The sequence below is a fragment of the Numenius arquata genome, chromosome 2 (assembly GCF_964106895.1).
Source record: "Numenius arquata chromosome 2, bNumArq3.hap1.1, whole genome shotgun sequence".
NCBI classification, from domain to species: Eukaryota; Metazoa; Chordata; class Aves; order Charadriiformes; family Scolopacidae; genus Numenius; species Numenius arquata.
The window spans coordinates 60,347,086-60,597,354 of NC_133577.1; the positions used below are offsets into that span (position 1 = coordinate 60,347,086).

At 46.0% G+C, this 250,269-nt stretch overlaps 6 protein-coding genes across 9 annotated transcripts; 3 read left to right on the plus strand and 3 right to left on the minus strand.

Moving 5' to 3' along the window:
• The first annotated feature begins 32,484 nt into the window (after window positions 1-32,484).
• PPFIBP1 (PPFIA binding protein 1) lies at window positions 32,485-172,522 on the plus strand. Its single transcript, XM_074167401.1, has 29 exons — window positions 32,485-32,576; window positions 111,964-112,125; window positions 115,065-115,270; window positions 127,512-127,598; window positions 128,824-128,937; window positions 129,483-129,614; window positions 137,050-137,142; window positions 139,493-139,607; window positions 141,176-141,208; window positions 142,534-142,595; window positions 143,294-143,378; window positions 147,773-147,930; window positions 149,026-149,144; window positions 150,667-150,720; window positions 151,838-151,898; window positions 152,987-153,016; window positions 154,463-154,634; window positions 156,128-156,160; window positions 158,941-159,082; window positions 159,365-159,493; window positions 160,160-160,310; window positions 161,545-161,656; window positions 161,803-161,891; window positions 165,917-166,039; window positions 166,799-166,924; window positions 167,770-167,958; window positions 168,498-168,677; window positions 169,022-169,087; window positions 169,855-172,522. Exons 2-29 carry the CDS (start codon window positions 112,062-112,064, stop codon window positions 169,939-169,941), a joined length of 3,012 nt encoding a protein of 1,003 aa, XP_074023502.1. The 5' UTR covers window positions 32,485-32,576; window positions 111,964-112,061; the 3' UTR covers window positions 169,942-172,522.
• Window positions 172,523-176,317: 3,795 nt separating this feature from the next.
• Window positions 176,318-177,249, plus strand: REP15 (RAB15 effector protein). Its single transcript, XM_074144462.1, is given in 3 exon segments — window positions 176,318-176,401; window positions 176,404-176,780; window positions 176,949-177,249. Coding segments are annotated over 3 exon segments (762 nt in total).
• A 1,568-nt stretch (window positions 177,250-178,817) lies between these two features.
• Window positions 178,818-198,721, minus strand: CYB5R3 (cytochrome b5 reductase 3). 3 transcript variants are annotated; one of them, XM_074161762.1, is made up of 9 exons: window positions 198,461-198,721; window positions 194,372-194,503; window positions 190,790-190,862; window positions 187,352-187,458; window positions 186,388-186,517; window positions 185,345-185,428; window positions 185,125-185,210; window positions 182,809-182,908; window positions 178,818-181,272 (listed from the first exon to the last, which is right to left on the minus strand). In XM_074161762.1, exons 1-9 carry the CDS (start codon window positions 198,479-198,481, stop codon window positions 181,100-181,102), a joined length of 906 nt encoding a protein of 301 aa, XP_074017863.1. In that variant the 5' UTR covers window positions 198,482-198,721; the 3' UTR covers window positions 178,818-181,099. The 3 variants fall into 3 exon arrangements, with proteins under 3 accessions (XP_074017863.1, XP_074017854.1, XP_074017871.1); XM_074161753.1 differs by having other exon boundaries at window positions 178,829-181,272; window positions 185,345-185,423; window positions 186,383-186,517; window positions 198,461-198,481; XM_074161770.1 differs by having other exon boundaries at window positions 178,829-181,272; window positions 185,345-185,423; window positions 186,383-186,517; ... (1 more) ...; window positions 194,368-194,503; window positions 198,461-198,481.
• A 12,342-nt stretch (window positions 198,722-211,063) lies between these two features.
• LOC141478301 (poly(U)-specific endoribonuclease-like) lies at window positions 211,064-213,942 on the plus strand (the record flags this gene model as incomplete). The annotated part of the gene is given in 6 exon segments (XM_074167409.1): window positions 211,064-211,194; window positions 212,375-212,419; window positions 212,421-212,515; window positions 212,764-212,768; window positions 213,684-213,773; window positions 213,775-213,942. Coding segments are annotated over 6 exon segments (534 nt in total), but the record flags the coding sequence as incomplete, so codon positions are not given.
• Window positions 213,943-215,625: 1,683 nt separating this feature from the next.
• Window positions 215,626-222,659, minus strand: A4GALT (alpha 1,4-galactosyltransferase (P1PK blood group)). 2 transcript variants are annotated; one of them, XM_074168367.1, is made up of 2 exons: window positions 222,642-222,659; window positions 215,626-216,762 (listed from the first exon to the last, which is right to left on the minus strand). In XM_074168367.1, the coding sequence occupies exons 1-2, from the start codon at window positions 222,657-222,659 to the stop codon at window positions 215,626-215,628; spliced, it is 1,155 nt and encodes a 384-aa protein (XP_074024468.1). The 2 variants fall into 2 exon arrangements, with proteins under 2 accessions (XP_074024468.1, XP_074024469.1); XM_074168368.1 differs by lacking the exon at window positions 222,642-222,659 and adding an exon at window positions 217,885-217,947.
• Window positions 222,660-230,087: 7,428 nt separating this feature from the next.
• On the minus strand, window positions 230,088-231,170 carry LOC141479415 (lactosylceramide 4-alpha-galactosyltransferase-like). Its single transcript, XM_074168582.1, has one exon. The coding sequence runs from the start codon at window positions 231,168-231,170 to the stop codon at window positions 230,088-230,090; it is 1,083 nt and encodes a 360-aa protein (XP_074024683.1).
• Window positions 231,171-250,269: the final 19,099 nt, after the last annotated feature.

Genomic DNA, 250,269 nt, shown 5'->3' on the forward strand with positions numbered 1-250,269 from the left:
TAAAATGTTATTTTGATGCACTGCTGTTAGTCTGCTGACAATTACCTAATAATACCTAATAATTACCTAAAATACCTAATAACTGAATTTAAATATGAAGTAGTCATGTTTTCAGATCCCGGGCTTGTTCCCTAAAAATATAAACGGGGAGGTGGAACTAATGTGGATTTGGGTAGCTCAAGGTGATATTCCATAGCCAGGGTAACTTTGTAATCCAAACTAACATGCATTTTTTAGGTGCTAAAAACCCCAGATGTTGCAACTTAATTGGGCCTCTAGAAAGGAGAGTGCCTGTAGGCTGGACCTGAAAGAGCCTGTTTGATCAGAAGCAAACAGAGTTCATGGATACAATTCCTAGGGAGTCTTGGCACAGGTAGGTATGGTAAGGGATAAGGCAGGTGTCAAGAGGCTCTTAAAAAGCCTTATTATTTATTGAGGTTTTACTTGGAGGTGGGTTAACTAATTTGTTACTGCAGGCACGTATAGAGTTAAAGAGAAGAAACTTTTGATGGGAGAGGAGTTCTGATAAAAGCAGCAGCTTATCTGGGAAACCAGTTCCTGTGTTGACGGGAAAACATGAGAGAATAATTTTTGGAATTAGGAGAAGAGAATAAGAATGCGATAGAGACAGATACCATCTGGGTATGGGAAGGAGAAAGTTGTCTGGCTGCACGGAGCCCAAGCTGGATGAGAGGTAGGGTGCAGGAAGGCTGGCCTGCCATGTTGCACGCAGGATTGAAGCATCGTGTCCTGCAGTGGTGATAATATATAATCATGAAGATGTCAATATATTAAACCTTAATTTTTGCCTTTCCTGTAACAATATTTTACAGTCGTCGTGGGGGCAGGAGGGATCCTTTCTGTGCTCTTTTGGGTGTAATTGCTTCTTAGGATTCCCTTGGAGCATTCAGTCAGGTACAGTGCTATCGCGTGGGTCTAGAGCGGAGCTTCAGTCCATGTTTCTTTCTTGTGGTGCATTGTAGTTCTGGACTTTTCTGTGGATCTTATGCTTTTTTTTTTTTTTCAGAGTATTGGAAAATTTGGCTTACTCACAAGCACAAAAAACTAAAATTAGTCATTTTGGTGGTTGCTGACAGTAGCGTGTTCCTGTTCGTGATCTGAACTGAAATGAAGAACTTATTCTTGCATAAATGATGCTGCTTCTCCCTAAGCCCTGACTTCTGGCCTCTTTATCTTTGTTTTTTGCTACCTTTTTGTAGGTTGACATACATCATGTAAATTCATAACATGTCCTGGAATTCCAGGAAGTAGCCATCAGCTGGAAACTTTGTGCCATTTAGGACTTCTCTGAAGATAATTTTATTCCATATCCCTGATGAGAATTATTTTGTTCTCTACAAATACGGAGGTGAAGAGGATACTTGGGGTTATAGGTTCTTGCATGTTAAAAGATGTAAAACCATGTTTCAGAGCAGCAGAATTAGAGGATCCAGGGAAAAGGCAAGCAGGGTGGTGAACGTGCTGCTGAACTACAGCTTCTGCTGCTGTGGCATGTTCTGCGTGTACCTCATTTCTAGAAGGTTCATATAGATCCCCTTTACTGTGACAGATGCCTGTCGTGACTAAATTTTTTGGGTTGTTCCCGGCTTAATTGCTTTCAGAAGCTTCCTGTCTTCCTGGTGAGGAAAAGACAGAATTCCTGAGACGTGACAAAAATTCGCATGTCCCTTGGAAGTAGCCAGTTTTCGTGGTGCAGATCCTGTCTCTATAGCTCGTCTTGTTCAATATCCTGTGGAACAGCTGCCAAGCTATAGCAGTCTACTACATTTAAGAAAAAAAATAAAATTAAAAAAATTTAAGGCCCTGAGAGCTGTGTATATTGTGTTGGCTTCTATGAATTGCTTTTGTTAAATGGGAGAGAAAAGGGAATAAAGTATCTCAGCATGACTGATTTATTAAAGGATAAGTTCACATGGATGGGCAGTTAATACACATAACTTTTTGTCCGTCAGCTGTTTTCATGTCAAAACCTCTAGAAATAAGCACAAGATCTTTGGAAATCATAAAATGTTTTGTGGGAAAGATCTTCCTTGAGGGTTGCTCTCACAATGCCGGCTCTGTCTGAGTGGTAAAAGTTTTCTTCCCCAGCATTTGCAGAGCCCAGGTGTACGTGACCTGACATCAGTGATGGGTCCTACAAAACCTAAGGAACTTTGGCACAACTGAGAGAAAATAACATAATTAATAGTAACAATGAAGTATATCAGTGTGTCTCTAGAAGGGACTGTAAAGTGAGCAGCAGACCTTTGAACAATACAATAGCTCAGGTAATATGCTTTTAAATGCTTTTAAACAACAAATCTGACTTCAAAGATTGCTTCTTTCATAAGTCTTACAGCTAGGGCTGTATCATAGAGAAGACAACACCACTGGGCCTTTAGTATTTAGACAAAATAATTTATGATGAATTCGTAACAGTTCTTTGACAGGAGTGGTCCCGTCCTTAGCCTTCTTGTCAAAATAGGTTGATAAGCAAGTTGGTTTCTTAAACCTTCATACTTTATATACATTTCATTTACCAGGTCTTTCAGAATACTCTCTTTTTTTTTTTTTTTTTTCTGGACAAATATAGTTGCAGTAGCAAATAATGATTTTGTTATCGTTAAAGAGATGGCAAATCTCTTAAAAAAAAAAAAAAGGGCAACGTCCCCCAAACAAACAAACAAAAACTCAACACAAGCCACCAAAAAAAAGACCACCAACACAAAACAAATCAAAGAAACGGGCGGGTGAACTTAGTGTTGTTTCAGCAAGATGCAGTCAGCTACTAAACGCTTGTTCTGAAGAGCCCCGGGCTGATTGCACTTCATTCTGTGTTCACATTCAACCAGTGATTCTGCCACTTTGCTCTGCTCTGGTGAGACCTCCCCTGGAGTGCTGTGTGCAGGTCTGGAGCCCTCAATATAGAAAGGACATGGACCTGATAGAGAGGGTCCAGAGGAGGGCCACCAAAATGATCATGGGGTTGGAGCACCTCTGCTACGAGGACAGGTTGAGGGAGCTGGGGTTGTTCAGCCTGGAGAAGAGGAGGCTCCGGGGAGACCTCATAGCGGCCTTCCAGTACCTGAGGGGGGCCTACAGGAAGGCTGGGGAGGGTCTGTTTACAAAGGCCTGCAGTGACAGGACAAGGGGCAATGGCTTTAAACTGGAAAAAAGCAGATTTAGATTAGACATTAGGAATAACTTCTTTACCATGAGGATGGTGGAGCACTGGAACAGGTTGCCCAGGGAGGTGGTTGAGGCCCCTTCCCTGGAGATATTCAAGGTGAAGCTCGACGAGGCCCTGGGCAACCTGGTCTAGTTGGGGGTGTCCCCGCTGACTGCCGGGGGGGGGTCAGACTAGATGACTTTCGAAGGTCCCTTCCAGCCCAGATGATTCTATGATTCTATGATTCTGCACGGAACATAAGAGCACCTACGGTGTTTAAGACTGCCCGTTCTGCTGCAGGCAGCAATGGAGGAGAGCTGGCTCCTAAAGACGGCTAAGAATAGGATGAGCACAGCAGCTGCTTCAACCACTTTCAGCTTGGGCGGTTTCCTGAGCTTGGTTTAGGTTGTCCGTTTGGTAGACCCTGAAGGGTGTCCGTGCCAAGCGTGTCTATTTGACAACCCCTGCAGTGAGCCCACGGAAACTACTTGTATCCACGGACTCCTTTACCAGGGAGTTACTGCCACGGGCCTCCCCCCTATTGCAGGAAGAGCCGCTTCTCTTCTGGCTCCTGCTAGCTTCATCTGCAGATAACCACTTAGTTTGTGTATCGCTACTTCTGGTACTGGAAAAGACAACAGACAGTTGTTTCTTACCTTTCACTGAATTTCACTGAATTTTTAGAGTTGGAAGGGACCATAAAGATCATCTAGTCCAACTCCCCTGCCGAAGCAGGATTGCCCAGAGCATGTCGGAGCATGTTACTCAGGACTGCATCCAGGCGGGGCTTGAAGATCTCCAGAGAAGGGGACTCCACCACCTCCCTGGGCAGCCTGTTCCAGGGCTCTGGCACCCTCACCGTGAAGAAGTTTCTTCTCATATTTGAGTGGAACTTCCCATGTTCCAGCTTGTGCCCATTGCCCCTCGTCCTATCGCTGGGAACCACTGAGAAGAGTCCAGCTCCATCCTCCTTCAACCCACCCTTTAGGTACTTGTAAACATAGATAAGGTCTCCCCTCAGCCTTCTCTTCTCCAGGCTAAAGAGCCCCAGCTCTCTCAGCCTTTCTTCATCAGGGAGATGCTCCAATCCTTGAATCATCCTCGTTGCCCTTTGCTGGACTCTCTCCAGTAGTTCCCTATCCCTCTTGAATTGGGGAGCCCAGAACTGGACGCAGTATTCCAGTTGTGGCCTCACCAGTGCAGAGCAGAGGGGCCTCACCAGTGGCCTCACCAGTGCAGAGTACCTTCCGTTTCTGTGCTGCTCATGACTTAGGTTTTTATGACCTAAGCCCCCCTTTATGAACCCCCCAGCTTTAAAACTTTTTAAATCATACGGTTCCTCAGAGCTGTCTTGTTTGTGCTTTATTATAGTGATTTACAGCACGCTCCTAGACAGTCTTTAAAAAAAAAAACAACCCTCTATGTATTTAGTTTCCTGTGGCATGTGTTAACTCTTGAGGGCATTTTGTGTCCAAGTTCTGTGAGGAACTTGGAGCTTCCAGCATAAAAACATGTGTTGAGTATCTCAGAAATCAGAGGTCACGATTCCAGAGTTCTTACATGTGGTTCTTTCCCATGGCAGAAAGCTGTGGGAAACGCTCCAATGTTGTGGGCGTTTGCAGATAAACAGAAAGATCAAATGGCGTGAAACTCCAGATACAGTTATACAGTTGCAGGAAAAATACACGTTCTTCACCAAAGACAAAAAAAAAAAAAAAAAAGAAAAAAAAAAAAAGGGACAGTCAGGACAACTACTTATATAAATCATCTAAAATGCAATTCTATACCGTGCTACCAGCAAGATGCTTGTACAAGTGGGTCTGTGGCGTGGTGCTCTGGCAGTTCCTTTGTGATAAAGCAGAGGGGGCTGGGTTGTTTGTGCTCTATCTCCATCTTTGCTGTATTTAAACCGAGTGTTTACTGATTCTGGTAAGCTTTCTTACCGCCATCACTTTAATGGTGCTTTAGATTTGGTGACGAGCATAAGGGTTTGTAACTTTAAAAATGGTGAAGAGGGGAAAATATTTTCAAGTGGATTATTTTCCTGCTTCGGCTAGTGTGCAGCTGCTGCCTTTCGGGCAGTCCCTGAATAGTCAAACCCATTTCAAAATTGTTGATTTTAGGTTTCTATGGATGATCTAAACAGACTTTGGAACTTCACCTTATCAATATGGAAGGGGTTGGGCACAGTGCTGAATGGAACTTGCACTGCTGGAACGGCTTGTTTGTGTTAGTAAGGATGATCCTTTTTAGAAGGACCACAAGTTACTATTTCTAACTCCTCATCGTACAAAGAACGATTGAGGGAGGTGGGACTGTTCAGTTTGAGGAAGAGGAGACTGAGGGGTGACCTCATCACTCTCTACAACTACTTGAAAGGACACTGTAGAGAGGTTGGTGCTGGTCTCTTCTCACAAGCAAATAGCGATAGAACAAGAGGGAATGGATTCAAGTTGCAACAGGGTGGGTTTAGACTGGACATTAGGAAGAAATTCTTCACAGTGAGAGTGGTCAGACACTGGAACGGGCTGCCCAGGGAGGTGGTTGAGTCACCATCCTTGGATGAGTTTAAGAGTCGTTTAGATGTGGTGTTGGTGGATATGGTGTAGGGAAGAACTTTGTAGAGTAGGGTAGATGGTTGGACTCGATGATGCCAAGGGTCTTTTCCAACCTAGATGATTCTATGATTCTATGATTCTATCTTGCTGCTTTCAGCCTGGTCTTGCTATCTTTCTTTAAGCAAGCTAAGGCATTAAGCCAGGGTAATAAGGAATAAGACTTTGAAAATTTGGATTGGAGACATTTGCAGTCTTGATGACTGTCCCACTCAAATTCGGAGTCCAAGTTGTTCAGGTATTTTTGGAACAAGAAATGTGGAAGATGTAATTTAGAGTCCAGTGATTTACATTTTTATGGCAGGAAGCTTTACATAGGATGGAACTTCTAACTCGTTCTAGTAGTCCGAATTCAGTCCGTTGTATGTCAAAAAACAACTCCAGTTAGTGATGTGGGAATTAGGCACATGCTGTAGGGGTCAGTATCAAAGGGAGGGCAGGGACATGTGATATTACAGTGGGGGTCTGCTGCAGGCCACCTGACCGGGAAGACTGAGTGGATGAGGCCCTCTGTAGGCAGATGTGAGCAGCCTCATGTTCATAAGCCCTGGTCCTCATGGGGGACTTCAACCACCCCAATATCTGTTGGGGGGACAACACAGCAGGCCATAAGCAATCCAGGAGGTTCCTGGAATGCGTCGAAGATAACTTCCTTCTGCAAGTGATAAAGGAGCCGAGAAGAAGAGGTGCTATGCTGGACCTTGTTCTCACCAACAAGGAGGGGCTGGTGGGGAATGTCAAGCTCAAAGGCAGCCTTGGCTGCAGTGACCAAGAGATGGTAGAGTTCAAGATCCTTAGGGCAGCGGGGAGGGCGCACAGCGAGCTCATTACCCTGGAGTTCAGGAGAGCAGGCTTGGGCCTCTTCAGGGATCTGCTTGGTAGACTACCATGGGATAAAGCCCTGGAGGGAAGAGGGGACCAAGAAAGCTGGTTAATATTCAAGGATCACCTCCTCCAAGCTCAGGAGTGATGTATCACAACAAAGAAGTCGTCAGGCATAAATGCCAGGAGGCAGCATGAATGAACAAGGAGTTCCTGGACAAAATCAAACTCAAAAAGGAAGCTTCTCGATTATCAGTTACAGCTAGAAAGTGTGATGAGAAGTGGAGAGATCACAGAACACACGTTTAATCTGGGGCTGGAAAATAAAGAAATGAAAGAGAGACTTGCTTGATTGCTATAATTTTAGAAAAGAACCAAGGAGTGAATCAATTGCAAGGCATACCCTTAGCAGAGAGAAAATACCAGACACTGAATGGGGGCGTTTTTTTTCTGCTATACCAAGCAAAAAGAAGAAATGAAGTTCCAGAAGTTACAAACACGTAAATTTAAATGAAGAACAAACCAGGTACTGAATTCAGCTAGGAAACATAAAATAAATGAGCTTTGATTTATTTAACATCAAAGAAGGTACACAGTATAACTGCCGATAGAACAAGGACTTCCAGGATTAGTTTCCTAAAACCCACCTTTTAAAGATTTTAAGTGTTGCACAGCCATCCGTAACACTGTAAGCTTGTCCAGCTTTCGTGCCATGGGATTGCACTGAGGTATCATAGCAGACAATTCCTCTATCAAATTATTCATTTTGTCTCTTCTTCGTTTCTCTGTTTGACTGTGAGCCTCTCTAAGAAGAAAAATTATTTTAAGAAAGATGTAGAACACATGATTTTCCCCATAATATTCAGCAATTTAATTTTGGTTGCCAAAATTGAACATATCACGTGAACTGCTACTGCACTGAAACAGGTTTCCAAACACTACTTGTATTTGACAACTGAACTGGATTCACTTGAATACTTCTGGGTCATTCATCCCAGCAATTAGCTTTTTTCTCTCTAAAGGGTTTTTAAAAACAGAATTCTCTCGGTTATTCAGGCTCACCCAAGTTTCCCTTCACGTCAGGTAGGAACGGTCAGGTAAGGTATTGAGTGTGCTCCTTGAACTGTAAACCTCAGGAAGACAGACACACACATTTGGGGATGGAGAACATCTCTAAGAGTCAATTACGAGCAATAGAAACTTGAACAGGTGGACGCAGAAAGTGAGGTGATGACCGGATGATTCCAAAAGCCTGCTGTTACATCCCCCAGTTACAAAGGGGAAGGGAGAAAAAGCTCTCCAATACGCTTGAAAAAAGCACCATTGGAGGGAGATAGCTTTTAAGCAAAACCTTCACAATCTCCTCTAAGTACTTTTTCCTCCAACTAATGAACCAAAACTTTAAGGAAAAAAGAATTAACAATACAACATGAAAGTTATTAAAGCCATGCACAAAACAGAATCTTGTATAGCAATCTGGGATACTCGGTAAAGAAAAATGAATTTGGGCGTTAAACAAGAAAAAACCTGTAAATATTTTTTGGAACACTTGCATTTCTTCCATTTAATTTAACTTACAGGAACACTTCATAATTATTACTAAGCATACGGTATAAATGATGTTTTTGACACAGAGTGGATTATGTATTTCTGCTTTGACATCTCTGCTCACGTGACAAACGAAAGACACTTTTATTTTGAAAACAACTTTGTAAACCAGCTCTAGTTTCACTAAGTGGCTTGTCATTTGGAGGACACGACTGCCTTCAGTCACACAGCATTTCAGATCTTCCAAGTGATTTATGTGAATTTCCATTTGGATTCAGGGAAGACGTGCATTCAAAGTGCAGTGGCAAACCTTGAATAATTCCCTATACAAAAAACTTGTTCCAGAACGAGAATTTTTGTCATGCTTTAGCTGGATCCATTTTCCCGTTGGATAAATTTTAAATACCTCCAAGTGTAGGCAAATCTAGAAAAAAACAGTTCTCAAATTCATACAGACTGAGGATTAGCTCCTCCCTTTACGCGCAACTTGAATGCACTGCGTCTAATTCTCACCTTGAAAATTTTAACCCCAGGCTTTTGCTAAACCATCTGAGATATCCCGCAACGCAACTTGCATTACAATGAGTAGAAAATAAAATCCTCAAGGAGGCTCTAAAAATTACTGTCCATTTAGGGGAGAAAAAGGAAAAGTTTACTCTTCAATAGCTGATAGTTTTAATAAACGTTCCGCCCAAACTCATATTTTACTACTGTGAATCCTGGTATTTACTAGCAAAGGGTACTTTTATTGTAAATTAGTACCTGAAGTCCTTTATTTTAACTTGCTCTTCATCTTCACTCCTAGAGAAAACAAGATACAGTTTTACATCGCATGTTTAATACTAGGCACTTCTTTCCTCCCACAAATTCAAGAAGAAAACGCTACACATTTACTGTGGATTTAAAAAGCAAAGGCACAAAAATTCCTAATACAAAAATGGTCCAGCAAGTGATGCAGAATGGAAAGACACAAAAGCAGTATCTTCCAATATTCATAGTTATGGGAAGATATCATGGGGATATGTCATAGTTACAGGGCTATTTCTACCCTGGAGATAACAAAATTAATGAAACATTCAAATGACTTAAGTCCAGGCTTAATTTTATTTCTTTTTTTAATCATTTAAAAGAGACACCATCAATTCATGTTTTTATTTCCAAAATCTTATTGTCAAAAGATGAAAAAAACAATCCTAGTCTAGACTGGGCCTCAAATACACTGTAATTGTTCATGGTCAGAAAAAGGAAAAATGAAGTATTTTCCTATGCCATTATGACCACCTTAGAAGCTGTGTTTGCTGCACCAGGGTTATAAGGAGAGAGGCCAATCAGCCAGCAGCTGTTTCCTATGAGGAAAGGGAAGTAGAAGGACAGCTGGGGATTAGAGCTTTAGGAAAGACCCCAAAAGCTGCTTCCACCTGCAACAAACCACTGAGCCCAGCGAGGATCCAGCAGCCAGAGCCAAACTAACACACAATTCAGAGATCTAGCTCTTCACCCTGGAATGGAATTTCTCTGGAATTCAGGAACCTTCTAGACAGTCTGATAAACCCAACCTCAGGAGTAGGCTGGGCTCACAAGACCCGAGGACTTTTCTTCAGTGAAACTGTTTGAGGTTTAGACAAGATAACAAGAACTAGTATTTTTCTTTCATTTTAAAATAAACTTTTAACAGAAATGTGCATACACTAGGAACTCCAGCAGAAGTTCCATTGACCATAGGAGGAGAAGAGGTCAGGGGGAGCCAGACCAACTGCAACGCAGCTTGCAGCCTGTTAACGAACTCGCCTTCTCCCTCAGGAGCTCCACTTGGGGAAGAAATTAGAACAAATTTGCTGCTCAAGCAACCAGTCAGAGCCTTCAGTGGATTTATACAGCCTCTGTCCTAACAGCTGTGCTGTTACTGATATCAACAGCTAGATCAAAACTACCTTGACCACTTTCCCATTTTGAAAAAGGGAAAAAAGGAAGACCTGGGGAACTACAGGACAGTCAGTCTCACCGCTGTGCCTGGCAAGATCGTGGAGCAGATCCTCCTGGAGCCTCTGCTAAGGCACATGGAAAACAAGGAGGTGATTGGTGACAGCCAGCATGGCTTCACCAAGGGCAAATCGTGCCTGACAAATTTGGTGGCCTTCTATGATGGCATTACAGCACTGGTGGTTAAGGGAAGAGCAACCGACATCACCTGCCTGGACTTGTGCAAAGCATTTGACACTGTCCCGCACGACATCCTGGTCTATAAATTGGAGAGATACGGATTCGATGGATGGACCACTCGGTCGATAAGGAACTGGCTGGATGGTCGCGCTCAAAGGGTTGTGGTCAATGGCTCTATGTCCACGTGGCGACCAGTGACGAGTGGGCAACATGGACAGTGGGACTGAGTGCACCCTCAGCAAGTTTGCCAATGACAACAAGCTGTGTGGTGTGATTCACACGCTGGAGGGAAGGAATGCCATCCAGAGGGACCTGGGCAGGCTTGAGAGGTGGGCCCATGTGAACCTCATGAAGTTCAACAAGGCCAAGTGGAAGGTGCTGCATGTGGGCTGGGGCAATCCCAAGCACAAATACAGGCTGGGCAGAAAATGGACCAAGAACAGCCCTGAGGAGAAGGACTTGGGGATGCTGGTTGATGAGAAGCTCAACATGATCCAGCAATGTGTGTTTGCAGCCCAGAAAGCCAACCGTATCCAGGGCTGCATCGAAAGAAGCATGGCCAGCAAGTCGAGGGAGGTGATTCTGCCCCTCTACTCACTCTTGTGAGACCCCACCTGGAAAACTGTGTCCAGCTCTGGAGCCCCCGACATAAGAAGGACAGGGACTTGTTGGAGCCACTTCAGAGGAGGGCCACAAAGATGATCAAAGGGCTGGAGCACTCCTCCTATGACGACAGGCTGAGAGAGTTGGGGTTTTTCAGCCTGGAGAAGAGAAGGCTCCTGGGAGACCCTACAGCAGCCTTCCAGTACCCAAAGGGGACCTACAGGAAAGATGGTGAGCGACTCTTTATCAGGGACTGTAGCGATAGGACGAGGGGTAAGGGTTTTAAACTGGAAGAGGGTAGGTTTAGATTAGATATCATGAAGAAATTTTTCACTGGGATGATGGCGAGACAGCGGAACGGGTTGGCCGGAGAAGTTGTGGGGCTTTGAGCAACCTCCTCTAGTGGGAGGTGTCCCTGCCCATGGCAGAGGGGTTCGAACTAGGTGATCTTTAAGGTCCCTTCCAACTCTAACCATTCTATGATTCTATATAGGGGATGACTAGATCATCTCTTCCTCCAAAGTGCTTTCACAGGTGTTTTAATTTAGTTACTGATGTGCAAGGAAATTCATGGGAACTTGCATTTGTAATTCAGTGAAACGCCCAGAGTAATCTCGTGCGTGCCGATGGATGATTAAGCCATTCTTTGCCCTCAACCAACTTGGGATACTTCTTCAACCCTTGAAGTAGTTGTCACGGAGAATGAGCTTTTAGCTTTTTGCAAGTTTGTTTCTTTTGAAAGTTGAGTTTCACTAAGAACGCAGACCAGAATTTGGAGGACTTTTTGTACGTCCCAAGTGGACTTTAACATTGTAATAGATTTATACTAGTGAAAATTGAGTGTAAACTTGACTCCACAACAATGGGTAAGACTCTTTGCCTCTGGCTTCAGCGGGGCCAAGATCAATATTAAGAATAATTGCAATGTGACTGTTAAAGCTGAAGTTCAACTAGAAAAAGGGGCTGCATATAAATCCTCTTTCAGCCAGGCTGTACTTTTTCTCCTGTTCTTTCCCTGCAGCTAACATTGGAGAACGAGTTATATTCAAAGCCAGCATTTTGGCAAGATCTTTGTGTCAAAACAATGAAAAAAGTTCACATTCCACATAATTTATTTCATAGATAAAAGTAACGGCAAAAAGGTTTTTCAGTATTTCTGTTGAGGTTGCAGTGTGTTTCTGCTATCTCTGGGAATTAGGGTTGAGTAGTTTTTAAACTGCATTTCAGCATCTTGGTGGAAATACACGTCATATTCCAGCTAAGATATGCGCATGTCCACTTCACATTTTAAAATTAATATAAAAGGAATAAATTGTTGCAGTGTCTTAGTGAGTTTATTATCATTAGTCCCTTTAATGATGGCTAAATTTAATCATCAGTTAAAAATCTGCAGTAGCTGTTCAGGAGGAGTTCTACATAGTAAGATGTTCATTTTATGAGCTTTAGTTTTGGAATAGCGGCCTAAAATTTATTATAGGTGTTTGATTTTTAGCTGAAAATAGTACAACCCAAAATTGGTTATAAAGAAGTGCTTTAAAATTATCAGAAGTGCATGAAAAGATGCTGCTGTTTGTTTTTTTTTTAAATGATGTAGCATTTTCCTGCGGAAGGATCCCTGCTTTACTGATAGTATCAATGATATGATAACACTGTGCAGTACTGTCTTGAGAAAGTCCAGGGCTACTTCTGAACGGGCAGTTTTGTACATGGCCCAGTACAGCACCATCAGCACACCAGTCAATCCTAGAAATAATCGAGTTTTCATAGCAAAGCCTGTAGGACTAACCAAATTGGCTTGTCTTCCACCATTAGCTCCACGTCCAGCTTGGGTATCTCTGTAAAGCAGTACTCAGTATGCTGTACACATAGCCTAAAAGCTTAATCTCACAGCCATTTTAATGTAAGCAGCTTTATTCACTTGCCTCGCTCTGTTTAGAATTAGCCACGTGTTTAGATCAGTATTTGCACTTGGAGCGTAAAAGCTAGAATTAAACCCCACAGATGAAATTGCTTCTTTGGTTGGCGGTGAAGTGAAAGTTTGTGGCAGCACAGTAATTCTGCACTGAAAGTAAAAAAGAGAGAAAATAAGAAAAACAGGTGGAGCCACAGACAAAAAAATTAAATCACTTTTTAGCAAAGGTTGACAGCCTCAAAATTATATTGAGATATCTGTAAAATTTTAGTTAAAAATTAAATAGAATTTAAACCTAAGTAGATTTTTAGTGCAACAATTTTGGTCAAAATATTTCTCAAATAAATGCACAGGATCATTAACATTAGCAAAGCTCTTAATAGCATTTTCTTGAGAATATATGTCAATAAACACTAACAAATCCCTGTGTTCTTTCTGCATCAGACAACACCGAAGTTCAAGGGGCATTTGCTGACACTTCAGGACAAGTGTTAATGACAAGCTGAGCAGAGCTTCTACTCTGGGAATAGGAAACCTGGCTGAAGAGCAAAGCCGGGATAAACATGGAAATTCAGCCATCATTTAGCTTAAGCAAAGCCTTACACAAATAGCTGCAAACTTTACTAAGAAGATGTGTCTTCTCTTTTGTAAACTCAGGGTACCACTTCCAGATTTTTAACTTTGCCTATTGGTTCTCAACGTTATAGCTATTGTTATGATTGCTGTGTATTTTTAGCAATTAACTTACGTTCCTAAAGCCTATAACCTGAAAGGAAAACATTTTCCAGTCCTGTCTGTTGAAACTTGTACCACTCTACGGGAATAAGGGAAAGATTCGTGGGGCCGGAAGGAGAGCGAGGAAGGGAGCACACTTCTGTTCACAAGAGTGAATGAGAATCTCCTGAAATGACCCCATTACTTGTAATCTAGTGAAGCCCCTTCCCTTGAGATATTCAAGGTGAAGCTCAACAAGGCCCTGGGCAACCTGGTCTAGTTGGGGGTGTCCCTGCTGACTGCGGGGAGGTCGGACTAGATGACCTTTGGAGGTCCCTTCCAGCCTGGACCAATCTATGAATCTATGAATCTAGCTCAAGATGAAAACTGATCATACACTGCTGAAGTTTTTGGTTTTTCCCAAATAGGCGAGATCTTTACGTACACCTGAATGGTAATGAAAATGAAGACTAAATTATTGGTTGGGATTTGAGTTGCCCAGCTGGTCTCGCTACATCTGTTTCTCTCCTTAAGTCTTTCTGTGGAAAGGAAGTGAGTTTAGCACTCTCACTTGGCTTGTATTTTCAAAGCCTGTAATGGAGTGAGGTGCCATCTCTGTACTTCCATGAGAAGTGAAGGCCTAACCCTCTCACCCTTCAAAAAAATACCTGCTCTTCAGCCACTTGCGCGTGCCCATGTTTCCCCATAAGTCTTGGTGTAAAGAAAAGCGCAAATTAAGAGACGTATTCAGAAAGACTGACTCTCTCATATCTGAGTGTTATGTGCTACCCCAGTCTCGCTGTATGGCTTAGCAGAGGTAACTGGGAGCACTGTCTTGCCTCATCTGCCTTCTGAAATAAGGAGGATTCAAATAGGTTTTTACCTAGTCTTCATAATGAGAAACCTGCAGTGAGGCTAACCAAATCTACAAAATCTCATTAGCTGGGTTTTCATTTGGGGTTATTTGTCAGTGCTGTGGCAGAATTACGTCACTTAAATGAGCTTAATGCCTGAGAAGAGGAATTGGATCATCTGAAACCTTGCTAGGATAGCCCAGGTGTTACTGTTTGGAGTTCACCGACATCTACTGCTGTGGGTTTTTTACCTGTAGTTTTGGAAAGGGGAGTCTTTTTTCTTAATCTGTTATTGGTGCTAAAATAATGTGGATTAATAATGTTACCAATGAAATTTCTCCTCGCCAAGGACTGTCACAAAGTAGAGTAAAAATACTCAGCATAGTTATTTGTAGGTGTAGGTTTGTGGGTATTTAGATACTGTGCAACTTCAAACATTACGGCCTGAACCCGGGTGTTAGTAGTCTTACAGAAGTAGGTACTTGGATATAGAAATCAAATGCCTTTGTCCCAAGGCTGTGCTAAATGGATCTTCGCAGAATCACGGAATTCTCAGAGTTGGAAGGGACCTCTAGAGATCATCTAGTCCAACTCCCCTGCCAAAGCAGGGTTGCCCAGAGCACATCACTCAGGACTGCATCCAGGCGGGGCTTGAAGATCTCCAGAGAAGGGGACTCCACCACCTCCCTGGGCAGCCTGTTCCAGGGCTCTGGCACCCTCACCGGAAAGAAGTTTCTTCTCATATTTGAATGGAACTTCCCGTGTTCTGGCTTGTGCCCGTTGCCCCTTGTCCTGTTGCTGGAAACCACTGAAAAGAGTCCAGCTCCATCCTCCTTCAACCCACCCTTTAGGTACTTGTAAACACAGATAAGTTCTCCCCTCAGCCTTCTCTTCTCCAGGCTAAAGAGCCCCGGCTCTTTGAGCCTTTCCTCATAAGGGAGATGCTCCAATCCCTTAATCATCTTAGTTGCCCTACGTTGGACTCTCTCCAGTAGTTCCCTGTCTCTCTTGAACTGGGGAGCCCAGAACTGGACACAGTATTCCAGCTGTGGCCTCACCAGTGCAGAGCAGAGGGGGAGAATGACGTCCAATCTTTGTCCATAGATTGTTTGATACTGTGCTATCTCTCTCCCCACACCTCAACTTGGATGCAGAGGTATTTCCTCAGCGTAGGAAGATGCATCAAATTCACCTTTGGTTTCCTTGGCTGCTTTGCCAAGTTTGCAAACCCAGGTTATAACATGGCACCAGTTGTGATCATATTTGTTTTGTAGTGCATAATGCTTATGCCTCAGATACTGAGGTGGCCTTACTCACAGGTTTTGATCCTCCTTAACTTAGTAGGTTGCAGTTTATAGTCAAAACGTACTGCGTAGATGAGAGTTGTCTGTAATTCTCAGTTCTGAGAGCCTCCAGGTAAAGGCTGATCCTCATAACAGGGGCTTATGACAGCAGGCAGGAAACAGAAAATGCTGACCTGAAACAAAACAAACAAGGAAAACTGTTGGGTCCATGATTCCTCAGATCTTTATTTCAAAACCAGTCAGGATCTAGAGCCAAAGTCAAAAACCTACTTGCTGTTTTTATTGGTGTGATAAGGTTGAGACCATCAGCTGTGCAAAACTGTATTGTTCATAAAATCCTATGCTTTTGGGTAAAGGGCACAAGTGAATAATCCCGATGGCAGTAGCTTTGCTTCTTGGCAATAGCTGGGCAGATGGATGGACACCAGTGCTTTAACATCAGTGCATGCAACTTCATTTGCCCTCACAACAGCTACTGAGAGTTTTTCCTCAACATCACAAGGAGTTAGGACAGGCTCTTTAGACACGCTGAGGATTGCATTCAGACATGTATCGATGCAGAAATTTTTCTAAACCCATGAAAGAGAAGGAAAATAAGAAGGAGATTCTATGGCTATTTTTACTCTACCTTACATCGCATATACAAGGGTACAGAGTTCCACAATCATGCATTTTAAACATCTTGCCTGCTGTTTGGGATATCTGTGTCTAGTTTTGCTGCTTTGCTACGTGCAACCTGTGTGACCTCTGGACTTCACTTAATACCGTTGTCTCTGTTTCGCACCTGTGAAAACAAGGCTCAAAGTACTCCACACTTCAAAGGCCTTTTTTTTTTTGAGAATAATTGCTTTACTGTTACGGTAAGAACAGTCATAAAGTGCACAAGGCCGAGGGGTACCACGCATTAGTGATAGTCTACTAGTTTTCCTGGGAAGGCAGCACATACGGAGAGTTAATAATTGCCAGATGTAATCATTGTCAAGCTAAGGCTGCATTTCTGAATAACGTATACAGTAGATAGCTAATGCCATACCAGGATAAAGAAATCAATGTTGTAGCTTGTACTATAGCTCAGGGATGGGATGGAAAGTTCTTGCCAATTTGTTAATGAAACAGTATACCACTAGGTTGAAACCAAGAAGAGGATTATCAGAGAACGCTGGAGTGGCTGGACTTCAAGACCTCGAGAAGTCTGTTGTCTCCTGCTGTTGGCTCTCTTTGCCTGATGAGGAGCACTGCAGCTTTAAAGTACTGATGTTGTTGGTAGCTCTTCTTGAAAAGCAGATTAAGCATGATGAACCAAACTTGAGTTGCATATGAGAAGCTGCGCTTGCAAGCAGCGACACCATTTTTTGGTGTGATTAATTAAAGTTTAATCAATAGCTGGGACACAGCTGTTGACTAGAAAACCAGCATACGGAGCTGATACTCTGATTGTCTGAAGAAAATAAGAACCTGTGCACACATTAGCCCTACGCTTCCATTATGGCAATTGCTGTTTATATTTAAACCTCGCCGGATTGACAGTAAGTCGGAGTTCTTACTGTGACTTGACTTTTTAAGGTTTTGGAGAAAATGGCATGTGAAAGGACACGGTAGAGAGGTTGGTGCTGGTCTCTTCTCACAGGTAATTAATGACAGAACGAGAGGGAATGGCTTCAAGCTCCAACAGGGTAGGTTTAGACTGAACATTAGGAAAGAATTTTTCACAGAAAGAGTGGTCGGGCATTGGAACAGGCTGCCCAGGGAGGGGGTTGAGTCACCATCCCTGGATGTGTTTAAGAGCCATTTAGATGTGGTGTTGGGGGATATGATATAGGGGAGAACTTTGTAGTGTAGGGTAGATGGTTGGACTCGATGATCCCAAGGGTCTCTTCCAACCTGGACGATTCTATGATTCTATGATTCTATGAAGATGGGCTTTGTGCTAAAAGTGAATCTGGTTCTGTGATGCTATATATAGTATTTCCTGTCTCATAAATGTCCACCCAGCTGTCTTCTCTATAACTGAATATTCAACTCTTAAGTAACGATGCACAGACAACATAATTCTACGATGCAGCACAGTGCTAATGGCAGCTGTAGATTTGCTATCCCCACATGTTAATATAGACTACAGAGGCTTTAGTTTCTCACTGAGAAGAACTGTGTGGCCAAAACATGCTGCTTGGGAATTGCAGATTTACCTGGGTGATTGCTGGGTTTGAACTTGTAATTCTTCCCTTAGGTGATTTTAGCATGTGTTCCCCGTAGCGTGCAGAGTGTAAGCTGATGTTACTCCCTAAGACTGAGAGAGGTTTGAAATCTCTAAGAGAAGGCTACGTGTGGAAGTACCTGAATCTACACACTTCTCCATCAGATGTGGCTAACCTCTATTTTGCACCTGACCTTGACGATCCATTCTTCATCATCAGGTATTACGGCCAAGTGAGCCACTTTGAGATATGTCTAGGATTAAAGGATTCTATTAAAAAAAAACCCACCTTTAATTAAATGAGATTCCCAAAGTCAGGACTCATGATACCTCGATTACTGCCGGTTACTGAGCTGAGCAGTGCTGTCACTGAAAGAGTCACCCAGAACATTCCCATCACAGAGACAGCACTCAGTTTAGGTCAGAAAAAAAGCATTTAGGTTTCTCTGAAACTATGCAAAATGTTGGTCTCGATTACTAGAAAGCAGATGGGAGTAGAAGGTTCACCATGTTGTGCGTGTAGCAGAGGCTGGGAATGCACAAGGAACCCCAATGGCTCAAGGGGGGATCCTCCCTGGGTACTGCACCTGCTGCCTAGCTTGCATAGCCACACAAAATCGTGGCAATAGCACCGTCTTTCTCAGCATCTGGCCTCATATGTCACTGCGGGGAATCTTTGATTTGACAGACAGATACGGACTGCCACAGAGCCAGGTAAATCCTCCTGGAGTACGCAGGTGCACGTGCAGCAGAACAAGTTATTCCAAACAAAGTTTGTGCTAGCTTAGGTTCAGAAACGTCCCCTCTAGATCTGCCTGCTCTAGTGGGTAATGCTTTGCTTTAAATATCACTTTGTGCTGTTTTGACATTTCCCCCTCCTGCAAGCTACAAAGCTTGTATGAAAAGCCCGACGGGCTTTTTTCGTTAAGTGGGAGCATTCAAGCAGATAGGTGGATCTGCTGCAGGGCACCAACAAATAAATGGTACCAACCCTCAATGAACATAGTGCAGATACAAGTTTCAGCTGTCAGAGATGCACTTGCTCCTCCTGCGCCATCAGGGTATACACCTCACAAAGATGCAGGCACAGCTCTGTGGTGTCCTGTGGTTATATTACAGGTTCTTGCCTCCAGAAGCTGCTTATGTAGTTTCAGAGAGAAAGCAAGTATCTGCAACAGGTTATAGCAAGGGATGGAAGAGAAAGACAAGGGTAAGATGACTGGAGATTGCCCCTGTACCTCTTGGTGTCTCTTCTTGCTGAGGAGTCATTTCTGGTTTGTGTTCAAAATTGCCTCCTCAGTCCTTGTCCTTGCACTGCCCTGCTGGAAGAGCTGCTGTCCTCTGGACTGGGCACGGTGAGGGACAGTGAGTTGCATGAGAAAACGTCACCCGGGCTACCTCCTCTCATTCCCATGCTCCCCATAGCAATAGTCCATGGCATCCTATTCAGCCATTTTCACCATAATATTTTATTGATGCTGGAAGTTTCAAATCATTTACAGAGATTATTTTTCCCTGTGAAACTCCAAAAGCTATTGGCAGGCCTGCACAACGCTCAGGCTAGCTACTTCCCCACCAAAAGCAAATTCCAGGTTATATCAAACTTGAGACCCGACACAGGGGAGGGGGACGTGAGCTCTGAGCAGAGTGAGAACTCGCTTCTGCCCCTTATTTTTGGAAATGCCGTGCCTACATTCATATTAGATGAGGTGAATTTTTTTGAAACTGCCTGAAACTCATTTTGGTTGAAGTCTCTGGGGGCCCATGTCAGTCTCCCAGTCTGACTTCTGATGTGTGTCTCCCAGTTAGTGCGGTAGCTGAATAATTTTTATGAAAAGCAGGAATACAGCTTGCCTTAATGCCCTTCTATATGTAAAATAAGACGTGTTAAGTTTAAAAATACCACCACATACGCAATGGAGCTTTGGTAGATGGCAGTCCAAACTGATTACCGTAGCCGACAGGGATCCTGTGGGCTGAATGACGATAGAGAACGTGAAAGGCCTCTGATTTTAAGTAATTTTCCCATCATACTTTATCATAAGAAATGGAGCACAGTTTTTGTCGTGTGTTACTGAAGCACTCCCTGTGATCTCCTGTTTGCCGGAGGGGGGGGGGGGGTCCGTTTGAAAAATTTTGCAGTAACTTTCTTGTGATGAGTTTGTTAACAGGAGTTGATGATGAAATGCCAAACGGTGTCCTTCCAGCACGCGGGGTAGGGGGAACAGGCGGTGCTGGGCTGGAGGACTGGAAAGCAGACCTGGTGGCTTCTGCTGCTGATTTCTAACCTTGGCAAAAGCCCTGCCTAAGTTACTCCCTTTCGCTCAGCCTTACCGGTAAAGTGGCAGCAAGATTGCCCTGGGGTAAAGGTGTTGGGGGCCAGGTGATACAACACCCCTGCGTAGGTGCCTGCAACAGAGCTTAGGTAGACCATGAGCCCTGAAAGAGCTGCTCACTGAGCCCTTGCTCAACGCCACCCAGCCAGTGGCTGCTATGTGTCAGCCTGATGGTGCCATCTCAACAGAGGGGACAGGGCAGCAAGGTGGCCATGTGTGGCGTGTCCCCAGCCAGCCTGGACAGACAATGGACACCTCAGCCACCTCTTAAGAAACGAGGCTGGCCACCATGGCAGGACATGGACCTGTGTGTCTGCAGGGAAGGTGGCAAAGAAGAGCTTGTTAAACTGTCATCATCTGCTGAAGCATGGTAGCTGAGAGGTGGCCCCAAGCCACCCTTTTGCCATGAGCTTGCTCTGGTGGGTTGGTGGGACCTCTGCCCCAGCTGTACATGGCCAAACCTCCTGCCTGGGGGCCATACCATGCCCCAGGTGCATCAGCAGGCCTCATCCACCCCAACGCCTTCCCCCAGACCGCACAGCCCGGGGCACCATTTTGGCACTATCTTGGGTCCACAGCCATGCTTCTCCCCGCTCTCCTGGCTCATAGACTCCCCCAGCTTCAGGGCCGGGGCGGGTCTCGGGAGCTTTAAGTTACTCTTTAAATTCATTTTCTGGCTCACTTGGGTGGAAAGTTTTGGTTTGCTTTGTTTATTTGGTGGAGGTTTGTCCAGTGTGGTGATCAGCAAGCCCCTCAATGCTGGGCAGGCAGGGAGGTGGTGCAACAGGCCCTAGGCCAAGCGCTGGTGCTCCTGAGCCACCACCATGTATTGCTGATGGAGCGTTTCAGTAACTTACTCTCCGCCATCCCGGTTCTAAGGGATGTGACTAACTGTGCTATACGTCCCCTTCCCCGTCCCTCTGAGCGGTCACCTGCTGTCCTGGGTTGAGAGACACAGGACTAACTTTTCTCATAATGCTGGGGAAAACTGCACTTTTAGAAGACTCTAGTGTCTGAATTTGGGAAAATATTTACTTTATAGCCAGCCAGGCTCTGTGGGATTCAAGGTCTCAGTGTTTTCAAGCCTTGCCAGGGGCAGGGACGAGGAGGAGCAAGGCCTGGGCATTTGACCCAGGCTGGCCAACAGGATTATTTCATACCATGAACGTCACATCCAATATAAATTAGAAAAGTTTGCTGTGTAGCTCTCTCTCTCCCCGATGGTGGTGGGTCCAGAGAACTCCTTGCCCCGGTGCCGGAGCCCTGAGGCCTTCCCTTCCTCCTGAAGCCATTGCGCTCCCAGTGTCCGCCATTTGCTGTCCCTGCTGGGAGTGCACAGCTTCTGCTGAGAGAATGGGCTGAGTATCATTCCTGTATATCTTATATCAGTATCGGCATTAATACTGGTTCTTTAGTATTATCGTTAATTATTTAGTCTTAGTCTATTAAATCTATTTATATTTCAACCCTTGTGCTTCTTTGTGTTCCCTGATTCCCCTTTCGGGGTGGGGAGGGGTCATCGGGTGATAGAATAATTGTCTAACGACAATAGATTGTTATGGGTTCTCTCAAGCCATAACACCTGCATTGCTGTGCATGCAGTGCATCATTCAGAGACGTCTTTTAAGAGCAGACGTATTGCATATTTATTTCATCCATATCGTTCTCCCCTAACAAAGCTACCATTACTTACACATAGAATCATAGAATCATAGAATTGTCCAGGTTGGAAGAGACCCTTGGGATCATCGAGTCCAACCATCTACCCTACACTACAAAGTTCTCCCCTATATCATATCCCCCAACACCACATCTAAACGGCTCTTAAACACATCCAGGGATGGTGACTCAACCCCCTCCCTGGGCAGCCTCTTCCAATGCCCGACCACTCTTTCTGTGAAAAATTCTTTCCTAATGTTCAGTCTAAACCTACCCTGTTGGAGCTTGAAGCCATTCCCTCTCGTTCTGTCATTAGTTACCTGTGAGAAGAGACCAGCACCAACCTCTCTACAGTGTCCTTTCAAGTAGTTGAAGAGAGTGATGAGGTCTCCCCTCAGCCTCCTCTTCCTCATACTAAACAGTCCCAGCTCCTTCAACCGCTCTTCATAGGATTTGTTTTCCAGGCCCTTCCCCAGCTTCGTTGCCCTCCTCTGCACCCACTCCAGCACCTCGATGTCTCTCTTGGATTGAGGTGCCCAAAACTGGACACGATACTCCAGCTGTGGCCTCACCAGTGCTGAGTACAGGGGCACAATCACCTCCCTACTCCTGCTGGTCACGCTGTTTCTAATACAAGCCAGGATGCTGTTGGCTTTCTTGGCCACCTGGGCACACTGCCGGCTCATATTCAGCCGCTTGTCAATTAGAACCCCACATGTGTGGGTCCTGGCACTGAAGACAAGCGTGGGCTGTAGGAGGTGAGCACAGAGGAGCCAGCCTGAAGCCAGCCTGCCCGCACTGGCGCACAGCTAATCAAGCTAAGCCCGGGCTGAAGGAGGCAAAGAAAAATACGTACCCATCTCACGCAGGAATGAGAAAATGGAGACTTCACGTGGCAGCGTTTGGTGTTGCACCCCTGCGGTGCCGGTGGCCAGAGGTGGAAGCCCACTGCTTCCAAGTGGCCTGGGTGGGTGCCCCACACGCTCGGCCTCTGGCTTGGTTCACGGCTCGGCTCTCGGTGCACAGACACTGCTCAAAACCACTCTCTCCTTCAGTCTTTTTAGCTAGCCATGCAGACCTTTGCGAGCACGCTGTCCACGAGAGGAACAATGCAAAGCTCATCACAGCATATTTTTCATTAAAACATAACTGATTTAGAAGGATCGTTTGCAGCTGTTGAATTGAAGTGCTTGCTGCTAATCACAGCGTCCCTCAGAGAGCGAAGAGAGGTGCCGCTTTCATTCCTTGCTTTTATTCCCAGCTTAGTCAGGAACACAAGCTTTTTGGTGTTTAGTTCCCAGTTTTTCAGCTTTGAACTTATTGCTATTTCTGTTTCAGATTATTCAACTTGTTCAGCTCCAATATTCTTTCTGCACGTGTAGAAATATCACTTTTATCAAAAGCTGGTTCAGTTCAGTCAATTCTTGTTCCAGATGTTCGGATGGTAATTCCATCAGTTCAGTGATTTTATGTTCTTTAAAACTTTAACAGCAAACATTTATGGTTTTCACCTTGAATTTTGTTTCATTGATTTAAAAATTTTATTTTAAACTTATGTTTTAATATCCAGTGTAAGACTTTCATGCTTTATTTTAAATAGGCTAACGTCTTAAGTAGGCTATTGAATTATTAATGAATCCAGCTTAAGTGTTTACTTATGTATAAGTATATACATTAAAAGAAAACAAGATTTTTAAATATCACGCAGTCTGAAGTCCTGATTCCCAAAGATTAAGGGGGACATTTCTGTTTGCAAAACACTTGCCAAAAGGTAATGGTTACTTCTGACTCTCCTGTTTTATCGTAAATGTGAAAACATCATTCCTTGGATGCCGAAGATGGATGGAAACTTCTTTTGGATGTTCCTTGCACGTGTTTTGTATATGAATGAAAGGTCTCATATCTGAACTTCCGGACACTTTTTGTTTTAATTTTAAGGTGGTTTATGTACAAATATGGAAGTGCTGTATGCAGTTATATAGAAGCCATCTGAGTAAGGGGAACTGGAGAGTAAGTTATTTGGAAATGCCTACGTAGATCTTTACTGGAGCCAGGATTAGAAGAAATATCTACGGATGTTAAGAAGAAATGACAATAACTTTGATCGTTTAAATTTGAAACTTTAAGATAAAATCTTTTTAAGATAAAAATATTTATTTTAGGAACCAAAGACATTTTTATAGAAGATGGACGTAGCTGTTCTCACTGAAACAGATCTTCAGCTCTCGGAGGTCTTGATGAAACCTGCAGTGCATGGCACTCTGTTACCTGAATTAATGGAGAGCTGTCTCTTTAAAGATGTTCTCAGAAGTTTTTGGCACAATGACAAAACCGCCACAACAGGACCACTGATGCAGGATCCCAGCCCTTATGCCCGTGCATTAACAAATTGTGCATTAATGAGCTGATAGGGCTAGTAAACCCATTTTGCACAACGGCGTTTAGCCAACCAGACGTGACAGCCGCAGGTGTTTGGATAAAGCCAAGCTGCCAGAGGAGGTGTGCCTTCCATCTTCAGCAAGATTAGATTCTGAGTATAATTAATCTCATCTGAGACGCACGTTGGTTTATTCACCCTTACGTTGTTTTGTTATTCTTGCCTGTTTTCTGTGCTTTGCTTTTTCTTTTGCACGTGTTTAACCTTTCGTCATTCACAAGCCCGCTCACCTCGGCAGGCTGTGTTGCATCCAGCCTGTCTTTCTCATCCCTGCGAAGGAGTTGTGGTGGCAGCAGGATACCTCAAATGAATGGAAAAGGTACAGCTCAGCAAGAGAGAGCAACCCCGCAGCTTTGCAGTACTTCTGTGCTGTTTGTTTGCCACTGTGCATCCATCCCAGCCTTCACTCGCTTACTCGGTCAGCACTGCTTTGACCAGCCTAAACGGTGGACAAACACCTTCATGCATTCCCATGAGCTAGCATTATCTATATTCTGATTTTCATATGAATTTGCTTAGCTGCTGTTCTTGGAATATTTCATTTCATGAAAATCCTAAATATTCATCTCTTCACCTCAAATGCATTGCTCTGTTTCTCTCAAAATGTCAAAATCAACACTTTGTCTTGCATGGAAGTTAAAACATTTAACCAGCTTTAATAGAGACATGGTTGAATAAATGCAATCTGAAAAAGCATTTTGACATCTAGATTTAAATTGTCGGTGTAATAACTTCAGTAAGATATTGAGACACTTTTGTAATGGGAAGAGGTAACTATTTCTCCTATTAACCAGCTGATCATTGAGATTCAGTTCATCCTGCACACCTTTCGACAAGAACGCAGAATTGTGATGTTAACTTTTTCCCCACTGTTTGTCTCATGAATGGGCCTTGAATAGTTTGGTTTAGGTAAATATGGTTCAGGTAAATAATGTAAATAGTTTTAGCTATACAGGCTTAGTGAAGTTCTATTTATAAACTGCTCATATGAGCAATACTAACTCAGATGTGACTTACTCCCCACTTAAAGAAAGTCCCTTTGTCTCAATCTTCTCCTTATCACAGAAATCCTTAACACAAAAAGACAAGGCTCACAAGTGATGTGGAGAATAAAGATCATTTTGATGTTCTTTCTAACCTAAAAAATAGGTATATTCCATGAATGAAAGCTTTATTCTCCTCATTCCTAAGGTGTAAAATCTCTGGAGAGAGAGAGGGAGACCAATAGCAGCTAAATCGATGTGCACCGTCTCTTTGTGCTCCCTCTGAGCTGTATTTTCTATGCTTCTCTCTTCTTTCTTTCAGAATAAAATAATCCCCATTTTATGGTTGTCTGTCACTTTGCTTGGAGAATGGCAAGTATCACGCTGACCGGTAACAGTAAGACAGCTCGGTGACTCTCCTAGTCAGCCCCTAAGGTTTTGCTTACTGTCTCTTGTTTCTCTAGAGACAGAAGATGTAAGTAATTTTGAGTGATTAACTTGCTTGGTGCTTGCCACCCGAAAGCATCCCTTTCTCCCCTGCATACACCCAGGATGACTCAGCCTGACCTTGTTTCCCACCTCAATGAATCACCAACGAGACGCGTTTCCAAAGAAGTCAGCCCAGGAAAAAAACAAGGTGCACGTATCTCGGGCTCTTGGACACGGGAAGCAAACGCAGTCCCTGCTCTTGACCTCTGGGCAGGGTACTGTTGCCTTCCCCCTGTGGCCCTCACGGCCCTAGTATTTAAGGGAAGTCTGAACCAGTGTTGTTTTCCTCGCTTGCAGACCGGTTAAAGCCTGAGCCTAGAGGCCAGCTGGCTGAGCTAGCTTTGACACTGACTCATTGCATGATCAGGAATGGTTTTAAATTGGAAGAGGGGAGATTCAGATTAGATATTAGGAGGAAATTCTTTCCTGTGAGGGTGGTGAGGCACTGGAACAGGCTGTCCAGGGAAGTTGCAGATGCCCCAATCCCTGGAAGTGTTCAAGGCCAGGTTGGATGGGGCTTTGAGCAACCTGGTTTGGTGGGAGGTGTCCCTGCCCATGGCAGGGGGATTAGAACTCCATGATCTTTAAGGTCCCTTCCAACTCTAACCATTCTAGGATTTTATGTCTACATATGTCTACAGTGTGCCGATGGGGATATCTGCGGCTCTGGCAGTGGGGATGGCGTGGTACCGCGGCTGCTTTTGCCAGCGTTCTTGAAGTTCTATTAGTGAATAGCGAATGCAGCTATTCAGCTACTCTGTATTGTGCAAATGTGCCACCTTGCCCAAGGGTTTGCTCAGGAGACTCTGTACGGTATTACACTGAACGGAGAGACATCCTTCACCTCGTTATCCCTTGTTTTCTTCATTGGCGCTGCGGAGAGAATAACTTCAGCAGTATGCAGTACTTGAGATTCTCTTAAAGGTGCTTTATCGCTGTACTAGTGCTTTGCTTGCTGGAGAGCTCTGCTAAAAGGCTTTTGGGTGTGCCTGTAAGCCTGATTTTAGCAGAGCTGTACAAAGACTGCATTTACTAGCACCGGCAGTTCTTCCATACGGAGCAACCTAGAAGTTGATGCTGAGAACAAATTTAACCAACAGATGTGCTTGGGTGAGTATCTGAGAAACTGAGGGAAAAAAAAATAAGGAAAAAAGTGGTGGGGGCACAGAAGCTTAGGTGTGGGGTGTCATCACCAGCCAGGCATAGGTGAAGGGTAGCGGTGAAGTCAGATGCAATTAACAGTGAGTTGTAGAAGGGATGAGTTTGGCTGCGTCTAAAATAAAAGTCTCCTTCAGATTAGGCAGATGCTACACGCTGAGTTTCTAGCAGGGTCATTATGTCCTGCTGTATCCACCATGCCTGCTTTTCTTGGATAATGTTTTGCAGTACTTCATGGACTTGGGTATTTGCCTCGCTGGCGGATCATCGTCCAAGCTGCGTCTGTGCACGTCAGTGGAGATATGCTTATTTGGTACATTCCACCTCAAAGTCTATCAGTAAAAGTTAGTGCCACTGCCTATACACTGGTTTCTGACTACTCTTCACCACTAAGTTCTGGAACGTTTTTCCCTGTGTCTGAAGAGGAACACTCTGAGTACCCAAAGGGCGTCTTTACTGACTATACCAGAAAGCAGCCCCTGAATTTAAGTATAAGAATTATCTGTTGATACAGAAATCGAGAGAATGCTGTGAAAATTGCATGTGCATGAATCTAATGAGTATTTCAGTCCAGTTAAGGTATGCTAATATCTAAATTAGTGAGTGGGAGACCTCCAGGGAAAGAAAAATAATGTTTTGTAGGTCTGCAGGAATTTTAGAATGTAAAACTTTCAAACTGCAATCTCTCCTTTCCTGCTTTTAATGACTGCAATCATTCAAAATAAGAGGAAGACAAAGCCCAGCTGAAACAGCTAATCTTTTCAACAGCTCAGCTATTGCCACTGAATGTGTATATGCATTCCTCATGCCAGGAGGTTTTCTCTTGCTCACGTTTTACAGTAAAAGTGCAGCATCTTCTCATTATTATTATTATTATTATTATTATTTTTGCATTTTTCAAATACACGCTGCAATGTCTCTGATGTTTGGCAATGTCTCAGTGTTCAGGCTGAAGAAGTCCCTGAAGCTAATTTCTTTTTCACCCTCATGGTGTGTAAAGTTTTACGGGAAGTTTTCTTGCCCGCTTGAGAAAGAACTTGAATTTGCTTTTTCCTGGCTTTCAGGGGCTGAATGCACAAGGTTTCAGATGAAACACGCGAGACTGGTCATCTCAACAGGCTGGCAATGCCCACACCAAGCACCTTGCCAAAGACAGCACGGATGACACAAGTGTTCCTTCGACAGAACAAGAGGGAATGGCTTCAAGCTCCAACAGGGTAGGTTTAGACTGAACATTAGGAAAGAATTTTTCACAGAAAGAGTGGTCGGGCATTGGAACAGGCTGCCCAGGGAGGGGGTTGAGTCACCATCCCTGGATGTGTTTAAGAGCCATTTAGATGTGGTGTTGGGGGATATGGTGTAGGGGAGAACTTTGTAGAGTAGGGTAGATGGTTGGACTCGATGATCCCAAGGGTCTCTTCCAACCTGGACGATTCTATGATTCTGTGATTCTATGTGTAAGTAATGGTAGCTTTGTTAGGGGAGAACGATATGGATGAAATAAATATGCAATACGTCTGCTCTTAAAAGACGTTTCTGAATTCTATGAAATGGCATCTCATCTCTCCAGCACTCTCTGGGAGACTCCCTTTTATCCAGCCTGCAGGATGACTCTTCACAGATGGATTTCAGTACTAAACCCCAGATTGCAGACTCTCGAATGGAAAGGTGATGTGCTTTGCCTCCCCCTGCTGCAGACTGACCCCGTACTGTAGCTGGAGGCTCTCAGGCCTGCAGGTAACCCCACCTGAGAGGATTAGGAGCACCTGAAACAATCGCATGCACGGGAGCAGGTCAGTCACTTAAGTGTCTTTCTTCCTTCTGGGGGATTTAAACTAGAAATTCTGGAGAGAAACTGCTCACATGAAGCATTTCAGCCCTGAGCAAATCTGTCTGGCTGGCACGACAGAGTCAAGGCAGCATCCCTTCTGTCAGCTCAGTGGTGGGTTCACTCTGCAGGGCTTTTCTCACGGTATTTTCAAAAGCCTGGTTGCAGGAAGACTCAGGGATGGAATAGCTGAGGTCAGAAGTTTGACCATTCTGGAGGGCACAGTTTGGGGACGCTTTGTACTTAGGCTGCGGTGGATTAAGTCGATCCTTTTGACACTGAATCTCTCCTCTCCCCTTCCCCTTTTTAGAAAGGGGTTGGAGGGATTTTAGACATGAGGAGGAAGGTTAAATTATTGATTTGACTTTTTGTGCAGTATTTTGTCCCAGGACTGACTATAGTGTCTTACCAAAGCTGGAGGTTTTGGCTCTGTTAAGTATTTAACAGTCAGGATACTTCAGGTAGCTGAAAGTCAGCAGGTGTTGGCAGGTGTTGGCAGCATAGCTACAATAGTTGGTCAGAAGAGCAAACGTTTCCAAGATAGATGCAGCTTCTAATAGTAAAACCATGCTTTTGCTGAGAGAGAGCGAATTCTAGCTTCCTCAAGCGAAATAAGCTACCCAGACAAAAAAGCACCGTTTTCTCTGCTTATACCTACATCTGCACAAGGTACTTGTGCTGGCACAGCTCTGCCTTCACAGGATCTTATCACAGTTCTGGCTGACACAACTGTGCCAGGAGACTCGGTAGCAGAGACCTGACCTGAAAACACTCTGGCTCAGCTTCAGGGTTAACACCCGGCTGGGAATAAAGAGAGCGATGCACAGAATCCACTCTCTGAGCTGTCCTGAAATGAAAGCCATGCACAGCCTAGGTGTGAAATCATTGCCCTCGGGGAAGGAGATCCCTCGGCTCTTTCAGCTGCTGTATTTTGGGGAGTGGGTTTGGTCCGAAGGAAAACTTCTGGGGCCCAACAAGGTACTGAAGTTTGAAAAAAAAAAAAATTGAAAATTGGTTGTAATGTACATGGCTTGTTATTGTATTTCAGGGCCCTGCCTGTGGGCTAGCCTTGACACTAAGACATGGAGCTAATGACCATTGTGCTGCTAAAACCAGATGACTTCCAGAAGCAGCTGAAACCTGGATCCCTACGAGTCATTAACACTCCCAGTTAACCGAGGCGAGTCACCTAAATTGTATAGTAACGCTTGTGAGAACGTATTAAGGATAACTTTATTAAAAGCTGCACTATAACTCAGCAGCGGGGCGCAGGCACAACCACGGAACAGATGCAGTGCAGATTAAATGAGAGCGCTACTCGTTGCCGTTTTGCAAGGGGCTTCATCTGAGAGTCACTGCCAGCGGGAGGCATGGTCCTGCTCGTGCCTCCACCGCTGACACCCGCTTTGCGCCAGTGATCTCAGAGGGTCGGAGCGTGTCTGTTCACGCCATGGATCCGGCAGAAAAAGAACTGCACTGCGACACCATACCCCATGTTGTACCGTGCTGCAAACGTGGGAAAGGCTTGAAGTACCACACACCGAAGATCATGTAAGAGTGCACATTCTGTGCCTTCAAAATGCTAGGTTTGATGCTATTTATTGATCTGTAACCGCGGAGACGGTATGTGTTCCCATTGCAAAGCAAGGGAACAACTCTTTCCCTTCACCTCCTCATGCAGTGAAGCATGCTGGAAAATACTCTTACTTGTCGTACCCTCCTGTGGTCTTCACGGGAGGGACAAGAGAGATGTTTGCCTTCTCAGAGGCTGCTGTGTTTTTACAAAGGTGGAGAGAAACAGCCCTTTCTTGCAAACCAGCCTGGAGCAAACAGGGCTAAGCTATTTTGGGAGATGAGAGATAAGCAAGCCAGAAAGTCTGATCAGAGATTTGTCTTAACTTGCAAAGGTATTTTCTTTGATGAAAGAATTCAAACAGTTGTTTGAAATGTTCTGTCAGCTCAGATGTGTTTTCAGTGAGATCTTACTCATACACCATCCTGACTAACGAAGCCCTCCTGCATTAGGTCCTTCAGTAAGAATCTTCACTTTCTGAATTAAAAATTAATTAAAGTGTAAAAAAAGGAATCAACAGAAGAGTCAATTCAGAAAACAAAGGCTGACAGATATTGGACTTCAGCAGGGATGATCAATATTTTGTTCCAAGTGCTTGTTACTGGGCAAGTCCAACTCCAGCCATTTCAGGAGGGAAGGAGCAGCACTGGATGCAGGAGCCCTGCAACACATCCTGCTGGAAGCACTGACCCATCGGCTGACAGCAGTCTGGTAACATTTCCTGGAGATTCAGTGAGGCTTAGAGAAAACAGGCAAAAAGACCCAATTGTAGAAACCGATGCTACAGCATCAAAACCCATAGTTAGCCACCAAAGTTTTGAAACAGAAGTACTAGAAATAGAAGATACCAAAGGAAAACGGGCATTTCTTTCCTTGCAGCCTAAACCTCAGTGCCCCTGTTTAGCCTGAGACACGCTACAGCTGTACGGCCAACGCCACAGGCCACTCGCTTGCCAGAAAAAACGTGTTTGGAATCGACTTGCCCTCTTTGCTGACTGTACTTTAACAGCAAACGGTACTTTCCTATTTTTCATAGAATCATAGAATGGGTAGAGTTGGAAGGGACCTTAAAGATCATCAAGTTCCAACCCGATTTTTGTTGAAAATTTGAAATGCTTACTTTCATCGTACCTTTTAAATGGAAAACTTCCACTTTTTTAAGAGTCATGTTCAGAACTGAAGTACAACCAAATCATTTCCCCCACTTACAGTGGGGGGAATTCCCCAATTTTAATTCCCCAAAAGCATTACATCAAGAGTTTTGTCTAACCTAGCCTTTGGAGAGGGGACGGGAGGAAGAGCTCTGAAATAAAGTTTTGGATCAATTCAGAACAAAATTAAGAGTTGGCTGGCTGGACCCCCTCACCAAGCCGAGCCCCCCTGCCCCCCTAGTCGCCTAGCTCCCCTCCTGAAGTAGCGGTATCTCAGGCCACTGCCAACCGTTTTGCAAGAGGCTCCTGCAACGGAGGGCACCCATCCCCACCCGCCGCGGTGACCGGCGGTCGGTGGGATGTCTCCTTCTCGCTTGCTTCCCGGGGAGCTGCGCCCAGCCCTCCATCCCTTCCCAAAGCGCCATTTTGGGATCCTGCGGCGCAAAGAGCGGGCAGAGAGCGCCGCGGGGCGGGAAGCCCGCCGGGGCACCGCCGGCTGTTCCCCCGTAAGGAACGCGGGAGCCCGCGGCCGACCCGATCCCACGCAACGCCGGGGATCCCCGCCGGCTGGATGCCGGCCCGGCCCTGCCCTGCCCTTCACCCCGCACGCCGCGGCGGCAGACGCCTCCGTAGGCTCCCGTCGGGCGCGGCAGCCCGGCCGCCCCGCCGCGGGCAGGGCCGAGGACGGCGGCCGGGGGGAGGCCCCGGCCCCAGCCCCGGCGCCGAGCCCGCCCCGCCCTTCGCCCGCCGAGTGACTGCCGTCGGGCCCAATCAGGGCGCCGGCCCGGCCCGGCCCGCCGCTGCCGCCCGCCCCGTCGGGGAGGCCCGGCCCCAGGGCGGGGAGCCAGGCGAGCGCCCGGCGCGGCCCGGCCCGGCGCCGTGCGGCCCCGCTAGGTCCCGGCCGCCGTGTGCGAGACGGAGGCGCGGGCGGTCCGGGGCGGGGCGCGGGCGGGGTCGGACGGGACGGGACGGGGTGGGCGGCAGAGGCGGCGCCTACCGGACGGCGGCTTCCCGGAGACGGCGGAGGCGCGGCCGCCCCAGGAGGGCCCGCCGGGGTTTGGGCGCAGGTAAGGGGAGCTCCCGGGGCCCGGTCCCGCTGTCTGAAACCGAACCGAGCCCGACTGTGGTAACTTTGTGTCCCAGGCGGGCTGAGCCCCAGCCCTGCCCTGCCCTGCCCTTCCCGGTGGCGGCGGCGCGCCCCGACGCCTCCCGCCGCGCTGTGCGGGCCGCGGTGGGGCGGCCTCCTCCTCCTTCCCGCCGACGCGGGCCCGGGCCGTCTGCCCCGTCGGGGTCGGCGGGTTTCCCCACGGGGAACGGCGGGCCGGGCGCCCCACGCGTGGGGCCGGGGGCCCGCCGTCAGCCCGTCGCCGCCACCCGCCGCGTGTCTCCCCCCCCCGGCGCCGAAACAGCCTGCGGGGAACGGGGGCAGATCGCGGGGTGCGACCAGGCGTGCGACCCCTTCCTCCTGCCAGAACCGAGCCTTCCCCTCTGTCCTCGGGCCACGTTGGAGCGTTCCCCTCCGGCGCTGGCCGCATCCTAGCTGGAAGGCGGAAGGAGAGCGATTCCGCAGGGGGGGTGGGTAATTAGCTCCTGGCCTCCTGGAACTCGTTTAAATGCTGGAGTTGGCACAGCTTTTTGGGGAAATTTCGGGGAGGGTTGGGTAAGGGTTTAGTCTTTTTAGGCTTTAACGAGGCGCTTCAGCCATAGGTACTACGAAACCTCGGATGGGAGTTTTAATCTTGTACTAACAAACGTGTTTTGGTTTACGGCCTGGGGTTCTCACATCCTGTAATTATTTCTTCTAAGTTTGTTTTCTTTTAGGTCTGTGACTTCTAAAAAAGCAAACTAGCTGTGCTGGCTCCACGCCCTGGCTGGGGGAGCCGTTAAAAAGGTGCTTTATACCTATGTAGTTATTTCTGTGGGGTGGAAAGTAAGGTTTGGTAAACGTTTTGTATAACAGCGTGTGCGTGCTCTCCCTCGTGCGAAAACACGGATGAAGTGTTTAGGGCTCGGGCTTGGCGGGGCCTGAGCCTTCATAGACTCTGCTGGCGCTCCTTCTTTTTGGCCCAAGTGCAGGTACTGGCCGGCAGCACCGCGTGTAAGCTCCGGCGTGTACTGCACCGCGTGTAAGCTCCGGCGTGTACTGCACCGGCAGCACGATTAAGCAATATGAGTGCCTCTGCGTTCCAAAAAGTAAACAGCAAAAAATGGGTCACAGAGTGAGAATATTCTCCGTGCTTACGTGATTGAGTATCCGAGGGGAAGATGTTTTGATGTGCCAGCTCCGGATTTATGGGTTCTGTTAAAGATAGCAGCTGTGGCTTGAGGATTTACATTTGTGAAGGGCAAAACGGACTTGTAATTGTAATAAAAACCATGAGAACGGGTTTCAGTGAAACCAGCGAGGCAGCATGGCAGGGCAGTTTGAGAGGCAGCCTGGAAACTAGGAAACCTGAAATCTCCTTACATTCTCAGTTCCAAATGCAGCGGGGATTTTGGCCTCTTAACTTCACATCAGTAAGAAATTAGGAGCCAAAGTGCTCCCTAGTTTGGCTTCGTAGCCGTCCCAGGGGCGTTTTGACAGTAGGATTTAGGATGGTTTCTTGAAAAGCTGCTTCAGGTAGACCAGCTCCTGGAAGCAGAGTTGTTTGGTTTGCCGGGGAGAATGACTGTCAGTGGTGTGCTGCATTGTTCATAAGTTCAGGTCAGCGTTCCTGTGCTGGGAGTATGAAGTTGGTGTTTCTCTCCTCCCCGAAGGCAGTGGGAGGGAAACTCCGTCTGCCTGGCTGTGGAGTGGAGCCCTTAGGAGCAGGTTCCCTCTTCAGCAGCGTTGCTCCTGCCGCCTTTGGACGAGGTGCTGTTAGGTATTCAGCAGTCACTGTCACCCGTTTTAAGTGAAATAAAGGCGAGAGCCTGAGTCCAAACGCACAGGTCCAGGTTCAAGCTCTTCCTCAGCTTTGGTTTGGCTTTGCCCTGGGTTTTCATCCATTTTCTGGATCAGTTCTGCGTTTAAGAGTTCTGCTGAAAAATATTGAAGTTGATGTGTCCTGTGCACATCTGTCTGCAGCGGAACCGTGCTCTGGAAAAAAACGGTGAGGTGCTTTTCTGCTTGTCCCTGAAATGCAGGATGGAATGCCTTGAAATCAGGGATGCCACATGGGGCAGAAAGCTGTGGTGAATGTAATTTTTGGTTTTTTTTTTTTTCTTTTCTTTCTTTTTTTCCCCCTATTTAGATGCAAGTCCTGTTTCTGTTTTGGGTTGCGCTGCCTGTGCAGTGTAAAACGCATTGCAGGTTGCAGGAGGGAACGGGGTCCTGACCAAAATGTAAGGTATGCTGTTGCTTGTGACCCACGCCAACGTGAGGATAATTGTTAACGTTCCTGGAATTACAGCCGTTCCCAGGAGACTGAGGTTCCCAGGTGGTGCTGCCAGCCTGTCTGGTTCCATTGCTCCCTGGTGATGAGGAGGACGAAGTCTGGTCCCTGCTCACTGGTCAAGTCTGGGTGGCCGGAGGACAGGCAGTGCTGCGTGTTATGAAGTGCACAGTGCAGTGTCCTTCAGGAGGTTTTGTGTCTCTAGAATCCATCCAAATGGGATTTCTGTGATGTTTCTGTCTTTCACCGCTTCAAGGAGTAGTTTCAATGAAGTGCAAATCCTTCTCCTGGAGAGGTTTAAAACCAAAGAAGGTTTAGTCACTTTCTTGACAGTGGTATGATTGCATCAAAATATGCCTTTGGCTTACTCGGGAGGAGGTGGTGTTGCTGTAAACTCGTTTGAATAACAGACTGATTTCCTTTGTTGTGCTTTGCCTTATGTTTTTTCTGTGAAGGTGGGGGGAGCGCGGAGGGGTGGCCGGATTGCAAATCTGGTGCAGATGGTCCAAAAAAATGTATCCCCGACCCCGGAGGTGGGACAAGAGGAACCCCAAAAAAAAAACCAAACCAAACAAACAAACGTCTGTGACCGAGGACTCCAGTGGTTTGCAGCAGTTTTCAACAGAGAAAGTAGAGTCCAAGTATTAGGCAGGATTTAGGGAGGTAATGGAGCGTCCTGGAAATTCTTGTGGTGTTACAGGTGGTCAATAAAGCCCCCGTCCCGCTGCTGAATTTGCGTGCCCTTCCTGAGGAAGGTGCTGGTACCTTCTGCCGTGGCCTGCGAATGGCGATACGCGAGTGAGGTTGGTATACCTGGGGCAGCCGCTTCTCATACTTACCTCTGCTATTTTCAGGCTTCAAAGCAGAACTCAAGTTGTGTTGCTTCTTAAAAGCTGCGCAATTTTGATCTGACCTATTTCTGTCTGGCCAAGCCACATCTGTAAATTTATAAATGCAAGGAACAGGTTTATTGAAAGGTTTTCAGATGGCTTTTGTTGTGTTCATTCTTTTTCATTCACTTTCTTGTGTGCATTCAGCTGTGTATTAAGAATACATAAAAACACTTAATACATCAACAAATAAAACCACTTATTACCTTCCTGTACTTAGGCTGAATAGTACACACACACACCCCCCCCAATTTGTAATTGTGAGATCCCATTAGTCATCCCATTAACGACTTTGCTCTAGGATCCAGTCCAGGAGAGGTAAACTGGGCTGCCTTGCCTTGTGTTTGCTGTTGGTGTTTATACCCAGACATTTATTTAGTATTTATTTAGCATCTAGTATAAATTCCCACCCTGTCTTGCCCTACTGTAAATTGGTGTGCCCAGAGACTAACTGGTATGTTGCAGCGTCTCCTCGGCAGACGTACCGTGCCTGAGGCTCTTCCTTTGTCAGTCTTTTGAGTTCGTGCTGACTTTTTTTTGGCTTGAGTGGGACGACTACGGCAGCAGCCTTCCTTGTGTCTTGGTGGGACGGTGACTGTTGTTGCTGAAAAGCTGACTGCTAAACTGGTGATCCGCGAGTGGAGAAAGGGTGGCTGTTTCGTGACAGCTTCAGAAACCGATGAAACTGTTCAAGTAGGTCTTTGAAGATGGCAGGTTTGTAAGCATTTATCTCTGCGTGACATTAGGAAAGGCTCTGTGCTGTTCCGAAGAGATTACATCTCCTGCCCAATGTTTGGAAAAGTCGGCATCCAGTCCAGAATTAAAGCCCGGCCTTTCTTTTGGAGGACAGTGTTTTTCATGTGGTGGGATTATTACCTGCAGTTGTTGCGTGCCTCCTACTTCAGGCAACTTTAGCAGATGATTACGCGAAGTTGTAGCGTCTGTCTCAGTGAGTTTCTGGTAGGCACTTTGCTTTGGATCTCTCCGTGTTCTTGGTGGCCTCCTAGTGAGAGAGCTCAGCTGGGCCTCGAGACGCAGGGAATGATGCATCCATTTTTTCCCTCCGTTTTTTTTCCATCTCTCTCAAAAATTGACTTCTGTGTTGATTCAGCTCAGGCTGAGGACAGTGGCTGTCTGTTATTTTTCTAGTGGTGTTTGCTGCCAACATAGTACTTTATGTCTGCTGAAAGGTTGGAATTTTTTGTTAATAATTTAGTCATCACACTGGATTCACAGTTGCTTGCCCATGATGTGCATTGCCCTTGCTATGGGCATATATGATTTCCTGATATTCTTTAGGTTCCAGAGCACTTTGTTCCTCTGTGACTTCTGCTGTACATGAGGAAAATGTGGTGGGTTAAAGCTTTATCCTTTTTCCAACGGCTGCGCTTCTGTTTCTGTCATAAGGCCAAGATAAACCAATTATGCAAGGAGCTGATTTCTTTTCTCAGTGGAAATATATTTAGATACAGGTCTTGCAGCTAGTCATAGCTATAGCCTTTGTTCTCCTTGCCCCTGCCTGGGACATCTTCATCTTTAGTGGGGCAGACAGGTGAAGAATTTGGAAAGGGCTTAGGCTGTGTGATACGGCCTCACAAAGCTGACATATCCCCTGGGTGGGAGTCCTGTGCTCTCTTGCTGTTGGGTGCTTGGCCCCTCTGGGCTATCAGAGCGCTCTTCATTAGAGGTGCTGTCTGGGGGGAATGCTGTTAAATCTCACCCTCATGCATTGCATGTTTGATCTTCTCCTGCATGTCATCTTGAGACCATGAGGAGTGGCCCCTGGTGAAGACCAGAATCGTTCTTCTCTTTCTGGGAGATGCAAAAGTCTGGTTTCCTCCTATTGCATGAGAATACTTAGGCAGGGAGATTAGATATCTCCTGTCCAGCACTGGGCTGGAAACCTGTGTCCCAGTTTGTGTAAAGGTGAGGATGCTCACTTTCCTTTCATAGAATCATAGAATGGTTAGAGTTGGAAGGGACCTTAAAGATCATCGAGTTCCAACCCCCCTGCCATGGGCAGGGACACCTCCCACCGGACCAGGTTGCTCAAAGCCCCATCCAGCCTGGCCTTGAACACTTCCAGGGATGGGGCATCCACAGCTTCCCTGGGCAACCTGTTCCAGTGCCTCACCACCCTCACAGGAAAGAATTTCCTCCTAATATCTAATCTAAATCTCCCCTCATCCAATTTGAAACCATCACCCCTTCTCCTGTCACTACACTTCCTGACAAAGAGTCCCTCTCCGGCTCTCCTGTAGGCCCCCTTCAGATATTGGAAGGCTGCTCTGAGGTCTCCCCGGAGCCTTCTCTTCTCCAGGCTGAACAACCCCAGCTCTCTCAGCCTGTCTTCATAGGGGAGGTGCTCCAGCCCTCTGATCATCTGCCTCTCTGCATCATTAAACAGTGCGGGTTGTGTCAAAGAACCAGGACCAGAGGCCATTTAAGCAGCGTCTGGCTCCTGGTGTTTGAGGTAAGATAAAAATAACGAAAAGTGTGGCTTTAAGCAGCTATTTGCATACATCTTGATGGTAATCACACTTCCAGTAGGCACAGTGTTGTAACTCTTGCATGAATAAAATCCCATTGAACGCCACCTGTGAACAAAAGGCTCCAAGATCAAGTGCGCTGATCCAAAAGTTGATTTGTGCTTGCATCTTTCAGTATAGACTTTTTCCTAAATATTAGTGGAAAACTTAAGGCTGAGACTTGAGCCGGCTGTTGCAGCATCTGTCAAAGACAGCTGTCTAGTTATGTCTCAGATCAGAAAAATCTGATAACCACTAGTGTGAATCAGCACATTTTAAATCAAAGAGTTCTTGTGGCTCCAAATCTGACAGATCTGGGAGAACAACTTTATTTTCTTACTCTGTAACAGCGTCAAAATAAGAGGAAACGCCAATTTGGTCTTCCGTGCCTCTTTTCAGACTGATCAATTTTGAAATAAAAATCTATGGAAAAAAGTATAGTGTATATTTTAAATATGAATGTAGAATATAACCCCAAATAGTTCACGGACACTGCAGTGGTTGTGAAGGGAGGTACAAGGTATGCAATTTTTAGTTGGTAACAGAAAAATAGCTTTAATACTTGTAAAAACAAGCAAACTGCCAAACAAACAACCCCCAGACCTTCTCATTTTTTAAATCTGTCCCCGGTAGTGCTCTTTTATGAAAGACGGAAGCAAGAATGCACCCGCGTTCACCAAACCGGCACCTGGTTTTGCAGGTGAGGAGGGGCTATGCCTTCCGTCGATGCTGTGGCAGCCGTACACGCAGCGGTCCGTGCGCTCCGTCAGTGGGCATGGTGACGGGAGCCTGGTTCTCTCCCAGCTCTGTGATTTGGGTGTTCACGAGCTGACGGCTTCAGCCTAACGCAGCGCGAGCCCCGAGGATTTCAGACTTAAGTTCTAAAATTCGGAAGGAAGGTCCTTTACAATAACGATGTCTTTCCTTGCTGTAAAGAAGAGTGGTTCAGTGAGTGACGTGAAGGCTGGTTTGTTGGCCTTTGCCCCTTAACGCGGAATTTGGCAAAAATATCGGAGCTGGTTTCTCTGTCCGCAGCAGTAAAAGTGCGGTTAAAGTTTACAATCCCACTTGCACTTAATGGCTCACGGGCTGTGTGCTGTTCACGGTAATTTTTGTGGCCTGTGGTTCGCTGCTGGGTTACCTGCTGTCCCAGGGACACTGCAGGTGGAGTGGTTACCGCATGCACAGAGCTTCATCTGAGGTCCTTGCAGTACATGAGATGCTTTGAGGATGTGCTGGGTTTGCTGAATGTGCTTGGGCTGTCTGTTCTGTGCTCCTGAGTGTCCTTCCATGGCATGGGTTTAATCTGAGCAAAATTGAATTTCATAGAATCACAGAAGGGTCAGAGTTGGAAGGGTCCTTAAAGATCATCGAGTTCCAACCCCCCTGCCATGGGCAGGGACACCTCCACTAGAGCAGGTTGCTCAAAGCCCCATCCAGCCTGGCCTTGAACACTTCCAGGGATGGGGCATCCACATCTTCCCTGGGCAACCTGTTCCAGTGCCTCACCACTCTCACACTAAAGAATTTCTTTCTAATATCTAATCTAAATCTTCCCTCTTTCAGTTTAAAACCCTTACCCCTCGTCCTATTGCTACATTCCCTGATCAAGAGTCCCTCCTCATCTCTTCTGTAGACCCCCTTCCAATACTGCAAGGTCACCCCGGAGCCTTCTCTTCTCCAGGCTGAACAACCCCAGCTCTCTCAGCCTGCCTCCATAGGGGAGGTGCTTCAGCCCTCTGATCATCTTCGTGGCCCTCCCCTGGACCTGTTCCAACAGGTCCATGTCCTTCCTGTGTTGAGGACTACAGAGCTGGACACAGTATTCCAGGTGGGGTCTCACGAGCGCAGAGTAGAGGGATAGAATCACCTCCCGTGACCTGCTGGCCACACTTCTCTTGATGCAGCCCAGGATAGGGTTGGCTTTCTGGGCTGCCAGTGCACATTGCCCACTCATGTCAAGCTTCTCATCCACAAGCACTCCCATGTCCTTCTCCTCAGGGCTGCTCTTTGGCCATTCTCTGCCCAACCTGTATTTGTGCCTGGGATTGTCATGTCCCAGGTGCAGGACCTTGCACTTGGCCTGGTTGAACTTCATGAGGTTTGCACGAGCCCATCTCTCCAGCCTGTCCAGGTCCCTCTGGATGGCATCCCTTCCCTCCAGCATGTCAACCATGCCACCGAGCTTGGTGTCGTCGGCAAACTAGCTGAGGGTGCACTCTGCCCCACTGTCCATGTCTCCGACAAAGGTGTTGAACAGCACTGGTCCCAGTACTGACCCCTGAGGAACACCACTCATCACTGGCTTCCACTTGGACATTGAGCCGTTGACCGCAACCCTTTGAGTGCGGCCATCCAGCCAGTTCCTTATCCACCGAGTGCTCCTTCCATCGAATCCATGTCTTTCCAATTTTGAGACCAGGATGTTGTGCAGGACAGTGTCAAATGCTTTGCATAAGTTCAGGTAGATGACGTCTGTTGCTCTGCCCTTGTCTACCAATGCTGTGGCAATATCATAAAAGGCCACCAAATTTGTCAGACACGATTTGCCCTTGGTGAAGCCATGCTGGCTGTCACCAGTCACCTCCTTGTTTTCTGTGTGCCTTAGCAGAGGCTCCAGGAGGATCTGCTCCATGATCTTGCCAGGCACAGAGGTGAGAGTTCCCGGGGTCTTCCTTTTTGTCCCTTTTTGAAAATGGGGGTTATGTTTCCCCTTTTCCAGTCAGCAGGAACTTCACCAGACTGCCATGACTCTTCGAATATAATGGAAAGTGACTTGGCAATTTTCACCTGCCAGCTCCCTCAGGACCTGTGGATGGATTTCATGAGGTCCTATGGACTTATGCACCTTCAGGTTCCTTAGATCGTCTTGAACCTGATCCGCTCCTACAGTGGGCGGTTCTTCATTCTCATAGCCTGTGTTTCTGCCTTCTGCGACTTGGGCAGTGTGGTTACAGCACTTGCCAGTATAGACTGAGGCGAAAAAGTCATCCAGTAACTCAGCCTTTTCCATATCCTGGGTGACCAGGTCTCCTCTTTCCTTCCGGAGAGGGCCCACATGTTCCCTAGTCTTGCCTTCATCCCTGACACACCTATAAAAGTTTTTCTTGTTATCCTTGATGTCCCTGGCCAGATTTAATTCTATCTGGGCTTTAGCCTGCCTAATCTGGTTCCTGGCCACTTGGACACTTTCTCTATATTCGACCCAGTCTACCCATCCTTGCTTCCACCCTCTGTAGGCCTCGTTTTTGTCTTTGAGCTTATCCAGGAGCAGCTTATTTATCCATGCAGGCCTCCTGGCTTTGTTGCCTGATGACTTCTTTTTTTGGGATGCACTGCTCCTGATCTTGGAGGAGGTGATCCTTGAATACTAACCAGCTTTCTTGGGCCCCTCTCCCCTCCGGGACTTTTTCCCATGTTACCCTGCCAAGCAGGTATCTCAAGAGTCCAAAGTCTGCTCCCCTGATGTCCAGGGTAGCGAGCGTGGTGCGTACCCTCCTTGCTGCTCTAAGGATCTTGAATTCTACCATCTCGTGATCACTGCAGCCAAGGCTACCCTTGAGCTTAATGTTCCCCACCAGCCCCTCCTTGTTGGTAAGGATGAGGTCCAGGATAGCACCTCTCCCTGTTGGCTCCTCTACCGTTTGAAGAAGAAAGTTGTCATCAACACATTCCAAGAACTTCCTGGATTTTTTGTGCCCTGCTGTGTTGTCCCTCCAACAGATATTGGGGTGGTTGAAGTCCCAGGACCAGGGACTGTGAATGAGATGCTGCTCCTATCTGTCTATAGAGGGCCTCATCCTCCCTGTCGCCCTGGTCAGGTGGTCTGTAGCAGACCCCTACTGTAACATCGGCTGCCCCTGTGTTCCCTTTAATCCTGACCCATAAGCTCTCTGTTGGGTCTTCATCCATTCCCAGGTGGAGCTCCACGCACTCCAGCTGGTTGTTGAGGTAGAGGGCAACATCCCCTCCCTGTCTGCCCAGCCTGTCCTTCCTGAAGAGTCTGTATCCCTCCATTCCAACACTCCAGTCATAAGAGCCGTCCCACCATGTCTCTGTGGTGCCAGTGAGATCGTAGCCCTGGAGGTGCGCACATGTCTCTTGACTCCTCTTGCTTGTTCCCCATATTATGTGCGTTTGTGTGAAGGCACTTCAGCTGGGCGCCCAGTGGGGCTGACTTACTGGATGGAATGGCTCCATTTCCTTTGTGCTGCTTTTCAGGTGGCCTTCCTTTGAGGTGTTCTGTCTGTGACTCCCCGGTTCCTGTTGCCTCAGGACTCCCTGGCTCATCCCCATAAGACTTCCAGTGTGCTGCAGTGTACCCAGCACATCTCAGAGCAACAGGTTGAGGGCCTGTGCAGATGTTGGAGCATCATCCCTCAGCTTGTCAAGGGCTAGCTGGATATTATCTCCCTCCCCCAGCAAGCTTAGTTTAAAGCTTGGTCAATGAGCCCCGCTAGCTCGTGAGGTAACACCCTCTTCCCCCTTTCAGAAAGATGAAGCCCATCTGGTGCCAGCAAGCCTGGTGCTGTGTAGGCCATCCCGTTGTCGAAAAACCCGAAATTGTGGCGGTGACACCAGCCACGGAGTCATGTATCACAGACCGTACACGTCTGTTTCCTTCAGAGCCCCTGCCTGTAACCGGGAGAACCTTATTAGCCATCCCAATGTCCTGAAGTCTCTTTTGATTACTCTTGGGCTAGGTGTTGCCACCTCATCACAGCCTTTGTGGAAAGCAACAGTGGGTAGTAGTCTGAGGGCCGAATCAGGCTGGGGAGTCTCCTAGTGATGTCCCTGGCCTGGGCCCCAGGGAGGCAGCAGGCTTCCCTAAGAAGAGGGTCTGCCCGGCATATTGGGCCCTCTCTTCCCCTCTTCTTCCTTGTGGAGGTGGTTTTTAAATGGGGGGTAGGCCTTGCTGGTCCTGGCAACTCTTCTGGTGTATTCAGAACCACCTTCCATATCATCCGTGGGCTGTCCTACCTCCTTGAGAGCCTCATACATATTGTACAGAGTCACCTGGTTAGGGGAGGTGGGCAGAGAGGGGGTTCGCTTGCCACCCCTAGCACGGACTTGCCTCCGTTCGCAGTTCTTTAGTCCACTGCCTTCGGTAGGCAGGGGAAGGCTACCAGGTCTCCTTCAGCTCTGGGCTTTTTTGATGTCTTTTCTGTTTTTTCTCTCAGGGAGGTCAGAGCCTGATTCCACCAATTTCTGATTACCTTCGGAGTTCAGGGAACTTCAAGTCCATTCAAAGGACCCAGAAAGTCTAGGTAGGTGTTCTACTGAAGTCTTGACTTGATATTTTCTGTCTCATGTATGCGTACTCACTAGCTGTAGCCATGTATGAAGTTTAGACAGAAGCACGGCCTTTGCAAAACACAGGAAAGGTCTAAGCACTGTTGAAGGAGATCAGCAATTTAGAGTAGCCCGCATTATAGGGAGTGTAAGGGGTGGGAAGAAGAACATGCTGGCCCACTGGAGGCTGGTCTCCATGTTTTTGGATGTCATGAGATTGGCATGTGAAGGTGTCTGTAGGATCAAATTAAGGTTCTGCAGAGTGTAATGCTGATAATTAACATCTGCCTTGAAGAGCAGGTGAGAAAAAGCATCTTCATTGTAAAAAAGCACTGAGCTATTTCTGTGTTTCTGAAAATAGTCATTATCCCACACGGTTGTAGCACTTGTGGTCTTGGGTTCTGTACGGCTTAGCAAGGGAACAGCTGGCGCGGGTTTGAAAAATCACTCTTGCCATACGGAGACTACCAGAATCTCTTTTCCCTTTGAATTGGATCAGATAGCCTAGTCATGGATAAAGTCCTGTGGAGACAAGGTATTGGAAGGAGAGGGAGCGTATAGGGATCTCCTCAGCTTGAGTGTGAATGGGTATTCAGAGATGTCAGCTGTGTGATTATGTTGTTTTGCCTTATTTTGGGAGCTTTTCTTGTGGATTTGAAGTGTCCGCTCTACCACCCTGGCTTAGGTTTACAATTTTGTGTTGAAATGTAGTGTGGCTTCATCTTTGTCCATCTCAGAGTAACGTTGGGAGGGAGCCCGGTGGGGAGCGTGCTGCCTCCGAGAGCTGCTGTGTGCAGGGGTACAAGTGGAGGCAAAGGCTGCAGCATGGATGAGGCTGTGGGTGTGTGGGACCAGGGAACCTTCCTGGTGCTGTGACCTCCACTGGTTTCTCTAGCCAAATGTCCAAGCTGGAAAACACACTTGATAGTGGGAGGTCATGGCCTGATGGCTGTGTTCCCTGTGCGGCTCAGCTGAGGCCCATTTGGTCTCTCTCCTGCACTGGAAGCACCTCTGATGGACTTCTGTTAAATGGGAGGGGAGGGATGAAACATCGAGCTCCTTGAATCAGACAAAAATTTCATGTTCCCCAAAATGCTGGTACACTGAAAATCCACAGCGTAGCTGGTAAATTGTAACCCACCTCCTGGGGACCCCTCTGTGCTGCAAAAGTGGACCTCCACGTTGCAGCTGGAGGCTGAAGTAGTCGTCCTTGGTGGCTTCTCTCAAGATCTGAATGCAAATGGCTGTTCTCCTGGAACAGGGTGTGTATTATAGACAATTTCAGTGGGTTAGTGGCTTACATAGAGGGAAAGGTATAAGGACATGTTGGAGCAGCCAAAGGCACACAGAGTGTTCCAAATTCCTGCCCACAGCTGTACGCACAGTGGAGCAAAGGTCATTTTCAAGAAGAGGTGAGTGTGTTGAGCAACCAGTCTCCAGGAAAGGCATATGGTAGCTAGATGCCTCCTGGTGGGTCCGGGTGCTAGCTTTGTTGTAGTGTCCTCTGTCCTGCTTCCAAAACAGGATTAAGCAAAGGAGACTTTTTCTTTACTCTTAATTTAAATCTCTGGGAAGTTGGTTGTGCAGATTTCAGGTCAGAGCAGACCTGAAAAGGCTTGTCAGTTGGATCTTAGAGCCATCAGCTTTTTTTTTTCTCCACTTAACTGAAGCTCATTTAACTTGTGACAGCACTTTTAATTTGTTATATTTGTAAAGGAAGCATCAGGGGAAGGTTCAGAAATGCATATTTATGTTTATTGGCTAAGCTTAATTTGGCTCTAAGAATCTTAGAGCCAAAGGTTTTTCTTACTTCAATAAAGAAGTATTTTTTGTCTTAGGCTGGGATTTTTTTTCTGTATTTTATGTGTTCTGTTTGTTTTTTGGTTTGGGTGGAGTTTTTTTCCCTCCTCCAAAAAGAGCATATAGTGGCTTACCTTGGTCTATAACTTCCCTTGGATGTCAATCATGTAATTAACAGATCCTAACCAGAAGTAGCCTGTGGGAGGTTTCCTGACTCATCTTGGAGCTGGTGTTGGACCTCCTGTGTAGTGCTGGGCAGGACCACTGCAACCTCTTCAGGTACTAGCACAGAAATGTGTTTTCAGGGGCTTCCTCAGGATGTGCCAGGAATTTGGACACCGTGGAGCCATGTGTGTCTCTTCGTGGCACCCTTGCTTGGGAAGGCTGGAGCTCATTTCGGTGAAGGACATCATGGAGATGTGTGCAGTGTGGCTCTGTACTCTGAGTGAGTGGGAGGACTGCTGCTGGGCTGGGGGTGTGGATGTGCCCCCATCCTACCCCAGCACCCCAGGGGGAAGGCATGCAGCCATGTGGCAGGAGTGGCCAAAGCTGGGGTGTGCCCCATGGCGCTGGGATGCTGCAGTTGCGTGGTATGCCTCTGATGCCTGGTGGGATGTGCATTTGTGGTACTGCTGTGAAACTGGGATGCTGCTGGCCATGTTGGGGTGGCAGAAACATCTGGGAGTGGCCAGCTGTGGGATGGGATGAGTCCTGGGGCCACCCTGGTGTTTCCCCTCTAGCTGGCTTGCCCCACTTCTGGTGTAGCCCTGCGTTGGCAGGCAGCAGGGTTAGGTGGCTTGCTGGCCACCAGCTAGTAGCGCCAGTTGCAGAAGTATATGGCAAAGCCGTGACCAGGGCAGTGGGAAAGCAGGCTGGTCTGACCATCGCTGAGAGAGGTGAAAGTGTCTGTGTGCTGTCTAGACCAAGTGCTTCCACCCACAGTTGCTCGTGGCACCCATATTGGGACCCATGTTGGGACCATTTCTGTTTAACGTCTTTATTGATGATCTCAACAAGGACATAGGGTGTATCATCAGCAGGTTTGCAGATGACACCAAGTTAATCAGGAGTGTTGATTCCCAGGAGGATAGGGAAGCTCTACAGAGAGACCTAGATAGATTGGATCATTGGGCCAAAATCAATGGCATGAGTTTCAACAAGGGCAAGTGCCAGGTTCTGCACTTGGGCCACAATAACCCCAAGCAGCGCTACAGGCTTGGGGAAATGTGGCTGGAAAGCTGCCTGGAAGAAAGAGACCTGGGGGTTCTAATTGACAAGCGGCTGAATATGAGCCGGCAGTGTGCCCAGGTGGCCAAGAAAGCCAACGGCATCCTGGCTTGTATTAGAAACAGCGTGACCAGCAGAAGTAGGGAGGTGATTGTGCCCCTGTACTCAGCACTGGTGAGGCCACACCTGGAGTATTGTGTCCAGTTTTGGGCACCTCAATCCAAGAGAGACATCGAGGTGCTGGAGCGAGTGCAGAGGAGGGCAACGAAGCTGGTGAAGGGCCTGGAGAATAAATCTTATGAAGAGCGATTGAGGGAGCTGGGACTGTTTAGTATGAGGAAGAGGAGGCTGAGGGGAGACCTCATCACTCTCTACAACTACTTGAAAGGACACTGTAGGGAGGTTGGTGCTGGTCTCTTCTCACAGGTAACTAATGACAGAACGGGAGGGAATGGCTTCAAGCTGCAACAGGGTAGGTTTAGACTGAACATTAGGAAAGAATTTTTCACAGAAAGAGTGGTCGGGCATTGGAATAGGCTGCCCAGGGAGGTGGTTGAGTCACCATCCCTGGATGTGTTTAAGAGCCGTTTAGATGTGGTGTTGTGGGATATGGTGTAGGGGAGAACTTTGTAGAGTAGGGTAGATGGTTGGACTTGATGATCCCAAGGGTCTCTTCCAACCTGGACGATTCTATGATTCTGTGATTCTATATGCCCCAAGGGCGGTAATGACACTCCTCACCCAGCTTCTTGGGGAGCTTAAAGGATGATTAATCCTCCCCTCCTTTCAAGCCATCACACGAATTAACAAAGCAGTATTGATGATGCGGTTGCATAGATGGATGGGCGTTACGTGAAAGGAGCAGTACAGGTCGTAGGTGCTTTGGCAGCAGCAGTGTCTTGGTTGCTCTCCCTCTGTGATGTTGCTTGAGAGCGTCCTTTCGGTGAACAGCAGTGAGGCTTTAAATGCAACGTGGAGATGAAAAGACTGACGTTTGTTTTCAGGGTGGTGCTGGTAAACTTCCTGCAGCTTGGTGGTAGAGATAATTCTGCAGGTTCTGGCTCCATTGTTGTGACTGGGTCTAAGGTGAATTTAAGAAAAATACTTTGATCAAACATGCTTTCATTTCTGTTTTGTCCAAAGGGAAAAATCTGTTACGAGCCTGATCTGTTGTTCTCATTACTGGGGGAATTTCTGAATGGGACCTAAATACATAATTATTTGCACATCCTTATCAGCGGGACACAGTGTTTTCCAGGTTGATATCTCAGGTTTCATACTTGTTTGTCCTGATGTGCGGTCTTAAGTCTGCATCTGCAGAAGCGTTTGATCACGGAGGTGTCAATATGGTGAATGGCGTTTCTCTCAGGATCGTTTTGGACATCGTGAGTGGAATGGGCCACCGAGGACCAGCATTTGCTCAGCTTATGGCAAGCTCTTGAGCTGCTGTCAGAAGGAGAGTGAAATGCAGGATTGCTCAAACAGTCATCTGTTGCACGGCTGTAATGCCTAGGGAAGGTGGAGAGGAACCACTGGTTACCTGCAAGGCCTGTGTGGGATGAGGCTTCCACATTAAACTGCTTGGAGGGACAGGGCACATCTCGCAGCCCAGCGGAATGATTGCAAGGATAGAGCCCCACCACGTCTCCAGAGAGCTTTGTGACAGAGCAAAACTGCAGCAGGCACTTGGTCAGAGAGTGCCTCCTTTTGTTCAGGGTGATGGCAGTGGTGGCTAGAAACATTTTTCCTTTTGGACCTGGTTGGGAGGCTATCCCTCTGTTGCCTGCATGCTGTATAGTGGCGTATGTTTATCTCCTTACTTTCAGAAGTACCAAAGCAGGACCTGGAGTTCAAGGCTGCCTCCTGCAAGGAGCCACTGTGCTGCTGTCTCCAACTGAAATCTGTTTCCGTTTTCTTCAGCTTCTTGCTCTCAGACCTTGTGATACTTAAAACTCCTCCTTTCTTCCCCACTCTTCTAAGGAATTTTGCAAAGAAATCAATAGCTGTCTAATTATGACAGCAAAATGAAAAAGGCTGTAACGTCTCCATAGCTACCTAAAAAGTACTTGTAAAATGCCAGTGGAAGAGAGTGCCCTGCAATTATTCCATGCATTCCTTGCATGCTGACTGAAAGTCGTTTGCATTAGTTAAGTAATTGCTGCACGCTTGTCCAGTGAGAAATGTTTGGTTACTGCAATAAATTTTTGTTCCTTTAACCCTGTGAAGCTGAAAAAAATGAATTTGTTTTATGTAGAAAACTACCTGACCTGAACTCTCGGTAGATTAACTGATTGCAAATGTACTGGCTTAATCCAGCTTTGTTTTTCTCTTGTGTTTCATGCCGCATCTGAAAAGAGACAGCTTGTGGCAAATTAGCCAGGGTGAGACTACAAAAAAAATTGAATTACTCCTGTTTGAACAGTTCCCAGCATGTGAGCACTTGCTGCTTGGTTTGTACATCGTCTGTATCTTGAGTTAGCCTGCCAGAGCTGCTGTGATTGAGGTGAAAGTAAATAACCTCCAACTGGAAATCTTGCCTTTGATATAAATGATAATTTATTAATTGATCAGTGAAAATACCATGGAGATACCATTCCTTGGATAAGGAATTGGCTGGATGGTCACACCCAGAGGGTGGTACTCAATGGCTTGAAGTCCAGATGGAGAGCAGTGACAAGTGGTGTCCCTCAAGGGTCCGTGCTGGGACCGGTACTGTTTAACATTTTTATCAATGACATAGAGGGATTGAGAGCACCATCAGCAAGTTTGCGGATGACACCATGCTGTGTGGTGTTGTCAGTACACCAGAGGGACAGGATGTCATTCAGAGGGACCTGGACAGGCTGGAGAGGTGGGCTCAAGTAAACCTCATGAGGTTCAACAAGAGCAAGTGCAGAGTTATGCACCTGGGCCGAAACAATCCTCAGTATAAATACAGGTATTAGAAAGCAGCCCTGAGGAAAGGGACTTGGGGGTGCTGATGGACAAGAAGCTGGACATGAGCAGGCAATGTGCACTCGCAGCCCAGAAGGCCAGTCACATCCTGGGCTGCATCAAAAGAAGTGTTGCCAGCAGATCCAGAGAGGTGATTCTGCCACTTTGCTCTGCTCTGGTGAGACCTCCCCTGGAGTACTGTGTGCAGGTCTGGAGCCCTCAATATAGAAAGCACATGGACCTGATGGAGCGGGTCCAGAGGAGGGCCACCAAAATGATCAGGGGGCTGGAGCACCTCTGCTACGAGGACAGGCTGAGGGAGCTGGGGTTGTTCAGCCTGGAGAAGAGGAGGCTCCGGGGAGACCTCATAGCGGCCTTCCAGTCCCTGAGGGGGGCCTACAGGAAGGCTGGGGAGGGTCTGTTTACAAAGGCCTGCAGTGACAGGACGAGGGGCAATGGTTTTAAGCTGGAGAATGGGAGATTTAGATTGGATATGAGGAACAAGTTCTTTACCATGAGGGTGGTGGAGCACTGGAACAGGTTGCCCAGGGAGGTGGTTGAGGCCCCTTCCCTTGAGATATTCAAGGTGAAGCTCGACGAGGCCCTGGGCAACCTGGTCTAGTTGGGGGTGTCCCTGCTGACTGCGGGGAGGTCGGACTAGGTGACCTTTGGAGGTCCCTTCCAGCTTGGACCAATCTATGAATCTATGATATGATGAGCAAAAATTGTGGCTGGTGTGTGTTTGAGTTTCTTACAAGAAATGTCTTGCCCCGTTGTGTTTCCATGAAGAGAAACTGTTTGATGCACAATCCTGTGCTATCCTGGAAAGTCACTTTGCTCCTGGTGAAACCCAGCGCTGGTATGAAAATGCGGTTGTCAAAACATACGTGAGGTCATGCTTGGTGTTCAGCTCTGCCTTAACGCTGCCCTGTTCACTTCGGGGTACGGCGTAAAAAATAACAGTCTGCAGAGTCGGGTTTGCCGTGTTTAGGCAAGGCTAAGCTTACTGTCGGGCATCTGTGAAGCAGAAGTAGTTGAAACAAGATGATGTTTCTGTAAGGACTTGCCTTAATACACTGATGTATTGCAGCACTTCTTTCAGAGGGGAGGAGGGACTGAAGGGGGTAGGGAAGCTCCAGCACATGTGGCAGTAGTTTAGGATCGGCTACCCGGTTGTTTAGGACAGTGTATCCAGCTGGACTGCTGATGCTAAATTGGAATTTGGCTGCGATGTTGTGTTATTCCTCTTCTTACCAAATGTGCTATAGCATTTTTCTATGCCTGCGGTAATTAGGGTCTGGCTTTACTGTTGCACATGGTGAGGAACAACATTTCCCTTAGATCCAGCTGTGTTCGCGTAGCTCCTGCAGCGTGTGCATTTAGGAGCAAAACAGGGGGGGTCTGTCTGTGTATTTCTGTGTTAAAAGGAAGAAATGGGACCCCAATGCCTTTCCTCTGAGCCTCCTTGGGTTTGGTGTCTCTTTTTGCCCTAAGCCGTTGGGCCATTTGTGGGTAAGATGTTACTTGCAGTGCATGAAATACCTGCCAGAGGCAATGAAACTTTTGCTTCTAGTGAGACCTCAACTTTGCGTTGTCTGACTTGCCATGTTTTTCTGGAAAGAGGGAGGTTAATGGGGGTGGAGACCCAGTGATGGCCCAAGCGCAGATGCCTTTGCTGTTGTCTGTTTTCACGGAATCAGGGAATTGTCAGAGTTGGAAGGGACCTCTAGAGATCATCTCGTCCAACTCCCCTGCCAAAGTAGGATTGCCCAGAGCACATCACTCAGGACTGCATCCAGGTGGGTCTTGAAAATCTCCAGAGAAGGGGACTCCATGACCTCCCTGGGCAGCCTGTTCCAGGGCTCTGGCACCCTCACCGGAAAGAAGTTTTTCCTCATATTTAAATGGAACTTCCTATGTTCCAGCTTGTGCCTGTTGCCCCTCGTCCTGTCACTGGGAACCACTGAAAAGAGTCCAGCTCCATTCTCCTGCAACCCACCCTTTAGGTACTTGTAAACATAGATAAGGTCTCCCCTCAGCCTTCTCTTCTCCAGGCTAAAGAGCCCCAGCTCTTTGAGCCTTTCCTCGTAAGGGAGATGCTCCAATCCCTTCATCATTTTAGTTGCCCTTCATTGGACTCTCTCCAGTAGTTCCCTGTCTCTCTTGAACTGGGGAGCCCAGAACTGGACACAGTATTCCAGCTGTGGCCTCACCAGTGCAGAGTAGAGGGGGAGAATGACCTCCCTCCACCTACTGGCCACACTCTTCCCCATGCAGCCCAGGATCCCATTGGCCCTCTTGGCCACAAGGGCACATTGCTGGCTCATGGAAAGTTTGCTATCCACAAACAGTTGGGTTATGTTAGCTGACACCCAGAGACTTCCAGAATTTAAGACTGTGAAGCAATTTAGCCTGCGAACAGAAGGAGCGGTTGCTTGGCTGTTCCCTTGTCATTGTTCTGTGTTCATTGACTGGATTGCTGGAATAGTATGGGGTGGTGTTAATGTTTCTGGACAAGGCTTTGAACAAGATCTTCTGTCAAACCACTTGATAAACCGCCTACTGTAATGCAGAATGCTGGTCTGTCTTTTTGCAAATTGAATTGTCAGAGAGCTCTTATGGTTATTAAAAGACGCTTTGTGTTAATTTAATTTCCTGTAAAAGACACAAGCTGGATGATTCAAGGAAACAATGCAGATACTTAATCCAGGTAAAAGCAAAACCTCAGTATCTGTGCGTGTGTGATACTTACAGGTTTCCAGTGGCATCATGTGCAAGGAAGAAGTAGAAAAATGTACATAAAACCCCAGTACTTCAGAATTTCTCAGTTTTGAAGAAAGCATTTAGTAGGCGAGGAACTGAGTAACGTAAAACAGTCAAAGGAGGAGTGGAGAAAGCATCGATTTAATACCTTATTGGGGTAATGTGAGAAGGGAAATTTTTTTTTTCCCCATTATATTTTAAATTAGTTTAAAACTGTATTCCAGACAGCTTGTGAACAGTCAAGATTCAGCAGTGATTTTGTGAGCGAAAGGGCTATTATTTGGGCTTTCTGGTTGGATTCCAACTGGAGGGATTCTGATTCAAAGTGAAATGTTTCCTTGCTGTAGGCAGGCGTAACTGTTACCTCCCTTTCCTATTTCACAGGGACCAGCAGCTCTGTCTTTTTTTCTTACCGATGTCTTTCAGAACTTAGTTAAGCCCGCAGCAGTCTTGCCCGTGTATATTGAACTTGATACTGGCTCCTGCTAGTGGTGAAGGGCTTGTGTGCCTGAAATACTGAATGATGCTCTTGCCCTCCCATGTTGCGTGGTTGTCCTGGGTTGAGAGACACAGGACTAACTTTTCTCGTAATGCTGGGGAAAACTGCACTTTTAGAAGACTCTAGTGTCTGAATTTGTGAAAATATTTACTTTATAGCCAGCCAGGCTCTGTGGGAATCAAGGTCTCAGTGTTTTTGAGCCTTGCCAGGGGCAGGGACGAGGAGGAGCAAGGCCTGGGCATTTGACCCAGGCTGGCCAACAGGAGTATTTCATACCATGAACGTCACATTCAGTATAAACTAGAAAAGTTTGCTGTGTAGGCTCTTTATCCCTTGATGGCGGTGGGTCCAGAGAACTCCTTGCCCCGGTGCCGGAGCCCTGAGGCCTTCCCTTCCTCCTGAAGCCATTGCGCTCCCAGTGTCCGCCATTTGCTGTCCCTGCTGGGAGTGCACAGCTTCTGCTGAGAGAATGGGCTGAGTATCATTCCTGTCTATCTTATATCAGTATTGGCATTAATACTGGTTCTTTAGTATTATCGTTAATTATTTAGTCTTAGTCTATTAAATCTATTTCTATTTCAACCCTTGTGTTTCTTTGTGTTCCCCGATTCCCCTTTCTGGGTGGGGAGGGGTCATCGGGTGATAGAATAATTGTCTAACGACGATAGATTGTTATGGGTTCTCTCAAACCATAACAGTGGTCAAAGAGAAGAGCTTGTGGGGAGAGGTGGTCCCAGCTGCATATCCTGGCTGAGCTGACCCTTCTCGAATGAGTTGAGCTTTGGGCATCCTTTGAAGGAAGGATACTGCTCTGGATAGCAGTATCTGTGCTTGCAGGACGCCAAGGTGTCTGAATGCTCTGCTGTATTTATATATAGCACTAAACTCTTAAATGTTTTTTTTATATATAATATATATTTATATATATTAATATATATGAAAAAGTTCTGTTGCTTTCTGAATTTGTCCACAGGGTATGATGGTGGTGTACCTGTGCGCATGGCAGGAGGAAAATAGCGGGGAAGACTTGAAGGGCTTAGGCATCCCTGAGTGTTGCTTGCTTGCACTCATGCTTAGGTATTGCTTAAATGTGCTTGATCAAACTTTCACCTGTGTCTCCCGCCAACTCGATTTAAAAGTGCCATGCTCTAATTAAAGTTGTAGATGGGAGGTCAAGTCGGGGGCAGTGCTTGAGTTAATTTTTCAATGTAGACAAACACTCTGGTAATTAGTCCATTTATCTAAGTCCTGCAGCACTTTAGCATTCTTGTTCTGTGATTTTCTCTCTGTACCCTACCCTCCTGTTGCAATGCTGTTCCAAGTCCGTCTCGCCTCAAAAGTGGCTGCCTATCAATAATACATCAAGTGATGTCCCTCAGGCTGTGTGTGCATTATAAAATGTGTTGTGTGCGTAGCTCTTTGTATCATTTCCAAATGCTTTTTATAGCAAGAAGCATGCTAATACACCCGTGGTTCATCGTGAACTGAACTTACTACTTTCCTAAATCATAGTACGGTTGTCCTGGTTTGAGGTAAAACAACCAACTTTCTGTTCAATAATTTTACTTCTTCTTTACTATGCCTCTTCTAACTCTCTGAAATTAACAGCATATTGTGCAGAAAACTGTTCCTTCTCAGAGTGATAAGAGCTGTGTTTATAGCTCATTCCAAGGAATGGTAGGCGGAGAGGCTCTTGCTTATACTTATTGCTATAACAACCAAGGTCAGCTAATTTCGTTATTTGGCCATCTGGAGGGTCAGAAACAGAAAAGCATAGAGGGGTCCCACCTGCAGGGAGGAGCGGACAGGACAGGTGACCCAAAACTGGCCAACGGGGTGTTCCATCCCATGCTCAGTATTAAAGCTGAGGGATCAAAGGCTCAGCCTCTTTCTTCAATGGCCGATGTCCGAAGAGGACCCTGTTTGTTCATCTGCCTTTGACCCCAAGTTGGATTTGGAATCCAGGTCCCATCCGTCACAGAGTCTAGTCTGGGACTTCCCCAGTGCCTGCCGGTGACATCATTCTGGGAGCTTGATGTGGTTTTGTATATATTGTACCTATTTCGTTATATTATTTTTATTTTATTATTGGTATTTCATTAAAGTAGTTTAGTTTTTTCTAAACTCGTAAATCTCTTTATCCCTCCTCCTCCTTTCCTTGGAGCAAGAGGTGGGGGGAGAGCATCTGTCACTCGTAATTGGCCAATTCAGCCTAAACCACCACAATGGTTTAGGCTGGAAGGAACCTTAAAGATCATCTAGTTCCAGCTCCCCTGCCGTGGGGAGGGACATCTTCCACCAGACCAGGTTGCTCAAAGCCCCATCCACCCTGACCTTGAACCCCTCCAGGGATGGGGCAGCCACAGCTTCCCTGGGCAGTGTCTCACCATCCTCAATAGGCATATCGTAGTAATATTTCTGCTACAAATACCCGGCCTGGCTGAAGCTGGAAGTGAGGACAGCACATGCACGTTGGTGCTCTCTTAACTGCGTGTTGCAAGAGCGCTTTTCTGTCTCCTGTCGCTGCTGCAGACTCTGCTCCGAAGGTGTCCTGAGAGAAGCTTGCTACCATGTACGAGATTGATCGGGTGCCCTTTGCAGGACTACTCCATAGACGAGCGCTCCTCCACCACTGCAGTTGCAGTATCTTTCTATTCCTCTCTCTGCCCTGGGTTGAGCGCTCTGCGTGCGCAGTGTGGGTGTACTGAGCCTCTTCCAGGCGGTGACCTTCCTGCTGTTCCCAAACGGAATGCTGCAGGTCACAGGAAATGCAGCTGCATTGCGTGGAGTTTCCTAAATTCCTTTACAGCGTCTCCTGGGAATAAAGGCTCTTATTGCCTTTTTTTTTTAATTCTGTCTGCTAGTAATCTTGGCTTCTTGCTCATGGTTTTCTCCCTTTTTAAAAATACTTTGAAAAGGGAAACAATGGTTTCTTTTTTTATTTTCTTTCTGAACTGAGTTTGCTACAGTATCTGTAGGGCAAATAAATCCCCTTTTTGCTTCTTCCTGACATAAGAATACCTTTCATTTGAGAGAAACTATATAACTAAAATAACAAAAATTATAGTTTGACCTTTATTAGTTAGGAAAATAGTGATGTGATTAAATGACTACTGGGAGGACCAGTGAGATAAATCATATGGGCCTTTACTTGTCATTTTCCTGGCTTCTGCTTTCCAGAAAGCCCCGCACTTTACCAAAATTGGTTCTTAGCCATTGCAGCTGTAATGCCCCATGGGGCTTTAAGTTTGCACTAATGTCCGTGCTCACCTGGATGATCTTGACCTGGACTTTACTCTGCTCTGGTGAGACCTCCCCTGGAGTACTCTGTGCAGGTCTGGAGCCCTCGATATAGAAAGGACATGGACCTGATGGAGCGGGTCCAGAGGAGGGCCACTAAAATGATCAGGGGGCTGGAGCACCTCTGCTACGAGGACAGGCTGAGGGAGCTGGGGTTGTTCAGCCTGGAGAAGAGGAGGCTCTGGGGAGACCTCATAGCGGCCTTCCAGTCCCTGAGGGGGGCCTATAGGAAGGCTGGGGAGGGTCTGTTTACAAAGGCCTGCAGTGACAGGACAAGGGGCAATGGTTTTAAGCTGGAGAAGGGGAGATTTAGATTGGATATTAGGAACAAGTTCTTTACTCTGAGGGTGGTGGAGCACTGGAACAGGTTGCCCAGGGAGGTGGTTGAAGCCCCTTCCCTTGAGATATTCAAGGTGAAGCTCGACGAGGCCCTGGGCAACCTGGTCTAGTTGGGGGTGTCCTTGCTGACTGCGGGAAGGTCGGACTAGATGACCTTTGGAGGTCCCTTCCGGCCTGGACCAGTCTATGAATCTATGAGTCAGCCCCATCAAATTTAGACCGAGCAAAGCCGGAGGGATGACTGGCGAGGGGTTGTGGCAGAGCTTCTGGCTGCTCCATCCGGCCTGGAGCAGCTTCACCCCACCGGAGCTGGCAGCCACCTGTGGGAGCTGCTTGTGAGGTGTGCCTCCCTGCCGCACAGCTCTTCTCCCTTCCTGGCTGAGGAGGCTGGAGCGGGAGAGCGGCAGGACAGCCATGCAGAGAGAGAGCCTCTCCCTCCAGCCCAGGTTAGACTAGGCAGCCTCCTCAGGGAGGGCTCACAGGTTGCTATGGGGCCCCTCTCTCTTCTTGCAAGTCTTCCTTCCTTTTCCCCACCCCACCCTGCTCCCTGGTACCATTTCGGGGCTAATTGTAGCTGCTTTGGGGAGCAAACGGCTCCCACTCCTGAATCAGTGCCACGTGTATGTCTATATTGTTCTCCTTCAGGGTTCGTGACTGCATCTTCACAACTCTGACTATAAAGGATCTGTGACCAACATGAAAGGACTCAGAAAAATTCAAATTTGGTTTAGCCCTACCCTCGCACCTTCTCCCTTGGCTTTCATAATGTGCAAGTACATGTGTCAGAACGTGGCTCTCTGGGACTAATCCAGCCTCGGCTCGTGGAGGTGGATATTTAGGCAGTGCTCCATGAACTCAGTGCTACAACCCTGTAAAAAGTGCCCTCTGAATCAAAACAGTCTTCTTTATGTTTAGGCAGAGAAAATGCTTGGTGTTAGCCTGGGTTAGCAAACTCTCCTGTTGATCTTGTTCAATGCTCTCTTACTTTCTTGACTTTACAGCACCGTTGGGTTGTGCCTCGGTTTGGCTCTTCAGTTTGCACGGTTGCCATGTGGGAAATCCCAGCTGCAGTCCTCAAACTGCTGCAAATCTGATGGAAATCATTGTTGTAAAGCACTCTCTTTAAGGAAGGAGCTGAGGAGACTTGTAATGGCTCATTGATCCTTTGAAAAGACACTGAGGATGGATTATGCCAGGTTCAGCCTTCAAAACCATTTCCCAGACCCTCACGTGTTTGTTTTTTGGTTTTGTCTGTACTAACAAAGCTTATTTTTAACTCTGTATCAGCATCCTTGTATGGAGGCTCAAAGATTACCTGTGCATTTATTAGAGCTGACTTCACATAGTCTTAACGATGTTACAACGTGCAATTTTAATTAAAAGTAGTAGAGCCCTTGGATAGGAAGTCAAACCCTTAATTGTTAATGCAGTACAATTAAGTTTCTCTGTACCTAGCTAGTGATTACACAAAACTCATTGCAGTATGGAAGGACTGTTTGGAAATACAGAAGCATAGAGGTATGTTGAGGAAGGTTTTTGCAAATACCACTATCTGAATTGTTATTGTTTTACTCTTTAAAAACAATTTTCTCCCTTTTGTCTTAAATAGTACCGGTTTTGCTGTTCAGAGTTTGTAACTACAGCTTATTCCTTTGCTTGGGCTGAATGATTTTAAACAGCTGAAACGATGAGGTTTGCATGTTGGGAGGTGCTGCAAGCCTGTGATTCGATTTCCTTCCTTGGTGAGCATTTACAGAAATTTTGAGGGCTCAGCAAGGGCTTGGACTCAGCCAGAAGCAAAATAATCTGTCGTGAACACTCTTGAATTACAGGGAAGGCTGGATACAAATCTGCGTTCCCTATTTTAGACTCGCTAGTAGGGAGTGGTAGTCAGTGCCGGACAGTGATTATTTCAGCAGTGACCTTTTCGGCATCCGGAATATTTTTTGTCCAACAAAATGTAGAAAACCACTATAGTGGGATTGGCCTTTAAAGCTTGCATTGCATGCACGGGACCGTAGTCTTAGCATAGAGTAACAGCTCTGGGTTTAAGCTGTCTTTTCTTGCTTTCACTGAGGGAAGCCTGACACAATATGGTAAAGAGATGTGCTGGAGCCCCTGACTGAGTTGGCAGCAGAGCCCCAAACCTGAAGCCAGAAGCCTGTGGTTTGCCAGACACAGTGCAGCACAATTACCAGATAGTCATTGCTGTGACTCCGGGGGCGAAGCGAGCCGGGGCAGACCGAGACACGCATCGCTCTCCTGCTGCGTGTGGTGTGGGTGTCTTTTGTGCTGTCCTTTCCTGTGCTTGTTTTACAAGGATGCGACTCTTTCTGAGCATCGGATAAACTCTATTTACCCTGCTCTGAGCGGCAAGTTGAATTCTTCAATGCTCTCTGGGCTTTTTTTTTTTTAAGGAAGGAAGTTCATAGATTGTTTTTGACAAGAAATGCCAACTGAACTCAAAGATGTAAAGCTTCCGAAATTACTCATCTTTTCTACACAAAACTTGATGAAACATTGCATTTCTCTGAGACATTTCCTAACGACCCAACGTATCTGACTTCATACAGAACATCTGAAAGAAACTTTTGGAAAGGAGAGCCATGGAATAAACGGCAAATGAAATCACTTTACAGCTCTGTCTCATTTGTATTACCAGGGGAAGAGGAGAGCAATTACTTCTTGGCAAATTAGGCTGCATGAAGGAATTCTACATAAAGATTATAATAACTGCCCTAATGAGTAAGAATTGGTGATGCAAGTGGGAAGGGGAAGTGCATTATCACCAGCTGCATTGCTGCACGTGTGTGAGGATTACTGTGGTTTAATGAGCCCAGCAGGGCCTGCGGTAAGCTGTTTTAGTAATTTCATCTTGCAGCAGGTGATCTCTCAGGTCCCCAACTTGCATAAACAAGGGGGGAAAAATCCTGAATTAAAAAAAGAATGTGGTGTTGCGTGTTGGCAGCCCTGTGCTTCAGATGCATTTCTCTGCAGAGGAGAGGTAGCTGGCTTCTCCATGCAGCAGGCTCTTCGTCATTGCGCACACAACTTGTACAAACTCTTTCCAATCTGTCTGTCTTTTCTCTGCACTTCATTTCTCGTGCTCTTCTGGATGATCTTGATCACCCTTTGTAGAGCATTTCCTTTAGGTAGTCCTGTCTGATGCTCGTCTTGACTTGCATCCTTTTTGAAATTCAGTGCTCTGCAAGTTTGACGTCTGCTAGACTTTGTCTTCGCTGGGGTTAGAGATGTGCTATACCTAAGAGGTTACATAAAAGTAATGGTATGGCTTGCCTTCTCCTGGACTCTTCAATGAGGTGACTCTCTTGTGCTGCTGGTTATTACATGAAAATGTTTTCCCCAGTGACGTGTCCCCAGGATACTGATGGTTCAGTGACGGACTTGTTAACTCTGCTTACTGTGCATGAGATAATAAATAAGGAATGCATGGGAGGTGAAAGTTGTGTTGGAGCTCAGTAGCTAAGGGTTGGGGTTTTTTTTTTTTTTTTTAAATCAAAATAAAATGTCCTTTGCCTCTTTTTGGGGCAGTGCTCCTGTTCCTAATGACAATATTAACAACTGACTGTTTATGATCACAAAAGCACTTAAGGCAGCCACTGGAAAGTACTAGGGTACAAATTCAGAACAACTTACCTGTATTATTATGAATTTCTTTGTACTGTACCCCATAAATCCCAATGTTTTTGCAAGTGATAACTTGCCCTGTAGATAAAGCAGGAGCTGTATTTTACTATTTGGTTAAGTATGGGAGGCTATTTTTTCCTCTCTGCAAATTTATAGGATTCTTAAGGGATATTTCAGGATAAAATGAACTGAGGCAGAAACATGCTGTCACCTGAAAGCCTTTTCTCTGTATCCTGACACCATCCTTGAAGTAATCTCTCATATCGACTGCAGAGGGGGCTTTAAGGAGAATTAAATCACCATGTACTGTAACAGGGGTGGGTTGGATTGCAGGAGGTGAGAGATATAATGGTGAGTTTTTCTGAAAAGACCTCATCTGCTTCTCACATCTCCTCCATGGGACAGCAACACTGCTCCTAGGTGTGGGTTGAGGCGAGGGATTCTGCAGTCTTCCAGTGAAAGGCTTAGGTTTCACCCAGCCCTTCATAGGGGATGGGGTCTGTCTGTGCTCCACCACCTCTCAGAATAAGCTCCTGAAAGGTGGTCCTTTCCTCAGTTTACATGGTGGAAAATAATCGGATTAAGTGATGATGAATTCTTTGCCGTGGCCCAAATTTTACACAGCGGTTAAAGATCTATTTTGCAAAATTACAGGATTCTAGGAACATCCTTGTGTAGGATGTTCAGTAGAGACATGCGGCTTCTAATATTAACTGTCCCCCATGGGAAAGATCACTATTAGGTGATTTCAAAGTAGAGATACGATGCAAGACATACTTAATGGTGCACTTGTTTGCCCTCAGCATATTGTAAGTAGTTCTTTCACATCCAGCTTTCTTTTTGGAGTCGAGGCAAAGTTTGCCTCTTTCCTTAAAAAAATAAACAACCATCCCTCCACAAAACAAACCAACCAACCAATTAAATGTGAAATATTAATTTATTCATATTTCATGTGAAATATGAAACTAGGTTTGACTGAACTAGTTTCTGCTTGGCCGATGTGGTGGTTAGGGCTGTTGTTCTTCCATGAGATGAAAACTGGGTGGATGAAGTTGGAGAGTTAATAGGACTGAGTTGAGTGGAAAGCTCTTAGGTGAAGATACTGCTTTCTGGGATCAGATATCCCCACCCATCTCTGTTTCAGGTTCTGCTCGGATGCATTTGTTGGTCATAATTCATTGTAGTTTAAGGCTTATTGGTTTTGTTGGATACCTTTATTTTTATGCTCTGTTCTATGCCTTATTTTAGGCTCTGACTTGTTCCCAGCCCCAGTGTTTCAAAGCTCTATTCCATAAACCTCTCCACCTTGCTCTTGAGACACTGCAACTCTTGGCTCAGAGCCCTGGGCTATAGATGCCCGTGCCTCGCTGTTAATAAGAGGAGCCAGACTATTGCAGCTGGAGAGAGATCATCTCATCACTGGGCAGATCCAGTGCTCCTGACAATACGAGCAAGTTCTCCACGCTGTCATCGGCGCACGTGTTACTCTTGACCCGGGGTGTTTGCCGCACTGATGGAGGCGTTCGGGCTGTTTTAACCATCCAGCCCTGCTTCCCACAAAGGAAGGCCTCAGTCTGTAGGCTGGATAAAGTACCCTCTGACAAACGGGCTGCCGTTGCATGTATGACTTCATATTAAGACCACGAAGAGCTTGGGAGGAAGACGGTGCTGATGACTTCTTAAATTGTTGTGTAGTCGGTCTGAACTTGAAGTGATGGTCTGGAAGGGGAAAATGATTTTGCATCTCATTGTTTATCCCATGGGTCTTGTGCTCTGCCTGCATCTTTTCTGTGTCTTTGTTATGGTTTGGGAAAACCCGTAACAATCTATTGTCGTTAGACAATTATTCTCTCACCCGATGACCCCTCCCCACCCGGAAAGGGGAATCGGGGAACACAAAGAAACACGAGGGTTGAAATAGAAGTAGATTTAATAGACTAAGACTAAATAATTAACGATAATACTAAAGAACCAGTATTAATGCCAATACTGATATGAGATATACAGGAATGATACTCAGCCCATTCTCTCAGCAGAAGCTGTGCACTCCCAGCAGGGACAGCAAATGGCGGACACTGGGAGCGCAATGGCTTCAGGAGGAAGGGAAGGCCTCAGGGCTCCGGCACCGGGGCAAGGAGTTCTCTGGACCCACCGCCATCAAGGGATAAAGAGCTATGCAGCAAACTTTTCTAATTTATACTGAATGTGACGTTCATGGTATGAAATACTCCTGTTGGCCAGCCTGGGTCAAATGCCCAGGCCTTGCTCCTCCTCGTCCCTGCCCCTGGCAAGGCTCAAAAACACTGAGACCTTGAATCCCACAGAGCCTGGCTGGCTATAAAGTAAATATTTTCCCAAATTCAGACACCAGAGTCTTCTAAAAGTGCAGTTTTCCCCAGCATTAGAAGAAAAGTTAGTCCTGTGTCTCTCAACCCAGGATGGTCTTGAACTGCATCCTTGGTATTTTCCCTGAGAGAAAAAAAATGTTTTTTCTGTTGTTGCAAGACACTGACCTCTTTAAAGAAGAGAGACTGAAAGCTAATGAAGTTTTTTCTCTGAGGATAATGCCCTGTAATTGCTAGTGAAAGGGTATTTAATGCTGGTAGCAGCATTCTTACTCCTTAAATAAAGTGCTGTAATGTTACCTGAAACAAAAGCTCTCGAAACCAGAAGCAGTTTAGAGAGGAGATACTGCTTTATGCCACGTCAGGTGCTAGGTGGAAATCCACAAATCTAGCATACCTTACCAGGGATATTCATCCATTATTATTTATACACAAAAGATTCTTGTAATTCTGTCTATCTAATACATAACTCCACCTAAGCTTACGTATTCATTAGGATGACTGAATAGCCCTTTTGCACATGCGTATTAAATTTTGCAGTGTCTGCAAAACACTTCTGCGCAGGCGTTGAGTCCCTCGGTGGTCGTTTGGGTAAGGATACCTTTCCTCACACTGTCCTTTTAAGGTATTGAGTCATCTCAGGACAGTAAAAGTATACTGTGAGTTTGCCAGCTCCTGCTTTGGCAGGGGAGTTGGACTAGATGCTCTCTAGAGGTCCCTTCCAGCTCTGACAATTCCATGATAAGGATGTTCTTTGAAGTAGCTGCAGCTCTGTCCTAATTGGTATAGGAGTACATACTTTGACATACAAGAGAACCTTGAGGTGATTAACTACTTCTTGTTATCCCATCCTTATCACTATGAGCTCGGTGAGCAACTGTTTTCTCACACAGTAAGAAGCTCAATAATTAACTCATTTTAGTTAGTGTACGGTTATAAACAAAGCAGAGGCCTGCCTTTGGTAACAACTACAGGTTGGTTATAAAAGAAGATTCTTGAATAAAATCAAACTAGATCAAAAAGGCTCATGGGGGCATGGGGAGGACATAATTGCATTTTACTTTCAGGGTGCAGAAGCCTTTGTTTCTAAGATCTAAGACAAATAAAACCTCCCGCTGTCTGTCTGCTAGCTGCTAAGTGCAGAGAGGGAGTGGGACGAGCCTCACTTGCCACCAGTGGCTGTGGGGCTTGCCTAGCCTTGGCTGGGACTGGATGCCCATCCTGGCTCTGCAGGGTGCTCCTCTTGCCCGTCCCAGCTGCTTCGCACCTCTCAGGGTGTCTGTTTCTGTCCCTCAGCCCTCCCCTTCTTCTGAAGTAGGGATAATTTGATCATACTTCTCATCCCCTAATAGCTGTCCAGATTTCTGATACTGAGAGCTCCTTGGGCAAAAGCAACCAGCATAGGTTGCAAGTGATCTTGTCTTTCAGTAGTGTCTCTGGGTTCCGTTCCCTAGCAGGAGCTTTGTGGGATGCAATGTGCAGTTCTCCTTTCCTGGGATGAAGAGGAAGGTGGCTGCAGTGTGTAGGTGACAGTTCTGGAGAGGGATCTTTCTTTCTGTTGCAGCTGTGACACAGGTAGGTTGAGGTGGGTCTGGCCTGCCCCGGCTCTTTCCCAGACATGAGCTTGGTTGCTACTGTGATGCTCTTGTCCCATCTGCCAGCTGAAGACATGGTCCATTTGCGGCCCCAGTAGCATCCAGCATTATTAGCGGGTATCTGAAGATGAAACAGAGCTTGTAAACAACTAGCCCAGGATGTCATGGGAGAATGATGTTTTGTGAGCTTTCCAGGGTGTGGAAGGAGGGCATGGAAGGGACATTACTGTGCTTGTAGGTATGGAGATGGCAAAGAGCTGCCACCAACTATCCCTCAGGTAGCAGAGTTCACAAAACCTAGTTCTTTATGATTTTGTTTCCCCTGTGTGCATTGGCCTCTGTCTATCATGACCTGTGATCCTTCTCTTTGGACCTCTTAGTTTTCGCTGTCCCCCTTCTCCAGATTTTTTCCCTCCCTTTTGGCTTGGTCTGTGGTTTCTGTCCAGCGTCTCTCGTGTTGGCCACGCAGGATTCAACATGTGTGCTGGATGCCCACTTGCGGATGCTGATTGAGTGGCTGCTGGGCCAAACAAAGCAGGGAATTGTTGACTTCTTGCAGCAGAGTTTGCCTTCATTTGAGGCTAATCTGGATACGTGTCCTCTACCTACACACTAATTTCTCCCAAAGATAAAAAGAACATGACATCTATTCAGATCTCTTTGCCTTCTGCCAAATGTGGTCAAAATTGACTAGCAAGTTGAAAGTTTAATAGGGTGAGGACTGACAAACAATACTACCACATAAACTTAATTTCCTTTAGAATCCAGGCCAGAAATATGCGGTGAGGGTTTTATTCTGCAATGATGTGCTTTAAAAGCATGTGGAACGATGTGATTAGTAGAAATGGTATTTTCAGGATTGTTTGCAGTGCATGTGAAAACACGACAGCTGAGTCCTGTAGTGTGCATGTATATTAGCGTGTAACCAACTTAAAAGGGCTGAAACAACTGAAGTATCTGCATGGAGAAATAGCAAAATAAATGTAGAAAACTTTTACTTGTGAAGCTGGCAAAGCATCTACTGACCTTAATTTCTAGGTTTTTTTACGTAAATCTTTTGGCTGCCTCTTAACAGCAGCAATGACAACAAAAATAATGTATTTTGTTCCTTTTCCTGTTAAGTGCTTTTGGTTTTTGCTGTTTGCATAGCTTTTACCTCACTTCTCAGCTCTGGAGACAGAGTTTGGATGTGTGTGCCTCACTAACAGGATTTTATAAGTTTGTGGTGTTGGAGCTGTTGAAATTCCTTTTAGGAATGGCAAAGTATTGCTGTGACTGAACTTCAAAGTGAAGGATGCCCATGACAGTTCAGGGTAATTGAATGGCAGGCATCTTCCTGGAAACTGTTATGACAAACCTTATATGTGAGCCTGATCCCTTTTTTTAAGGAATGTCTTGTGCTTATTTCTAATAGAGTTGGGAAGGAAGACAGAAACCAGTGTGTGGGAACACCAGTCAGATTAAGAAGGTGAACAGCACTGATAGAGCAGCACCTTTTGCATTTGATGGAGCGTGCCCGGTTTGAAGGTGTCCCGTAAACCTCCAGCCAAGAAGCACATGGGTGCTTTTCTTGGCTCTTTTGCATGTGTAGAAGAGTAAGACCAAACTGCTGCCTGTGTGAGAGAAAACGCTTCAATAATCTTTTTGTGTTAGTTTAGTGATAGCAGTGTTACAGCCCATTGTGATCATCTGACCCTAAAAAAGCAGTGTCCTCTCTCTTGCAGCCTCTTGGCTTCCAGAACTAGGGCTGCTTGAGACGTGAACTAGTTATCGGTATTTACACAAGGACAGAAGTGATGCCTGAAGATGGCTACCCACCCTGTGTGCTCCGTCTTACTGTGTGATTAGCAAGATCAGTGGCTTTAGTCACCTTGGCACCAGCAAACTTGTCATGAAGGAGGCAGAATGCTGACAAGACAACTATTCAATGGTATCAAATTCGTGCTATGGAAAATATCTTCCAGGAGACTGAATTCTCTCATATCTGATTGTTGTCATTCTTATCACACCGCTTCATTACATGGGTGCTGGGGGCATGAGATCTTCAGTTAAATTCATAAAATAATCCTCCGTGTCTTACGGTCACTTCTACATCTTCCATCACAGAATCACAGAATGATATGGGGTTGGAAGGGACCTCTGGAGACCATCTAGTCCAATCCCCCTGCCAAAGCAGGTCCACCCAGAGCAGGTTGCACAGGAGTGTGTCCAGGTGGGTTTTAAAAGTTTCCAGAGAAGGAGACTCCACCACCTCCCTGGGCAGCCTCTTCCAGGGCTCTGCCACCCTCAAAGTAAAGAAGTTTCTCCTCATGTTTAGGTGGAACTTCTTATATTCAATTTTATGTCTGTTTCTTCTTGTCCTGTCACTGGGCACCACTGAAAAAAGACTGGCTCCATCCTCCTGACACCCTCCCTTTAAGTATTTATAAGCATTGATCAGATCCCCCCTCAGTCTTCTCTTCTCTGGACTAAAAGACCCAAGTCCCTCAGCCTTTGCTCATAAGAGAGATGTTCTAGTCCCCTCATCATTTTCATAGCCCTCTGCTGCACCCTCTCCAGCAGTTGCCTGTCCTTGAACTGGGGAGCCCAGAACTGGACCTAGTGCTCCAGATGGGGCCTCACCAGAGCAGAGCAGAGTGGGAAGATAACTTCTCTCGACCTGCTGGTCACTCTTCCTGATGCACCCCAGGATGCTATTGGCCTTCTTGTCCACAAGGGCACATTGCTGGCTCATGGTCATCCTGTTGTCCACCAGGACTCTCTGGTCTTTCTCCTCAGAGCTGCTCTCCAGCAAGTCAGCCCCCAACCTGTACTGGTGCAGGGGGTTATTTCTCCCCAGGTGCAGCACCCTACACTTGCCTTTGTTGAAGTTCATCAGGTTCCTCTCTGCCCAACTCTCCAGCCTGTCCAGGTCTCGCTGTATGGTGGCATAGCCTTCTGGTGTGTCAGCCACCCCTCCCAGTTTTGTGTCATCAGCGAACTTGCTGAGGGTACATTCCATCCCTTCAGGTCATTGATGAATATATTGAAGAGGACTGGACCCAGTACTGACCCCTGGGGAATGCCACTTGTTACAGACCTCCAACTAAATTCTGTGCCCCTAATCACAACCCTCTGAGCTGTATCTTTCAGCCAGTTTTCAGTCCACCTCACTGTCCATTCATCTAACCCACACTTCCTAAGCTTACCTATGAGGGTGCTGTGGGAGATGGTGTCGAAAGCCTTGCTGAAGCCAAGGTAGACAACATCCACTGCCGTCCCCTCATCTCTCCATCCAGTCATGCCATCATAGAAGGCTATCAGGTTAGTCAGACATGATTTCCCCTTGGTGAATCCGTGTTGGCTACTTCTGATAGCTTTCTTTTCCTCCATATGCTTTGAGATGACGCCCATCAACTGATGTCTGTTTTTTCACAGATGACAAATTGCATATAACCTGTTTTTTTTTGGCTTGTAGAATTAAAGCACCAGCTGACAAAAACTGCATGGAGTAGTGCTCCAATTCAGAGATGGACTCAGCCAGTGATTAATATAAAATTAGTCATAGATCAGTCATAAATTTTTTCCTTGCATAAAACTTGCCTAGTTTCACTTAAAATCTGGTTAAGTTAGTGATTTGAAAGCTTTTATTTAAACCTTCTGCAGTTTGTTCTTGCTACTGGTCTTAGAAGTATTTCATTAAATGGTCTTTCTGGTGTTACTCTTCTCTGACTCGGGAGACTGTAGTATTTTATTATGCTTCCAAAAAGTGTTTCTTTGCTGCAACAGTTGGCGATGATGTCTGGATTTTCCATTGCCTGTATGTTGCTTTGGTGACATTTGTGCTTGTACATTGTCCAAATGTCCTGTTTTGTGGTAGGAAATGTTGTGTGAGATAACAGCCGCTTGGATCGCTGGAGTTAATGATGTGGTTAGTTTTGCTCAGGTCCCTTGAGTTTTCACTTTAGGTTTCTGTGTGTGCCAGACCCCCCAGTTTTGGATTGAAAGTTGGTTTTCAAGCTCGAGGCTGGCACTTGTAGGATGGACAAGTACTGTTTTGGGCTTCAGCTGGGGTGTAGTAGTATCCAAAACCAGATTGGTTTGTTAACGTGGCTGCTGTGTGGTTTTTGTCTGTCTCAAAAGCGGTGCAGCCTTCCAGAAACCAGAAATAAAGATAAGGGCTAGTGCATCTGTGTTTTACGTGTTTGTCTAAGCGCAGCTAGGCTGTCCCATCGTTAAATAAGAGATCTGTTTATATTGTTAAATAAGAGATGCAACAGCTGAAAAATATATCCAAGGTCAGGGTGATTTAAATGTGAGAGACATTGTGTGGTGGTACTAGGTGTGGATAGGTGATGTACGCAAACGTGGTGGAATTATTCAAGTTGTAGCCCTGATTACTTCCATTCGGGTTCAAACCAGCCTACGCCCAAAGCCTTTTACCAAAAATTGTGCTATTAGCATACCAAAATAAAAGACACGCTGCAACGAATTTTTCCATGGAAAATCATTATCTCCCCAAGCCACTCAAAGTATGAGTGTTTCTTCATCGCTTTGCTGCTTGGCTTTAAATCATCTGCCCACTTTTCCAAGGCAAGATAACTGGATGTGATCAGCCTGCTTTGGTGACTTCCTTGGAAATATACATGTTATTAATTTTCCTTCCTAAATTTTTGAGTCAAGTTACATCTGGTAGCTGTTGATTCATTCTTTTAAAGAGGAGGAAAAAAAATTAAAAGGAAAAATGGTCTGTTAACACAGACTAAAGCCATAGTTCACAAGCATCAAATATGCTTCTCGGGCAAGAATCTTCTCAATATAAGCTTTATTTAAAAAAAAAAAAAAGCCGAAAAAAAGTGAGAAAACCACCTTTGTAATGCCCAGGGTGAGCTAAGTATTACTGTTGGAAAGGCTGAAAGTGTGTGGCCCGAGTTCTGCAAAAGTAACTTCTAATATTCGTGGATCTGGAGGAAGCTGAACGGTGAGATTGCGGAGATGCCTGTACGTGCCTCAACAAGAAGGAGCTGTGCCTGCGTGGGAGCCTCCATGTGCACTTGCGTGAAGCCACGGCTTGGCCAAGCGTGCTGAGCTTTCGGGAAGAGGCGGCGTGACGGCGGGTGGAGGGTGACTGGAAGAAGCCAAGCACTCTCTCATGTTCTGTTGCCGCGAGGAGCAGACAAGGGGTAGGCGGAGGAGTCTTCTTGGCAGAGGCTTCTTGCCACCTCTTCTCCTGCCAGCCAAGCTGCGGAAAGGGGTGTCTGTCAGAAGGGATCCAAGCGGTCCTACCTTGAGAAAGCAGAGGTTTTTGTGTACCTGCTCGGAAGGGATGACGGGTCAGGATGTGTGCGAAGCTACGGAGTGCCAGGGAGGCACCAGCTGTTACCAGATGTTTCCTGGAGGGGCAGGTGTGCTGCCTTCAAGTGGTCAGTGTTACAGGCAGCATCCGCTTCCATTGCAGGGCAGAGCGGCTTTTATGAACCTTCGCCATAGATTTCAAGAAACACTACCTGTCTGGGAAACTGTGGCCACCTTCTTTTGGGCTGTCCCCTGCGGCAGGCTGAGTTTTGCTGGCTGGCTGATGCTGTCCTCAGCAGCTTTACCCTTCTGCCCAGGTCCATCCTTCATATGTGACTTTCTTGGTGCTGAAAATTCCAAGTCCGTTACCCGAATGACTTGCCCACCAGTCTGACCATGTCCTCGAGGTGTAAACGGTCCAACTACAAAATCTGGTAGTTGAGCAGGGCTGGCCCTCACGTTCAATTCAGGCGCAAGTGTGTGTGTAGCTTGTGGAGTACCTTGGTGTTGGGGGGGGTGGGGGGGTGGGAGACGTTTAAACACAAATTTATTTGAGTTCTGTTGTCTGTAGAAAGCGTAGCCCTATCTTCTTTTAAAAATGTAGGAAGAATGTCGTAGTAGCTTTTTAATTGAAACACAAACACGCAGACATGAAGCAAGTGAAGGGAGGGGTAATTTGAATTGGGCTGTGGCTACTTGGGTCCCATGTTAGAGTCATTTTTTAGCTTTTAGTAGAGGGGAGAGTCTCTTTCAGATCATGTAACTCAAAGCCCCTTCGTCATCAGAAATGATTTGGCAAAGCAGATCTTTATTTTTCTCTAGTAAAGACCAGGCATTACTTGCTTGCAGTACTCTTGCATTCTTCCAAAAATGTTCCTGAAACAAAGCTTCTAGTAGGCACAAAGCAAAGAAATAGTGGTGCAGCTTTCTTGTTAAGCCATGCCCCTGAACATGGTGCAACATGTGAATTTTTCAGGTCTTTAGGCATAGGGTTATATCCTGTTTAAATTCACGCAGCGTGTAGTTGCATGGAATCATAGAATGGTCAGAGTTGGAAGGGACCTTAAAGATCATGGAGTTCCAACCCCCCTGACATGGGCAGGGACACCTCCACTAGAGCAGGTTGCTCAAAGCCCCATCCAGCCTGGCCTTGAACACTTCCAGGGATGGGGCATCCACATCTTCCCTGGGCAACCTGTTCCAGTGCCTCACCACCCTCACAGGAAAGAATTTCCTCCTAATATCTAATCTAAATCTCCCCTCTTCCAATTTAAAACCATCACCCCTTGTGCTGTCACTACACTTCCTGACAAAGAGTCCCTCTCCGGCTCTCCTGGAGGCTCCCTTCAGATATTGGAAGGCTGCTCTGAGGTCTCCCTGGAGCCTTCTCTTCTCCAGGCTGAACATCCCCAGCTCTCTCAGCCTGTCTTCATAGGAGAGGTGCTCCGTCCCTCTGATCATCTTCGTGGCCCTCCGCTGGACCTGTTCCAACAGGTCCATGTCCTTCCTGTGTTGAGGACTCCAAAGCTGGACACAGTATTCCAGGTGGAGTCTCACGAGCACAGAGTAGAGGAGGGAGGTGATCACCCGGGAGGTGATTCTACCCCTCTAAGAAGCACGCTTCTTATATTTGAAAAAGCAATGGCTGTCTAATGTAGAAAACCTTTGACTGACAAGGTAAAATATTACTGCAGAACATGCAAGATTGTAGGATTAGGATTTGTGTTTTCTTCCTGGCTAAGAGATTATGGTCTGGAAAGGACAAAAAAAAAAAAAAAAAGCACGTAATTTTCTTTTGTGTTTTTTTTTATGTTTGTCTTGCAGTACTGTTTTTTTTTCCTGGGGATACTGGAAAGGTTCCTCCAGGGCATCTGGGTTTTGCTTTGTTCTCTGTATGAAGGCAAAAACCCAATTAACTTTTATCTCACCTCTTTTGCCTAGTCCTGCACTTCTTCAATGATCGTTCCTAAAAGTTGGCTCTTGTTTCTGAGTGTGGTTTTCTGGTAGGTTGTTTTTTTGATACTGACACTGAACTTGGATTGAACTCAGTGGAGAGCTTAGCTCTTGCTGTTGAGGCTGGAGGGCTCCTACCCCCCAGATGCCTGGCTGCTTGTGTGCCCTCTGATCGAGGCTTCACGGTACATTTACCATGCACGATACAAGAACAGCTATTACCTCGGTTGCCGTTCTTGGATGACAATTTACCCTTCCAGCTAAACCAGAAAAACTCCACCCTTTCCCAGAAGTCCAACAAGTCCTGGTTTTCACCCAGCGTTCTAATGCGGATCGCAGGGAAGAGCGATCTCTTGTCTTCTCTGCCCCCGTTCAGCCAGAAGAAATGCTGCAGTGAACATCACAGCCAGGCTACAGCAATTACTTCCGAAAACAATCTTCAGAGGTGAGGGTGTGCAAGAGACACTTCCTTAGTGTAGGATTAGATGGAGTCTGAGATTTTTGGGGAAGTTCATTAGTAAAAATTAAATTGAGTTTGAGGAAGGAGGGAGGTGTGGGGGTGGGAAATGTAGACCACTTCTCTAGCAGCCTTTGGAACAAACTGAGTCCTTATTGTGACAGGGCACAAGTTTCTCACTTCTGAGAGACACAAGCCCCACACAGCGGGGCACAGCGTTCCAGTCCCACAGCCGCTGGGCTCCCCATCCCCTTCCCCGCTGCCTGTGGGTCCTGGCAGCCCAGGCGGTGGGAATCCCAAAGATCCTGTCAATTTGTGAGCCTCGCCTGGCTCAGCTGGTGTGGAGTATTTGGAACGAAGGGGAGAAGTTCCATCTGATTACAGGTTTTCTATTTCAGCCCTTGGTATTACTTTAAGCAGATTTAAAATAACACTGTTAAACTTCCCCCCCCCCCCCCCAGCTTTGTAGTTACATACACAACATTCTGCAGTACCCTTTATACAAACCTCAAATATTTTCTTTTCCCCACCTACCACATTTTGTCTCTTTTTCCATCTGACAGATGTTTTTTTTTCCTGTGTTGCACAGGGCCCAGTACGTAATTATTCTGTTGCAATAGCCTGATGTCCCAGTCCTGTGATGGCGTCTGCTTGCACAAACTCATATGTCCTTGTTGTTTGTGTTCGATGTTATTTTTTTTCCTGGTATTTTTGTCCAATCTAGATTAAAAACTGCTCTGAGAAGCAATGAGTACCCAATCATTTGTGTTCCCTGAGACCATCTATTATAACTTTTTAGTACAGACCTGAAATTGTATTTTTCTTTTGTGCTCACCTCCCAGTCACGCACGGGCTGAATTCTCTCTGGTTTAGTTTACACCTTCTGGATATTTGCAGTTGGTCTTTGCCCTAAGTCAACAACTAGTCAGTCTGTGTCTCTTTAGCCCTACATTTTTTTGGGGGAGCTGATTCTTTGCTTTCTGATTGTGTTGGTTGTTTGTGCTAAAAGCCTATCAATTTGGCAATATCTATTCTTGCTCTTGGGGGGATTTTTGTTCAGAGAGCAGCGTCTCCGTGTGCTGGCACAGTGTCCCAGGTAGGGATACACCAGAGTCGTAACTAGAAGAGTTACCCATCCGCTGAGTGATGCATGGTCCCTTTACAGCAGTGTTCCTGGTCATTTCAATCCTTCTGCCAGCTGTATTTCACTGAGCACTCATATGAGTTACTGATTCTTATGGCTCTTCTAATGGGAGCTCAGGTAATACCCTAGGCTTGGAAGTTTTTGGTTATTGGTCTGGAGTTTTATTCCCCAAACGTCCCTTTTCCATTTCCAATTCAAAGTTTACCCAGAAGCTTCTCCCAAAACAGTTTTGTCAAGCTTCCCACACCGGATAGCTCTTATTTTGACCACAATCTATAGATGAGAGTATTCGTCACTAAAACATTCTGTCAAACCACAGTAACAGAGAACATCTTTGATTTACCGGAATCAGAGAGACTCAGGAATAGCTGTTGGGAGTGAGCTGTAGGGTTGGTTCAGTGCTATAGGCTGCTCTCTTTTCCACTGGCTTTGCTTTGTGCTCTGATCTCTAGACGTTCAACACCGTGGGGTGCTTGGTTGGGATTTTTGGAGGTCACAGTAGTAAGACGGAGGCTGTTGCAAGGCATCATTTGCCTTCTTTGCTTTGTGTTATACATGTGTGATCACCTGAGGAGATGGACGGCAAGCACAGGCCAACCATGTAGTGTAGAAATACTGAGAGATAATGTTGCTGGGAATTATTTGGAATAAGCAAGCTTATTTCCCCTGTGTACATCAGCTGTCACCCTTTAATCTCTTGGTATTGGCTTTTTTTAATGCTGTTACGTACCTGATCTGCTCTGCTTCCTGTATCCGATGTCACTCGATGATAAAGTTTTATGAGATATGACTGTTAAGTTGCCTCAGACTTTGTAGTGATGAATTAAATTCTTTATTTCTTTCTCTCCAGTGTCAGAAGTTTTTATGGATCAGTGGTACTGGCTCAAGAGTGACAGCGGAGATCAGCATTAAGTCTGCTCCCCTGAGTAGTCTAACCCACCACATCGGTGATCTCTCTGATGTCTACACATCTGATGGTTTTTTGCTTGATACCTGACACAATAGGACCTTTAGGTTTTTATTTCAAATGTCATTAAAATTATGTTGTATACGGCTTCCAGCAGGAGTTGTAGAAGAATGTCATGCTGCTTCTGCTTGTATAGACACCCATTTATTTGGTATCTTTTAAAGGATAGACATCATTTAACACATTCTGAACCACCGTTTACATTCAGGGAGGCTTTCTACATTTTAAAGACTGTGGCTTTGGAATTAGCATATGGACTGCAGCAGAATAATGTGAAATATTTTGATTATCCAAAAAATAAAAGTGAAACGACCGCTGGAGCTGTTCTGTGGCATACGATGGGCTCAAGTACAAGTGCTCCAGTACGAGTCCCGCTGGACTCGCCAGGCCTGTGTGATGCATCCGTGCTGTGCATGTGCAGTTAATCTGACTCAACAGGTCTTTGGCGGCGTGCAGAGAGACTGCTTTCAGATTACCGGGGCAAGTTTATGTGAAAACTTATTCCACAAAATACGCTATCTGTTGCATTACCCCTTGGAAACAGCCTGGTTTAGGTGACTTCAAGGAGCGGCATTTTGCATTCAGTCTAGACTGATTTGATCCAAGTAGCCTAGTGGCGCGTCAGGGCTGGCAGTCTTGTCTTGGGGACAGTTATCCCTCGTCTACCTTGTTTTGGATATTACGGTATGATTTAGCATGACTTAGCATCCTAAATTCCAACTGGCTCTTTCTTCATGTGGAGAGTTGGGTAGAGTTGCTGTGTCTGCACTTCAGCCGTGCACCCTGTGGCTGTGACACCACTGGTGAGGTCCCAGCTGCTTGTGGGGTCTCTCGTTCTGACTCTCATGGTTGCTCTGTTTCATACTCGTAGAAATGCTTGCCAAGACCCACCTGTGCTGCATCCTTTGTCCTGGCTTGCCGCCTATGATGCATCTACATAAGGCTCTGGTCACTTGTCCACAGCCCCTGAAAGTTTGCCGATGTCACCTGTCAGCTTCTGTCCCACTTCTGTCCCCCTTCTTCTCGACTGCTGTCTTCATGCTTCATAAGGCTATCTCCCCACTCCAGCTGGGGCTTGTTGCCTTTTTGTCTATGCTTTCTGTGGTGGATGGATTGGATCTCCCTCCTGTTCTCCTCCGCACCACGTGTGGTTGCTGCCCATACACCTTGATGTTTCCAGCTGATATGGTGTACTGTTCCTCACAATGTTTAATGGCCTGTGACCCAGGGGAGGTGCTTGCCTTGCACCCACGTTTGCTAGGTCGTTGGGCTTTGGAAAGGCAGCAAGCACCTTCTCTGCTGCCTGGGACCACTGGTAGGCTGCCACCACGGACTTGGGGTTCTCCTGGCTTTGGTCATTGCTGCTTCCTAGTGCTATCCTGCATCCCTAGCCACACTGCAGGCCCACAGTATGCAAGGACTGGTGTCTTATTTCAAATGTTATTTCCCTTCTTTCACGCCCTTTCCCTCTCCATAGCCTTTGGAGTGCCTCTTCTTGGATCTCTGACCGTTCCCACAGAAAATCATGGTGTGTGAGCTATCTCTGGGGTTCACAGGCTGCTCAGAGTCTCACACTGAACTTGGGAAGAAGTGGGTGTTGTTCCCTGTTTGTCAGGAGCCCTAAAATCCAGTGCCAAATGTTTTTATTCCCTGGGTTTTTAATCAGAGGTCTGCTGGCTCCAGAAGCAGTTACCATCTATTGTCTTCTATCCCGATCACATTTCTTCAGTTTTATTGCTGCTTATCAGAGTTGCTGGAATTACACTTCACCTGGCCCTGCACTTCAGCCAGATTTGAGCCGGTTGTGGCTGTAAAAACATGGTTAAAAGTCTGATGTTGGCTGGCAGCCATGGTCTGCTGGATGTGTGTTTGGAGACTTTCAATCTGCTGGCATCACCGTGCAAATGTCTTGCCCTCGCTGGAAGTCTCTGCCTCTTTGCTCTCCAGATGCTGTGCTGGTTTCCCCTCCCCAGGAGCAGGAGAATTTTAGGGATCTAAATCCGCTTTGTTTTCCCTGTCACTTGAGCTATTGCTCTTGGGAAGGGTCGCGTGTCTGTGCCCATCCATCCCAGGCTGTAGTAGCAGGTCCTCAATTCTCCTTTCTCTGTTCCTGTGGTTCCGGTACTGGCATGTTTCTGGTGTTTGGAGGCATGCTGTTCAAGTCAGACCACTTGCCCTCAGCAACCAGTCCAGAAAGCTGGAGCTGATTTCTCCAGCTGCTGCTTGCTTTCGAAGCCATTAAATAAGTAAATAATAGCCTCTCCGAACAAGATGGCAAGAAATCCTCGTGCCTGGCTCAGCGCTGACAGCAGTAGTGGGCTGCGTTTCAGACTGCTGTCTGCTTCTCCCAGCCAGGGGGAAGAACACGGGCTTTCTCGTTGTATTGCTCCTAGTTCAGCCCAGATGTCTGAGCTCAGTCTCTCCATCGTATGCTGTATGTGTTTCCAGTGATGTTTCTGTGCCTCTGCCTCTATAATAGCTGTAGAAGCACGGATTCCCATCCCTTCGTTCTCTCCCTAGCAAGCACCGTGTTAAACATGGTGCTGACAGTCCAGCTGTGGCCCACGGCATAGGGCGGTGTGTATAAATAATCCAGAAAAGCTAAATAAGGCTTTTAAAACAAGCTTTAGCAGACAGAGCCACTGTAGTGTGGTGCTCTGAAGACACAGAAACTCAGCTATGTCCGTGTAGCCAGATTCAGTCGTCCTTCCTATGGCTGCTGCTCTTTCCTAGCAAAATCCCTGCAGGTTTTTACCTCTTCCTTGCTCCACCAGTTGTGGGGACTGCTTTGAGTTCGAGTCTGCGCTCGGTGGCAGCAGATTGTCTGGGTTGTCCAAAGCTGAGATGGAGCGTGCACTTGCGGCACCGAAATAGCACATGCCCAGTCCACCTTCTTACAGTACCTGTGTGCAAAAGGCAAAAGTTATTAATTTGGGGGTTTGGTTTTGTTTTGTTTTTTCCTCCAGTGTCACACTGAATATAGAAGTACAAGGCTACTTCTGCGTGTATCTCATTATTGCATTTATCTTGTCCTGCAGGGTCCAACCCACACACAGCTTTTCTTGGGCTTTTAATAGTTGCTCTAAACTGAAACGTGCTCAAAATAGCTCAAAATTTAAAACATTTCCCCGGAGCCTGTGGCTGCTCCGCATGTTTATGGAAGGCATCACGCTGCCCGTGGTTGGGGGGGCCCAGAGGTCCCCGGGTCACCCCCAGCCCTCCCCTTCTTGCCTGGCTGCCGCAGCGGAGGTTGCGGTGTGTGTGCCAGGGCAGGGCTGGGGCACGGCACAGCTCACACTGCTGCGGATTTGGGGTGTGCTGGCCGGGGGTATCGCCCCCGTGTCGGCATGTTCCCCGAGACTGCTGCGCAGCAAAGGGTCCAGCACAAGGTGAGATTCCTCGTTCGTAGGAAACGTGGCGCCTTCCCCTCACCGTAACCCGGTATGTTTGTATAGGGCTTTAAATGACATGGGGATACTGATCAAAGGTCAGTTTTGATCTGATTTGCTGCTGGATTTGGTAAGAGTTAAAACCACCAACCTATTTATTTATTTTTAAGTTAACATTTCTCTTGTGTGAAGGGCCTGGAGAATAAATCGTACGAAGAAGAACGATTGAGGGAGCTGGGACTGTTTAGTATGAGGAAGAGGAGACTGAGGGGAGACCTCATCACTCTCTTTAACTACTTGAAAGGACATTGTAGAGAGGTTGGTGCTGGTCTCTTCGCACAAGCAAATAGCGATAGAACAAGAGGGAATGGCTTCAAGCTGCAACAGGGTGGGTTTAGACTGGACATGAGGAAGAAATCCTTCACAGAAAGAGTGGTCGGGCATTGGAACAGGCTGCCCAGGGAGGTGGTTGAGTCACCATCCTTGGATGAGTTTAAGAGTCGTTTAGATGTGGTGTTGGTGGATGTGGTGTAGGGAGGAACTTTGTAGAGTAGGGTAGATGGTTGGACTTGATGATCCCAAGGGTCTTTTCTAACCTAGATGATTCTGTGATTCTATGACATCCCAGTCCCATGTAAGCCTGTCAGCTGAGCAACGATCCTTGGACTGGAGGGGACGGGGGGGAGAGTGCTGCCCCTGCAGGTGGTGGTGGGGATGAAAGGATGCGGGATTTCTCTGGGTTTTTTTCCCCCTCCCTTTCTTCTGAGAGGCTGCTGGCAGAAAGCAGTGTTATTACGCTTTTGTTCTTCACGTTTTATGTGATGCGGTTTGGGTAGGGTTAACATAATGTTATGCTCGCCCACAGTACTAATGCACCCTCAGCTAGTTGGCTGACGACACCAAGCTCGGTAGCATGGTCGACACGCTGGAGGGAAGGGATGCCATCCAGAGGGACCTGGACAGGCTTGAGAGATGGGCTCGTGCAAACCTCATGAAGTTCAGCCAGGCCAAGTGCAAGGTCCTGCACCTGGGACATGACAATCCCAGGCACGAATACAGGTTGGGCAGACAATGGCCGGAGAGCAGCCCTGAGGAGAAGGACTTGGGAGTGCTCATGGATGAGAAGCTCAACATGAGCGGGCAATGTGCACTGGCAGCCCAGAAAGCCAACCCTATCCTGGGCTGCATCAAGAGAAGTGTGGCCAGCAGGTCACAGGAGGTGATTCTGCCCCTCTGCTCTGCGCTCGTGAGACTCCACCTGGAATACTGTGTCCAGCTTTGGAGTCCTCAACACAGGAAGGACATGGACCTGTTGGAAGGGGTCCAGAGGAGGGCCACGAAGATGATCAGAGGGCTGGAGCACCTCCCCTATGAAGACAGGCTGAGAGAGCTGGGGTTGTTGAGCCTGGAGAAGAGAAGGCTCCGGGGAGACCTCACAGCAGCCTTCCAATATCTGAAGGGAGCCTCCAGGAGAGCCGGAGAGGGACTCTTTGTCAGGAAGTGTAGTGACAGGAGAAGGGGTGATGGTTTTAAATTGGAAGAGGGTAGATTTAGATTAGATATTAGGAGGAAATTCTTTCCTGTGCGGGTGGTGAGGCACTGGAACAGGTTGCCCAGGAAAGTTGTGGACGCCCCATCCCTGGAAGTGTTCAAGGCCAGTCTGGATGGGGCTTTGAGCAACCTGCTCTAGTGGAGGTATCCCTGCCCATGGCAGGGGGGTTGGAACTCGATGATCTTTAAGGTCCCTTCCAACTCTGACCATTCTATGATTCTGTGATTCTAATGATGGCTCTCTAATACACATAAATCTCTGCAGGAGGAGAGGGAGTTGTGTTTATCTGTAAATAGTTAGCATACTGCCCTGTTTGTCTAGTGTGTGACCTCTCTGTTGCACGCTGCCTCCCTCCCATTCAGTCCTTTTCATTTAATTGATGTTTCCAGTCCTGACAGTTGATTTATATTCAGAAAACATAAATTCAGCCCCCACAAAGCTTTCAAATCTGATTAATTTTCTTCCCTTAGTTCTTTGAGAAATTCTTTTTGCTCTCTTCAAGACTGAGAATGTACATTTTCCCTTTTTATTTTAACAAGCTTGTTTGTCTACAGAAACCCGGTCAAATAATATGTTTCTTTTCTTGCATTTATAATCCTCTGAGGTTTAAGGCCTGAGGTTTATGTATTGGGAATAATCTTTGTGAGCTGGAGGAATATTGTCCGGTCTGTTTTAAGATGTCCCACTTTCTGAGTGTTGCATCTCATTAGCTCTACAGTTGGCTGTTTGCATGGCTTTTTTCTTCCTCTATATGGCCTGGGGGAGAAAATGTATAATTTCAACAGCTATTAATAATGCTTGGCACTTTGTTTACAACTTCAAAGAACTATACAGCTATGAATTGAATAATTTCTATAACATGGTGGAGTAGTTTCTCATTGTTCTTTGCCCCGTTTTACAGTTGGGGAAAGTGAAGAAGAAGTCTGGTGACCCTAGGCCATGAAAGGAGAGACAAAAGCACCTTGAGTTCCCGGCTCTGGAACTTGTACTAGAAGAGCAGTACACCTCTTCCTTGTTCAAACTAAAGAAGGGAGTGGGGAGGGAAAGGAGGAAAGTTTGATTCTGGTCGACAACAAAAGGAAAGGGAGGGCTGTTTATCTCTTATCATCTTGCCTCACCTTGCTAAGGATTTAGTTAAGTGCTGGTGGTGGGTTTTTTGTTGTTTGTTTTTAAATATATTGTCTAGCTTACTGATGCGGTTGTCGCTTCTCAGTGTGTGGTTGGAGGTAAGTAAGCAAGCAAATAGCGATAGAACGAGAGGGAATGGCTTCAAGCTGCAACAGGGTGGGTTTAGACTGGACATTAGGAAGAAATCCTTCACAGTGAGAGTGGTCAGACACTGGAACGGGCTGCCCAGGGAGGTGGTTGAGTCACCAACCTTGGATGAGTTTAAGAGCCGTTTAGATGTGGTGTTGGGGGATATGGTGTAGGGAGGAACTTTGTAGAGTAGGGTAGATGGTTGGACTCGATGATCCCAAGGGTCTTTTTCAACCTGAATGATTCTATGATTCTATGACTCTATGTATGCGAGGAGTTGCCTGGAGTTTATAAAGGCGAAGCAGCGTGTAAATTGGGTTAGGGTTGTTGGGGAGGGGAGGGTGTCCCTCACTGCCAGCTGGGGCATCTCTCTGCTCCTTCCCTCCTCTTTCCCCTTGAACCAGAAGCAGGGGAAACCTTTTCTGTAGTGTTTGAAAATATCTTTTCCCTATCTTGTTTTTCATCTGAGACTGAGATAGGAAAATGAGCCATCCTAAAGCCAGTGATCTCGGGGATTACTTCGTTTGCAAAAATCATTTTATGCAACTGCACTAGGCTGTAGGGCTTGATTTATAGCTGTTTAATTAACTGACGAGACCCTCAAATGTGTTGCATGCCATATAGAAAAGATGAGTCCCACAAGCAGTGAACTGCAGAATTATGAACTCTGTTACAGAGGAGGTCATGGTAACAATATTGTTGACAGCTTGTTCAAAGTTAGTTAAAATTTCTTTTTTCAGGAATTTTGGCCTAAATTTCTAAAGGTCTAAATTTCTGAAGGTCTAAATTACTAATTTTGGCCTAAATTTCTAAAGGTGCTTTGGAGAACTGGGCAGCATTAGAACAGTTGAGGCCTCTTGGGGAGGACAGATAATCTGCTTGGTGAAAAGTGGCTTGGTGCAGATGAGCCCAGAAAGCACACAAAAAATTTCTTCGTCTTTCTTTGGAAAATCCTGTGGCTGCTTCTCCGCAGGGTCTCAGACGTTCCCTGGCCACCTACTGGTTGGCTTCAGATGCCTTGTTTAGTAAACTTGCTGGTGAAAATCTTGCCTGAGTTAACACAGCTTGATTCTGGGCATGCCCTGCTATTGAAGGTGGTGGGGAACGCAGCTCTCTTTTGCCAGGTGCTCTGTCTGGGGGCACAAAATTTTGCTGAGCCTTTTTTAGGGGGGTCAAGATTTAACTCCCAAGACTGTATTTAGTTGTATTTACATGTATATTTTATTTCTTTTTAGATAGATTCTTTTCTTTATATTTAGATATATTTGGATGAGACCTTCAACAATGGACAGCAGCACCAAGGTATCGTAGCCAGTATTTTGTTTTTCTTTTCCTTTGTACCTTTCCTGTAGCTGATACCTTGTTTGTGTGTGCTGCCTTCCAGTGTTGAGCAGAGCTGTCCCGAGCCCTCACAGCCCTCCGGTTTCATCCAGTGTTTCTCATGATAACCAAATTGCTGATTGCTCGTCAGGTGATTCCTCGAGGAGCTGAATGTGGCTTTCATGAATCTGGCTGTTTTGCCCGGGGCTGGCTTGGGACCTGGACTTTGCAGCAGTTAAGTGCTGAGCAGCCGGTATGCAGGCTTTCACGATTACCTTGCAGGGTGGGAGCACTTGTGTGTCTTTGCATCTCTCCTTTGCCATCTGACGGCTTCTCTCGGGAGACTTTGATTTCAGAAACGTCGGCAGCTCAGCGTGTGGGGAGCTGCGTGTTTGCCTTGGACTGTTTTGTTCTGTTGTTTTGTGGTGGTTTTTTCTTTTTTTTAATTTTGTGTTTTGTAATTCTTTTGAGTTACTGCATCCAAAAATGGTGAGAGCTTTAGAGAATGTGTTCAGGGTGAGTTGCTCAGAACTGCTGACATGCTGTCAGGACAAGGGGTAATGGTTTTAAATTGAAAGAGGGGAGATTTAGATTAGATATTAGGAGGAAATTCTTTCCTGTGAGGGTGGTGAGGCACTGGAACAGGTTGCCCAGAGAAGCTGTGGATGCCCCATCCTTGGAAGCGTTCAAGGCCAGTCTGGATGGGGCTTTGAGCAACCTGGTCCGGTGGGAGGTGTCCCTGCCCATGGCAGGGGGGTTGGAACTCCATGATCTTTAAGGTCCCTTCCAACTCTAACCATTCTATGATTCTATGATACCCTTACCAAGGAATTTTTTTAATATACTTTAGTATCTCTGAGTGTTCTTTAGGTATTTGAAATTAAGAGGAGGAGCTAGCTCTCTCTCTGGATACTTCTTCCTTCTCCTCTTCCCCCCAGTACAAACTCACCTAAACTTAGGTAACTTCTCAGCTGTGAGAAGAATTGCATATCCTTCTGGTTGGCAGAGCTTTGAGAGTTGGATGCTGTGCCTAGCACCATTGCCCCAGGGTCCAACACAGTAGTTGTGGGGCTGAATAGGACTTTTCCTGCTGTTGCTGGTTTGTGGGTGCAGTTGTGTCAAGCACAAGAACTGAGGGCAGGGTTGTTTGGGATATTTCCCCCCCTTGCCCCCGCTTCCTCCTAACTGTTTGCAAGCAGCAAAGAGAAGGGAGAAGCTGTCATAACTAAGAGAAACCATTCTGAAATAACATAAGGGAACACAGAATATTTTTTATTTTTGAAAATCTTAAATTTTCAACTTCCGTTCTAAACCTGCCTGCCCAGCTGCCTATATCCCCACAAGCTCATGAGCAAACCTGCGTGATAGCTGGACTTCTGGTTGCTGCCTTTCTTACAGTTTTATTTAGTGTAGTATGTCTATAGCAATGTGACTCTGGGATTGGGGGTGGCTTTGGGAAATCGCTAGGATTAGCAGGACGGGTGAGGATCTTTGATTGCAAAATTAAGCGGTGTGAGCCGATGTTTATGGAAAGCCATCTCAGCTGCTGCTTCAGGAAGAAGGTATGTTGTGCCTTGGGTTGTGCAGGATGCCAGCAGGCACATGCCTTCCCTTGGGATTGTCTGGGGCATCCCTGGGCTGGGAGGTAATGGCCCAGGTGTGCGAATGGCTCTTGCCCAGAAGGGCTTGGACAAGGTCTTTTTTCTTTGCCTGGGGCATCAGACCCCCGTCAGAAAGCGCTGGGAACTTTTAAGGTCTTGAATGGAAACCAGCTGTTTGTCATCTTTTCAGCTCTCCTTACAACAAATTGGCCAGTTCTCTGTTTCTCCTGTTTTTGAAAGGCTGAGTTGACACTGACCGAGTTTGATGAGTGATAACTAGGGAGCCTGGCTGCGTTCTCCTTTGTGATTAAAGCTATAAGCTGTCTCTCTGAAGTTAAGAAGGCAGTAACTTCCAGGTTGAGGTATCTGGAAAATATCAAGGAGTAGGCGGCAAGGTGTGAAAGGCAAGGGCCAGAAACCTGCTGGGAGTGGGGACTGATGATGGAGTGATGCTCCACTGGCAACAACGGTAGCATGAGTGGTGCTGGTTACAAGGAAAGATGGGCTGCAGCAGGAGCTCTGTGTCATATTTTCCCCCAGCCTTCCATTTGTCTAAGGGAGGCTCAGATCTATACTGGATAAAATTGATGTTTGTTTCCTCCTGCTTATCTGCTGGCCAGCACATACGCTCAGTCCCAGATGTTTTCATATGTCAAAACCAGAGGTGTCAGACACTGTCTCCCATAATATCCTCATTAGAAAATTAAATGTGGGTTAGATGAGGGGGCAGTGAGGTGGATTGAGAGATGGCTGTGTGACAGAACTCAGAGGGTTGTGATTAATGGAGCAGGGTCAAGTTGGAGGCCTGTAACCAGCAGTGTCCCCCAGGGGTCAATACTCAGTCCAGTCCTGTTCAACATCTTCATCAATGAGCTGGTCGAGGGGACAGAGCGTATCCTCGGCAAGTTCCCTGATGATACCAAACTGGGAGGACTGGCCGACACTCCAGAGGGCTGTGCCGCCATCCAGCGTGACCTGGACAGGTTGGAGAGCTGGGCAGGGAAGAACCTCATGAGGTTCAACAAGGGCAAGTGTAGGGTCCTGCACCTGGGGAGGAAGAACCCCAGGCACCAGTATAGGTTAGGGGTGGACCTGCTGGAAAGCACTACTGAGGAGAAGGATCTGGGAGTCCTGATGGATAGCAAACTTTCCATGAGCCAGCAATGTGCCCTTGTTGCCAAGAGGGCCACTGGGATCCTGGGCTGCGTAGGGAAGAGTGTGGCCAGTAGGTGGAGGGAGGTCATTCTCCCCCTCTGCTCTGCACTGGTGAGGCCACAACTGGAATACTGCGTCCAGTTCTGGGCTCCCCAGTTCAAGAGAGACAGGGAACTACTGGAGAGAGTCTAGCGTAGGGCAAGTAAGATGATTAAGGGATTGGAGCATCTCCCTGATGAGGAAAGGCTCAAAGAGCCGGGGCTCTTTAGCCTGGAGAAGAGAAGGCTGAGGGGAGACCTTATCTATGTTTACAAGTACCTAAAGGGTGGGTTGCAGGAGGATGGGGCCGGACTCTTTTCAGTGGTTTCCAGCAATAGGACGAGGGGCAACGGGCACAAGCTGGAACATGGGAAGTTCCATTCAAAGATGAGGAGAAACTTCTTTCTGGTGAGGGTGCCAGAGCCCTGGAACAGGCTGCCCAGGGAGGTCGTGGAGTCCCCTTCTCTGGAGATCTTCAAGCCCTGCCTGGATGCAGTCCTGAGTGATGTGCTCTGGGCAACCCTGCTTTGGCAGGGGAGTTGGACTAGATGATCTCTAGAGGTCCCTTCCAACTCTGACAATTCCGTGATTCCATGATGTACCTGAAATTGTCTTTTAAGGAATTGGAAGCTTTTCTTGATAAAGCTATCTGTCTGCAAGCATTTTCAAGGACACGTCATGCTTTTGAAATCATGGTATTAAAATAATTGCCTTTGAAATGAAGGGGGGTCATGTGCCCTACATCAGAAATTCCTCTTAGTGCTTATTAGTCTGGTATGTAAATGTCATGGCTTACATCCACAGGGTTTTTATTGAATTTTTAGCCATATCAGTATCTCTTAAGAATAAATGCCGTATAATCTGGTTATGAGCAATACTCTTAATTTAGATACCAAAAATCAGACAGAGAAATCTGAGTTACTGTAAGAAAGTAGGAGAGGAAATAGCCTTGCCACGTGAGGGGAGATCAAATTCAACTGAATCATCTAGTGTTTAATGTAATGGTCAATGGCCAGAGAATTCAGTCCGTTTCTTTAGGGTAGGACAAGGATTGCCATATTTTCTCTTATCTTTGTTTCTTTTCGCTGAAGGCCTGCTTCTCCTCTGGTATACCTGTACTGAGGTATACCACCATTTCTACTTTTTTTTCCCCCCTGAGCAGTTCAGTGCCCGCTGATTTGAGGTACGTAAAGCAGTAGAGACTTAGGCTCGTCTCCCACCACCAAACCCCTGGTTTTAGGGAGATGTAGTTGTTCCTCAGAGACCTTAACTAAGCAGCACTGATGAGGACAAGATACACATTTTGGGAGCAGAATCATCCTTGCTGGTGGGCATCATCCAAGAGCTTGGATGTCTGAAACACCTTCCACAAGCCAACCATCCTACACCTGGAGGAGGTTCCTTTTCTCATACCCTTAGCGGCTGTTTTTAAATAACAGCAATGAAACTAATAGTCATATAAGCATCAGTAGCTAATAATAATGAGTACCTAACAACAGTAATCCTGCAGACTGTCACTGCAGGCTGATGACTGAGTGGCCAGCGTTTTGCTCCTCACCATGAGCGGCAAAGGCTGTTAACTTTCATGGAGTTGCTGTCTGTGTGCTGGGCAGGTGGGTGAGTGTTCTCCCAGACTCCCAGTCACTTTGGTGAAGGCTTTTCCCGGCTCATTCCCTTCTGCGGGCACAGCCTGCTCTCCCACCCTGTGAGCTCTCTCATGTCATAGAGCAGCCCTTGTTTGCCCTGATTCACTTGAATTTCACTGAATTTTTCACTGAATTTTTAGAGTTGGAAGGGACCATAGAGATCATCTAGTCCAACTCCCCTGCTGAAGCAGGAATCTTTGAGTAATCTTGAGTAATCTTTGTTTTGTGTTCTGTATGGAGCCAAGCTTACGGGTCACAGCAGTTCTATGTAACCGTAAGCAAATTTAACTAGAAATACCTTGGCAAAGAAATTGCTTTTCTGTGTGATGGTGGTTTCACATGTGTTATGGTTTGAGAGAACCCATAACAATCTATCGTCGTTAGACAATTATTCTCTCACCCGATGACCCCTCCCCACCCGGAAAGGGGAATCGGGGAACACAAAGAAACACGAGGGTTGAAATAGAAATAGATTTAATAGACTAAGACTAAATAATTAGCAATAATACTAAAGAACCAGTATTAATGCTGATACTGATATAAGATAGACAGGAATGATACTCAGCCCATTCTCTCAGCAGAAGCTGTGCACTCCCAGCAGGGACAGCAAATGGCGGACACTGCCAGCGCAATGGCTTCAGGAGGAAGGGAAGGCCTCAGGGCTCCGGCACTGGGGCAAGGAGTTGTCTGCACCGCCGCCATCAAGGAGAGAGAGAGCTACACAGCAAACTTTTCTAATTTATATTGGATGTGACGTTCATGGTATGAAATAATCCTGTTGGCCAGCCTGGGTCAAATGCCCAGGCCTTGCTCCTCCTCGTCCCTGCCCCTGGCAAGGCTCGAAAACACTGAGACCTTGAATCCCACAGAGCCTGGCTGGCTATAAAGTAAATATTTTCCCAAATTCAGACACCAGAGTCTTCTAAAAGTGCAATTTTCCCCAGCATTACAAGAAAAGTTAGTCCTGTGTCTCTCAACCCAGGACAACATGGAACCAAGATGATCTGGAGCAAGATTCGTATTGGAAGAGAACATGTCTTTGTTGCAGACCTGATTTGAGTTTTTTAACTTCAGCATTTCCCTTGGGCCCAAACACCTTTGCTCGGGTGCCCCCTGCCACCACCATACCTGTGCTCTGGTAGTGCCTCTTGAGTGGAGAAGGAAGGAAGATTGTAGCTGCAGCGATCAGGATGCTCGTGGAGACTTGCTCATGTTCGGTTTGTGGCAGAGGTCATCTCTGGCAGCTGATGGACTGAAGTCAGTTAAGGTGAGGAGAGCTGGAATTTTACTGTGGACCTTGTAACAGAGGGCTGATATTACTGAAAGCACCCACAGGTTGCACAAGGCTGGCAGAATCTGTATTTTGAGGTCCTGTTTTGGTCACTTAGTCAAACAGGCAGCCGGTCTCAAACATGTTCCCAGTACCGTTGGCTTCAGTGGCATCAGGGGCGTGCTTGTCCTCAAATGTGGGTTTATGCAACTTGCTGATCTCAGGCTGGGTGGTTCTTGCTGAAAAGATCCTGTGCCGAGGGAGTGACTGTCTCCGTTTCAGGCTGCGGTTCAGCTAGGTTGTCAATCCAATTTAAGGGGACGCAGATAAACGCTCTGAAATGGTGAGCTGGTGTAAAGCCGCTTTGCTGGTAAGGAGCCGTTCAAAATATTTTGAAAGTTCAACTCTGCTCTGGGGCTGAGTAACCAGTCCTGGGCGTGCTCGGAAGGCTCTGCGCCAGGGGCGTTTTGGCTGGTTTGCTCGCCTGGCTTGATGCCGAGCAGTCGAGACCTGATTTGCCCTGGGTGTCATTCTGCCTGAGGTTGTCGCGGATGGAGTGATTAACTTCACTAGTTAGAGTGAAGTAGTGAAGTATTTATTAAGGTGAGACAGTGATTTAACAAAATCAGTAGTAAGTGCGATAAAACCAGTAGTAAATGCGACAGTGTTTTACGAGATTCGATGTCAAGGTACACTCTATTATTTACTGCATAGAGGACAGGGTCACACAAGCTGTCAGGGAGACCCTCCCGTTGAGTCACGAGGTTCAGAAAGGACCCCCCGGCTTTCTAAACTCCTTCTCAGAGAGGAGCCTAGGTGCGGCTGGATCCAATCCCAGTCCCAGACTTGGTCAACGGTTTATGTCTAAAGGATTACATACGCACAATCAACCCTTTACATTACTTAGCTAAGATTTCAACGTTTAGCATGCTATTAGTCACCGAGAATCTGTTGCAGCAAAGAACCTCTCAGCCTCGAGGAGCAGAACCTTAAGCGAGCGTCCTCAAAAGAGGGGAGATCCTAGCGTGCAGCCCGCTGCCATGCAGGAGAGCTCCAAGGGCTCTTGGGCTGTCCACTATTTATAGAATAAGATAATTGACCTACGGTCATGTTCTCATGGGAACAAGATATCTAGGTCCCCGCTCCAGACAGTCTTTTGGCTGTGTTGCCAGCCATCCCCCAAAGTCCAGGTGCAGGTCATCACAACTGATGTTGTGATGGCCATGGTGGCCAAGGCCTGAGCAGGAGCCAGGGTGGGGGGGGAACAACAGGTAGAGCACACCGCCACAGAGGTCCACGAGGCGATGACAGCGGTACAGCCGCGGTGGCGGTTCTGCCATCTGGGCAGCAAACAGCTATCTCCGTCCACGCGTGGACAGGAATTAGGGTTACGCATCCTATCAGGAGCTGCAGCATTGCTGGGAAAAGCAAAACTGAGCTGAGGGCAGCTGTGGTCCCCGTTGTGTCTGTTCCTGGCTCCCAGCACGAGATGAAAATGCGATGCGTGGGGGATGCCACTCTCTGCTACATCTCCGGCTGTCTGGGGGAGAACCTTGTTGACTGTTGAGGGTTTCAGCCCAAAAATAGTCTTGTCAATGGAGCAAAAGCAGTCTGCAGTTGCCAGCTTGCAAGTGCTGGGTTTGTGGGTTTGGTGCTTTTCTGTCCAGGACCTTAGCATGGATTTCCATCCTTTCCTGCCTCTGCTTCTGGTCCTTCTCGGTACAACAGTTTGCTACTGTTTGTTCCTTCCCTTGCGGTTTTGGACGCTGTTGGGAGTTAACACCTTTGCATCCTGTGAGTATCTAGAGTAGGTAGCCTTGCCCCTACTTGCATGTTCCTGCTCCTTTCTAACCTATCTTGTCATTTCATTTAGGGACCTTCTTTGCAGCTGTGCTCCTATTCACAGGACCTCTGTCAGCTGTGCTGCAGTGCTCTGGGCAGAGAAGTAGGAGTGATGTGCACAGGCGAACACAAACATGGTACTGTGTCCTCTGGATAGTTCTTGCAAGCGCTCCTCTGGATGAGATGCTTGGTGCCAAGGGGTTTCTTGGTGCCTGGGTGCGGCATTAAGGTTATGCTTCTACGTTCAGTGTGGTATTGTCAGCCAGTGATAATCCCCTGTCACTAAAGATAGGGGCAGCACTGCTTCGAGCGACTGAAATAACTACCTATTGGGAGGATGGGAAAGAGAAGGCCAACAACATTGCTACGCGAGAAGAAATTATTAGTGTAGTCAGTTATGATGGGGAGAAACCTTGTATGTACACAAGAAATAGCAGTAATGGACTAAGGCTGTCTCTTTTAATACTTCTACTATCTGATTAGTTGTCAGTGTCTGTTAATTTCTACTACCGCCAAATATGTAGACAGTTCTGAGGTTTGCGTTATTAAGAGTGTGTGTTGGGTATAATTTATAGTGTATTATGACAGCTGTAGAGAGGGCCACGATCCACACCGTGGAGCCCTGAGATACGGCTGAGTTGCCGTCTCTTGTATTATCTACAAGAAGTTTGGAGCCTTGCTGCGTTACAACAGGAGAGGAAACCTGTGTTAGTCGTTACTCTCATTACGCATTTGATTATGGCTTTTTGAGCACGGCACAGCACGAGGTGGCTGGCCTGTAGCCACGCCAGCGTGTGGGATCTCGTCAGATCTTGCAAGCAAAGGAGTGCCAGTCTGGGTCACAGTTCTTGGACAAGAAACCTCCAAGGAACAGGCTGCTGTTGTAGAGATACTGGAGATGTCCTTGTGGTGCCACATGTATTCTGATGTGTGTGTGTGTGTGTTCTGGCTGTGTTTTTATTTTTTTATTTTTTTTTCTATTGTTACTTGATATATTCTTACTTCAGAAGAGTATTATTTTCTAGTGTTGGAAATAACACTTAATTCTGCTCTCCCCCATCCTGGGCTCAGTTCTAAATGATTTGAAGATGAATTACTTGAGATCTGCAGACAGATATAGTGTTGATTATTTATGAGATAACGATTGCTCAGTCACAAGTTGAATATCCATCCACGCTAAGTGTGGCCGTAGTAGCAGTGTGGAGCTGTGCTTGAGATTCTGGGATGCTATCTCCTTGGGGAGCACTGTCTTTTTCCCTACTAGTGCTAAGTTTCCATAAGTGAGAGGTTCCTACTGGTGAGAATTTTGCACACGTAGATGAATATGTGCTCTAGTTGGGCAGCCTGACCTGTTAAAATAGCCGTGAAGACCAGAGTAGCAGAAGTCTCAGCTCATCAGGTAAGCAGTTTTTAACCTAAGCCCTGAAGGGTGACTGGTTTAGCTAAGCTGCTCCTTTTGATTTAGCGCCCAATTTACTTCATCTTTATGTCTGCAGACAAACAGAATCTTCATTATTTCATAGAATGGTCAGAGTTGGAAGGGACCTTAAAGATCATCAAGCTCCAACCCCCCTGCCATGGGCAGGGACACCTCCACTAGACCAGGTTGCTCAAAGTCCCATCCAGCCTGGCCTTGAACACCTCCAGGGATGGGGCATCCAAAGCTTCTCTGGGCAATCTGTTCCCATGTCTCACCTCCCTCAGAGTAAAGAATTTCTTTAATATCTAATTTCATAATGTTTCCTCTTAAAAAAAACCCAAAAACCCAACACACTTCTAGTGTAGTTTTTTACTCAAGCTAACAAACTCACTTTTTGTTTTCTTTTGTTTTCAAGTTTCAAACTTAATAGATTCAAAGGTAGAGCAGAACAACATCCCAGCTATCCCACAGATAAACTGCCTTGTGATTTATTCCCCATACAGATTACTGAGAAGCTTATGAGGACATTGAGAGCCTTTTACCATATGCGTGCAGCTAAATGCACATAGTAACACAGAGCTAGCCACAACTTGCAAAAGAAGGGCTGCGGGTGGGTGTCTTCAGCTGGATTTTCATCCTCTTCCTCTACATCCATCCATCTTCATCCTCTACAAATGGATGGTAGCATTTGCTCTGAGCACCTCCGTGCATGGCAGAAGCCACAGATTTTGGTTGATAGCCCCATCCCTGGGATTATTTTCAGCCCCTGCCCAATGTTTAGTCACAGGGCAAGGTACAGGCATTCCTCCCTGGTCATTCATGGTCCACACGCTCGGGCTGTGCCCTCACATTGGGCTGGTCCTTAGTTGCAATGTCTTCATGCTAGGGCTAGGTTGCCTTGTGCAAAGGGGGTTATGTCCTAAAAAAAAGAAAAAAATAAAAAACTGGGCATGTTTAGCTTGGAGAAGAGGAGGCTGAGGGGGGACCTCATTGCCCTCTGCAACTCCCTGAAAGGAGGGTGTAGAGAGGTGGGTGTTGGCCTCTTCTCCAAGGGAATAATGACAGGACCAGAAAGCCAACCAAATCCTGGGCTGCATCAAGAGGAGTGTGGCCAGCAGGTCGAGGGAGGTGATTCTACCCCTCTACTCTGTGCTCGTGAGACTCCACCTGGAATACTGTGTCCAGCTTTGGAGTCCTCAACACAGGAAGGACATGGACCTGTTGGAAGGGGTCCAGCGGAGGGCCACGAAGATGATCAGAGGCTGGAGCACCTCCCCTATGAAGACAGGCTGAGAGAGCTGGGGTTGTTGAGCCTGGAGAAGAGAAGGCTCCAGGGAGACCTCATAGCAGCCTTCCAATATCTGAAGGGAGCCTACAGGAGAGCCGGAGAGGGACTCTTTGTCAGGAAGTGTAGTGACAGCACAAGGGGTAATGGTTTTAAATTGGAAGAGGGGAGATTTAGATTAGATATTAGGAGGAAATTCTTTCCTGTGAGGGTGGTGAGGCACTGGAACAGGTTGCCCAGGGAAGTTGTGGCTGCCCCATCCCTGGAAGTGTTTAAGGCCAGGCTGGATGGGGCTTTGAGCAACCTGGTCTAGTGGAGGTGTCCCTGCCCATGGCAGGGGGGTTGGAACTCGATGATCTTTAAGGTCCCTTCCAACTCTAACCATTCTGTGATTCTATGACCAGAGGAAATGGTGTGAAGTTGTGCCAGGGGAGGTTTAGATTAGATATTAGGAAGAATTACTTTACTGAGAGGGTGGTCAGGCACTGGAACAGCCCGCCCAGGGAGGTGGTGGAGTTGCCATCCCTGGAGGTATCTAAGAAACGTGTAGACGTGGCACTTCAGGGCATGCTCTAGTGCCCGAGATTGTTGGGTTGTGTCTGTTTGTGGGGTTTTTTTTTGTTTTTGTTTTTGTTTTTTTGTTGGTTGGACTCGATGATCTCAAAGGTCCCATCCAACCAAGAAGATTCTGTGATCCTGTAATTCTGTCTTCGGTCAGGTTAGCTCGCTTGAGTTTGCCAGCCGGAATTAGGAAAAGGATGTGTTTTTCACGGCGCAGGTCTGTCCTTTGAGTTGGCAGACTGCTGCGTAGATGTTCAAAATTGCTGTCCACACCTAAACGGGAAGTTTCCTGCCTCGGATGACACTGCTGTGGGAGAGGGGGAGAGCCTTGGGCCGGGCTGCCGCAGCGTGGAGTGTGATGTGAGCGTAGGGCAGGTGGCCGTGGCAGCCTGAGGAGCCCCTGCGGCGTGGGAACTCGCCTGTGAAAACCTTCCCTCTGCCTGAAAGGCGTATCACGGCTGTCTGACCGTGGCTTCTCGGTGTTGGTTTCAGGCCTGAAGAGGTCCTCTTCCCCAGGATCTGTCGGTTTCCCTCCTTCCTCCAGCAAGCTCCCAGGGCAGCCCTGTTAGCTGGAGCACTGCCCTCTGGGCAAGTCACCTTGCTGCTCACTCACTGTAGGGTCAGTGCTAAATGTCTCCTCCCAAGGCCCTAGGCACGTGGGCAGATCAGGCCAGCTTTGTCACCCATTTACTCAGTAGGCTGCCTGTGGGGCACATGGTGTTGGGGATGTCCTAGGTGCTTAGACCTATCTTTTCTCAGTCGAGTACACGCTCGTGCTAAATCGCTTCCTTCCATGGAAGGTCACCTCTTTGATGTTGCCTTTGCCCTTCCACTGCTAGGTCCCCTCTTTCTGATACCTGGACATCCTCTGGCTCTTTTTCCTTCTGGTTCAGTAGTTAGGCAGCATGGGCAGCCCAGTCCTGCCCAATTATAAGCAGCAAGGAAACACAGAAAAAGTCAGTCTTTGCAAAGAAACTCCCCGAACGCTGGTGGTATCTCCTTCCAGTGAGACCACTGCCCCGGCAAGAGCCTCCTACATCATCAACACAGGACGCAGGATTTGGCCCAGGGGTCTGTCCTCTTGGCTGTGCTGAGTTGGAAGAGGCTGAGCAGAACTGGGAATGCTCTCCAGCGCTGTGGACAGAGTTGGTAATGCAGTGTAGCAACAGCAAGTTGAGGTTTCTTCTCCTTAAGCAAAGAAGTTTCCATAAATCATAAGCAACTTTTGCCTGAGTAACATCAAAGTAGGTTTGCAGAAGCTTTGAAAGGGGCACAAAAATGCCAGAAGTGTGACTGAACATCAGCGCTTGTTTCATTGGTAACTGGGACTTGGTTTAGAAAAATGGGGTGCCGTTTAAGTAAGTTGTCTTGTTCATGTTATTTTCCCACGTCTTTTTTTACACACAATAATGCAACACAGGGAATTAAACTACTTTTTTGGAAGGCTTTTAATTAGCACCGATTCAGGTCTTGCAGTCTGTAAAATACAGCACATCATGCTACTTCATCTTGGATAGCACTCTACTTTCTTTTTAAAGACAATTTAAATAGAATATTAAGGGAGGGGGGGAAAAACAACCAGAGCACAGAAATGGAAATTTAGTATTCCTGACATTTCTCAGAAAGCTGCTTAAGATTATCTCCTTAAAATGGCAGATTTCGCCTGCAAGTCAAGTTAGAGGAGCAGGAACTGATATTTCATTAAAATACTATGAAAAACCTGAATGCATTTTATGATCCTTGGGACATTTGTAGCATTTAAGCAATTAGACCTTTCTTATAGGCTTTCTTTTTGGACTTTGCTAGAAAGCCACTAATAACAGCGTTGTTTTAGTTACACGGTTTTGCCGAGGTATTTCAGTATTTGCAAAAGCGTAGCGTACCGGGGGGCGAGCACACTCATGTTGATAGATGCGTAGTAATTCGTTTGCGAAAGTAACAGAGTCCATCGGCAAGACTTGAACCTCTGTGAAGTAAAATATCATTCTAGTTACATCTTGCCAGCGAAACCTTGAAGTAGGTTAATCCATCTGCTTCAGTGGCAGTTTTCGTGCTGCGAGGGGGGGTAATTACTGTAGGGTTTGGTAGTGCCGCTGGAGGGGGGTGGGTGCAGCAGTGGACCTTTCTGTGAGCAGTCATCACTATATAGATATAGATACCTATAGATGTTTGCAACTTCAAAGAACTATACAGCTATGAATTGAATAATTTCTATAACATGGTGGAGTAGTTTCTCATTGTTCTTTGCCCCGTTTTACAGTTGGGGAAAGTGAAGAAGAAGTCTGGTGACCCTAGGCCATGAAAGGAGAGACAAAAGCACCTTGAGTTCCCGGCTCTGGAACTTGTACTAGAAGAGCAGTACACCTCTTCCTTGTTCAAACTAAAGAAGGGAGTGGGGAGGGAAAGGAGGAAAGTTTGATTCTGGTCGACAACAAAAGGAAAGGGAGGGCTGTTTATCTCTTATCATCTTGCCTCACCTTGCTAAGGATTTAGTTAAGTGCTGGTGGTGGGTTTTTTGTTTGTTTTTAAATATATTGTCTAGCTTACTGATGCGGTTGTCGCTTCTCAGTGTGTGGTTGGAGGTAAGTAAGCAAGCAAATAGCGATAGAACGAGAGGGAATGGCTTCAAGCTGCAACAGGGTGGGTTTAGACTGGACATTAGGAAGAAATCCTTCACAGTGAGAATGTTCAGACACTGGAACGGGCTGCCCAGGGAGGTGGTTGAGTCACCAACCTTGGATGAGTTTAAGAGCTGTTTAGATGTGGTGTTGGGGGATATGGTGTAGGGAGGAACTTTGTAGAGTAGGGTAGATGGTTGGACTCGATGATCCCAAGGGTCTTTTCCAACCTGAATGATTCTATGATTCTATGATTCTGTATAGATATAGAGCTCCCGCTGGTTCTGTCTGGTGGCTGAAGAGGCAACCTCACGTAGCTGCTTGCATGCCTCTGCCGCAGGCTGGTACTGGGGAGCGGTAAGTTAATGAAGAGCTGTCCGTGAGAGGAGCTGCGCTATGACATGACCCCTGCAGGAAGGTGTATGATGATCTATATCCTGAAATAAGCAATGTTTCTTTTCTTAAACGGGGCAGGAGTCTGTTGTATACCTAAAGTAAACATTCTTGATGGCTTTGGTTGTACTTTTCCCTTCTTAACATCATTGGAGGGTCATCGTAGTTGGGACCTTGGCATCCCCAGTGTTTTCTGCAAGCCCACACTAGTCTGTCCAAGCGGGAAACAAAATCTGCAGTGCTATAACCCCCCAGAAATAGTCCCTCCAGTGATGGAGGCAATAGTTTTAAAATAGTTATTTTTATGGAACTATTATATATGAAGCAAGAATAAACCTTTCAGAACTTCTTCAGTGTTTGAGAGCAAGCAAGACTTATCTCTTCTGGTTAACTGCTGAGCCTCCATGTATGTCACGAAGGATTTGGCCCCAGACGTTCACATGATATGCGGAGGAAGCTGCTAGTTTATGGTGATGATGAGAAAAAGATTTGTTTACTTCAGTTTATTTAGGGTGGGGTTTGGGGGTTTTTTTGGGGTTTTTTTTGACATGGTAATAGAAGATAACCTCTAGGACCGTCTGTTTTCAACTGGTCCAGTGAGGTCCTTGGTTGAGGCACAAAGACCCGATACATCTTGCTAGCAATCCCCTTTCCCTTTCACTGGCAACTTTCACAGTGTTTTGGGAGTCCTGTTGAGTTCTCCCCGTTGCCTCTGAAGAAGACCACTGAAGATGATCAGCTCACCCCTATTAAACTTCATGAGGGCTTCGACAGTGCTGGTGGACCTTTAGTTTTTCCCATGAACAACCTCTTCCCTCCTGTGGCCTTCATGGACTTGGCACTTTTGTTGATCACAAATTCCCTCTTGATGTCAGCAAGACTATTTGCATCCTACAGGTTAAACCTGTGTTGTTCATTGGGACCGGGATCTTCAGTCACAGGTGGGACTGGGGACGTACCCCGCTTCTGTTTGAGCTTTGATACGTGAACTCCTTGTTGGCCAGCTGGTGTAGTGAGAATTGGCGTATAGTTAATATATACCTTTCTACAAGACTGAGTCTTCCCCCCACCCAAAGGTTGGAAAAGTGTGAAGCACTTATAACGTCTGATTCTTTTAGCATCAGATGTCTGATTTGTATGTAAGTAGGAAAACTTTGAAGTGTTGTTGAAATATAAAGGGAAAGTACTTCAAAGAAGTGTAACATTAAAAGTGTATCTGATCCCTTGAGGTTTTTGAAGTTTTATCTTGATATTATATATTCAGAGGAACATTTGTATGGAAATACTAAGGGTAATTAACTCATGCAAAACATTATGAGTGTTGCTAGTTAGCATGCATTGAACTGTTCCTTCACCTGTCTGTCTGCTTTACCAATGTCTGTGACGCAGTAAGAAGTTACCGTGGTCTCTGACAAGGAAACCACAGCACAACGCTGCTACGGCACGAGACTGTTCAGCACTGTTACCCCATGTCCAGCAGAGATCCCTGGGTATGGCCAAATAAAACCACTTGTGTTAAAGCCTAGAGAAAAGGAGGCTGAGGGGGGGGGACCTTATTGCTCTCTACAGCTACCTGAAAGGAGGTTGTGGAGAGGCGGGGGTCGGTCTCTTCTCCCAAGTCCCGGGCGACAGGACTAGAGGAAACGGCCTCAAGTTGCGCCAGGGGAGGTTCAGGTTGGATATTAGGAAGAATTTTGACACTGAAAGGGTTATCAAGCCTTGGAATGGGCTGCCCAGGGAAGTGGTTGAGGCACCATCCCTGAAGGTGTTCAAAAGACAGGTTGACATGGTGCTGGGGGACATGGTTTAGTGATGGTTTTTTTGTCAGAGTTAGGTTGACGGTTGGACTAGATGATCTTGAAGGTCCCTTCCAACCTACATGATTCTATGATTCTAAACTCCTAAAACTTCTGATTTGCATTAGGTGGTCTTCTGGACTAGGGACGTGGTGATCCTTGGGAGGCAATGGGGTGCTGAATTACAGATTTCTAATAGATATCTTGAACTTCGGGAGAGTTCAGATCTTGGATCTGAGCTTTTTTACAGTTGGGCATCCACTCCTGTAAAAACATGCCAAGCTGTGCTGGAGGAGAGGGTTGGTTTTTTTTTCCTTTTGGCAAACAAGGATTCTGGTATCAAAGTTTTTAATTGCAGAAGTTATATTAGCAGTTCCCAGAGCTCAAGGGTGGGTGGGTGTATGTGCAGGAGAAGCTAATTAGATGTGTGTAAATCATGGGCTAGGCACAGCTTTAAATCCGAAATGTATTGTTGCATCCTTGCTATCTTCTGTTACAGTGGGGCTTCAGAAAGTTAGAAAACTATGAAGTTACACAAGAACTGCTTTGTCCCAATACAACTATGAAATAACAGTGAGGTTACTGTTGGTCTTTCTATGTTACAAAAACAATTTTAATTAAAATAGTATTAAATTACTTGTATTGTTTTTGAAGCTTTAGTTAGATTATATCTGAAGGTTGAGGGAACGGATACAGTTAAACAGCCTAAGCTGTTTTGTTGTTTGTTTTTTTTTTCTATTGCAGACTTAGAGAAAAAAAAGGAGAAGAAAAAAGTCAAGCAATCCTGCTTCCCCCACGTCCCCCATGCACATCCCTTCTATGCCTTACTATATTATGTGTCAAATAAGGGGCTTCCTGTGTTCAGACTTTCAGAATATTCTCAGATTACATCAAACTTCCTTCAGCAGTCACATGGCACAACAGTATTTTTTTTCTTTCTTAATGAAGGCTAAGATCCTAGCGGAATTACTTCCCCGTAAGGTCTTGAGTTTTGGGAGAAATCGGACATTGCGAGGTTTGCGGTGATAAAGCTAGCTTTCCAGCAGAGTCTGCAGACCTGAGGGGCATATCAGAGTCGTAGACTGGCGATTCAGCTCTTGCACAGGACGGTATTTCTACATTATTGTTGTTGTACGATTTAACTACGCCTAAGTTTGCTTCAGACTTCTTGACTTGGATCATGGCCCCGCTGGCCTGGGCAGCACAGAGTGTGTGCTAACCCGTCCACTGCTATCCTGTCGCGTGAGAAAGCTTTGCAGCCCCTTGGCTTTGGTTAGACTGCTCTGGGTACCCAAACCTGGTGGTTTATAGGTGTATTCGCACTGTACTGCTGCAACTGGGTTGTAAACTTTCTCGTACCCTTCTTAAAAGTTATTTCATTCTTCATTGTAGTGCATTATAGGCCTGTCTACTAAAGGCAGCCTACTGTTAGTAAGGTCAGTAATAAACCACGGTTTATCGCTCTCTCTAATGAAACAGGCATTTTTCATTGTTCGAAGTAATTAAAAAAAAATACTGTTTCACACTTAGCAGATCATCTGTACCAACTAAACTCAGTCTCAGTAACCTTATTATCCCACAGAAATCTAGGTAGGTTTGTAGCAACTGGAGTTCTGTCCCCAGTTGGGCATCAAACGTGCGTTGATGCAAGTATATCTTAATTTTTTGACTGCTAAGATGATTCTTCATCTCATGAGTTGCATCTTCCTCTGTTGTAAAGCTGGCACTTTCTGCTCATCTTGCTAATGGGGCCATGGGTGATGATGGGTGGGGTGTTTCCTTCTCCTACATATGCACAGAGGCTTGGCCACAGGATGGAGAGTGGCTGCTTGCTCCTTTCCATCCCTAGGTCTTTCTCTCTTACTGGAGAAGAAACAGAAAGTCATCACTTTTTCCTCTGCCACCTCCTTTCTCCCAAGCTTCCCTCCTCTTCCTGCTGCAGAAGAAAGGGAAGACAGTAGGGCTGGGACCAGGTTTGCTTCATGCTCTGTTCCTTCAGAGGTCACAGCTCTGGCTTGATGCTGACCTGTTGCTTCCCTGCACCTTGCTGGTGAAAGCCCTTCTACTCTTCAGTACCACCCAGGCCCCAAGACTGTAGCCCTCCAGCCCACCCCCTCATTGATTCAATTCCCCTAGCACCTTTCTCTTGTGAGCTCCTCTGAGCTCCAGGCACAGCTCAGTCCCTGCGCCACTGAGTTTTTTAGCCTTGGATGATGCTGGAGGACAAAGGGCACCAGGGCATGAAAACACCTTTCTGTGAGGGATGATGAGGAACTGTCAGTCTGACAAGAGGAGGAGAGGTTGAGATGGGATGGAGAAGACAATATCTCTATACTGAACAACCAACTGCGGTCTTTCATGAAAAAGGAGTGAGCAACAAGAGAATCACAGGATCACAGAATGATATGGGGTTGGAAGGGACCTCTGGAGATCATCTTGTCCAACCCTCCTACCAGAGCAGGTCCATCTAGAGCAGGTTGCGCAGGAACATGTCCAGGATGGTTCTGAATGTCTCCAGGGAAGGAGACTCCACCACCTCTCTGGGCAGCCTGTTCCAGGGCTCTGGACCCTCACAGGAAAGAAGTTCCCCCTCATGTTTAGATGGAACTTCCTTTGTTCAAGTTTGTCAAAGCCCCCAAAAAGGTGTCTTTGCATGGGGAGATCCCCCAACAGCTCATCACATTCCTTCATGGAGACCATGCCCACATGGGTAGGGTTTTGATGGGGACCGCCTCCCATGCATTGAGGTCTCATCGCAAGAACCAGGGGCTCTTTGCCCCCATGGATGATGCACTTACCCAGCTTCAGGACGCGGAGCGAAGGTCCCTCTGGCATGGTGACATGGAACTGAATAAAAGCCTTCTCCTGCTCCAGCAGTTCAGCATCGGATGCTGCGGGGCAGTCGCAGAGCTGGTTTCTGCGTCCTAGCTGCAAAATTGCCTTTGTACTGAGAAGCAAGACTGGTCCAAGGGTAGGCAGGACACATGGCTCCCCAGCTGAGCAAAGCTGAGTGTCGGCATATGGCTCCTTAAAGTTGCACTGTAGTAAGAGAGGGTTTTTTGGGGGTTTGTTTCCTTGCTACTCACTAGTGCAGCATTAACAAGAGAAGAGATGGACCCTTTTCTCTAACTGAGGGCGCACGGCTTTTGTCCTTCATCTCTTGGCACTGAAACTTTGGTGTTGAAAAAGCAAGACAAAATAAACAGCACTGTGCCCCCGGCTGAAAATAAATAAAAAAGCTTTGTTCACCCCAGCATTACCAAAATCCCTGGTTATCGGACTTGGACCTGTGTTGTCCTAGGGACTGGAGATTGTATTCTGGGAAGGGACGTGGGGGACTGAAACCGGTTGAGAGAAAGTGTGGAAAGGGCAGTGGTGGGAAAAAGCCACGTCTGTGAGTGCCTCTTCTTCACCCTGGGCTTGAACAAGCAGCTCTGGAGGTAGACAGCAAACACAGGCTGTGTCCTGGAGGAAGGGGAGGATGCTCCTGAGGGGAAGGAGGAAAGCATCCTGGCAGCGCTGCACTCTCTGGGCAAGAGGAGTCTCCTTGTTCTGCAGCTGGGGAGAGCATTGCTCTGCAGGGGCTTCAGCTGTGACTGCTCTAGCTGGCAATGGGATAGCAAAACACCAAGGTTGCTGCCTTTGCCTTTGATGAGAACAAGCAAGCACGTGTCAGAATGTGTTTTGCATGTGAAATACTCGGGCCTTTTCAAAGCTGAGAACTAATTGACAGAACGAGAGGGAATGGCTTCAAGCTCCAACAGGGTAGGTTTAGACTGGACATTAGGAAAGAATTTTTCACAGGAAGAGTGGTCGGGCATTGGAACAGGCTGCCCAGGGAGGTGGTTGAGTCACCATCCCTGGATGTGTCTAAGAGCCGTTTAGATGTGGTGTTGGGGAATATGGTGTAGGGGAGAACTTTGTAGAGTAGGGTAGATGGTTGGACTCGATGATCCCAAGGGTCTCTTCCAACCTAGATGATTCTATGATTCTAATTCCAGTTTTGAAGCACATAGTACCTACATCTGATATTTCAGGAATCTCGAAGGTAGAACGTCCATTTTTAATAGTGATTAAAGTCACGTGCTGCCTAAAGCAGGTTATCTTGATGTAGACTCTCAGATTCCCAGATGAACTACCTAAACATAAGTTGTTGGCCAAGCCACAGTGTGAGCTATTGGCAAAGGGCTTTAGTTCAGGAGAAAAGACAGTGAAAGGGTCCATGTGTTTTTGTGATGAGCATGAGAAAACAAGAGTGAAAATTGGCCTACAGTTTATTATTTTTCACTTACTCCCCCTATATTTTTCTGTTTAAAATTCTGTCCTGTTCTGGGACTCAAGCACGTTCAATTTTGCCCTGCTTAGTTTTTAAAACACTAAGAGGAGAGAAACGGCGAATCGTGCTGTATCAGGGGATTGTGAGTCTACCAGGGGTGCGGTGGTTGTACTGGCAACCTCAAGTTCTCAGATGCCATGAGGATACCTCTGTTTTTTGAAGACTCATGTACCAAGTGTGTACTTCAGATATCACACTCTTCTTTTACCCGTTCCTGCTGAAAAGGAAATCTTAAGATAGCAAAACTGGAGGCAGATAGATAGCATGTAATGCTGGGAATTTATATGCAGATTTTCCCCATGTAACAGTTGATGCTGCAGCATTACAAGGTATTGTTTTTTCTGTTGTTTTTTTACAGATATGTATAAAAATACTGTTCAAGCTAAACAGATTTTATTTACTTTCTGGGCTTTTGATGGTGGGTGCCCTCTACTTTTGCTTTGTGCGCTGCCAACACTGAAATTGTAGATCTGGAAAGTCTTTGACTTGAAGGTCCAAAATCTAAAGCCAAACCCTTTCAAATCTGAAAGTTTGTGAATCTGATCTTTGGATCCAGCCCATTAAAAGAAAGCAGCACAGGCTATGAAATCGGATCTAAACGTGGGTCTGTGCTCAGGATTTGGTGGTTCTTAAGGTATTTTTAAGAACTAGCTTTTGGACTCTTAGCCAACAGTGCCTCTTTTGTTTCATAGCCTTGTGGCCACAGCATGTCAATAACGTGTTGCTGGGGAATGTGAGGTATTTCCGTGCTCGCATTCGCAGTCTTGGAGGGAAGAATGAATATTGCAATTGTTTTTCTAATCAGTGGATCCAGACAAAACATGTGAGAAAATAATATACTGATTTCTCAGACTCTCTAAGGTGAGTTGTTGAAGGCGTTTACTAAATAGTTAACCAGTAAAACATGAACTGCCTGAAGTGAAGTATATCACAGGATCACAGAATCGCCTAGGTTGGAAGGGACCTTTAAGATCATCTAGTGCAACCTTAAAAAAACAAACAAACAAAAAAACAACAAAAAAACCCCAAACCACCAGCACTAAACCATATTCCCAAGCACCATGTCAACTCATCTTTTGAACACCTCCAGGGATGGTGCCTCAACCACTGCCCTGGGCAGCCCATTTCAAGGCTGGATAACCCTTTCCATGAAGAAATTCTTCCCAATATCCAACCTGAACCTCCCCTGGTGCAACTTGAGGCCATTTCCTCTTGTCCTATCACTTGTTACCTGGGAGAAGAGACCAACCCCCACCTCTCTACACCCTCCTTTCAGGGAGTTGTAGAGAGTGAGAAGGTCTCCCCTCAGTCTCCTCCAGGCTGAACACCCCCAGCTCCCTCAGTCTTTCCTCATAAGACTTGTTCTCCAGACCCCTCACCAGCTCCGTTGCCCTTCTCTGGACCCTCTCCAGCCCCTCAATGTCTTTTTTGTGGGAAGGGGCCCAAAACTGGACACAGCACTCGAGGTGGGGCCTCACCAGTGCCGAGTACAGGGGGACGATCACCTCCTGAGTCCTACTCACCACACTGTTCCTGATACAGGCCAAGATACTGTTGCCCTTCTTGGCCACCTGGGCACACCGCTGGCTCATGTTCAGCCGGCTGTCCACCAACACCCCCAGGTCCTTTTCTGCCGGGCAGCTCCAGCCACTCTGCCCCAAGCCTGTAGCACTGCATGGGGTTGGTGTGACCCAAGTGCAGGACCCGGCACTTGGCCTTGTTGAACCTCATCCCGTTGGTCTCAGCCCATCCATCCAGCCTGTCCAGATCCCTCTGCAATATCTGTGGGGTTTTTTTTGTAAGCCTTCATCTGACCGTGGGTTGCTTGTGAGCAAAGAGTGAAAGTCATTCTGAAGAGCGTTTGCAGATAGGTATTTGCCGGTGAGGTACTGCTGCTCCGGCTGCATCTCTGTCATCCAGCGATCACAGAGCTCACTCGTGCATCACAAAACAACGTGACCTGTCACCTGCTGTGTTTTTAAAATTTCTTTTAATTAAAAAAAAAACAACAAAAACAAAAGGCTGCTGGAGAATAGGGTAGCTGAGATAAGCAACCAGAACGATTTCGATCCTGCAGACCAAAATAAATGGTTTGTTTTTTGTAATAGGGTATGAATCTGAGCAATAAACCTCGACTCGGAGACTTTTGGGTATTTATAAGCTGTTTGCTGTGTATCTGTCTGTCAAAGTGTCTGAAGGATGCTTATCTTGTTGGGGCTTAGCTTTTGCGTCACGACTAAGGCGTTCGACGAATTTTAAGGCAAAGTGCAGAACACAGCTAAGCTGGGTGATAGCAAATGCTGTTGTGTGATTTGAGGTAAGGTTTTCCCAGGTGCAAACATTTATCTCTTGGAAGGACTTTCGTGCTTTATGCTCTTAAAATACTTCTAAGTCTTTTCCGTGGCTCGATACCTTTTATTTCAAGACATTTCTTACGTACTGTAGGATAGGCTTTCAGCCACAGTGTGCTTCCGTTCATTTTTATCAGTTATAGAAAATAAATAATGTTTGTTTTATAATAAAACAATAATGAAATTCAGGGAACAAAGAAAGTATCTAGAATCAGGGAAAAAAAGGACATTTGTTGCATTTTTTGTAGTCCAATACAAGTACAGTATTGCTTTCATGTCATCAACTAGAGTTCAGGAAATTCTAGAGGAAATTTATTTCTATATAAAAACATAAATAGCCATTATCAGTTTAAGCCTTTGCCAACGTTTGCATTGTTTTTCATTCATAATAGTGTTTATCCTTTCTGCACGGTTGGGCGTTGGGCTCTTGGAGGGTGCGGAACCTTCAGGCTGGAGGAGCCCTGAGCCTGGTCCCGCTGGGCTGCTGCTGCGGGGACGGGGCTCCTTGTGGCCACCCTCCCGAAGTGGAGGACTTGCACGTGGAAGGACCAGCCAGAGGACATGCCTGGTCTCACCAGGCTTCCTTGCTTTGACCCCATTTGCGTGAACTGGGTGATTTTTTCCTTTCCAGCGGCACAGAGGAGTAAAGGACAACGTGAGAACTTACGTGCTCTCTAAAGCATCTCTTACATTCTTTCCTCTTGCAGAAAGGAAACTGGACTTAAAATCCATGGAGCTCTCCAGGAGGATGAGAGAGGCTGAGCTCTGGAAGTACTGACAGGCTGGGGAGAAGCAAGCAGGGTCTGTATGGAGAAAGCAGAGCTTGATGCAGTCCTGAGTGATGTGCTCTGGGCAATCCTGCTTTAGCAGGGGAGTTGGACTAGAAGATCTCTAGAGGTCCCTTCCAACTCTGAAAATTCCGTGATTCCGTGACCCGTGTAATGGCTGTTCAGCCATGGCGGGGCAGGAGAGCGCAGGTGCTTGCCAGGAGGAGCTGCCAGGGAGGTGTCCCTGTGCCCGGAGGGACCCAAGCAGAGGGACCTGCCTCCACGCGGGGCTCCTCCTCAGGGAAGGGGGGCAACCTCTGAATTATGTGGCTCAAAACACGTTTGGGACCTAACTAGTTTCCTGTCGCTGCCTTCCGCTAAGATATTTCTTTACGCTATTCCCGTTATGATATATCCAGCATTCTTCATTTTACTTTCTAAATTTCATTTGTTCTTCCCTTACGAAACACCAAGGGCAATATATTCAACAAGGATCCATTTTCTTTTTTAGTTTCTTGTTTCAGGCCTGGAATGTATGAAATGGAGTCCTTTTTTTTATGTTAAAAGAAACGTTAATGACTCCTAGTGTAAATTAGCTGAATATATTCATTATTAAGTGTTAAAATGCTCCTGACTGGTGGCACTGTACTTGAGTATCTTCAAAACATCCCGTGAGAAATCATGCCAGAAATTTAGACTGAATTCATTTGAAGCCTATTTTATTTGCGATTGAACTGTGTTCTGCATTTAAGTCTCTGTGTGTTCATGGCACGAACAGATGTAATAATGTGCCTGAAATGGCATTTATCTTCGTGAAATAGAGAGCTACCTTGTAAAATTAATTGCTGAGGATGTGTTGTTTCAGCATTGTGAGGCAAGACAGACGAGTCCAGAAGATGCTTCAGACTTCTGAGAGTGGTCTCATACGTGTAGGACCAAGAATGCAGGGACGTTAATTTTGACGGCAAGGTGAAATTTGGGGTCTCTCTTTTGCTGTGGAACAGGTTTCTTTCCCTCCACCTTCCCTGTAAAAGACATCTGCAGTTTGTTAGCTTTTAATTGTATTTTTGTGGTAGACTGCTTTGGGGTAACAGCTTGCTCTTGGGGGGGGTCCTTTTTTAATTCTCTACAGCTCTTGAGAACAAACCCTAATCAAGAGTTTTCATTCCTGTGTATCAGAATTTTCGGATTTAAGGAGTGTTTTGTAGGAACGGGAGAGCTGGGAAACTCAAGTCGTCCATCTTATTGCATCATATTATAAAAATAATCCGTAGCTGATGCTTTCTTCAGAAACGCTGAGTGTTTGCAGAGCGTGTGCTCAAAGAGGAAGGCGAGTGGGACCAAAGGACAACCCCGGCCCTTCCCCAGAGAGGCTGGATGTGGGGCACAGTGTGTCCTTTTGGCCTTCAGACTTGCTGGCCAGCAGCCGATTCGCCTCAGTTCTGCGAACCTCGGGGTTTTAAAGCATGGTGTGTTCTGCCGGTGGATGCCCAGAATGATACCACCTCAAAATAAATTAAAAAAAGGCTTGAAGATGTTGCCTCTAGATGCCTGTCTCTGTGTTGTTTGTAACTTAGAGAGCTTCTGGGTGGGGAAACTATAATTTCCTACATACGTAAAATGTTTAAGCACCGTTGTGTTTTTTTTAAAGGCTGCCGTCTTAATTAAATATCTGATTTTGAAATGCATATTCAAGCAGCTTTCCTGTTTGCATCCAGCAGGCTGCAGTTCCGATTCAGAAAGCCCCTCGGTTTTTTTTTTTTATCTTTCCTTGGATTTTTTTACAGGGCAGTGTTTTGTTTTCTCTGTAAGCCGTTTGGAATACATTTTCACTAGCGCTGTAGCCAGAGGGTTTGTATGTCATTCAAAAATAAAAATAAAAAATCTCCACCTACTGAAAAGTGAACAGCACAGCCCTAGCAACCGGCTGGTGCGTTTGAACCAGAGGAAGGGATGTGAAACAAGTAAGACCAAATAACGTTGTCTCTGTGACAGCCGGGGATGCGGTAGAAATGTCAATTAAGTGATAAGCTTAATTGTAACTGGTGGTGGAGATAGCTGCGTTTGTTTTTGTTTTTTTTTATTTTTTTTTTTTGTAAATTTTTTTAATGATGGATTGTAAATACAGCCTTGATGAAGCAACGCTTGTTCTTGTCGGCGTGAGCAAGGTGTTCAGCTGGGAGCTCTAAAAAGGGGGATCTGCCTCTGTAAAAACACCCCCTCTGCCCCATCTTGCGCTGATTGTGCGCTCAGGAAGGTAAGTGTTGTCATTTTCTTGGAAAGCCAGAGAAAACTTATTACGGTCTGACAGAGAGGGGTGCTGTCAGTACTTTCTTCCCAGGTGTGCTCTTGATGGGCGTTATGCCACGGGTGGATTCTGTGCATATGTCTCCTGGGTGCACCTTGGTTTCTTCTCATTCATCTGCCATGTCATAGATCCATCTGTGTTAAAATTATTTTCATCCTCCCCCCCCCCCCCCTTCTGCGTTTGTGGATGAGAGGAATTTAGACTGCTTGACATCATCTGAAATACTAGCTATTCCTTATTTTCCTAAGGAGCTCAGTAGCACTTCTCCAAGATGGATTTCCGTTCGCGTTACCCGACTGCAGGGTTTTCCTTAGTCACTGCCGACAAAAAAACCTCAAAGCCTTGAGTTTTCTCTTAGGTTTTAATTCTATTAGACCAAAGCTATAAAAAGCAAAGAGTAAAGAAAGGAGCATACACGTCGGGGGAGCTCTGCTGTGTTAGCGGTCAGCCGAGGCGTCTCTCAAAGTTTGTGAAGTCAGAGGCAGTTTCTCTGCCCCTCAGCATGCCCTGGGGATTAATCCACTGGTGTTTCAGTATTGTCCTCTTTCCTATAATCCGCTGCTGATTTATGACTTCCATCTAATAATTGTGTTTCTTTGACTCCCTCTGCACCTCCCCTTTCCACCCTCTTCCTCCCGCAAGTCGTTGGCTTTTCTTGTTGAATGCAGTTTGGTTCTTTGGTCCACTGGTGTATGGGGTTTTTTTGTTCACCCCCCCCCCCATCCATTGCCTGCGTGTGATGGTGATGGTGTGCGAAGAATAAAAGCGATTCTGTGCCCTCGCTGGGGAAGGATGCCTCCTGTAGTGTTTTTCTATCACAACAGTTTTACTTCCCGATTGCTAGATGTGATGCACTGTGCTGGGGAGGTGGCCACAGCAGGATGTGCTGTTCTAGGCTAGTTTTCAGTGACCACTTTTAGGACCAAATAACCAGGGAAATGGGATCTTGTTGCGTCATTTCCAGCTTGGGGGCTTTTTGTCCTTTTTAAGGTATTTAACAAACGTGTAGACATGGCACTTCAGGGCGTGCTCTAGTGCCCGAGATTGTTGGTTTGTGTCTGTTTGTGGCGGTGGTTTTTTTTGGTTTGGGTTTTTTTTGGTTGGTTGGTTGGTTGGTTTTTTGGGGGGGTTTTTTTGGGTTCCTTTTTTTTTTTTTTTTTGTGGCTGGACTCTGATCTCAAAGGTCCCTTCCAACCATGAAGATTCTGTGATTTCACCTCTCCAAGTTTATCAGCTGTAGGCTTGGTCAGACTGCTAACAGATGCTCCGTGAGTGGTGAAAGGGTTTTTGGAGATCCGTGTGTTTGCCAGGTCTTGCTTCGCTAAATTTAATCTTACAATTTCTCAGTGCTGCTCTTGGCAGCACAGCTCCTTTTGCAGTAGCAGTGGAAGAAGCACTGAGCAGACTTGAGGTCTCTCCTTCCTTGGAGGTAGGACCTGATAACAGTGGGGTAAATGCTGGAGGTCTCCAGGATGCTGTTGGTACCACCATCTGCCATTGCTGCTCCCTTCAGTAGAGCTGTCTTAGGGATGTTTGATAACCGTGGACAAAACCCTTGTTTAGGAGCAGCAATGCATGCTTTTTTTTTGGAAATATGAGGAGTGATTGTGCCTGGATGAAGTGCAGGATTGGTGGTTTTTCGGTACTTGTGAGCCATGACTTTATTGTGCAAATGTAAATTAGCAGTTCCTTACCCCGAATGAATGTCTCTCCTAGACAGAAGTTGAGTAACAAAGGGTGCACTGTGAACAAACGTGATTAGAGCGTGCTCTGTTCCTTAGCACATTTTTAGCCTGAAGTTTGGCTTTTCTAGGCGGCCTCCTCAGTACTGTATTCAGTGGTTGGCAGTGAGCTGTGCTGAGCTCAATGATGGCCGAGGTGGGAAGGCTCCTCAGGAGGTCTCCAGCCCATCCCCTGCCCAAAGGAGGGATGCCCAGGGCAGGCTGTGCCTTGCAGGATCCAGTCTGACTGTGAGTAGCTCTAAGGATGGAGACCCCAAAAGGGCAACTCTTCCCAGTGCTTGCCATCCTCACAGTAAGAAGCTTTTTAAGAAAAAATTTAAGCCTTTTTTTTTCCCCTTTTTAATGGTTAAGTGGAGTTTTCTGCATTTTAATGTGCCCATTGGCTCTTGTCATGTTACTGGGTGTCATTGAGAAGAGTCTGGCTTTGTGTTCTTTACTTCCCCCATGAGGAGCATTCCCGATTCTCAAACATTAATTGTGGGTCCTTTGCGGTGTTGGTCATTTTCCACTTAGAGCTGTGAGGAACTGGTGTTTGGCCTGGGGCAGCAGCCGCCCTTGGCTTTCTCTGTGTGCTCTTTGCCTTCAGAGGGAAACCCACCGCAGATAGTTCACACTCTGTGTTCAGAGATAGGTTCCTTTGAGCAGGATCTGACTATCGGGGCCAGGAAATCCTAAAGGAGAAAAACCAAGACTGTCTTGCGGTATTGTCCAAGTGAATGTGTTTGCAAAAGCTGCATTTTCTGCTCATTTTTTATCAGGCATAGAGGCACCGGACCAAATATCTTGTAGGTTCTGTGTATTATGGCAGGTGTTGTACCACTTGAAGTTTAATATTTAACGTTGTGTTTAAAATCGGGGGCTTCTTCCTTGAAGATTGGAAGTCTTCAGTTAAGATGCTACTGCATTTTTAAAGATTTGCAACACCTTAACTTAGAGGTGTTTTGACTTTCTGAAGTTCTCCTGGCTTTTCTAACTCTGGCAACTAAATAGTAAAAGTGAGGCGTTTGCCAAAAGCGCAGTTGTCTTTGTGCTGTTGTTCAAAAGTTACCCTAGGGTTTGGGCCTACTTCATGTAATAAAAGTTTTGATAAGGAAGATGAAATGTTTGCTGGCATTTTAAGGATAGCATTTCAGCAAAGCTAACAGGCAACCTCCAATAAGAGCTGCTTCCCAGCTGGGTCATACCAATAAGGTGGCTTGTAGGAGGGAAAAATCAGTTCATAACGTGAGTTTTTGTTTCGGTTTGTTTTTTGGTCTTTTCCAGGACTTAGGCCAGAGATACTGTGAACAACTTTCTTAATTGCTTATGTTGGGGCAAACGTCAGCAGCAGTCAGCCTGATACAAAAGTCAAATGGCAGGATACGCAAAAGGTTAAGGCGAATGATGTTATAACTGGATGGCTGGATGAGGGGAGAGCAGCAGATGTCATCTACCTTGACTTCAGCAAGGCTTTTGACGCTGTCTCCCATAACATCCTCATTAGAAAATTAAGGAAGTGTGGGTTAGATGAGGGGGCAGTGAGGTGGATTGAGAGCTGGCTGTGTGACAGAACTCAGAGGGTTGTGATTAATGGAGCAGGGTCGAGTTGGAGGCCTGTAACCAGTGGTGTCCCCCAGGGGTCAATACTCGGCCCAGTCCTGTTCAACATCTTCATCAATGAGCTGGACAAGGGGACAGAGCGTATCCTCAGCAAGTTTGCTGATGATACCAAACTGGGAGGACTGGCCGACACTCCAGAGTGCTGTGCCACCATCCAGCGTGACCTGGACAGGCTGGAGAGCTGGGCAGGGAAGAACCTCATGAGGTTCAACAAGGGCAAGTGTAGGGTCCAACACCTGGGGAGGAAGAATGCCAGGCACCAATATAGGTTAGGGGTGGACCTGCTGGAAAGCACCACTGAGGAGAAGGATCTGGGAGTCCTGGTGGATAGCAAACTTTCCATGAGCCAGCAATGTGCCCTTGTTGCCAAGAGGGCCACTGGGATCCTGGGCTGCATAGGGAAAAGTGTGGCCAGTAGTTGGAGGGAGGTCATTCTCCCCCTCTACTCGGCACTGGTGAGGCCACAACTGGAATACTGCGTCCAGTTCTGGGCTCCCCAGTTCAAGAGAGACAGGGAACTACTGGAGAGAGTCCAACGTAGGGCAAGTAAGATGATGAAGGGATTGGAGCATCTCCCTGATGAGGAAAGGCTCAAAGAGCTGGGGCTCTTTAGCCTGGAGAAGAGAAGGCTGAGGGGAGACCTTATCTATGTTTACAAGTACCTAAAGGGTGGGTTGCAGGAGGATGGAGCCGGACTCTTTTCAGTGGTTTCCAGCGACAGGAAGAGGGGCAACGGGCACAAGCTGGAACATGGGAAGTTCCATTTAAATACGAGGAGAAACTTCTTTCCGGTGAGGGTGCCAGAGCCCTGGAACAGGCTGCCCAGGGAGGTCGTGGAGTCCCCTTCTCTGGAGATCTTCAAGACCCGCCTGGATGCAGTCCTGAGTGATGTGCTCTGGGCAGCCCTGCTTTAGCAGGGGAGTTGGACTAGATGATCTCTAGAGGTCCCTTCCAACTCTGACAATTCCCTGATTCTGTGAATTTTCCTTCCTGGCATTTGTTTAGCTTTGTTCCCTAACTGTATTTTTAGCAGAATTAGTCTCACGTCTCCTAGATGAATGCCGTCACAATCTGGGCTGTTTCAATGGCTTGTGTGTCCGTTGTGCTGGGATGGAGGAATCAGGATGCCTCTGACCTCTGCAGCTCTACTTCAGCAGGGTACCTATGTACATGCTTGACTTGTAGCCCATTGGGATTTCAGGTCTACTAGTTCACCTGCCCAGGCAGCACAGTAGGCAGGTTCGCTTTTCCAGAGTCTTCTGGAAATACTCCTCTGGGAACCATTTCTGCCTTCCAAAAGTTTGAGGGGAGGATCAGATTGCATCATTGTGAATCTCCGTTAAGCTTAGAGCAGAGTCTTCGTAGGGATAGCGTGCGTGCTACACCCAGTGACTCGTGGGCGTTTGAGATACCCTGCCTGTAGGCAAACAGTTGCATGTCTGGGACTTCTGGATTGTCACACATCCACAAATCTTGGGCAAATGGTCAGACTCCGCTTTTTCTATACCCTCAGATTCTTTGGGAGAAAAAATACAGCAGGTAGACACATGGTTTATTGCTGAGTTGCAACTTCTTTTTAGCAATAGAAGACCTGTGTCTTCTATGTGAGCTTCCCTGAAGTGCTATGGGGGATTTCTGAGGTGCTCTATGGGATGCCCCTTCAGTGGCGTGGACCTGCGGGCAGAGCAGGCCATGGGCTAACAGTAGGAACTGGGTCATCAGGTCGATGCTTTGATTCTTTGAGGCCAGTTCATGCTTGGTGGCGAGCACCTCCAAGTCTTGTTTTGCTTAGCAAAAGGCCCCAGTCTTCCTGCTGGTCTGGCAATGGTGGTGTCCGAGTTCAGAGAAAATGCAGTGAAACGAAATTCTCTTTTGCAGGTTAAATTGGAGACTTGAGGCTCTGGATCCAACTCACGCTACCAGCGTTTTACTGCTCCTTATGGTGTAGCTGGAGATCGTTCCTGAGAAGAGAGAAGATGATGAGTGATGCAAGTGACATGCTTGCTGCGGCCCTGGAGCAGATGGATGGCATTATAGCAGGTAAACACTTAAAGCAGCCTGTTCATTTAGCTGTTTTGGTCCTCCTTTCCCATACCTGGAGAGCAGAGCTTCAGGCTGAGAAGGGAATGTGCTGGTAATTGTGTTTGGTGTCTTCCGTTATGGTTTAGAGATTACAAATAAATGGGAGTGGATGGATTGCACAGACTCTTGACACCCAGACCCAGCCACATGGATTGCAGGTTTTCTCCAACCCTCTATCAAAATGGCTGCTCAGAGTGGCTGAGTGATGCAGCTCAGCTGGTGCACACGGGGCCATGAAAGCCAAGGACAAGGCACATTTCAAATCAGGCTAAGTGTGTTTAAAGAGCTGCTGCAAGGCAGGAAGAGTAAGTTTGCTTGATGGTGGCTACTCTGAACTTCTCTCAAGTCTACAGAGTTAAAGCATGAATTGAATTTTCCTTTTTTCAAAATTAGAATGCTCTGGGTCAAAACATTTGCTTTGGACCTGCTTTGGACATTTGAGATTTTTATAAGTACCTGTAAATTGTAAGTGGACCAAGGAGAGGCATCACAAGGTGTACAACCTCTGCGTTTGAGTGTAGCGAGTTTGAAAATAATTTAGGTATACAACATGGAAGAGCAAAGCAGCAAGAAGTTAATAGTTTAATCCTGTTCCAGCAGAACTATGCAAACAGCTGCCCAAACTGAAAAAATATTCTGCAAGGGTAGCCACACAGTTATAAAGTGTTTAATAGTTAAAACTAATTTCCATTAGGGAAAAAAAAATCATCATGCAGTGCATACTTCGTTTGAACAATAACTTTTCTCTGCAGTTTTCCTAAGGATATTAATGACGCATAGCAGGAATACATGTAAAGTGGATTCAGCGGGATCATAAGGATCTCTAAAAATACATATAAGCTGTGACTTTAGTAATTTCCATAAGTAGATACTGGTATTTGGATCCGATCGTGTGTCTGTGTTTCCAAGAGCCTTAGTTGGTTATGGCAGAATGAGGTTTAATATAAAAATAAAATGTGGTGTTGGGATGTTTAAATTACAACAGCTGGGGTTGTTGAGCCTGGAGAAGAGAAGGCTCCGGGGAGACCTCATAGCAGCCTTCCAATATCTGAAGGGAGCCTCCAGGAGAGCCGGAGAGGGACTCTTTGTCAGGAAGTGTAGTGACAGCACAAGGGGTAATGGTTTTAAATTGGAAGAGGGGAGATTTAGATTAGATATTAGGAGGAAATTCTTTCCTGTGCGGGTGGTGAGGCACTGGAACAGGTTGCCCAGGGAAGCTGTGGCTGCCCCATCCCTGGAAGTGTTCAAGGCCAGGCTGGATGGGGCTTTGAGCAACCTGCTCTAGTGGAGGTGTCCCTGCCCATGGCAGGGGGGTTGGAACTCGATGATCTTTAAGGTCCCTTCCAACTCTGACCATTCTATGATTCTATGATTTCAATATTTCATTTATCCATATGTCTTGAACAGACCTATAAAGTAATATACCAAAGAGATGTAAACTCTTATCTTGTTGCGGGGATTTTTCTCTTATTTTTTTTCAAAGGGAATTAGCAGAATACTTGCGGTTTTGTGACTTTCCAGATGAGATGAATGAGAGTTCGTGGAAGTGCATATCTGGCATATCACTGGAGTTTCCAAAAGCTGACAGTACAAATGATGCTCTGTCACAAACACATCGCATTGTGCTAAGGCATTACAGTATTAAGGTGTGCTGAAATTATAGTTGGAATTAGCTAGGTTGACTTAAATCAGCCTTAATCCTGAATTCATAGTTTCCTTTCTTATGTAATATATAGCAACTTTTAATGTAGGTCAAATATGTGAGTGCGTATTTGCATAAGCAAGGAAGAAATTTTTCTCTTTATTACCATGCTGATGTCAGTGCTACCATAGCAAACTGGTTTAAAATTTGTTATTGTGTAGAAGTGATTTGGTCTTCTTCTTTACCTTTGTATTTTTCTTTATTCTTTTAAAAAATTTTGAGTGCCTTGGAGCAGCATAACATATTCGTACATGAAAAATGCAGAGCATGGTTTCCTCTGGACACTCTCAGTGTCTGACTTGGTTCATGCCATCCCTACAGGAATCAGGGAATTGTCAGAGTTGGAAGGGACCTCTAGAGATCCTCTAGTCCAACTCCCCTGCTAAAGCAGGGCTGCCCAGAGCACATCACTCAGGACTGCATCCAGGTGGGTCTTGAAGATCTCCAGAGAAGGGGACTCCACGACCTCCCTGGGCAGCCTGTTCCAGGGCTCTGGCACCCTCACCGGAAAGAAGTTTCTCTTCATATTTAAATGGAACTTCCCATGTTCCGGCTTGTGCCCGTTGCCCCTCGTCCTGTCACTGGAAACCACTGAAAAGAGTCCAGCTCCATCCTCCTGCAACCCACCCTTTAGGTACTTGTAAACATAGATAAGGTCTCCCCTCAGCCTTCTCTTCTCCAGGCTAAAGAGCCCCAGCTCTTTGAGCCTTTCCTCGTAAGGGAGATGCTCCAGTCCCTTAATCATCCTTGTTGCCCTATGTTGGACTCTCTCCAGTAGTTCCCTGTCTCTCTTGAACTGGGGAGCCCAGAACTGGACACAGTATTCCAGTTGTAGGGTGACAGGGTGACTGCTTTAGCCGAGCCCGTTCCGTCTGCAGGACTTTCTGCCTCCGATACATACTAGGGAGCAGGAGCCCAGCCCGTGTCTTGAACTTGTGGATACGGTTGTGGCGTACACGTCCTCTGTCGGATCAGCCCACCTCCTTCCTGCTGGAGCTTCTCTCCACGTAGCCTACCAGCAAGGGCTTGCCCTTCTCTGGATTGCTGCGTGGTGCGGGTAGAATCGAGCACCAGCGCTGAGTTCCGTTCGGATAAATGCCCGACCAGGAGCAAACGCCACCCGGCTTTCTCAGCCTTGCTGTGTGTCTGACCTGCTCGCCTCCTGCCTGACCCTGTGTGATTTTTCTCCCTCCAGGTTCAAAGGTGCTGGATTACTCCAATGGGATCTTGGACTGCCAGTCTCCCTCTTCCCCCTTCATGGGGGGTCTGCGGGCGCTGCACCTGGTGGAGGACTTGCGGGGCTTGCTGGAGATGATGGAAGCGGACGAGAGAGAGGGACTGCGCTGCCAGATCCCAGACTCGACAGCAGAAGCTCTGATCGAATGGCTCCAAAGTCAAATGGTACGGTCTGGCCTTGTTTCACTCATGCTGTGCTTGTTCTGTACCGTTAGCCGGCCCAGCTCAGGCAGCAGGGCTGCGGTTTCTGCAGTTTTAGAGCAAGTTTCAGAGAGGTAAGGGAAGGTATTTTGGTTTGGAGATGCTTCTGTGGGGACTCATAAAAGCTGTAGCTCAAGTGCCTTGCGCAGTGGGTTGACCTGTGCGTTTTTTGATGTATCGCCGTGCCTCTTTTTGGGGAGCAAAAAATTTTCGGTAATTGGGAGTTTTATCTCAAGAGTTTTGGGCAAGACATATTTATAGGAATTAGACACTTAAATGGGGGGAACAATGCTGTTTTCAATATGAAATTTTCACTCAAAAGCATTTTTTGGCAGCACAGGGACCGGTGTTGCTACTCAGCTTCCTTACCTGGTTTATAACAGAAGTGAGTGGTATAAGCTCAGCATCCCTTTAACTTGGAAATCAAACCAAGTTTTCATTTTCTGTGTTTGTGAATCTGTGGGATTTTGTCACCCTTGCTTTAAAAATACACCAAATTATACCTGATTAGACTGTTCTTTCCCCAACCCTCAATTTTCCAAAAGAATAAAATATTGCTCGAGTGGAGGCTACCTGAAGACTATGCTGGGAAATAAAACGTTGTGCTTATCAGAAGGTGGGTTACGTGATTTTCAAAGGACCCCCTGGTTTTGTCTCCAGGTGCCCTGTGACTGGTGACTTCCTAGCAGGACCAAACAGGGGTTCTTGTGCTGGTGGTCTGTGGCAGGGTTTTGCATTGTGGTGTACTGGTTTTGGGGAAGCATCGGCAGTGGAAGTCAAGACTTGTTTAAGTCAGCCTGTAGCTGTAACAACAACAGCAGCAGGAGGTGTGGACTGCTGCAAATTTTTCCGAATCTGTATTACAGCGGTGTCTGGGTCCTGCTGCCTCACGCGCTTGGTGTCGGCCAAGGTAATACCATCCTGCTGAAATGGGGATGCTGGATCCGATGAAGGCTGGGATTGATGCAAGACAGGCCACTGTGTTGCACCCAATACATTGCTGCTGTTGTGACGGGCAGCCACCGTTGCCTGGTTCCCTTCCCAGGATAGGCATCTCACCCCCTCAGAAAGGGTTCGGTCATCCTGGAACCATGGCTGATCCTGCCAAAAAAGTGTTTTTATCTCGACAAGTGGATTTATTTTGGTGTTCAGTATCAGCATGGGATGCCATAGCCCCGAGTGTCATAGAATCATAGAATCGTCTAGGTTGGAAGAGACCCTTGGGATCATCAAGTCCAACCATCTACCCTACTCTACAAAGTTCTCCCCTACACCATATGCCCCAACACCACATCTAAATGGTTCTTAAACACATCCAGGACTGCGTGTGCCCCACTTGCAGCTGGGGAAGTGAGGCTGGGGCTGGGTGCCATCCTGCAGCATGTGGGCTGTGCCTGGCTCTGTGGGAAGAGATGGAGACCTGGGCTTGCATCTGCAGCTCTTGCAGAACGGTTTGAGGGGAGAGATTTTTTGGGGTTTTTTTTTTGCCTTTGCTTTGAACCTACTCATTTGAGAATGCCTGAAACTTAATGAAGCACGTGGGAGCTTTCCAACTGCCCACGGTGGGATTTGGATCTCGCCCCCACTGTCAAAGCATGGCAGTCAACGCTGAGATCAGGAGGAGGAGACGGGAGTGACATTCAAGCCCGATCTTTAAAACACACGAGAGTTCCTGCTGACATCAGCGTTTCCTTCTTGCAAAACATACAGCAGTGCACATGGCTGTAACAGCTCTCTGCCCTGTGCGGAGCCGAAATCGAGGGACGTAACAGGTTTCATGAAAGTATGGTCTTTATAAATAAAAAAAAATATGTTCCTGTGCCAAATAGACAGCCTTGGAAAATCGACTGCTCCCCATAGTGTGCAGTCAGTAGTCCACGCGTAGTCGTGCTGAACCCACCACGCGTTATTCTGCAGTGAAGGGGCCCCGCAGCGTGGCTGGAGGCTGCAGTTCCTGTTGAGATTAGTGAGGCGAAGGCCAGTCGTTGCCCCTTGTGATGGCAAACGTGTGATTCAGGGGTGCCTGGCTTTTAGGGTCTGGAACGAGGTCCGTGATGCGGATCGCTGCGTGGCAGTGAGACGGGAATGGTTTCAATTGCAGCCGTGGGCTGAACCTGGGAGGGGAAAGGCTCTGTTGTGCCATGCAGCTTAGTGCCTCCCAAGCGCTGGAAAAGATGTACAGGGGTTGCGTGTACACCAGATTGCAGGAAATACTGTTCGCTCTCTGCTTCCCCTCAGTCTGCCTCAAATTATTCCCCCTGTACTCTCTGGCATCCTTAAAGCCCCTAGTAGGAAAGACTGAATGTTACACTTTGTGCTGTGCTACAGGCACGGGATTTACAGGTGTCACCGGTGTCGCTGGTCCCTGCCTGAGCAGGAAGGTGTTATGTGAAGCCCCCAGATGATTTGCAGGAAGGCTTTCTGCAGCCATGCCCATCCTTACTGAGGAAGGGAAGACACCTCCTTGGTTTGAAATAAGTTTAATCCTCTTATACATGAAGAAGTTGCATCTACCAGGCTATTTCAGGCTGCTGCAACTGGTGCGTGACATCCCAATCTGAAGCTGTAAGCAAGTCTCTCGTGTCTCAGAGGACAACATAAAATAGTGTTCACCGTTGCCAAAGAGTGTGTCACAAGAGAAAAATCTACTCCTGGCCCCTGCAGGCAATCTGCTAGTGCTCTAGTTGAGAAAAAGGTCTGACAGCAGGCTCCCAAAGTTGCTCACTTCTGTAAAATGGGGCAGTTTTGCCATGCCAGAATTGGCTGCCCCCTGTCCCTGTACTGCTTCTTAGTGACTGCTTCCTTTCTGCTCCTCTCGGCGAGCTAGAGAAGTCTATGCAAGCACTCAAAAAGGGCCAACGAGTTGAAAACCTCATGCTGATTTTTTTTAACCCATGGATGTAAAATGGCCATGTGACACCAGAGTGCACGTACGGTGCCTAGACATCTGGCAGAGCTCTTCCAAGAGAATCAATCAGATGGTCCCTCACGGGGAGTTCAGAGAACTTTTACGTTGTCGTCGTTTTGACCAGATTAACCCATCAGAGCGAAAGATGGCCCCTCCCTCCTCCCCCTAAGGAAAAGAGAGGAGAGGAAGAGATAAAAGAGATTTATGAGTTTAGAAAAAACTAAACTACTTTAATGAAAATATTAATAAATAATGAAATAATAAATAATTTAAAAAAAAGGGAAAAAAAAGAAAAAAAAATATATACAGTATATACAAAACCGTATCAAGCTCCCAGGGTGATGATCACGTCACCAGCAGGCACAGGGGAAAGTCCCAGGCTGGACTCGGTGATGGACAGGAGCTGGATTCCAGATCTGGAGTCAGGATTGCTCGGATCGGGATCAAAGGCAGACGAACAGACAGGGTCCTCCTCGGATGTCGGCCACTGAAGGAAGAGAGCTGACCCTTTGATCCCTCAGCTTTTATACTGAGCATGATGCAGATGGGATGGAATACCCTGTTGGTCAGGTTTGGGTCTCCTGTCCTGTCCACTCCTCCCCACAGGTGTGATCCCTCTACGCTTTTCCACTTCCGACCCTCTAAGGGGGCAAATAACAAATTTACCTGCCCTTGGTTGTTATAGCAATAAGTATAAGCAAGGGCCTCTCTGCACACCATTCCTTGGTATTATCAGGTCTTATCACTATGAGAGCGAGCAGTTTCTGAACAATGTGCCGTTAATTTCAGAGTTTAGTTAATTAGAAGAGGCCCAGCTAAAAAGGAAAAACTACTGAACAGAAAATTAGTTCTGTTTTACCTCAAACCAGGACATACGTCCAGCTTTCTGCTACACAAATAAGCCAGTGTAACTGTAACATGTCATTTCTAGTTGTGTGTCTGTAGCTCGAAACTGATCTCTGCGTTGCTGAAACCCTCTTCAAGTCTCCACGTGCAAATGGAGGGCAGGTGAATGTCATGGTTAAAATTACAAATGAGGCCATTTGTTCAAAGTCTGGAAAGGGGCTGAGGTCTTTTCTAAGATCAGACGTGTTGGGACTGTGTGCTTTCACTGGGAACCAGACCTGGAATCCATAGCCAGATCGGAACTATTCCAAGGTTTTGGAGTCTTTTCAGATTTCTCCTGATCAACAGAAATGTTTTAATATATTCTGATGTGTGCTTTAAGGAAACGTGTACCGTACTCTGTGAAAATGGAGCTTCTGGCTTGAATGTGGACAGCATATGAGTAATCTGTAACATCATCGCCAGTAACAAGACCATTTTAAATGAAACACTGCCTTTTGCAAGACCAAGGCAGCCCCGTTGTGTCCAGCTGGAAGTTGATAGATCCATCTCTTGAAGAATAATCCTCAGCAACCGTGCTCCCAGTCATGCACGTTGCTCTAGTTTTTCTGCAGTTGAAACAAGCAAGAGAGGTTTCTTTCTGCTTATTATTTTTCTTGACAGTGTTTTTTTGGCGTTTTTTTTAAAAATGTGTCTTATGCAACAGCCTTCCCAGAAAGAAGAAACCAACTGTGTCTTGTTAAAAAGGAGGGTGAAGGGTAGAAGTGGGTGGACAGTCCCTTCCCACACCTCAGAGCCATCTTCCCCAAGCTCCTGATCTGAACTTGTGTATGCGAATCCTGTTGTGAACCTTCTCCTCTTAAAGGATGTGCTCCTGGAATGAAAGAGCCAGGATAATGCTTTTTCTTTAAAATCTACAGCAAGTGCAACTGTGGTTTTAGCTTTGGAAGTAGAATTCCTGAATTTGAATATATATAAAATATTTTTTTTTTCACTCAGAAGTGAATTTCTCAAGTTGCCTTTTAAGATCATTAAATAAAGCAAAACAAACTTCATGGCCTCCAAAGGTTTCTTGAAGAACATTTTCAGCTCATCTGAAGATGATCGTTAACTTGGACTGTGGTACCTGTAGTGGCTTGTGCGATCCAGAGTGTTGCTGCTGTGAATAGCAGATCTGTCATCTCACGGACCAGCCTCAGATTTTGACACTTCCTCAACAAGCTGGTTCTTCCAGAAAGTGGCTGGGAGTAATGAAAGTTAATATGAGGGGATATTAGATTTCAGAGAGAAGTTTTCCTTGCTGGATAAACGTAGCTTGTAATCTTACGGAGATAGATTGGCCTATTTGGTTCCCGAGTCAGGGAGGTGGTTTGATTAGCCAGAAATAATCTCATATTTCTTATTCAGGAAAAAATGTTGTCTTCAAACCAAAGTTTGTTGTCTTATTGTCTTAGTGTGGGCGTACAATGCATTCATTTGGCTTCGCTTGTCTTGATGTTGAGTTCAGCTATTGAAAGGTCCTGTGGTGGCACCTAGGTGTTTGTCACCAAACACCTGTTTGAGGTTCCTCCTCAAGTTGCAATATGAAAGGAGCCTTGTGATACTGTTCCAGCTTGTCATCATAAACTGCCTCCCGGCAATACCTTTTGTCCATGAGAGATCTAACTCTCAAAATTCTTGAAATACAGGACCCTGCTGCTTGCTAAAGGGGATCACCCGGACTGGTGTGTTTTTAACACTGGAAGATAATATGAGCTCATTTATGGTATGTCGTGGCACGGCATCTTCATGCGTTGGGGATGAGTTTATCGACAGTAAGAACAACCTCTGTGGTCCTGTGCTGGAGCGTAGGGCAGAGCTGTTGAAAGTCACCATTCTCAATCTAAAATACATCAGTCTGGCTTAAAAAACACAGCTTCTGCTACTCTTCTGCTCTGCTCTTTTTGTTCTGAGTTATTCATGTTTTTGAGATTTTTATCAGCAGTAGTGTTAAATTTTAAATTTTTTTTTTTAATAATAAAAGCTGTGGATTTTGAGCTAATCACAGGACTCCTGGAGCTAGGCTCTGTGGTCAAAAATACTAAGGACTTATGATGCTGCTGCTGTTACTGGGTAAATTGAAACTTAAACGTGAGGCCAGAGGTTGGTTGTTATTGTTGCATTTTACATCATTCTTAAGTATGACATAAACTTGAGATAAGCCACTTGTGAGACCAGAGGACAGCTGAGTAGACTTTTTCCTTCCTCTCTTTCTTGGTGCCTGCAAGTTAATTACACGTGTTCTTCCAGCCTTTACAATTAATGGCCCGGCAAGAAAAGAAAAGAACCCTCCTGTTTACTCCCATGTGTTTTTTGGGTGGGATGATTCCCAGGGTGCCAGCAGGGTGCAGAGGGAGGAGGTTGCTCTTGCAGGGGGGCGAGATGCGAGGGTGGAGATGGCCGGCTGCCACCCTGGCCCTCTTTACACATCCCTGCACCCCTGTGCCTGCATCCTCCTCCGCCTTGCTGCCTGGCCTTTGTGCCGTGGGATCCCAGGGCTCCTGGGTGGAAAAAAAGGGTAGATCTTCCCGGACTTTGATGTGTTAATTCCCTAGAGGAGCTGCTTGCTCCGCCTGAGGAAGCGATGCTGCTCCTATTCGCTGCTCCGCTTCCCACGTCTCCCGCTCCTGCTGCCACCTTCGCCTCTGCCCTCGGTTAGAGGAGGGTACCACCGAGGATACCCGCCGTCCCTTAGCCTCGCTGACTCAGTTCAGGGGAGCCCTGAGGGCAGCGGGGTGCCTGCGCTGCCGGAGCTGCTGCTCTCAGCCTCGGCTGCTCGCCACGGTCCCCCTGTGTCCTTAAATGCATGAAGATAGTCATGACCAGCATGGAGTACAGCTGGGACATTCACGGACACTGCATCTGGCTAAATAAGGTAAGGCGTTTCTTCTGCCTCTTGCATTTCTCTGAGTGAGAAGCCATAGCCGGGAAACGCTGGCAGGGAATAAGCGTTCCGTCCTGCTCTTGTATCAGATGCCAGCTGAGCTGCCCTTGAAGAAACTGAATATTTTGAAGCAGTTGCATCTTCCCTGTTCCATAGCCGTGTTATTTGTATTTAGAAGATGTTTCAGGTAAACTCCTCGGAGTGAAGGTCTGTCTTAAGCTGTCTTTCTTTCAGAATTAACTTTTTTTTTTTTTTTTTGGTGAAGCCTTTAAAATATAAGGCGGGGGTGTTGGAGTGGATTTACGTGGCTTTCTTCCCCCTGTTCGTTCCCTAAGGAGGAACTAATCTGCAGAGGTCGGGGGAAGCGCAGCAGCCGGGCTGCGGGCGCTCGGAGTGGTGAGCGGGGAGGTGTGAAACGCAGGAGATGGCCAGTCTGGGAGGGCAGCGGTGGGCTCCCACACAGAATCACAGAATCTTCATGGTTGGAAGGGACCTTTGAGATCATCGAGTCCAACCACAAAAAAAAAAAAAAAAACAAACCAAAAAAACCCCATCACACCCACTCACAGACAGACGCAAACCAACAGTCTCGGGCACTAGAGCGTGCCCTGAAGTGCCACGTCTACACGTTTCTTAGATACCTCCAGGGATGGTGACTCCACCACCTCCCTGGGCAGGCTGTTCCAGTGCCTGACCACTCTCTCACTCTGCCTGACCGCTTAACGCAAACTGGTTAAGCACTGCTACAGATTGCGTTCAGGCCAATTCGAGCAGTATGAATTTGGGATGGAATCCATACCTACTGAGGGTAAAGCTGCCGTGGCTCTGCATCGCAGGGGAAAATGATGATCAGAGGGCTGGAGCACCTCCCCTATGAAGACAGGCTGAGAGAGCTGGGGTTGTTCAGCCTGGAGAAGAGAAGGCTCCAGGGAGACCGCATAGCAGCCTTCCAATATCTGAAGGGAGCCTCCAGGAGAGCCGGAGAGGGACTCTTTGTCAGGAAGTGTAGTGACAGGACAAGGGGTGATGGTTTTAAATTGGAAGAGGGGAGATTTAGATTAGATCTTAGGAGGAAATTCTTTCCTGTGAAGGTGGTGAGGCACTGGAACAGGTTGCCCAGGGAAGCTGTGGCTGCCCCATCCCTGGAAGTGTTCAAGACCAGGCTGGATGGGGCTTTGAGCAACCTGGTCTAGTGGAGGTGTCCCTGCCCATGTCAGGGGGGTTGGAACTCCATGATCTTTAAGGTCCCTTCCAACTCTGACCATTCTATGATTCTGTGAAAATGGTGGCAAGTACGTGACTTGGAAAACCTAGAGGCTCTGCCCATGGCAGACCCAAGTGGTGTTAAGGAAGGGGAGGCTGGAGGAGGCACCTTGCAAGGGACGCTAAAACTGCGTGAACGAGCAGAACTGTAGCAGCCATAGCTGTGCTTAACTAAGTGTAGGTAGTGTATATTATAATGATCTGAACGACGTGGGCATGTTGACGAGCTCTAATTTAACTCCAGATGGTCAGGGAAGAGATGTCAGGGACAACTCGCCCAACTGTTGACTGGGCTGTGCTGGTCCAAACAGTCGGTGCAATCTGCTGTACAAGAAAATAATGGTGTGGAGTGGCAGCTCTCGTGCAGATCAGATTGCGTCTACAGCAAGAACAGTGTGATTTGTGCTGCTTATTTTGTCTCAAAAGCAGAAGAGAAAATGAAGGGAAATGAGGGTATCAGCCGCAGTAGGCTAAAAATTAGTTCTGTTTTTGAAAGGAGAATAAGGCAATTGCGAGGAAACAGATTTTTAAAATTTTGTTGTTATTATTATTAGGAAGTTTAAAACAGCAGCTATTAGAAACTTTACTGCGGTTTGAAATGCTGACTCGCTTCCAGGGAAACGGCATTAAAGACTGAGGGCAGGCAAGCTGTGAATGTTAGGTGATCTATCCACTTATTGCAGGAATAATTCCCTTCAGAGCAGTGTGGATTTTTACACTTACATGATTGCAGACAAAGCTTACACATGTGTTTAACAGATTAGCCACGGATTGATCTTGCAGAGTTTTTAAGTGCACTGGGTCTGATATTATAAGGCATTTTAAGTAAATGCTTGACCTCAAACTTCTGCAAAGCCTCAGTGGCATCGTGACAACTCTTCTTTTGTTTTTGGGATTAAGATCGGTATTGGTAAATCTGCATTCTTTTCCCAGACAGTGTTTTGCAATTAATCCCTAAATGGAAAACACATGCAAAGTCTAACCGCTTAATTGAAGATAGATCTTAAGTCGCTGATGAAAAAGAGCCTTCTTTGAAAATAGGCAAAGCTTGTCTCACACAGCTAGAAAACTTTGTTAATCCTGTACTGACTTTGAAGATACAAATTTGATCCACAACTACCAAGTGCCCCAAATATGCTTGCACTTGCTGTTGAATCAAAAATTTACTCTTTTTTTCCCCTCTTTTCCCTCTTTTTTTTTTCTCCCCCCGCCCCTGGCCAAAGCAGAGCCATTGCTCTGCAGAGTGAGTAGTTCCCAGGCTCAGTCCTAGGGGAGGCTGTGAGTCCCCAGGTGGAGAGAAACTCCTCCTGAAGGACACACCAGGTTTTGCACAGACCAGATCTCCCAGCATCTTTCAGACCTCCCTGCAGGCTGTTCCTCCCCGTTGGGGCTCCCTCCACCCCATCTCCTGATGCACCACTTTCCCATGGTCAGCGTTTGGGCATCTTCCCTCTCCATTTCTTCTCAGTCCTGTCCACTGCTGTCACTACCCTTTTCTTCTTATCATGTGTTTCATCTCCTGTCTTCCTTCCTCATCTCTCTGGGAAGAAAATCGGGTGTCAACCTTTTACCTTTGAAGACGGTGCAGAGGAGAGATGCGGGAAGGCATCGTGTGGCCATTGCCTTCAGGCCACTGCAGACCACTGTAGGAGGTGCTGGAGCTGCTGCTCGGTGAAACCGGTGCCATGGCCTTTCTGTGTTGTCCTTTCACCAAGTCTCAGCTTTGCCCCATCGAAGCCAAAGTCCGTGACTTTCTTGTCTTTTCATGCCTAAAATGAAGAGTCAGTCCCAGGTATTATGCAGAAATTACAACACTTCAGGCAAAAAGCGGACTGCTGTTGGGCTGTACACAAAGTTTTCTGGTTTTGATGGACTACAGGAGGTCTGGTTTTATGCAGATTTTACAAAATATTTCTGGCAACAGTCAGCAAAGACATCTTTGTATTTGGTTTTGTGGGAGAATAACCTTTGCTCCAGTCCTCTTTGGGGTTCCCATCGCCTCCTCCCTCTTCTCTTATGGCAATGTACAGCTGCATCCTGAACTCTCGCTCTCTAAATGCTCCTATTTTAAAGCCAGGTATGATATCCTGAGCAAAACAGGATTTTTTTGAGAAATGTGAACAGAGTTTAACAGCTAAGGTGTCTTGGCAAGATGCTATGCGCAGTGACTAACATTCTGCTTTAACACTTAATTGGTTTTCACAGCATTGTAAAGACATTTTCATCGTGGTGTGAAACTAATACTTGCCTCGACATATTTTCTTCACCGGTGTCTTTGGTTGTGGTTAATTTGTGTCTGGTTATGTTGAGTAGAGGTAGCAGGAAGTTCACTGGTTAGGGCGTTGATGTCGAGTCTGTGCTTTGACAAGGACTTTCATGTGAGCCCTGGCAGGATGGAGGGATGTCTTCCTACCTTGGCTGCCTGCTTGTAATGAGGGCTGAATATCCCTTTCCTCCATCAGTTGCACACTGGATTGATAAATGTGTTGCACATGACAAAATACAGATGCTGTATTCATGGAGGCCGAGTAAGTGTCTGAGATGTTTTAGAGGTCTGTAAATGAGAAAGGAGCTACGGAATAGGAAAAGAATGCAAAAATCTTGGGTTTATATTTCGCATACAGGTCAAGTTACAAAAATTAGAGCATAATCTGCTGGTTGAGCAGCTGACAAGTTTATTTTGTAAGCTCTTCAACTCCTTTCGAATTAAAACTTACAAAACTGAAGATCTCAATGATCTTGAATGGAAATCCCTATGGCGTGAGCTAAATTCTGGTACAGGTCAGGGGAAAACTGAGCAAACTCAGAAGTTTAGAGTACTTCTACCTTGGTGCATAGTTTCTCGATGGTCAGAAGGCCTGGTAGTTTACTGCTAAATAATTCAGATTCATTTTAGTATGAGGTATTATGGCAAAGTACTAGGGAGCATCCTTTCTTAGGCTGCTGGAGCTCTAGTGATGGTGGGGAAGATGTTATGGTCATCTTGTAAAGGTTACACATGTATGCTTAGAATTTATAGATGCATTTACAGTTGCACACTGATTTGCAAGCTGCCAGACCAGCCTCATTTCTTGAGGAGAGCGTTAAGGTGAGGTCAAATACTTTTTATCCCCTTCTGTGTGCTTTGGATCTAATCTTCAAGTGATGCTGGTGGACATTTTATTCCTCTGGTTTCAATCAAGGCGGTTTCTCCCATGACCCAGTCAGGCATGTAACTTAGAAAAGGAGTTTTAGCTGGCAGGCTTCCTCAGGCATCCTCTGCAACTGGGCTAGTAGATAAGCTGTTTGAAAGGGAGATTGAAAGCAGGAGCCCGAGGCTTGCAGCTCCTGCACAGGGGGTGGCCTCTCGTGGCAGGGTTGTGCTGTAGACTCGCCGGGACACAAGGATCCGTAGCCCAGTTTCATTTCGTCGCCTATTCAGAGAGAAATCAAGGTGCCTCAGAGTTGGTGGGAGCCTCTGTACTGAGTGCACTGGATTTCAGAGCAACTTCTCAGATTCCTCTAAGTGATTTCTGCAATGATGGGAACAAGAATTTCTTTTCTGAGCTGAGGTCTGATTGCGGCGTCCATCACAAAGTGCTTTTGAGACAGCTTTGAATGTGGATGGAGTAGAGTCCTTCTCACTGCTTAAAAGCATTGAAGTTATTACGAAGAAAGTGAGTTGCTGATTCCTCTGAACTCTGATAGCATTAACATGTATTCTTGTTTCTCTTTAGCCTCAGGCAGCTTTATGAAGAGATGTGTTTAGAGTGCAGGCGTTCACCCGTACCCAGTAAAAGGATGTAAAAAAGGATGCCTGATGTAAAAAAGGATGTCTCTTACTATGTGTTTTAGAAAAATTGTTTGACTTGCAAGAAGCATAATGCGCATTCTGTAGATTGTACATTGATTTTATTTTTTTTTTTCCACTTGCTGAATGTCTTGGGTTATTTGTCTCTTTGCAAGTATGGCTTAGCATAGTACGTCATTGAGCACAAATTTTGTTAACAAAATGCTGAATGCACAGTAAGGGAATTCTGCAGAATTGGGTTACCAAAAGGCTCTTCCTTTCTCATCTTTTAGCCATTGAATAATTCTTCTCCTGAATGGTGGTTGTGTGTCCTTTGTTGACAGTTTATTTGATGTGTAACCCTTTAGGGGCTGAAGAACGCTTTAAACCTGTTCTTGAACTGTGCAGACTGAAAATACTCCAGAAGTGTGTTGATAGCACTGAATGATGCTTATGGTACGATAGCTTACAACACAATATTTGCTGTCTTTTTCAGACTAATGGACATATATCTGGGAATGGAGATGTGTATCAAGAAAGGCTGGCTCGTTTGGAAAATGATAAGGAATCTCTTGTTCTGCAAGTGAGTAGTCACCTACATTATTTTTTTCTACTCTTGCATTTGTAAGACTTTTTGATAGCACGTGATAAAACCTCTGAGGATTCATTTGCAGTTGTGTCGTCTTGGACAGTGTTCAGAAGGCTTGCTGATACCTGAGACTTAACACTGATTAAGGATAGGTGTGAATTTAGATTGCAGGAAAAATCGAAAGGGCTTGCTTTCTATTTATCTGACCTCTTTTTGAATCTTGTAAGGTGAGCAGGTCTGCAGAGAGACCACCTTCTTACATTCATGTGTATCCTTAAAATCACCATTTTCCGTGACCGTTCACATGCATCGGGTGACGTATGTCCTGTCCTCGTGAAAGGGGATGAAAGCTGTGGGACTGGCCAGCAGATGGGAGAAGACAAGCAGCTCCTTGGAGGTCCTGCTCACCTGCTGCTGGGCTGGACTGGGTCAGCCCCGAGTGCTTTTGCCAAGCTGGCTTACTCTTGCCATCAGACTTGGGAATACCTGGCAGCCCTTGGTCTGTGCAGGTGTCCTGCGATCCCCTGACACAGACCTGGTCTAAGGGCTGTGACAGTGCTGAGCTTTGCCCTAGACAGCTTTCCCTTGTTCCCGGCAGTTCCGCAGATTTCCTCGAAAGAGCCTGTTTAAAATAAAAACTTCCTTCAGAAAAGGAAAAATGGGAATCAGTCTGCAGTCTCAAAGGTGTTATCTTGGTCTTGCCTAGCCTCGGTCCGTGCGTTTTAACCTCCTTTGCTTTTATTCTCCTGAAGAGGAAAAGCTGTATACTATGGTACGTTGTGTGCAATCACTTGGAAAGCGGAATAAATTGTATGCGGTCAGGTTTAGCTATTTGGTTGTCAAAGTGGGAGCTAGTGGGTTTTAGTTAATGTATTGTCACAGCAAAGGCGTAATTATTGGCTGTAAAACGCAGCGGCCGCACCTTGCGAAAACTTCCAGGACGGGTCAAGAGGGGAGATGCAGGATTGCATTGTGTCTGCAAGAACTTTGGCTGAAATTTCAGTGAGCGTGAGGGGAGAGCTTTCCCTTCTCTCTTGAGCCCTTTGCAACATGTTGTGTCCACTGCAGAGCTGCGCTGCTGCTGCTTCTTCTTCTCCTCCCGTGGTCCCATTTCATCTGTGACCCAGCCAGCACTGTTACCCATGTACAGTTCTTCAGGTGACACGTATGGCATGGGTGCAAGGTACTAAATGTGTATTCTTTTTTCTCTGTTGTGCAGGTAAGTGTGCTTACAGACCAGGTAGAAGCCCAAGGAGAAAAGATTCGGGATCTGGAGTTCTGTCTAGAGGAGCACAGGGAGAAACTGAATGCCACAGAAGAGATGCTGCAGCAGGTATTTCACAGGCGCGTGTCTGTCTCGTTGGCTGTCTTAATTCTGTCTTAACGAACTGCATTTTGCCTTGGTGAAAGCAGTGCACTTCAAGGTGTTGCACCCCTTGATGTCTCTTAACTAAACGATAATTTTCTACCGTATTTGCTTTAAAGTTTTTTGTACTTGCTGATGTCAGTGCTGCTTTGCGCTGTAGGAATCCAGTCCTTCTCTTCTTTGAGCCTTTCCCCACTGAATTTCAAAGAGACTTGGATTAAAGCCTCTGGCAGGATGGGTGGGTTCCTGTCAAAGCTCCTTGCTGCCCAGAGCAACAGTGATGACAGACAAGGTTTTTTCTCATTCTGGCAGCCAACCCGTGATAGTGCCTCCATGATCTCAGATGCATCCTAGGTCCCTGGAGTCTGTCAGATGGGTAATAACTTTGTCCCAGGGCTTCAGAGAGTGCAAGAAAGAGTGTGGTGAAAGAGGCCTTTAGCTGTAGAAATAAATTATTGATTTATTCCCCTTGGATGAATAATTCTGTTCTCTTCCTTTTTATCTTGAATCAGGAGCTTTTAAGCAGAACATCCCTTGAAACTCAAAAGCTGGATCTTATGGCAGAGATTTCCACTCTGAAGCTGAAGCTTACATCTGTAGAGAAGGATAGATTGGACTATGAGGACAGATTCAGAGACACAGAGGTGAGTAAAACCCAACTGAATATATTGTGAAAGCTGTGTGTGTCGTCATGTTAACTGAAAATTTCCTGGAATTTTTCTTTTTTTTTTTTTCTTTTTTTGCCAGCCAAGAAGGGAATTAATCTTTAAGGTTAAAACATGTATCTCTTAAAATAAAAAGTATCCTCTTTGGTAAACTCTGGTTTTACACAAGAGAGATTTCTAAAACAAGGTTTTGATTCTTGCCACCAGATCTCAGGAGAGATGTCATTTAGGATGGATTTAAATAAAATCATGAACATACTGTACTCTCCTGTCCCAACTTGAAACTGTCATCGCCTTAGGAAAGCATGTCAAATGCTTTAGGCAAAAGCTTTAGGCAAATGCTTAAGCCCACTGCAAGTACAAAAAAGCACGCCTGTGCAAAGACGTGGCGCGCTTAAAGGCATTACACTCGGTTTCACTTACAGAGAGGATGTGAGCCCCACAGAAACCCAGGACCGAGAGGCCAATGGTTGCTCATCTCAGGCTGGCTTCAGCCCAGCGATGCACAGTGCCAGGCGGAGCAGCGGCCTGGCAGCCATCCCCAGCAGCACTCTCCCTGTGGCTTTGCCCCTCTGTGCACCCCAGATCTGTGTAGGGGAACCTTGTTTGTGTTCGAAGCCAGAAATCCTGAAAGCAGGTGGGCAAGCCCAGTTTTTCCAGAAAACTCCCAAGAATCAAGCCGAGCTCTGCTGCCGGGGTGACGTGCCCCATATCACAAGTGCCTTGGGGTCTGCCTAGGAAGCAGAACAGAATTTCCAGTTCTGGGTTCACCAATGAGCTGAAACGTTGAATGTTTGTATTGTGGATGTTCCAGTTGTAATTCATTTCTAGAAGGGAAGAAGCCATAATGTCATCACAGGAGACAAAATTTGCCCTTTCCACTTCAATCAGTGGTTTATCAACTCCCTTCCAGTTTCCTGCGTATTTTCCAGGGAAGCGTCATTCCTCACACGTATTGCCAGCGTAGGAGCAAAAGTTAGGCTTGCTTCTGAATTACTTTCTTTGGGCCTGCAGAGTAGTATGCAGACCCAGAGAAGTCCACAGGTTGAAAATTAGTGACTCAAATCATGTTCAGCTTTGAAAGGTGGTGATCGTTTATGTAGTGATGGTGGTGTCCTTCCTGCAGTGTAGCACGTCTGGGTGCTGCCAAGCTGCGGGCCAGATTCACGTTGCCTCCCGTTACCTTTTCCTGTAGACTGGTACCAGATGTTACGTGAAGGATGACGGCATTGCCTTAAAAGCAGCTGGTTTTGCAGTCCAGGCAAGGCTGGAGAAATTGGCAAGTGGAAAGGTGGAGGGAATTGTTGAAGGTCTTCTGCATCCGTAGGAGATGTGTTAAGAGCTGGCTGCTTTCTCATCCCCCGTGAGGTCTCTCTGCCCACACAGCGCTCGGCTTGTTCATTAATTTCACAAAGGATAACTCTTTACCCGTATATTGACACCTATCATAAGCAGCCCGAACAATAGATAAATGAGTTGACAGCAGCTGTAAATGGCTTTGGGGAGGCAAGGTTTGCTCCAAATGACTGCAGCGAGCAGGTACTTTCACCACTGGATTCTACTGCGTCTCCATTTGTAAACAACCTGCGGCTTCTTGTGCTTTCCAAAACAGGTAACAAAAGCGATTGGGCTTTGGGTGATTTGCTTCCTCTCTTTCTACGCTTATTTTTATTTCATATGATTCTTTACCGAGCCTTTCTGTGCCCCCCCCCCTTCTTTCATTTCTGTCCTGAACTGCGGTCTCTCTGTAACTCAATAGCACAATGCAGACAGCAGACCAAGAAGGTGGATGTGGAGCTACCTCTGTTCCCAGAAAAGTGGTTAGTGTGAGGACCACAACATGCCTTCTAATTGGGGTTCTAATTGACAAGCAGCTGAATATGAGCCGGCAGTGTGCCCAGGTGGCCAAGAAAGCCAACGGCATCCTGGCTTGTATTAGAAACAGCGTGACCAGCAGAAGTAGGGAGGTGATTGTGCCCCTGTACTCAGCACTGGTGAGGCCACACCTGGAGTATTGTGTCCAGTTTTGGGCACCTCAATCCAAGAGAGATATCGAGGTGCTGGAGCGAGTGCAGAGGAGGGCAACGAAGCTGGTGAAGGGCCTGGAAAACAAATCACATGAAGAGCGGTTGAAGGAGCTGGGACTGTTTAGTATGAGGAAGAGGAGGCTGAGGGGAGACCTCATCACTCTCTACAACTACTTGAAAGGACACTGTAGAGAGGTTGGTGCTGGTCTCTTCTCACAGGTAACTAATGACAGAACGAGAGGGAATGGCTTCAAGCTCCAACAGGGTAGGTTTAGACTGAACATTAGGAAAGAATTTTTCACAGAAAGAGTGGTCGGGCATTGGAATAGGCTGCCCAGGGAGGTGGTTGAGTCACCATCCCTGGATGTGTTTAAGAGCCGTTTAGATGTGGTGTTGGGGGATATGGTATAGGGGAGAACTTTGTAGAGTAGGGTAGATGGTTGGACTCGATGATCCCAAGGGTCTCTTCCAACCTGGATGATTCTATGATTCTACGCCCTGCAACTCTGTCAGCTCGGCGCACAAGAGGCCTAACTGCATGGCAGCTGTGAAGACATTTCCTTTTGAAATACCTTGAAATATGCTTTGATAAAAATAAGATAACCTAAATTATGTTTAAAAGGTAATTACTCTTAATTACTAGCTATATATATTTATTTTCTGGATACTTATGCTAGAACTAATGAACTCTTACTAAAATGTTCCTCCCTGCCTTTGAAAACCAGAATGATGTAGTTTAGTGTGATAGAAATTATTATGTTGTTTTCTTCGTTTCAACACTTCATAGCTGTAAAAAGGCATAGGTTTAGACAACGAAAGGGATAATATGACTTTATTTCTATTTTGTGCAAATTTTTAGAAAAATGAATGACTAGTTGTAAGGGTCTCAGCCGTGCAAAATCTCTGACAGGTATTTTGGAGGCAGGATTTACTCAGGAGTACACAATATTCTGTTCAGATCAAATTATATTCCTATGTAAAGTAATAGATGGTCAATTATTCCAGCAGAGCTAAGTATGTAAATGGATATTTAAAATACTCTACCATAAAACACATTATGGCATTTACATGCAGTGTTCAAAATGGAAAAAAAATCATACCCAAACTGGGAAAGAAAAACTATGAATATTGCTTCTGTTTTTATTTAGGGAAAAGAAAGCGAAAATAAAAAAATATTGACCATATTAAAACAACTTTTGTGGAGCTACTGTCTCCTACAGAATTACCATTCAGATTAAATCCTTCATATTATCCAGTTTTGACTTAGGTCTGTCATTGCAACTTCCCATCCCAGCTTGGTAAGCTTGGGAGGTTTCTCACATTCAGCATTCTTTCTCTAAACAGATGTTTCACTAGGTGTGTAAGCTTTTTTCCCTTTGTACTCTAGGATTTTCCTGTCTAGGTGTTCACAAATACAATTAGCTTTTCAAAGCTAATTGAATTCTTCATAGAGATTTAGAATCATTCTGTTCTTTAAATCATTCCAGTCTTTCTACTTCCTCAGCAGATACAAGTATTATTTTTCTTTAGAAGCACGGGTGGTCTGAGTTGCACTGATTTTATGTAAGAAAATATCGTACAAGGGAATTTATTTAGGGAGGAGTCCGTAACCAGACATGGGCTTTGAAGCAGCACCCAGAGTTTAAACTGGCTCGCTCTTGGGGAATTCCTCATAATTTAAACACCGCTAGTCTCCTTTGTGCAGATGAGTGGAGTTAAACTACAAACGCGGTTTCTGTTTCTAGCGCCGGTAAGGGAGGGAGCCTCTGACCTCTGAAGCTTGAAGTTATCATTGCTTTTTTGTGCCTCCCTGGCCCTGCCACGAAGAGTGCAAGTGACACGAGCAGGGAAGGAAAAGGCTTTGGGAAATAGGAGGCTGTACGTCCCACCCCATCAGCTTGATTCACTGGACCCGTGCAAGGAACGGCTGTTGGGCATTTGCATGGAGGGACCTGACCCTGGATCAGAAGAGGACCATTTAATGGCTCTTTTCCTGTTCTGCAGGTTTTTGGAGACAGGAACGTGCATTGTGCCCATGGCAGGTATTTTAACACGTTTATGGGTACCTGAAGAAGGAGGTATTAAACGCAAGCAGAGCAGGTGCCGTACACTGGCCACCACGTGGGTGACTGTTTTACTGCTGGTTCATCCAAGTCAACTAGGGAACTCAGTGGGTTTTTGGTCTGATCTCAGATCCTGCTGAACCCATACAACACCCTGAGCGCCATGGGGACACACACACAGCTCAAGCATCATGCTGGTCCCAAAAGCTTTTCAGGTCATAAGCAGTTAGAATGGTTGGCACCTTCAGGTTTCAAACAATGCTGTGATCTCCTTGCTGGGGCTGCTGCAGGAGGGGGCAAGGCACAGTCCTTGCTGTGAAAGGTCTGTAGTCAAAATCAGTTGAACAGAGAATAGTGGAAGAAAAGGGTAAATGTTTCAGGGCAGCAAGCAGAAAAGTGGAATACGCTTGGGAGTATTAAGATTTCTTAGGGAACCTCAGTGCTTTTGACAATCTCTACCTCCAGTAGCTTGCCTAAAGTTAAGTAGTAATTCAGTAAGCAGGGGAGGTGGCCCTTTTGGGGCCTTTTCTTTTTCCTCTGCTCGTTTGTGCAAGGCTTGACCATCTCTTTTGTATTAATGACAGTCTGTATATGGAACCTCATGAATCTTTATTGTACTCCTCTGCCTCAAAAAGATGAGGGTGAATGTCATTTACAGTTACCGTGTTGTAGAAAACTTAAGACGTGAGTTAACGCTGCACTTGCAAAAGAGTAATTACAAATATTTTTAGGGCAAAGCATGCTATTAGGGTGTGTATTTATTTATTCATGTTTCCCTCTCCTCCTCCAGTGTTTTAAAAATCACATAGTTCAAGTGATAAATATGTAAGCAACAACCTAAACAGTTACTGCTACACATGGTATTTTGACACTGGGTCATGTCAAAGCAAAAATGACAGCTGTAGGAGAGAAAAGCCCCAAAGAAATCAATTGTCACAGCGTGAAAGCTGACCATCAGACCTGGGAGCATAGATCTGTTAGAGATCTTGAACACTTGGTGTTGATAAGGAACAGCTCTATCAATGTAGTTAATGCAGACTGACACCCGTATTTCCATTTGTACTTAGAAGAGTGATATGCTTTGTAAAGGGGACACATTGAAGAATCAGCGAGGAATTGCAGGTGTATCCAAATCAGAAAATAATACATTAGCAGTAGTAATTACTAAGAGCATCAAAATGCTCTGTATTTTTAGTTTCCTCGTAGTTCTGGTAATTGATATTGCTAAAGAAATACAGATGCTGCTCTGTTGCCATCAGATTCATTAAACACAAAATAATAACCAGAGGCTTGTAAGCTTAGGAAACGTGGTGTGGGGCTAGAAGGCAGGTGTTACCAGGGACCCATGTAAAACCCTCTAAATGTCAGCTGCTGACTTGTTAATGTATATATCTCTACTAATTTTACAGTTAGCTCTGAAAAATTGTGCTTACAGTTGTTAGCTCGGTGTGCACCAATGCTTGACATGGATATATGTTTAAGATTTGCCTTACCATATAGGAAGACAAGCCAACCTAAGTATCATACTATCTTCTTGGTAGTTTAAAAGCCGTTATACTACAATTCAAGTTCTCTTATCTTTTCTAGAGTGCACAAAGAACTCTTTTGAAGAGTTTCAGCTTTTTTTACCTTTTTTTTTTTTTTACTTTTTTCTTTGTTTCTTTTTTCTTGGTTTTTTTTTCCATTTTTACTTTTTTTACCTTTTTTTCTTTTTTCACACAAATATAACACTGATCTTATGTCCATATGTAAACCAAAGGTCAGTGAGATACACAAGGCAGAAGCTTGCTGGATATCTTTGAGCTGTGTGGAAGCCAGAGCCTTCTGGTAATATGTTCTGCTGAGCAGGAAGATCATTTTCCCAATAAGCTGTGGTGCGTTATCTCTTATATGGAGGGATGCTCTGTCCTGGTTGTCCCCCAGGCTTCCTGCAGGTCTGCAGCCGGCCACTTAAGATGGACATTTCCCCATCTGGTGGGCAGGGAGATTTGGAGAAAGAGGTCTCCCCGGAACCTCCTCTTCTTCAGGCTGAACAACCCCAGCTCCCTCAGCCTGTCCTCGTAGCAGAGGTGCTCCAACCCCCTGAGCATTTTAGTGGCCCTTCTCTGGACCCGCTCCATCAGGTCCATGTCCTTTCTATATTGAGGGCTCCAGACCTGCACACAGTACTCCAGGTGAGGTCTCACCAGAGCAGAGCAAAGTGGCAGAATCACCTCTCTGGATCTGCTGGCAACACTTCTTTTGATGCAGCCCAGGATGTCATTGGCCTTCTGGGCTGCAAGTGCACATTGCCTGCTCATGTCCAGCTTCTCGTCCATCAGCACCCCCAAGTCCCTTTCCTCAGGGCTGCTTTCTAATACCGCATCCCCCAGTCTGTATTTATACCGAGGATTGTTTCTTCCCAGGTGCAGAACCCTGCACTTGCTTTTGTTGAACCTCATGAGGTTCATCTGGGCCCACCTCTCCAGCCTGTCCAGGTCCCTCTCAATGACATCCCGTCCCTCTGGTGTATCGACAACACCACATAGCTTGGTGTCATCTGCAAACTTGCTGATGGTGGACTCCATCCCTCTGTCTATGTCGTTGATAAAAATGTTAAACAGTACCGGTCCCAGCACGGACCCTTGAGGGACACCACTTGTCACTGCTCTCCATCTGGACTTCAAGCCATTGAGTACCAATGGGACTTCGATGGGAGTTGGTGGTGGCTCTGAGTTTCTTCCAAACCAGGCTGGATTTGCAAAGCTCAGATGTAGTGACACCACTGATGCTTAAACACATGTGCCTTTGTGCTTGTAGAAACCAGTGATGACTCTTTCATTCAGCCCTCGGTTAGAGGGGCTCATTTGAGCGGCAGAAACATGGATTTACGTTGTAATCAATTCATATTTTAAAAAGGCAGGTGACAGCTGGAGAGCCTGGGGTGGGAGGGACTGGCCAGGGGAGGATGTGGCTGCTGTGTATTGAAGGGTGGCTGCTTTGGTTTTCCGTTACCCACTCGTAGTGGTGGACATCCAAGCAGTAGAGCAACCAGAGGGCCAGGAAGCCTTTTTTGGCCCTCAGGACAGGGAACGCAACTTCAGTTTATGTCTCTCTTTGTCTTCTGCCCTCTTGCGTTCACTGCAGTAATGCAGAAACTGAGAAATACAGTCCTTGGATATCTAGGAAACTCTGAATTGCTTGACTTGGCTATGAATTTGGGTGGTGTGTTTCCGTGCCTTTTATTGCTGCTGTGTTTTTATGGTCCTGCCAATGGGTAGCTCTTGTTCTGTTCTGTTTACTGAATTTCTTTGCTGTTTCTGTCTTGTTTTTCCCCTTACTCAGGATTTGATCCAGGAAATAAATGAATTGCGGTTGAGAGTTGGAGAAATGGACAATGAAAGACTGCAGTATGAGAAAAAACTGAAAACGACCAAAGTAAGTGAGGCTGAGGGGAAAAAGCAGAGATGGGTCTAAGTCAGGCTTTAGAAGTTCACTGTCTTTTCCCCAGTCCTTGCCTGCACCCTGCAGAATCCTGAGCACACTTGTTCCAAGGGCTTTCATGGTACTCGCATAGCATCAGGGGTTATTTCCAAATTTCATGCTATGGTTTTCAGATCTGGGCGTTGTTTTTTATGAAGAATAACTTACCGTGCAGCTGTCTGTTAACAGTAAATTTATTACCTGTTTAGACCCTCGTTTCACATATGTGTAAAGAAACACCAGTTGCAGTACATAAGGCATGTGCCACAGGTGAGACCAAAGCTGAGCATATATTTTCTCCTAAATGTGCTAAATATCAGCCACTTCTGAAGAGAAAGCATTCACCTAAGTAATTCTAGCAGCCTGTTTCTGTAAGTGTCTAACTTCTCTTTGCCATTTAGGTTTGTCTCTTTTCTATCTTCAGTTTTCTCTCACTCCTCTGTCTCTGTTACCAGTCTTTAATGGCCAAACTTTCTAGTATGAAAATCAAAGTGGGTCAGATGCAGTATGAAAAGCAGCGGATGGAGCAAAAAAGCCAGATTCTAAAGGTGTAGTAACTTCTGGGTAACATTGGGCCTGTTTTGAATCCTTCATGTTCCACCATTTTACGGTCTGTCTCGCATCGTGCTGTTGTGCTCTGTTCTTCATTAATTGTTGTGTGTTGATATGCAGCGTTCCCTTTCCCATTAGATGTGGGAAGCTATGCAGATATTCATGATAAACAGCTTTTATACCAGGTGGGAGGGGATTTTAGTGTTGTGAACTTTGCAGAGGTTAATGGAACGGAATATGACTTGGGTTAAAATCGTTCCTCTTCCAGGTGAAGATTGTCTCTCCTGTAGCTTATGCCCATTACTCAAATGGAACTTTTTCTCACCTTTTTGGAGAAAATTTATTCATGAAAACTAGCTAGAAAATAGCGATTCTTTTATACTGTCCCCTCTCCCACACGTAAATTTACATACCGTGTTTCTAATTAAGGGAAGAAATACACATCAACTGCCACATGCAGCTCTAGTTACCCAGGGGTACAACAGCAGCTTCTCCAGTTACCAAGAGATGGTCTTGTTTTGGAGAAGCATGGGTCCTACATTGGCAGAAATCCCATCAAAACCAAAAAAAGATTGGAGCACTGGAGGGTTGTATTGCCCAACCGCTGTTCTGGAAGAAGCTTTGATTTCTTGACGATTTTAAGATTGATTTGTTTTTTTGATGATGCTTTAGTGCAAACATGAACCAATTTCAGGAAATTCTCTAGTGGGGCTGTAGCTTGAGTTGCAGGCATCACTATATATTTGCAACGTATCTTTTGAGAGAAGCTCAGGAATATACCTAAGCCACAGTATTATAGTTTGGCTTAGTCCTTTAAGGATTTAAAACTTCAGTAAATGCCAGAATTATGAGTCTTGCCTTGTTTTGTTTTCTTGACGAGCTGAACAAATTAAATTTTTAGTGTTGGGTACATTTGCAGTGAGGGTCCTGTCTTGATGATGCTGTTGCACAAGATATCCTTGGGCATCGAAGAAGCATGTTACTAAATTGGGTAGGATTTGCATCAAATTTTAAAAAGTTAAATGCATGGATCCGTGCCAATCACTTGCTAGTGCAGATGGTTAGATCTAAGTTAAAATTTGACAGCATTTATCTGATACACCCCAGCTCCACCAAAGATTCCCTTGAATCTCAACTCTAAGCTTCCTTTCCCAATGCTTGATCAGCAAACCCAAACTGTGCAGAGGTACCACGTTTTCCTCTGAACTCCTTTCCAGTATGTGTTTTATGTGCTTGATGGTGTCACGATTGATTTTTCTTTCATAGAAGTAGAGGTTATTTCTGAAAGTGTCCTCAACCTGGTGTAAGCACGCTTCCATAATTGTCCGGCTTTGAACATGCAAATGCCTATAAATACCAAAAGAAGTGCTCATAAATTTTAGCGTTCGGCCTCATCACCTGCACTTTTTCTGTCTCTCTGCAAGGTTAAATAAATCAGAAAACTGCTTTTTTTGTTTTACTCTTTTCTTTTTTTAAATTTAGATGCAAAATCTCTTTTTAATTGTACATTAAGACTGGCATTTTTGGATCATAGACCCCCTGATTTTGCCCCCTTCCAGTCTCATTGTGTGATCTTCTGTTGTGATGTTCAGAGCAGTTTGGTGGGTGTACCCTCAGCCACTGTAAATGTCAGAGGGCCCTCGGTCGTTTCCACCAGCTGAGGACCTGTCCACTGCACTTCATAGAAAGGAATTTTTGAAATGTCTGAGATGTGTGTGGAAACTATCACTGAGTGTTTCTGTGTCCGTTACAGGATGAGCTAGCAGCTTTGAAAGACAAACTGGAGCAGAAGGAAGCCGAGGTAAAAAGGTTGCAAGAAAAATTGGTTTGCAAGCTGAAAGGAGAAGGAGTTGAAATACTGGACAGAGGTAATAAGAAGGAAGGCTCTCTCACCATGTCCTCCTCAGTCACCTCATCTGAGGTCATGTTTCCATGAAGGGTTGTACAGGATATAACAGATAAAAGCCTCAATTTTCATATACTTTCTGTCTTCATGTTTACTTCTTTTAATACATTTAGCGGGTGTTCATGATGCAACTGCTGAACCTGCTGTCATAGCAAGTTCTTGATCAACTTCAAACTAGCCTAAGTAATCCCTAGTTAGCTCTTTACATGCCTTGCCTGGTGCCTCAAAAGATGTGGTTTATATTAGCAAAGAAATCCTTAAACTAATTTCAACAAGTTCCCAAGAAAGATTACATTGAGAAGGAAGCTTTCTGCATGGGTATCTATGCTGGGCTTTGCTTGTACACCCCTTACTGGTAAGGAAGGGGAAAAGCCTTACTGCAAACCAAAGTATGTTGTGTTATGTATGTGTGTATGATGTGTTACTAGCATATCTTCAGTGTGGACGTAGCTGTAAGTAGGTGAAATTGAGGACTGTTCTGGATTTGTGAGCTGGTTAAGTCTAAATTCTAATTAAGCTTGGATCAGCACAGAAATTTTACATGTCAGAGAATTATTTTGTTTGCTTGCAAAGAAGAGACAAAATCGGTATTTATTTGGGGGAAACTCAGATTGGGTAACTTATTTAAAAATAGAAATTTTTCTTTAAAGCCTCACAAAACTTTTGCTCAGACTTTTTTGACCTGCTGCAATTTCAACTCTGAATGTATTTCACTGATAGTTATTGCTGTTTTTAAGATTGTGCTTTTAAAATATGTTTTTTAGAAAAATAAAGCCACATGAAATCAGTTAGTCTCCTCTCCTGTCCTGAGGAGGAAACTGCTGTGTGTAGATGGTCACTTTTTTTTTTAATAAAACGACCTGTTTTCAAAACCCCTGCATAAGATCACTAAAAGTGACCATATTGAAGCATGATTTTTTTTTTTTTTTCTAATAGCATTTAAATAAGAACAAGGTCTGACTCTATTGCGTTTATGACTTCCTATATGGGGCTTTTGTTCCTGGGGGCTGCTGTGTACGTTGAATTTCCATTACCCTCTGGTTCTCAGCTTTAGTTTAGTTGTCGGTGTAGCTAAGCAGGAGATCTTCTGCCGTGGTGAACCGTGTTTTTTTCTGCCGTGGACCAATATTAAGTAATGCTGTTTGCAGATACCACAGGTTATCTGCCCCATGAGCTGAGTTGTGCTTTCTGAACAAATATGCATACGTTATTGCTTTGATGGCTTTTGCCAGTAAAGTGTTAGCGTAAGAGTAATCTCTTGGCATGAGCCTTTTCCGAGGCCTTACAAGTGAAAATACACGGTTGAAAAATGCGTCCTTGAGACGGGCAGTTGTGTATGAGAGCAGTGAGACTATTTTGTGTCGTTACAAACCTTAACACCGGGGGAGTGCAGGCTGAAACGGTGAACTGCTTGCTTCTGCGATAGCGCGAAAGGAATAGCTGACTCCTTAAGTATCAGTATTGTCTGAAAAGTTATTTGATGTCATAACCTTCATGCTAATCTCAAATCCAATGGATTTTCCTGCACAGATGAAAATTGTAAAAAGAAGCTCAAAGATAAAAGTAAGGTTTCATGGTGTCTTTCCACAAGCATCTGCATTTCAGAAGTGCTTTTCAGAATAGCTTTCTGCATGTGTTTGCAAAACTGCTTTAACAAACATTGTCAGGTTGCATCATCTATAACCCTTAGTTACGCTTACAGTAAAATTTGACAATAAGGGTAGACATAATCACGCTTGAAATACAAAGTTTTCTGAGGAAAAGCTGATAGGCCAATAAAGATCTGGTCTTGTGGAGACTCACGAAACAGTTGCCTCTCAATGAAATGCAGTCGTAGTCCAGTAAACCAGATTTTCCATTAGCATAACCGAGTGAAAATCATTGGAACTGGATCAGTCGCAGTTTTATCCCAAGGTGTCTAAGTGTCTTTTATCTAGAAGGCCAGCCAGGCAGATTGTTTTCTTGCATTTCATTAAGGAGGAAAATGTTCTTCCCACTGTTTTCTGAGAAATTTTAGGAAGTTAAAACCGGGTAAAATGCTTTCTTGCCAGTGAATTTGGCCACCTGTCTATGTTTGCAACGAAATTTAAAGTTTGCTTCATTTATTCAAGGTAGATTTCTAGCAAAAACCGAGATTGTTTCCATTCTTTTTGATTTTCTAGTCCAGAACACTTCCAAAATGTAACCTTGTTAGAACGTACATGTTTCCATGTGTTTATGCTTCTGTGTAAATAAGGGTTATATATGAAGCACAGAACGCTGATGTCTGTATTAGGGACCTTTTCCAAGTCTGAACTACAGTATATATTCTAGCATGACTGATCATCACAGCAAATACTTGTCTCATTCCATTGTGCTGTCCTCATTTCTACATCCATACTGAATTAAGACTAAGCATCACTGCACAATGCTTTCTTCATCATCCCCACATTAATCCTATTGCTTTGTATAGTGGGTTTTCCAGATGCCGTTTGGGGTGTTTGTTAACTGGTGTAGTGAGGATGTGTTTTATTGCACTCCAAATATAGTATTTTATATTTTGGACATTTTGTTTTGCAATTATTTGATTACTTGAAAGAGGGGAGGTAGCAGAAGTCAAGCAGTAGTTAATTTTACTCCTGACTTTTCCATTTTCCGAAGACTGGAGGGGTGGGTAAGGAAATTTCCTGAACTTCATCATTTCCATGATAAAAATGTCAGAAAAAAGGTTTTGAAGGAAAAGAGTTTTCTTCTTTATATTTCCGTCTAAATTTAACTGGCTTATGTTTTGTCTTTTAATTTGTAAATTTACTTACAATATTACTGAGTTGCTTCTAGGTTTTTTGTTTTTCTTATTTCCTTACACTGGCTTATTTAAATTGACTTAGAGAACTGTATTGTGTTTTTAGATATAGAGGTACAGAAAATGAAGAAGGCGGTAGAATCTCTAATGGCAGCAAATGAAGAGAAGGTAGCGAAGTCATTATTTTTTCAGTAATAATTAATCAGATTTGAGTTAAATTTCTAAGAAAATCTTCACATATGAACTTGTCACAACTCAATTAAATGATCGAATTTTTAAGAATTAATGATTCACTATAGTCAGAAGCACTGCAGTGTCTTTAAGCGACTATAACTCAGCATTTATGAGCTCTGTCGCACGTACAGAGTCCTTACACATTCAATTCAGTGGGACTGCAATTTACACCATGTTCTGAAAATGTAAAGAGTTTCCATACAAGCCCCGTGAGATATCACAGGCTGCGTTTCCAAAAGGGCTTTCTGTAAAGTATGAATTGTTTTCATGTTTTGCGCATTCACATGCATGTGCATTTTGTGGGATGTTTTCTTTTGATCACCAAAGCCCTAAAGCCTGTGTTTGCTGCTTTTTTTGTACATGCCAAATTTATTATACTCTGCCTTTGACTTAACAAGGGAGCCGAAATCCACTTTCAAGGCTGGGACAATTCTGGTGATCAACCAGGTGATAGTTTTTGCTAAACAGAAATTTTGATATTTCAAAGCCTCTCAGAGTTCTGGGTCCTGTCCCATCCACACTTAACATTTCTTCTAGTCTCACAACCAATTAAACTGAAGAATATCTAGTAGTTGTATTTCTTTTTTATTTGCTGAAGGAAGAAGCACAGTCACAACTTTCCTTTATTTTAGGATCGGAAGATAGAAGAGCTTCGGCAGTCTCTGAATAGGTACAAGAAAGTTCAAGACATGGTGATATTGGCTCAAGGTAAAAAAGGTATTGTACAATCAAAAAAAAAATTAAACTCTAGGTGCATTGCAGTAGTGTTATATTGACTCTTAGACTTACTATCTTTGGAAGTGTCTCTTAGGTAGAGTAAAAGCCAGTTCTTCAACTGGTGTGAACTGGTAAATTGTTTTTTTTTGTCCAGACAGCTGCACATTTGGGTCCCATTTACCATCTGGTAGTAGTAACTATTATCGTCACGTTGCTTATTTCCTTCTTGTAAAATTAGTTTAAATATGATAAACTCTCAGGCTCTTCCCATAGCCTCCTGAAATGCCTTTCAGGGCTGGCTGCTACGTGAACTGCTAAAAATTGCTGTTTCCTTCTCTTTCGTGTGTTCCTGGGGAGGGAGTTGGTAGATGAGCAGAGCAGTGCCTGAGCGTGCACGTTCTTACCAGCCAAAACAGCACCACCCCAGCAGCTGTGCACGTTGTAATAGCAGTGCCCAAGAGCAACAGATGTCATCTACCTGGACTTATGCAAAGCATTTGGCACTGTCCCGCACGACATCCTGGTCTCAAAATTGGAAAGTGGTGGGTTTGATGGATGGACCGCTTGGTGGATAAGGAACTGGCTGAATGGCCACACTCAAAGGGATGTGGTCAATGGTTCAATATCCAATTGGTGGCCAGTGACGAGTGGTGTTCCTCAGGGGTCGGTACTGGGACCAGTGCTGTTCAACACCTTTGTCGGAGACATGGACAGTGGGACAGAGTGCACCCTCAGCAAGTTTGCTGATGACACCAAGCTCGGTGGCGCAGTTGAAACGCTGGAGGGAAGGGATGCCATCCAGAGGGACCTGGACAGGCTGGAGAGGTGGGTCCGTGCAAACCGCATGAAGTTCAACCAGGCCAAGTGCAAGGTCCTGCACCTGGGACGTGGCAATCCCAGGCACGAATACAGGTTGGGTGGAGAATGGCTGGAGAGCAGCCCTGAGGAGAAGGACTTGGGGGTGTTGGTGGATGAGAAGCTCAACATGAGCTGGAAATGTGCACTGGCAGCCCAGAAAGCCAACCCCATCCTGGGCTGCATCAAGAGAAGTGTGGCCAGCAGGTCACGGGAGGTGATTCTGCCCCTCTACTCTGCGCTCATGAGACCCCACCTGGAATACTGTGTCCAGCTTTGGAGTCCTCAACACAGGAAGGACATGGACCTGTTGGAAGGGGTCCAGCGGAGGGCCACGAAGATGATCAGAGGGCTGGAGCACCTCCCCTATGAAGACAGGCTGAGAGAGCTGGGGTTGTTGAGCCTGGAGAAGAGAAGGCTCCAGGGAGACCTCAGAGCAGCCTTCCAATATCTGAAGGGAGCCTACAGGAGAGCCGGAGAGGGACTCTTTGCCAGGAAGTGTAGTGACAGGACAAGGGGTAATGGTTTTAAATTGGAAGAGGGGAGATTTAGATTAGATATTAGGAGGAAATTCTTTCCTGTGAGGGTGGTGAGGCACTGGAACAGGTTGCCCAGGGAAGTTGTGGATGCCCCATCCCTGGAAGTGTTTAAGGCCAGGCTGGATGGGGCTTTGAGCAACCTGGTCTAGTGGAGGTGTCCCTGCCCATGTCAGGGGGGTTGGAACTCGATGATCTTTAAGGTCCCTTCCAACTCTAACCATTCTATGATTCTAAGAGTTGCAAAAACGTCTGTAGCAAAGTGGGTGTGCTGCCAGGGCTGTAGGGGGATGACATGTTGCATCTTTGGCATGTAATGAACCAGCACGCGCAGCAGCTGTGCAATAGTTCTCCTTCCTTACTGCAGTGGACTGGCTTTCCTAAGTCTTTTTTGACACACCCCAAAAGAGAAAAGCCTTCTTTGCCACCAGATAATGAGCTTAACTGTGTGGCTGAAATGGTAGCTATAATAAATATCGTAACATGTAGTGGTCCATTCTGTATGTCCCAAGACTGGTGGAGGTTTCCAGATCCAGGAGGTTCTGATCCCCAAAGGTGATAAATATTGAGGTGCTCATCAGTTTGATGTAATTGCCTTGAATACCCTATCTCTCTCCTTTCTCCCTTGAAAGAAAATCAAAAGAAACACATGGAGAACATTACACTGAAATGGTTCTGGCTTTTCAGATGAAAACACTTAGATGTTAGAAAATGAGCGTCTCCCTTTACAGCAATAATCCTGGCCTGGTGGGTTTTTTCCCTGCATCATCCTATTCTTTCAGCACTCAAGTTGCATTTTGTAGGTCACTGTCCTCTGAAAGAGCCGTCTCCTGCAAATTTTAGACATTAGCATTCTGATAATGTATGCATGTATAATATATGCAGAACTTCAAAGTCTGTGTGCCAGTTTTGTATTATTACTGCCTTATGGAAACCTCCTTTGTCATTGAGTCCTCTGAAGGCCAGAGAAGGCCAACCCAGCCTTCCACAGACCTTGAGTTGACCTGAGCTCGTTGCCTGAGCTTCTTTAGGACAGACAAGGCCTGTGGCATTTGTTGTCTGTGCAAATGTTGGAGGTGGATGACCTTCCTAGAGAGAGGGATATAGGAGCCCCCAGGGATCCTTTCAAAGAGTGAAGATTGTCAATAGCCAGAAATGAGCGAGGAGGCAAAATGGGTTATTTTTGTGATGGTGGATTCATGGTTGGGCTATTGGGTCTGCCATCTTGGGCCAAGACAGGAAAAGTGGAGGGCAGAGCCCCATCTGGACATGCTGCCGAGACTGGGACCCAGAACCAGGAAAAAGAAAGGTTCCTGGTGCCCCTGTTTGCTTCTGCCTGGCTTTTGAGAGGCCATCCCTGCGGCATGGCAGTGATTGCAGCAATGAGATCCTGACCTCTGCTGCTGAAGGTGCCAGCTGATTTGCAGGACCATGTGAAAGCCCTTGACCACAGTCTCCAGCTGCCTGTCCTGCTCCCACACGAGCACTGCAACCCTGAGGTGGGTGCAGCGGTGGGGTCAGGAAGCAGCTTCTTTTAGTTCAGCATCATGGATGTTGATGCCTATCCCATGGTGCCCAGAGATAGGACAAGAGGAAATGGCCACAAACTTGAATATAAGAAGTTCCACCTAAACACGAGGAGGAACTTATTTACTTTGAGGGTGGCAGAGCCCTGGAAGAGGCTGCCCAGAGAGGTGGTGGAGTCTCCTTCTCTGGACACATTCAAACCCTGCCTGGACACGTTCCTGTGCAACCTGCTCTGGGCGGACCTGCTCTGGCAGGGGGGTTGGACTAGATGATCTCCAGAGGTCCTTTCCAACCCCATGTGATTCTGTGATTCTATGTAAGCATGGATGGGAGCTGGCATGTGCCAGAGCGTGCTGGGCTGAAAACTCTCTGTGGGCTTTGGATCTTGGTATGTAAGGGCTTTTCCTTCTTCAAAACCACTGAGGGGCACTAAGGACACAGCTGCATGTCTTCAGTCTGCAGGGCTGGGAAAGCACATTTATCAGTGAGGGAAGAGAAGAAGTGGTGATGAGGGCAAAACACCATGCTGAGTGTTGGAAAAGAGGAGCAGTATTTTTTTTAATTAGGTGTTGCTCTTTCATGCAGCGCTATGCCTTCAAAGACAGAAGGATGTTAAAACAGACCTCCAGTCTCTAGAAACTGGGCTTATGGTCAGTTCATGGAGCATGGACGGGGATTTCAAGCAGTGAAAAATGGGCAAGAGAGGTTTTTGCTGGGAACAGACTTTGGCTTGTCTTTGCGTTGGATCTTTGACAGTCAGTGCTAGGTTTCTGCTCACTTTTTAGGAAGTATGGATTGCCTTTCACTTTTCCTTGGTCAGTGTCAGTACTTTGGTATCACTGACAGGCGTGGAGATACAAGCCTTTTGGTAGTACGGAGGCAGTTCAGGAGCAGAAGGTCGCTCATTGGGAGCGGAGGATGCCAGGTGCCGGTATGGGCTACAGCATTAACTAAACAAGACACACTCAGTTTGTGAAAGTCTGCAAACGTAATGTAGTCACTTAAAAGCTGGTGTTAGACTCTTCTGCAGTAAGCTCCATTTCTTCTATGGGTAACTTGAAGATACCGTAGAGACATCTTCAGTTTCAGGCAGACTTGGCCTCTGGTTTTTCCCTACGAATAACGGAAAAGAAGTATCTAGTATGAAATTCCAGAACACGGGACAGAAATTATCTGCTCCAGTTTATTCAGCTTGTTGAAATTGATCCCACTAAATGTCCTGAGGGCATTTGCTGGGCTTTTTGCTGTCGGATGTACGTCCTTCACTCTGCTCCAACCCTGATATGTTGTGGTGGTTGAATTGGGAAGTGACATTTGGCAATGACTCCCCTCCTCCTATTGTAGTCTGTCTTAAAAAATAAAATAATCCTGGCCTCTTTGCTTTTTGGCCCATAAATGAGCATGCCAAGTGCACCTTGCATAGGAACAAGGGTCATCACGTATCCAGAAGTAACAAGTTTTCCTCTCTGCGTTCAGGCAAGGAAAGTGACGGCGAAGACTTCTTGAATTCAGGGTCTGTTTCCACAGTTTTATTGGACACACCAAGTCTGACTGACCTGGAGAAAAGCCTGTCCCCAACCCCAGTAACAGCATCTCCAATCCATGATGAGTTTGATGTGAATATTCGTGAAGAGGTATCTTTTTTTCTTCTTCATTTAATGCCATCGCTCCTTGAAAACATTGCTTGTGCTGGATTCATATTCCAGATACCAAAACTCGAGTTTCTAAGAAAATTTTTTCTGGGTTGCATGGTTTTTAGTAACAACCCATATCCTTTAGGAGAATGTAGATTTCTTGTGAAAGCTGCTGAGGAGTTTCATTTGAGTTAAACTTATTTTTCTCAGTCGTCAAATGGGATTAGGAGACAGCAAATAGCTATATTTGTCATGAGAATGGGTGGGTCTAAACTACTTTTCCTATTAAACATAGAAATTATTTTTCGTATCAAACATAGCTGTTTTAGGAGCTGCGTTTAATTTGTCAGGAGCTTGAAGTAAATGTGTTGGGACTTACTTAGTATATCCTGTCATATTTAAAAGGATGCGATCATCATTATGTCTATCCAGTTAAATGATAAATAGATTGTGGGCCAGTCTCTGAATTTTTACAATTACATTTTCCAGTAATAAATCTATAGATCTCTTCTCTTAAACCTCTGAGTCAGAGCAGGGACTTGAATTACTTAGCTAAACACTATGAACATACTATGAAGAAAACTAAATTAAATTAAATGTGTAGCAGCTTTTTGATATTCTTTATATTATATTATATATATTATATATTATTATATATTATATTATATATTATGTTACATATTATATAATATCTAATATCTTTTATATATATAAAATATGTTTTTATATATATAAGATATATATATATATTATAATATCTCTGATATTGAGTGGCTGAGGACAGGACTAACCCTGAAAAGGGAACTACCCTTCATGGGGTCTGTGGTGGGGAGAGATTTAGCAGGCAGCTTTGGGAGACTTGTGAGATATTTGTCTATGCTGTAGCTTATCTTTGCAGTGATTCATGTTTTATCTTCAGTGCCATCTTTCTAGTCGTAAATCATTATATTGCAATAGAAAGAAAGAAAAAAAAAACTTAAATCTATTTCAGATCCTTCTTTTTGTAGTTTGTGTTACTCTTTTCATTTCTGATTGCTTAATTCAGCTCAAAACAGTGTAACACGCATTCTTCGTTCTTTTTAGAATTCCTTACAGATCCACACCAGTATTTTACAGATTTCAATCCCTTCTTTTTCATCAACGTCCAAGAGCTCAGAAACCGTTGCAGAGAAAGTGAAAACACAGCCTAGGCCAGATCCTGCAAGTGAAATGAGGTATTGTTGTTTCCGTGTATTTTTTGGTTGTAAATCCAATATTCTGTGGCATTTAACGAGAGTGATAAGCCATCAGTTACTATATTGTCAAGTCATTAAGTCACTTAAACAAGGCTAGCATTCTCTTGACTAGCTATAGTAAGCTAAGCTTGTGTTCATGTTATCAAGCACATTGATTAAATCTTTTTCAGCAGGCATGTATTAATTTGGTTGCTGTTGCTTGTAGCAGCACTCATACCAGCTGCTTTGCAAGAAATTAACAGAAGAGAAAAACTGCTCTAATGTAAGGAAGGAAAAAGAATCGTTATTTTTATCTGGGTTTACATCATCTAGGTCTGGATGAGACAGCATTGGCTGTGCATTCCTGATGATTTGCATTCAGATGTATTCCACAGTTGCTAAAGATTGGTCTAAGGCATTGCCAAAACCGCCACAAAAGGACTGTCCAGCTCTCACCTTGAGCTGTTAGTGGACCCCCAGAAGGAAACCCAAGCAGCGTTTCAAAAGACCAAGAGAAATATATCCTTGTTGCTCTCCTTTGGCACAATGAAATGCAAAGATATTTCTTCACTCACTCTTACGAGAGCCCTGCCTGAGATTTTGAAAGCTGGACGAAAACGTATAGGCACAGCTTCGGAGGCAAGCCGGAATGGGGATGCGTGGCTGCACCCCGGGGCTCTGCCTGAGCTGCGGCACCCCAGTGCCGTCGTGCTTGAACCCTGTGGCAGCGTCCTGGGTGAGAAGTGGCCATCAGCTTCCTCCAGCATTTCTAAGGCTTCTAAGCCTTCTTGCCGGAGTAAGGAAACCTGGCTCCTGCAGGTGTGGATTGACACTGCAAGGAGTACTGGAAAGCACGCTGGACTCGCAGCTACATGAAGGCTGTGCTAGGGCTTTCTCTTCTGGGTCCAAATCCCTGGGTTTATCTAAATGAATATGAAATACCAAGAATCCAGAGGGAAGGAAATCGTCATCGATTGCGATGTGAACAATCAGTGCAAGCACAAGTTGATGTGTGATTTTTCCAGTTCCAGTCAAGGAAAGCATCCTATCCAAAAGACCGGCTCTGCTTGGTTTCTGCTGTGCTGTGCCTCATGCAGCTCTAGCCATCACCAGCGGGGATTCCATCTGTGTCCCGTCTTGGGAAAAAAAACCAAAAGAAGTACTTCCTGCAGCAAAATGCCAGGCACTGTGGGTGACACAGGAAGCCGGTGACCTCCTCTACTTAGTGCTGCTGCAGACCCTGCACATGCTATAACCTCTGCATTTATTTAAGCTGAATGGGGCAGTATTGTCATCGACTCACAGTGCAAGTTGTCTTTCCTGGGACTCTCAAGCTCACCTTTGTCCTTTATCTTTTACAAGACTTGCTACCATAGAGGGGAAAATTTGCCATATGTTAGTACCGTAACAGGTGAAGTGAAAACAGGATTAAGGCAGGTCGGGATGACAGAATTTCTGTATCAGCAAGGTATTTGGGTGGGGTCCCCAGATGCCTTTTTTCATATTTTTTTTGTTTCTACAGTGAAGGAAGATCAACAGGTTCCTCCCCAGAAAATGAGTTCTGTGATAGTCCAGTGTAAGTATCATTATCAAAAATATTTAGGAAACATATTTATATATGATTGTCGACTTGAAACCTCCCCAGCGTATCCCCGATATTTTACATACATGTGTAAATATATAAACTAATTCTAGTCAAGATGATGTTTAGTGGTTGTAGTTTGCTGCTTGTGTCCTATGTTTTCATGATCGTTATTTTCCAGTGCTTTATCTGTGCACAAGTGCAGTTAATTTTTTACATTGTGAAGCATCTCTAATTGGGTTGTAGACTGTCAATGTACTTGAAATCTACAGTTTTCTGTAGGACATGCGCACGTGATTTGCTTTTTCCTTTTAATTGTGGGCAAAAGGTGACTGCAATAAGAAAATAATTTTACTTTTTGCCACATAGCGTATGTTCCCTAGGGATATCAGTAGGACTATTTATAACTCAAAGTTGAGTCTGAGAGATCTGTTTGTTAAGAAGCCTAAGGCAACAGGGTTTGTCTGCTACACAGTGTGAGACTCAGCAGTTGGTTTTGAGTGTCTTAGTGCCATGAGAATATTCCCAAAGCCGGATCTACTCCCTTTATGGTGGTATAAAGATGGGTAGCTTTGTAATATTCAGTGAAATTGCTCTTAATTTGTGTCTGGTTGTGGGAAAAACTTCAATGGTAACTTTCTTTTCAACCAGAATTAAGTGCTCTAGAGATTGTAAATCCCACCAGAAGTGGGAGGATATCTGGTCCAAAACGGAAGATGGAATTGAAGATAAAATACTGAAAAACACATGCTTGACTTAACATGCTTGACTTCTTTACAGATTAAATTAGTGAGAAGCCTTGCTAAAAATACTGGTTTTCATAGCTTTTGTTTATATCACCTCCTTCACCTGTGTAACTTCTGCTACCTGTCATGGTAGGCATCATGTCACTGAAGCATTAGCAGCGGTAATTACGATGTGGAAGTTCTTAAAGTATCTCATTAAATTTTGTGGACTCTGATTAGTGCCTTGATTACCTTAATTCAAAATGTCTTTGTTTTTAGTACATCTCATCATGTAGTATAATGCTTTCTTTAAAGCTGATCCCGGTGAGTGTGTTTAGCAAATTTAATCCCAGTAACTTGGCTTGGTTTTTATGTCATTGTTTCAGAACTCCTTCACTGCAGAAGTCCAGCAGTCTGAGCAGTTTGAGAAAAGAGACATCCGAAGTGGTTGGTTTGGTTTCTTTCTTCTTCCCATCCCTGTAGAAATAGGGGTGATGTCTCTGCTGTGGCAGTGCCCCGGTGGATGCTCTGTTGCCGCCTTCTGAGAAATTCTGAGTCAGATTAGGGCTCCTCATGTCACGTGTTAGCCACGGTCACGTACGTGTGACTTCTTTCAGATTTCATTAAAGGAGAAAAATCTCTCCTTGAAAACAAAGGGGTCTTTTTGTTGTTGTTGTTTACCCGAGACTCTCTTGCTGTGTTTTTCCTCAGATAATGAGGTATTTTTTTTAGTTGATACGCTTTTCTGATTTAAGGCAAGAAGAAAGTAAGTCCCGCTACCACTTCCTACCTGTGTTTAGGGCAAATAATTTTGGAAGGCCATGTAATTAATTATAAAATACAGTCTGGAGTGACTATATGTTTTAGGTGGTTGGGAACAAAATACTGAGCCTTTGTATGTCTGGTGGTGGCTTCAGTTTAGGTCTCTCTTGAAGTGACCAAAAGCAGCTAGCCTCTTAACAACGTCATCAAATCAGGGCAATTCCTGTGCTCTTTTTTGACAGCCTTAACTCCTAAACGCTGCTGGGTTCCCTGATACCTAAGCGCTGAGCTGTTCCTTACAGCTCAGGAGAGAGATGTTGACAGGACTGAAAATGTAACCAGAACTTGATGATAAGAGCTAAAGTTCATGGGTTGGGCTTTTTTGTTTTGTTTTGTTTGTTTGGACAGCCAAGGAGTGGAGGCTGTGAATGCTTTATATGCTTGGCTTCTACCCTTCTACTGTTGCTTTGGGTCCCCTCAGCCAGCTGTGCCCATTAGTGCCTTAACAGACTGGATGTCACTAATTATATCCACAGCTGCTCCTTCACAAAGTAAACCAAAGCAACTGTATTTTCGTGTCAGCTCACTGACCTCAAAGAAAGCAAGAATTACTCTGTGTGAAATACAGCTCTGAAAAGACTTATTCTTTGGGGGAAAAAAATAGGCAGGGAAGGGTATTTCAACCAGAATTTAACTCAGGGTAACCATAATGTATTAAATACTGGCTATAAACCATGACTTTTAATTTAAATGTCTTAATCTTTCTCAAACAGGACAGAGACTGCGCACAGAAGCCAGCAGAGGTAACGTGTGTGTGCGTGCTTGTGCCTGTACGTGGAGAAACACAGACAGCGAGCGGGTGTTGAAAGCCTCAGTTGTGTGAAATTGTGGCATGCTGTTCCGGAGGGGGAATAGCAGTCGTGCAGGCAAGATAGCAAAGGAGTATACGACAGTTGTCACCGTCACTTCAGTGTCGGGCTCGTAGCGTCTCACACGTTCTTGTCTTCTCACACATGGATTATCTTTCAGTGTGGTTGAGCATAAGGTTGCCATTTAAGCTAGTGCTTCCCCCAAGTATTCTATCATTAGATAATTAGCAAAGCTAGCTATTAAGTATTTTACTGACTCTGTAATTAACTTGGATTAGTGTCTCTTTAAAAACCTTTGGCTTTACAAATTGTTTTCTGTGGGTAGCAACCGCGTTCCTAAAAAGACTGTCATTGCAGAACAGTTACCCTGCGGTACCGTATGGCCATACTTTTCATGCAACAGATATTACCTATAGGAAGACCTGAGCAGAGCTGGCATACATCAGATACCACCTACAGAGTGAATGCTGTGCCTATTCAGCAAAAAATGAAGGATCACGTTTGGACTGTGAATGGGTTTTCTTCCTCCTTCTTTTAAAGAAACAGTGAAACAACCAGCAAGGTTGAAACTACTGTTTTAAATTGGTTAACTGGTGTGTCTGATGTCTGTCCTGGCATTTATACTCCTTTTTTGATGCTTCATAGAATCATAGAATCGTCTAGGTTGGAAGAGACCCTTGGGATCATGGAGTCCAACCATCTACCCTACGCTACAAAGTTCTTCCCTACACCATATCCCCCAACACCACATCTAAACGGCTCTTAAACACATCCAGGGATGGTGACTCAACCACCTCCCTGGGCAGCCTATTCCAATGCCTGACCACTCTTTCTGTGAAAAATTCTTTCCTAACGTTCAGTCTAAACCTACCCTGTTGCAGCTTGAAGCCATTCCCTCTCTTCATTTCCTCTCAGCTTCGGCAATGGACATAGTCAATTAATCCCTTAGTTCTGAAATGGCAGAGCAGTGATAGAGACAAAGAGCTGTCTGACACTCTGACATGCTGTGAGGATCTCATCTCTTTCTGTGCTTCCCACTGCTTCCACAGCTCCCAGTGGGGGAGACGGAAAGCCTGGAAAGCTGGGAAAGTATTTTTAACCTTTTCCATACCTGTAAGCCAGCCTTGCAGAAATGGAGAAACATCTTAAAGAAGACGTGTTACTCTTAGATAGAAGGTAGTGATAGTAATCCTGGGTCCTGAACATATTTAACTGAAGATCTTGTTTATGTTTTCCTTTATGGCTTTTACATTCTGTTTTCTTGCAGTAACAAATGAGAGAGACTCTCCAGATTATCTGTCAGCAGTCACTTTGCGGTCTCTCTCTCGAGGCCTTTTGCAGTTCACCGATACTGAACCTTTATTTCCCTAACTTGAGCAGGTTAAACCTCCTGTGGAAGGTAATAATTTTGCAACCCTCCCTCCAAAGTCTCCTTCTCATGGTGGCACAGGCGACGAGGATAGTTTTGGTACCCGGAAAGCCAGATCTTCGTTTGGACGAGGCTTTTTCAAGATAAAAAATAACAAGAGGACCGCGAGTGCCCCCAATCTGGGTAGGTGTCGTGCACCTGCATGCTGTTTCTGCATGTGTATTTTGCAAGGTCTTAACAACAACTGTAACTGTCTTAAGAAGCGGCAAGACCACGCTTAGTCTCACTGTGACTTGGTGGCACTTTTCTTAGTAGCACGTTTGGAAAATACCAAGCAGCAACAAAAAAAAAACAAACACCAAAAACCCAACCAGAAAAAAACCTTCACTGATGTAATAAAATATTTGATCTGTTTCCACCTCTGCTGTGATATCTCCCCTGGGACCTTGTAGTGAATTGCTGCTGTTTTGAAATGCCAGCTATCTGGCAGTAGTTCACACATGGGATTTGTGGGCTTTTCTTTCTCTGGCTCCATCCTCAGTTTATCTTTCAAAAGATTTTCAGATGTACAGAAATGAGGCAGCAGCACTCAGTCGCCCTCTTTATTTTATGTGTATTTAAGCAGCCTTGCAAAAGAGATGATGACAACGGGAACGGGATTGACAAGTTATTCAAGCTCAGGTTCATTTTTGGACCCAGAATGGAGGGGTGTGTGTTTTGATACTGTCATTTGATGGCATTTGCACATGACAATGAAATAAACAAAATATTCTGCTTAATGCAGAAGTCACCATTGCCACCAACTGCTCTGATACAGTAGTCTTTCCACTGTCCCAGTTCAAGCATCAAGTGAGTCTGTTTATCAGTTCTACTGGCGTTCATCTAAAGTTTTTGGCTTTTGCTTGCACGAGATTTAGGAATTTAGCTCTATCTTTCAGAAGCCTGAAGGGGGATAGCTTCTGCTTTGTTGAGCAGAAGAGTCTCCTGTTCTTACTTACTCAAAGACAATTTTAGACTTTTGTTCAAAAGAAATAGCATACCTACACATTTATTATACACTGCCCATATTTGCCTATAACATATAGCAGGGGAACTTGCTAGCTTACTTGGAATATATGTACAGTCTATTCTGAGGGTTAGACTCTGCTTTGGTTTATTTCATGTGTGCTTTTGTGTAATCCCTTGTTTCATCCTGAAATTAATTTGTCTGACAAAGTGGAGTACTTGTGGCTGTCATAAAGAACTGGAAGATAGGCCACCTACATCAGGGTCCTGTGAATTTGAGTAAATGATTTATGTTATCCAGATTTCGGTGCTTCCATCTCTAAAAGCTGATGTCCGGATACTTGCCACCCCATGGGAGCGTGCGTGAGTCACCTGCCCAATGTGTCATGGAGCAAGTGACTTCCCTGCACCGAAGTGACTGCGGTGCTGTTTTACCCTCTCCCCCGTAGAGCTCTACTTACTGCTTTTCTTTTTTTGTGAGAGGGGGATTAGCAGTGAATTGGTAATCCTAATCTCTGTGTGAATTCAGCGTTGCCTGTGGTGCACGTGTCTCATGTATCCCCCTCCTTTTGTCTTGTATTTTGCTGACGTTTTGTGTTTTACCTTGTCCCTCTGCGTGTTCTCTCCCGTTGTGCTGCGTGTGGTTATGTGCGTTGTTTGGATATCTGAAGATCGCAGTCGAAGTGCAAGTGCACCTACTTTAGGTATAGTAATCCTGCATGTCTGTACCAGCACTGTGTTGTGACTGCTGCTAACAGCTAGTTAGGGCCACACACTTCTCGAACAAGAACTAGACACCAGAGCTCTGCATCGAAACTTTTGCCCATCACTAAAAGGAGTTTCATGTAACATCCACCCTCTGCTAAAAGGCAGCTGCACCATTTCTCAGTCGCCGCTACTAATGAGAGAGATTGCGGGTTAATTTGCAGAGACCTTTGCTGGAACTTTGAGCACAAAGTTACCTGTAGACCGAGGTAGCAGGTGAGAATTGCTGACGTTTAAATACCAGAGGCACCTTTCTGCTGTTGCCTTTCCTGGAGCCCCTGGAAGAGTTTAAGGGGTGTGAAGCAGGGAATGAGGTATATTTCCCAGGTGTTCACTTAGGGGAGTTCTTGGGGGGAAGGATACGTTATTCCTCTTCTAAGATGTAGTTACATTTCATAGAGTCATAGAATCATAGAATGGTCAGAGTTGGAAGGGACCTTAAAGATCATGGAGTTCCAACCCCCCTGCCATGGGCAGGGACACCTCCACTAGAGCAAGTTGCTCAAAGCCCCATCCAGCCTGGCCTTGAACACTTCCAGGGATGGGGCATCCACAACTTCCCTGGGCAACCTGTTCCAGTGCTTCACCACCCTCACAGGAAAGAATTTCCTCCTAATATCTAATCTAAATCTCCCCTCTTCCAATTTAAAACCTTTACCCCTTGTCCTGTCACTACACTTCCTGACAAAGAGTCCCTCTCCGGCTCTCCTGTAGGCTCCCTTCAGATATTGGAAGGCTGCTATGAGGTCTCCCCGGAGCCTTCTCTTCTCCAGGCTGAACAACCCCAGCTCTCTCAGCCTGTCTAATTTAAATATATATGATATAATAATTTAAATATTTATGATACAATAATTTAAATATTTATGATATAATAAACAAATGAGAAATAAATTGGGGCAGGTGGGGCTGGAGCCATTCACGTAGTAAAAACTAGTCTTGTGATGTGGACATTGCCTTGGTGGTTCTGGCAAGGGCAGGTAAGACCAGCAGGGTCCTGCCTTAGCAAGCAGGGCTGTGTCGGGCAGTGTGGTTCTACAGCCACCAGTGTGTTCCTCGCTGATGAAGAGACCAAGTGCTCTGGGCCCTCTTGGTTTCCCATGTGGCCCCCTTAAATGTCAGCAGTTCTATGGGGTTGTGTCAGTGCACAAAAGGAGCAAGGTAAAAGAAGCAAATGTTGCAATACCCGCAAATCTCTGCTGCTAATGCACACCCAACCTTGTCCTGGTATTCTCTCTGTAGAATGCCATTTAAATGTTTTTTCTAAGCTAGCACTTCTTCTTCTATAAATAAAGCAAAAAACACAAATGCAAAAGCCTGGTTCAGTGTTACTGCTGTCTCTCACTGGCAGGATCCCCTTATTCGATAGCAGTCGAACCAGAGTGCCCAGAAATAATCTTTTATGTGACCTTGTTGCTTCACTGCAAGGATTATAATCTAAATAATCAGTGGAAAATGGGACGTGTTCAAATGTATTCTGCCTGAATAATCTAAACTTTGCCCAGCAGAAAGTTACGCTGGCAAAGCTGTCCATTGCTGTTCGTGGCACGTTGTGGCTGCCTCAGTGTTAACTCTGTGGCTGGAGACAAGATGCCCCAAGATGCCTCTACCTTGATTCACCTAACTTGTTTGGTTTTTTTTTTTTTGGTTTTTCTTTTTTTCCTGGAAGTCGTAGAGTCCATTTGAAAAACACATGGTGGTCATCTAATTACACAGCCATGTTAAAAGAGGGTAAAAGTGGTCACAGGCCTGACTGTCAGCTTCCTGCAGGCTGCATTGCCACGGCTGCTTCGTCTGAACAGGCTCATGCTGTTGCTGTTCCCCCAGCAAATGAGTGGCATAAACTCTAAGTGGTAGTTTTACTCAGCTGCCTGGCACTTGCTGGCTCATCTCTGCTTACAGTAGCCTGGTAGATGTTGCAATTCTTTTCATTTTCTTTTTAAATCGTCTTAACATAGTTTTCTTCTTTGTTAGTTTAGCTTTTGTGACAACTTCCCTTTTGGGGACAGGAGCCCTCAGGTTTGCTGTCATAGAAAACAAAAGCTACAGATCGAAGATTTCCTGCTTTTAGAGTGGGTGATGATGTGTAGGCTTTGCAATCAGAGATGCTTTGTGCATCGCTGAGAAGATCTGATTCAGACAGAACCTAAACTCCCTGGTGTTTCTCTGCAGAGGAGCAAAATATTCCACAATTTGCATAAGGGGAAAAGGGCCCTCTTGCTCCTGGGCCAGGAGGTGTTTGTTGCTGAAATTTCCTGGATGGGGAACTTAGGGAATACTGCAGGTTATTAGGAAGGATGCCTGCAGGGAAGTTATTTATTTTTCTGTGATATGGGGACTCCTGGTTTGGTTCCCTGCCACGGCACTGAATTGTTTCTGAGCATCCACGTGCCTCAGCTCTGCCTGAGAAAGGACTGTAGGAGCACTCCCCATGGAAGAGTAAACTTGGGTTTTAACTCACTGATTGATTCATGAGGTGTGTTTTGCCCACTTCGGATGCAAGGCACTTAACTGGTGCAGAGCATTGCCCTGGAGTGTTCCTAGTCAGGCCCATGAAGGATGAACACATGTTGTTTCTCCTGGATTTTCCCATCCCTCTTTATGTAATTTTATTAACATGGTGGCTTTCGATAATTTTAGCAAAATTCATTAACCAAGTTCAGGAGTGTGTCTGTACGGTCCTGTGCAAGTGGGTCTTGAAGGGCGTTTTGTTTTCTAATAGCTGAAACGGAGAAGGGATCTGCAGATCACTTGGATCTGGCTGGCTTGCCCCCTCGCCCGAAAGAAACGGATAGTCTACAGATGACACCATCTTCTCCAGATTCCAAGAAAAAGGCCAGGGGAATCAAGAAGTTATTTGGAAAGTAAGTAAAAGATGAGAAATGACCATTCTCCAGAGCTGGGGCTTGCGCAGGGGTTTGCTGGGAACACATCTTCCCTTTTTTCCCCCCTCCAACATGTGGCTTCATGGTTTACTGTCTCAAGAGCAGGAGCCAGTGTGGCATTTGAGAGAGCTAACAGTAGGTTGGTGGCAGGTAGAAGAGCAGCTAGAAACGCTGTAAGAGATCTTGCCAATATTGGTTGCGGTAGTAGCAGCATGCCCTTTCCTTAGCCAAATGTGAATATTCTTTCTTCTTTTAAACTAGACTTAAAAGAAGTCAGTCTACCACCTTCAACCCAGATGACATGTCTGAGACGGAGTTCAAGAGAGGAGGGACAAGAGCAACTGCGGGGCCACGACTGGGCTGGTCTCGAGACCTGGGGCAGTCTCACAAGTAAGACAAGTGGTGCAAAGTGTGCTGGTACTTGCCTTCTCAGCAGCTCCAGTCGAGCAACGGGGTCCAAAGGAGAAGCACAGTGCCAAAATGAAATTTCCCCTCTCCTGGCAAACAGAAACAGGCAGATCCATGCCATTTCTTCCTTTGAGAGACGGTCTTAGCAGGGCTGAGGTTGGGTGGGTGGTTGGGTTCCTGCTGCTGAGCAGAGCCTTCCTTGCTCACGGTGTCACAGGAGTGCAGCTGTGAAGCAAGGGATGAGCCCTCACATGGCAATGGCAGATATTGCCTCCAGTATGTTTCCTGCTGCATTTCTGGGGATTAAAGGCTAAAGTGAAAAACATTACGGTCTCACTTCAGAGTTTTAGCCACGGTAGGCGGCACAGGTGGTTGTTTTCAGTAGTATTAATGGGCCATGTTTATTGCGAGAGAAACAGCAGGAGATCAGCAGCGACCAACACGTTATGGTGCTAACGGTTCAGAAGTAGAAACACCCTCTTCCTTGCAAGGCTCACCTGACAGCGGACCGTGATGTACGTCCTCCCACAGCAATTGTCCCAACTCCCACAAAATACTCATGAATTAGGCTTAGGTTTTGGTTTTATTGTGATGTATGAGAACAGGAGATTTGAGACATCAGTCTTTTTTTGGTAAAATCTTCTGTAGTGAGCTGGACATGCCATTCGCAAAGTGGACGAAGGAGCAGGTTTGCAACTGGCTCCAAGACCAAGGGCTAGGCTCTTACATTAGTAATGGCAAACACTGGATACTGTCTGGGCAAACGCTTCTGCAGGCTTCTCAGCAGGATCTGGAAAAGGTGAGAAATACTGGAAACACTGCTTTTATTTAAACATAACCCAAAAATTGCTATTTCTATGAATGTAAATCATGTCTGTAAGGTGCATCCAGTGAAATAAATTAAAATGATGAATTTTTAAAACATTTTCATCTGCGGTGATGCCAAATTGTTTCTTTTTAGTTGAAGTGTCATAGAAATGTTAATGCTCTGTAGTGAAACTAATAATTAAAAATATGTGATTTAACTTCATTAAGCATGGGCATATCGGTTGGCTATGCCACTTTAAAAATCTGCACGCAGGAGTGCCTCGTTATCATATGGGTTTGTAGATTCATTAGCATTTGTGTATGGTACGGTTTGTTTATGCCTGTGTGAGAAAGGTGTAAAAAGCTGCTGGTTTGGTCTGGGTATATTTTCTGCACATTTTACACAAAGAGGAATGAGGATTTGTTACACAGAAAGGTGATCAGTTTGTCTTAAATCATTACAGAATTGTTTACGTCTTGTTTTCTAAAACTGGAAACGTTTAAAAAATTGATTCAGCCTATACTTTGAGTCAGCTTTTTGCTAACGTTCGAATGTTCAGCTTTTAAAAATCACTATCCTCGCCAAATAGTAACCCTGTTTTCTCAATGAAGGAGTGACCTAATTCAAACTTGTAGTTAACGCTACAACCAGAATAAGAAAAGGGTGGTACGGACATAGCGGCTTGCGGTAATGTTATCAGAGGTAACTACCGAGCACCGGTGAAAGTGCATACGGGATTGAAATGATCCTGGAAATGGCTGCACTCCCAACTAGACTGGGAAAGGCGTTACGCATTTGGAAATATTCATAAATTTCAGTAGTTTCTGAGACCTTCAGGTGCTCTTAACTAAATAGTTCTTTTAACCTTACCTGCCTAAGTAGGAGGGAAGGAAGTAATCCCACCAAGTATTTCTCTGCATGCTAATATGTTTTATATTGTGGCGGGGTTTTTTTTTAACCTGATAGGAGAATATTGTAGCTGATGTTTTCATACAGTTTGGAATCCACTACATTTTGAAATTAATCCACCACAGTGAGTGGGCCTTTTCTCTAGTGCTGAACATGTGCTAAAATGATGCTGATATTCAGGAAATAGAAAATACACCTGCCAGTCACCAGGAAGCGCCACGTACAAGCTGACTCTCTGAAACCATTTGTAATTAAGCGGAGGGAGAAATAAAACACAGTATTGTCTCTAGGTTTGCTGCTTTCCTTCCTTTCACAGGAGCTTGGGATAAAGCACCCATTGCATCGGAAAAAGCTTCAGCTTGCTCTGCAGGCACTTGGGTCTGAAGAGGAAAACAATCATGGAAAACTGGATTACCACTGGGTTACCAGTAAGATTTTGTTACATGCTGAAGCAGCAACTTTTGATAGGGGTTCCTAATCGTGACTAATTTGGGGCTCAAAGAGTGGGAATAGCACCAACTGGTGCTCGCTATCTTGGTTACCATACTAACATGAGTGCCTGTCTCTGTCTTAGGGTGGCTGGATGACATCGGCCTCCCCCAGTATAAGACCCAGTTTGATGAGGGAAAGGTGGACGGCCGAATGCTCCATTACATGAGCGTGGTGAGTACATGGCGTTTCTTTTCCTGACATCTTGTTTGTGTTCTAAGTTTTTCCCCGCTTTAATGCATGCTGGTACCTCCAGGTAGCTCACTAAAGACCAGGTTAGACTAGAGAGACCCAATTTCACTGTGCCTATTGTTGTGACTACATAGATACTATATACGCACTCAATATCCTCTTCCCTCTACATCCCAGCCTCCATCTTCTTCCTGCTCCCCACTTTACTGCTGTTCAGGTGAAGCCAACCCAGCAGGTTTCCTATGTGTAAGGTCTCATGTAAGATGAGATAAGGCCTCTGTTCTTCTCTGGAGACACACATGCAAACTCACCCTCGCTAATACTAATTTCTTCTGTATAACAAAGGAAAAATGAATCACCCTCTCATGAGCCGTGCCAGGGGCAGAGTAAAAGCTACCTTTTTTTGCCTCATTTACATGTATTTTGTACAGGTTTTACAAGAGCACCAGGAGGAAGCCTAGGGTTGATCCATCAAACTTTCCTCCTGACAGACAAGCACGGTGCTGTCTGCTGGCATGACTTTGCTGTTGAGTCGGTTTCGCTCAAACGTTAAATACTCACTGCTTACGTAGTGGGGTTTGGTGTTTGTTTCTTTTAGTTTTATTGAGTTCAGACATTAACATAAAAGTAGGAGGGAGTTTCTTCCTTCTGCTTCTTAAGTCTTGGAGGTTGGGTGCCAGTAGGCTCCATTGAGCTTTGATCTTGAGTTGGGAGACGTTATTACCACCATTTTAACTGGATGAGGATTGAACGTGGCTAAGACACAGTGTAGGCCATAATGTAGGGGAACTTGTATTATTCAACAGTCAGTCTTTTTTGTATTAAAAAAGAAAGAAAAGTAAAAGATGGACAGGGGAGGGACGTGTAGCAGGAGCTTTGCCTTTTAAATAGTTATTCTTCCTGTCACTTCCCTTTGATTGTAGATCACTGGCGATATTTTTAGAGTTTAACCATCAAATTATAACAACAGATTCAGTGTAAATGACCAACTAAATACAGCTGTATGCAAAGTATGAAAGAAGTACTTTTTAAAATCTCACTAAGTTACCCTGACTCAAAATAAGTAATAGCAAATATTTATTATTTTATAATAAATAAAATAGCAAACCATGACATAGAAACTCTTCCAATATCTGAAGGGAGCCTACAGGAGAGCCGGAGAGGGACTCTTTGTCAGGAAGTGTAGTGACAGGAGAAGGGGTAATGGTTTTAAATTGGAAGAGGGGAGATTTAGATTAGATATTAGGAGGAAATTCTTGACTGTGAGGGTGGTGAAGCACTGGAACAGGTTGCCCAGAGAAGTTGTGGATGCCCCATCCCTGGAAGTGTTTAAGGCCAGGCTGGATGGGGCTTTCAGCAACCTGGTCTGGTGGGAGGTGTCCCTGCCCATGGCAGGGGGGTTGGAGCTTGATGATCTTTAAGGTCCCTTCCAACTCTAATCGTTCTATGATTCTACTCTTAGATTCATCACAAGGTTAGCTGAGTGCAATGAGATGTTTGGGTAAGAGAAGAATCTAGTCTTAAGTATTCTGACAAAAGAGTCCAGTATCCGTAACACAGAAGTAATACTAAAACATACTAAGCCAGATTAGCCCTGGCACCAGGATGTATAAATTTATCTGAGTCAGCCAACTTGCACCGGCAGAGAATTGGACTTTGAGACACCTAAAGGCACAGTTAGGACTGAATTACAACCGAAGAGCCCACTTTAGCAGGAGCGCGAGTCTCGCAGCTTGTGACCACAGTTGCAGTGCAGGGGAGGTTTTCCTCTTGTAGCGCTTCTCCTTACAAGCTTTTCAGGGCTGGGCTCCCTAAATGAGAAGAGTATCTGATTATTTTGGTTTTGAAATACTCAATTATGGGGCTACACGATGGAATGAAACCAGAAGTGGGCAAAACTTGACACCTTCTGCATCGCGTAGATTGCAAACTGGTTAGCAGGTCAGGGTGTTGGGTACCACCAGCAGTCTTTTTTAACTTTGAGCCTAACCTAAACATTTTGCCTCCTTCGCCATTGTCTACCACCTGTGTCCTGTGAGCCGAGCCCCCTTGGGTGCCAGAAGGTTCTGTCTCTCCCCTCCTTAGTGGTTTGAAGGAGCCCTGAGTACAAGAAGGAGAAGAGGGAACTTTAATGGAGCCAAAGCAAAACTCCTGCTTGCTACTATTGGTTCCTCCCTTTGTAGTCATGAAGAGGGGAACTAATCTCTCACGGACCTTGACTTTGAGCAAGCAGTGTGCTCTTGTGGCCAGGAAGGCCAATGGAATCCTGGGCTGCATAGGGAAGAGTGTGGCTAGTAGGTCGAGGGAAGTCATTCTCCCCCTCCACTCTGCACTGGTGAGGCCACAACTGGAATACTGCATCCAGTTCTGGGCTCCCCAGTTCAAGAGGGATAGGGAACTACTGGAAAGAGTCCAGCGAAGGGCAACGAGGATGGTTCAAGGATTGGAGCATCTCCCTTATGAAGAAAGGCTGAGAGAGCTGGGGCTCTTTAGCCTGGAGAAGAGAAAACTGAGGGGAGACCTTATCAATGCTTATAAGTATCTGAAGGGTGGGTTGAAGGAGGAGGGAGCCAGACTCTTTTCAGTGGTTTCCAGGGATAGGACGAGGGGCAACGGGCACAAGCTGGAACATAGGAGGTTCCACTCAAATATGAGAAGAAACTTCTTTCCGGTGAGGGTGCCAGAGCCCTGGAACAGGCTGCCCAGGGAGGTCGTGGAGTCCCCTTCTTTGGAGATTTTCAAGACCCACCTGGATGCAGTCCTGAGTAACATGCTCTGACATGCTCTGGACAATCCTGCTTCAGCAGGGGAGTTGGACTAGATGATCTCTATGGTGCCTTCCAACTCTAAAAATTCAGTGAAATTCAGTGAAATTCTAAAAGCTACCTGTCCAGCTGAATGCAGTTGTCTGTGCCCTGTGGTCAGTGCAGAGAGAGGAGCACTGTGAGGCACCATCTCATTCCTTGGCGTGGCACGAATTGTCCTAAGAGATGTCCTAAGAGATTGTCCTGACACTCCAGGGACGCTGGTGGGAGCCTAAACAGCCAGTCTGTGCAAGCTATAAGATAAGTCCTCCGTGAGACGAATGTTCAAGTAAAAAACATTGTGAGGATCGAGCTTTTGGACAAAGAACCATCTGCTTGTGTTGATATCACTGATGCGTTGGAGGGAGGCGTGTGGCCATGCCTTTGCAGGCTCTTGCCTTGCGATGTGTGAGAAGTGGCTCGTCCCATGCTGAAAATGGTGTGGGGTAAAGGCACAGCCAGGTTGCATTGCAGTGCCTTTTCACTTGCCTTCAGGCTGCCTGTGTGTCCAGCAAGCTCCCTGGGCATGTGTGAGGAGGGATTTGCGTTCCTCACCAACCTGCCCTCCTTCCCTCAAACCGTAGCAGGTGCTACTGCAAGGTAGGAGCTACACAGTGATGGTGAGCTGGGTAAGCCTCTCTGCAGCCTGGTATGGTCACCCTTTCCATTGTTCCATCACTTACGACAAGCATTTTAAAAAACATTTATCATTTGCGGTTGTGAGAGACCAACCTGACCTACCTTCATATTTTATTTCTTCCCTCTTTTTTTTTTTCATTCTAGTCATACAGAATGCTTCAGCTTTCGACGTCATTTATTGTTTTCAGTTAAACTTTTAGCTGGACGTTTGTAGTATTAAAATTTTTGGCAGGATTAAATGCAAATGCCAGGTGAGTCTGATGCACAGGGTTTGTCCTTGGCTCTAACGATGAGGATGTCATCTCACCCTCTCCCTTCCTCATTACCCCAGGTTTCTTGTACTAAGCTCTGTACCCTATGCGAAAAACATGACCCAGAAGCTAGTAGAGAGCAACATGGGAAGTTTTTACTTTGTCACAGGTGGTTTGACGTTATTAAAATCTTACCCCAGAATGCGTCAGATGTGCTATTTTAAGCCAGGGTCAAAGCAGTCTCCTCCAGTCAGGTGCCGGTTCCACCAATAAGCACGTTCATGTTTATTAACTCCCACTTCCTCTTCGACAGGATGACTTGTTGTCCTTGAAAGTTGTCAGCGTCCTCCACCACCTCAGCATCAAAAGAGCCATTCAGGTTTTGAGAATAAATAACTTTGAGCCCAACTGTCTGCGCAGGAGGCCATCTGATGAGGTACTGCTTTAAGATGAAGCTGTGAAGAGGGATCCTCTAGGATTTTTCCCTGATGTTTCTGATTACCTCTGCTCTGCCCTCTCCTTTCCTCCACCTGTCGTGGCCCCAGACTCATGTCTTCTTGCGAAATCTCTCACTCCTCTGCCTAGCCAGTAGCTGGCTCCTTTGGCTTAGTCTCTAATGTGCTGTCTGGAGCAGAAATCATCTTGAACTCAGTGCACTGTTACTGTAAGTCTTCTGTAACTCTCTGGAAAATGGAAAATTTTCTGTGTAAAAGGAGTTTGGCTCTGTTACCAGACAAGAGACTGCTGTCAGTTTGTTTTGGAAGCAGCATATGCTGGATAGGGCAATGGATGGTGAGGCAACCCAGACTCTTGGATTTAGATTTGGATTTAGATTTAGATTTAGATCTGGATTTAGATTCACAATGCATATCTGCAAGAAACGCACAGCAGCTCACGGAGCTAGTTACGTTCTCAGTTCTACTGGTAGAAGTTGCAAGTGGTCCTAGTGCAGAGCAGGATAATCAAATGGCATGAAGCATAATACCTGCTTCATGAAGCATAAGACCTGCCCACTGTCCAGACCCATCTCCATGTTGGTATCGATGCAAGATAGCAATCCAAAAAGAGGTCTTTTTCTCAAGTGCGAAGTGGGCTTGCGTTCATTTAGGGCAGGAGAGGTTTGTTTTGGTAAAGATTGGGGCTACGACAGCTGAGTCGGAAAGTCCCCTTAACTGCCCGTTCCTCTTGTTCACAGAATAATATCACACCTTCTGAAGTCACCCAGTGGACCAATCATCGTGTGATGGAGTGGTTACGCTCTGTTGATCTGGCAGAGTATGCACCTAACCTGCGGGGGAGCGGTGTGCATGGAGGACTAATGGTAAGGTTTTAGCTTGGCCTGTTCCATTTTATTAAAAAAAAATATGGCTGAGAATTGCTAGAGCAAAGTTCTGACATTATCTTTGCTGCCCACGCCTTGTCTTCTTATTCTGCTTCATAAGGAGTCACTATCAAAATTTAGTACTCTATAGTTTAAAGGTCATAAATGTCTTTATGGGCATAAATGGGCAGGATTAGTGTGGGCAGCAATGGGTTTGATTATCTGTATTTCCCTCACAATTTAGTTTTGGTAGGGCATTCTCCACCTCCTGTCCTACGATGCTTTTACACTGCTATCATGCTGTTAAACAGCCATTATCTTCCTTCCTAGACCTGGATATGTTTTTATTTTGTGCAGAAGGCTTGTTACTTTTGTAAAATTTGTGATTTCGGTGTCAAATTAGGATTGCTTTAAATAGCTCTAGCATCAGATACTCCAGACAAGAAACTTACACTTGCAGAAGTTTATTGTGGTGATTTTATGTCTATTTTCCATCATTCCTCTGGCTACGTCTTCCACAATTAAAGAGGGTGTTGGGTAAACGTTTTGCGATAGCTTCACACATTACATTGAGTTAAGGGTGGATTTTTCTGTTATTTTCTTCTTACCTCCCAATTTTTTTTCTATTTAAACTCCAGAAGGAAAGCCTGGATATAGCATTTTGTGAATCCTTTAACTAGCTAATCCTCTTTTCTCCCTCTTTGTTGTATGTTTCCTCTAAAATATGAACAAAAACCCCAAAGCAACCTTAGGAAGCAACCAAGATGGGTATGCCTGTTGATATCCTTGAGAAGCTCATCAGACAGTACTGGCTTCAGCTGGATTCTCTGTGATTTGATTAATAGGTTTTGGAGCCTCGTTTCAACGTAGAAACCATGGCCCAGTTGCTGAACATCCCACCAAACAAGACGCTACTGAGACGGCATTTGGCTACTCATTTCAACCTCCTTATTGGACAGGAGGCCCAGCAGCAGAAACGCAAAGCTATGGAATCTCTAGACTATGTCCTCTTAACAGCAACTGCCAAAGTCAAGGTAGGTCATTTGTTCTGGCTGAGTACCTGAGCTTTCATCTGAGTACATTCGGATTTCCAGTGTGCTGTGGTTTTATCTGTGATTGGAGGGCAGTCCAGTTAAAGTCTTGAGAAAAGGGACTGGCTGCTAAGGAGAGCAGGACTCGGCAGATCTGGGTTTGACACTTGTATCTGCTCTGAACACACCATATCTCAGCCTCAACTTGTGAGCACTCTTGCGTATTGTCTTTCTGTCTGTACTGTGAGACAGAGGTTGGGAGGAATACTGTCTCTTATTGTTACATGCTCACGGTTTAATGCAGTGGAATCCTGATCTCGTTTGGGATCCTTTAAATGGTTTTGTCTTAACAGTGATAGAACGAGGGGACACGTCTTCTTTCAGATGTGATTATCGTGAGATATAGCTACTCAGAAGATCTTTGTTTAGGAGAGCGGTGGGCTTTTGACCCTTCATCATCGAAATGCCAGTGCAAGAGTAAGAGATCTGCTAATTCATTGCTGATTCTCCAATTTCTTTTCAATTTTCTCTTCGCTTGCAAGCCAAAGAAACTTACCTTCAGCAATTTTGGAAGCCTAAGGAAGAAGAAGCAAGATGATGTGGAAGAGTATGTGTGTCCTATGGAGCTGGGGCGGGCATCTGGAAGTGGCTCAAAGAAGGGTTTTAAGCCTGGCTTGGATATCCGAGTATACGACGATGATGATTTGGACAGGCTGGAACAGGTAAGCCAGTTCTAGCAGTTTGGAGTCCTTGATTGTGCTGTGAGGTTTGATGGGAAAGCCTTCCTTTTCTCAGGGAAGCCTTTCTTTTGCTTAGGCCCGTGAAGGTCCTGACTTTTGGCAGTCAGGCAGCATTACTAACAAAAGTGTCTCTCGCCCCAAGGAGGCTCGAGCTGTGAATGCGGCCCCTTTAGGACACAACCGTCCTCTCCCGACAGGGCACACTCCTTCCGTGCTCTAAGTTGGGTGTAATCAAGCATTTACATTAGGTGCTGCGCTTATTTGCACCCTGTCATGGCATACAATGTATTTATTATTGATTCATTGTCTGTGGTTTTTTGTTGTAGATGGAAGATTCAGAAGGGACAGTGAGGCAAATAGGAGCATTTTCTGAAGGCATCAACAACTTGACAGTAAGGCTTAAAAGTGGGGTCTGTGGAATAAGATCTCTGTTTATAAACCCCTTGGCAGTCACTATTAGCACTGCTATTTAATACACTAATTACAACTTTTCTTGCTGTTAGTGGCGCTGTCAAGCAGCTGAGTTCTGTACTTTTGGGGGCAATTGCTTTGATCGATTTTAGTGCATAGCAGGACCTAGTCTTTGGATAAGTGAAGCGCCACTGGTCCTCTGGAGCTGAAGTATATAAAATACTGTGAAGTATATAAAATACGTATAAAATATGGGTATAGTGAAGCCTCATCAGAACTAGGGGTCAGCTGAGGTCCTTTGGTTTTTGTACAGGGACAGAGGGGAAAAGAAAAATTAGCAATTGAGGAAGATACCTGCCTATCCTGGCTGGGAGGTTGCCCCGGATGGGAGTGGTGGCCCGTGGTCACTAGTCCTCTTTGCCGACTCTCCACCCTCCAGGGAGGGCAGAGGACACGGCGCTCGGCTTTAGGTCAGCGAGTTTCCCTTGGGTGGTGGGTTGCCAACTGAGGGTCTTGGTGGAAGCCCAGCCCCAGCTTGTGCTCTCCCAGCCCTTTGGGCCAGCAGAAAGGCGACTGAGCCACAAGCTGGTCAAGAACCAGCACGGGTGAAAAACGTCCTCAGCAGAACGAAGGGGTGGCTGGCAGGGCTGGCAGCGCTGTTTGCTGCCAGCCACAGGACCGGACTGTCCCATGGGCTTGATTTGAGTTGAGGGCCTGAAGCTTGACTCTTCCCTCCTTTCCTTTCTAGCATATGTTGAAAGAAGATGAAATGTTTAAAGACTTTGTGACTCGCTCTCCTAGCACCAGTATAACAGATGAGGACTCCAACATGTGACGGTAACCACCAGACGCTGGCAAAGGCTCACTTACCTGTGTGCAAGAAACGTCATCATTATTTGTGATGGGCAGCAGATCATGTACATTACATTGCTCTTGCTTCTGTTTGTTAGAAGTAATATTGGAGTGGAGAATTTAAAAAAAAAAAAAAGAAAAGAAAAAAAAAAGGTGCCTACTCTAAAGTTGCCATAAGAAACACCCAGACACTCATTAATGGTAATTGTTTTTACTATATTTAATGTACAAATTGGTGATATGTTTCAGAGTGATGAATTTAAATCTACATGGTATCATAGTGCTCCTTTTGCTTATTCACAGCCTCAGATAATCCTTCATACTGTTTCGAAATAACAGAAGATGTTAGGTAGAAGTATTGTCTCTGTCGATATTGTGCATCGGCTTTCTCTAGGCTCTCAGCTGAAAAAAAAGACGTTACTGCCCTTTTTCAAGTGCACAAATCAAGTTTTCAAGTGTTTTTCAAGTTCAGCACAAATACCAGGTCTGCCCTTCCTACAGTATCCAGTGTAGGATTTTAGTCCTCCATGTCTTGCGTAAACTCCCCGGTAGCTCTTGACTGTTGCTCTTATTTTTATACTGTTTTATAAAAAAAAAAATAAAAAAAATACAAACGAAGTATATGAAGTACATATAAAAGCAAAAAAATTTAAATTTTGTGAGATAGAGTGGTGGAAAGTTTGAGGTGTAGGGGAAGGGGCAAGGGTTGTAAAAAGATGCCAGTTTGCATGCCAGCTGGTTACTGGAAAATGCAGGCTGACCTTTGGAACTGTTTGGTTTTGTTGCTTTTTACTAAATGCACAGTTTAATGGTGTTCCATTTGGGATGAAACAATTATAAAGCACGTTTCTTCCAGCAGTGACTCTTGTGGAAACTGCGCATTTTAAAACGTCTTCTTTCTTGTTCCCAGCAGCAGTAGTTAATAGCGTTCAAACCAGATTATTAACGCTTCTGTCACTTAAAAAAATTTCTCAGAGTTGAGAGTACTCCCTGCGTATGGAAGGGATATTTCTGTGCTGTGACTAACGTAAAGATGGTGTAGTTGCAAAATAAAATAAAAAAAATAGTTATATAGAGAAATATATAGGAAATATATTATTTCATAATATTAAACCTGAAGTAGGACTTGTCCTCAAAAATTGAAATATCAAACGTGTTGCTCATCATTTTACCTTCTTAAACCACAGCTCCTCTGCTTTTGAAGATCGTCAGATTTTAAAAATCCTACCTAGCCAGTGGAAATCTTTTGCCACCCTTTCGGTATTGCGAGGTGTCCTAGCCAAAAATCCGACGAAAACCCCACTGTTTGTCACAGTGGTGAATCGTATGGTGTTGAATGTTGCATGTATTTTAGCACAACGGCATGAAGCTTCTTTGCTGTGTAAAGGCAAAACAAGTACAGCTGGAATTGGTCCTTGCGGTGGTGTTTTGCTTTACCAAAGCATTTGTCACTTGTTTCATCGCTCTCCGTGCTGGAAGTGAGACCATTTCCAACGCGTTGCTGGTCTGGTACAAGGGATGTGAGATTTGTGCTGATTTTGTGGGTATTTCTGAAAAACTACTAACAAGGCTAAGAAAAGGAAGAAAGAAGAGGCTTCTGTGGAGCTCCCATCGGATGTTGGGGTAGGTCGGAGACACATTCCAGCGTTATATTATTGTATCCTCGTAAGCTATTACCAGCCTGGTTCTCTGAAGGATGTGCAGTGTACGCTATTATTTATGTACCAAGAGGAAAAATTTGTGGACTGGTTGTGTTACACGTAATACCAGGCGCTGCCATTTTCGCTTTAGTTACTGAAGCCGGGCAAACAATCCATAATATATACGTAAAATAGTTTGTGCTGCTCACCGTTTGGGTACAAACAGATCACAACTGATGCTTTATTCAATATTCCTGACTAATTCTGTCCGCAAACAATTTGCTCTCTGTTGTTTCTTCCTCTGCAGTCTTGGGGGCGTTTGAGCTATTTTATTTGAGCAGAAACACCCCGTTGTGTAACGCCTGCCATCAGCTTTCGGGTGCAGATGCTTGGGATGTGAATTCAGGGCTTGCTTTCTGTGAGTACCGCGCGCTATAGTTATTATTTACAATGTAAGTTGGGCCTAAGAGCCTGCTTTCCCAAATGCCGCAGAAGCGCTGGAAAAACATGGTGCAGGCTTCTGAGTAAACCTGTTCCTCCAGATTGGCTCTCACTTGACGCTGGCTAGTGAACACGACTTGGATATGGACTAGGGGAAAAAAAAAGGGAGGCTAGTGACACAATACCGTGTGCTGAAATCGGCAAGCATATGAGGGTTTGTTCAAGTCCAGTGTAATTATCATTCTGCTCCGAACGACCCCTTCCTGCCTTCACTGGTTGGAAGCCGGGTCATCCCCTCAAAGCTGCCTGTCATCTGAACCCTGGTTATTTTACAGGGTGGACTGTGAAAGCAGGTGACACAGTCAGGAAGTATGCGGGCACATGCACGCGATTGATACCTTTGGGGGTATAATTTGTGCGTGTTTGAAGAGGGCAACATAGCTGCTGTGTATTGCCATGTAAAATCCAATAAAGTCTGTGGAAAATGCCAAGTGTTTCTGGAAGCTGGTTCCTTTTAATGTATCTTCTTTTTTTTTCCTTTTTGTTTTCCTAGGAAGCTCGTTTTGTTCTATTTGAAAGACAAAGGAGGGAGAAGGGACAAAATTCTCATTAGTTCGTTTGTCGGTAGTGCCTGCAGCAGGACTCGGCCAACAGCTAAGGATTCCCAGGAGGATAGGGAAGCTCTACAGAGAGACTTAGATAGATTGGATCATTGGGCCAACATCAATGGTATGAGTTTCAACAAGGGCAAGTGCCAGGTTCTGCACTTGGGCCACAACAACCCCGTGCAGCGCTACAGACTTGGGGAAGTGTGGCTGGAGCTGCCTGGAAGAAAGAGACCTGGGGGTTCTAATTGACAAGCGGCTGAACATGAGCCGGCAGTGTGCCCAGGTGGCCAAGAAAGCCAACGGCATCCTGGCTTGTATTAGAAACAGCGTGACCAGCAGGAGTAGGGAGGTGATTGTGCCCCTGTACTCAGCACTGGTGAGGCCACAGCTGGAGTATTGTGTCCAGTTTTGGGCACCTCAATCCAAGAGAGACATCGAGGTGCTGGAGCGAGTGCAGAGGAGGGCAACGAAGCTGGTGAAGGGCCTGGAGAATAAATCTTATGAAGAGCGATTGAGGGAGCTGGGACTGTTTAGTATGAGGAAGAGGAGGCTGAGGGGAGACCTCATCACTCTCTACAACTACTTGAAAGGACACTGTAGAGAGGTTGGTGCTGGTCTCTTCTCACAGGTAACTAATGACAGAACGAGAGGGAATGGCTTCAAGCTGCAACAGGGTAGGTTTAGACTGAACATTAGGAAAGAATTTTTCACAGGAAGAGTGGTCGGGCATTGGAACAGGCTGCCCAGGGAGGTGGTTGAGTCACCATCCCTGGATGTGTTTAAGAGCCGTTTAGATGTGGTGTTGGGGGATATGGTGTAGGGGAGAACTTTGTAGAGTAGGGTAGATGGTTGGACTCGATGATGCCAGGGGTCTCTTCCAACCTGGACGATTCTATGATTCTATGAACTACCCCAAGTCTTTCTACTTATTTCTGGGATCCTGATTTGAACCGTCTCAGGTTGTTTGGTATGGTGTGGTTAGAAAGTGTTCCCTGTTGCTCCTTGTGTGCTCCTCAGCAAGTCCTCACAGGGTGCCAAAGGAAGGACCAGCTCTGGCCCTTCTTGCTGTAAAGGGCAACAACCTCTCTGGTCCCAGGTGTGTCGTTCCTCTCTCTGGCAGCCCTCAGCAGCCATAGGAGCTCCAGCTACTTCGCCAATAGGAGGTGAGCTTCCCCGAACTACGTGTTGTTGCTGGCGTGCGGGTCCAAATGATGATCAGCGTTTTGCCCAGAGTAGCCCAGATAACAGACCAGAAGATGTAGGATCCTGTCCCGTGACCTTCATTCAGTGGGAACACTGAGGGTAAACACTTTGAAACCTAGAACATAATAAATTTTTGTTGTCTTTTCATTTACAGTGATGAGGAAAAGATAGATGGGTATCAATCCAAATCCTATGGAGATTTAACCCAGCTTTTTTTTGGTTTGCTTAAATGGGATGGTGCCTCTGGACTGGGCACTGGTGAGGCCTCACCTCGAGTGCTGTGTTCAGTTCTGGGTCCCTCACTACAGGAAGGACATTGAGCTGCTGGAGCGTGTCCAGAGGAGAGCCACCAAGCTGGTGAGGGGTCTGGAGAACAAGTCACACGACGAGAGGCTGAGGGAACTGGGCATGTTTAGTTTGAAGAAGAGGAGGCTGAGGGGAGACCGCATTGCCCTCTACAACTCCCTGAAAGGAGGGTGTAGAGAGGTGGGTGTTGGCCTCTTCTCCCAAGGGAATAATGACAGGACCAGAGGAAATGGTGTGAAGTTGCGGCAGGGGAGGTTTAGATTAGATATTAGGAAGAATGACTTTACTGAGAGGGTGGTCAGGCACAGGAACAGCCTGCCCAGGGAGGTGGTGGAGTCGCCATCCCTGGAGGTATCTAAGAAACGTGTAGACATGGCACTTCAGGGCATGCTCTAGTGCCCGAGACTGTTGTGTTGTGTCTGTTTGTGGGTGGGGTGTGCTTGTGGGTGTTTGTTTTGGTGGGGGGTTTTTTTGGGGGGTGGGGTGGGGGGGTGGTTTTGGTTTTTTTTGGTTGGGTTTTTTTTTTTTTTTTTTGTTGGTTGGACTCTATGATCTCAAAGGTCCCTTCCAACCAAGAAGATTCTGTGATCCTGTGATTCTGTAATTATATATATATTTGCTTTGGAATGGGGAAATAATCCAGAATAACCTCTGGAATGACTCTTCCGATTTCCACTAGATATTGCATCCTGCCTTTCCCTTTAGGAGAGAGGTTGCACTTACCCTGCCTGCGTGCTTTTTATGCCTTGCACCACTTGTTATGGATGTTAAGTGCATATTTTATGCTTCACCTTAGTACTTTGGCATTTTCACTTGCAGCAATAACTTTTCCTACTGAGCCTATTTATTCTGAGTTGGGAGGAAGAAGATAGTGCTCTTTGACGCAGCTAAGAAGTAAAACCTGAGTTGCCAGTAGATTTGGAGCGGAGGTCAGCAAGGAGAGAGTATGAGGTGCTGGGGAACCCTTGAATAGAAAGGAAATTAGAGTTACGGTCAGAGATGACATCAGAAGAAGCAGCATGCTCCCTTACGATAGCTGTGAGAAGGTCATAAAGGAATGGGGATGGGCCCGTGACACATTTGAAGACCTGTGGAAGAGAAGACACGTAATATGTAGGACATGATCTGTTTCTTAGAGAGAGGAACCCAAGGGCAGCAGTGGGACTGACCAGCCCATGCACTTGAGAAGATGTTGCCCTGAAGTGGCAGGAGCACAAGAATATCTGTAGGCAGAAGAAGAGAGAGATCAAATAGAAGATGTTTTGAGCAATGAGAGTAAAGAGGGCAGAGAAAGGCAGGCCACTCGTTCAGAATGAAGAAGAGGAGGAAGAGCAGCATTCAGCAGAACAGAGCCTGTTTCTTGAGAATGGGGATCTTGAGATCCCGGGCTGATAAAGAGACCGTTAGTGGTGCATTTGGCATCAGCAACATCAGCATCAGAGCTGAACAGGGGTGGCTCCTGCTGCAGCGGTAGCATACGTTCCAGCTTTCAAAGGTAGGGAGACTGGATTTTTTTAAGGTTAGGAAGATTCTTTATTTGCGTAGTTGTGTTTGATAGTCACGCGTGGTAGTGTCTGTCCAAGCTTCTCTGAGATAAGCCAGTTACAGGCAGCAACAGCGTGAGCTCCTCAGTTGAGCCAAAAGTCCAGCCAAGTCCGTGTGCGTTGCCGTGGCACGACTGATGCCACCGACAGTAACGGCAGTTCATATTGGGATACAGGCAACGGCCCATCGAAAAAGGCCACGGTGTCATTTCCAGCACCCTGTGCAATTCTTCAGGTTCGGATGCGTACTCATCTCTGGGGGATTTTTCATCTCCAGTGCCAATAAAATGGCTCCTCTAGTAGTCCTAGAAAGGAGCTCAGAGGAGATAAGGTCAGATGGAATGAGATAGCATCATCTAAAGAAATGGTGCCAGAATTAACAATAAGGAAGAGAAGCACAGGTGAATTCAGTGAGGTACTGGGCCTGTTGGGTTGGTTGCTGCTCAGTCAGCTGTGGAGAAACACACCCAGGAGAAAGCCTGTCTGCCCCATGGGACGGCAGCTCTGCTGCTGCCGTGACCTTCACCTGGAAGGTGGCAGGTAACCATGTGCATGCTTGGTAGGCCTGGCTGAAAGCCTTCCTTGGAAAAGGCAGGGACTTCTCTGAGGCTGTCTGCATGTGGAAATGACCTCCTCCTGCACGCAAAATGGGCCAGAAGGTCTCACACAAAGACAACCAAGAGAACAAGGCTGAAGCTCTGTAGTCATCTGTGAAGTCTTCAGCCAAGGTGTGGTCCATGCATCTCAAAGGCTGAAGGACTGTCTTGGTTTCATGGATCCTTAAAGCAAATTCCAGCCAGCCGCAAACACTCTGAGCAAGATCTTTTTGGTCAACTTCATCGGGTTCTGCATGGAAAAGGGAGTGGAGGAACGTATCACAATCAGCAAACTGACCAAGCAGCAGTCCTCCCTGTGTCAGGGTGGACTGGATCTGGGCTCTGGAGCTGGCAAGCAAATCAAACTTCAGATGGCTGCGCAGGCTTTACAGCTGGCTGAGCTTTTCAACAGCAAAGGTGGCCTCGCTGGGACAGCGGAGGACTGCTGCTAGGAAGCCACACTGGCAGGTGAGCGCTACCAGGTGTGAGATATGAGGAAGAACTTCTTCCCAGTGAGGGTGCCAGAGCCCTGGAACAGGCTGCCCAGGGAGGTTGTGGAGTCCCCTTCTCTGGAGATCTTCAAGACCTGCCTGGATGCAGTCCTGAGTGATGTTCTCTGGGCAGCCCTGCTTTAGCAGGGGAGTTGGACTAGATGATCTCTATGGTCCCTTCCAACTCTGACAATTCCCTGATTCTGCCGCCTGGCGGGACAGGACTTCGTGGGCTTGTTCATTATGTTTGGTGTGCCAGGGAAGCCCGAGGGCATCGGTGGAGTCACGCTAGACAGCGTTGCCAGGGAAGAGCAAAAATGCCACCTGTTGGGCAGGAACGCGCTGCAGCAATTTGTAACAGGTTCTGACAGCTTCCTGTCGGCAAAAGACATACTGGAAAACTGCCGTGGTGCAAAAAGCAGCCCAGATGAGGTGGGCAACGTGTACATAAACTTTCTGTAAACCGCTGGTTAACACCGGTGGCTCTGCCGTCCAGCGCCGGGGGTCTGTGGGGCTCAGCTCTGCCTCCCTCACTTTTCTTCTCACATGCCATTCCCTCCACGCCCGTAATTCCCACTCTCTCCTCCACCCCAATCACGTTCCTTTACCTCCCGCAGAAGCCGGGCTGAGCCAGTCTCTCTGGGTTTTGAACAACAGGATGTACATGCCAGAAAAATGTGTTGATAGAAGGCACATCGTTTTTCCAGAACGTTTTGTTCGCCAGACATTTAAGTCTTGGCATTTAAAGCCGATGAAAGCTTTATTGCCTTGAGCCTTTAGGAGGTCGTGAGTTAGACTTGACTCACAGCCTTTGTTTCCTGTGGGTTTTTTTTTTTTTCTGTAATAGGAGGTTGAGGCTGTAATGAAGAAAATGTGCTGGTGCTGCTCAGAAGCTTTGCACTGAGCATGAAGGACAACACCAGGGCTTCCAAACACCGTTTTGGAGGCATGAGCTCAGTTACAACTAAGAGGAAAAGCCTTTCCTAGCAATAGAAATGGGGCATACGACATTAATTACTTATCTGCTGAAGTACTGAGGCCTGAACAATAGGCCTCAAACTAAAGCTGACCTCTAGATGAACCTCACGACCCAACAATGTATCATAGAATCACAGAATGGTTAGAGTTGGAAGGGACGTTAAAGATCATCGGGTTCCAACCCCCTTGCCATGGGCAGGGACACCTCCACTAGAGCAGGTTGCTCAAAGCCCCATCCAGCCTGGCCTTGAACACTTCCAGGGATGGGGCATCCACAACTTCCCTGGGCAACCTGTTCCAGTGCCTCACCACCCTCACAGGAAAGAATTTCCTCCTAATATCTAATCTAAATCTCCCCTCTTCCAATTTAAAACCATTACCCCTTGTCCTGTCACTACACTTCCTGACAAAGAGTCCCTCTCTGGCTCTCCTGTAGGCTCCCTTCAGATATTGGAAGGCTGCTCTGAGGTCTCCCCGGAGCCTTCTCTTCTCCAGGCTGAACAACCCCAGCTCTCTCAGCCTGTCGTCATAGGGGAGGTGCTCCAGCCCTCTGATCATCTTCGTGGTCCTCCGCTGGACCCCTTCCAACAGGTCCATGTCCTTCCTGTGCTGAAGACTCCAGAGCTGGACGCAGTTCTCCAGGTGGGGTCTCACGAGCGCAGAGTAGAGGGGTAGAATCTCCTCCCGTGACCTGCTGGCCACACCTCTTGATGCAGCCCAGGATTGTGCAAATATCACCCCAACACCTCCCCCCCCCCCCCCGCTTTGGTAAAGGCAAAGCAGCAGCCGCCCTTTTGATCCAGTTTCTCTTAGGAAACTGTCCACACAAAAAGCCCTTCGTGCAGGAGGTTGGTGTTTCCCCAGCTACTTTGTAACACAGAGGGCAGTCACACTCAGCACATCCCCTCAGAAAAGCTCTCCCATTTTTCTGTGAGACAGATAAATTGGCTCAAAGAAAAAAAAAAAAAAAAACCCCCACGCATCTTTTATCCCTGACTTGTTTAAATGCTATAGTGCAGGAGCATCAAGCAAAAGGGACCACAACACAGTTTCGTTTCAGTAGATTATATAAAATCCCTCTGTTTTTAATTATTAAAAGAGCCTCATGTTCACAAGGAAGATGTACAAAATAAGAGTAAAAAGAGGACATCGGAGTAATAGGGAGAAAAACCGAGACAGTTTACTCATTGACTCAGCATCCAAACACAGCAGTTTTCATCCAACTCAACCAAAAAAGATAAGCACTCTAACAGGCTTTCTTGTTTATGGTTTTTTTTTTTTTTTACCCTTCACTTTGTAGAGTGTTTTACAATTACAGTTTGTCTCTTACGAAGACGATATTGTCAGTAACACACTGGTGATTCACCTGCAAGATACTTTATTTCTTACACAGATGTGAAAAAAGCCAGTTATCGAATAAGCAGAGTAAGAAATACAAAACAGTCGATGCATAACCAGATAGAGTTGTTTTGGTTTTTTTGTTTGGTTTTTTTTTTTTCAAGAAAACTTCACTAAATACAATAATGAAAAAAAACCTATGCATATCCCACGGTGATATAAACCAGCAGCAAGGTAACGGCTCTCTTATTTCTGCTTTTTACCTCCAAAAAAGGGACTGAAACTTACTTGAGTACTATTTGAACTCTGGAGTATAGTATTAAAGAATAAGTTTCTCAAGCACACATCAAAAATCCAAGACTTCAGAGGCAAGCATCTAATTAATAAAATTAATAACAGTATTATCCATTTGAGGTTCCTAGTTTGTAGTATCTTTTTCTCCTTTTAATTCCTGCTGAAAATTAACCTTTTAAGTGCCCAGTACCCATCTAAAATACAGGCACAAAAGACAACATAGCAATCTATAACCTTAAATACTTACTCCAGTCTTTAAACATTATACACTGACACCTGTAGCTAACTAGCATCCACATTACTTCATATATGACAAAACATCCTTTCAGTCACTCTGATTTCATCACCAGAACAAGACTTTAAGTTTCTTAGGTTCTTTGCAGGACAGCTGTAATCTCAGCAGCATCTCTGTTGCTTAGAAGCAGAAGGTTCTGCGCAAAAGATACCTTAAGTTTAAAAGGCTAGGTAAAAGGCTGCTGTGAAAAAAAGTGTATTAAAAAAAAAAATAACAATCAGAGCTACAGTAACAGCATCTAAGAAACAGTTTTAGATTCAGTGAGACATTTGAATTTGCTGTCAGTTTGGTGACTTAAGGCTGTTCCCAGGCATCCTTACCAAGCAAAACCCTTTGGAGCTCTTCCCGACCAAGAGATGCAGGCAGGTCCTCCCGACCGTATGCATACCGTATCCAAAGCTGGGCTACCTGCTGAAACCCACCCTGGCAATGAAACCTGAGCTCCTCTCGTTCCAAGTCTCTCCGGGAAACGAGAAACTAAAACTAGATCCAGTTTTCACCCAGCATTTTTTTTTTTTCACTGCACAGGACACACGGAACAACTGCTTTTGTATTTATGGCATCATCTGCTATTTAAAGGTAAATACAAAAGTTGGCATAGGTTTTTTTCAGTATTCCATGCATATACTAGCAAAAAATTCCAGCTATTTGTGGAACAGTGCACAAAGCAGCCTGCTTTTTTTGTAGTTTCTTTCATTGCCCAGGGATGAGAACTGTGACCAGCTGGAAAAGTATTTGCATTTAAGAGAGGCTATTCCAAAATACAAAGGAAACTAATTTTGTATTGGTGTCTACCTCTCTGTTTTGATTAACAAGGCAGCTTGAACAACTTCAGTCATAAGCAGTCAATTGTCATCCTCCAACTGAAGAAAAATCTTTAAGCTTCTGATGTTGTGAAGATTACGCGTACAAAGCAAACACTCCTGGCCCTCATACTTAAAAGCTCTGTAAGGATTAAAATTTGGCATAAGCAAGGCGAATAATCCAGCACATTCTATGTATTTTCATACTTCCTACCAAATAAAATACTGGGTACGCACAGTGTTAGGAAGCAGGATATTACTGCCATTTGATTACAGTGCTAAGAAAAAGTGTAAATGAGTGTTTACTACCCTAAGCAGGTATGCTGTCCTCCCTTGAGATGTCATATACAAGTACAATAGGCACCACTACCTTTCCACAATACAGTTGTTTCTGTGCAACAACAGTTGCAACTGCAAAAAGTACAGTTTTAATACCATTAAGCTTAAGTGTTTTACTTGCCAGAGATTCAGAAAACATGAAGCACTTTTAATGTAAATGTAGCTTCCCAGCCCAGTGCATCAGCCGTCTCTGTAACTTTGTCCTGTTCCCCATTAAATGTTTTTTCTTCCCTTCTACACAAAATTACTGCATTATCAGTCTTCTTTAGAAGGAGAACCTCATGTCCTTGGTGTAGCCCAGTTTGTCCAGGTTGGGAATGCAAGCATACTGGATCATTGGAGGAGGTCCACACATGAGGATCAGAACATCGTTTTGAGGTGGGGGCAGGTGGTCTCTGATCATTTCCTGGTTCACAAATCCTTCGCTGTAATCCCAATCTGTTAAAGAAATGAAAGCAGGGGAAGGGGAACAAGGAAAAAAAAAGGAGGAAAAGATTGATACAACTCCATTTCGAATGAAGTGGGGGGGATTTGGGTTTTTTTTTTCGTAACATTTGGGACTATAGCATTTGTGCACTTCACATGCATTAGTGTCCTCAACAGTTATGCTACATGGAAAAACTGCCACCTCTGCTCTTAAGATTCAAAACTAATGTATGGAGAAAACAAGGGCTAACTTTTAATAAAGCCTGCTAAAAGCCCCGAGAAAATCTCAAGCAGAGCTGTGAACCTTCTCAGCTCCAGCACTGTGAAATAACCAACACCCATCCTCCGTACCCCACTGTTTACAAGTTCACTAGAGGAAATCTAGCTGATGGAGTTGTTCCTGGTAGGAACACTCACAGTGCTAATCATTCAGGCTTACCCATCCCAGCCCCGGATGCAAAAACCTGCTGACCCAAACCTTTGGGCACAGTTAAGACTGACACATTTTTCTCCCACAGACTATCCAAAAGTGTCCAGTTTTGGTTCGGTTTCAGATATGGTAGTGAAAGCCTGCAGAACAGTGTTGAGAGGATCTAAGGAGGAAATTTTATCACAACTGCAAAGATCAGTTCACAGTTCACAAACATCAAAGAAAAGGAACAGCGATTACACCTGAATCTAAGCTGCCTTAGAAATTCCACGAGAACACTTACTGCAGAAGATTACATGCTACCAACAGACTGCAAGACCCTTCCCCTCACCCTTGTGGAGGCACATTCTTGGTCACAAGGTAAGAGAACACATATGGCTTTTCCTTCTCTGCCCCAAACTATCACTGAATAGGAGTGTGAATCTATCCTAATGTGGGTGGGTATGACAAGGAATGCTAAGAAAAAACAACAACAAGGAATGACATGCAAACTATTTAGCCTTTTCACAATGCCAGTAACTATTTAGCCTTTTTGTCCTCAAACTTGCACAGCTGAGGGAGGCCCGTTCAGCTAGCTCATCATCTCACCTAGACTAGCCAACTCTTATCACCTTATCTTAAAAACCGCACCAAGCTAGAACAGTATTTTCTTTGTTAACGTTGTTAATACAAAGGCAATTCCATTGCCAAGGAAGAAGGGCAGCTGCCATGAGTTGCCATACAGCGAAAGCTAGGTCAGCCTCTCACACTCCCACCGCAGCTGCCTTGATGCATGCTCTAAACACAAGACAGCAAGATAACACGTTATCTTCATGTCTGTGGGGAAGGAGAACAGAAAGACACCTTGGATCAGAGTAAATAACGGTAAATATTCAGGTGCGGTCATGGGAGGAACATCACACTGCCATTCACCTGAGGTGAGCTTTGTAACTTTGGAAACGCTGCCCAGTTATATCTGGAGTTTGTGAATAATGATGCTGCTGGATGCATTCAGACACAACTCATTAAGCAAGAAAGGAGCCCAGAAATACGCATTATGACATAGCACGTCTCCTGTCAAACACACGCATTAATACTCGTAACTTAAGCTTCAGTGGAAGTAGCATGTTAGATCTTACTTTCAGGTGCTCTGTCCAATGTGTACCAACATTTAAAGCGACCGGGATTCTGAACCTGGATCTCCTCTAGCTCAGAACGTAACAGGATATCCTTCTCCGTCTGCAGGATAAAGAAAGCAATGATTACACTCTGCATTTGAGTGGAGCCCTCAGATGACCATGGAGCATTAGCTACTCTACAGCTCTGTGAGATGGAGCTGATTATTCAACTCTGCTTTACAGGACGAAGAGAGCAAACGCTAGTTATTTCCATGACTACCTTGTGGCAAAGCTAATAAAAAGGTTCTGAACTTCCCCAAATCCCGACCATGCAATGCCTTCCCCCTAAAAGATAAAACAAAGGAAAACCTGTATCAAAACACAGAACCTTCACTTGTTCAGGGAATTAGTGGCAGCATCAGAAGAGTAAAGCCCTCTTTTGGCACTCCTATTACAAAAGCAACTTTCATCAAAAAACTAACATCTCCCTACTGTGCCATTCAGTCAGGAAAATGCCAAGTTTTTCACCTTTGCCACTTCAAATTTCATCAGCGCTGCCATACGGAGATTTGCTCGGTTTTAAAAAAAGGATGTGGAATGACAAATAACCAAAAGGGTATCAAGTTCTGATTGGAACAACAAATGTTACCCAGGGTATCAAGTTCTGCTCCTCCCTGATGCAGCAATTGAAGGTCCAAAAGAAAGCCTTATTCCCGTAAGAGCAGCTGCAGTTTGGGAAGGAGGGAAAAGGGTAGGGACTAAAAGTGGCACATCCACTGCAGCCTTAATTTGGCACTGAGGACACAACTATGTCTGTAACTGTGGGGGTATGGAGGAATGTGCCAGCAACTATTGCTGAGAAGGTGCCTATTTCTGGACCCGCAGTTGCATGTGTTCCTGAAAGGCTGTTACTGGGTATGACCAACTCAAAACATGCTAGTCAGAAGCACGGTACCAGCCCAGATACATTGCCATCTGTAAACCAACACAGCTCTTTCAGGAGGGCCAAAATAAAAGATCAGCAAAAGACACATTAAAAAATATTTTAAAATATTAAATATTAAAAAATATCTAGTGTCCAGGCTTTCCTGACTGACCATTTGTCAGGAGGCTGCTTTATATTTGTGCAGTTATTGGGTACAAGGACTCTTTAAAGCCAAGGATGTTTACAAAGGCTGGTGCTAATATGCTGGCAACTTTTCCCCAAGTCCTCCCTGCAAGAAGCAGTAGGTTTTCCAGGTTGCTAAAACAGCTCTAGCCCTGTATTAGTCATTCTCATCGCAAATCCTGGCCCTCCTGCCCTGATACTGACTGTACTTTTATGCCAACTCCTAGTACTCAGCAGAGACCAGCTGCTGCAGCCAGAGGACACCGGCAGGGCTTTTAGGGAGAGCTTACTGTAACAGAGCATCAGAACAGGGTATCTGCTAGCACTTGGATCACAGCTTCTGGACAGAAAAATCTTGTTTTATAATTCAGATATGGTACAAAGGAAATGAGGACGTACTGAGTATCAGAGGAGAGAGGAATGGTAGAGGAGAGCCAAAAGAAGACAGAAAACACAGGTACGAAGTGAGGTTCACCACAAGTAATGGCTCATAATCCAGACACAAATATTCACTGTGATGAAGAAATTTAAAAGCAAAAGTATTAACGCCAGAAGAACATCAGGCAAAGAAGGGCCGTTGCAGTTCAGCAGCATGCCACCATTTGGGTTGCCTGGTCATCCAAGAAATCTCTATCGCAAGGATTCTATGGATGAAAGATCTTCCCTTTGCCCAGCAGGGCAGCATGATACACCTCAAAGAGCAACAGAAATGCATGAAGAACTGATAGAGGAATGGAAAAGAAAGGAGACAGCCATGCAGAATCACAGCTCCGTAGCTGCCAGAGATGAATGTTAATTTTAGCCTCACCTAAGGTATTCTCAAACAGAAATGTTCCACATAGAAACCCTGTTGTGAAGTTGGGAAGTTACAACTGCTGAAGGAGACAGATGTCCACCTCTTTCATGTTTGTAGGACAGCCCTGAAACTCTACCCAAAACATTAAAAACTTGCACAAAGGAATGGAGAGTTTTAAAACATTTATAATCCGTATTAGAAACAGAACAATGAGACACAGGAAAGCAAGCATTAGCTGGGAGGAAAACAGTATTTCTGTAGTAACACTAAAAAAGCAATTAATTTTATTCATTTTATATATTGCTGTCAACAGTTCACTTCTCCTCTCAGGGTTTGTATTTCTGTATCAGGCTTTCTCAGCAAGAATTTCATTTGCTGAGTGCAGTTCTGTTAGTTAAGTAAAACTTTATAAACAGGAAACAGGCAGAATTACCTGATTGGCAAACAGCAGCTGACAAATGGTAGGGTCATTTTTGTCTTTTATGATTGCTCTAATTATCTGCAGCATAGGTGTTATCCCTGAAAGAGAAAGGCAGGTCAATGATGCGAGAATGTGATGGAGCAAAAGAAAGTGCAAGTAAAAGCATGTGAGAGAAAATATCAACAGACACATCTACCAGCCAAACCAAGGAGGAATCTTCATATATACGTACCAGTCCCACCTGCAATCATGCCCACATACTTCACTTTCTTACTAACTGGTTCAGCTTTCTTTTCAGGCCGAATAGCAAACTCGCCTGGAGAGACAGAGAGAGAGATGGAAAACATTGAAGAAAGCGGGAAACAGGGTCTATGATGCCTTCCCGGCACATTTGGCTACTTGACTTTGTTTCAGTTCTGCCACCCTCCCCCTCTGTAAAGCAAGAGCAGGAAGCAAAGGTGAAGATGTCACGAATTAAAACAAACCCTGAAAGGTGATTAGAGATTGTGAGACATGTGATAATAACATCAGCCACTGACATGGGTTATTACTTATTCCTGACTATAGCACCAAGCCATCGCTACCTGTATTTCTATTTGCTCCAGTCCCATACTCCCAGTGATATTCAGAAGCCCAGACTCTGGAAACAGGAAATTAAGGAATAATGAAAGGAATTAATCTGCTCAGAGAGTTTATTTATCCCATGTAGATTATTTTAAGGAAAAAGCTGAAATATGCAGGGCGTGTTTTTTGTATATTTATCTCCTCTTTTTGAATTGATTTGCCAAGTCTGACAGAGACTTTGAAATTGCCCAAAATGTTGTATTTGTTGTATTCACATGCCTTTTCATCCAGGATAACAACACAACATACAAAGCTCTGGAAAACCACATGTCTGAGTTCTGCTGCTCACAAGGTTTTTGCTGCCAGGTTTTTGTGACACATTCGCGCTATGCCAAAATGAGATATTTTACATTGGCATAAAAGTACTTCCTACTGATAAAGTTCATTTTCACTTGGGAAATTAGCATCGGACAGCACAAATACCAAATGTTTTTATAAGTGTATAAACTATGTCCATATAAGCAGGAAGAGACTTCCCTTCTTTGAGAAGAGTCGTATAACAATCCCCCTCAGGATGGCTGTTGACTTAATTAAGACACTAGCAATTTCTTTTTGTGCAAAGATGCTAACAACAGAAAAGAATCTTCATAATGTTTGGGTTTGTTTTTATTGTTTACTCTGGATAAATGATATCTTCTGAGTCAACCTTGCCTTTTCCTTTGTAGACAAGCAGGCCACTTGGTCCTCTGAAGTCAATAGTATCCCCTATTTTCAGGCTGTCTAAGTATTGAGACATCTTCCCTCCATCAGGAAACTTTGGATGGATACCTCTGAAGTAGATCTGTTAAAAATAACAATGAAACAATCTCACAGCTCAAAGATGAGTATTTGCCCTTCAAATATTTAGGTACCCATACTCCTCATGCAAAGAACACAATTATTACATAAAGAAATATTATCAATGCAGATTTGACTGACAATTAAAAAGAAGCACCGAGTTTTCTGATAAAGATTAAAGTGCCACTCTTGTCCCAATTTTGATCAGATTGGACACAGACTGGCAATTTCTCCATTGTATTTCTGTAACACAGAAAATCAATATGATTTAAATCCAAGTTCAAAAGGGAAGAAAAGAAAAAAAGCCAAAACCCCCAAAAGTTTTAAATCCTGTCAGCTTTAAATATATTTGCTTAGTCTAGCTACCAAGAGACAAAACAAAAGTACATTAATCACAAGGCTCAAAATCACATTCTTGCCAATTAGATCAGTCATTCACACTGTCTGGATCAGTAATGAAAAGAATCACTACTCTTAATGATCATAATGACCATATTACATTAGCTTCAGAAGAAACTGACAGTTCAGGCAAGGTTAATTCCTTATTTCAGAAGGATTAAAAAAAGCGTGTGAACACCTGCAGGTCTGCACAGATTTTGGAAAATTGCAGTATGCAAATATAGAAACTTATGCAGCATCTCATGAGACACATTCATTAAAGAAGTGCTTGTAAAACGCCATATGGATTGCAGATAATTGCAGACCACTTGTTAAAACTGGAAGTTCACAGTGGCACACACCTGAACAGAAGCCAGCACATCAGACTTCACATAGCACTGCAAGGGGAAAGGTGGGCTCAGAAGTTGCCCAGCCTGGTAAAAGAGAGTGATATCCTCACCTTGACAACAAGATCCACAAAACCCTTGTCATCATCACTGGAAACTGGAGTGTAAGGTCTAACAACCAGAGCTCCATCAACCCGTGCAGACAGGTAGATATGCTGTCCTGTACGCAAAGAAGAAAAAAAGCAGTTTGCTTTCAAAGGATTTTTCTTTCAGTGGATGTACTGAATTGGCATGGACTGCAAACACGGTCTCAAAGTTCTCCTAACTACCTTGGTTTGGAGCATCACTTTTTCCTCTCTCATTTTCTGATATTGTAACACCTTGCCAGCATTGTTAACCATGCACCAATTCTACCTGGAAGGGCAGACAACTCTGCTGCTAATTTTATGTGTCAATCATATCTGTTCTGCTAGCTTCGTGCATTTACATTTACTAAAGTCCAAAGTGTACAGGAGATCTTGTAAAAGATGTGATATGCCTCTCCATTACAGACAAGTAAAAAGGATACAGGAGGGGAAAACTGTCAAGTGCTGTTCACATTTCTTTATTAACGTGTTAGTTACAAACTGTTACAGTTTAGTTACAACTGAGTTGTAACAACAACTCAGTTCAACAAGGGCAACTTGGTTCAACAAGGGCAAGTGCACCTGGGGAGTCCTGCACCTGGGGAGGAAGAACCCCAGGCACCAATACAGGTTAGGGGTGGACCTGCTGGAAAGCACTACTGAGGAGAAGGATCTGGGAGTCCTGGTGGATAGTAAGCTTCCCATGAGCCAGCAATGTGCCCTTGTTGCCAAGAGGGCCAATGGAATCCTGGGCTGCGTAGGGAAGAGGGCGGCAGTAGGTGGAGGGAGGTCATTCTCCCCCCTCTACTCTGCACTGGTGAGGCCACAACTGGAATACTGTGTCCAGTTCTGGGGTCCCCAGTTCAAGAGAGACAGGGAACTACTGGAGAGAGTCCAGCGAAGGGCAACTAAGAAGATTAAGGGATTGGAGCACCTCCCTGATGAGGAAAGGCTCAAAGGCTCAAAGGGGCTCTTTAGCCTGGAGAAGAGAAGGCTGAGGGGAGACCTTATCTATGTTTACAAGTACCTAAAGGGTGGGCTGAAGGAGGATGGAGCCGGACTCTTTTCAGTGGTTCCCAGTGATAAGACGAGGGGCAACAGGCACAAGCTGGAACATGGGAAGTTCCATTTAAATACGAGGAAGAACTTCTTTCCGATGAGGGTGCCAGAGCCCTGGAACAGGCTGCCCAGGGAGGTGGTGGAGTCCCCTTCTCTGGAGATCTTCAAGACCCGCCTGGATGCAGCCCTGAGTGATGTGCTCTGGGCAACCCTGCTTTAGCAGGGGAGTTGGACGAGATGATCTCTAGAGGTCCCTTCCAACTCTGACAATTCCGTGATTATAACTGTTCTTACTTTGACCACAGATTGCTCATGTGTACCAGGAGGTCTTCTAGCTGCCATTGCTAAGGCTGCCTAGACATAAAGCACTTTTCTAACCCTGCTATTCCTCCAGCTTAACATTCGAATGTAGCGATCATGTTTCAATCCGCCACAGATTCACTGAACTCTCTACAACAGTTTATTTTCTGTCTCCATTTTTTGATGAAAAAAACCAAAACCCTAGAATTAACTCTTTTGAAACATTTTCCTATAAAATTCCAACACCCTGAAGAGAACCAAGTGAAGAATACTTAGGGGGCGATTTGTTTTTTGTTATTTTACCACCACTAGGTCAAACAGAACAAACTATCTCTTAAGATGAATGCAGCTCTCCAAAGACGGTGTAGTTCCTCTGCCTGTTACAGGAACACAAAAAGGGGATTTTACTCGGAGCTAGTTTGCCAAGCCAGAGGGCCAGTGAGGCAAACCAGTGGGTGAATGAAGACGTGCCATCTGGTGACTTGGGAGATGAGCAACCATAACTTACTTGAAGCTGTACATGGACATAACGTAAGAGTGATTCAAATAACCTTCTCAGCAAAGTCTCACATCTGGTAGCATGCATGTTTCCTGCGAGGGAAGACCTTAGGGAAGCTGCAGCAGCAGCCTCCCATTCCTCCTTTAGGCAAGGGATTGCCTCACCGCCCCCTCCTCCAGGAACAGACCCGTGGTGACCAGTGCAGACTGCGAACCTGGACAGACGGGACCGCTGTTAGGGCATGTGTCACAAGAATTGGTACGGATCCAAAAAAAGGCGCTCCTCCCAAAGGGAAAACATACCTTGTGCTCTTATTAGACCTTTACCCCGCCCTGACAGGACAGCAGCTGGCAGCCTCTGCATGGGACCATACATAATCCCACTCTCCCTCCGACAGAACTGTGTATTTTGTATGGCTCCAGCTGGTGATAAAAGCAAAATGCTGGTGCTGGACTAAACACGCAGACCGCACGACAGTATCTGTCCCACGGCTGCCCAGTCTGCTGCTCCCAGCTGCTTTTACCACCCTCACCAGCTTTCAGCTCTCCGCTTCCCACATCTCGCCCACTAAACCACTCCTTCAGTCACCCACAGATTAGTCACCCATGGTAGCAGAGCACCTTTGGGAGAATGACTATGTTGCTCCTGGGACAACCCAGGGCCAGGCATACGCCTTCTCAGGCAATGCTGAAACAACTGGCTGCTTTGCCCTGACCTTATGAAAACACTGGAAGAAGCCATGGCATCCAGCAGGCCAAATTAATCCCAGATGGCTTCCTTTCTGTTAGCGTGTAGGACAAGAACAATTACAGAGGTGAAGCAGCTCACTCCTCAATGTTTATTATGGACAAGGGAGGAAAACTAGTTTTGCCCTCATGGCTACTTAACAGGATCAAGAGAATAATACATCCCAAACAAGAGAGAACCTAAACACGATGGACTGTAACGCTGGAAAGGTCCTGAGGACTACCACGAAGCACCTGATCCACAGATCATTGCAACAAGTTGTTAGAGCAGAAGTCCCTGTTAAACACAAGTCACAATTAAATGCTCTTTATACAAGTAGTAGGAAACAATTGCACTAAGCTATTATGGAAGGCAACATGCCACATGGCAAGGCCAAAGGAAACATCTAGCCCATGGTGATTAACAAGTTCCATGAGACTGGCTGCAAATTCAGAAGTGAGTAGATCATCTGGCAAACTGCGTGTGTTAAGAGGCGAAGTAGCTGAGAGCGCTGCCTCAGGGGATGGAAAGGGACCACAGAGACCAAGCACCACAGGAATAACACTGGGAAGTTGAGAGTGGAAAAATACAAGTACAGACCAGTGTTTGTTTCTACTGCCTTCACAGAAACAAGCTGGATGTACACTCTCTTTAAGTACACAGGATTTCAGACCCTGCAGGTGACTCACAGCATAAGGATAATCTTGCAAAGCTCTAAATACCAGTTCAAGAGTATTCAAAATTCAACAGTTAAAAAAAAAACCAACAAAAAAATAGGAAAAAAGTCTCTTATAGTATAATTAACAACACTTGGATTCTGAGTAAGGAGAGCCAGAACGTACCTACAGGGAGACCCAGAATGTGATCTATGGAAGGGAGAGCAAATCGAAATCTTCTTGTGTCATGACTAACTTCCTGAAAGAGGAAAATAAAAAGAACAATCAGCTATGTTGCTGGGATTTAATGTTTGTTATTTCACCTGTAAAACCAATACACTACTCCAGCTTCCTGCAGGATCAAGTATTTGGGGGAAAGCAGCATCCTAAATGAAATTTTTGCATATTGCAAGTGAATTTCTCTGAAATTAGGACAACTAACTATATTATGACAGATTTTTTCTTACGCTAAACAGTAAGAAGCAGCCTTGTGACCCCTATTTCTTCATTCAACAGAGAGGAGGTATGGCATACTCAGTTTGGGCAGATGTTAACGTTTCAGCTGGTAAGTAAAGGGCAGACAGCGGATAGAGAAAGGAAGGGTTCTGCTCGCAACAGCTTGACAAACTGGTACATTCGATTTCCAGCTTTCATACACAGAAGTCTAAGCTGTGTTAAAAGATGCATATGTCAAACTAGGCATTCTCTAGACCAGTGCTTTTCAAACTTCAGATTGCAGACACCTAAAAACTGTTTCTGTGTAACTGTGGAATCCTTCTGAAATGTCAAACGTGTATTACTGTACAGCAGCCCAGTACATATGACTCAATTTTCCATTGTAATCACTGGTCCATTTTCTTTAGCTGTGATATCAGTCTAAGTACTTCCTGCCACTGCCCTTCCTGGTCAAGCTTCTTGTTCCTTTGCTTGGGCCACAGTCCACTAAGAAAAGTTTCTGCAAGGCCATGGTCTCAACTGCATCATCAAAATACATCAGTTTAAAAATTACAGCCTCCAGCTACTCCCAAAACAGGGAATTCATTTGTTCATTTTTTATTTTAAACACAAATCATTTTGGTGCTCTGCTGGTGAAGGCGCCGACAGCTTCATATTCACACAAAGGGAATGATAAATATCAACAGGGGAACAGCAGAAACTTTAAAAAACATGAGGGTCTTTAGCTCAGCTGGGCAAGCAAAAGGAGCAACACTACAAGGTAAAACCAGTGCACTGAAATTCCTCTTGTGATGAAGGTAAACTCTGGGCAACCACACAGATGTCTTGAGTAGGCTCCACAGCCACACCAAGAGCCACAATCATCTTCCCAACTTAAAATGTTTTTCGTATAACAGGTGTTTTTACATTAAAGTTCTCAGTTGCCTCAAATTTAATCGCTTGTCGAATACAAACTGAAGCATGTCAGAAAGACTCTGACTAACTTCACCTTTCCCAGAGAGGTGAATATGGCAATGTTGAAAAGTTTACTACCAAAGATCAGAGTGTTTGCATCGGATTTTTGGCAGGATGTTAGATGCTACCAGCACTTACTGTACAAAGTTATTATTTTTCAAAATTAACTTCTGTTTCCAGGACACATTTAGGCAAAAAATTATAAACAACCATCAGTCACATATTCTCAGTTGATCAAGGTACCGGCATTTGACCTGGTTATAGAAGAGCTTTTCCTCCATCCCGAGATTAAAAAAAAGCACACAAAAAATAACAACAGAGTGAGAAAAAAAACCAGTATTTAGCAAAAAAAAAAAAAAAAAAAAATCAAGTGAACTGTGAATTCTCTTCTGTTACAGACCGCTACAGCAGAAACTTGCAAGTAGCTTGATTCTCGGAAGCACGTGCAATGCCTCAAGCTTCCTTCCCCTCCTGCAGGTCAGGCACACCACAACCATGTGCTACGAGTCTCACGAGAAAGTGGGAAGTAATAATAGTGTTGGTGCAATACACATGGGAAATAAATAAATTCAGTAAGTACACATGGGAAATAATTCACTTCAGTCAACACTAACACTATCTGCAGGTGTGGCTTCACACCTGAAAAGCCAAGATTCCTATCTGAATCATAGAATCGTCCAGGTTGGAAGAGACCCTTGGGATCATCGAGTCCAACCGTCTACTCTACTCAACAAAGTTCTCCCCTACACCATATCCCCCAACACCACATCTAAACGGCTCTTAAACACATCCAGGGACGGTGACTCAACCACCTCCCTGGGCAGCCTGTTCCAATGCCCGACCACTCTTTCTGTGAAAAATTCTTTCCTAATGTTCAGTCTAAACCTACCCTGTTGCAGCTTGAAGCCATTCCCTCTCGTTCTGTCATTAGTTACCTATGAGAAGAGACCAGCACCAACCTCTCTACAGTGTCCTTTCAAGTAGTTGTAGAGAGTGATGAGGTCTCCCCTCAGCCTCCTCTTCCTCATACTAAACAGTCCCAGCTCCTTCAACCGCTCTTCATAGGATTTGTTTTCCAGGCCCTTCACCAGCTTCGTTGCCCTCCTCTGCACTCACTCCAGCACCTCGATATCTCTCTTGGATTGAGGTGCCCAAAACTGGACACAATACTCCAGCTGTGGCCTCACCAGTGCTGAGTACAGGGGGACAATCACCTCCCTACTCCTGCTGGTCACGCTATTTCTAATACAAGCCAGGATGCCGTTGGCTTTCTTGGCCACCTGGGCACACTGCCGGCTCATATTCAGCCGCTTGTCAATTAGAACCCCCAGGTCTCTTTCTTCCAGGCAGCTTTCCAGCCACATTTCCCCAAGCCTGTAGCGCTGCTTGGGGTTAGTGTGGCCCAAGTGCAGAACCTGGCACTTGCCCTTGTTGAAACTCATGCCATTGATGTTGGCCCAATGATCCAATCTAAGTCTCTCTGTAGAGCTTCCCTATCCTCCTGGGAATCAACACTCCTGCTTAACTTGGTGTCATCTGCAAACTTGCTGATGATACACCCTATGTCCTTGTCGAGGTCATCAATAAAGACGTTAAACAGAAATGGTCCTAACACCGAGCCCTGAGGCACACCACTTGTGACCGGCCGCCAGCTGGATTTAAATCCATTGAGCACCAATCTGCTTGCATTTATGCAAAGAAAATCTGGACTTTTCACCTTCTGTGGCTTTGGTCCCCTTCCACAAGTTGAATTACCAAATTCTGATATCAAGATCCACCCCTGAAAGGGTCATGAGTTTCCTCTGAAAACCCAGTTGAGCAGCCTGGGAGGTACAGAAAGGCTTCTGCTTTTAACAGAGAGAAAGAGAAGCTGAGACAGCTCAGGTGCTGTCAGGACTATATCATTTAAACACCTTTCTTCCTGTAACACATTAAAGTACATAAATCCAATAACAGGAATCAGTATCAACATAGTTCTGATAACTACTATGCTGAATGCTAGTGACTGTAAAAAACCTGCCTGCTCTGCCTGACAGAATGACTTCTGTCTCATAGTCAATCTAGTAGTACAGAGTTTAGGAGCTTCTGCTGATGTACTCCATGGCATGAGACACACATGACAGAAATTACGAGTTTGGTCATTTCTGAAGCAGCATTCTCCACTCTAACTTGCTTGGAAACAAGCTGCTTGCAGAACTGCAGAACTCAGTTATACCTGGCGAGGAGCCAGGTACGAAGAAGTCCTTTCCTTAAAATACAAGTATTTACCCTGCCGCAACGTTAACCAAGATTTAAGAAGCTATAAGCATTTCACAGTATCCATGCAGAGGTCATGCTCAGCACTGTACATGCACTTACCTCCTTATCAATCAGCCTCAATGCATACTTCACTTCAGGGTCCGTCAGAGTAATCGCAGGACGGGGATTCTTGAAAAGCCTCATGATAGTGGTGTAGATCAGCCATAGTGGGTATGTCACCACTCGACCCAACTGCAGCAGTACAGGAAGTATTAATGTACAGTAAGTATATAGGATTATTATTATATATGTACAGTATTAATATACAGGAAGTATACAGTACAGGAATGTGTGCATAACAAGAGAAAGTTATTTTGGTGAGAAGGAATAGAGTAGCATGATATGACAATGTAACCACCAAAAAAAAAATAATCTGTTTCTTTGTACTTATATGAGCCGGAAGAGAACACCAGCCAGTGTAACACAAATTTGCTTGATGAATACCTGGCATTACTCTTACGTTGAGGCACTTGGCATACTGGCAGAGGGTTGCCAAAACCCGCAGCTTGACAGGAGTGAGAATGCCACAGCTCCATGTCCCCAGCAGGTCCAGCCACTAGCAAGGCTGAGCACATATATCCAGCAGGCACGAACACAAGACACACATATACAACACACGCCCAAATACACACGTGGCTGGCCACACTGATCAACGTAAATAGATGCTCACACAAACAACATTGATGGCCTCAACTTGTTTCCCTCCCTGATGGAGCAGGATGAAGTTCTGTTAGTGGGAAACACATACACACACGTGTGTAATGTGGATCCACATAGCTGGCTTAGTAGCTGGCTTAGTCTTAGCAGCAGCTCTCCCCAGACTCCAGTTTCCCCAGTTGCCGATATCTGGACATACGAGCCAATGTTACACACACCATCACATGCTCTGCGGACCCCCAAGTAATTGGGGGTCGACCACAGACCCCACTTTCTCTCTGGTGGCTGGCCAGGACCCCTGGCTGCTCCAGCAACCAGTGCCTTCAGTGGTCTCACCCTCAGAGATGCACACATGCCTGGCTCCCAGGCCACCTCACCTACTTGCTGGCTAGTCCATCCTGATCTTTGGTAGCCATTGCACACTCACACTGGCACCACAGACACACAGGCCCTCCAACCCGCGGTCTGGCTCCAGGCATTTGCGCTTATACCTCCACACAGACACATACATGCAGAACAGCATCCCTTCCCTGGGAAAGCAGCTATGGAGTTTAATGAGGACATGGGACAGAGTGGTTGGAGGACACAGGCAGGCAAGGGTACAGAGCAGGCCTGTTTATGCAGGGTCAGCCCTTTTTATCCATTTATCCTTTTATTTTCCCCACATTTTGTTCCTTCCCAAATGGCCTCGATCCCTGCCTTTGGTTCCTTCCCTAAACGCCCCACAATCCCCAAACGCTCTTCCCCTACACTCTGTGCTTGCCATGGCCTGCAAGGGGAGCCAGTCTCCCACTGACCCACGCAGATGGGCATCGCCCCTGGCCCACGGGGCAATGGCTCCCCCAGACACCTCTGGTAAGGGCCAGGGCTCATTTCTCTGGGTGGGTTATTGGGGCTGCCCCACCTGCCAGTGTCTCTGTGCTCCTTTGTATGCAGAGATAAACCTTCACAAGTTGGCTGCTCTCTTGTGACAGACCTACGAGTACCTGGGTGAGGGTATGACCCAGGTCCCCCACCCACCATTGTGCCTCTGTGCTCCTTGGTACACACGTGGGCAGACAGGCTCCTCAGCCACATCACCTAACACGCACCACTGCTTTGATACTTTTATATCACAGCACCTGGAGGCAGAGACATGTAGCCTGCTCCAGGGATGAGCTGCACTCCCCAGCTGAAGCCCCATAAGACAGGAGCAGGTTATGCCCCAGCACCGCACCACTTTCCCCATCCCTGACACCATGGGTGGGCTGCCTGGCCAGGAGAGACTGAGTGGCCATACCAGCCCAGGAAAGCACAGAAGAGACCACACCGCCGCCGCTACAGCTGGGTAGACAAGCCAGAAGAAAGATGTCACCTCCCCAGCCCAGTGCCATACACCTCAGGCACCCTGGTGGGTCTATGGGGCTGAAGATGGGTCACGTCACCCACAGGCTACAAGTGCAAAACCTGTTAGGATCGTGCTCAACTGGAGGCACGTGCCTTCGTTTCTAGCACTTGCTCCCTGGAACAGTCCTGTTCTTGCGAGGTTAGATAAGCGCTACAACAGCCTACAAAAGTCACCTGTGTAGGCAGACTTGGTCCTAACTTAGGACAGGAGAATCAACTGAACAACTACTACTTATCTAAAATCCTCTCCAATTCTGTAATTTGTTATTCAATGCCTTACCAGAGGAGAGGAAAAAAAGCATGACCGTAGCAAGAAAAAAAAAAAAGAGAAAAAGAAAAAAGATACTAACTTTTGGAAGAACTTAAAGTCCTGCCCAGTTAGTTTTCACTTTCATTTTATTTTAAAGGAACCTGACCAGTCCTTTAGAAGCACATTTCCATGAGTGTGACAGTTCTCAGGAGGCTAAAAAAAAATGCCCTACATTATTATTATTACTAAAACAGTGGCAAGTGTGAAATTTTTTAAAAAGGGACAGCATTTAAAAATGCTGTCCCTTTTTTCTCTTCTTAAAATGCTTCTGTAGAGGTTTAAAGTAGATCAGCATCAGGTATAGCTTGAACCATGCCTTACACACTGCTTTTTTCACTTTTATTTGAAAATGTTGAAATAGCTCCACACTTTTTCTTTCTCCTGAAGAAGCTGAAGTTTACAGGAATGCTATTTCTTAATTCCTGCAGATCCACCAGTTTACTGCAGCTCCAGGAAGAACTTTTGTTATTGATTGACAAAAAAGGGGGGGAGAGAGGGGGGATTTGTTACAGAAAGTGACAGAGCAGCAGATCTACAGCAGCAGAGGGAGTGACTGGCTGACCATAAGGCCGTTCATTCTTCTAAATGAAGATCTGGTGACTCATAGTTTCCAGTTGCACAAATCTTTGCTAAAAGACATCACAAAATAAGTAACTGAGCAGGAATTTTTATTAATGGAAAGTGACCTCTGTGAGATAACAAAAAAGGCCACAAGGAGGAAAAAAAAAGCCATAGCATCGAGATCACGAGCCCTTTCCACTAGGGCGTGGTGAGCAAAACAGTTAAATGTGTAAGCTTATGGCAGGACACTCTATCACCAAACTGCCCTACAAACACGCAAACCAAATCCTTCTTCGGCAAGAGAAATCTCGTACTCTCAGTTCCAATCCCCCCTTCCCCACTCCCTCATTCAAACCCTATTTTTCAGTGATCTTGGTTAAGTGTTCTTCTCATCTGTTTTAGAAAAGGATGACAGGATTAAGGGACAGGCAATTCTACAGTTTTATCATCTGTCTCACCCTCTTCTGCACCAGTAACCCAATAAGCAGCTGTACTCAAACCGGCATGTGTTGCATCCACCCCCGTCTGCTCCTCTCACAAACCCAGAGCCAGAAATATTGGAGCAGGCCCATCAGAGGGAGGGAAGGATGCGTCGGGCGGCGGCAGAGAGAGGGTAGCAATGCGTGCTACGGGTAACAGCGCTGCAAACCCATCGCTCGGCAGAAATGATCCCCAAAGAGCTCTCCCCTACAGCAGCCAGCGGGTTTCAAAGGCCGGTGGTTTCAAAGCCATCAGCACGGACGCCGAGAAACTATTCGAGGAACTGAGAGAAGACAAACGTCAAAGCCACGGCAGCCGGCCGAGGCACCATTAGGCCACACGCAAGAGCCGTGGGTGTCCCTGCTGGCACAGACGCCCCGGCCCACGCCAGCCACAAGAAGGCCCCAGAGCCACCGCAGCGCTGCGGGGGGGGGGGGGGGGGGGTGGTGGTGTTGGACGCGGTTCCCCGCACTGGCACCCCCAGACGATGGGTACAGGGCAGGGGGAGGCAGCCAGGGCCTCAAGCACCCTGCGACACCGCTCAACGCTCCCCGTTCCGCTCACGCACCAAGGGACGGCCCCTGGGACCTCGGGGCCTGAACTGGGAGCCTCAGCTCGCTCAGGGCCTTAGCTGACAGGGAACCGGAGGCGGGGGGGGCAGCACCACGGCAGCCGGCACCCCCACACGCCCGCTGCCTGGAAGGCGCAAGGCCCGCTTCCCTCCCCGCCGCCACCCCGGGGCCCGGCGGACTCACCGTGCTGAGCTGCGCCCCCATCGCTGCCCCCGGACGGAAGCCAAAGCCTCGCCCCGCGACGTCGCCCCGCCAACGGATGCCCAGCCGCTACCGTCCCCTGGCGGCGGACCCGGGCGGGGCGGGGCGGCCACCAGGGGGTGGTCGCTCCCCAATGAGCCCGCCGAGGCGGCGGCGGCTGCAGCCTGGGCCGGGCGGTGGCGGAGAGGGCCGGGCGGTGTCTCCCTCGCCCGGCGAACAGGCCAGCGGGTCCCTCTTCACCCTGCGGAGGTGGGAGGGGCGCTGTCCCCCGCCTCCTTTCGGCTAGCGCGACCCCGGCCGGTGGCTGTGTGGGAATGGCGGGTTCCGGTAGCGGGGCCCTCGGGCGGCGCTGCCGGAAAATGGCGGCGGGGCGCGGCTGGCCGCGGGAGGGCTGGCGAGGCGGCCCGGCCCGGCCCGGCCCCTCCCGGTGCCGAGGAACGGGATCCTGTCTCGCCGCTCTCCGGTGAGTGTTTGCCTTCCGCCCCGCTCCCCGCCGGCACTGGGTACACACGCACACACACACACACACACACACACACCCCGGGGTGATTTTTTTACCGGTGCTGCCGCCGAGAGCGTGGGGTGTTCCCGTACCGCACGCGTAACGCCCTGTGGCCCTATATCAACTGCATAAATAACGGTGTTGGGTGGGAAGCAAAGGTAATAAAATGACGGTACCTTCCTTTTCTAACCAGCTATCGAGGCCCCGCTATCTTTTCGAGATAGGAGGAGGGTAACACCTGTGTCAACGCCACGGTTCATCATCGCATCGAATAAACTCCTCGAGCCTTTTAACTTGCCCAGCTTGTTCCGCTTCAGAGCCAGCCGGCACCTGCCCGCCGGGAGGAGGAAGGTGCCAGGACCCCTGGCCACCGCCACCGCCGAGAGTCCTTCCGTCAACCCGCCCTGTCTCATCTCAGCCGGTGGTGGCCAACAAGGCCCAAGGGCTGGGCTGTGCAGCACGAAAGGACGTCTCAGCCAGGCATCCCCCCCCCCAAAATTTTGGTTTACGTCGATGTGTGCAAATTAATGGCTAATAAGCAAACGTGTCTCTGTGCCTGCGCTAAACGTGAAATGCTTCAAAGCTCATTAATTAATTACTTAACTCGCAATAAACAGGTCTCTCGGATTCCTAGACACAGTTTCTCCTTACAAAATCAAGGTAGGCATATGCTTGACAGCCTTAATATTAAGATTAAAAAAAAATAAATACAAAATTTCTTCCCTTGGCCCTTCAGCTCACACAGGTACTGAGCCACCAGCATCCCCAAGCACTTGCTTTCTCCCAGCCTCTGGGATGCTGACTGAGCAGGAGGCTCATCTGGCTGTCAGAACATTCCTAAGTCACTCAAAGGTAAGCAGGTCACGTCACTCCACTGTCTATACCTAGACTTTACCAAGACATTTAGATGCAGGAATGGAATTATTTACTTCTGGCGTTTCCATGACAAAAACTTGCCTGGCTGTGTAAGCCTTTCTTAATTTTCTCTTTGAGGACTGGTGCTGCACCAGAAACTCCCGAGTAAGTAGAGTGATTATAACACCATTGGCTAGAGAGGAGTTCAGGATTCCCAGGTTGAGGCTTAGGAAACTGGGGAGATAACTAAGAGACAGGCTGGGCACAGTCTCCCACCATGGAGCTCACCATCGTGGGGCTCCAGCTTAAGAATGAATGCCTAGGGAAGGATGGAGACCTCAAAGTCCCTGCTCCCTGCTCTCAGTGAGCTCTGATCTTTCAAGAAAGATAAGGAACTACTGGAGGGAGTCCAGTGCAGGGCTACGAAACTGATCAAGGGATTGGAGCATCTCTCTTACGAAGAAAGGCTGAGTGACCTTGGTCTGTTTAGACTGGAGAAGAGAAGACTGAGAGGGGATCTCATCAATGCTTGTAAGTATCTAAAGGGCGGGTATGCAAGAGGATGGGGCCAAACTCATTTCAGCGGTGCCCAGCGACAGGACAAGAGGCAATGGGTGTCGTGACGGAGGGAAGACAGGGCCACTCAATATGAGTGATCAGCAAGCTTCGTTTATTGATTCACACAGTGGCCTTTTATGTTCTAACATAATTAGCTCATACATATTACAAAAGTTAAGCTCATGATTGGTTAGTTCTTAGAAAGATCAACTCCACCCTTGGTTCCTTCTTTACAGTTACTTTCATCCTCTTTTCCCATGCCTGAGCAGCTGCAACCTCCCTGTTATCATACAACAATTATAGTCAAGGACGAGGTGTCTTTACCAGCCCAGTAGTTACGGGGGCTGAATCCGATGTTTCTCAAGCTTTTGCTCGGCCAGCTGGATCATGTCTACGTGACCCTTCTCAGCTAGCCATTCTCCCACAATTCCCCCGTTTTTATTTTGAATGACATAGGCTTGGTTAAACATCCGTAACACAAGGGTTTTCATACAAGACAACATACAACTCACACAAAGCAACGCTATTAGTACAATGATTAAGACTAGCAATCCTGTCTGTAAAAGGTTTCTCAGCCATCCGGACAGACCCAACCAGTCTCCAAGAGCACCCCTATAAGGCACGTAGTAAATGGGGAGCGGGGTGTTGCTAGGCTTGCACAAAAGCTGGTCGTGTTGAGTGATCGAGCTAAAGTTATCCACACATTTTCTCGTGGGTCAAACATCTCGCTATATGGGATGGCTCTTATGCTTACAACTAAGGCAACTACTATAAAGCTTTCTATACCTAAATTAACCATTTTCTCTGTTTCAACTTCTAAGCAAATAGCATGCACATAATACCTAGGGGTTACAGACCCCACAGACTGTACAATTAATTTCTGTCTTTGCGACCTCGTGGTTCACACTCAGGCGCAGCGGTCTCAGTCCGTTGGTTTATGGTGATTAGTCGGGTCACCTTCAGCGGCGACTTCAGGGTGGTCGATGGCAGGCCTTACCCAACGGCTGGGAACCCAGATGGTACCTTGTCCCCTATGGTCCATCGTAGAAGGGGTGATTTGCGAGCAAGGGTCAATCCTCCTACTCCCGCGACCGTGGCGCTGATCGCGTAGGTCGGCCATTGAGCCAGCCACTTATGCGTGCTGATTATGGAAATGTCAGCGCCAGTGTCTAGAAGAGCAACAAGTGATATAGTTAGGTTGGCGTATTGCACAGCAACCGGGCGTTGTGGCCTTTGGCGCAAGCCGACAGTTAGTAAGGCCATTTGTCCTGTAGATCCAAAGGCTCCTTGCCCTCGTGGCTGCTCTTGCAGCGGTGGAAGGGCTCCCGCAAGATGTGGTAGGGGAATTAATTGCGCCACCTTGGTGCCTTTAGCGATGAAGAGCGGTGGGAATAACGTGTGGGCCATGATCTGGATCTCACCGTGGTAATCTTTATCAATCAGTCCCACCAACACATTAAGTCCCAGCATGGTGGCTGATGAACGGCCTATAAGTAGTGCTCCGACAGCTTGTCCATTGATACAGATTGGTCCTTGAGTGCTAGTAGCAATCCGGACAGGCTTTGAGTCCAAAAGGGTACAATCTACTGCTGTTGCCAGGTCCAAGCCGAGGCTTCCGCTTGTGGCTGGTCTGAGCTGAAGGGATTGAGTGCTGCCGGATATGCAGCCGCTTTTTGTGTCGGCGCGGGGCGGCTCTTCCCGCTGAATCGTCCGTTTCCCGGTTTAGAAGCGCGACATGCAGTCTCATTGTGGTTGTCCGACCAGCAGTTTCTGCACCATACTGAGCCGGCGTCGCAGTTCCGTCTGATGTGTCCAGCAGCGCCGCAACGGTAGCATCGTGGGCGAGGTGATCCAGTAGCATTTAATCGATGAACGGAGGCTTGCAAAGGAGCAAGGGCTGCAAGAACTTGACTCTGCGTAGCCTGCGCGTGTTCCTTTAAACTATTCCCTAGTTCCTTTATTGCCTCAACTAACATTGCCTGTGGCCCTACCGGTACCTGAGCCATCCTTTCTAGTCCTTCCTCGATAGTCCATGTCCCTGGCAATGTAGCCAAGATGTTGCGTGTGGCCGGATTACTATTTTGTATAGCACACTGCTTTAGTATAGTGCCTCTGAGATAATCGGGCACCCCGGCCGCCTGTATGGCGTCTGCTACTCGATCTATAAATAGGCCAAATGGTTCCTCTCTTCCTTGCTTAATACCCATATATGAAGGGATTCCTTTTTTTTTTTTTTTTTTTTTTTTTTTTTTCAGCTCGGTGTTGCAACGGGGCGTTAGCGACTGCCCGCCACGGCTTTATCAACTTTTTGGCTGATTTATTATCGCATATAACTTCGTCAAACAATTTATCCTCATATTTACGCCATTCCTCGTGTTCAAAAACCGTATCTGGATTATCAAAGCAACCTCTCGCTACTCCATACGCTGATAACCCAGGCAACTCCCTTTTACAATCTATACCCTGAACACTCCGCTTTTCTAAAAAGCATTTGAGCAAATCGTACACCGCTTGTCTGTTCATACCTTCATTATCTATACCCTAAATGCTCCGCTTTTCTAAAAAGCATTTGAGCAAATCATACGCCGCTTGTCTATTCATACCTTCGTCAGCGCGCTGTTGCAGCCTTCCAGACTTCGGCGGCGCGTAGCCGGCAGGACACTCTCTATAGGTGCTCCAGGGCGCGGGGACCTTTTCCTTTAATCCCTTTCGCCTCCTGCGCTGCTTACAGGACCAGCACTGAGACTCCGTTGACCGTGGCTCGCAGGTTCAGCCCTCTGTAGGGTCCCTGTTTCGGGCGCCATTTGTCGCGACGGAGGGAAGACAGGGCCACTCAATATGAGTGATCAGCAAGCTTCGTTTATTGATTCACACAGTGGCCTTTTATGTTCTAACATAATTAGCTCATACATATTACAAAAGTTAAGCTCATGATTGGTTAGTTCTTAGAAAGATCAACTCCACCCTTGGTTCCTTCTTTACAGTTACTTTCATCCTCTTTTCCCATGCCTGAGCAGCTGCAACCTCCCTGTTATCATACAACAATTATAGTCAAGGACGAGGTGTCTTTACCAGCCCAGTAGTTACGGGGGCTGAATCCGATGTTTCTCAAGCTTTTGCTCGGCCAGCTGGATCATGTCTACGTGACCCTTCTCAGCTAGCCATTCTCCCACAAATGGGCACAAACTGTGACACAGGAAATGCCTTCTCAACATAAGGAAAAAACTTCTTTGATGGTGCCAGAGCACTGGAACAGGCTGCCCAGAGAGGTTGTGGAGTCTTCTCTGGAGGTGTTCAAAACCCATCTGGATGCGTTCCTGTTCAACCTGCTCTAGGTGAACCTGGTTGGCCAGGGGAGGTTGGACTAGGTGATCTCTGAAGGTCTCTTCCAACCCCTACGATCCTGTGATTCTGTGACCTGACTAGGTTCCCACTGACCAGCTCAGGCTGCATCTCTACTTCTTTTCAGTGTTGATCAGCTTGTGGAGACTTGGTAGCAACAGCCAAAGCTCCCATGGGAATGTCTGGTAAACTCAGTGTCTCAGAAATTTTCCTCTTCCCTATATCCACAGACAAAACACGACCCAAAAGTCTGCTTTACCTTCTCTGAGGAAAAGACTGAGCCTGCTATAGATCTGCATGGTGTTTGTTCTAGCTGCCAGCTTTTACTCAGTCTCCCTCAGTGAGCCTGTCCGGCCCAAGTATGACCTTCGAGCGTGTGTGAGGATGTGCATGAGCCCTGGCTGCTTTGGTCTAGAAGCCCGTAAAGCACAGTGTTCTTGCTTGCCCCCTCTAGATCCACCAAAGAGGTTTAAATTAACTCTGAATGAGCCCTTTCCCTTTTCAGGGAAGTTTAGGCACCTGACTAGAGCTGACAAACCAGTACTTGTCCATTGGCCGCCTTGCTTAGAAAAGCAAAATACTTAGGCTGGAAATGCACAGAGATGCCTACATGCTTTAGAAACAGGTCCTATTCACAGGATTTCCTTGATCCTTGGCCTTGGCAAAGGTAAGTATCTGATGCTTGAGGTTGCAGTTTTGTTAGGCAGAGCGTTTTCTACAGGTCTACTGCCCCATTCCTTTGGGAATGCTGTTCACGTGGGAGTCAGAGAGCACCGAGTACTCTCCCTACTCCCTTGTGCCCGAAAAGAGGAACAGAGCGGGGCGAGCTCTCTGCTCTGCTCTTTGCTTCTGCACAGCAAATGTACACTGCCCCTGCAAGGTGTTGGACAAAGCAATGCCTGATCTCTTCAGCAGAGAAAGCCAACCCGTGGTGTTAGCAAGGCTGCTCTCTAGACGCTCAGGTTTTCTTACTGCTGGCATTAGACCTGGGAATGTCCCAGATTCTGCACTGATCTCATTTGCCTTTAAGCAGCACTTAGTTTCTGTTGGCAAACACAACCTTTTATACACTTTGGGATCCTTAAGTTTTTCTTAGCTCAACAGCTAAATCATAGGACAGAAGTTTTACAACAGATGGAAGTACATTTGGTTGTAAAATCATTAGCAATGCTACTGATCTGACCTGTAATTTTATCAAAGATTAACTTAAATCTGCTGACTCCAGTGATGCTGCTGCTTGTAAATGGAAATTCCTTTGCCTGACATCTGGGCTCTTTCTGCTAATGTGAATGAAGGAGTTGCAGCTCTTTTATGTGCAGAAGTTGCACACTAGCTTTCGTATTTTAAGTGAAAGCCTAGGAAAAGAATTCCTGCATTCAGGTGATAAACACAGGCACTGTATTTTTGTCATTTATCTTGTTTACCCAGAACTGCAATAAATGGTAACAAAAAACGGTAAAGAAAAAATTCTGTTAAAATTTAGGATATTCAATTTTGAGATACGTTAATTTCCCCTACCAGTGTCAGAATGAAGTTTCCCTTCTAAGCAAGCTAGCTGCATGTCCTGTCCTCTATACAATTCCGTGTGGCAGGCATCCTCATTGCCTGCGGCTTTGTATGGCTCTAATATGAGTCTTCAAAGGGGTACATGGACCAGAAGTGCAGAACCGTTTGTATAAATAGGAACCTGACATCAAACCATTTTGGCTTCTGTATATACATACAGTTTAAACCTAAAGCTATGTTTTTTAGGAATTAATTATTAAGAAGAAGAAAATTTTAAAAGTATCAATCAAACAAAAATAAGGTTTAAAGCGTCTGAAGGTTAATTTAGCCACATAATGAATGCATGCTTCCCAGGAAAGGTACTGGAGTGGGTACCCGCACTTACCGGCACCTGCCACCACTTCCTTCCATGAAAAGTGCTGCCTTTGTAAAACATTTCCTGCTTATAATGCCTCCTTATATTTACAACTATCAATTTCAGCTGTAAATAGAGAAGCTTCTTTTATTTTTCTTCCCCACCTGTAATTTTTTTGATGCCTGATTTATTATCATCTTCCTTTCTGTTGTCAAACAGTAACTGTATATAGAACAGCAAGACTAGAACAGCCCATCCATCTCAATCAAGGCTTTCAGACTTGAAGAGCTTATTTTTGGGCCCCCAAATCATGCAGAGGTCTAAAATGCGTTAACAAGTAATCCAACATAACTCCCGAAGGAATGCCATGACTCGTGTCTGTCGCTCATACAAGGATCTCGGGTTCATATCTGAAAGCCCAGGTGGGAGCAGGCGGCGGTCACCGCGCGTCTCCCTGCTGTTGCCTTCTGTATTCCCTGCCGTACTGATTATCTGCGGAGATAAGGCAAAGCAGGAGCCTGGTAGAGGTGGCTCTGACTTCCTGGTCTGAGCTTTCCTGCGTGTGAGACGTGGTACTGGCCTTACACTCCACATCTTCTCATGGGGTTTGGCACCTTCTGCCTTCCTGCGCTGCCTCTAGTCTGGAGTGCCAGTCCTCAGCGGTCAAGTGGAGTATCAGGAGGGAGACATCTCCATGCCTTGGACTACCAGGAAGATTTCGGAGTTTCAGCTTGCATTTTCCCTGCTCGGTGTATTTGCTAAGAGAAAAACGTCTTCCTGACACGGCTAATGGGTAAGAGAAAATCATACTAATTCTTCTCTAGCGTGAAGGGCAGTGGGGATGGAATATATATTTGTCTGGGAGACGTGTAAAAGGGAGTTCTGTGAAACGCAGCACTACAATAACCCTGCTTCCTGTTTCTGTTCTGTTTTACTAACTCGCCTCAGTGTGAAAAGTTGGTAAGACAGCTGAATCATAAGCTGTTTTAGCTAAAATAAGGTGATGCCAAGATCAGATTTTGCTTAAACATACCCGATGATGTAGAATCGGTTCTCCAGACATCACCTGCCTGCCCAGGACCTTGACAGGCGTGCAACTGCCCAATTTTATGTATGTCCCTTGACAATGTGTTTTCTTTTCCACCTACAAAACCTGTCTTACTTATCCTTTCCTATTTCAAATAACAACTTTAAACTGAGAAAAACATCACTGCAGTCAAGTAAAAGACATACACATTGGCATTAGAGGAGAATTTAGAGAATGTTGGTATCTTCTATTAACCATATAAGTTGATGCATGTATCTCACAACATTTGAACCAGTCTTCTTAAATGATTGAAAACTTCTTGTAAATGGCTGTTCATCAGGCTTCCCAAATGCTTTTCTCCTCTATGCCAAGATTAAAGGCTTTTTAAAATCATATGTTGTTCAAAAGATCTCTGAAGGTAAATTTATTTTAGATAAGATGTTAATCAAACCTTCTTTGCATTTTCAGTACATGTTTTTCTTGCTTTGAAACTGTTGACTTACTCACATAATTCACCACTGACCCTTTAATTCTCTTCATGTCTTGAGTAATTTCTGATTTCTAGCAATAAAAGACTTCTTGGGGCATTGTTTTGGATAGAACGAAGGTTTCATACAAGAAAATAATTTGGAAAAACAGGCACACCGTGTGCATGTTTCACCTGAAAGCTATAATAAAACGGAGATTGTTAGATTCTTTTGCTTTAGCTACACGGCTAGTCCGTCAGAGGCTCTATTGCAAAGAGCCTCCCCCAAAAGTTTTCTCAGCTCTTACAAGTGCAGACTCGGTGTTCTTTTTATAGGGGTGGTGCTTTGCACATATAAGCACATCCAAGCGAGACTCCAACTGGACAAAATCCAATCGGCCAGACTTTTTGCACAGAAATCATTTATTCTATGCGAAAGCACAAATCTAACAACTGAGAGACTTCACCATAGGGAGGAGACAGAATTAAGGATAAAAATCTCTGGTTTGAGTCGCACATGCAATTGGGTTGAAAACCAGAGAGTAACTACACAATACGCTTTTTCAGGAAAATCTTAGCTAACTGCTGTGTGTCATGGATTTGCATGAAGGTGCTGGGCTGCTTCTCTTTGAAGCACATGTGTAAGCTAAGCTTATGGACCTTTTTTAAAGAAATACTGTCCAGAAGGGCTTTTTACAGGATGACTATGTCAGTTGTGAAACAAGTTCTTTGCCTTGGCGGGCATGTATTTTTCGTATTCTAATCTTCAGTTACAATGCGCACAGGTGCTCTGCTGTTTGGAAACTAAAGGGATAACAAAAAGGAGAGGAAAAGGCCATGATGATATTGTGGTAGCACCACAGGAGAAAAAAAAAAGGAGAGAAAAGGCTTTTATTTTACAAAATTAAGTATCTTTAGAGTTTTAGGACATATTTTCTGTATGGAGGAATACGTTTAGTAGAAGTATATTTATTAAATAAATAGGAAGATTGAAATCTGTAGGTATGCTCTTGCTGTAACCCCCTCCTCTGTCAAGTAGACGCTTGAGCTTGCCTCCATGAGCTTATGTGATACTCCATAACATTTCCAGAGGAGGAAAGACTACACAGAGCCCTACAGTCCTTTATAAACACAGGACAAATCTGCCAAGAGCAGACCAAGAGCAAGCAGTAGGTATTGAAGGGCTGACAGATTTCCTCTATAGGTGACTTTTACCAAAATACATACATACTAAAATATATGTATATAAAATACTGTATATATGTGGAAAAAAGTATTAAAAAAACCCCAAAACTGACACCCCCCCCAATATTTCACATACCTTTGATGTTCAACAGACAGCAGACTTCTATCCGCCACTGGTAGTTACTTCCAAAGTAAAAACTGTATTAAACATAATACGGCAGTATGCAAACAAATGGGATAAGCTGATGAAGAGGAGTAGACAGCAGGAGAAAAGCGATCCAATAAAATCAGACCAAGTTTGAAAAATCGTCTCCAGTACTGTTCTGTGAACTTGCTGATCCTGTTCTCGGGACTTCAGCTGAGCTGATGAGATGAACAATTTTCTGTTGGTTGTAAGCTCTCTTGAGAAGGAAATGCTCCTCTTAAAACACTGGAAAAAATGTGGAGATATGGCTGAAAATAAATAAAAATGCTGCTGTTGGTGGCTTCTGTGATATGCCGTGAGGCTAACTCCCCGTGAAGTTGAGCAGGTGCCTCATTAGGGCTGCACAGCCAGTATTGATAATGTGATGCCACAAACCACACTTCTGCCGTATAAGCAGAGCCTGGGGTTTGGGCAAGGGCTGAAATAGCTCAGAAGGACAGCCTCCTTCTGCTCCATGGTAAGTTCCGTGCAAGTATCCGTGCTTGTTCCAAGTAAAAAATCTTCCTTCGTGTTCATGTTTAACCCAGCAACAAACATATCCTTTGGCTCCCATATGCTAGAATTTTTAGTCCTTTTCCTTCTTTCAGGTGTTGACACCTATTCAAGCCCAGGTCAAAATTCAGGTGATCTTGTAGATTTCTTATCAACAATGATCTCAAAGTATCAAAAAGCCTGAGCGAAAATGGACTGTCAGTACCTGACCACTCGGATTCCCAGCTGCAGGCAGGCTGGGCTGTGGCAGCCAGGGGAGTTACAGTTGTCTGCCCTGCCCTTCTATTGCTCTCCCCAGTCTAAATAATGCTGAGTATAATATGAATATCATAAATGTTCTTTATGCTCCTCATCTGCTGCAACGTATCTTTTGGTCCATTAATGTAAACTGTCTGCTTTTTGGCTCTTAACCCAGGGACATAAATTCCTTTGGGCAACAAGCTCTCAAGGATTGCTTATGCTTTTCAGGATTTTAATCTTAGGCTATATAAACTCCGTGTCACAGTTACACTGACAATTCTGGAGAAAAAGGATTGCTCAATGATGTGAAAAAAAAAAAGTCCCGGTTGTCCAGGCATAGTTTGCTATTTTCTTTCCTTCTATATGGAGCTTAGACCAGTGGTTTCTGAGCCAGCCTGAAGTGCAGTCTAGGAGAGGAAAAGGCACATAAAATCTTGCTGTACTACTTCTAGCCTAATCTCCCACCATTTATTAATGCCCTCTTTTTTTTTCTGCTATGACTTCTATTCCCTCCCTGCAAACAATGAGGCAGGTGCCCGCCTGGCTCAGTTTTTGTTCTTCCTGGCTGCCTCACAGCAAGACATCACCATGTCAGAAGACTGTTTGTGACCTTACCACAATATTTGTTTGCTCTTTCTGCTAGAGAGCGTGGGATTTGCCACTGGCCGGAGGATGCAGTGAGTATCTCCATCCTGGCCAGAATAGAAGGAGGTTCAGAGTAGGGCTTGAAGGTGCCTTGGTTCAGTCTGGGAGAACTGATGGCAAAATCATGGCAAGTTGCCCAAATGGCTATTTGAAACAAATGCCCATTGTTGACAAATTTCTGCACTGTTTTTTCTTTTCTTGGGAACATCTGCTTTGGAGGAGAAATTCAAAATTATCAAGCAATTCTCTGGATTGCATGATAACCAGCATGAGCTGGTTTGTAACTGATTAGTTCAACTGTCAGTCGTTTAAAGATTAATCCACTTCTCTTTCTTCTCCACTCTGTTCTTTGTCTTGATCTTATGTGTTAGTGAGGGCCTAATGCCCTTGAAACTGGAGCTAACTTTTGGTGGTTCATCACAATATAAACCCTTACTAGATCTTGTTGATAGATGGATAGATAGACTTCTGAAAACTATACACTACTATGCAGGAAAAAATTCCATTAAAATGAGGAAAGGACCAGCCTGGGTAGGTTTGTATGTGCATCAGAGATCAACGCATGAGTGAATTTTATCGAAGGCAGATCATGTGTTGAGAGTCTCAGTCATCCCTCTTGACACTAACATATGCTAATGGACAAAGGAAAGCATCTGTAGTATGGAGTCCTGCAGGAAAAAAGCTAGGAAGAGTGTATATAGGATTGCTGCTAGAAAAGCATTATAGAGAGAATTCTTTGCTTCCTGTTTTTTTGTGTGTAGGATTGCTACACACTGATAACAATCTCCTGCTTGCCTCTGGTTTGTACATAGAATCCTCCAGAATGAAACACCACTACCTACATTTGTATTTCAGTGTGTGGAAACCTGCAGGAAGGCTTATTAACAAGAACTTTGTTAAAATATACTCTAAAATAGCCTTAGGGAAGGCTCAAATTTCCTTACAGGTTACCTGCATTCTTTAGGTATGAATATGAACCATAACTCTCTGTTTTTTAGAGCAGCTCTGACAGGAAGTTGTGGGGAGAAATCTCTCCTTTTAACAAGGTAGTATCCAGAACATAAAGTGATAGTAGAAGACTCTAGAAGTGACTTGCAGAAATAACAGCATTTGTCTGTTTTACCATGTGTATTTCTCTGGATTTCTTGGCAGAAAGAAATCATGAACTTTCTAAAATTTCATTTCTAAAGTTTCATGAACCTTAAATCATGAACTTTCTAAACTTTTCAGTAAGATATGGGATGTGGATGCTAACCGCCGTATGCCTGGGAAAGACTACACAATTGATTTGCAGGTAACCGACTGCTGTCCCACGAGGATTAACAGCAGTACGGTACTGTAGGAAAAGGTGTGTGCAAAACTGCCTTTTGCTAGTTAGACTTTTCGCTAGAGTTGCCTGAGCTTTGTCATTTCCACTAATGACATGGGCAGGACTTCCTAGTGACAAGAATCACTTAGCAGAGAGAACAGTAGAGAGAACACGTTAATGGTCCACAATACCTGGATGCTGGTTACCAGTGGAGTCTCTCAGGTATCTGTCTTGGGTCCTGTAACATTTAATATCTTTATCAATTGCCTGGAGGAGGAGGTGGAGTGCAACTTTTCCAGTTTTGCAGTTGACAGCAAACTGTAGTGATGAAGTTGGTATACTCAAGAGCAGGGCTTCAGCTTCAGCTGGACCTAGGCAGGCTGGAGGAGTAGGCTAAGGAAGGAACATCACAAAATTCAACAAGGACAAATGCAGTCCAAACAGGATGCCCACAGAGGCTGTGAAATCAGCATCTGTGGAGGTTTTCAAGACCCAACAAGATGACACCTTGAGCAATATGGTCTGCTTAAAAAATACCTAGCAAAGCCGAACCTTGCCGATTTAAAATATCAGCTCTATGACATCTAGTTCCAGCTCGATGCCAGGAAAGGAGACAGATACATTTGATGGATAATCCCCACGCTATTGTGACTTAGGTAAATATAAGCCCAAGTGCCATCTAGTACACACAGAACTGGAAGACAGCCTCAGAATATGGCCTAAATGAGGTGGTCATGCTCATGCTTGTATTTAAAGACTTACTCATCAGATATTAACAGTATTGACCCTTGGGGTACACCACTGGTGAATTGCCTTCAGCTGTACTTGGTGTCCCTAATCACAGGTCTTCAACCACAGACATTCATTCGCCTTTCAGCCCACCACATCATCCACTTTTCTAATCTGTACTTCATCAATTTGTCTATGAATCCATTATGGGAGAGAGTGTCAGAAGCCTTGCTAAAATCTGGATAAGCACCAGTGATGCATCTGTGGCATTTACTAGCAACCTTCATCATCAAATACAAATTTAGATTTTGTGGCTCGATTTCGTTGTAAGTTTTGTGCAAAGAAAGAAAGAAAACCCAACAATTCCAGTCAAATAAATCAACCTAAGCAAGCTTGTGCATCTTCTTGCCTTCTACCTCTGCCAATTTGAACTACATAAACACATAAAAGACCTGCATGTTACTTTTTTGTTTACTACAGACCTGTTTCTTGTAGTTTTGAACGTGTTTTTGTTGGAGAAACAAGGCATCTTAGGTTTGCGCAACTGGGTGCAATTTTCCCTTCGGGAAAAGTGCAACCAAACTGACTACAAGGGATATTGTCACTCAGAACAAAACCAGGGTTAGAACAAGCAGGGTGCCTTTGCGACTAAGACAAATGGATACAGAGATAAAAGCTGTAGTAATGAATCAAGGCCCAACAATGCAATCATAGGCTTAACTGTTTTGAGTCGAAATTGCCCAGGTGTATATAAGCAGAATACTAGCATGCCCTCAAGTCCAGCTTCTTTATTTGCAAAAACTATTTTAAAAAAGTAGTGCTGGTGTTTACAGAACCACAACACTGCTGAAGCTTAATTGAGATAAAAGATCGTGTGTGCTCCAGAGCACAGGGAAAAGGCTGTGCTTCAGCTATAGCACTCTGGCACAGCAAGGATGACTGAATCTTGGAATGCTCTCAAAAATCTGGAGTTGGAAAATGTATCTGTCTTGTCACAGCTGTGTTGGAGATTATTCTGTGTCGTGGTTTCAGCCGAATTTACCAAAACCGGACCGACAGATGGCCCTTCCCCCCGCCTTCTCCCCCCCAAAAGAGGAGAGAGGAGGAGATTCAGAAGTTTAGAATGAACTAAACTACTTTAATGAAGAATTAATATTAAAATAAAAATAAAGATGAAAATAATGAAATAGATACAATATATACAAAACCGTATCAAGCTCCCAGGATGACAGTCACATCACCGGCAGGCACTGGGGAAGTCCCAGACTGGACTCAGTGACGAATGGGAACTGGATTCCAGCTCTGGAGTCAGGAACACACGGATCGGGATCAAAGGCAGATGAACAGACAGAGTCCTCTCTGGACGTCGGCCATCACAGGAAGGGGGCTGACCCTTTGATCCCTCAGCTTTTATACTGAGCATGGGGCAGATGGGATGGAATACCCCAGTTGGTCAGGTTTGGGTCACCTCTCCTGTCCACTCCTCCCCACCGATGTGACCCCTCTACGTTTTTTCCATTTCCGACCCTCTAAGGGGGCAAATAATGAAATGGGCTGACCTTGGTTGTTATGGCAGTAAGTATAAGCAAGGGCCTCCCTGCACACCATCCCTTGGCATGGAGCACAAACATTGGGCTTATCATTCTGAGAACGAGCAGTTTTCTCCACAATATGCCGTTAATTTCAGAGAGTTAGAGGAAGCCTAGCTAGGATGTGAAGTTACAGAACAGAAAATTGGTTCGGTTTTACTTCAAACCGGGACATTCTGTTGTTTCGTTTATGCTATCAGTCTGACAAAGATGACCGAGCTTTGAGCATCCAGTTCAGCTGGAAGGGCGCAGTCAAGCCAATTGGAAGCACCTTTATTGGTGTTCAGCCTGGAGTTTGAATTTCCCCTTTACACTGTCATTTTCCTGCTGGCTGAAGAAAGAGTCACACGTGAAACAGTGAAGATAGAGGAATATGAACTACAGATGGTTGTTTGCTGCTATGGGCAACACATTGGATCAGAATACCCACTACTCCTCAGCACCGGTAGTGAAGACTAGTAGTTAGAGTGATCAGGCAACATTTCAATTTTTTTTTTTTTTTTTGGGACAGTGGGCAACATGGGACTGGACAGCAGAGTAAGATGACATGTTGTTTAATAGAACTCATTTTGAGTAAAAATTGATGACTCACTCGCTTTTGGTCTGCAATGGAGTGTTTAATCAATAGTGTGCCATGGCTCAGTGTCTGACAAACCTCAAAACATACTGCTGCTCACTCATATTAAAGGCTGGCTCAAACTTATATCAGCCTTCCATCGTGCATGATAACACCGTACTTTTCAGCAGATAATGGCATTTAGGAAAAGGCCACATTGATACACATATTTCTCTTATTTGTTAGCTACAGCATATATGAGAGAGCAATAACCACACATTGCTTACACTTTGCTTTCCAGACAGGAACTCGGATTTGGCACAAGGAGAACCACAGTACTTTTTTTTCTCCTCTCCTTATTTCATAAGAGATTAATTTCAAATGCATTTTTACAACTATGGTGCCCTGGACACACAGGAAACACATTGGAATGCAAGAATGGTTATTAGATCAAAAGAAGGTCTATTACTGCATCAGCTTTGCCCAGGTTTTCTAGAAGCCGCATTTGGCTTTATCTCACCGACCTATAGAATTCCGCAGTATAGGCACCTGTCTTCCCATTACAGGCAGCGAAGCCTGCAGTCGCTTATCTGCTTGTGCAATCTGCGTTAGGGTTGGATGAATGACCCTGCGTCATCCATTGACTAGATCCCAAGGACAATAATACAATGTCACAGGTGATGTTGCTCCTACTTACGGACCTGGCACAGGTCCTTCTGCTGATGTGGACACATCTGCCCGGGTTCTTCCACAATGTGTTCAGTACTCCAATGAAAGGAAGGTAATGCTTTTCATTCTCATACCAGTTCAGAAACAGGAAGATACTGAGATCCCCTGAGAGTGTGACAGAGACTGGTGAGATACTCACAAGCCACAAGACTTTTCTTGAACAAAGCAGGGATCTTTCCTGACACTGCTTTTGTCTATTTGTTTTCCTGAAGAAGCCCAGAAAAGATGACTTACTGTTGTAGAACGTAAAACAGAGAAAAGATCATTGGAAATAAAGTACCTTTGGAAAACAGGAACAACTTTACACTGAGCCACATAAGGATTTTAAATGGTTTTAGTTTCTTAAAGCCATTTTCAGATTTTCCCATTCTCTCCCACATCTTCATCAGCCATAAGAATCTTTACCACCTGGGGAATTTGGTCCTAAGCTCCAATAAACCGTGTAAACCATTAAAATGCACTCGCTGGCATTTATTTACATACTTATAAAAGTTACAGAGGGCAAGCCAAGAATTCCTACAGCTGCTGAAACTACACAGGAGGCTTTTCTGGCCTGATACGCAGGAGAAGCGATTGAGAGAACAGCAATAGAGGAGCAACTGATAGGCACCAATGAACAAGTTCTCCCTTCCCTGCAGCATCAAGGGCTACTGAAGGACAACAAGAGAGTCCAAACGCAGGTTCTGGTGTATATTTGAAGCGTGTGGGATCTGAGGCAGATATCAGAAATGGTGCAAACATCACTGAGCCGTCACACAGAGCACCTGCTCCCAGGCCAGAAACCAGCTCTGTGGAAGGTGAAAGGCACTCAGTTTCCTTCAGGTTGGGGAACTTCCCTGCAGCCAAGGGCCCACGGGTCACACTGCGGGCCTTGACTGCTCTTCAGGGTCCTCCTTCATCTTTGCGTATGTGGCAGGGCAGAACTGAGAGTACAGCTGAGCCAGGAATGCCTGGGATGTGATCTCTAGCCTGGTCCCGTGGCTCAGCTTGTTCCATACGTGCACTGCGTAGGTGTTCTTAAGGAGCTCCTGAAGCTCCGAGGAGCTGATTGATTGAAATAATTTCTTCCAGTCCTCCCAGTGAACAGGATAAACAGCTTCTGGGGAAAGAGCACGCACCCCTTTGCAGCTCATGTTGTTCTGAATATTACTGATGGAGCACCACTTCTTGAAGACACGTGTTAAGAGTTCTGGGCCCTGGTGTGCCCAGATCCAGCCATTGTAGTTATCCACAAAGTCCTGCATGCAAAGCTCCATGAATTCATGCTTGGGTGTAAAGGACAGAAAGGCCCCGTTCAGTACATCCTGAGACTGGATGCCAAGGGCATTGGTGAGGTTCTTTAAGTTCTTAAGCACAATGAAGTCTGTGTCCAGGTAGATGCCACCAAATTTCCACATGATGGCAATTCTGCAGGCATCAGACAGGACAGGCAGGAAATAAGGTTCTTTCTGGTGCTCAGACTGCAGGTACCACTTTGCCAGAGGTGTCCCTGAGAAAAGCTCTGGCAAGTCCAGGGGCCGGATTTCCACATTGGGGAAGCAGCTCAGCAACGAGAACGCCCACAGGTTGGGTAAGGAGGCATTCCCATTTGCCAATCCTTTCATGAGCACCACAACCCTTGTCCCAGGGTGCGTCCTGGCCGCTGACTCCACCGAGCACGTGAAGAGGTAACTTGGGTTAGTTTGCTCCGAGGTTTCCACAAAAAACACATCCCCTGGGGAAGGAGGTTGCCCACCAGCTGTGGGATGGGGAAGGCAAGGCAAAAACTGTTCACACCTGCTTTGTGTAGGCAAGCTGTAGAGCTGGCCCTCAGTGTCCTCTCTAGTTCTCCAGTAGAACATGACAGAGGGAAAGAACACAAATGAAATGGTGAGGATAAACAGAGCCCTGAGCCGGTGGCTCAGCACTGCCGCCGTCAGTTTTGGCAGGCAACTGGACATCCTGGGCAGTCCTGCTCCCGTCAGAGCCTGCTCTCCCGAGACAATCGTCGTGATCTGAAGGGGAGATAAGAAGAAAAAGACACTGACAGGCAAGGCAGCAGACCAGAAACCTTGCGACAGTGTCACGGCAGAGCAGAACTCTCCTTGCTCCACCTCAGAGCAGCAGGCTTAAATTATACCTTTTGGTCACTTTTGAAACAGTCTCCTGGCTTCTCTGTATTGTCACTGGGCCTTCAGTTCCCGCATCAGAAACTACTGCCCATCTTTGTGTCCCTCTCTTTCCAACACAAAATAGTGACAAGTCTTCCTTTCTGTATATCACAAACCAAGGCTGATCCTCATTTCTGTCTATGTTGTCCGTGTAAGTTGTGCTTGCCAATTGGAAGGATATGCAGCATTTGAAACACAAATGGCATACCTTCGTGGTATGCAAGCAGCATTAGAGAATTTATCTACCACCTTCTAGAATTTCAGGTCATTCTGGACATGAGACATACATGCAAAAAACCCTAGAATGAGGAAATAGGAATGCTCCTTATGTATATTCCTGGAGCTCTATCAATGTATATTGTGTAGAACTCTGCCTTGCTGAGAGTTTTTTCTCATGATGCACAACCCGTCCTTCCCCAAAACCAAGCACAGTACTAAGACCCCAGTGCTGACATCAGTTCCTGTCAGGAGGACTCATTCTCCCAGGCTGTTGAACGAGCAGTTGCTGCCTTTCGAAATCAACCACCTGCCCCTACAGAGAGCCTGGCTCATTTTTCATTGCACTGTAACATAGCAGAATGGATGGATAGTGGGAGGGGAATTGATACAAGGCAACTTTGGAGGTGGATGCAGACGATAAGGACAAGATTTGCCTAGGTAAGGACAGTTTCAAGGCTGCTTCCCAACCCTGCTCCCATGCCAAGTCCTCACTTCTACCTCCTTGGGTAGATGGTGCTGGCTAAACCAATTGTCACCAAACCAGGATGCAAAAGTCATGCTGACTGTGACCTGCTCAGCTCTCCCAATGGAATCGCCTGGTAATGGATATGCAATCTCCACCCTATCCTTATTTCTTCTCTTCCTCCTGCAAAAGGGAGGGATGGAGAGGAAGAGATTACCAATAAGGCATCAACAAAAATAGAAGTAATTTTAGCTACATTCTCAGCATTATCAAGCATTTCCGGCCTTCCCTCCCCTTAAAGTGAAGGAAAGCAGAACCAGCACCTCCTGGGCCCACCACGGAGGCCCCAAAAGTAAACATGCAAAACCACGTAACAAAACAGCAAGGAGGAATGTGGCATTTAGGGCCAGAGGAAACAGCCTCAAGTTGTGCCAGGGGACCTTTAGATTGTATATAAGGAAAATTTTATTCACTGAAAGGGTTGTCAAGCATTGGAACGGGCTGCCCAGGAAAGTGGTTGAGTCACCATCCCTGGAGGTTTTTAAGAGACATGTAGGTGTGGCATTTAGGTACATAGTTTACTGGTGGACTTGGCAGTGTTAGGTTAACGGTTGGACTTGATGATCATAAAGGCCTTTTCCAACCTAAACGATTCTATGATTTCTACTGTCTCCCTCTGCTCCACCTCCAAATCCCCAGGCTCCAGAACAGAGAGCTTCATGGAACACCAAAAGCTTTAATCTGTAACCAGACAGGGAACAGGACAGAGAAGACAGCTGGCACAATGCCATTTGTCATTAACCCCTGGTACTAAACTCTCCATGTAGCCAGAAAAGGACTTGTCAGAGCACTGGGAGGTTTCCATACGCAACAGCACAGAGCCACTGCTCTCCACCAGGCACTGGGGCTTGGTGGACAGAACAGAGGCAGCCGATACGCAAAGCACCAGCTCTGGATTCCCAGAACATTTTCTTCTCCTGCAGAGAAATGCCAGCATGTGCTGAGGGTGCTACAGGCAGCAAAAAAAAAAAACCACTCTGCTTTTTAGGTGTCTATTTCCCCCTCCCTCCACACCACAGCCTGTTGAATCCTGTAAATCATTTTCAGCTTGGTAAAAGAGAAAGCAGGGGCAGGCTTGAGGGGAAAGAGCTTTTCTTATAGAGAAGGCAGAAAAGTGCGTCTCTAATCTAACAGTGAGCAAGCTTCAAGGTTACAAGCATATTTTTAGTAAGTGGAGACACTTCTACTACAATCAGACTGATATATATTTAAAAATAAATTTCCGTGTTTGTAGCGGATAAGAGGACATTTTAGACACTGCATTAGCCAGTCAATTTATTTCACAAAAGAAACACAGGAAACCTGGTTCTCTACCTTCCTCTGAAATTGAAAGTGCCGTTGCGCAGAAACTGCAAATACTACTCACCTGTCTCTGCTTTCAAGACACCAGAGAAGTCACTGCTCAGCTGGACAAGATTTTCAAGAGGATAGTGTCTCTGAGAATGCCTATAACTCTATTGTCTGGCACTTCCTTTTTCTGAAACGGTGAAAGATGGAGTCTCAACACATGGGGAAAACAAGTCGGTCAAGGAGGATGTGACATCATATTTTCAGCTAACACAGTGGCTGAAAGAAGGGTCATACAGCAGCTGTGCTGTGAAGAACCCATCTAATTAGAAATAAAACAGAAAACAACAAAAAAACAAAACCACACACACAAAAAAGCAAAAAAAGAAGGAAAAGGAAACCCCATTATCACTACGCTTTAAGCTTTATAGTGTTGCAGGAAACTAGTTGCTGTTTTGTTTTCTACTCCTTTGCTAAGAATTCCCAGTGCTCATGATGCTTGGGTGACTGCCACAAGAACTGATCTTAGAGTTTCATAGAGCTGCCTCCTCCCCCCGCCAAGACTTCAGTTCTGAATGCTCCTTTGAACACACACTTCTTTCGACCAATTAATTTCCTCATTCATGTGGGAATACTCCTTCTTATGCCAGATACTTCGTTGAATGACTTTGCCAAATTCAGGTGTCCCTCATTTTATGACAGAGCTCCCCCTTGTCCCTGTGCTCGATGCCGACCTTCCCTTACAGAAGACACGTTGACGCCTTCATAAAATACCACCTTTATCCATACAGCCACTAAGTTTAGGGTTTAGTGCAGTATCTGCTCTGTTGCCTGCAACAAACATCAGGCCTGTTGCTCTGTAGCCTCCACAAATCCTTCCAAGCGCTGCAGCACCACGGATGGACTCATAAGACACCAACATTGGGGAAACTCTTTGGAAAGCATCTTAAGCTCTTCCCAGCCCTTTTGTCAACGGAGCTCTCCAGGCCTCAGGTCAGGCCCCATCTAGTCAGAGAATCACAGAAGGGTTGGGGTGGGAAGGCACCTCTGGAGATTGTTTGACCAACGGCCTTGCTCAAAGCAGAGTCACCTAGAGCAGGTTGCTCAGGACCACGTCCTCTTGGCTTTTGACATTGCCTGAGGACAGAGACTCCACAGCCTCTCTGGGCAACCTGCTCCAGCGTTTCACCACCGTTTCTTCATTCTAATTCCCCCTATTTCAGTTTGTGCCCACTGTGTCTCTTCCCATCACTGGATTCCACAGAGAACAGTCTGGCTTGTCTTCTTTACCCCACCCATCTCCGGTCAGGTATTTATACACTTTCACAAGACACCCCCCGAGCCCGCCCTTCTCTAAGCAAAATGATCAGAGCTCTCTCAGCCTCTCTTCCTACAGCACATGCTCCAGTCCCTTTCTCATCTTAGCAGCCCTTTGCTGGACTTGCTCCAGCATGTCCATGTCTCGCTTTTACTGGGGAGCCCAGAGCCAGCACTCCAGATGTGTCTCCCCAGTGCTGAGCAGCAAGGAAGGATTGCTTCCCTTGGCCTTGCAGGCAGTGCTCTACATAATGAACTCCAGCAGGCTGTTGGCCTCTGTTGCCACCAGGGCACACTGCTGGCTCCTGGTCAACATCTTGTTCACAGGACCATTGGGTCCTTTTCTGCTAAGATGCTATCAGGCTGGTCAGCCCATGTACTTCTCAAGTTCATCATTGGCTCTGCCCAGGTTTGCTAGAAGCCACTGTGGGCTTTATCTCACCTAACTTTAAAGTTCTGTGGCATAGGCACCCATGTCCCCTTTAGAGGCAGTGACGCCTGCAGTCACTTATCAGCTTGTGCAATCTGCATTAGGGTTGGATGAATGACCCTGCGTCATGCATTGACTAGATCCCAAAGACAATAATACGATGTCATGGGGGACACTGCTCTGGTACTGGGGGACCTGGCACTGGTCCTTCTGCTGATGTGGACACATCTGCCCCTGTTTTTTCCCCAATGTGTTCAATACTCCAGTGAAAGGAAGGTAATGCTTTTCCTTCTCATGCCAGTTCAGAAACAGGAAGATTCACAGACCCCCCGAGAGTGTGACAGAGACTGGTGAGATACTGGCAAGCCACAAGAATTTCTTCAACACAGCAACAGGCTAATGCATACTTTCTAAATAGACACGATTTGCAAAAAATACTGCATATAATTTTCACAACCTTTCTGGCTAAATTTAAAAGCCTAGCTAACCAATGCAGTGCTGGAAACGCCCAAAGAAAACACAAAGCAAACCAAAAAACCCAGTCCAAAAAAAACCTGTAAGCTGTACAGGGACACCTTACTGCATAAGGTAAAGGCTGACATTTAAATGATAGCAAGTTTCCCTTTTTCCAAGCACAAAAAGGATAAAATGTAGCACAAAGGGAACAGACATGGAAGATCTTGTAACTCCTCTCTGCAAGGACTTCAACCTACCTGATGCTGCTGGGTCTGCACATGCTCATGTCTCCTCTTGGTACCTCTAAGGGGAACTAGAACACCCTGCAGTGAACAAAGGGGTTTCCTGCCCTACATACCCGTAAATGTACTTCACTGATCTGTCCCTTGGTAGCAAAACCACAGGCAGCAAAAAATGGAAACAACCAAAACTGGATGACAATTGGACGATGGGGTGATTGCAAGAGACAAGTTGTAAATTCCCCGAAACAAATGGTGAGAGATGAAAGGGAGGGGGAGAAGGCCCTCAGAGCCTTTCTGGGGAATGTCTCAAACACTCACAAGGACCTTGAAAGGAAGCTATCGTCATGGCTGGATAATGTGGAGTCTGGATAATGCAGGCTTTATGCTTAAAGAACCGATAAGGCTAACACCTGCTTATCCCTTGTGTGACTCAGGCGGGAAAGAAACTTGCCTGAATCTGGAGGAGGGAGACAGGACAGCTCTGCTTTTCATCAGCAAGGACGCAAGAACAGGAACCTGTGTAGTTCTTTCCTTCTTCAACTGGCTGCTATACCCGATGATGACCTTTGCCTCATTATCTGTGAAATGCATATTAAACTTGACACCCTGTATACGCTAATGAAGATTATCAAGATCATGCTAAACATATATGACTGTAACACTTGTCTCTCTACCCAAATCGTGCTGCATGTCACCTCTCACGGGGGAGAAACCTGAGACAAAACTGCCACCGTAGCAGTGGGGTGGGTTGGACCGAAACAGAGAACATAAAGTGGGAAGGTAAGTGGGAGATTTTTGCAGAGTGCTCCTACGAACCCGAGACCCCCATTGGTTGGACCAACACTGGAACCAGGACCGTTGATCTCTTGACCTCTCTCACGCTCTCTCTCCTTCTCTATCCCTCTTTTTCTCTTTTCTCTTAGAGTTGCAAAGTCCATAATTCATTGTTTATCCATTGTTAAGTACCAGTCCCCATAATTCATTGTATATCTGTTTTTAAGCAATGCAAGGCGTACCTTACCTGCTTGCCATAATTTGTTATATACCTAACCAATTATTGTGGACCTAGTCAAGACATATATTAATCACTGTGGGAATTTAATAAATGTTTGTATACAGACCTTGAGAGTCGTCTCACCTTAGTCTGCGCTGCTGCAGATTTGCGAACCTGAGTCACTCACCCCTTCTCTCTTCTGAGTGGGGGGTGACAGTGGTGGTACAACATCAATTGTATATGAAACCAATTTACATGAAGCCAAACGAGCATCACTGAGCAGTTCCTGCAATCCTCTACTTTTCAGATTGTAACAGCAGATACTCAGAAGTCCCTGATGGCTGGCAAACCATTCCTAACAGGACAAAATGTACACCGTTGAGTGATAGTGTTACAGAACATCGTCAGACCTTAGTGACACTTTGAGTAGTGATAAAAAATGGCAAGAAATAAGCTGTAGAAATTCTTTAGGGGCATGCATTTAGCAGCGTCAGAGAATGAAACGTTATGTGCTCAGTTCGCACTGAAAGCCATTAGAATTGCTTTTATGTAATTACGTTAGAACCACATAATTCTCAGATTATCACTTCTGCAGCAGGTCTCGAACCTCCATGCCTAAATCTTAGTACAACCAGTATAAACAACTGTCTTAGCCAGAGGGGACTCATAAAAGACCAAGTTTAGATAGAAGTATTGCCACTAAGGCAACTCTGAACCTCCCTGAAGGCTGCCAGACCCTAATAACCAGTGTAGCAATGGCTCAGTATCAAAGATAGCCAGCTACAAGGGAGGGGAGTGTAGCACAGAGCCCAGTGCTGTGCCAATCAGCTCTCCCTTCACCCAGGAATTAAGACTTCTGTCAGGAGGACTAAGAAGAAATACTCAACTTGAGGTTTCTGTCAGACCACTGCTGAGGTGCAGGGCAAGGAAACAGCTCATTATTTGTTCATTCTCACCTGAAATCACAAAGAATTAGCACTTTATCAGCTTCACTCCTTGTGGTCTCTCCACATTACTCTTATGCACAAGAGAGCCGTAGGTCCAGATACAATATGGATTGACGGACTGACAAGTGAAAGCAGCCACTAGTAGTCACAAGGCTAACATACCACCAGAGAAGAGATCTGTCTCCTTCTATCATAAGAGCGATTGCACCGTTACCTTATTGACCGCAGGCAAGGCAGAGCGTGCTGTGCTGTCTGCTGTGGAGCACCCGAGTCACTGCCAGGAGCAGGTGAGCCAGGCACAGCAATGTACTTGTTAGTGCGGGCAGCACAGACGAACTTCTGCTCACAAGCGTGCAGCAGGAGTTCATGAGAAAAAGAAGCTGGCACCAGCTGGTGACCGGGCCGTTAGGAGCAGCCTCACAAAGCGACAAGGTTAAGAAAGCAAAGCAGAGCTCAGTTTCGGGCTCAGCCTGGAGCTTTCTGTCCCTTGAGATTTTTGTGTCCTTCTGGACTTACAGGACTGGTTGGTATTACTGGAAATGCACCAAAACCATAGCTTTGCAGTTAGAATCATAGAATCGTCTAGGTTGGAAGGGAGCTTTAAGATCATTTAGTCCAACCATCAACCTAACTCTGATTAAAATAAAAAACACCAACCCCCCCCCCAAAAAAAACCCCAAAACAACCCATCACTAAATCATGTTACTGAACACTATGTCAACCCGTCTTTTGAACGCCTCCAGGGATGGTGCCTCAACCACTTCCCTGGGCAGCCCATTCCAAGGCTTAATAACCCTTTCCGTGTAAAAATTTTTCCTGATGTCCAATCTGAACCTCCCCTGGTGCAACTTGAGGCCATTTCCTCTTGTCCCATTGCCTGTGACTTGGGAGAAGAGACCGACCCCCCCTGGCTACACCCTCCTTTCAGGGACTTGTAGAGAGTGAGAAGGTCTCCCCTCAGTCTCCTCTTCTCCAGGCTGAACACCCCCAGCTCCCTCAGCCTTTCCTCATAAGACTTACTCTCCAGACCCCTCACCAGCTTTGTTGCCCTTCTCTGGACCCGCTCCAGCCCCTCAATATCTTTTTTGTGGGAAGGGGCCCAAAACTGGACCCAGCACTCGAGGTGGGGCCTCACCAGTGCCGAGTAGAGGGGGACCATCACCTCTCGGGTCCTACTTACCACACTGTTCCTGATACAGGCCAGGATGCTGTTGGCCTTCCTGGCCACCTGGGCACACTGCTGGCTCATGTTCAGCCCACAGTCCACCAACACCCCCAGGTCCTTTTCTGCCGGGCAGTTCCAGCCACTCTGCCCCCAGCCTGTAGCACTGCAGGGGGTTGGTGTGACCCAAGTGCAGGACCCGGCACTTGGCCTTGTTGAACCTCATCCCATTGGCCTCGGCCCATTGATCCAGCCTGTCCAGACCCCTCTGCAAAGCCTTTCTACCCTCCAGCAGGTCGACACTCCCACCCAACTTGGTGTCATCTGCAAACTGACTGAGGGTGCACTCAATCCCCTTGTCCAGATCATTGATAAAGATGTTAAAGAGAACCGGCCCCAATACCCAGCCCTGGGGGACACCACTCGTGACTGGCCGCCAACTGGATTTAACTCCATTCACCACCACTCTCTGGGCCTGGCCTCCAGCCAGTTTGTAACCCAGTGGAGAGTGCTCCCATCCAAGCCATGGGCAGCCAGTTTCTCCAGGAGGATGCTGTGGGAGACTGTATCAAAGGCCTTCCTAAAGCTCAGGTAAACAACATCCACAGCCTTTCCCTCATCCACCAAGCGGGTCACTTTGTCACAGAAGGAGATCAGGTTTGTCAAGCAGGACCTGCCCCTCATGAACCTGTGCTGGCTTGGCCTGATCACCTGGGTGTCCTTCATGTGCTGCATAATGGCACTCAGGATGATCTGTTCCATGACATTCCCAGACACCAAGGTCAGACTGACAGGCCTGCAGTTCCCCAGATCATCCTTCCGACACTTCTTGTTGACGGGCGTCACGTTTGCTAGATGCCAGTCAGCTGGCATTCAAGTTCTAATTAGTTCAAGTCTAATCCCTAGTTGTGAGCATTAGCTTTTACCTGGGCTTTAAAATTTTGTAGGAACCATTCTGAACCATCGTTTGGGTGATGGCCCAGTGGATGTCATAGCACCTCACCCCCAAAATAGTACAAGAGATAAGCCGAAACTCCCCAAGTCCAGCGTTGCATTAGCCTCTCATATCCACTGTTAGGGGCCAGCCCCAGTACATAGGCCAGCTTTACTCTTCCCTTCCCCAGTAGAAGGAGGCCATGTAGTTTATGCAGGCTTAGCTGGTGCCGTTGTCCTCAGCTTCAGAGCTGCTCACTGTAGTTTTTAATCACGGCTTGGCTCAGCTCTGGTAACAGCAGGTTCGTTCTGCTCCATCCCACGTCTACAGGGAGTGGCTGGAAGCAGCAATCCCCAGCATCAGATACAGCCAGAGAAGAGCGGACCGAGTGGGGTGTTGCTGAGCTAACTCGGGGACCATGTGGGAAGGGAGGGATGGAAGGATCACATTGGAGGGTGGATGGATGAAGCAGGGAGCACAACTTGCTCCAGCACTGCTGTAGGATCCTTCAGATCCCACAATGAAGTGGCCATAAGGCAACATGCTGGTGGATCACTCCACTGAGCACCTTGTCCATAAAGGGACCGGTGCACAGAGTCCTCTGCCCCAAAAGTCTGGGCCTGCCTGCAGTTTAGATCATCCTCTGTAGTACTGGAAGGTGAAAACTGATGTGTCCGTGACGTAGCGGGTAGGAACGGCCCAGAGAAAAGGTCTGCAGGCAACAATGTCTCAGGACTACAAGAATCCAAAACATACTCTGGTGTGCACAAGCTGTTTTCATCGTCTCCTGCAAAGACATTATGAAGATAAGGATGAATGCAAGGCAGAGAGGCTGCATTTCACTCACTGCACTGACACTGGCACACCTGCACCCGACAGCTACACAGATCCTACCTTTGCAGAGGAGAGTAAAGCTCTTCCAAGAAAATGGCGCAAGCTGAAAAAAAGATCAAATGTGATTACAACAAAGGGGAAAAAAAAAAAATCAAACGTGAAGCCATGAATCAATCGGCATTTCCCACAGCTGAACCATGGGACCTGTGATTGCCTTTAAGATATGCCATATTTCCCTATAACACAGGTAGGCCTCAGGGACCCCTGAGAGATCAGAGATCACTGGCCAAGGGCTGCTCAGCCTCAGAGCATGGGAACCATCCCCAGCCACCAGAAAAAGCACCAAGGAGATACTCTCTAATCACTGACCCTGCAAACTGCCTAAATTTCAGCGAGAGGAAGTGGCGGGATGTGGCCACGTTGGCAGAACGCACTGGGATAGCTCTTGCTGACACAGCTGTAGATGCAGCACTCTATGCCACGAGAGCGAAGGGCTGGGGAGGCAGGAGGATGGAGGGACACAGGCCTGCAGGAGCACAAGATGTCTCTCCCAGAGACGGGTTATTCCTACCCAGCCCAGGAGCCGGGGGAAGAAGGCACAGCCCACCCCAAATCCACTCTGTTCCCCCAGCACTGCCCAGAAGGGGGGACGCAGCGCCTGGCCGCACGGAGCTTCCAGAAGATTCTGCCATGGCCGTGCCACCACCTCAGGTGCAGCTCCCAGCCTGACCACGGTGCCTCCAGCAGCAGGAAGGAGGGCCAACCCAGCCCAGGCTCATTTTCCACCATTTACAGAAAGCTGAGCAGGAGGAGGAGGCTCAAGGAGGGACTGGCAAACTGCTGTCCTCTTTGGGGAAGGTGGCAGCAGGGCCCCTGCTGCCATGCGGGTGCCTGCGTCAGCACCTCTCCAGCCGAAAGGAACTCCCAAGGGCAGCTAGCATGTCCTGACCCTCCCCACCAGCATCTCAACCGCCCCCCACTGCCATCCCCTGCCCTGTTCCCCACAGCACATTACCTCCTCATCGCCCTCCTCCTCTCCATGACAGCCCTTGCTGGCCCCAGCCAGGCAGGCTGCAGGAGCTTGCCAGCCCACAGGTGGGACTACTCTGCCTTGTTCCTGCTTCCTCATCACTTGTGGCTGCCACGCTGGTGCTGACTTACCTCCCTTGTCCTTCCCGTCGTGACCGAACACCATTATGCCACGTGGGACACCTGAAAGGCCACAGCCAGCTGTGCCAAAGGAAAGGATATGGAAACCCAAGTTTGGGCTTTTTATTCTGAGGCACTTTCTACAAACAGCCCTCAGAAAAACCTTCCAAGTTGCTCTCACGGCTACTGATGCCCCTGTGTCTTATACACCTCCCTCCCCTTATAACCCCAGTTCCCGATACAGTCGAGCTGGCACAGGTTTGCTGACCAGAAGCGCTGCTTTTTCATTTCTCCTGCTTGAAAAAAGAATCACTGGTTGCACAGCCGGACCCTGCAATCTAACAGCAACTTCATGTAGATGTTATACTTGGATTCTTTTACAGCCCAAGAAGATATTTCCTCCCATTGTGTTTTTCTGTAGGTGAAAAACCAACATAAAGAAAGTGGAGGGTTTATCCTGTTGCCTGCTAATACCAATCAGTTGCACAGCTTGCTGTGAAGAATTAGGACAGGTAGTGAGCTGTTGAACGCAGGAAAGAAAGAAGCAGATGGAAGCAGCACCTAGAAGGAGGGCTTTGTGTCTAGTACAGGGAAGGGACCTGGGTGATGCAGCTGTGCTGTGAACTTAATTAAGAAACTCACCTGGCTCACCCGTCTGGATGCAGTCCTGAGTGATGTGCTCTGGGAAATCCTGCTTTGGCAGGGGAGTTGGACTAGATGATCTCTAGAGGTCCCTTCCAACTCTGACAATTCCATGATCCCATTAAATGATTAACCTAGCCAAAATGTGTTCTAGATTCACATGCTTCTGATGGGAATATTTAATCAAGAAATATTCCCACTGGTTATGCTCTCCACAATTCAATTGTACAATAAAACACAAAGCGATTTCTGAGAGGGGCTTTTTTTTTTTTTTTTTTGGTAGAAAACTGAGTGGTTGTTAAAAGACAAAGAAAAAAACTACATCTGGAAAGCCACTAGGCTTGTTCTGCTTACATTCACTCATGAGACACATCCATGTGCTGATATTAGTCCTACTAGGTTGGCAATACGTGCGCTCCCTTTGGGAGCAGAGTTGCCCACCTGTACAGCCAGTACATGCAGTGGGATTTCTACGCAGTGAAGAAACAGCAGGTGCAGAGGAATGGCAGAGGGAACAAAATTCAGATATACATCAAAGTATCATACCATTACTGACTGATCGTTTTCCGACATCAAAACCATGAAAAGTTACTATATAAAAATGTTGGTATTTCACTATGGTACTGCTGGTATCCAGTCTGAAGTGAGAGTTACAAGAAATGCGTGACAAGCTTTACTTTTGAGCATCCTGCATCTTTGCACAGCCTGGGCTTTCCCAGACTAATCCTAGCATTTGATGGAAATACTTCTATGCAAGAACTCTTCCACAGCAAGCAAATACAGAAGATTAAGAAAAGGCGTACAACCAACAGACAAAGATGACAGGACCATTTCTCAGAATTCACATACGAGTACCTACCGGAGTGAGTGATTTAGTCATAAAACATATGACTCTGGATGCGAGGAAAAAGGGTTGGTGTAAATTAAATTTCAGTTGCATTACTGGGGGTTGCTTATTATTTTACCTATGTAACAGTAAGAGGCAATTAAACCACAAGGAACTACCCTCTAATCACTGACAGCCCACCAACTGTTTTACCACCAGTGCTATCTTAAATATGTTACTCAGGTGTGTTGCAGACACGCAATGGAACAGGTTGCCCAGGGAGGTGGTTGAGGCCCCTTCCCTTGAGATATTCAAGGTGAAGCTCGACGAGGCCCTGGGCAACCTGGTCTAGTTGGGGGTGTCCCTGCTGACTGCGGGGAGGTCGGACTAGATGACCTTTGGAGGTCCCTTCCAGCTTGGACCAATCTATGAATCTATGAGTGTAGACAAAGACACTTCTATCTCCAAGCAGTGATGCGGCAGGGCAGTATTGTTCTCAATACTTGTTGCTTTTCCCCATGCTGGTGAAAGAACTGCTTTTGGCTGTTTCTTTTCCCAAAAAGGAGCAGAAAAGTTGTCCTGTCACTGTGGAATGCAAAACAGTAGAAAAGATCATTGGAAATAAAGTACCTTTGGAAAACAGGAACAACTTTACACTGAGCCACATAAGGATTTTAAATGGTTTTAGTTTCTTAAAGCCATTTTCAGATTTTCCCATTCTCTCCCATATCTTCATCAGCCATAAGAATCTTTACCACCTGGGGAATTTGGTCCTAAGCTCCAATAAACCGTGTAAACCATTAAAATGCACTCGTTGGCATTTATTTACATACTTATAAAAGTTACAGAGGGCAAGCCAAGGATTCCTACAGCTGCTGAAACTACACAGGAGGCTTTTCTGGCCTGATACGCAGGAGAAGCGATTGAGAGAACAGCAATAGAGGAGCAACTGATAGGCACCAATGAACAAGTTCTCCCTTCCCTGCAGCATCAAGGGCTACTGAAGGACAACAAGAGAGTCCAAACGCAGGTTCTGGTGTATATTTGAAGCGTGTGGGATCTGAGGCAGATATCAGAAATGGTGCAAACATCACCGAGCCGTCACACAGAGCACCTGCTCCCAGGCCAGAAACCAGCTCTGTGGAAGGTGAAAGGCACTCAGTTTCCTTCAGGTTGGGGAACTTCCCTGCAGCCAAGGGCCCACGGGTCACACTGCGGGCCTTGACTGCTCTTCAGGGTCCTCCTTCATCTTTGCGTATGTGGCAGGGCAGAACTGAGAGTACAGCTGAGCCAGGAAGGCCTGGGATGTGATCTCTAGCCTGGTCCCGTGGCTCAGCTTGTTCCATACGTGCACTGCGTAGGTGTTCTTAAGGAGCTCCTGAAGCTCCGAGGAGCTGATTGATTGAAATAATTTCTTCCAGTCCTCCCAGTGAACAGGATAAACGGCTTCTGGAGAAAGAGCACGCACCCCTTTGCAGCTCATGTTGTTCTGAATATTACTGATGGAGCACCACTTCTTGAAGACACGTGTTAAGAGTTCTGGGCCCTGGTGTGCCCAGATCCAGCCATTGTAGTTATCCACAAAGTCCTGCATGCAAAGCTCCATGAATTCATGCTTGGGTGTAAAGGACAGAAAGGCCCCGTTCAGTACATCCTGAGACTGGATGCCAAGGGCATTGGTGAGGTTCTTTAAGTTCTTAAGCACAATGAAGTCTGTGTCCAGGTAGATGCCACCAAATTTCCACATGATGGCAATTCTGCAGGCATCAGACAGGACAGGCAGGAAATAAGGCTCCCAGTGATGATAAGACTGCAGGTACCACTTTGCCAGAGGTGTCCCTGAGAAAAGCTCTGGCAAGTCCAGGGACCGGATTTCCACATTGGGGAAGCAGCTCAGCAACGAGAATGCCCACAGGTTGGGTAAGGAGGCATTCCCATTTGCCAATCCTTTCATGAGCACCACAACCCTTGTCCCAGGGTGCGTCCTGGCCGCTGACTCCACCGAGCACGTGAAGAGGTAACTTGGGTTAGTTTGCTCCGAGGTTTCCACAAAAAACACATCCCCTGGGGAAGGAGGTTGCCCACCAGCTGTGGGATGGGGAAGGCAAGGCAAAAACTGTTCACACCTGCTTTGTGTAGGCAAGCTGTAGAGCTGGCCCTCAGTGTCCTCTCTAGTTCTCCAGTAGAACATGACAGAGGGAAAGAACACAAATGAAATGGTGAGGATAAACAGAGCCCTGAGCCGGTGGCTCAGCACTGCCGCCGTCAGTTTTGGCAGGCAACTGGACATCCTGGGCAGTCCTGCTCCCGTCAGAGCCTGCTCTCCCGAGACAATCGTCGTGATCTGAAGGGGAGATAAGAAGAAAAAGACACTGACAGGCAAGGCAGCAGACCAGAAACCTTGCGACAGTGTCACGGCAGAGCAGAACTCTCCTTGCTCCACCTCAGAGCAGCAGGCTTAAATTATGCCTTTTGGTCACTTTTGAAACAGTCTCCTGGCTTCTCTGTATTGTCACCGGGCCTTCAGGTCAATGCAGAACTGAGGGGGAAGCAGCAAGGATGAATGTGGCATTTCCCTTTCCTCTGTCTGCTCCATCTCCAAATCCGAAACCCAGGCTCCAGAACAGAGAGCTTCATGGAACACCAAAAGCTTTAATCTGTAACCAGACAGGGAAGAGAACAAAGAACACAGCTGGTACAATGCCATTTGTCATTAACCCCTGGTTACTAAACTCTCCATGTAGCCAGAAAAGGACTTGTCAGAGCACTGGGAGGTTTCCATACGCAACAGCACAGAGCCACTGCTCTCCACCAGGCACTGGGGCTTGGTGGACAGAACAGAGGCAGCCGATACGCAAAGCACCAGCTCTGGATTCCCAGAACATTTTCTTCTCCTGCAGAGAAATGCCAGCATGTGCTGAGGGTGCTACAGGCAGCAAAAAAAAAAAAACCACTCTGCTTTTTAGGTGTCTATTTCCCCCTCCCTCCACATCACAGCCTGTTGAATCCTGTAAATCATTTTCAGCTTGGTAAGCTGTAAAAGAGCAAGCAGGGGCAGGCTTGAGGGGACAGGGTTCTTTCTTCCACTTAACAAATACAGGAAATCTGGCTCTCTAGACCTGCCTCCTCCCCCCGCCAAGGCTTCAGTTCCGAATGCTCCTTTGAACACACACTTCTTTCGACCAATTAATTTCCTCATTCATGTGGGAATACTCCTTCTTATGCCAGATACTTCGTTGAATGACTTTGCCAAATTCAGGTGTCCCTCATTTTATGACAGAGCTCCCCCTTGTCCCTGTGCTCGATGCCGACCTTCCCTTACAGAAGACATGTTGACGCCTTCATAAAATACCACCTTTATCCATACAGCCACTAAGTTTAGGGTTTAGTGCAGTATCTGCTCTGTTGCCTGCAACAAACATCAGGCCTGTTGCTCTGTAGCCTCCACAAATCCTTCCAAGCGCTGCAGCACCACGGATGGACTCATAAGACACCAACATTGGGGAAACTCTTTGGAAAGCATCTTAAGCTCTTCCCAGCCCTTTTGTCAACGGAGCTCTCCAGGCCTCAGGTCAGGCCCCATCTAATCAGAGAATCACAGAAGGGTTGGGGTGGGAAGGCACCTCTGGAGATTGTTTGACCAACGGCCTTGCTCAAAGCAGAGTCACCTAGAGCAGGCTGCTCAGGACCACGTCCTCTTGGCTTTTGACATTGCCTGAGGACAGAGACTCCACAGCCTCTCTGGGCAACCTGCTCCAGCGTTTCACCACCGTTTCTTCATTCTAATTCCCCCTATTTCAGTTTGTGCCCACTGTGTCTCTTCCCATCACTGGATTCCACAGAGAACAGTCTGGCTTGTCTTCTTTACCCCACCCATCTCCGGTCAGGTATTTATACACTTTCACAAGACACCCCCCGAGCCCGCCCTTCTCTAAGCAAAATGATCAGAGCTCTCTCAGCCTCTCTTCCTACAGCACATGCTCCAGTCCCTTTCTCATCTTAGCAGCCCTTTGCTGGACTTGCTCCAGCATGTCCATGTCTCGCTTTTACTGGGGAGCCCAGAGCCAGCACTCCAGATGTGTCTCCCCAGTGCTGAGCAGCAAGGAAGGATTGCTTCCCTTGGCCTTGCAGGCAGTGCTCTACATAATGAACTCCAGCAGGCTGTTGGCCTCCGTTGCCACAAGGGCACACTGCTGACTCCTGGTCAACTCCTTATCCTAGGTGCAAGGAGTTATCTGTCACCATTTACATTTGTCTCTGTTGAACTTCATGAGATTCTTGTTATCTCGTTTCTCCAGCTTGTCAAGGTCACTCTGAGAGACAACTCACCCACTTTGTGTATCAACCACTCCTACGAGTTTTGCATCATCTGCAGGCTTGCTGAGGTTGCACTCCATGACACCGACAGCAAGGTCATTAATAAAGATGTTAAACAGTATTGGCTCCAGCAAAGATCCTTGGAGTTTACCACTAGTTACTGCTCTTCACCTGGACTTTGTGTCACTCATCACAATACTTCAAGTACAGAAGTTTGGCTAGTTTGCTACCCACCTCACTATGTTTAGGTAGTCATCTTTTCATCAGTATGTTACAAGGCTGTTATGGAGACTGTCAAAAAACTACTAAAGTCACAATAAACAATATCCAATATTCTCCTGTCCATCGAGCTGGTCATTTCATTATAGAAGGTTATCAGTTTAGTCAGGCATGATCCCCCTTTGTAAATCCATGCCAGCTGCTCCCAATTATCTTCTTGTCCTTAATATGTTTGCAGGTGGCTTCACAGAGGATTTGCTCCATTGCCTTCCCAGGGTTCAAGGTGACAATGAGTGGCCTATATGAAAGACCTATAGTCCCCTGGATCCTCTTCCTTGCATGTCTTGAAGATATCAATATAGGAGTGACTTTTGCTTCCTTCTACTTCCCTCGATCTCTATGACCTTTCAAGCATAACAATGAGTGATCTCACAATGACATCACCCAGCTCCTGCAGCACTCATGGATGCATCCCATCAGGTCCCATCATCTGCCTGTTCATTCAGTCCTGACATATATTCCATGGACATGGTGATGCACAAGAGACTGTGGCATGCATCACCCACAAGGAGGGCTTACAGCGTAGAGAAACATCCCCAAGTTCCTCTTACTTGTAACCAGATGCAGACACTAATTTTGGTTTGTTTCAAACTGATCTCTGAACTTCCTTTCAATCTCTCATCTCCTACTGACCTTCTGCCTCTCTAGCAGGCTTCCTGTTCATTCTGCAGTTGGAAAAAAAGTTAATAACATTGGTAGCCTTAATGTATGCTTGTCTGGCCATGCCCTGCGCTTGATCTCTTGTCTTCTTATTAAATTCCTTTCTGAGTCTTTCCTTGGTGAGGGCTTTCAATTCTGTGTGCACATGTGTATGTCAGGATGTGAATGGTCAGACCACAGGTCAGAGGTGTGTGTCCATGGAGCCAGCAACTGGAGTGACTGTGGGTGCACAAGTGTGCAATGGCTAACAAAGACCAAGTGGACCACCCTGTGATTATGCAAAGTGGCCTGGGAACCAGGAGAAAGAGTGGGTCCCTGAGGCCAGCTCTGGATGTGAGAGCACCTGTGCATCTCTAAGGGTGAGGGGACAGGAGCATCAGTTATGGAACATGGAAAATCCTGGCCAGTTCTGTGTGTGTGTGTGTGTGTTTAACGGTTTGTACCAGCAACTGGAGCAGGGTTGTGGCCTTGGGAACTTGTATGTCCAGGTGCCAGCAACTACTGGGCTGAGTGCCTAAGCCCAGCTGCTGCAGAGACTCACCTTTTACATGTCTATGTATATTCTCACTTGTGGACTTCCATCCTGTCCAGCCAGAAAGGGGAGCTGGATGAGGCTGTTGGTGTTGCCTACATTCATGTGGGTGCTCTGAGTGTCTGCCTGTGATCTGCGTCGCCAGTCGTGTACATATACATGTATATGTGTGCTTTGTGTGCATGTGCCTGCTGAATACATCTTCAGCCTCACCACTGTCTGGACATGGCTCACCTCACCAGGAGAGCAGCAGTCTCACCTCTTTCGGGCTGTTGGATCTGATATGATATATTGTCCTCCAACACAGATTACTCTCCTTCAAAACCAAAATATGGTCAAACCTCTCCCTCACTGACCCTTATTTCCCTGGATCCCTACTGTGCTTGCCACTTGTAAGGAAAGACAGCATTTATTTAATTTTATCGTCATCAGTCCATTATTTTCAAATCAGACATGTACAAGAGTAATCCTTGGTACTAGGATTTTAGATTCTCTTTTGTCCTTGAGTTTGCTGCCATACTAGTGATCCGACAGCGAGTGGGACAGCTGCTTCTGAGGTGTTTCATTTCCCCAGAGAACCACCTGCCAGCCCTCCCTAAAACTAAGAACTCATCTAAAACCCCAGTGCTATCATCTCTTCCTGTCAAGAGGTGTCAGCTCCCAGATTCACAGAATGGTACTTGTTTCCCTTCTGTTTATTCCTTGATAACCACCCTGTATCCAATATTCGCTACAAAGCTCTGCAACATAGTAGTGTTTCCTCTATGTTCCTTCACACGGCACCTCTGTTCTTGAGCATGCTCTTAGTTTTATATTTAAGCCTCTAGACTTAAGAGTACTTAACACTTTCCTTCACTGAAAAAAAATTAAATAAATTCATATTTTCCCTTCTTTCACCATTTAAAACCAGACTTTGTGAAAGTGAAACTGTTAAACCTTCAATATAGCAGTCATCCCTACTGAAGAGCAGACACATTCTCCTCTTTTCCCACCTGTTCTACCCGCAGAGCCAGATCTTCCTCTAGTAGTACGCTCAAGCATAGGGGGACATCTATATACCCTCCTGTCAGGCAGTTGAGCTGAGATGCTCAGTGCTATTTCTGCTTTTACAAGCCTAGTCTGACTGTTCTTGCCAGGCTCCAAGTTTAGATGTCTGAAGTCCAAAGTGTATATTTAACCATAAAGAGATAGTGTTGCAGCAGCTGAAAAAGTAGAGCTGAGTTTATCTCCCAGAAAGTCCAACAGGTTTTTACAGTCTGAAATAACGTGTGTCAATGTACAGTCTAATTGAAGGGCGCTGTCATCAGTGTGCCAATTCCTTCCTCAAAGGCTGCATAGTCAAAGTGGTGCCAGGGTCTTAATAAAGAAAAAAATAAAATAAAATAAGGTTTCACAAGGAATATAGTCTTTAAAGAAAAAAAGGACCTGTCTGAAAGATGCAAAACATTTTAGTGACTTCTCTGCTTTAATCCCTGTTTCCCTTGTGGCAAAAGTTTGCATAATTTAAAAGAAATAAAATTAATACAATCCATCAGTAAAAACAGAAGTTTTGTGAGACAAACCAAATGTGCAGAATGTAATAGAGAACTACATTATGCCTGTTACAGATAGCTATGGGTTAGCTTAATAACAGGACAGAATTTTCCATTTCAGTTTAAGCATTTTCATTTGAAAAAAAAGAAAAATCTTCTTTGAGATTTTTTTATTACTCATTTTTTTTTCCACCATTTGAACAAAAATCATCCTAAGACTTTTCAACACACCTTCAGTCTCTCAGAGAGACCGTTTTGGAGCATTTCTACTCTGCCTGTAGAAAATGCCACAACATCTGGCCAGTAGCACCGGGCACGGGCATGCCTGGGAGCAGCCCCGTCACAGTGAGCTGCACTTCTGCTTTCCTCTGAAACCCATGACCTCTGCTTTCCTTGAAACTCACACTTTCTTTCCATATAGTTGCAAGAAACGGCAAGACCCTGCTATCTCTCCTCCCTCCATCGCTCCACTCGTGTGCGGAAGGAAGAAGAGCAAGGGAGTGAGATTTTTTTTTAAACCACGTTACACATGGAGTACACAGTAGAGTTACTGCTAGGCTAGTAGTACTGCACCAGCAAAGAGTCTGAGCATGGGGGAAAAGAGATGGCTATGCAGCTGCACCCCGCAGAAAGAGCACATCAACGGCAAAAGTTTACTCCAGCTCTGCTCCACAATGAATCTTTTACAGCCTGAATGTAAGGGTTTGCAAAAAAAACCCAGCATCTATCCTATGGCTTTTGCCCACACAACTTGTTCAAAGATTATCACTCACGAACACTTGCAATTGGCTGGTGCTGGCCCTTCTCTAGAAAGCTCTACTTGGGAAAATGCCAAAGCACCAACGCAGTGATATAGGGTTACGCCAATGTCACACATGGAGAACGGAATCTCTACTCATACTAGATCCACACGGGGTTTGTACTGTTTGGCCACATCATTGCTATAATGAATATACTGCCATAGGCAAAACATTCTTGACCTGGGGAATTTCACTTAATTGAATTTATTACAAATTAACATAAGCTTTCAATTACCGATTCATGTACTGAGAAAAAAAAAAAAAAGAAAAAGATCACCAACCAACAATTAAAAAAACACTTTGGGAAACACCTTTCCTCTTCTACTCAGGCTCATCTTCAGGCCAACACCTCTACTGCCCCTTTCCTGCTGTCAACTTCCCTTGTTTTCACTGTGGGTTATGCTCTGTCTGTCCCGATTCCTTTGATGAGGCAACAGGAAGCACAGGAGGCTACGGGTCAGTGCGTAACAGTTTCTTTTGGCTGATCCTTGCATCTCAGTTTTCCTCCACTGCTCTTTGCTTCTTACTGCTCCTCTGCTCCAGCATGGGTCCTCCACAGCCTGCAGTCCCTTGGTGTGTACCTGCCCTGGCACAGGTTCTCCATGGGCCACACTCCCTCAGGGGTGTCCCTGTCCCGGTGTGGGTCCTCCACAAACTGTAGATCCTCAGGGGTGCCACTGCCCTAGCACAGGCTGCAGTCCCTCAAGGGTACCTCCTCCAGCACAGAGTGCCTCCTTCCAAGAGAGCATCTCAAGCCATGAACCCAACAATGTCCTCTTCCACATATCTCCTCCACTTCTTTCACCCTTCAGACACGTCTCTTCATGTATGTCCTCACATTTCCTTTTGCACGTCCTCTTATATCTCCTCTCACATCTCCTCCTGTGTCTCCTGACATCTTTGCCTTTGTGTCTCCTTTTACTTGTCCTCACACATGTCCTTTTAGGCCTCCTGCCCTGTGTGTCCTTTTTTGTGACTCATCTCCTCTGCATCCTCATGTGTCCTCCCACGTTTGTCCTTATGTGTGCCCTTTTGTGTCTCCTCTCATGTCTCCCTTCTCTGATGCCTGTCCCTAGCAGCTACCACCCTTTCTTAAATATGTTCGAGCAGAGGCATCGTGTGCTGCCCTGACTGGTTACAGTTTTGGTGTGCAATGTGCTGTTTTCATCTGTTTTGGAGCTGGCTGGAACCAGCTGGAACCAGCACAAGGCACCTCATGGACCCCTTCCACACAGTCACCCCTGTAGTCCCTGGCTCCCCAAACCCTGCCAGTTATGCCTAATACAGAATACCTTGCAATGTTTAAATAGCTTTTTTTTTTTTTTCCCTTGTAAGCGTGAAATCTGGATTTGAATGTTAGATTATTAACTGGCAAGGAGTTCTTCATTACCTAGTGCAAACAAAATCAGTTATAAAACACGCTAGGTAGGCAAGGTTACTGATTTCCTGAACAGCTTGTGTGTTTATTTCCCTTTGTGGTAACATCTAATTCCAAAAGTCCCCTGTACAATTCTTCAGAAATTCTTTAAACAAAGAAAAGGAGCGACCATAAGTGACATGCCATCATTTACCTACTTGCAAGGAAAAGGGCTTGCCAACAATTTATTCATGGCTTCATGTTCCAGAGAACTCATACTTTGCTCAAGCCTGTCAACAGCTTACCCTAAATGTCTCCTTACCACATGTCAAATGACTCTCTACCAGTTAAGCAGAAAGGTAAGGATGTCCCAGCACTGCCACCCAACCTGTACCTCCTTCTCCAGAAAGCAAGGTTTTGTCTTGCAGCTAAACCAATCTAAGGAGAAATTGCCACCAAAAGGAGGATTCCCTGAGGTATCTGAGGCAGAAAATTCTGCCTACAAAATAAATATGAAGCTTTTCTGATGGTTTAGCTTGACTGAAACACAAACTGCGGGAAGGTAGTTAAGAGAGCACTACTGCTCCCTCAACATTTCTCCCTTATGAGCAGTGGGGATAGTAATGTCTGAGTTTGATTTCTTTTACAGATACTCAGCGGCTGAACAGGAGAGAAATACCTCAGGCAGTAAATAGGTGCAGCAGATTACAACAATTCTTCCAGCAAGAACAGGGAAAGCACTAGGGAAACCACAGGGTCCTCCATGGCCATGCAAAGACCCCTAAGTCTAGAACAAAAGCTCTGTTTCTTCCTATCATGTCTGCTGAAGTCCTGTCTGAAGCTACAAGACGGCAGATGGTGATACACCACTGAAGTCCCATCTAGCAATTCCAGTAGATGAAACAAAACAACAGGAAATGACCATAAGCACAGAAATTACTGCCACACCAATGCAAACACGCAGCTGTGTTTGCTTAAAATTCACTCATATTTTTACTTTAGAGGTACTTTGTGACTAAAAAGCAAGGCAAACATTATTAAGCTCTGAGCAAGGGAGTTTCCTGACCCTGTCAGAAAAAGGCGCTTTAAGACTTTGCTGGGACAATGCAGAGATGACCTAGCAGCAAACAAGTATCCCGGCAGCGAGAGTCAAGAGCCAGGTCCCCCCTCAAAGAAACCGGGCAGCACTTTTCCATGGGTCAGGGAACAGATCTGTTAAGTTCATTTACTGTGGAGCACACACCAAGGAATAAACTTCTTTGTTATTTTGAAGTACTTTATACTTAAAGTACTTTCAGCATGCCACATCCCAGCATCGATCACAACATCCATCCCACAAAGTGGCCTTCACACGCTGCCAAATACCTCCTTCTGTTTTAGCCCCGTGGTTAGTTGGTTAACCATGGCTGAAGCAATATGCTGTTGGCTCAGCAACTCGTGAATGGCATTCAAGAGCTGCCACAAGGCAGACAGGGCTGCAATTCACTGAAGGTGATATAATAGAAGTTTAGGACACTTCAACATGGGTCAGGTAAAGTGCTGGTTTTAAATGCTTTGTTAAGTATGCTCCCTAATATTGAGTCCAGGATGTTTTCCCAGATCAACATTACAAAAGATTCAGAGTTTTTTTGCTGCTGCTTCATGGAGAAGGTCAAATCTATAATTCGGTTCCTCTCTGCCAACAGGTTTTAGCCCTTGCTTTTGTTTTTCTTGGAAAGCCATGACAAGTTTTTTTTGGGGAGTGCACCTGTAGCTTTTCCTCTAAAAGCTGCTGGAAACATAAGTCACAAGAAAATCCACAAAATCTTAAAATCTCAAACTAGTATCAAAGGAGAATTGTCAAGGTAGACTTTTAAGTAACATTTGGTGCACTAAAATTAAATATATTGGGCTTGAATCCAGAGCTAAGGGAATTTAGAAAAACCAGCAGGTGTAATTCCCATCAAATACATTAGGTATTAAGACACCCTTAAGTACAATCAAAAAAAAAAAAAAAAAAAAGTTGCTGAAAGTTTATATAAATCAGTTCCCAGTGACTGTGTTACAGAGCAACTACAGATATGCATTTCCTTCCTTTCGAGCACAATGGAAAATTAAAGCTTGCAAAGCTTTCATCAAGAACCAATTAGGAAAAAAACCAGATCTACATACTATGAGCATTGTCAGAGCAAAGCGTGCAGCGTCTTTCAGTCCAAAGAGCATCCACGACACTGCTCTGCACTGTCCTGTCAGGTTTCACCCCTTTGCTCTTTTAAGTTTAGCATATTTGCCGAGAACTGTACATGGGAAGTGGTACTCTGATTCGTTACCGTGTGCTGTGGAGAGTCATGGTCAAGAGCTGTCTCTCGGCATAAAGCAGCCTGCAGCAGAAAGGTGGACAAAGGGTTCATGCTTGGAGCCATGCTTTTCAGTTCAGCCCCCACATTACAGATTGTACAGAAGCAGATGCAGGTCAGTTTGTATGAAGCCGTTCACACGACCACAGCCTAAGGCAGAAACATGGTGGCCTTTCCAAAGGGTACACCAGGTACAGTAGTTGAGAAATTTAAAATGCCTTGACTTCTTTGACACTTCTTTGACTTAGCCTGAATCTAAGTTAAAGTTTCTCGCTTATTAACTCTTCCCCCAGTACTAACACTGTACATACCAGAGATTTGTTTGATTCTGTTCACTTCTGCGTACCTCATGCTAACATGCCATTTGCACTTAGCTAAACCACTGCGTACCAGGATCATACATCACCTCCCTGAAGCGACTCCTTTTAAAATTCAATGCTCTTCACGCTCCTCACAGCCTCCACATAAGAGAATTAAGCCACCAAGGTGCAGGGAGAGAGGGCCCTCTGGTGGATTATCTGCTCCTCACCCCCCCCACACACCTCACTCGCTCCAGGACACCCCAGGTTACCCAAAATATCCCAGGAAGATTAATACTTTTCTTAACTTTAAGAAGAGCTGTCACTAGTCTTTAGACTATTTTTTCAAATACAAGACTCCGCAGGTCCTTGCAAGGATCTCACATGATCTTTCACTGAATTTCACTGAATTTTTTAGAGTTGGAAGGGACCATAAAGATCATCTAGTCCAACTCCCCTGCCGAAGCAGGATTGCCCAGAGCATGTCAGAGCATGTTACTCAGGACTGCATCCAGGCAGGGCTTGAAGATCTCCAAAGAAGGGGACTCCACCACCTCCCTGGGCAGCCTGTTCCAGGGCTCTGGCACCCTCACCATGAAGAAGTTTCTTCTCATATTTGAGTGGAACCTCCTATGTTCCAGCTTGTGCCCGTTGCCCCTCGTCCTCTCACTGGCAACCACTGAAAAGAGTCTGGCTCTCTCCTCCTTCAACCCACCCTTCAGATACTTATAAGCATTGGTAAGGTCTCCCCTTAGCCTTCTCTTGAAGAATTCTTAGTGAAACTTCATAAGCACAAGCAAAACACTACAGCCTGCTGGTGTCCTCCTGAAATTTGTCTGCCTACTTCGTTAATACAGTGATGACATTCACTCGCGCTAACAGACACAACAACAGAACATACTGCAAAACCCCCAGTGCTAGGTTATTGTACAGCTGGCCAGCGCGGCCAGTGCTCCAGTGATGTCGGAGCTGTAACCTGTCTCCCCACGCAAAAAGGCCTGTGGTAAACTCGAAGCACACATTTTCTTTTTTTGTAACCTCTATCCCTCCTTTGCAGTGGGATGTAGCCCCATCACTTCTTCATGGTAGGTGTGTCCTTCCCCATGTTGCTCCCCTTCCTCCCCTCCCTGCCATGGCCCTTGAGCCAAGCACAGGAGGTATCGGGGAGCAGCAGGCACATGGGACAGCTTTGGGAATGAGAGATCGCAACAGCAAGCATCACCAAGCAGAAACCTTGAGCTGTGAGATGGGACAGAAGATGGAATTGCTCAGCAGAGTAGAGGAGAAAGCACTGTATAAGGCAGCCAGGTTGCAGGCGGGGAACCGAGAAGGAGCTGAGAAACACGGAGAGGGCTTTTAAGCTGAGGCTCTTGCCCCTGACATTGCAGCCATGCTTTTTTCCTGGCCCTGTACCCCATGGATCCAGACCCTGCCCCACAGACTGATCTCACTCTGCGGCCAGTCCTTGTGTGGGGCTCCTGGCTGAGCCCGCTGCACCCCTGGGGCTGGTGTGGGTCAGGAGAGCCTGCCCAGCCTCCTCATTGCCCCAGTGCCCTCCATGGTTCCCCAGTGTACTGCTGGGGTAACAACCATATAGTGCAGGGTGCTGGGATCCACTGTGCCAAACCAAGGTCGCTGGGGGATGGAGTGGTAAAGGGTTTCATCCTTCGGTGGGATGAGTGGGAGCACCAAGCAATGTGACGAGTGCAGTGGAGCGGGGAAAGATGCCAGGATCATTGTGGGGCACAAAAGGAATATTTACAGACAGACTGGGGCAGAGAAAGGCTGTCAAAATCAAGAAGCCAGCTACAGTGCATAATCGGAATGGCATCTTTCTTTCCCTCCAAAATAGTACCGGAGCATCTTATTCAGCACCCTGTCAGGAAAAGTTCCCCAACATTTTTTTTGTAGAGCCTGGCATTTGGGTCTTCTTTAACTGAAAGAAGCAGGTTTCATACCTCACAGCTCTTAGCTTTCAAGAAACACACCACACAAGCCCCTCATCAATACTTAAAATAAAAGAGAAAGCAGAATTTGGCTGTGGAAAGCTGCTGGAAAGGACAAACAGACAAAAGGGGGAAGATGCTAGCAGTAGATCAGCTAGCAAACTGATAACAGCTCTTTCCCACCAGCAGCTTTCAAATAGCACTTTCCTATTACTGCATACTTACAGAAAGCCATGCACACTCATTGTATAATAAGGCTGGAAACTGCATAAAATCTAAGTCTAAACACTATTTATTTTAACCCTCCCAGCTCAAGCAAGTACCGGCACGTGGCTAGAAAGGGAGCAGCTCTTTGAAAGGATGTGCATGTACAAGGAGAGCAGAAGAATACAGAAGTCAGAGAGTGACACCTGGTTGGGAAGTGAGCAAATCCTGTCAATCCCCAGTATTACTGCCCCCTACATGCTTACGCAAGGGCTTCACAGCAGAGCTTGCAACACAGAAAGAAGGCACGAAAGATGCTGTTCATTCTTATGCTACAGCAGAAGATACTACAGGTCATTCTTATGCGACCAGCAGCATTAACAAGCAAAGAGATACAGTGTATCAGAGCATACCAATGATTAAACACTTCAAGCCTAATAGGCCAGCCCATAGGGATTTTTCCCCCTAACCTGGATGACACTTTCTTTCCGCCTCTCTGTTTTTAAAATCTAGAGACATGCTGCAGAAGAAAGATGGTCCAAACAGCAGACCACCACACGTGGATTCAGGGGATTTCTATTCATTTATATTTCTATTCATTTTGCTGCTCTGAAACAGGTTCCTTATGGGCTAAGAAAAATGTCCCTTAAAACTAAAGCATAAAATTTCACCTCTGCCTTGAAATCATAGTGAAGTTGATGTCTAGACTTCTTCAAGGATCTCAGGGCTTTGTTTTTCTGTCTCTAACGTGACCTTCCTCCTGTGAATATGGAAGAAATACTTTCCTATCTGACAGAGCCACTGCAAGGCTGAACATACTAAAGATCGGGAAATATTAACCCATGTATCTTGCACAGGCAGGAGGTTTTGTGCAATTATGCATAACATAGTATGAACATTTTCCTTTTAACAGGAAAATCTAAATACTAACATGATTGCATTTAATCCCTCGCTCAAAGGGGGGTGGTTAGTTCACAATGCCATAATCTGAAGTTCCCCCAGACCTCTTTTAAACTGTTGGGCATAGTTTCCAGCACCAGTTTAAGATAATTGTAAAAGTCAGAAGGGACAAGCGAAGAATTGAGTTACAAGCAAAGAAGCGAGTTGGTAACATATCACCCATTCCCAAGTGAAAGCACCGCCCAAATCAAGATTTGTGAATCTGTTCTGGAATTTGAATGACCCAGCAACATAAGGGGGGTTAAGTGTTTGTTTGGGCAGGAGTGCCTGTGAAAAAAAAACACAAACCAACCCCAGATGAGAGCAGAGGAAGGGATCTGAAAGCCAGAAGGCAAAGTACAAGCTTTTAACAAGCCCAGGAAGCGCAATCCTTAGGGAGCTAAATGACAGTAAAGCTACACTGATTTATTGGGGTGCTGCCAGCAAAGACAAGAGGGGGTTCCCCAATCTGTCCTGCCGTCACCTACTGGAACTTGATCCAAACCACAACAGCACTGATGGCAAGACGTATCCAACAGTATACACGCCTCATCTGATCCCCCTTCTATATACGGAACAGGGACATCTGTATGGTTTTATATGGTAACTGCGCCTGGCAGACAGCAGCTTGTCTCTAGACTAATGACCAAAGTAAGATGGAAGTAGAATTACTCATAAGTACCTTGGCCAAAGAATCTGCTGATGACATGACAAAACCAAGGCAATGGCTAACTGTTGCTAAAGGAGGTGGCCCCACTCCCTTCCTCCTCAAGTTCTTCCTTGACACTCTTCTGACGTTGCTGTGACCAGCCCTGAAAGCTAAAGCACCAAAAAGCCAATTGTGCTGAAGTGATTTTCTTACTCATTTTGCTCACAGAAATGGTTTTGCTCCACTGCCGGGTGAGACAGGCACAAATATTGACACAGAGAAAGATGCAAAGACAGGCCGCCAGTGGGCTGCATCCTTTTAGTATCACTGAATTTAGCTCCATGATAACGTCAAATTGCACACCGAGGCCTTCACAGTCCACAGCTACTGAACCTGGCCCCGTAATATCCCTGAGCAGGAAAAACTTCATCAGAGCCACTGTCGGATGGAAACAGCCAATGCCTTGAGAGCCAGTAGAAATCCTGCGAGAAGGAAAACATGGGGCATAGCTACCAGCTGCTACCTGAACTACATACCTAAAACTAAATCACGCCAGGCAGATTGCCATTCACCCAACATCTCACCCTCTGGCCCTCAAGGATGACTGCCATTTTTGTCTCGTCAAATGGGAACAAGAGAAAGGCCTTCACACATGACTCCCCAGTCAGTGCTTCCTCCTACAGAGCCCGTACCTTGAGACGTTGGTGGAACCAAAAAAGGGGAATTTGAGTTCTGACTTCCACAGCAACAAAACCCATGAATAATAGTGCACAAGTACTGGAGCTCAGCAGAAGTTAGAGAGGATTTCTTCAGGGTTAAGAAACATCCAGTCTATTCTGAGCAACCTTTCATGCATTAGGAAACAACATGTTAGTTTAACAAGGAGAATTCATTTTTAGCCCAAGCTTCTAAACTCACCTTCTTTCAGCAGCATTACTAGTTTTAGGTGACTACAGTTACAAGAGTTACGTATTTTCTTACGTCTCTTTCATAAGGGCTTCTTTCATTTCTACAGCTCTATTGCGAGTCTCCATCTTTCTTCCTCAGACCTTATCCCTGCTCAGATTCCGACATTTTTCAGGACATGTCTGCCTGGGAACACGATGGCCAACTGCACTCTCACTGGTTCTGCCATCCTTCCACCCTCTCACCCAAGCCGGCTCAGACCACTGGCAGAGAAGAGTTGCACGTTTCTCCATCCCATTCCACCCTTTTTTCCTTCTCTTCACCTTCCCGCCAATGCTGCTGCCGTTCACCTGGACCCACAGCTTCGGTCATTTCACTTGGTCCTTCTCAAGTGGGATGGAACCCTTTCAGGAACACACAACGCAGGTGCTGTACGTGCAGATGCAGCTCCCTTCCTATTCAGCTGCACCTTCGCCACCTCCCTCCGACAGTGATGCCCACACAGGAGAAACCCTCACAGAGCTGGGGGGGGGGTGTGTGTGTGGATCTGAGAGAAGCTCCCCTTCACAAACCTCAGCTGAAATGCTTTGCCACTACCGGGAGGGAGAAACCCCCCCTGCCTCCCTCAACCGTAAGAACTGCTATTTGCCGAGTTCCGACCGAGCACGGCAGCCGCACGGAGCCAGCTCTGAGCTGCCCGGGGATTCTGGCTGGGGGAAGTCCGGCTGCCAGACCACCCCCCTCCCGTCCCCCCCCCCCCCGCCCCTTACCCCGCGGCCTCGCAACCCTCCCGGCCGCTGCGCCCCACGGGGCGAGTGGAGCAAATCGTCCCGCGGGCAGGACGGCTCCAACCCACCCGGTAAGGGCTGCCCTCAGGGCGGCTGGTGGCCGGGGACGCGCTTTGCTCATGGAGATGTTCCCCGCGGAAAAAAGTTCGCCGAGTGGGGCGAGAGGACGAAGCCACCCAGCCCTGGCTCACGGGCAACCCGAGACGCTCCCTTCCCCTCCCCGCAGCCCAGCCCGCAGCCCCCTCGGTCCCCCGCCTCACCTCCGGGGCCGCTGAGAAGCCCCCGCCGAGAAACGCGGTTCTCTCCCGCCGCCCCGGGCACCACCGACGGCGTCCTCCCTCCCCCCCTCCCTCCCCCGCCCGCCGGTCCCGCCTCTGGACGGGCCCCGGCCGACCGTTCCTAGGGCCGCCCCCCCCGGGTCGGGTCGGAGAGACCCGGCGAGGAAACGTACCCGTTATTCGCCGGACCCGTGAAGCCGCCATCGTCCCCCCCCGCCCACGACGGCACCGAGAAACGGCTCCTCCCTACGCAAGGCCACTGCTGCTTTTGGTGTGGTGCTTCGGGGTTCTTTAATTCATCATATACCATTTAAAATTGCTGCAAGGCTTTTTTTTTTTTTTTCTCCACCCCCCCCCCCCCCCGGTCTTTCTTCCCACCTTCAGGAATTTCTCCTCTACCCAACTCGGGATACTCCGCTCCCTCCCGGTTGGGAGTTTGTAATCCCATCCACGCTTTGCCTGGCAATTTTACCTGTTGTCACGCTGTGATAGATCGAGAGGAGCACAACTCATGTTGCGTCTCGGTGGTCGGTGGTCGGTTGCGCACAGTCCCTGGCCGGTGGGGCGGGGGAATTAAACCGACCCTGGTTAGAGCCCCGACGGCCTAAAGGGCCGGTAAAGAACGGACAGAAGGAGAAGCAGGGGAGGGTGGGAGTTACCTACATTGTTTGATGCCAAGGGAGATGATTGCAAAGCTAACACAAAGTCAACAAAGACGTGAAACTGAAAATTTTCATTAAAAAAACCCAAAATAATAAAACAAGCAGCCCACAGATAAGTTGCTTACGTGTTGCAAAACAAGTTTCATATCTACCCTCAGGCAGTTTTTTGCCTAAATTATTCCTCGCAAATGATTGCTTAACAAGTTCTTAATGAGCATGAATAAAGAAGATAAATTTGGGGTTTCATTTAGAAAAGCACCTTTGACTGTGAGGCTGTTAGGGGGTAGAGCAAATTGCACGGGAAGATTACCAGAGATCTTGGGAAGCGGGTTAGATGATAATCAATAAGGGTTTGGATGAAGGAAATCCTATCCGGAGCAGGGATTGGACACAAGCTCTTTTGAGATGCCTTCCAGCACTGGTTTTTACAATTCCGACGATACAGCATGCCAATTAAGTGTTACAAAACAGCGTACCCGTGAGGAATATTGCAATGAAAGAAATGTTGGCGTTGCTTTAAACAAAAAACCACGTTTTCTCCACAATTAAGTAATATGAAACTGCTCCCCCAAAGTGTTAAACTATTTCTTTTATAAGAACTTTTAAATAAATTTGAAAATTCAAATGGATTTCAAGATATTTTTGTCTGCCCCTCTGAGCAGAACTTTGATTAATGAGACAGAGTCACCACGGAAGGTGTCAATGCTCGCCCTCCTCAGAAGGAGGGTTTGGACCAGATGACCTCCCGATGTCCCTTCCCACCTCAGTTTTTCTGCATTTCTGAGCTGCACGGGCAGCACCCTCGGCAGCCTGTGGCAATGAGCCCAGGGTTATTCCTTGCCTGGTGCCTGGGTGAAAGCAGGCATCAGGCACAGAGAAATTTCACTGAATTTTCACTGAATTTCACTGAATTTTTAGAGTTGGAAGGGACCATAAAGATCATCTAGTCCAACTCCCCTGCTGAAGCAGGATTGCCCAGAGCATGTTACTCAGGACTGCATCCAGGCGGGGCTTGAAGATCTCCAAAGAAGGGGACTCCACGACCTCCCTGGGCAGCCTGTTCCAGGGCTCTGGCACCCTCACCAGAAAGAAGTTTCTTCTCACATTTGAGTGGAACCTCCCATGTTCCAACTTGTGCCCGTTGCCCCTCGTCCTCTCACTGGCAACCACTGAAAAGAGTCCGGCTCCCTCCTCCTTCAATCCACCCTTCAGATACTTATAAGCATTGATAAGGTCTCCCCTCAGCCTTCTCTTCTCCAGGCTAAAGAGTCCCAGCTCTCTCAGCCTTTCTTCATCAGGGAGATGCTCCAATCCTTGAATCATCCTTGTTGCCCTTCGCTGGACTCTTTCCAGTAGTTCCCTATCCCTCTTGAACTGGGGAGCCCAGAACTGGACACAGTATTCCAGTTGTGGCCTCACCAGTGCAGAGTAGAGGGGGAGAATGACTTCCCTCGACCTACTGGCCACACTCTTCCCTATGCAGCCCAGGATTCCATTGGCCTTCCTGGCCACAAGAGCACACTGCTTGCTCATTGTCATTTTGCTGTCTACCAGGACCCCCAGATCTTTCTCTTCAGAACTTGACTCCAGCAGGTCCACACCTAACCTGTATTGGTGCCTGACATTCTTCTTCCCCAGGTGCAGTACCCTACGCTTTTCCCTGTTGAACCTCATGAGGTTCTTCCTTGCCCAGCTCTTCAGCCTGTCCAGGTCTCGCTGGATGGCAGCCACCCCTCCCAGTTTGGTATCATCAGCAAACTTGCCGAGGATACGCTCTGTCCCCTCGTCCAGGTCGCTGATGAATATGTTGAACAGGACTGGACCAAGTATTGACCCCTGGGGGACACCACTGGTTGCAGGCCTCCAGCTTGAACCTGCTCCATTAATCATTACCCTTTGGGTCCTGTCACACAGCCAGTTCTCAATCCACCTCACTGTCCCCTCATCCAGCCCACACTTCCTTAGTTTCCCAGTGAGGATGCTATGGGAGACTGTGTCAAAAGCCTTGCTGAAGGAAGGTAAGATGGGGTTTGTGCACCTGGGCTCGCGACATTCAGGAGCAAATGGCTACATCGTGGGAGCTGGTAAGGCAAGTGCAGTACCTGCAGTGCTGCCACGTGCGGGCACGCTGTGGAACAGTAGCAAGGAGAGGGGAAGGAGGATCTGAAGTGCAGAGTTCTCTCCAGAAGAACGCCAGAGCCAGGATTTAGCTTCCGTGGGGCTGCTACAGCAGGGATGGTAAAGTCTTAGTCTCTGGATATGAAGATGTATCTAAACAGCAAAATTCTGGTCACGCATGTGCCTCTGGGCTGTTTTATCGGTGGTTCCTGAGCTGCCAGCTTACAGCCCTGTGCGAACTGCCGCTGGTTTGGATCTGTCTTAAAGCACAGAAGCACAAGTAGCACAGCTGCCCCCATGCTTGAAGGAGGCAATGACCTGGTGAATACCCTAAGGATGCTAACCAGCCCTGCTTGCGAATCAGAGCTGGGTAGGCCAGGTTTCAGGAGCCAAGACAAGCTCTAAGAGGCAAATGACACCTACCCTCAGCCACCGTAAAGAGCATAGCACCGTGCAAATCATCCTCCAAAGCACCTGGCAGAACAAGAACAGTGTCACCTGTGAGCTAACTTCACAGCAGCAAATCACCTGAGTAAACAGTTTTTAAGTACTTTCAGCCTGGTTTTGATTTGACGAGCGGTTTCCTACTTAGTCTGTCAGCCAGTGAGGTGGCTTTGGTTTGAACTGGGAGAGGAGAGCTACTGGGGTGGGTTGCTATGGCACTACAGGTTACTTCATCCCTGTTTCAAAATAAAACAGTGAGCTGCTGGCTAGGGCTGAGTCCTGCTGCTGAAAAGGTCCATGCATCAGCCACTGGTGCTGGAAAGAGCTTACATAAAAAATTTTC

Coding starts and splice junctions, on each gene's coding strand:
- PPFIBP1 (XM_074167401.1), top strand. CDS start 112,062: ATGATGAGTGATGCAAGTGACATGCTTGCTGCGGCCCTGGAGCAGATG. Junction 115,271..127,511: donor AATGGCTCCAAAGTCAAATG/GTACGGTCTGGC, acceptor TGTCTTTTTCAG/ACTAATGGACATATATCTGG. Junction 166,925..167,769: donor GTGTGCATGGAGGACTAATG/GTAAGGTTTTAG, acceptor TTTGATTAATAG/GTTTTGGAGCCTCGTTTCAA.
- CYB5R3 (XM_074161762.1), bottom strand. CDS start 198,481: ATGGGGGCGCAGCTCAGCACG. Junction 186,518..187,351: donor TTGTGGATCTTGTTGTCAAG/GTGAGGATATCA, acceptor TATTTTTAACAG/ATCTACTTCAGAGGTATCCA. Junction 185,211..185,344: donor CATGATTGCAGGTGGGACTG/GTACGTATATAT, acceptor TTTCTCTTTCAG/GGATAACACCTATGCTGCAG.
- LOC141479415 (XM_074168582.1), bottom strand. CDS start 231,170: ATGTCCAGTTGCCTGCCAAAACTGACGGCGGCAGTGCTGAGCCACCGG.